This window comes from Prionailurus bengalensis, chromosome B1 (genome assembly GCF_016509475.1).
Source record: "Prionailurus bengalensis isolate Pbe53 chromosome B1, Fcat_Pben_1.1_paternal_pri, whole genome shotgun sequence".
In the NCBI taxonomy this organism is placed as follows: Eukaryota; Metazoa; Chordata; class Mammalia; order Carnivora; family Felidae; genus Prionailurus; species Prionailurus bengalensis.
The window spans coordinates 115,340,325-115,627,994 of NC_057344.1; the positions used below are offsets into that span (position 1 = coordinate 115,340,325).

Consider the following 287,670-nt stretch of genomic DNA (forward strand, 5'->3'; position numbering starts at 1 on the left):
AGGTTTATGACCTCTGTTTGAATTTTTTGAAAGTGCCACAATGAAACATGATTTCAAAGTGTCATCGTCTTTTTGCAGGTGGATAGCTAAAATACCCTGTTCAACTTGCTTACCAAAACAAGTTAAAGAGAAATTGGAAAGAAGACTACAGCACATGTTAAAGGGTTTTTTAAAAATGAGTGTTATCACGTAAGAACTAGCTTCCTTTTTCTATGGTCTGGTACTTGCAGCTTGAAATAATAGGTGGCCCTTGGTGACAGCACACTGAGGAAGCCACATCTGCCTCTAACAATCCTCTTGGAGGCTGAAGACTGAGGCTTGAGGCCTTAAAGGAGTCCTGAAGACTGGATTCTAATTTATTCACAGCTGATTTATTTACAGACTTTTTTTTCCTAAATTTCTTTGTGATGTTTAGTAATACACAAAGGTAAGTTTTCCCATATAAATAAAACTGATCACTACTCCCAACTATATCAAAAAACAACTGTTAAACTGTGAGTCTTTGCAAAGAGGGGGAGTGTTCAGAGCCTAGATATGCAAAATAGCATCTGATATTGCATGTTTGGAGCAATCAAACACATCTGGGAAAAGAAACCCACTGCCGCTTAAAGTACCTGCTCTATTCTCTAGCACATCTGTGGTGCAATTAAAGAACCTAGTGCACAATTAAAATTCAGGTCAGCTAACAGCAACAATGGGGCTCTTTGATGTGAGGTCAGCTTTGGTCATTCTCATATACTCATTAAACAGGTTAATCAACTTAGTGCAGGATATAGGACAGGACTGACCAAAAATCTATTTAATTACCATTACCCTGAAAGCATTGGTAGAGAGATCTATTTTATTTGTTTGGCATAGTAACTACTGTTTAATTGTCACTGCATGCTAGAGCTAAAGGTGCCACTTCTGGAATTGTGTGCTTTTTTCACAGCTAATGACATGTAGATATAACACAAATATTTGTTTGTATTTACTATTAATGTATTATAAAAGCAGATGGCTTGGTGTATGTCTTTCCTTTTCCCCCATGTACACTTCTCTCTTTTGGTTAAAGTACTGAAGCATGGGTTAAATTTGTGGAAGACGTCTCATGCTCTTTTCATTTGTTTGCTTTACCTTGGGTCAAGAAGGTGTGAATGTGACATATTCAGTCTGGATGAGTAAACTTGACTCATGTTCTCCTAATGGGTTTTATCTAGCACCTGTAAGGAAGGACAGGTAATATGACCAAGTAGTGCCTATGGTGAACGCTCTAGTAGAAAGACCTGAACTTTAGGTCAAATAGACTTGGATTTGAATCCAGCTCCCTGATCTATACTCACTGACAAAATGAAGACAATAACATGACTTTGCAGCATTGTTGTGAGGATACAATAAAATTATGTATATAAAGTGCTTAGTGCAGTGCTTGATACATGGTAGAACTTAATGATGCCTATTCATTAAGAAAATGCTTTCCTGAGTCACTGAGGAATCTACAACACCATTAATCAGGGTGCAATTTTCTCTTCCTACTTAAAACCAATATTCAGTGCTTCTCAAAACAAACCAGTTTTTTATAAGTTTGTTTATTTTATTTTATTTTATTTTATTTATTTATTTATTTATTTTTTAGTAATCCCTACACCCAATGTGAGGCTCAAACCCACAACCTTGAGATCAACAGTCACATGTTCTCCCAACTGAGACCAGGCACCGCAGTCAGTTGTTTTTTTTTTTTAATTTTTTTTTTTCAACGTTTATTTATTTTTGGGACAGAGAGAGACAGAGCATGAACGGGGGAGGGGCAGAGAGAGAGGGAGACACAGAATCGGAAACAGGCTCCAGGCTCCGAGCCATCAGCCCAGAGCCCGACGCGGGGCTCGAACTCACGGACCGCGAGATCGTGACCTGGCTGAAGTCGGACGCTTAACCGACTGCGCCACCCAGGCGCCCCAGTTGTTTTTTTTTTAAATGACAAAACTGAACATAAAATATATGGTGTTAAAGAAAATAACGAAAATTCATAACTAACGGGGTCTAAATGACTTCAACAGGAAGGCACTGTGAGTGGGTGTCACAGGTATTATAAATGCTTCTTGTGTCATGCCCGAATAAGATATAGGGAGTCCCATCTTTGGGGAACAGGAGGTGACATGGGAACACTCAAGGTTAAAAAATCACGAGTGCCTGGCTGACTCAGTTAATAGAGTCCATGGCTCGTGATCTCAGGGTTATGAGTTTTCAAGCCCCATGTTGAGCATGGAGACTACATTAAAAAAAAAAAAAAAAAGTGGCGCCTGGGTGGCTCAATCAGTTAAGCGACCAACTCTTGATACGGACTCAGATCATGATCTCACAGTCACGCGATTGAGCCCCTGCTTGGACTCTGCACTGGGTGTGAGCCTGCTTGAGATTCTCTCTCTCCTTCTCCCTCTGCCCCTTCCCCACTTGCATGCGTACACTGCTTGCTCTCTCTCTTAAAAAAAAAAAAAAGGGTTAGGGTACCTGGGTGGCTCAGTTGGTTGATCGTCCCACTCTTGATTTCGGCTCAGGTCGTGATCTCCCAGTTCGTGAGATAGAGCCCCACGTCAGGCTCTGTGTTGACAGTGCAAGATTGCTTGGGATTCTCTGTCTCCCTCTCTCTCTGCCCCTCCCCTGCTCATGCCTGTGCATGTACATGTGTGTGCGCTCTCTCTCTCTCTCTCTCTCAAAAATAAATAAATAAACATTTTTTAAAAAGGTTAAAAATCATAAGCAGCCCCATATCCCTTCGGAAAATACACTTGATTCTTGTTACTCATGGTAGTTATGTTCTGTACAGTCACCACAACCACTGAATTAGCAAACACTGAGCCAGTGTTCCCAGGGGAAAATATAGGGTTAAGCTCCTATGAGCTTCTTGTTACAACATTTTTGTCAAGAAATCAATACAAAACCTTATTTTGTATGTGTTTCTCTTTAAAGACATCTTATTTAACACATACTGTTGGTTCATTAACATTGAACTCACAGCCAACAGCACTTCAGCTCGTGTCTGAATGAAGCTTATCTACTGGAGGAAGTTTCTCCATAAGGCAGGGTCACAGCCTCTTGCACACAGACAGCAACTCAGTATTGTTCTTGGGGCCATTTTACACAGCAAAAATACCAACAAAAAGCACAAAAATACAAAAAGCAGATTAAATTGACCACAAAAAGGATACTTGTTTATCGTGTGCAAACAGAAATAAGAATACAGTGCCGGATTGTTCAACCACAGCTGAGAAATATGTGTGTTGGGCAACTCAAAGTTTTCACCATTCCACCCATGCCCGATATCTATTGGGGGCAGGAGGTACAAATAAATTTTAACAAGTAGGTGAATTCACAATTGCAAAATTCATGAATAATAAGGCTCAACTGTCAACTTGAAATTTGACATGTCCCCTTCTCAATAAGCCCTACATGGCAAGTCTTTTCTTCAGTGTTTGATGGAAAGCTCCTTTGGGAAATTAGCAGATAAAGTCACTGAGTGGCATTTAGGGGACACGTTGCGTGAAAAACACTATAGTAACTATGTTGTGTTTATTATGTGCCAAGCACAAGTCAAAGTTTAGTTTATTAATTAAATATATGTTAATAGTTATAGTTATTTATTAAATACTTTTATTATTTAATGATTCAAGTTGTTGCTTTCCTCTATTTTTGATTTAGAAAAGTTAGTTTGGGTGCCCTAGGAAGGAAGCTATCCCAGGTGGTTGGAAGTAGAAAAGTGTACCAGTAGGAAGACTAGAAGCCATGGATTTCTAGAAGTGTTCTCTCACCCCACCTCTTATATAAGAGCATCCATTGATTCATGCTGAAACCAGCCACTACTAGCTAGGCTCAACAGGGTCAGCCAAGTGGAATCTACTTCAGAGAGCTACACAACTCTCAGGATGACAAAGTGTTAGACCTGGATGGGAGCCTAATCATCATCTAATTGAATCTCGCTCAATCTTCCTCGCTCTCTCTCTCTTTTTTTTTCTTTTTTCACTCTTAATTTTTTTAATTTATTTTTGAGAGACAGAGAAAGAGCATGAGCAGGGGAGGGGCAGAGACAGAAAGGAGACACAGAATCTGAAGCAGGCTCCAGGCTCTGAGCTGTCAGCACAGAGCCTGATGCGGGGTTCGAACCTACGAACCCTGAGATCACAATCTGAGTTGAAGTCAGATGCCCAACCAACTGAGCCACCCAGGTGCCCCCCCTTAAAATAAATAAATAAACAAGCATAACAAATATGTTATAAAATCACATTGTGCTTTAAAATGTGGCACTAAAGCATAAGAGACTGTTAAAAACTGAGAACAAACTGAGGGTTGATGGGGGGTGGGAGGGAGGGGAGGGTGGGTGATGGGTATTGAGGAGGGCACCTTTTGGGATGAGCACTGGGTGTTGTATGGAAACCAATTTGACAATAAATTTCATATATTAAAAATAAATAAATAAATAAAATGTGGCACTGAAGAAGGGATATACAAACAGACCAGTGGAGTGGAATACATGCATGGCCATAAAAGACACACACACACACACACACACACACACACACACACACACACACAGCAAGTTTATATGGATGTATGGGTAATCATCTGTAGCACCACTTGAAATTATTTACCAAAATAAGTTATAAAGAACTAAACATTTTTATAAACTAGAAAATACAGATATGATATAGATTGATTAATTTTACAATAGTGGATGAAATTACAGAAGAAAATATCAACTATGTAAAATATTTAATCCTCTGTTTAATAAAAACTAAAGAAAATGAGAATTATATTTTAGCAGACTCTGATGATTGCCTACCCGGTGTCCATTCTTTCCTATTTACTTACTAACAGAACTCCAGTGTTGCCAAAGGAGCAAGGTATCCAATTAATAATCCTGTCTTAGACATCTTTGCAGCAAGGGGTGGCTATGTGGTAAGTTAGGAAAGAAGGAAAGTATTGGAGACTGTTGAAGAAGGCATCCAGAGAAACTTCACAAAAAAGACACACTGCAGCAAATGCTTGGTGCTCTTCCCGGTTCCCCTCAGAAACCCTTTATCTGCTGTGTGTGACAACATTCTTGTTTCTGGAGGTTCTGATCCTGACAGCTCACACCTGTTACTTTCTTCAACGACCTTTGAGCTACTAGAGTATCTTTGCCTAGATGTCAGAAGGGCCCGGGTGTTCACCACCCCATCCTTCCCCCTTGCCTGGGGTGGGGGTCTGAATGTGGGAGCTACTTGGCTTTGAGAGGACACCAACCTGCCTGATTTATGCTTAGAGTTCAAGATGGGGCTGCAGCACTCCCTTGCATGACTTTATCTTCTTCTCTCTGCTGTTTCCCTTACTCTACTCATCAATTTCTCCCAGAAATACTTCCTACGTAAGTTACTAACACAAGAACGGGCCAAGGCCTGCCTAGAATCTGACCTAAGACATATTCTCAGCTGGCCTGCCCTTTCTTATTTTGTTCCTTCACGCTGCCACCTTTTTTCTTTCTGGAGCATGGAAGAAATGCCTGGAGGTTCAGCAGCCATCTGGCAAAAACGAGGCAAGAAACACCAGGTCACAGATCCATACACTAAGGATGATATAGCAAAAAGACAGGGAAAACCTGATTACCTGATGGTTTAATTAAATTGTCCTACTAGTCCTGGATAGACTTATTTTTGCATAAAACAGGTAACTACTTACTGAGGTGCCTGGTGGGGCATATAATAACATCCGCCCCGCCCCCCCCCAAAAAAAGATGTCCACATCCTAATTCCTTAAACCTGTAGCTGGGCCATGTTACACAACAAAGAGGAATTAAGGGTGCAGATGGAATTAAAGTTGCTACTCTGCTAACCTTAAATCGGGGAGAGTAGTCTGAATTATCCAGGTGGGCCCGGTGTAATCACAAGAGTTTTTAAAAGCGGAAACGGAAGCAAAAGAGAGATCAGAGCTAAAGAAGATGTGATGGTAGAAGCAGAGGTGGGAGGAATTATAGGTGAGAACGACCACTCACCTCTGCCCACTGCAAAGACGAAGACAGGGGCCACCAGCCAAGGCACGCAGGCGGCCTCTGGAAGCTGGACAAGGCGAGGAAACAGATTCTCCCCCGTAGAGCCTCCAGAAGGGAACACAGCCCTGCCAACTCCTGGATTTTAGCCCAGTGAGACTCATTTTGGACCTCTGACCTCCAGAACTGTTAAGAGTAAGTTTGTTTCCTTTAAGCCATCAAGCTTGGTAATTTGTTACAACAGCAATAGAAAACCAATACAGCCATGTATATTTGAAATTTGCTAAGAGAGTAGATCTTAAGCATTCTCATCCAAAAAAAGGCAACTATGTGAGGCGACAAATATGTTAATTAACTCGATTGTGGTAATGATTTCACAATGTATACATATATCATATCATCATGTTCTATACTTTAAACATACACAATTTTGTTTGACAATTATTCCTCAATAAAGCTGGGGAGAGGAGGGAGGAAAACTAATATACTTAGTTTTCTGTCAATTGCAGACTAATTCAATCCTAAATGATATTTTTTAACTGAAAATGGGTAATATTTTTGATATAAGAAAATCTTATACAAACCAATAAAAAACACTAAACCAATAAGTTGATGGGCAAATAACACATGTAAACAAAATACACCATGAAGAAGTATAGGTATTAAGAAACGACATAGAAATAGGTTTCCTACAAAAACATATGAAATATTTTTTAAATGTTTACTTTTTTTTAAATTTTTTTCAACGTTTTTTATTTATTTTGGGGACAGAGAGAGACAGAGCATGAACGGGGGAGGGGCAGAGAGAGAGGGAGACACAGAATCGGAAACAGGCTCCAGGCTCTGAGCCATCAGCCCAGAGCCCGACGCGGGGCTCGAACTCACGGACCGCGAGATCGTGACCTGGCTGAAGTCGGACGCTTAACCGACTGCGCCACCCAGGCACCCCTAAATGTTTATTTTTGAGAGAAGAGAGAGCACAAGTGGGGGAGGAGCAGAGAGAGAGGGAAGCACAGATTCAGAAGCAGGCTCCAGACTCTGAGCTGTCAGCACAGAGCCTGACACGGGGCTCGAACCCACGATGCTTAACGACTGATGCTTAACCAACTGAGCCACCCAGGTGCCCCTGAAATATTTCTAAATATCAAGAGAAAATCATTACAAAATTACATGAAAAAGCAAGACAGAATTTATATTGTGTGTTTCCAACTGTATTTTATAAATAAGCACAGGGGCTCTTGAGTGGGTCAGTCAGTTAAGCATCACACTTCAGCTCCATGATCTCATGGTTCGTGATTTCAAGCCCCACATTGGGCTCTGCACTGACAGCACGGATCCTGCTTTGGATCTTCTGTCTCCCTCACTCTCTGCCCCTCTCAAGCTTCCTCTCTCTCTGTCTCTCTCAAAAATAAAACTAAAAAATTAAAAAATAAAAACAAGCGTTGAAAAAGACTGAAAGGAAAGAATAAAAGGAAAGGTTTTTGAAATAGCAAGATTTGGGGTGTCTTTTCCTTTTTTCTATTACCTTTTCATACAGGCCATCCCTAAATGGCTAGCTCTCTTACTTTATTCAGTTCTCTTTAATAGAAAAAAGAAAATAAACTATGCCTTAAAAGATAATTGTAACACGAATACAAAATAATTATAACCCAAAATGCTACTTGCCCTAATACATGGAGGGAAGTGTAAGGCCAGGTGCTGGCACAAAGGAGGGGTGAGGTTTTGCCTAGGAACACTGGGAAGGCCTCACAGTGGGGGCGGGCAATTGAGTAGGGTCTTACCCAGGCCCACAAAGCAAGCAGGACGCTGCAGACAGAGGAAGGCACAAGGCCAAGGTGTTGAGTAAACTGCAAACAGCTGCGACGGCCAGAACGCAGAGTGGGAAGGAGAGAGCAGTGAAAGACTAGGTATGGATATGGAGAAGCCTGAGCTGAAAGGGTTTACATCATAAGTACTAGAGTTTGACCTTTACTGTATTGGGAAGTAACTTTTGGCAGGAAAGAGCTGTGGCTGTATTATTTTATAAGGATTTTTCTGCTGCAGTGTGAGGATGGACAGGGGACCAAAGGCAGTGGAATAAGTTAGCCTGATTGCAATTATCCAGGCAAGAGGTCCGAACTGAATGCAACAGATATTTGAGGAATTTATGAGCCAAGGCGAATTAGTTCAAGGAAATAGGGGGACTGATTTCCAGTGTTTACTGAGCCTCTTTCTACCAATATTTCCCTGGCTTTTTAAATGAGAGGTAACATGAGTACAGAAAGTCATGGATATAAATGCATGGCATGTACAACTCCATGGATTATCACAAAGGAACCCACTCACGTAATCACCATCCAATGAATGGATCATATCTTGGACTATTAGAGCCTCAAAGGAAGTGACATCCACTTGCTTGGGCCAATAACCCAGAAGTCATCTTTTATTCTTGTCTACCCTTTGAATCATACATCTAAGTCATCAGAAGTCCTGTCAAGTCTACCTTCAAGATATATCCAGAACTCAACCTGTTCTCACCACCTCCACTACTACCCTACTGCAAACTACCATCATTTCCACCCTGGACTATTGCCATAGCCTCCTCCCTGTTGTCTCTTACTCCCGTCTTGCTCCCCGTGATCCACACAGCTACTGAAGTGGTCCTTTTAATTATGGGGATTGTATCACGTTACTCCCTGTATCGTATCAACTTCATAGCCCTAGTTCTTCACTCTTCTCTGCATTGGTGCCCTTTGTCAAGTAACTTGGGAGTGATCTGCCTCACCCTCTTTGATTCTGGGCTCGGCTGTGTGATTAGCGTAGCAGATATGACATAAGTGCAGGCTTCAACTGGGTTTAGGAACGAAGGTTTTTGCTTTTGCAAAATTGTGTCAAAGTCCATGCTTCTCCCAACTTAGGTATGAATTTAAGTCTCACAAGATGCACCGAATTGGTATAACCTAATTCATTCACATCCAGAACTCAACTCTAGCTATTAGGTGTTGATGATCAGTAGGCCCTGCAATACAGGAGGAGCACAAAAATAAAATTACCATCAACAGAGAATGATCACTTCATGGTATCACTATATCACTCTGCTCCATGTGCCTTTCCGGATTGCTTTGCACAGTCTCGTCGCTGTACTTGAGCATTACCCCAGGATCCCCTGCTTTATGCCCTGGCTAAGGGTTCTGGCCAGCATCCCACCTTTACCCATGCCCTTCCCTACCCACACTGGCCCATGTTGGTCTCTGTCTCACCCTGCACAGTGTCTTTTAGCAATCTCTTCCCAATATCCACAGCTGGCATCAGATAAAAGGGAATCTCTGGTCTCTCTCACTGTGCACCTGTCCCCCTTCCTTCCCACTGCACTCTGGACTTTATTCAGCTGCCCATTCCATCTTTGCCTCATCCTGGAAACTGACCACTTAGCATCATCTTCTTGGCTAACTTTGAATCCCCTAGAGTCATAGTTCAGATCAAAACAATCTCTTTTTCTTCTGGTTTTTTTTTTTTTTCCTCACTGCATCATTTATTTGGAAAAGGAAACTTATCCATTAGGTACAACAGCATAGTACCTACAGGCTCTCAAAAAAATGTTTTAATGTTCTTTCAAAACTAGAAGAAAAAAAAATAATGAAGATATAATAATGAATCCAATCTGTATTATATTCATCTTTGTACCCTGTATTTGTAAAATTCATATAATTTTACTTAAAAATTTTTTAATGTTTATTTTTGACAGAGAGAGAAAGACAGAATATGAGCAGGGGAGAGGCAGAGAGAGAGGGAGACACAGAATCTGAAGCAGGCTCCAGGCTCTGAGCTATCAGCAAAACCAGACGTGGGGCTCGAACCCATGAGCCACAAGATCGTGACCTGAATCAGAGACGCTCGGCCAACTGAGCCACACAGGTGCTCCTAATCTCAGTTACTTTTATGTATTTTTTAAGTTTATATATTTATTTTGAGAGAGAGACTGAGCAAGTAAGTGGGGGAGGGGCAGAGAGAGAGGGAGAGAGAAGAATCCAGAGCAGGCTCTGCACTGACAGCATGGAGCCTAATGTGGGGCTTGAACCCATGAACCATGAGATCATGACCTGAGCCGAAATCAAGAGTCAGATGCTCAACCAACTGAGCCACCCAGGTGCTCCTAATCTCAGTTACTTTTAAATGAAGGAAGGGATCCACAAAGGCAAAAGTGGCTAAGGCAAGCAAAAGTCATAATAGGATCCTGGTTGCTTTTGAGTATGTTGTTACCTTTTGTGGGTATATGTGTGCTTCAACTTAGCTGTAAACTCCTTAAAAATTTGTGTAATCTTTTTCACATACTTGTTTTCCCTAGAGAAACTGTCTCTTTATTAGAAACTCGTTTTAATTGGTTAACCAAATGTAACATGCTCCCCACAATATAGAAAGCTCAGTAGTTGGTTGCATTTTCCTTTCCCCATTCTAGGGTCAGAGCCACAGATGGTAGACTGAGTGGGCCCTACATGGTTGCTAAATCTACATGAAGACAGTAGAGATGACCCAGTGTCTTTCAATCAGTCTTGTGATTGGAAGTTCACAATCAGGTGAGCATTCTCACGTGTTATTAGAGGCAAATGAGAGGAGGCAGTAGGTATTTGCTCATTCATTTATTCATATGATCATATAGTAGAATTCTGGCTCCTTTTCTCTCCTAGTTATGTGCCCTAGGCAAGTAATTCAAACTCTCTTTGCCTCAGCTTTCTGAACTAGAAGCTGGAGAATAAGTGACTATTAGCTTCAGAGGGCCATGATGAAGAATAAGTGAGATAATCTACATCAAGGCCTACAATGGCACCTGAAAAGCATTCTAGAAAGCTCTCATTAACTGGACAAAAATTTGAGTGCCAACATGTTTATTGAACTGATGCACGTCAACGGAATGAACTAATAGTGATCAAACATCCAACGGCCTTGTCTTGGGTTCTTTTGCTTCCCAGCTCTCCTCAGGTGAGCACACAAGCTGCTGGAAGCTTACGTAGGTCATTCTCACCCAGCTGCATAAATCAAGCGTATTTGTCTTCACTGGCCTTTGATGGAATGTAGGCACCTGGAACGTATCTTACCCTGCTGAGTATTTGCTGACCAAGGAGAGGATTTGTCAGCATCCCTGAGGGTTACAAAAGAAGTATCCTGATGGTTGGGGGGGGTGGTTAGGGGATGGTTAGGGAATGACTGGAAAGGCCACCCTCTGGTCTTACCAGCCCCACTTTTGCCTCCACTTCTCCACAGGGCAGCAGATTGATCTTTTGAAGGTGTGCATTAAATCACATCACTTTCCTGATTATCCCTTTAAAGGCATCTCTTTGAGTTTAAAGTGCAAATTCAAAATGGCACGGCAAGCCTTCCAACCTCTACCCCAGTAGCCCTCTCCATCTGATCATTCCCATTTTCCCTCCAACTCCAGACTTGACCTTAGTTTTTCAGCTCCTCAAACAGCATGTTCTCTTTATCTCACAGACCTCCTGCCTGCCTCCCCCTTGGAGTTCCCTCTGCCAACAGCCATTTTCTCTTTTCTCCTAGTTGGCTAAATCCCACCCCACTGCTGAGAAATGACTCTGACACGTAGACCAGATTAGATGCGCTGGCTTTGCTCTCCCGCAGCACCTAGGGTTTCCCCAACCAGCATTGCAGTCTATTGTGATTCTCTGTTGAATGCCTGCCTTTCTCAACAGAGTGTAAGCTTTTTTTTTTTTTAAGATTTTATTTTTTTAAGTCATCTCTTCACCCAACATGGGGCTCAAAACTCAACCCCAAAATCAGGAGTTACACACTCTACTAACTGAGCCAGCCAGGCACCCCTCAGAGTGGAAGCTTTATGGGGTTACCAGTATACCTGTCTTGTTCATGACTGTATCCTCAGCATGAACAAGACAGGTATAGGACGAACCCAGTGCTTCGTCCATAGTATCTCTCAACACGTATTTGCTGACTAAAAAATAGAATGAATAAATTAGAGAATAAAGTCCTAAGGGAGAAAAACCAAAAAAAAAAAAAAAAAAAAAAAAAGGAATCTCAACGCCAAGAATCAGCCTGCATCCATTAAAGCAACCCAAGTTGGGGCCAGAGAATAATAGAGCTATATGGGTAACCCCTCTATACCTCAGTTTCCTCATCGGTAAATCAGGGATACTAAAAAACCTATCTTAGAGGGTTGTTGTGAGGATTGTCAGATAATAGAAATAAAGCTGGCATTGTATGTGATTGTTATTTTTGTTATTCACAAAAGGCATGTTTCCTGGGTCATGTACTTCGTTCCACACAGTGGATGCAGAGACAGTTTACTGAAACGCCTGTGCAGGAAGGGCTATTTGCGGACTGGTGACGTTCTGGTGCCACATCCTAGAAGGACATACAGCAAGAATGGCTGGAGCTGCTACTCCCTGGAGTGTCCTGTTATCTATAACATGGTACAGATTAGAGAATCATGACCCTGCTCTGTGGAAATGCATATAACCCACTGCTACATTTTCAGGCCATCTGGAGAACTGGGCCCAATGAGTATTCCATCTTTATCCTCTCTAGTCCCCAAGAATAACACATCAAAGAGCGTGTTTGCATCCCTGCAATAGATAACAGCACTGCCATAAGCTTCAGGGTCCACACATGCTACAGATAGAATGAATTAATAATTTCACATATTTATAAAATATGAATTAACCCAAGAAATATGTAACTCTAAGTAAAATTTCTGTTTTTTTAAAACTGAGCAGAGAAAGGCACTTTGATAAATGAAAGGCTAGTACATTTTCATTATATAGTATCACCAAATTGGCACTTATCACAAGCAACACATCACTGTTCTCAGATATATAGACGTCGACACAACAGAAGCATCAGGTTACTGGATGGGGGGTTGGGGGAGTCGGGAGGGGAATCCAGACAACTGACTTTTTAAATTATATTTGATTATTTGGCTTTTTTTTTTAACAATAGAAAAACAAGTAATATGATCAGTAAGAATTCTAGAGTCTCTAGTACATTTATATAAGCACAGTAAATTACTTGTAAAAACCATGGAGCATTTACCTTTGTCTTTGTGTATGATATGCTATGTCTGTGTGGAACCCAGTTTGCTTTGATGGTAAACAGCTCTTCTTTCTGAAACCTTGCCTTCTCCTCCTCTGCTCTGTTGAGAGGTTCCCTTAATAGCCGAATTGGCTTTCCTGGAGGAAGAAAAAGAAAGCAGTGTGAGAAAAGTATGTGTGAGACTTCTTCCCTTTACTGTAGTGATAATTTACATTCATAGTCAAAGATGTAAAGATCCATACATCAGCTTTGTAAAGAAGTTGTAAAAATGTAAAGCAGTATCCTGTATTAAATATACCATAGCAAAGAAAAAATTTGTCAGTCTACTCTACAATGACATAATATACCAAAAATCAACCTTCTCTCTCCTCATGTCCTTGATCCTGAAACAACAATATGTATATCTGCAAGAGTGCTGTAAGCATGTGGATTATTTATTACTGGGTTTGGGGATTATTTTGTTGCTAAATAGGCTTGAGGGGGGACTATGCATTATCTATGAGATGTTTCCAAACATTATCAAGGAAACATCATTAGAAAAGAGAGCAACTTTGTCTACTTCCTCATAAAGAATTTTCCATTCAGAACCTGAAATAATACTATATTATTGTATATAATAATATACATACAAATAGATATAAATATACACACACAGGATCTAAAAGCACAATAGAAAAAAAAATTTTTTTAAAGAAGAAAGTATTAGCATTACCTCCAGGTAAAGAAATATGTGAGCTGAGATGGAAGACCTTTATATGTAAAGCCAAGAATGCTTGTTTCCATATTGCCAAATGTATCCAGTTTTGCAGAGATAATAGCATTGACTGAAAAATGTTAATTACAATAAATCTCCCAGAAACAACCTAAACTAGAATCTCTCCCTCTAGCCCAGGATGGTCTGTAGAGCAGACCAAGGAGCTCACCCCTGCCTTCCACTCCTGCTGTCTAGCCTTTTTTGAATGCTTCCAGGTAAACTAGAAAATTTCCCTTTGGCATCCAGAAGGACCCAAAGTTACCCTTAATGGAAACTCCCTCAGGACCCCCACAGCCACAACCTCAAACAACCATCCAGAGATTCACCCAAAATCAGGCTTGAGAGCTCTGTCCCAAGTGGGGCCACCCGGTCTCTTGGCAATCCCCACCTAGACTCAAACACCGTAGCTACACACACAGCTACCTGAGAGAAGGGAAGAGATTCTTCCTGCTCCACACTCCTCCAACCTCCACGTGTATCTGAACCCATTCATCCACTAACACACTTTGGGAAAACGTATTGAGTCCAGAATAAAATACCAATGAATATAAAGAGGGGAGACTGGAATAGTGCATGGTATTGGTACTTGCCAAAACTCTTATTACTGAAACCTCTCCCCAGACCTGTTCCTTCGCAGCATAAAAAATTATACTGCTAAATTCCAAGCTGTGATCCTGAAGGATATGTTGTATATAAAGCCTATTTGAAAACAGGGAGGATGAGAGATGGCCCATATGTAAAAACTATCTTTTATTAGAAATTTCTATTGCACTAAGAGCTCTGTGTGCATTATCTCTAGAAGTTTCTATGATCATTCCATTCTACAGGGGATGAAACTGAAGCTCAGAGACATTAAGTAACTTGCCCAAGATTACATAGCTAGTAATATCTGAGTTAGGTTTGAACCCAGATTTTCAAGACCCTTGTTTTTAATCACTAACCCAAACCATACTGCTTATCTTTATAGATTAGGCAAATGTGGACAGTATGAAGAAGAATCCATTTATTGATTTAACAAACAATACTTTTACCACAATACATGACAACCTTGTCAACAGTATTTGAAGGAAAATCATTAGGACATAAAGAAATGTTAGTTTGTCTTTATATTGTACACACACAAACATAATACACACTGTGTTTAAATTAATGAAACCATGCAAATACAGGAAAGCACATTTGGGGCAGAAAGGCTGTATCATGTGATCAGATGATCTGATTCTGTGGTCATTAGGGTTTTCCTCCAGCCCTGACAAGAACCTACATGGTTAACCCTAGAGGCTATAAAGAGCAAGGTTAATCAAAGAACAATACTAAGTGCCGTGTAGTCTCCTGACTTGATTCTGGAACAAAAGAAAAAATGCCATGAATGGGAAAACTCGTGAGACTTAAGTTTAGTTAAAAGTAACATACCAACGTTAACTCCTCAGTTTTGACAAATGCCCAATAGTTATTTAAAATATTAACAGTAGGACAAACTGGGAGAAGGAAACACAGGAACATTACACTATCTTTGGAATTCTTCTGGGTATCTAAAATCATTTCAAACTAAAAAAATCAGTTTAAAAAAACCGAAGGGGAGCCTGGGTGGCTCAGTCGGTTAAGCATCCGGCTACTCCGGCTCAGGTCATGATCTCGAAGTTCGTGAGTTCAAGCCCTGTATCGGGCTCTGTGCTGACAGCTCAGAGCCTGGAGCCTGCTTCAGATTTTGTGTCTCCCTCTCTCTCTGTCCCTCCCCTGCTTGCACTCTCTCTCTCTCTCTCTCTCTCTCTCTCTCCCCAAATCAAATAAATATTTAAAAAAATTTTTAATTAAAAAAAAACTAAGTAAAATTTAGATGTAAAAATAAGAGAGAAAGAGAAGACAGCACAATGCTAGAAACCAGAACTCATCTTGCTGGCCTCTTATCATATCGAAACAGAAAAACCATGCAGGATAATTTTGCAAATTATTAATTTGGTTATTAATATGGTCACACAGATGCAAAATTATTGAAAGAATATTTAATAAAGAGAAAGGTGATTCTCAAAGACTAGAAATATGCATCAGTTAAGCCCAAAGCTTGCTTTTTCTGAGAAACTCCCTGGGGAGCTTACGCTCTTGCTAGTACTTCATTAGGAGACATTCCCTTTACTGGAGTGAGTATTAAAAGAATCTGCTACTAGACACAAAGGAAGACTTGAAGAAAATAGCAAAAAATAACGTGTTCTTGGTCAAAGACTTAACATCCTAAAATTCAGTTCTCCCTATGTCAATCTGTAAACTTGACGTGTTTCCAACAAAAAAAATTAATAATTTTTGTGGGACAAGTGGATAAGCTGGTTTCAATGTCTGTAAGCAAGCAAGAATAGCCACGAAAATCTGGGGGGAAAGGTCATAGGAGAGCATGCCAGAGCGAGGCGGATTTTAAAATACATCATAAAGCTATAGTTTGTAAACAAAGTGGTACTGATGGGGGGTGGGAGGGAGGGGAGGGTGGGTGATGGGTATTGAGGAGGGCACCTGTTCGGATGAGCACTGGGTGGTGTATGGAAACCAATTTGACAATAAATTTCATATCAAAAAAAAAAACAAAACAAAGTGGTACCAGTGCATGACTCTTCAAACTAATCAATGGAATAAAACAGAATGTTCATAAAAGACAAATTCTCGAGGTAATTTAATATACAGCACTAATTTTTTAGAACATTAATGAAAAGATATTGTTCAATAAATGGTATTGAGGCAAACGGGTGGCCATGTGGAAAATATCAGTAAGGCTGGTCTTCTACTTTGTACGCCCCACCAAAAATAAGTTCCCAGATGTATCAAATATGAATTCATATGTAAATAGAGGAAAACCTAGAAGGATTTTTAAAAATAACGTATTTTGAGAAAAGCCTCTTCTATAAAATAAAACCTTTCAGTCATTAAAAGATAAAGACCTGGATATTTGACTACATAAAAATAAAAACTTTCTGCACAGGGTGAGGAGTGAGGAGACTAAATAAAATAAAATACAAACAGTGAACTGGCAAATATGTTTGTGATTCATATCTCAGAAAAAAAGACTAGCATTATTAATACATAAAGACCTATAAGAAATCAATAAGAAAAAGAATAAAACCCAATAGAAAAGTGGACAAAGGATAGGAAAAGTACAGTTTACAAAATAAGAAATACAAACAGCTCTTTAAACTTAAGCAGAGACGTTCACCCTTACTAACGAGATAAGTACACATTCAACTACACACTAAGGCACAATTTTGCCTTCCAAACTGGCAAAGACCCAGAAGTTTGACATCACACTGTGTTCCCAAAGATGTGAGGAAACAGGCATTCTCATCCATGGATGGCATGAGTATAAATTGGTATGATTGTTTCTGGAGGCAAGCAACACAATTCCAAACAAAACCACCAGTGCTCATACCTCCTGACCCAGCAATTCCAGTTCTCGCTATTCACCCTCCAGGTACACTGTCCCATTTGCACGATCCCACAACTACAAGAATATTAATGGCCGTGTTGGTATTGGTAGCAAAATACCAATATTTTGGTAGCAAATCTTAGAAATTACCAGCGGAAGACAGGTTAAATAAACTAGGTAACACCCATGTAGTGGAATACTAGGCCACAGATGCTCTACAGGAGCTGGGGGTGAAAGCCCTCTGGGATCCACTATGGAAAAAAAGGAAACAATGAAACAATGAATAACATGCCATCATGGTGGGGGTGGGGCGGGGCTGGTGTTGCTACATGGATATGTGCAGGGGAACTGTTGGCTGAGGGTACAAATGTAGGAAGAGGCTCGGTGACAGAATTTTGTGGGCTTTCTCCACTGGCCTAATTATTTTATAATGAACGTTAATTCCATTCTAAATAAGGAAAATAAGCAAAGTCAATTTTATAAGAAAATCAAATGCCCTGTTACTACTCAAACGCATTTCGGAGAAGAAAGTGAAAACAAATAAAACCACCTGGTTCTTGAGGCCCCTCTCCCCCATCCTCAGCAGTCCCCACCCTCTCCCTAGGAAAACAAGGTTGTGTTAAACCCTCAAAGCCTCCCAGCTCAGTTGTTAAGGTAATTGTGTTTACTCTTTTCCAAACAAAGTAATTTGAATCAGAAAAGTAAATGTGCTCAGTCTTCAAGCTCTTTGATGTCACCTTCCTCCTTGCTCTCGAGTGTGCGACACCAACACCCACACCGCCCACAGCACTAGGCCCCGAGCAGGACACACAAATTCTATAAGCATTGCCATAGCTACACCATTTTGCTTGTGATCATGATGTAAAACAAATAAAACAGAAAGAAAATCAAATTTGAAATAAAATAATAGGCCCGGAAAAACACAAGCTGTGGGGTTTTTCTGCCCTTTGAACGCTTGTGGAGATTATGAAACTTTGGAGTAGTTTTAAAGCTCAGAACAATTTTTAGTGTCGCAGAGTCCCAGAGACAAGACTATTTTCTTTCCCGAAAATAACATCTGATCAAGGCAAATGGTATGTTTGAAACATTAAGAGCCAGCATCAGTACCTCCTGAGCCTATCAGTTGCTTTCCCTCTAGATGACCCTTGTTAAACAGCACACCAGCTCTAAATGTGATTTTAGGATTTTAGGTTTCTAAGACTCTGGAGCTGGTGGTTGTTTAGTCATGCAGGCTGGATCCGTGCAGGCAAAGGACAGAGACGTCCATGCTGTATTAGATGAGCTATCCGGGTCATCCAAATAAAATCCTCTAGCCTATGAGACACCTACTGTGTCCTTCACCTCAATCCACCCACCATCAGTCGGGTCTGCTCACTCACTTTGTGGGGTCCTGGGTCTACTCGCCTGGAGTTCTAGTTTCTTTTAACTGTTCCCCCCCCCCTTTTAACACTCCTTTTCCCCCCTTTTCCTTAGAAAAACAAATTTGAAGTTAGAAGGTATTTAAAAAGAAAAAAAAAATAGGAAAAGATCCAAAAGCAACCTGCTAGAGTATCCTTTGCTCATTTAACACCCTAAGGTTAAGCTTCTCTAATGGCATCTAAATCCTCGGGTTTGTTTGTTTGTTTTTTTCATTATTTTATGTACTTGCAATAAAAACATTCTTTAGACTTTGGAAATTCTAAATAAAACAAGAACAAAAGAGTGTTCCTTCTTTTCAGCTCTCCACCCAAATGTTACCATTGTAAATCAAGGTAAGAAAGTAAATTAACTGCTGGCATTTAAATGTTTGCTGTCCCAAATATTTATTCCTTTCCACTCCCCCAAATTTGTTTTATACAAAACAATGCTCGTAAAAACAATAAATATTCATTCTTTATCTACTAAAATTTTTAGATCAAAGTACCGTGTGGCCCAAATCCTCAATAGCGAAAAGTAACATTGTTTGTTCAGCAGGAAGCCTTCAACTTCCCATTAGCAACCTGACCAAGTGTGGTTCCCATTTATCTGTAAGTGCTACAGCGCTAGGTGTAGACATAATAATATGATTACAACTTTGTATTTGCAAATACACTTTGCAAACAGAGTTTCACGTACCCTTTAAGTGCACCATGTGCTGGCAGGCCTGCCCACTGTTGCACACACCTCACCAAGCTGTTTTTCTGTATCTGCATGTTTGCTTCCCACTGCTGGAATATCAACTCCAGGGAGGAACCAACTCTCTGCTACCTCTGTAGCCTTCTGGGGGAGTGGCCTGGAGTCCTTCACCGAAGAGGTCACCCAACCTGAGTCCTGAAGGACATTCAGGCACAGGACAAGTGGTGAAGACTAGAAAGGCGTTGCTGGTGGAGGAAACCACATGACCAAACGCCTGGAAAGCTGCACGTAATTCAGAATGCCTGGAGCCTACTGTATAAACCTGGGTCATAGAGCATACGACTATGGTGTGGGAAACGAAAGCGTTAGGGAGAGTCAAACAGGGAGCTCAACGACTTTTTAGTCCCCTGCTGTAAGCAACAGGAGGTGTTCCTTGAACATGTTTTTCTCTTGAAAATCTTTATCTTTATTTGTGCTAATTGGGGAAAAAATATGTTCATTGTTAAAGAAAAACCAAGTAGTAAAAAAAGTGCATAGAATAAAAAATACATGCTCTACCCTCATTCTGTACAGGTAAACACTTAAGTGTTTTATCATAGACCTGGGCTTTTCACTTAAGTGTTTTAAGCAAAAAACTGTCATGATCAGTTTCTGTACCAAAAAATCACTTTGGGTATAAGGTAGTAGATGGGGTAGCTAAGGGCTGGGAGACTCCCCAAGAGACTGGGGCAGTTCTTTCGGAGAGGGTAAGAGCCAGGGACAGGGCGGGCAGCAACAAGGGGTGGAGAGGAGGGCACTTAGGTTCTCATCAATCCAAGGGTGACTAAGAGGGAGGAGTCAAGGATAACACCTTGATTTGGGCTTAAATTGATGAGTTTGGAAATACAGAAGAAACATGGGTTTGTGGGAGGAAAGTAGGAGTATAATTTTGGACATGATGAGTTGATGTGACCATGGGACAGCCAGGAATGTCCAGGATGTCCTGGATCTGGGGTTGAGGTGAGGGATTTGGAGTAAATTTCGTGTGATGGTGAGATTGTCAGGAACAACCAGAGGAAGGCCTATATTTAAGAAACAAGCAGTCAGGGCACCTGGATGGCTCAGTCCATTAAATGTCCAATGTTGGCTCAGGTCATAATCTCACAGCTCATGAGTTCAAGCCCCATATCAGGCTCTCTGCTGTCAGTGCAAAGCCCATTATGGATCCTCTATCTCCCCCTCTGTCTGCCTCTCCCCCTCTCTCTCTGTCTCAAAATAAATAATCATTGAAAAATGTTTTAAAAAGAAAAAGAAACAAGCAGGCATGGGGGCCTTTATAAAGAAATGGAGAAGGAGGAGACCTAGAAGGGGAGAAAGGAGAGTGGTGTCACAGTCAGTAAGGCAGGACAGATGTTCAAGAAGGATCAGCAGTGTTAAATGCTGTGGAGGGAACAAGTAATTTGACTCAAGTGAAAACAAGCTTTGTTCTTAGTGGTCATCAGGGAATTTAACTGGAATGGGTTCAGCACATCATTTATATACATCATTAGAAAAGGACAGGAAGGAAATATAACACAATGTCAACAGTACTTATTTCTGGGTGTTGAGATTATGGGTGATTGTTACTTCCTTCTGTTCCTAGAAAAGAGATGAGTGGTCAAGGGAGGAAGAAGAAGGTACAATATTTGAAAAGGAAACATTTAAAAATTATATAAATGAGAGGTGTCTTGGGTGCTCAATTGGTTAAGCATCCAACTCTTGGTTTCGGCTAAGGTTATGATCTCACAGTTCTTGAGTTTGAGCCCAGCATCAGGCTCCTCACTGACAACATACAGCCTGGTTGGGATTCTCTCTCTCCTCTCTCTCTGCCCCTCCCCCACTCGTGCACATGCTCTCCTCTCTATCTCTCTCTCTCTCTCTCTCTCTCTCTCAAAATAAACAAATAAACTTTAAAAAAGTTTAAAAATTATATCAATGAAACAAATTTATTTAATATGTTCAAGCATTTACAGTCATAACGGGAGATACCAACTTTATAGGGAATATAGCATAAAATAACATTACTGGTATTTATTACTGCTTGCTGTTTTGTGAAGGTCCACAGAAAGCATAGTGGAAAACTCTCTGGTTCCCCCCAAAATCCGACAAAGCTAGCTCAGGAACCCATAGCAACATGTCTCCCAAACCTCAGCTATTTATGTCCATGACTTTTGTCAAATCCCTTTGCCACTATCCTATTATTTAATAAACATTGTATTTAAGCCAATTCCCCTTTTAAATTTAAATGGATCCATTTAGGGGCCGCTGGGTGGCTCAGTGGGTTAAGCGTTCGACTTTGGCTCAGGTCATGATCTCATGGCTCCTGAGTTCAAGCCCCACATTGGACTCTGAGCTGACAGCGTGAAGCCTGTTTCAGATTCTCTGTCTCCCTCTTCCTCTCTGCCCCTCCCTAACGTGCATGCACTTGGTCGCTCGCTCTCTCTCAAAAATAAATAAACATTTTTAAAAAAATGGATCCATTTGTATCATAATAGTAAATGGAAAATCATTATCACAGTAAAGGGAAGGTAACTGAAAAATAAGTATAATGAAAACAGAACCACTGCCAGTAAGTCTAGCAAGATGCTTTCAATAACCCAAGGTTTCTAGCCTGAGGCCTGAACTAGCCCTCTGGTCAAAGGAAACTCTATAGGCACTAGGAGTAGCTAAAGCCTTGCCAGTACTGTTTTAGTTTGGATTTCTCCAGAAGCAAACCCTGTAAAAAGAACTCAGTTGCAAGTAGTTCACTTCAAAAGGTGAAGGAAACATTAGAATACAAATAAGGGAGTTGGGAAATGAGATAGAAAAGGGAAGAAAGCCAATACTTGCTGTGTTATCAAGCCAGCAATCACTCTGGGCAACTGAAAGTTAATCCCTCTGGAGAAACTCTGGGAGCCCGCACAGAACACACCTCAGAATTAGCCCACACAAAGCATGAGGGAGCTGGGGTATTTATACACCAACCATTGTTGAAGGCTGATCCCGGGGACCTTAACTCCCCAGCAATCCTGGGCTACTTTGTGGGCATCAAAGAAGACCCCAGAGGAAAGAGAAGACCTCACCCAAAGAATATACTAATGCTACAACTGCAAGTCTGGCAGGAGTGCCTTGACTTGATAAAGGTAAAGAGATATGGGTGGGGTCCCACAGATGCTGCTAGATACTAAACTGAGATTGAAAGAGAATAGAAAAGGAAATAGCTTTCTCATTATTTGAGTCAAGGGAAATTATTCTGAGCCTATCAATCACTCAAAAATCTTCCTCCATATAACCAACCAAGGGCTCCAGCACCCCGGGAAATGTTTGGACAGGAGCAGCACAGGAACGATAAAGTCTAGCCCAAGCCAGACCACTGAAAAACAGACCTTTTTAAATATTTTAAAATTTAAATTTACCTTCCTTCCTGTCAGTTCGAAATAGCCTCATCATATCTGCTTGCCCAACAGAGTTGGGTGGCTCAGGCAGTTAAGCGTCCCACTCTTGATCTCAGCTCAGGTCACAATCTCACAACTCGTGAGATGGAGCCCCACGACGGGTTCTGCATTGACTGGAACCTGCTTGGGATTCTCTCTTTCCCTCTCTCTCTCTGCCCCTCCCCCACTTCCATGCACCTGTGTGCGCGAGTGTGCTTTCTCTCTCTCTCAAAATTAATAAATAAACATTAAAAAAAACCAAAGAACAGCTTTAAGAAAAAAAAAGGATTCTTCTCTAGGCAAGCAAGCCATTAGAATGAAATTGACCACAGAGACAAATGAATAAATGGTCATTTTAAAAAAGGAATTTTACCTTATAAAAGAATCATCAAATTCTTCCAAGTAATAGCTTCATTTAAAATATGGTTTATTGGGGTGCCTGAGTGGCTCAGTTAAGTGTCTGACTCCTGGTTTTGGCTCAGGTCATGATTTCACGGTTGGTGAGTTCAAGCCCTGCATCTGGCTTTGTGCTGATAGCACGGAGTCTGCTTGTGAGTCTCTCTCACCCCTTCTGTTTCTGCTCTTCCCTGCTAAATTTGTTTCTCTCTCTCAAAATAAATAAACTTTAAAAACAAATAAATAAAAATAATTTTAAAAATAAAATAAAATAAATAAATAAATGGTAAAATATGGTTTTTTTTTTTTTTTTTTTACAAATACCAAACAATTCACCCATCCATAGCTCACAACTATTATAATAGATAAAGTATACAGGTACCATGTGCTACCAAGCTGTGCATAGATATTTTTTAAGATATTCTTTCATTCAAGAAATATTTATTGGACTTTTCCTACATATAAGAAATTGTTATAGGTGCCTTGAGATATAGCAGTGAAAGAAACACAAAAATCCTTTCCCTTCAGGAAACTACATTCTAGTGGGGAAGATAGCCAATAAATAAATAAATAATAGGTACAGGATGTCAGCTGGCAATAAGTGCTACAAATAACACAGGAAAGGAGGACAGGGACTACCAGTGTCTGTGGTGGGGAGGGGAAGGGGGAGGTTATCATTTTAAGTAAGGTGATCAGAGAAGACCTTACTGACAAGGGATATTTGGAAAGACCCAGAGAAGGTGAGAGAGTAAGCCATGCAAAGATCTAGAGGAAGAATATTAGAGAGGAAATAGCTTGTGTAAAGATCCTGGGGCAGAAACAGCAAGGAAAGTGGCAAGGCTGGTCCAGAGCAAGCAAGGGGAAGAACAGGAGGAGTGAGACCATAAAGTCCAAGGTGGGTGTAGATCATATAGGGTCGTGTAGGCCGTTACGAATGGTAAGCAACTGGAGCACGCTGAGCAGAAGAAAGATCTGAACTGACTTAGGTTTAAGGGGATCACTTTGGCAGCTTCGCAGATAGTAGGCAAGTGTGACAAAGGCAGAAACAAGGGGCTCATTTAGGAAGCTATTGTCAAAATCCAGATGAAAGATGATAGCAGCTTGAACTGGGTTGGTGAGTAGTTGGCTCTAGTTATATTTTACAGGTAAAGGATTTGTAGCTAGATTAGATGCAGGGAGTCAGAGAAAAGAGAAGGGTTAATGATGGCTCTGAGGCTTTTAGCCTGAGTGGCATAAGAGTAGACCTGCCATTTCCTGAGATAGAGGACACTACGGAGGAGTAGACTTGGGAGAAGATCAGAAGCTAGATGTTGAATATGTTATAACTAGCAGACATCCAAATGGAGAGGTCTGTAAGCAGTTGGATATGCAAGTCTGTGAGTCAGGGGCTCAGTCCACAGGAGAGATTTAATTCTGGGCGTTGTTAGCATCTACATTGTATGTGAGGGCGTGAGACTGGATGAGGTCCTCAATGAATAGACAGAAGAGAGGGGCTGAGAGTCTGAGTCAAAGGAGCACTCCACCAACTACAAGTCAGGGACAAGATGGGGAACAAGCAAAAGTGACTGAGGGGTGGCCCAGGAGACCAGCAAAGAACCAGAAGCTGATGACATCCTGGAAGCAAGTGAAGAAAGCGTTTGAAGAGTGATGAACTGTGACAAATACTGACCATGGGTCCAACAAAGAGACTGAAAATTGACCGTCAGATTTAGCAATTTTGGTGGAGAGCTGAGACTAAAATCATGTCTGGAGTGTGTTCAAGAAAGAATGAGAGAAGAGGATTGTATTTATATCTTCTACCTTCTTTGTGTGGTAATATTTGCATTGTTTGGAACCTAAAGAAATATCTGATTTGTTTCCCCGACAAAATAACATATAATTGAATATTAGTTCTGTTCAATTGATTAACTGATTAATTCAGGCAAAAAATAAATAAATAAATAAATTTAAAAAACACCATAACTCTCCCCCCCCCCCCCAAAATACCCAACACAACAGCTTCTTTTCTCTTTCGCCTAAGATATTTAATGATTGGTTTAATTTATGCTTTACTTTTTACCTGAACAAAATATTGGCTCATAAACTACAATATGTGTAGATCATGAACATTTTGCATATGTAGTTTCTGTAGTGACTTGTAATACATAAGTCAGTAAGTTTTTCCTTCTCTCTTTTCCTCTGATGAGGCACCAATGATCTGGAAGATAGAAAAAAGGAGATAATAGAAGAAAAAGCGAAGAAAGCAGTACTTCTGAATTATCTCCAACCTGATGATGGAGTTGGTTCCATTTAAATTCAGTTATCAACATAATGAACACAAAGTCATATTCATTAGTGTTCTCAGTGAGAACATAATTATTGACTCATGTACAATGTGAATTGAGTTACCAAAATAAAAAGAAAAGAGAAGTTGCCCCCTCTTTCCTTTTAAATTAAATTCTGTGTCATGTTGATCTGAATACAATCCTGAGTTTTTAACTGTATAAATTAGTTGTAATGTCTGCAGTATCATTTTTATTTGATTGTAAATTCCTCTTTCATCTTTACTAAGACCAGAAGAAACTATGAGAAAATAGGGTATCACTTACCCTTCCTGCATAACCAAAAGTGAGGGCAGTTTTATTCAAAGGATCATAGTCTTAGGCTAGAAATATAATTATTGTTGTTTTATTTCTTTTTCTTCTCCTTTTTTCCCCCTTCAGTAAAAAGGGAACAGAAAAGAGACAGTACAGCTAAAATACAGTTATTTCCATGAAATATTTCTTCCATAGTGCTGGGAACCCTAAGATAACAGTCTTGTATTCGAATGTGAGAGGCAGAAAATATAATTTACTTGAAGCATTACGTGAAACAGAATAGGTTTTTTTAATCAACCATAGAAAGTGGAATACTCACAGTACCTAATGTACAATGTCCATTTGATTTTCAACATTTTTTTTCTTTTAGTAATAAAAAAAACAGATACAATGACAATGATTATCATTTGAAAATCATTTTTGCTGTTACTATTGTTGGACTTATGAATATAATTAATTATAAAGCATTGGTTCTTGCCTGGAAAACAAGCAAACAAATAAATACCACCTTGGTTTACAAGCGAAGGGGAGAGACAAAAGAAAATATTTAGTCATTAAGTAAACCTCCTCTCCTGCTCCTTTTTCTCAGATTATAATTTAACTTTGATTACTGCTCTCTGTCCACCTGGCCTTCTCATGGAAATGAATCTCTTTTATTATCTTACTTTTCAGCTTACTTATTATTTCTTACCTACATAGCCACCATGCAAAGGTGTTTCTTACCTAGGTGAGTCTTTCTAGTGACCAATTCACCACCTTGGGCACCAAATCATCTTTCCTATCAGTTCTTAATTCCCTTCATTTTCAGGGGTCTAACTATGAAATTCTCATAGCTCACCAGTGGAAACAGTTTATCAGGTGATTTCACACCCCACATGCTGCAGGGTCCATGAAGAAAGGGGGACAGATGAAAGGTCTCAGGGAGCAACACAGCTGCTTGGGAGTGTTTTGTGGTCCATACTCGGAGTAAATTTGGAGTGTTGTTTTCACATTACTGTTTTTGTTTCCCTCACAGCATGCAGTGTCTTTCTGGACTATCAGGATAGCAATCCAAGAAGTTCTGACGCTTGGCTAAGAAATCATCTGATCCGAACCATCCTGCAATCCATTCCACAGTCCTCTTTTGGACAGTTCTGACCTGCTTACTGATCAGATTGTTCTGGAAACCCATATTTAAGTTGATTAAATTTTCCCCTTCCTGGAAGTTCAGGTTTATCTTCATGTTAGAGACAAAGAGACAGAGAGACAGAGAAAAGACAAGAACGTCAACTATTTCACAATAAGGGGGAAAAACATCAGACTACATCCCGTCTGTATTTGTTAACACTTCCCCATAAGAGAAATCCAGGAAATACTTTTTTTTTCTTCTTCTTCACATTAAGCACAATTTTGTGTTGCAGCCAGAAGACCCTCCTGTTTGCTGTGTTCAAGTGTGTGTGTATGCAGTGGACTAGATCAGACAGAGCTCAGAGGAATGCTGAGCTCACGAGGCATGCACTGGGGGCATGAACAAATCCACTATGTTGCTCTCCTGTGTTTCTACAGCCACCAAAGATCCTCACGTTCCCAAGTCTCTGGGATGCAGCTGTCTCTGGAAATCACCCCATCACTTCCTTCTCAGTTTACCCCCTAAGGCTCCTCCCCCCCAAAAATCCCTGTCTGGAGCAACCAAGACCTCTTCTGAGGTTTGTTGGGACCACAGACATCATTTCATCTATTACACTGAAAAACAATTTGCAGTATTTCACTGAATTTACCTGGCTGGTGTTCCAATTTAGCATTTTAATAGCTAACCTGATACTATGAGTTCCATTTCTGCCCTTCCTATATAAAGTACATTATTGGCATATTTTCTGGAAAGGTGTATTTTAATCCAAAGCAGCCAGTAGGAAAAGAGCAATCTAACAACACATGACATTTCACCAAAAATGTAGCTTAAAATTTACTTCCAAGTAAGTTCATTCTCAGGACATCTGGGTGGTTCAGTCGGATGACTGACCTGATTTCAACTCAGGTCATTATCTCACAGTTAGTGAGTTGGGAGCACCCATCAAACTCTGTGTTGACAGTGCGGATCCTGCTTGGGATTCTCTCTCTCTCCCTCTCTTTCTGCCCCTTCCGCATGTATGCTCACTCTCTCTCAAAATAAACAAACTTTAAAAATAAATATTTTAAAACCCCAAATAACAAAATAAGTTCATTCTCTAGGGGAATGTCCAGAGTAGCTGAAGTATTCTGTAATTTTATTGTAGTGATTGTTTCACAGGTGTATGTATTTACCAAAACTTGTAATAAAGATGTTTCTACAAAGTACTTGCAAGCTGCATTCAGTACAGTGCTCTTTTAGTGCATGGAAGGGATACTCGTTCTGTTAACGCATGTAGTGAAATGTTTTTAAAATCCTTGAATTAATTGTACACTTAGAAACTTGGCATTTCACTGTTTAAATTTTGCCTTAAAAGTAAAAAAAGCCTTTTTATTTTTATTTATTTATTTATTTACTTTTAATATTTTTTTTCAACGTTTATTTATTTTTGGGACAGAGAGAGACAGAGCATGAACGGGGGAGGGGCAGAGAGAGAGGGAGACACAGAGTCGGAAGCAGGCTCCAGGCTCTGAGCCATCAGCCCAGAGCCTGACGCGGGGCTTGAACTCACGGACTGCGAGATCGTGACCTGGCTGAAGTCGGACGCTTAACCGACTGCGCCACCCAGGCGCCCCAAAAAAAGCCTTTTTAAAAAATTGCTATAAATGGTCAGAGCCAGTCTGTATTAACTTCTGCATGCTCACAATTTCGGTTTGTCCTGAAATCGTGTCTGCTCTGATGCAGTGGCTCCAACACTGCCACTGATGTCTTCATCCTCTTCTTTTCCTTGGTGATTTATTTCTTTAGATTATGGCTGTTCTTATTGTCGAAATTCCCTAGCATCAGCTCTTTTATTTTTTAAATCTTTTTTTAATGTTTTTTTACATTTATTTTTGAGAGAGAGAGAGAGAGAGGGAGAGAGAGAGAGAGAGAGAGAGAGAGAGAGAATGAGCGGGGGAGGGGCAGAGAGAGAGGGAGACACAGGATGCAAAGCGGGCTCCAGGCTCTGAGCTGTCAGCACAGAGCCTGACGTGGGGCTCGAACTCACAGACTGTGAGATCGTGACCTGAGCCAAAGTCAGAGGCTCAACCAACTGAGCCACCCAGGAGCCCCTAAATCTTATTTATCACATTACATTTTAACTTTTTAAAATCTTCTTCATCTTGATTCATTGCATATAAATGTTTTTAAAAGCACAAAGATGAAACTAAACACCACCCAAGTCTCCACTATTCAGAGAAAACTATTGTCAGTATATTAGTGTCTATCCTCCTAGAGATATTGAATAGATATTGACCAAGTGCCCAGTTTGTAGCAGGAGAAGTTCTAGGTACTGGGTATATTGTAGTAAACAAGGCAGTGCCCTTGCCCTCATAGAGCTTATGTGCTAATAAATGCTAACGTGAAGGGGATTTTTTCTTTTTTAATGAGGCGGGATTGTACTTGTTCTTTCATAATCTGCTTTTTCCACTTAACATAATACTAATATCTTTCCTTCAAGCGAATACAAATATGGCACCATTTTCGTATCCGCATAGCCTCCACCGTATGGCTTTTTAGAATGTATTTAACAAATCTCCTAGTTCAAACAACCAGACCTTTCGCCTCTATGAACAACAATGACAGTATCTTGAATATATTTTTAGTGATCTTCTTGCTGGCAAAATAATTTCATTTTACTTTCTTTATTGCATCAAGGTTTAAATGTCTGAAATGGGTGAAACAATTTTGCAACTATAAAGCGTCTGCCTAAGCCTAAGACTAATGCCTTATTAAAGTATTTTGGTTGAAAACTCCAGGCAGAAGACAGAGATTTACTACCTGGCCCATGTGTGACCAAAAAGTAGTTTAGAAGTATAGCTGAAAATGAAATCTGGGGTGGGAGCCAGAGCTCTCCATACTACCTATTTCCTGAGAAACCTCTGATCCTAGATGACCTGTAGGGAACTTCGAGCTTAGCAGTTTGGTCAGGGAGGGGAAAGTCACTCAAGAAGAAACGCTACAGGAAATCTTCAACCTACATATTTTCTAAAGCGCACTGGTGAATCCACTATTTAGAATGCGAAAACATAGGGGCGCCTGGGTGGCGCAGTCGGTTAAGCGTCCGACTTCAGCCAGGTCGCGATCTCGCGGTCCTTGAGTTGGAGCCCCGCATTGGGCTCTGGGCTGATGGCTCAGAGCCTGGAGCCTGTTTCCGATTCTGTGTCTCCCTCTCTCTCTGCCCCTCCCCCGTTCATGCTCTGTCTCTCTCTGTCCCAAAAATAAATAAACGTTGAAAAAAAAAAATTAAAAAAAAAAAAAGAATGCGAAAACATACTCAAAGAAATAATTCAACAACATACTTGAACCACAACTATTTACTGAGCCCCTATTACGTGCAAAGCACTATTATAACGCATTTGAAGTGAGGATTATAATCTCAAAGTAGTTCAGACTTATTTCACTCTCCAATAAAGTTGAAAATCTGTATTTGCCATGAAAAATAGTATGTAACAATACATTGTAATAATATTACTTGATATGTAACACTCTTTGACACATCTTTCATCATCTACTGTTTTAAGGGAAGTGTGCGTGTGCGAGTTATTACTGTAGCAAGGGAGCTACCAAGATGAATCAGACACACACTTGTCATTAAAGAGTTGACCGAATACAGCAAAACTGCCTAATACAGTAGCCTCTAGCCATGTGTGTTGCTGAGCCCTCGAAATGTCGTTGGTCTGAACTGAGAGTGCTGTAGGCAAACAATACACCAAATTTCAAAAAGTTAATATGAAATAGAGAACGTAAAATCTTTCATCAGTAAGTGTTTAAAATGATTACGTGTTAAAATGGGAATATCTTAGGGGCGTCTGGGTGGCTCAGTGGGTTGAGTGTCTGCCTTTGGCTCACGTCATGATCTCACAGTTCATGAGTTCCAGCCCCGTGTGGGGCTCTGTGCTGACAGCTGGGAGCCTGGGGCCTGCTTCAGATTCTGTGTCTCCCTCTCTCTCCACTCCTCATGCTAGTGTGCTCTCTTTCTCTCCCTCAAAAATAAATAAACATTAAAAAAAAATTTTTTTTAATGGCAGTATTTTGGATATTTGAGTTAAATAAAATACATTATTAAAATTAATTTGGGACACCTGGTTGGCTCAGTCATGATTCCAGGGTCACAGGATTGGCTCACGTCAGGCTCCACGCTAAGTGTGGGGCCTGTTTAAGATTCTCCCTCTCTGTCTCTCTCTGTCTCTGTTTCTCTCCCCCTCTGCCCCTCCCCTCCTTAAGTGTACACACCATGCACATACATTCTCTCTCTCTCTAAAATGAAAAAAAAAAAAATATTTTTGGGGGGGGTGCCTGGGTGGCTCAGTCGGTTAACATCCAACTTCAGCTCAGGTCATGATCCCGTGGTTTGTGGGTTCGAGCCCCACATCGGGTTCTGCTGACAGCTCAGAGCCTGGAGCCTGCTTCACATTCTGTGTGTCTCTCTCTCTCTCTCTGCCCCTCCCCTGCTTGCACTCTGTCTCTCTGTCTCTCTTTCTCTCAGAAACAAACATTAAAAAAAAAAAAAAGGAAGAACAGAAATTTTTTATAAGATAAATAAAATTAAGCAAATTTTAATTTAACTTAATCTTTTTCTTTCCAGCTTCTTAAAATTATATATGGGACTTGCACTATATTTCTGTTGGCAGTGCTAATCTACACAACTATAGCTACCACTTACTCAGCGTTTATACTATATACCAGGTAATTTTAGATCATATATATATAATCTTCCATAAAGGAAGCATTACAGATAAGAAACTGAGGGTTCAAAAGCTGTATTAACTTAGCATGCAGCACGTTTCTAGTATATTTTCTGTGTACCAAGAGCTGTTGTAGGCAGTGGGAATATCAGAAAACAAATACTCTCATGGAACTTACATTCTGGTGGGACAAGAAGGTAAAAAATAAATATTAAAAAATATGTCAGGAAGTGATAGATGAAGAAAGATGAAGCCTGTAAAAGAATAGATAGTGCCCAGAATTGGGGTGAAGTGGAGGTGAGGAGTAGTCATCTGAGCAGAAACATGAAGAATGAGTCCTGCAAATATCTACCTGGCCAAGAGTCTCTGGGCAGAGTCAACAGCAGATAAAAGACAGTGCACTTTACACACTGGAGGAACTGCACAGAGAGCCGGGTACTGGAGAGCAGTGAACAAGGAGTAGGAGAGGAAGTCAGGAGTGCGTTGACAGCAACTTGGGAGCTTCCTCCACACACTAGGGACTGTTCAAGGATGACTTTGACTGCTCTCTGATGCATGGACGGTTGTAGGGCATGCATGGAACACAGCAAGAGGGGAAGCCGGAAACCAGCTGGAGGCTACTGAAGGAGTGCAAGAGAGACTGTACGAGGTCTGTTTGCCTCAGCCACTGGAGATTTGCTGTTCCTGCAATACAAAGGAAAATAATCTAAAAATTATTCAGAGAATTTGAACAGCAAAGGTCAAATATCTGGATAATTCAAGCTTCAAAATATATTTGGGATTGTGTGCAGTTATCTGAACTGGCAGTCAAAAATCATTGTCTAACTTCATAGCATAGTAATTTATCTCTGTCCCTTGCTTTCTGCCAAGTTAACCTAAGGGAAGTGGGCTTGAGATCTGTAATTGGCAGAGGGGATCAGAGGACCTTTAAAAGTCAAATTCAGATCAGGCAAATTAGCTTTATTTCTGCCAGAGAAAAGTGTTCAGTTGAGCCAGATGACAATTTTGTAGCCTAAACTATTTGCATTGGCTCAGCCTACCTTCTGAATTACTCCAATAATTGTTAATTCTCAGTTTAAGCATAGCTGCACACCCGAGACAGAGTTAAAAAACTAGAAGCTGTGTTCTGGATAAATGTATATATTAGCCTGGATAAATCCACTCAATGAGTCTGTTTTTATGGACAGAAGTACTTTAAAAAAGAAAGTATCCTCAAGGTCAAATGTTTTTGTTAATTTTGTTAATGTTTATTTATTCTTAGAGAGAGAGAGAGAAAGAGAGAGAGAGAGAGAGAGAGAATGAGAATGAGCAGAGGAGGGGCAGAGAAAGAGAGGGAGACAGAGAATCAGAAGCAGGCTCCAGGCTCCAAGCAATCAGCACAGATCCTGATGTGGGGCTTGAAACATTTAACCCGACTGAGCTACCCAGATGCCCCAAGGTCAAATGTGATATAGGCCAAGTCCCTTCTCCTCTGAGAGGTAAATGAAGGTTTTAAGTAGGTACTCCATTTCAAGTGGAAACAAATACACATCAATCACAAGGACCCCTAAAAGTTATATCATGATAAAAAGGAGGCACCATCCTGACCATCCAGGTTGGTTTAGTTACTTTGATGGAACTCACTAGAAAATTGTTCAACATGCTGCACTGTGCCTGTGTAGATGTGTTTTCTGGGCATCAGATGTAGTTCCTGTCAGGCGCTTTCCTGGGCCACTAAAATGTATAGATTACACACATCAAAGACAGACTGCAACCACGGTAGCTGAAATTTACACAAATCTGTGCTGTGAGTAACTGGATAAACAATGAGACTAATGACCTTGTTCTTCATTAATCTCCATATGGCTCTGTTGGTACTGCCCTTGCCTTCAGGCAAGAAGGCTGTGGCTTTGGCTTCTCGCCTCAGACCAGGGATTAGACTCTGGCTCAATGCTGACAGAGCCCAGGGCCCTGCTCCTACAGCCCAGGAGGCCTGAAAAGACTACAGAGGCCACCCATCTTAAGAGGTGCATTTACCTCGATTCAAGAAACACCTCATTACCATATCCACTGAGGAAACAGATTTATAAAAATAAGAAAATCCTTTAACCATGCCTCCCCATTCAGAGAGTTTATTTTCTCCAACGGAGGGCCCCAGGTTTTCCTTAAGTATTTTCAGGGCCTCCCCATTGCCCCCCAAAACAAGACAAAATCCTCAGTGCCTTGGTCCATGTTCTTTTTCCAGCCAAAAATAAATTTCAAAATGGCTGCATCCGTTAAGAAGGGTGAAAGGAAGAACATAAGTACCCCCCACCCCCCCACCCCTGTTGCTATAGAGCTCCTTCAACACCATTTGCAAGATCTGAGTGTTGCTACTAGCAGAAGGCAGCCCAAAGAGATAGAGCATCTCAGGAGGACTCGTACCTGGGCAGCCTTGGGCCACAGAAGGAGACTAGAACCAGAACACTGGAAACTACCCCCTTACTCCTGCTTTCATCACTCTGTACACACGTCTCACTGGAAAGCTTATACTGGGAGGTGGAGCCCAGGAAATGATTCCATCGGAGGGGCTATCTTAAGTTAGGGAAGATCACAAATGAAGCACACTCAGCTAAATGCCCTCAGTGCTACACACCCAGCTCTAGCCATAACCTTTATTGCCTTGTAAACTTGAGATGCCTCAGTCTGAGCTATGTGATCACATTCTATGCTGAAACGTAAATTCTGATGGGATTTACTCAGTCCCAAGAAACATCTCTTACACACCTTTCTAGTCACTCCCCTCTGCGTTCTTAATGTTGTTGTTTTGAGTGTTTTATCTATACGTGCTACATGTTAACCCTTTCATAGACCATCACACTACTAAGGTCTCAGAGTTATTATGAGCTGTGTCAAATGCCTCCCAAAATAATATTCTATTCCCAGTATCATTTGTCTACATCCATTTATCTATCCATTAGGAACCCATCACAAGCATGAGGCAGAGGTAAATCACATTCTCTCTCTCCCTGCAATGTTTTTTCTCTCATCACACTTCCAGGGGTAACAAATGCTACGATGATTTTGGTGCCTTTGTAACACAACTTGCAGATATGGAGATGGCCACAGCAGTAGATGAGCAAGTGTGAAACCATCCCCATTTACTCCTGTGGTAGAGACTCCTAGTGCCTTAGAAGTTTTCGTGTTGCAACTTACAGGTCTCCTGAAGAATCATCTTTGCTTCCTACTTTCACATGCATTATTACCTCACTGAATTCTTACAACAATCTTGTCAAGTAGGCCATTATTACACCCATTCTGCAGAAAGAAAGACCGGAAATGGCTTGCTTGAGGTCAGCACAGCATGGCATGACAGCCGTGGTGCCCACCACGGAACCAGGATTTCCAACCCCGCATTACACTATTTCAAAGCAGTCTCTTCATATTGAGTTGCTTCTAAAACAACAGAATACTGCTCAAGTAGTGTATTCCAAAAGGGGCCTTGTGGTTTTATTAAACTATAAAGACAAACTTTCTAGCTAGTCGCCTGTAGGAAAAGATTTCAGAAGTCTGTCAACAGGATTTCAAACCATAGACCCCAGATAGATAGTGCTCTGATAAAAAAAAATATTAGCATTGTTTTTGCAGGATCTAACTTCTGTGGGGGGAAAACTATGTAGTGCATCATATCGTGTGTAGCAAAAGAAGCACCATGCACGATGAACATGTACACAGGTGTTGTCAACGTCCTCTTCCCAATGTGGCCACAGAAGAAAGTGTGAAGCCTACTGCCAATAAGACAATATTTATGGCTCAAGAAATTCGGCTTCACATAACAGTAATTATGAACAAGATATTTTCCCTAATAAAAATTACTGCAAGACAAAAATCTGGAGGAACTAAATGTTTCCCTATGCCCTCTTTATTTTATTCCACGTGCTCAAGAACGGTTGCGGAGAAAGAAAGGGAGAGAAGAGTAAAAAGGAGTGGAGGGAGAAGGGGAGTCATAGCGAGACGGCCTCTGCTGAGGGTTGGTTTTGCTTTAGAAACTGGAATGTGTCCAGGCTTGATTTTTATTTTCAATTCACATTTCAGATCCAGCTCCCCAAACTCTTTGATCTTTCTCCCTGTCTCCTTACCCGGAAGAGAACCCTTGGCCTTCTCAGCTGGGAGCTGGGAGCACACGTGGAAAGACTGGCTCGGATCCATATTCTTGCCAAATTTAGTCACACAAAGGGGCCTGCAAGGGAAAAAGAAAGGATGAAAGCGGCAGCCGCCACGACTTCAAAGGCCGTGCCGCCGAGCCGGGCCTTGCGCAGGCGCCGCCCTCCGCGGATATAAGGCGCGGCTCGCGCGCGCGAGGCGGCCTCTGCGCGCTGGTGTCCCGCGCGCGTCCCCGGCTCGAGCGGGCGGAGGGGACCAGCTGTGGAGGGGAGGGGCCCAAGGGGCGGGCCGCCGCTGCCGGAGGCCGGTCCCCACGCCAAGTTAAGGCGCCTGAGAAAAGTTTTCAGACCGGAGAGAAAAGCATTTACGCCAAGCCCACTAGGCGAGCCGTCCTGTGGCCTCTGCACGTTTATCCCAGCACGCACATCCAAGCCACTCCGTACTGGGGATTCCCCCTTCCAGACGTACGGCCGGTGCCTCTGCGCCGGAGCCCCGGTCCCTGCGGCGGTTGACAGGGGTTCCCATTGCGGAGCCCCGCCGCGAGGGCGCGTGGCGGGGCTCTTTCTGGCCCATTCTGCTCCTCGTCCCCTCGTTCCTGTCCGCGATCACCCCAGCTTGACTCCTCTCGCTCCGGACGGCCCCGGGATGTGAGCCCTCGCTTCTCGGGTGGCACAGGGCCGGCTGGTCCCACACAGGAGGATGGGATGTGGCCTCGGCACGACCCGGCGCTCTGCACCGGCGCGCCTCGGCCCCCCCATCCAGCGAGCTGCGGCCGCCGAGCTCGGCCCGCACCCGCACGAGCGCGGGAGAAGCCACCGGAGAGCTGGACGCGCGGGCGGCCGCGGGGTGCTCCGTGGGCGGGCCCCACGAGGCTGTGCGGGCGCGAGGCTGCCACCCCGACGTCCCGAATTTGGCCCCGAATTTGGGAACGACTCTTTCACGGTCCCAGGAGTTGTTACCCGGCGGGTAGGGGGCTGGGTTTGTCGGTCTGAGGAGGAGACCAGAAGAGGCGGAAGAACCCCTGGGATGCAAACTGCCATTTACCTCGCGCCCCCCGCCCCCGCCAAGTCCGTTAAACTGAAGGTGCCCACAGCTTTAGTCTTCGGGCGAAGCTAGGGTGGGGAATCGAGGGTGCCAGAGTTCCGTCCGTCCCTGGAATCACAGTTTTCGTTTTCTACTTCTTCCCCGTCATTGCTCTCCCCTCGAGCATCCTCTTCCGTAGGCCCCCGCCACCTCCTTCCTTTGGGATCCCACCAAAGTTGTAGCTGGGAGAGACTCCAGGCCACACAAAGGGGAAGACCCGGAGTCTGGGCGGGGGGTTAGGACCGAGGGGGCGGAGAGGGCTCTGAAGGGCACCGCGCTTTTTCTCTCCTCCCTGTAATTAAGGACTCACTTGAGTGTCTGTAGCTGAGTCGACTTGGCAGCAAAATCGCCAGGGGGGAGGGGTCTCTGGTGGGAGTGGGGGTCATTCTAGCTCCCCTGTCTGCACCCGCGGGGGCCTGGGCCGCGTTTACCCTGCTGACTGCGAGGCCCGTCTCCGCTCCCCCCTCTCCTCGGTTCCGGCCCCGGGTGGGCGCCTCGTCCCCCACGCGCAGCGCCGGCGACGGCGCCCGGCACCGAGGGAAGTGTTGATATAAAACAAGTCACTGTTCGCTCCCAAACTAAACCCAAACCAACCAAAGCCACCAAGAGGGGAAAAACCAACAGCAATACAGCCAGCCCCTAGCAATTGTTTCACGGTCGGAATTAAATCACATCAAAACGCCCCCTGAAACCCACATCCTGAAGGAGTGAACCTGCAACAGCCAACCTCTAGTCGTTCGCTCGAGTTCACACGAACAACCCGCCTCTACATCCGAGGGAAGGGGGCGGCGGGCGGCGGTGTTTCTCCCGCGCCGCACCCACCACATCCCGGACTGTGCACCCAAAGCGGCGGCTTGCATATGTAATAGCAGCCCCCACACGAATTAGAAAAGACCTCCCGGCGACAGAAATGCCTTTGCCTGCAACATCACCGAACCTGTTAGAGGAGAAGGAACTTCTTGCCGGGGTTACTGCACCCCTCCTGAGTGCCCCTGCTTTCCAACCCCCATCCACCCGCCCCAGGAGAGACAGACTTCACGTGGAGATGTCAACCTCCTTCTCAGACAAAGCTTCACATATACTTGGGTGAATGTTTTCTGGTAAAGCCCCCTTTAAGTACAGCCCGTCTCAAGATTAATTAGCAACAACGCTAGGGACAGTCAACACCCGCACGCCTCGGGGAGGACAAACAGCCACGTAAACAGAGCAAAGCGCTCGGTGATTTCGTTAGAAACAATGTTTCCATAGGAGAGGGTTACCGAAAAGTACCAAACACAGCCACCTACCCTCGGCCCTTCAAGTAAACAGTTCCCACAAGTTATTATTCCCCAAATCCCCGTCTTCTCGAGCTTCTAATCCCCAGGACACCTGAACGGGATCTCCAAATGACTCCGGGAGTCCAGATAATTAACATGTAGGAGAAAATGGGATTCGAATTAGTTGTAACACTTAAACAGGGAGATGTAGGAGTTGCCATTTAATATCTTTTCGGCTTCCAGAAAATATCCTCTGGCCATTCTGTGTGCTGACCCCCCCCCCCTCAACATTTTGATGCAAAGGAACCTCTCTACTCTGGCTACTTTAGTGAAACTTGCATTTCCCAGTTCTTTTCCTATCAGCCAAATTGGCACATTTGTGGGAGAACTTTTGACTTTGCTTTCCCATATTTCTTTTAGAACAGAAGGTATTAATGTCATACCTACATGTTTACAGCCCTAGTACTTTGCACTCACATTGGTACATAACTTCAAGACAAGTTCATTACTGCCACCAATTTAAAAAATGGGTTTCTTGCCAATCTTTTCAGTATTATCTTACAGACACATTTTAACAGAATATTCTTTTTGTTTTTCTTCTCTAAGGCTTTGCATTGTCAGCATCTAAAGTGTATTTAATGCTTTACTCTTCCTGGCTCCCATCACCAGCCCCTTAATTTTGCCCCAATCCCTGCGGATAGAATATGTGTGACAACTGACAGTGCTGTATGTGACCAACTGAACCCTTTAAATGATAGTTTTAAAAAATTGCTTCCTAGTAAATTCCCATCCCTAGGAAGTAGTTAGCAGTAGGCAAAGTTTTAAGTGCTCATTTTGAGCACTGTTAAGGTCTTTACTTATATAATGTCCAGCAGCTTGCAATTCCCCCCCCCCCCCCGGGGAAAAGAGGGATCCTTGCATGACTGTGTCCTATAAAATAGAGCTAACGTCTGATTCTGTAGTGTTTTCCTTATTTTCAATTTAAGGTAGATGGAGACACATTTCTCCCTGCTTCTTGTTTACTGTTCTGAGGTTTTACAGATGGCTAGTGTATTGGGTATAATAATTTTGCCTGGATTTTTAACTGAGGGGGTTTGAGAGCCAAGGAACAAAATGTAACATGTTTTCAAACTTCAGCTTCACTTATACTGTAACTTTCACAAAGCATCTCCTTAAAAGTTCTGTCCTTGTACAAAATGCATCAAAGAGATGGTGGAGGTTGGGGAATTTTTGAGGTCGGATTCGGATTTGCATCTTCAAGGGTCTCTTTGAGTGCACAGTCCGAGGTGCCAGAGACTGCCCGGTCCTCCCTCCCTCTACTGGCATCGCACTCCTGGGTCCTTTTGCCTTCTCTCTCCCTCCTTGGGTTGTTTTTTCATTCTCTGTTTGGTTCCCATACACTGTGGTGTGTATCTCCTAAATTCCACGAGAAACCTAGCACAACTTTCTCTGTACATCCCATGGTGAGGATGTACTGAAAGAGATCTTGTTTTAAAAGGCGGTAATTAAGATCCAGTCTTCAGTTTTTTTTCTTCTGTGTCCTATTTTTCTCGGTAAGCCTGGAGATTTAATTTTTGCTAGCATGCGTTCTCTTGTCCTTTGACATTATATTTTCGGAAAGCCACAACTCTCTTCCTTGTCCTTCTTGTTTCCGTTCTCTTAGTTGAGCAATGTCTGTTATATTTCCCCCTTTTCCTTCTCTCTGTCCCCAATTCCCGCCTCATCCGCCCAGTCAGAGCATCTATCAATGTGGTGTCGATCACAGCTGCGGCGGCTTCTCTTTCATCTTCGTAGCCCTGCCAAAGGGAGGGAGGGAGAGAGAGGGAGGCGGGAAAGAGGGTGGGGGGAGAGACTTGCAGAGGAAGGTCGGGGTTGGGGGGGTGTGGGACAAGAGAGGGGATACTTAGATGTTGAAGTTAAACCTTCCCAGCAGAATTTCTTGTCAATTTCACGCGGGCAAAGGGTGCTTCTTCGTGGGTTACAGGAAGCGCTGGGTCCTTCCTTCTCTCAGCAAGTTGCCTGATTCTTTCCTCTAGGCGCGCGCACGCGCGCGCGCACACACACACACACACACACACACACACACAGCACTAGGACTCGTCCTACAGGCTCTGGGAAAAGAAAAAAAAGTCCTCAATCACCACCTCCTTCTCGCCGTTCTCCCCCCCCCCCCCCAGCGGGCGGCCGAGGAGAGCTGGAGGCGGGGGAGGGGAGGGGGAGGAGAAGCGACGCAAGTGGGTAGCTTTTCAGCGCCAGCCAGGCGCGGGAGGAGGAGAAGCAGTGGGGAGGCGCAGCCGCTCACCTGCGGGGCAGGGTGCGGAGGAGGGACCCGGGTTGAGCACTCTCGGTCCGAGGAGCCTGGACGCACCCGGAGCCTCGAACGCGGCCAAGCTCAGGGCAACCCCCCCCCTTCGGCCAGGCGAACCCGAAGGTGCAGCTCTTTGCTTTGACAGAGCGGCCCGGCGGAGGCGTGGAGAGCGGCGAGCGAGAGCGCCAGACTGAGAAACTCGAGCCGGGAACAAAGAGGGGTCGGGCTGTGTGTGTGTGTGTCGGCTCGAGCTCCACGCAGAAGCATATGGGTCCGAGGCCCCTGCTGTGACTCCCCGAGACCCCGCCGTACCCTCCACTGCCGACTCCCAGCGCTCGCCCGCACAAACTTTATTCTTGGCAAACTTCTTCTCTTTCTCTTCCTTCCTCCTCCCCCTCCACCACCTCCTCCTCCTCCTCCTCCTCCTCCACCTCCTCCTCCTTCCTCCTCCTCCTCCAGCAGATTAAATGCGCCTGGAGAAGGAAAACCGAAGCGAAAGGGAAGGAAATAAGAAGCTCTAAAACGGACATCTCCAACCCGGGTGGCTCTTTAATTTTTTTTATCCTCCAGGAAGTGGACTTTTCGTTATCTTCTGATTCTCCTTGTACCTTCTCTGCTGAGGCAAACGGAGTCTTTTTGCCCAGCTTGCCTCCTTTCTCGGAAAACAAACTCCCAAATTGGCAACCGGGGAAGCTAGGGTGGAGAGGTTTGCGTAGAGACGCGCCGACGGACCCTCCTCTGCACTTGGGAGAGTCGTGCTTCCACCGGAACCGGCGTCCTCCGCGCGCAGACCCTGGAGACGCTGGGGGCGTGGGGTGGCCCCCGGGGCAGCCTAGCCTAGCACGCGCCACGCAGCGCAGACGCCCCCAGAGGCGCCGGCTGTAGCGGCCTTAAGCAGCCCCGTGCCCTTCGGCCTCGAGGGCGGGCGCAGGCGCCGGTCTCCGCGGAGCGGGAAGGCGCGGGCGGCCGCCGGGGCTCGGGCACCGCCGCAGCTGCTCCGGCCGCGGGCTGCCGGCCCCATTTCCGCCCGCTCTTCGCCCTCACGCATCCTTCCAGATCTCCTTTTTCTCCTTCCTCTTTCGTTGATTCCCTGTCTTTCCTGCTGTCGCCTCGGGTGCTCCTCCAGCGGAGCGGAGATTACCGAGTGGTCGGGATGCCCCAACTCTCCGGGGCCGGCGGCGGCGGCGGCGGGGGAGACCCGGAACTCTGCGCCACCGACGAGATGATCCCCTTCAAGGATGAGGGCGATCCTCAGAAGGAGAAAATCTTCGCCGAGATCAGTCACCCCGAAGAGGAAGGCGACTTAGCCGACATCAAGTCCTCCTTGGTTAATGAGTCTGAAATCATCCCGGCCAGCAACGGACACGAGGTGAGCGGGCCGCTGCCCTAAGGTCCGAGAGGCGTGGCGGGTCCCGGGGAAAATTAGGAGGGACGGAGATTCTGGGAGCGTCGACTGATGGGTCCCGAGTAGGTCCTCCGTTTGCTGGGGTGGGGGCTTGGGGGGGGGGGGGGTTGGATGGGCCTCCCGGCCAACATTCTTCGTGTGTGTGGGTGTCGGTGGGAGGTGGAGAAGTGCAGCGAAGGTTACTCCAAGTGGGTCAGTTCTGAGGTTCGATGACTGAATTGTTGGTTTGTGGGCAGCAGAAGCCGCCCTTAACCCCTAACGTCTTGCGTGCGGACTTTTTAGTGGGGTTGCGAGGGTGCGATGCATTAAAGCGAGGATGTCTGAACATCGCTGAGAAGTTCTTCCGTAGGACGGAAAATAAAGTGCACCCGCTATCTCTCTCGGTAGATGTCTGCAGAAGTGCGTTAAACCACCAAAGGCTTAGGTAGAGACGAGCAGAGCCGCTGTCAGAAAGGAAGGGGAGGCGGGCGTGGGCCGAGGACAGGCGGGGCGGTCCCAACCGCCGCGAAGCGGGGCTCGCGCGGAGCCGGCCGGCCCAGGGGGCGCGCGCCTGGGTTTCTGCGGCTGCCGGAGTCCCAGCGCCCAGGCCGGCTGCAGGGAGCCGTGGGCGCACCGAGCCCAGCCACCACAGGGCGGGAAGCCTCCCAGTGCCGCCGCCAACACTGCTTTTCTCCAACCCCGGTCACTTAAAGTAAAAAAGCGCTTATATTTGGGGTAGTTTGGGGCCTGGATCAGGCCTTAAATCTATGCAGAAAAAAAGGAGAAAGTCGCGATGTGGCGGAAGCCAGGGCACCCACACAGGGAAGGGTGAAAAGCGCTTTATCTGATCTCCTGGCCCGCTGCGGGCGATAGCGCAGGTAACCCAAGTAGAGTAAATACAGACACGTGCGTGCCGGCAAGAGAAAGCCGCAAGCGGGACGGCGCGGAAGGGCTATTTCAGGCGGCGGGGAGTTTCAGAAGGGGGGGGGGTTGGTGGGCGGATGGACCCTGATACCCGACACTCCACTGGCCACCCTCTTTTAACAACTGGGAAACGCTTTGGAGGAAATCCGGTAGAAAAGTCCTAACACTCAAATGATTTCACCAACGCTTTTTCCCTCCAAAGAAACTTAGAGGGTATACCCTTTTCCCTTAAATGGCATCCTTCTGCCCCCAAAAAGAAAGCGTGTGGTTTTGGGGGCGGGGACATTTTTGGTTTTAAACAACACGATTAAGAACACTTCAGAGTTACCTTCTGTATCCCAATGGCAGGGGTGAGTATGCATTTGGAAGGCTGGGGGCCTGGGTTCTTAGGAGCACACAAAGGTGTTCGTTATCCTCGAATCTTTCATTCCAACATGCCAATTTGAGGGGGGGGGGCGGTCAGGAAGGGAGCTAGGGTACACCCAACCCCACTTAAAAGGTTTGTGACTATGTATTGGGGGTAGAAGATTACCGGGAGGACATATGGCCAAGGAACCAAGTAACGTCCAAAAAACACTTAGGGGCCAACCTTGTATTTGTAGAACAGTCTCTTTTTTCTTCTCATTTTGCTTGTCCTTCCTTATTCCATGAATAAATTTGCCACCCGCTTCACATACTGGGTTTCTGCTCTGGAAAGAAGGGCTCTGCAGCTTGAAGCATAGAACCCAGGGATTAGGGCTCTGTTAATCTTTGCTGTGGTGGTAAGTGGGCACGGGGTAGACCAGGGAAGATGGTGAAGGGGTAATACCACTGATTTGCACGTGGTTGAGGCTGGGTGGATGGTGGTTACCAGAATTGATATTAGCTGGGCTACCTTTTAGATATTTATAACCCAACTCTCAAATTTTCCTCCCTTTAACCACAGAAATAGTTCACTTTTTTTCTTGTCGGCTTGCACTCAGCCTGCCATGGTAGGTTATAAGGAGTGGGGGGCTCCTGCTGGGACTTGCTTGGGACAAGTTGCCTTAAGACCTCCATCTGTGAGTGCATAGTTTCTATTTAAAATGTACTTTTAGTTGTAAAATGATATTTCAGCCCGATTTTAATCAGTACTGATTGAAGTGAACTGTGGTTAAGGAAGCTATCAGAAGGATGAACCCCATTAAGCCCCAACTCCTATCATATCAGGTGTCCAAGTAGCCTTGATGCATTGTAGCAATCAGACAACCGTGTGGGTCTTTCCCAGATTTAGTATATTATTGTTTTTATCATTCTTTGTACTTTCTAGTCCTGGGTAGATAATAGTCACCGAAAAATTTGTGTTGGAAAGAAAAAGCAAAAGATTTCCCCGTTCTCAACCCTAGCCTATCCTTCTTAGATTGGTAAAATGGGTACATTGACTTGCACCCAGTCCTCGTCCTTTGAATGACCAGTGGACACACACTTACTACAAACTCTAAGTTGATTTTCTCTTTTGGGGGCATGGGGGTTCTTGCTGTTAGGTGGCCAGACAAGCACAAACCTCTCAGGAGTCCTACCACGACAAGGCCAGAGAACACCCTGATGACGGTAAGACACTAATTCTGCTTCTCCCAAATTTATAATCTCACGTGCAATTTGTGAATATAGGTGTATCGGATGTGATGTGACTGTGCTATTTTAATAAAATAACACTTTTAACAAAATGGGAAAGAAAATCCAGTGAACTTACTGCCTATGTCTAATGTATATTTACATAATTTTAAAACTGTCTTGAATGAGTTAGGGGCCTTTGGATTTTAGTTGGCTTCCAGACTATGTGGAAGAGGAAATGTCTATAATAAGTTTTCCTCTTTTCCTTATTTTAGCCAAAGTTCTAATTGGCTTATTTTTTTCTGCATTGTTATAGAGTGACAGTCTACACCAATTTATTTTCCAACAAGAAATAGTTTCAAATGGATTTTCCTTTGTAAAATTGCTATTTCTTATTACAGTGAGAGGGCAGGCAGTGAATGCACGGACTGAATATGGCCCAGTAAATCGAATCTAACTTGTAAAAATATAAAACTTTATTCTTAAAATTAGGAACTTTGCATATGGAACATGTTAGACTTTCTCCCCATTTCTAATTCTTGCTCAAAAATTTAAAAATTGCATATATTTTTTAGATTTAAGGAGAGCTCCCTGTGACTTTAAAATAATCTGTAGGGTTTTCATTTCGAATAGTCTGCATTTCTGTTCTCCAGTTTACTTACAGTCAGCCTGACCAGAATGAAGTGTTCATGCATACAATATGTCAGCCAGGAGGAGAAGGGAAGAGAACTGTAATATCACACTTTCTTCTGAGCTACAAAGTAGTTATACAGATTAAAGAGAAGAAATGTATATAGTAAACACACACAGATTTCTTTGGCAGAATGGTGTAGTACATAAAATTAAGTCTCCTGGAGTTAATCCTTTATAAATTTGATTAGTTGTCCATGTACTAGACACAACTCTTTCTCTTGATAAAATCTAGAAATTTTCTAGAAATCTACAATCAGGGGTAGAGTTTTTGAGTTTGCCGATAAGGTGGAGCATAACTTCAGGTGTATAAATGTGTGTGTGTGTGTGTGTGTGTGTGTGTGTGTGTGTGTAGCCAGATGGCCTTATATGTTTATAATATAGCTTTAGATTTGTGTGTGTTTTTCCCTGTGCCTATATTTCTTGGTCCAGTTTGTTAGTTTTAGAGCAAATTAAGTAAGATGAATAACACTTATTTTTGTAAAAACACCCATCAGTAGTGGAAGTAAATTGAACCACATGTTTTTAAAACATCTGTTTTGCTGCTAAGTCATTTAAGAGAATAAATACTGTCAATCTAAAATAGAGCATAATAATCCAGTTACAGTATTTTGTAAACAAGTCTTTTGTATAAGGTCTGATTTGTCATAGCACTATTAGATTTTCAGATGAAAATACAGTGATATAAAAAGGAAATCAATGCATCATTGATTGTTATTTGAATTCTCTCAGGAAAGCATCCAGATGGAGGCCTCTACAACAAGGGACCCTCCTACTCAAGTTATTCTGGGTACATAATGATGCCAAATATGAATAATGACCCATACATGTCAAATGGATCTCTTTCTCCACCCATCCCAAGAACAGTGAGTAACATGCTGATGTTGCAAATTATTTTCAGAAGTGGAAGTTAATTTGTATGTTAGCAAAATGTTTGTTTTTTAAAACACTTTAGAAATACTCTCATTATATGTGACTGGTCATTACTAAATAAGACCTGCTGTGAAGAATGGCTGCCTTGAAAGAGTACTTACTACCTTTGATGTCTTGCTTTTGGAATTTTAGCTTTTGGCTTATTGGTTAAGATTAATAAATAACAGAGCTCCAGTTATCATGAAATCAAGTAAAGCTAAGTCAACAAATTCATGATTTTATGAGTATTGTGCTTTTTATGCTGATGACAGGAGAAAATTGATTTAATTTTTCAATTAACTAAGTACTGTATAGTTTTCACTGCCCATAAACCATCTAGAATCAGAACTACTTTAGCTCATTTGTAGTTGAACATTTAGAATGTTACTTCAGCTTTTAAAACAGTGTTTCGTTTTATTGTATTACCCTTTGTTTTTTAACAAATCAGTTGGGGGTCAGGTGGGGATGAGGTATTTTTACTCTATTGTCAGTTGTTGAGACAGTATCATTTGAAGATAATCCTAATGAAAATTGTTCTTTTTATCTCATGGCTCACTTAACTTTTCAAGTTCTAAAAAATGCAGTGGCATTATAACTACATTGTGCAAATGTTTAACACTGTGAAGAATCTCAGATACATTATTTGATGCTATTTTTCTTTGTTGGGAAGCGAAAACCTCCTTTATACAGTAGGAAAACACCTAAAGGGTAACTTGTATAGTATGTGAATGTGAAATGTACTGGTGACTGGAGTTCTCCCAGAGAATAGTCCCTTCTGTGGTAGTGATGGATTTTCACTGATCCATCAGTGTATTTACCCTATTTCAGACTTATTCTCCCTCTGCCACCTAAGCCCCAGTGAAGAACATGTATGTGTGGGTCTTGGGGATTAGGGGTTTAGTCTGTTCCTCCAGGGAGAGAAATCCAGGATTGTGAAAATGGAACCTATGGTCTTTGCCTTATTAGTCCAGTGCTTCCACTAAGTGGGGGGAAAAAAAAATCACAGACATCTGGGGAAAGTACTGGTATTAATACCTCTGGGATCTAGAAGATTCAGCAAAGGAGCAGAGAGAAGAATCAATTGTGAACAAATAAGAGTATTTGTGATTATTTGTAGTCTTTGATTGTTAGAACGAGAGGTACATGAGATATGTGTGGGCACTGTGATTTAGAAGTTAATGTAATTATTTTTCCATAAATTTCCAAAAGATATTTGAACTTTCAAGTAGGGTATAAGATATTTCTAATTTTCATGTAGCAGCTAAAATGGTGATCTTGGCAAACTTGTGATGGTTGTAATATGAAATAGAGTTTTCACATTTTATTTTAAAAGGCTTTTCAAATATTTGATGATAGAGATGTCTGTGTGATACATACGAATCTCCTGACTAAAAAGTATATTAACTAATAACTAATTAAGCAAATACAGTTTAATATTTAGAGACCACCCCAAGTATAAATGCTTCTGAGTTTTAAAATTTGTAGGTGACTTTATATTTGTTGAACTAAATATGCAGACATCTCAGATAGTTCTTTTATCGTTGGGCTATTTTATTTTGTTGGGGTTTTTTTTGGATGGTAAGGAGGAGAATATGTTTTAGATAAGGGATAATTGAAGATTTCTGTTGAAAGTCTTTTTAGAACAACAAATAATCTTTCTGACAAATCTAAATTATAGTCTCTGCACTGGTAACAATAGAAGATAACCCCTAAAACAATCTTACACTTTTCAGCTGTAAACACAATTAATGCTTAATAAGTATTTGTGGGATTTATTCTTTAGTTCAGCCACTTCTCCTTTCAAAACGATAATTGTTAAAAGTCAATATAATAAAAATCTGATACGGATAAATTATCCCTAAGCATATTGAAAATTAAGCTTCTTTTCTTTAAATTAGCACTTTCTGCTTTAGGTCTCCAGCACGCACCCCCACCCCCCACCCCCGCCAATACTAATAATTTTGAAATTCTGATAGAAGGTATTTATTGTTAGTATACGTATTAAAATTTTGAGGTCAGTGAGTTGAACAGTCATTCATTGTTTAGGAAAGATTTGTGGCCAGAATAAATGTTGGTGGGTGTAGATTGGAGGAAAGGGGTGTGGTTAGGAAACAGTTACCTTACCTTGTTACCTGCTGTTTTGGTGTATTCTGTTATATTTTAGGACCTGTTTATTTTAGGCACATTTTGTTGCAATATTCTGCAGTTTGCACAATTATAGAAGCTTTTCAGTTTTAGCCACAAGGCTATGTCCATTTTTTTTTTTTAAGGGTAGTTGCAGTCTTCGGTTTTTAATACCTAGCAGCTGTTTTTAATGTGTCTGAGATCCAAAACACTTTAACCGGAAAGCAGCCTCTCTTATTCACCCCTAACCGTGCTTTCTGCCGTCTTGCTCTTTAACTCTCTCCTTAGCAGGACTTAGTGTTTGTGTAACTGACATTCTCAGTGATAAGTTTTCATCTAGGGTGTCCGGAGCTGGGTGACCATTTGTGTTTGAGCTGAAGGTGGGGGTAGCCCCAAGGAATCCTCGTTACTTGCATTTGCATTACAAACAACTGCTTGTTTACGGGCATCTGCTGCCCGCAGGTGTTAGGACTAGAAAAACATCTGGGGGTGGGGGAGGGCCCTGACCGCCCCTTCCTCACACAGAATCTTCCCTTTTATAGGAACCTGCACATATCCAGAGATTATCAGCTAAGGCCAATTGGCACGCACAGATGTGTTTCTGTTGATAGCTCATTTTAACAATTCTATATGCGTTTTACTCCTTTTTAGACAAATACTGACATACAGATGCTTACACAGCTTTTACCTGTGGCCTAAGTACAGTATTACCTACTCAAGAGAACCACCTTTGCCAATCCAGCTTTTTTCCTTCTGAAGGGAAGTTTTAACTGGCTAGTTACATGTTTCAGAACTGGAATTCTTAGAGGTGTGTTTATATCAGAAATATTATGAATGAGTATCTCAAAGAATTTTAAATGCGAATTCTCAATGCAAATAAATCAGGCCTAATAAGAAAACACCTGTAATAATAACAACACATTTGGTGTCAGTTCTTAAAGCACAGTAAACCTTGGCTTGAGTTGGTCGTTTTCATAGAGAGTAAGAAGATGCTGAAGCTTGTTAAATATTTCAGAACAAGGACCCTAGAGAATTTATTAAAAGCATACTCCCAAGCCTTTTTTTTTTCTGTGAGTCTTATTTATGGCAGTCCCTCTAGGCCAATGGTAAAGTATTAAAAGAAAAAAATACTTTGTTACCTCCTTTGGGTCCTGGCGCTTGCGTGCCTGAATACCCTGAATACCATGTGAGCAGGGGGTTTGGCTGGCTTCAACATAGTGAAAGTTCCCTTTGGCATAATGTACTGTGGTTATTAATCTTAGGTGTCAGACTTACATTTGTCCCATAGGCTACCCAAGTTTTTAACACCTCTGAAGAGAAGCATCTCATTTCTCTTCAGATGCATGGGAGGGAAAAGCAGCAGACGTCTTGCGGGGAGCTACAGCAAATGTTACAGCTGGGTCGTAGGACCCACCGACCTACCGCAGTAACACCTGGTCAGCACCGTGCTGCTGACTTCATTGTTTCTTTGTGCTCACACAGGATGGAATTTTAGGTGGGAAAAGAAGATGTTTATGTTTGCATTTCATCTTTCCTTTTTTTCTTATTTTTAGTAGACATTGCTATTAAAATGTTCAGGGGATCTTTTTTCATTAGTTTGAGCATCTCCGTTCTATTGTATGTTGTTTTTTTTTTTTTTTTTTTTTTTACCTTAAGAGAAACATCATTTTGATTTCTGATGAACAGAATATAATAGGTATCTATTATGACTTTGTGATAACCTACCCCCATGTTTGTATTTGCTCACAAACAGCTTAAAATTGATTTTCGTCATTGCTACATCTTGAATTAGGAACTAGGTAAGCTTATGCTTATCTGTAAGCTTACACTTATACCACTGTGCATTGCTGAATAGCTTTGAAAATACAGAAGTAATAATTCAAGAGTGGAGGGAGACTGTGGCTTATATTTTGAGCAAGGTTTTTAAGGTGGGGTGTCTTCACTTTACAAGAAGCTACTTAATTTGATTTAGTGAGAAATTATTTTAAATTTTCTAAGTTGCATACTTTCCGAAGCTAAGTACATTAAATTTGCCTCTTTACCTGAAGTGCAGGAGAATTTAAGTTTTAGAAGATGGGTTCTAAAACTGAGGGTTGATGGGGGGTGGGAGGGAGGAGAGGGTGGGTGATGGGTATTGAGGAGGGCACCTTTTGGGATGAGCACTGGGTGTTGTATGGAAACCAATTTGTCAATAAATTTCAGAAAAAAAAAAAAGCTGAAAAAAAAAAAAAAAAAAAGAAGATGGGTTCTATCTCAAATTTGAATGTGTGTATCAGGAGAATGTGTGGGGAAATTCCCCAGAGCCCTCAAACTCTTCTAGTTCATTCATTTGATACATTTTTAATTGTAATGCTACAAAGCAGGGAAGGATCTTAGTCTGAATAATTGGAAGCTGATGCGACACCTTACTCCCCCGCAACTACCATTCATGTATCTGAGCTATCTCAGGACCAAATGGTTTGCTTATTCAAGCGTTCCAGGGAGCCATACTACCTACATCTGACCCTCCAGTAGCTAATACCGTACTTGCATCACTCGTGCAGCCGAAGTGTGATCTTTATTCAGCTATATTTTTTTCAAAATGAATAGAAATTTCTTGTTTGTTCATAAAAATAAGAGAACAACCCAATTTCACTAAAACTAAAGACCATTGAGCCATCCTGCAGAAAATCTTGCTCTTGGAAGTACCTCTTCTCCTGCCCCCACACAGGTCCTGAAGTTGCTCTCATCAACCCCATTATTTTGATTCAGTCTATCTTGTGGTTGGAGACTTATGTACGATTTACCAGGACCGAGATTGGACCTCACAATGGGGTTCAACTGGACTTGAATTTGTAGCCTCGCAAGTATTCTTTCATAACATCAGTCGAGAAAATTTTGTAGCTTTTTGAGTCCTGTTGTGTTGTTTTTGCTGTTTTAAACTAATCCTATCAGTTCTTTAGGCAGAACCATTCTTGGTTTATATGACTGACATTTCTTTAGGCAGTAGATCATTCCATAACTCTCTGACCCCATTGTTCCTCATTTATGTATTATAGACATGATTGGAATTTTATAAAACTGGTTTCCCTTTGATTTCAAAATAGATAAGCCAGCACTGTCCGTGGGTTAGCAGAAAAGCACATATGTTTTATTCCCTGGCAAAAGTAAAGTTCAGCATTATATAGGTGCTGCTATCATGGGAGTAAAGGTTTTTTAAAAAGAAGATATTCATTTAAAACTTGTGTGTCTTGAATATTATTAAGTGGTTATGCCAGAGAGTGTATAGAAAGCTAATAACTGTAGCAGTCAAGAGACTTCGTACTGCTTTGTACTGTCCTGACAGGTCCTTACTCATTTGGAAAAGGCAGCCACTGGACTTTGTTTAAATACTTTTTAAAATATATTTTAGATCATGATGGCTTTTCAATATTAATTATGACCTTATGAAGTCACAGTATAGGAATTGTATACTTTGCTATAAGCTCTTAAGTCATTTTAGGCATGTAAGTGATTCAATCTTTATAAAATTTGAAGAAGTAAAGCCAGAAAATGACCTAGAGACGAACCACAAAGGTTGGGTGGGGCATGGGGGCAGAAAGAGAGGGATATTGAAATACACTGACTTGACAGGAAGAGTGGGCAGTTGAGTAGAGAAGATGGAAAGGAAACAGGCATTGCTCACTCCAGAGATTTTGACGATGTAGCCAGTCTAGCTGGGACTGTTTGCAGACTATTTAAGAGGATGTTCAGGGGATTTTATTTTTTTATTTTTTATTTTTTTAAATTATATTTATTATATTTCTTTGGCCAGTATTTTGTTTTACTTGGATTGTTCAGGGGATTTTAAAATCTCTGTAAGATGATGCCTTTATACACCATACCCACTCAAACTAAACTTGTAAACCTGCTGAAATTAACTACTTGCTATGTGTAGATCACTCACAAAGCTCTCAGGAGTGGTACTTACCAGTCTTCAATCTTTATGGGGAATATTGCAAGGGCATTACAGAGCAAACAAGAGTTTTGCCTACTACCTGTCCCCTTTTTCCCATCTGTAGGAGAAATATGACTGGCAGAGATGTTGCGTCACAGAGAGTCTAGAAATGTGTTTTATTTTTGCAGCTAACCAGGGGCAGGTAGACGCTAAAAAACTTTTAATTGTTGGCCATTGTTTTGAGCTATGTCCACACATAATTCTATATGAAACTTGATGATGGTTTTTCAGAATCAGGCTTTGATCCTCATCATAGTAATTTGTTGTTGATGTTACGTTCACTTTAAGAAAGAGGACTATTGCAATTTTACTTAGCACAGAGGAAGGTTGCATGAGGGGTAGCTGAAGGGAAGCCTCTATAATCTAGAAGGAGGAGTGGGTCAAGTGGAGCTTTAATTTTCCCTTCATGTTGTCAGCTTCTTAATGAAACAGTTACCAAAGCAAATTTTTAAATGCTGACATACTAATACCTACTTATAAGTCCTTTTTTTCAATCCTGAAAAATTCTGCAGTAAAACCTATCCACTGTTGATGATAGTTGATCAGCTGGTCAATTGATCAAGGACTACTGATGAATTATGAGATAGTTCCATTCAGCCTAGCATTGAATAGACATGTCAGTAGATTTGCTGAATAAAAAATGCACTAGAAATTTTTCATGTATGTTTTTTTTGGATATTTCCAAGTGATCTCTCTTTATCAAACCAAATGCTATGTTAAAAGCAAAAACTGTCCGCTAAATAATCCTTAGTATTTTATTATTTTATCTTTTCTCTGATTTGTTGCATCAGTGAAAAGAGAGAGAGAACCTTAGGCTAGAGTCTTTAATCAGAAAATCAAAGTCTCTCTTTAAAGACTGTTAAGTTTCCAAGTAACTGCTAAAAACAGCCAGCTGGGAGCTTGCTGCAAGAATGAAAAAGAATGGGACTAGACCCTCATATGAGGACTGGTCACAAGAAGTACTTTCTTCCTTAGTTCTAGAAATTTAATTGAAGAAAAAGAGGTGATAGAAACACTTATTTCAAAAGGATAGTTGAGATAGAAATATAATAGTAATAGAAAATCATCTTCAATTATGTTTTAGTATCATATGGTTAATGCAATTTATTTTTATTCCTTCCCAGATAGAACCATTTTTTTTCCCAGTAAAACTTGAGGTATTTACAGGTCTTAAAAATTTTTGTGTGCTCCTTCCAAATATATGTGGCATTATCACAGCGGACTTTTCTAGGCCAATGTGTACTGTAAATTATGTCCTTCTGTGATGTTGAGATGTTGAGAACAACATATTTGAGTCTTGGTTAGGTAGAGCCAGGTAGTTCCCTGTGAAGGCGAACCTGTGGGGAAGACCAGTACTGGGTAAGATGTCAGAGACCTGAGGTCTCGTCCCAAGTCCTTCATTCTTTCCCAAAGCTGTGGGGGGAGGTATTTAACCTCCATCAGCCTTTGTTTCCTCATTTATAAAATGAGAAATTTTAATATTTCTTGCCTGCTTTATGTGGTTGATGTGAAATTTAGGTGGCACAAAGCCTGTAAAAGTACTCGGTTTACTAGCTAAGGGAACAGAGCAGGAGTGTCAGATGGTATCAGCCAGTGCCTGGACCCCCACCTGCTGGGAATGCTGTAGCCACAAGGGGTGTTTGACTGTACCTAGTAAGCTCCTGAGAAAAGGAAGAAGTGTTTGGTTTTTATCATGCCACTGTGCTGACCTGAAATTTGGACACTGAGTGAAAGCCTTACATTCACCTGTAGAAAATTCTTGCGTAGGGGTGCCTGGGTGGCTCAGTTGGTTGAGTGTCTGACTCTTGACTTGGGCTCAGGTCATGATCCCAGGGTTTGTGAGTCAGGGCATTGGGTTCTGTACTGATAGTGCCCAGCCTGCTTGGGATTCTCTGTCTCCTTCTCTCTCTCTCCTCCTCACTCTCTCTCTTTCTCAAAATAAATAAATAAACTTTCGGGAAAAAAAGAACAAAAAAAGAAAAATCTTGCATAAATAAAAATTTTGGGAATTGTCATTACATCCCTTACCAAAGTGGCTTTCTTCTCTTGGGTTCCTTTTTCTCTCTAGTCATGTTAGGAGAGCATGTGATTTTTCTTGTTAGCACCATAGAGAATGAGATGTGTGAAGGAGCAGGTTTCTAAATTTCATATTCATGAAAATCTCATATCCTTCTAATATTTGATATGAAATTGCCAGATAACTCTTAACTCCTTGGATGGAGGTAAGAATATTTTTTGGTTAGGAGACTTTTCCCCTTAATCCTTTAGGAGCCAAGTTTCTTCTCTCCACTGCAAAAATTATATAGAGGAGATCTAAGAGCCATGTGAATGTAGAGGATGACAGGCAAGTTATTTTTTTCCCCTTTGAATTTTCTTCTAACTTAAATCTTTCCAGCTTTCCTGGCACCTAAAAGGATCAGGTCCAAGGGGATGTGTTGGCCCAGCAGCAAGGAGAAATCAGTGATTTTCTAGCCTTGTGGAAAATTCCAGCCTCCATCCTTTTAAGACTTTACTTTTTCTCTAAATAAAACCCAGTGAATGTTAAATATATTTCAACATGGAGTCAGCTTTCTTGGCAAAGAATTCTTCCATTTTTAACGGCAAATATTATATCTCATAATTATGATCACATATCATCTTGGTGCACTGGTTCAGATGACTTGGATCAAGAAAAAGGTACTATAATCTTGTCTCAAGTGTGTTAGACTTAGTCTGTGACTCCAACAGTGAGACTTTTTTAAAGTCTGGAATAAACCCAAAAGTACTGAAGTAAAAAATTATTTACTGCTTACTGCATTGGGCTAACCAGTTTAGCTAACTAGCAAGGTTGGGAAAAGAATTAAGTCTCCCAAATGTTGCTTGAATTAGTGTTTGCTCATTTGTCTGTATACATTAAAATTTTTACATTAAAACTCAAGATTTTTTTTTTTGAAAGGAAAAACACTTACCCTTTTTAAAAAAACGACTACTTTGAGCCAGATGCTGTTCTTTAGTTTAGTCCTGACTGAAAACTGTAGGTGGGTGTTCTGATCCCCATGGAGTTGTGGAGTCAGTGCCCTCCCTTAAGATAGAAAGAGGTGTTTATTTTCTTTGAAAATAGCCACATTTGCCATTCAGAACATAAAACACTTATTAAATGAATCATAATATTGGTTAAAATATAAAATAGAAAAGCAGTTATTACTTTGATTTTATTGGAAATTTCATTAATGCTTCACTATTTTTTATGAAAATAGAATACTTTTATTAAAAAAAGCAGTACATGGTCACTAGAAAAATTAGTAAAATAAGCAAGAGGAATAACAAATATTAAATTCCCAGAATCCCACTGTGTGAGGCAATCACTCTTAAAACTCACTATGTAGCCTTTTAGACCTCTACTGTACCTATGCACATATATAAATATATATTTTATATGTTTATGGCAATGGGAACATAATACACTGTTATGTAATTTGCTTTATTTTCCCACCAATATACAGTATATAATTTTTACATCATTTTTTTTTTAACTTTATTTACCTTGAGAGAGAGAGAGAGCACAAGAGCTGGGGAGGGACAGAGAGATGGAGAGAATCTGAAGCAGGCTCCATGCTGTCTGCAAGGAGCCCAATGTGGGGCTCAGTCCCACAAACTGAACTGTGAGATCCTGACCTGAGCCAAAATCAAGAGTCAAATGCTTAGCCAACTGAGCCGCCCCTAACCGCACCTAACATCATTTTTAATGATTGCCTAATTTATGTAATCAGTCTTGTTGAAGACATCCAGATGAAGTCACATTTTTCCCTGTCTTTGGCAACATTGTGATGAAATGCATATTTTCTTTCTTTTTTATTTTTTTTAATGTTTATTTATTTTTGAGAGAGGGAAAAGGCAGAGCATGAACCGGGGAGGGGCAGAGAGAGGGAGACACAGAATCCAAAGCACGCTCCAGTCTCCGAGCTGTCAGCACAGAGCCCAACATGGGGCTCGAACTCATGAACCCGTGAGATCATGACCTGAGCCAAAGTTGGACTCTTAACTGACTGAGCCACCCAGGGTCCCCAAAGTGCATGTTTTCTAACTAAATCTTTGCACAGATTCGATTTCCTTGAAATGAATTGCTAGAAGCAGAACTGCAGAATTAAAGGCAATGAGTGAATGCACCTTATTTTTAAGTTGGGGTTAACCCAACATTGCAATTTAACCTTAAAAAAACATTTATTTTAAGTCCATATTTAAAAGTATGTATCTGATTATATTCAGGTTTGGTTATGGTTGGTGTTTTGAGGCTGATAATTTTCATGCCTCTTCTGGTTAAGAATGAGTCCAGTGCTAATGAAGAAGTCAGACAGATGGAGAGCAGAGTATCTGTTTGTTAGTTTATATATATATATATACACACATAAATATGTGTGTGTGTGTGTGCATTTAAATTTATTTATTTATTTTTGAGAGAGCAAGCAAGCACAAGCAAGGGGAGGGGCAGAGAGAGAGGTAGATACAGAATCTGAAACAGGTTCCGGGCTCTGAGCTGTCAGCACAGAGCCCAGCGTGGGACTCGAACCCATCACCAACTGTGAGATCATGACCTGAGCCAAAGTCAGTCACTTAACTGACTGAGCCACCCAGGTGCCCCTGTTTATATATACATCTTAATGTTTACATATTTTTGAGAGAGAGCGCGCGAGAGCGAGCATGAGTGGCGAAGGTGCAGAGAGGGGGACAGAGGATCCAAAGTAGGCTCTGCGCTGACAGCAGAGAGACCGACATGAGACTCAAATTCACAAACTGCAAGATCATGACCCGAGCTGGTTAGATGCTCAACCGGCTGAGACACCCAGGTGCCCCCAGTTTATTTATTAATAAGACTGGATTGGCGAATGTGGCTTGGACTATGACATGAATTTGGACTTCCTTTGACTTCCCCAAATTGAACACATCACTGGGCCACAGACTTCCCTAACAGAGGCTGGGAGCTTATCTCCTGTGGAACTTGAGGTGAGAACAAATCCATGGTTGGGCAAGTTGGCCTCAAAAGAGAGAAAAAAGAGTCATCTACCCTTGCTCATTTTCTTTCTCCAAATCACCAGAGAGGAGTAGTCCTGCCTTATGGGAAATGAATGAGGAGATGGGAGAGGAAAAGGCTGCCTTCCTGGGAGCTGCCCAGAGAACACAAGTTCCTACTTTATTGGCCGAGCCAGGGAGTAGGGAAGAAGGGCACAGTAGTTATCCCTTTAGTCATAAGCCTTGATAGACTGATCAGACTGTGGCCCAGAGACAGTAGTGGTAAAAGACACATTCATACGTCGACGGGAGTTGCAGCGGAGTACTGCTGGTGGAGTCCAAAGATCTGGATCCCAGTGCTCTGTTACTGGCACACTGTGTGCTCTTCAGCCAGTGACTTATTTTCTCTGGACCTTGGTTTCTTCACCTATAACATGGATTGCCACCTGTTCTATTTGTAAAAATACACAGTGCTCTGTGTTATTGGTAGTGTTTCTGGGACAGGGACTGACTGCATCTGAATTACTAGTTGGGCGGGAGGGGGGGGGGGTTCTCGTTAAAAAGGCAGATCCTTGGGCCCCTCTGCAGATGTCCTGAACCAGAAGCTGCAGGCAGGTTATGCATATGCACTTTGAACACGTTACTTTATTGATTCTTACCTCAAGTAAGGTTTGGAAAAACACTGACCCACTAGCTGCTTAATAATTTAACTGGGGTTCAGATGACCTAAGTGACCTGCACAGGCCTCGAACCGAGAAAGCAGTAGAGCAACATTGGGCACTTTGGCCCCAGAGCTCACCTTCTCTCTGCCTAGCCCTCATAGAGACCACTGGCACTCATTTCTCTTCTAGTCAGGTCAGGTTTCCTCTCGGAATGCCCTCCTCCATTGACTACAGAATAAATCCCACATTCTTCAGCATTATTTTCAAAGCTTTGCACATTTTGGAACCATCTACCTTTCAAGGCTTGTCTTCTTACTGCCCTACCCTGCAGCTTACCATTCACCTACATTTCCAGACCTATACCCTAAACCCTTTCCCAAATCCCCAACTTCCATGTCTTATCTTGGTCTCCCTGAAGTGCCCTGCTCCCTCTTCCCTGCCAGCACAATCTTGTTCATCTTTAAAGGTCCAGGCTAAATGGTACCTCCTTCATGAAGCCCCTCCTGATTCTACCACCAGTTAAGACTAAGTGCTGTCTCCTGTGGATTCCCACAGGACCTTCTTCATAACTGTTACCACGTCTAATAATAGTTGGCTGTCTCTGCATCTGTATTTCATACTAGTTGTTACTTCTTTGCAGGTAGAGCACCTGTTTTATTCATCTCTATTGCCCAGAACCTGTTACACTACCTGGCATAGAGCAGGTTACTTTCCAGATGATTGTGGAATAAATTTAGCAGAAAATTTGAATTCCCACTAATATCGGGCAATAATACCAGATGTCATTCCATATTTAAATGGAGACCCTTAAGAAAAAAAAAAAAAAAGCTTGTAGAGAATCACAAAGCTGAAATTAAGCTTAGAAGTTCTCTGAACATTCAACATGGAGTCCATGGACTAGACATTAGCTCTCAGTTTTTTGTTTTTTTTTTAATTTTTTTTTTCAACGTTTATTTATTTTTGGGACAGAGAGAGACAGAGCATGAACGGGGGAAGGGCAGAGAGAGAGGGAGACACAGAATCGGAAACAGGCTCCAGGCTCTGAGCCATCAGCCCAGAGCCCGACGCGGGGCTCGAACTCACGGACCGCAAGATCGTGACCTGGTTAAAGTCGGACGCTTAACCGACTGCGCCACCCAGGCACCCCAGCTCTCAGTTTTGAGTACATAGTACGTAGGAACTGTTCTGAGTCCTTTGTATGTTTTTGCTCACTTTGTCTCAGAATAACCTGATGATATCCCTAATATCTCAATTTTACACGTGAGACTGGGCATAAAGAGGGTTGAGAAACTGAGGCATAGAGGGCATAGAAGAAATTAAGGACCACGATAAAACAGTTCAAGAAGTAGCAGTACAAATAAAGTTGGTCATTTGCTCCAATCACACAGCTAGTAAGTAGGGTACCATAACTGGGGCCCAGGTCTTGACTTACACTGCTGGGTGCTTTCTGCAATTCCAGTTTATTAATACTGTCACTGCCACACAGAAGATGCTAGATGACCACTGAATCAGTCAATTTCTCACCAGTAAGGTGTATGAATTCTTATAGAAGCTTTGTGAGTATAAAATGAGATAGTGTATGGAATTGTGAATTTCTTTAATATTCTATTTGGTAGAAATAGTTGTGCTCATGGTGAATATGGAGTTCAAAGGCAAACCAGTTAGATGCAAGGAGAAGGGGAGATGTATAAAAGATGGTGAAAGTTCTAGCTTGATGATGAGGGGACAGCATTCGTGGAAAAAATGAATTTAGAAAGAAGAGCAAGTTTCAGGACAGACATTCATGAGTTTGGTTTAAGGATTATCCTATGTTTCTCTTTCATGCTAAGAAAACAAAAAATTAACCAATATCTGGAGTCAAAACATTTTATATTATGGCCATCGTTTTGGTCCCATCATTTATTTAAGTCCGCAGTGCCTCACAAAATCACTTCATTTACTTACCTCTGAAGCTGCCTGGATTTTACCCGAAGCCTCTGTATGACTGTGAGTCATAGAACTGCCCAGAGGTGAGGAGAGTAATAGTATTCATATACTAGCATGTAATATCTAATGAATGCACTGTACATGCATTTTTCTTATTAAATACTTGAAGTGAATATTGCTAGTCTTTCCATGTTTCCAAAAAAGAAACTGGGACACAGAGAAGTTATTTGATTACTGTAGTCCCAAAGTTTTGTAAGTGGTAGAACTTGAATTCAAAGCCAGGTATCCCTAATTCAGGAGTTGGGACCCACTCCATAAACTAGTTTCTCCCTTGAAAAGGTGTTGAGAAGAATCCTTAGTCAGTGTCAGTAAACTACTTTGAGGATTAAAAGTGTCTGTTATACATGTGTTTTATTAAACAATATAAACGGTTTAGCGTTAGTAGTGGTTTAAATAACAGGTTCTTAGAATATGTAAAAATTGTCTTCTGGTTCATTCAACACATAACCATGTGATTGTTTAATGTGTTCTTGAAAATTCCCAGGAAATATTTGTTCTTTGGGTGTATCAGACACATTTTGATAAATGTCTAATTTTATGGGAGTCCCTATTGCTCACTTCTAGGGGCCCTGTGTCCCCAAATCTCATGTATTTAAGTAGGTTAATCAAATAGCTGGGTGGCCAGAGGTTTTGTGGTTCTTGGAATCTCTTTGATAAATAATGTTGTCTCCTTATTCCATAAGAGCTGAGCATTTACAGGCAAAAATCTACTGCCAAAGAGTATTCTTTGCACAATAAACCATTAAAATGTGGCATGTGCTTCATTTTTAGGAGCTGTTAGTGGTGATTTTTGTGGTATCATGATGTTAGATTAAGTAAGAGAAATTAGAATTAATTGGAATGATGATCATTCCTGAGAAGTTGCAACAGTGGGTTTCCTTTAAAAAGTGAAGAAACTTTTCTTGTTATGAAGATACTTACTAGGAGCAGTCGTCTTTCTCTCAAAAAAAAAAAATGCCTTTTTTGTTTTTTTTTATTAAAAAGTAATATATTTTTTAAAAAATTGAGGGAACTCATTAAACAATAGAGAAAATAAATTAAAAATATGTTTCCACCATTCAGATATAATGTTTCATTCACACACACACACACACACACACACACACACACACATTTTCAGATTTCTTTCTGCATCTATACTTACAATACAAGCATTTTTATAAATGGGTTCATAAGATTATTTTTATTACAATGTTTTTTCCTTAAAAATGTATCATGTGCTCATCTTTTTATGTGAATAAATATAGGTCTGGGTCATCAGTTATGGTTGGATACTATCCAGTTATGAGAATATTTCAATTTATTGATTATGTTTTCAGTTATGAACATTATTGTTTTTATTTTAAATCATGCTAAAATGACGGGGTGCCTGGGTGGCTCAGTTGGTTAAGCTCCCGACTTTGGCTCCGGTCATGATCTTGCGGTCGTGAGTTCCAGCCTCGCATCGGGCTCTGTGCCGACAGCTCAGAGCCTGGAGCCTGCTTCAGATTCTGTGTCTGTGTCTCTCTCTCTCTCTCTCTCTCTCTCTCTGCCCTTTCCCTGCTTATGCTCTGTTTCCCTCTCTCTCTCAAAAATAAATAAAAACGTTAAAAAAAATTTTAAATCATGCTAAAATGAAACCCTGTTAAAAACATACATAATCTGTAATCTATTTTTTATAGGTTATATAGATTTAAATAGATTTCTAAGGATAGGTGTTCTCTGGTTATATAGGTTTAAATAGAAATCTAATCAAGTAGATTATAAATATGTATTTACATATTTATGTGGTTACATATTTATGTGAATTGCTTGTTCATATCTTTGAGTTTATGTGAGCTTTTTATCTGTAAAGCGTATTAATCATTTTGATCAACTACTCTTAAGATAATGGCTCAAAACAATTTTACAACAAAATTATGATTTTTCTGTTTCTTTGTGACAACACAATTGAGATCTACTTGCTGGTTATTGTATAAACAACAAGCTACTTAATTAAAATGCTTTCCGGCATTAGCTTGGTTCATTTCTTGTATTTTTTTTTCAGGAAAGAAGATGCTACTAAAACTCTTTTGTCCCTGGTAGGATGGTGTAGTAACCAGAAAGGACACTTTATTCCATTTCACTCTTCAGAAGAAGATGTCTGTTGTACCTGTCTCTGTTCTCTCTGCACTAACCCTAAACTGTAAACAAGTATCTTGGTAGAATGAAGACAAACACCAGAGAATGTTTATTTCAGGAATGATATGTCATTCATCCCATAGATATTCATGGAAGGTATACTTACTTTGAAAGTCATTGTGCTGAGCCATACTGTGGGTAAATGTCCATGAAGGTAGTCACCACCACCACCCTTAGTGAGCTTACAGTTGTAAACATGAACTTGTGCAGCACCTACAGCCTGACACAGAGTGAGCAGAAGCAGCATCAGTAGTGCAGACCCTGGGATCCCGGAGGGGCAGAGATGAGCCAGGTCTCCTGGCGTGGTACAGCCTGTTTCGGCAGCTCCACGTGACTGCAGTTTTTACAATGTGCCCTTCTCTCTTTACCTGCTTGCAGTTTAATGTGGCCCATTTGAAGCATGGTAGAGACTGTTCGGTTTACTTGTTTAAAAGTGGTTGTATAGATAGCTCTGTTCTGGTTGGGCCAGGAAAGTTGCTTAATAAATACTTTTTAAATTAAAAGGTCATGTATATTAAGTAACCTAGAACAAAAAAATAACCATTTCTAGAACATTTTATTTTTTAATCCGTGTTTACTTTTTTTTTTAGAGATTTTATTTTATTTTTTAATGTCTGTTTTTGAGAGAGCACAAGCAGGGGAGGGGCAGAGAAAGGGGGACAGAGGATCCAAAGCGGGCTCTATGCTGACATCAGACAGCCTGATCCAGGGCACAAACTCATGAATCATGACGTGAGATCATGACCTGAGCCGAAGTCAGACCCTCAACCAGCTGAGCCACCCAGGCGTCCCCATCATAAAACATTTTTTTTAAATGTTTGTTTATTTTGGGGAGACAGAGTGCAAGCAGGGGAGAGGCAGAGAGAGAGGGAGACACAGGATCTGAAGCAGGCTCCAGGCTCAGAGCTGTCAGCACAGAGCCCGACATGGGACTCAAACCCAGGAAGTGCAGGATCATGATCTGGGCTGAAGTCAGGCACTTCACCCACTGAGCCACCCAGGCGCCCCATAAAACATTTTAAATGAAAAAGTTTATAAACATTGCTGCCAAGTTAACTGGTATTAGTAAGAACGAGGGCTAGGAGTTACACCCTCTTCTGTTTCATGTCATTGGTACTATGGCACTGTTTTATTAGCACAATCACCAGAAACCTTTATTTGTAAGACATCTGCTCTGTGTACTTTTTAACCATGGTTTAAAATAGTTATTGTCAAACTTGACCACAGTTAGAATTGGGCAAACAGAATCTCATGAAAACAGACAATTTTTCATTTATTTGTATCATGCAGTGGACTGAGCCCAAATCCAGGATCAGCTTTCTGCTAGGTGTCTAACGGGAAAATGACTTTTACCTTTGTTTCTGTTTCTTTACTCACAGTTTGAAACATTGGGCGATGTTTGGAAACGCAGCTTTGAAAATGATGTAGCCTAGTTAACTGAGGAAATATTTGGTCAAAATCCATGGCAGGGAATCCCTGTGTGCTAGGAATAAAGTGCTAAACTAGACCTGTGAGTTGCAGGCCTAAGGATGTTTGCTTTCAGCCACATATACAATTTATCAAATAATTCTGAGCTACAACCAGAGTTAAGTAAGGCAAGATCATATTAACTAGATTTGATGAGGGATTCTTATGTACCTGATTGGGGAAATTAGAGATCAAATTAAAAAAAAAAAAAAATTTCCTCCCAAGATGGCTGGTCATCAGGAAGGAACAGAGGTCTCTGTGTAGTGGCAAGGGAAATAAGACATTTAACCTTCAAATGAAAAAGCAGTTAAAATTTAGGGACAACGGGGATGTTTATTTTGTTTTTATTATTTTAATAGTTTTTGAGTGAACTCAGTAATGTGTATGCAATGTGAAGTTTGAAAATACTTGGCTACCTGGGGAAAAATGAAAAGTTAGAGGGCTTTTACTTTTCTTTTCTTTTTTTTTTTTTTTTTTTTTTTAAGTTCTGTTGGTAATTTTATGGTGGGCAAAAAATACTGACGTGGAGTCAAGCAAATCATTCACTAGCTCTATGTATCTGAACATGTTGCTGACACCTTTAGGCATTAGTTTTCTTATCTGGAAGTGGTAGTAACAAATGGCTTGTGTGGACTAAGAAGGCACAGTCATGTTAGTGTGCTTTCCTTGTTTAAAAGCTCCTGGGCTTCTTGGTGCCAGACCTTTGAGCCAGATCAGAGATGAAGACACATTTGCATTTCTCTCAGGTTGTTTTATCAGTACTGAAGACATCAGAATTGACTTCAGTGCTTTGGCAAAGGAGGTTTTTCTGCTCTAGGAGTAAAGCAAGGTCTGATGGTATTTGAGAAAGGTAGAAAATTGACCTAATACTACTTTTGCCTGGCTCTGGGAGGGCATCTCGTGTGTTAGTAACTTTCTGGGGGGCACCAAAAGTGCAAACTTAATACCAGGGGAGATCTGGACATCTAACTTGAGTAATTCATTGGGTTGAATTGCTTACCATTGAAGGTCTGCCTTCAGAGAACCAGCCCATACTGATTTTTTGCTTTCCTCCTCTTCTCACACCCCAGTATATTTCTAGAACTCCTTGCCCACAGTTGTCATTCAGATGCTGCATCTTCATGAGTAAACATTTTGTTGTTTTAAAGTCACAAGTACCTCCGTGGACAAGGATTAAGCTACATTGTAATTTTACTTGGGGAGATAACATCCAGGAGGTTTTTCCCCTTGGCTTTTTTTTTTTTTTCTTTTTTTAACTGGGGGAGGAGGAATTTACTTATTCAGCAAACATTTATTCAATGGTTACTTATTTTTAAAATAGTTTTATTGATGAGGTGCCTGGGTGGCTCAGTTGGTTAAGTGTTCGACTTCGGCTCAGGTCATGATCTCACAGTTTGTGACTTCAAGCCCTGTGCTGCGCTCTGTACTGACAGCTGAGTCTGGAGCCTACTTCGGATTCTGTGTCTCCCTCTCTCTCTGCCCCTCCTTGCTCACGCTCTGTCTCTCTCAAAAATAAACAGACATTAAAAAAATTAAAATAAAGTTTTATTGAGATATAACTCATGATAACAGTTCACTCATTTAGTGTATAGTTTAATGGATATATGCAACCATTACCACAGTCAGTTTTGGAACATTTTCATTACCTCGGAGAGTAGTAACCTCTTGCCTTTGAGCTCTCATCCCCGTAGCCCCCCATTCCCTCACCCCCACCCCAGATCGAAGCAACTTCTGATCTGTTGTTTGTCTCAGTAGATTTACCTGTTTGGGACATTTTATAAGAATGGAATCATAATATGTGGTCCTTTGCGACTGATGTGTTTCACCTTGCATAGTATTTTCAAGGTTTGTCCATATTGTAGTGTGTATCACTACTTCATTCCTTCTTCCTTCTGGCTTTTCATAGCGGCATCTTACTTCTCTGAGGTTAGATCATTTCCCTGATGCAGATACAAGTATCAGTGCACTGAAAAAAGGAGTTGGTTTAGTCTATCTGGAGAGGAAAGAAAGTCAAAGTTAATTGATAATTCAGGTCTATAAATCAGTGCTGAGAATTTTTTTTTTTGAGAGAGAGAGAGGGAAGGAGGGAGAGAATTTCAAGCAGGCTCCACACCTAGCACAGAGCCCGATGAGGCTCGATCCCATGACCCTGAGATCCTGACCTAAGCTGAAATCAAGAGTCAGAGGTTCAACCAACTGAGCCACCCAGGTACCCTTGAGAATTTTTTTTATTATAGGTCCCTATCAGCTAAAAAACTTTTATAATTATGAATTAAATACCTGAATTACATAATTACCTAATAACTTAGATAATTACATATACTTAAGGCAATGTTTATGGTCATTGATGGAAGCTGCAAGTCCTTAATGCCAGTAAAAATTGATAATTTCTATTATTTTGGTCAGCTTCTTCTCAGATCTTGTTGAAGATTTTAGCTCTAATGCAGGCTCTTAAAGAGTTGGTATTAGAAAGAAGTAGGATAGCTGTTAGCTTTGCCATCTTCTTAATGTTTGCTTGCACTTGCATTATTAGCATTATTTTCAGACCACCTAGCACTCTTGCCTATCTGACATAACAGAGCAAATGGGGGCCCCAGTGACAATCTGCATATTGGATATTTTTATAAAGCTTAAATTTTTTAACATAAAAATATATATTGACATTGTCATATTTTCTTCCTGTACCCCAATGGGTGATGCTGTGTACTCTTAATGTATAGTCCATTAGAACCCACTGCTGTAGACTGATGGAGAAAGTAAATTGGAACTATATTCCTGTCTGTTCCAGTAGGCCACTTCTCACAGTCTGGCTGCTATGTGTTTCACAGGAAGGTTGTTTCTGAGACCAGTAGATTACACAGCACTATGAAGTTCATTCTCTTTCTGTCTGGTTGTGTCAGTTGTCTGCTCCGTGGGTTACTTGTGGGCTGCTCAGAGAACCACCTGGACTTTTGCGCCCCTGTTGCCGGGCTGAGGCTATGCTGGGACCCTGGTGCGGCCCCACCCTTCAGCAGCTGTGTGGAAATTCTGCCGCCTTCCTTTCCCTGGGTTAGATGTCTGTGCTGGCATGGTTGCTGTTTGAAACCAAATATGCACTGTGTGCGCATGTGGTGAAAGCACTGGAAAAGAAAGCCCTGAGCGAGTTGGCTCTCAGGCTTTGACGAGCAGGCTGAATACTGGGCACTGTCCATATCTTGCCTTGTTCGTGTGGATCTTGATGGCGGAACTCTTTGCTGGTCCCCACAGAGATCTGCCCGATAGGAAGCTGGTCATTTGGCTTGGAGAAGGCAGGAGGGCAGTTTGAAACCTCTCTAAGACTTTCTTTGACACGAGTTTGTGACCATTATGACCAGCTTTGTTCTTTGCTGAAGAAATATCCAAAGGAAATGGGCTTAAATCGTCAAAGGAATTTAGGCTGGAAGAATTACTTCAGAGGGAGGGATTAATAAACATTGAAATGGTTTATCAAAGGAAAGCATGGAATCTGATTATTTAAGGTTTTAAGAATAAATGTTTATTTGTGTGGAGCGATTCAAATGGCTCACCTGGAGGGATCCCAGCCCTCTGGCTGTGCCTATTGGTCCTGTTTCTTACTCAGCTCGCCTCCCCCAGTCCTCACCTCTGATGCAGTTTTATTTTGTTTTCAGTAAGCAGCATATAAACCCTCCAGGTCCTCCAAGAGATTATATTCTTTCCTGAAGGGAAAAATAAATAGGCCAGCATATAGATTATGCTATATAACGAGTCTCCCGTGTGTTATTACAGTGTTGTCACCGCAATTCTCAATTATGGCAATTTTTGCTGAGGGGTAGTCTTAGGAGTATGTGGGGCCCACGGCTGCTGCGGCTGCTGAGCTGCTGTGTGCTTTTCGTGCGTCTCTGCTCAGCCGCCGTGGTGTCTGTCTCGAGGTTGGTGCTCTGTCACCTCACATGCAGTTCGGGCGACTAAAATTCCAAATTCGGTTTTTCTCTAAGGAGGGTCTTGAAGAATATTGGACTCACTGGAAAGAATCTGGCAAAAGTGTCATGCTTGTTTGTGAACAGGGGACCTGGGTTCAGTCAGTCTCCCCTGTATTGATTTGATTTGCTTTGCTTTGCTTAGGTGTGAGCGAGAGGCCTGGGATGCGTCCACCGGCTGTTCAGCCTGTTCGTTGGCTGGAGAAGGCTAATGATGGAATCCTAAAAGAAATGGTTTTCGCGTGATAATCTGAAATTAGATTGGGGCCTAGGGATATGGAAAATGTGATAAGCTTATTAGGAATGCAACCTAGGGAAGAATATTTAATAACTGGACCCTATTTCTGGCATTTTCTTCTCAAAATGGTAAAATTAAGGAAAGAGAGCATTTTTCCGAGAGAAGAAAATCTGGACTTTGAAATGTTATGATTCATTTTTTCTTGCTGCATTTTGGTGTTGTATTTCTAAATTCGTGTAGTTTGCACACCTTCCTCCAAAAACAAACAAGCAAAATGAACCCCAAATAAAACAAACATCGGAACCGTAACCCAGTAAACTGAGGTAGGCAAGCTGTTAAAGAGTTTTCCAGTTCAGACCAGTTTTTCAGACAAAATGTACAGTTTGGTACCTTACAACTAGGCCTGTTGATTCAAAATCCTATCGAATAGACAAAGGCAGCTTTTGTTCACCAATTACTTGGTGTCTCAGAACTAAGAGATTTTGTACAAAATGAAGGGAGGCAGTTATTTCAGAGTCATTTCTTCGATGTCAGTAAATTTCAGAACTTCATAGATTAGGAAAAGTAAAAACTGATAGTTCATTGACTAGTATCTACATAAGCAATATTAAATCTTTGTGAAAAGGGAGCATTAATAAATGGGATGCATTCAATTTTATAAATTCTTTAAAAATTCTTATGCTTTCCCATTCTCTTCATCCTAAAGCCCTGCCATTTATTAATTTGGAGTTTCTCTATAGAGCTGCATATATGAATTGGGGCAGACATTTTCGAAAATAGCCATGTAAGAAATATCAGAGGGTTTTCTGATAGCTAGGGACATATATAGCACCATATGTAAGCCTAAAGACTTAGTATGATGGTAATTAGTTGACCTGCTCATATTCTGGGTTGATTTGAAATGCAATAATGGATATATTTGCACAATGTGCTTAATAATAGCAACCAAAATGTCCTATTTTTTTTTTTTAAATCAGAAATACCTTGACTCTTATTTGCTATTTTAAGAAAGAGTAGCATACTGGTGTTGATATATTTTGGTAATATTTTATCCTTAAGATTTTTTCTGCCTTGTTTGGTGGCTTCACGTTTTGATTCAAATATCAAGGTGTAATCTTGGCAGACTGAGTTGTGCCTGTGTGTATGGAGCTGGCATTGAAAACCTCTTTTGACTTTTTTTCCTCTCTTATTAATAAGGAATTATGCACTTACAATTTCCCAAATAATGTGATTTATTACACATGCAAATTTTAGCTCTGCTGAATTGACTGAAAGGGAGCAGGTGAGGGGGGGAGGGGCAGGTCTTGAGCAGCAAGCAGCTCAGTGGTTCACCTTGCATCAGGTGTCTTCAAGGTCTTCAGACTGAAAGCATGTTAGAGTCCCTTTCCCAATTGGAATCACTTACCCCATCGTTTTCGTTTTACCCTTTAGGCTTGAAAAAGTGTGTATTTAACCATCAGTTCATTTTGTGTGGTCTGAGTTATAAAAATGCCCCTGCTGGTTTTTCCATATGAAAGACATGTTTTTCATTTGTGGAAACTTATATAATTTTTTTTTTTTTTTTGCTGGCTTTCTTTTGTGCTGCTTTAAATTAAAAGCAAATGTACTTCCCTCCCCTTCATTCTTGCTTCCCCACCCCCATCTTTGCATGTTCCAATTACAGAGTTGTGAAAATAAGTCATCTTTCGGCTTTTGTTACTTTAAAACAGCTATCGGTGATGTCAGAGTCAATACTAAAAGCATTAAGAATGCTGGCAGAATGTAATGCAGCTGCAATCCAACATGATGCTGGAAATGGGGTTGAGAGCATAAAGGCTTTCCATATTCCCAGGGCGCACAACTGCTTGCGGCCTTGGCTTTGATCTCTTCAAAGGCTGCTGCCTCCTCCTAGATGGAGAGACTTGGCTGCCACTCGCATGCATTGAGAAAAGGCAGAGGTCTCTATTCAGGCAGAAATCAATCACTGTGCAGAAACAATTATGTGTAATTCAACCATCATGAAAACAGGACGAGATTACGGGTTTGTTACCTGAGTGACTGTGTGGAGACGGGGAGCAGAGAACACTGGAGTCCTGCTGACATGCCACATCTCGATGACAATTATAGACGTATGAATGATGTGGCAGGCGGGGGAGGCATGATGACAAATGCTGGTCACGCTGTCCAGCAGAGCAGAAAATGAGGTTACAATTGGGAGATAATGTTTGCATATGTAACCATATTTCAGCAAGCTGAACAACTTCAGGAAACAGACCCTCAAAAACTCTTGTGAGTTTTTGTATATATGTATACTAGCATTTGAATCTGATAGTAGCTGAATTCAGGCAAAAATAATCCTATAATTTGAGAATTCTACTAGGAGAGAGAAAGCGAACTTTGGGTTATTACTTTTGCTAATTTGGAGTGTATCCTGACACCAAACTGAAAACACAACCAAAGTTTCTAACCTCATATATGTGAGTCTTTCTAAACATCTTCTGGTTCAGGAGTGACATTTTTGTTTTGAGTTCACTAATCTGCCAGAAAAAAGCATTGTTTTTGCATCTTGATTTAAGCCCTTTGGAAAAATGGTTTGTCAGTGGCACTATCTTCCCTTGTTTTCAAATGTTATTTTTCTAAAGCAGCCTTCTGAAATGTGTTTAAGTCTCCTTTCATTGTGAATAAAAGCAGGGCCTTTTTTCTAGGTAGGAAATAACTTTTTGCTTTAAGTAGAAGTGTATTTAATCTCAGAGCCCTGGCACGCAAAGCTGTCGAGGCATTTATTTTTATTTTAACTTGCTCTTGTCACCTCAAAAAGGCATAGGAGTAACCTCACACTTTGCCAGCTAGCCCGGCTATGGGAGGAGGGGGGGTGGGGGGGGAGGCAAAGTAAGATGAAAACCTAGATGGCTGATTATAAACTGGTATTGCTGCCGCTCAGCTTGCTACCCAGGCCCGGGTTTACCTTTTATGCCGCTCCAGCTTAGACATCAGAGGCGTGAGAGCTGCTTTGAGTTACAGATCTTCAAACAATAAGTCAAAACAAAAAATCAATCCCCTCCGGTCCCTGGGTGCAGTTATCGAAAGATAAAAGAGAAAAATAAAGTTATGCTAACGCAGATAGAGGAAAGGAGCAGATATGCCAAGGAAACCGGGAGGACAAGTGCAGAGCCGAAGTGGGCCTCATGTGAGCCAACATCAATGAATTTTTATCTTATCAAAAAGTTTTAGGGTTGCCAGTTCTTTTCCGACTGGATCCAGTCTGCTACAGGGCTGCCTGGAGCATGGGTTTCAGTAAAGTTGCCCCCTCCCTCTTAAATGTAACCACATAGGAATTAGATTGCATTTCACTCAAGGTATAAAACTCGCCACAGACTTCCAACAGCAAATTAGAGGTTTCGATAATCCCTCGATATTTTGAATATAAATTGAGAAGAGGAATTTTTTTTTTTTAACATTTGTTGAAAGCTGTAGACTTACATGAAAAATAAGGCAAATCTCTATAGTGTGTGTTCTTTCTTCAAGCCAAATTTCTAAGGAGAGCAAGAAAGCCCCCATGAATTATTTTTGAGGTAAGAAATCTGTGTTTTTCCTGTTTCTTGTGGGTAATGTCAGATATTTTTGGAGATTAACTATCTGAAGGATTTTTTGCTAGCATTTTGATATATGAGCCAGAATGCATTTTTATGAATCCAAGTTACGGGGGGGGGGGGGAAGGGGGGGATTATGCCTTTAGATATTTGTAGCTGTAAACATTTTTGAGATTGTCTAAGATACAGTTCCTTCTTAGCTTCCCTAAGGTCTTTCATAAAATGGCACCTCAGTTTTCATTCTTACCTTTCCCTCGATTTCTCTTTATTTTCCTCACTGATAGTGTACCTGAGCTTCTGTCCAGGAGCCAGCCTCAACATCCATGTCCCTAACCACTGTGGAGCCTGGTCTGCCCCTTGCTGGGTAATCAGCTTCCAGATTTTAAGGGAAAGAGGGTAGTTAGGTTGGCATCGTCGAACTAGATGCCCTGCTATTTAAAGAAACTTGTTTTATGTGTAAACTATAGTTAATCATTTGAGTAAAACCATCATTGCTTTCATTTGCATAGTTCAGATGACTCACTGTTTTGAAAATTAAATAAACTCAAATGGAAAACAACCACACACTGCGGGTTGCAGCCTTTATTTCCTAGCAGAGAGTTAATGAGCAGAAAGATGGCAGAGCCATTTCCACACATCTAAGGCTAAAAATTTTTTTGAACTATTAATGAATGTACTTTATTATAAACATTGAAGCTTAGAGTATGTGCTGTAGGCCCCGAGAGAAGAAGTGGAATGAAGATTCTTTCTAGTTTCTTATAATTAAGCAATGGTAGAAAATCACAGTCTGTACTTTTAGGCCTTTGTCCTCTGACTCTCCTTCCGGCTGGGTTCAGCTAGCAGTTCCACTCCAGTCTCTCTCTGCCGTTTCCTATCTTTAATCCCTTCTTGTCATCCTTCCAGGCTCCTTAGAGGATGTAGTTATAAGTGGCTTCATGTTTACATTCGAGGAAGGAAAGAAAGCAGGGGAGGAAAAAGGGGCAAGTTGGTGAATGTTGCACAGAGGTGCCGTGCTCCAGCAAGCTCCAGTCTGGCCCACGTGGGAGAACCTTGGAATTCCTGACGTCCCAGCCCTACCTTCTGAACTCTTTTACTCTCATATGGCCAGTGGCAGCTGCAAGGGCTTGGCTGGGAAGTGGGATGGCCAGGGTGGGGGGTCGGGGTGGGGTGGGGGGGCTGGCCTCCATAATCTCCAGCAGTAATATTCTTAACCACCCCAAATAAACACCTGTGCTAAGTAAAACATTCTTCAGGATAGAGCTAATCCCCTCTTCCAACCAGATTGCTGTTCCTAAACCCCTTTTATGTAGAGACGTATATGCTAGGTAAACTGTCAGGCATATTTACCCTTGTGTAGATACATGTGCGTGCGACGCAGTGTTTCCAGTTTGTGAATTGGATGGCTGGTACCTCAGTCCTAGTTCCACCACTTAATGGCTCTGGGACCTTAAACACATTACTTAAGTATTCTAATCCTCCTTTTCCTTATCTCTAATATGAGAGTGTTAGTAGTAGCTACCCATGGGCCCTGTGTAAAGGCAATGCCAATGCGAAGCATACACGACATTTAGGTGCTAATTAATAAATAACAGCTATTGTCGTTGTTAGAATGCTAACAACAGTCTATTCTACCCTAATTTAAGACATTATTTGCATTTTCTTACTAACTTTTTGAGATGTACTAGCTTATCTATGTATGCATTTTTGATATTTGAATTTCTCCATGTCCTACTCCTAGAGTAGAGCCTAGGCTCTGGAGGGAAATGTTGAGTCCAGCCTGTTTATCTAAGCCTGAGTTTCTATTGAAGATGCACAAATAGGAGGTTTTGGTGTGGTGGTTGTAAGGGCTGTATGATCATGGGAGAAAATATATGGTTAATAATTCTTTAAACTCTAGGTTTCAGTAATTTGAAACTTAGGGAAGAAACATAATTTGTATTTATTTTCTAGCCTTTTTAAAGCTTATCTCTTTCAAAGGAAGAAAATTTTTAAATTTCACAAATGGTATATTTAGTTGGATAAATTCTGTAGGACAATATTAAGTTCATATCACAGAGTATGTGCATATGTAATTCACTAGCATTTGGAATGGTAAAAAGGAAGGCCATATTTCAAGTATTTTGAGTCAACGTATGGGTTAAGGGTCTAAAGTTTATAATGTTCAGGGATACGGTGGGTGACATCAGCAGGATTCAGGTTACTAGATTGTTAATGGTCCTTCGGATGAAACTAGACTCTGGACAGTGTAGTAACTAATATCTGTCCTTCCTGCAGTCAGACTGCTCCCCTCTCCTGCCAGCACACCCGCCTAGTGCCATCAGACTGGCCGCGCTGCCTTACCTTTCTCTCTCTACCTCGGGTCTTTGAGGGCAGTTTTATCACATACAGACTCTAAATTGAAAATCTGAGTAGTAGTGTGAAGGTAACTTGATGTTACTTAAACTATCACTTGGCCTTCTGGTTTAATAGGAAATGTCTAACTTTGAGATGCTTGTAGTGTTTTTGTAAAAATATGTTGAAAAATGTATTTAATGATTTTGCCCTTTCCTGCACTGTTTGAAGAAGAATTTAGGGAAAGGACACCAAAATATATTAATTAGGGTTAATTAAAGTTAACTTAAAAGTATTTAAAATGAAAACACTGAAATTTTGCGAAGCCAAAAGAAATTTAGTCTGGGTTAAATAGCTTTGTCCTTAGCAGAAAAGATCAGCCAACCTTTGAGGTTTTTTCCCCAGCTTTATTGAGGTATAATTGACAAATAAAAATTGTATATATTTAAGGTGTACAATGTGATAGTTTAACCAGCCTCTTAGAATTTTAAAGGAATGCCCAGAGCTCTTATTTGGGGCTATTTAATTTTTAGTTACTACATACCTCTGTGTAGAGAACTTCATAAAAATTATTTGGAAGATATCTCTCATTTTGCTCTTGGCTATTTTGAGTTAGAACATTATTTCAAAATCTTACAAGCATAGCAAATATAATCACAAACATTTATGCTTTTGAAAGAAAAATACAAATCTTGTTGGAGGACACATGACCCTAAGTGATTTTCAGGCATGATTAAATATACTTTATAAACATGGAAATCATAACTCTAACTCTGCAGTTAGAAGAGCCCTAAAAGGTACACTTCTGGTATTTGATCCTGTATGCATTGCTGAGCTCTAGAGATTTGTGTGGGATACCCAAACCTAGAATGTTACTATGTAGCATAAATATCTAAAGCTTAAAAACAAAACAGGGGTACCTGGCTGGCTCAATAGGTAGGGTATGTGACTCTTGATCTCAAAGTTGTGAGTTCAAGCCCCATGTTGGGTGCAGAGATTACATAAAAACAAAATCTTGAAAAATAAATAAAGCTTAAAAACAAAACCAAAAAAAGGAAATTCAAGGAGATGTATGTTGTTTTTCTTTTTTTATTAATTTTTTTAATGTTTATTTATTTGGGGGGGGGGGGCGAGAGAGAGAGAGAGAGAGCGCACAAACAGGGGAGGGGCAGAGAGACCGGGAGACGCAGAATCCGAAGCAGGCTCCAGGCTCTGAGCTGTCAGCACGGAGCGTGATGCGGGGCTCGAACTCGTGAACTCTGAGATCATGACCTGAGCAGAAGTCGGTTGCTTAACCGACTAAGCCACCCAGGCCCCCCTGTTATTTCATTAGAAGTATTTGAACTGGCAATTTAGCATACAAATAAATGTTTCCATAAAGAATAATCCTTTGATTTTAGAATACTTGGTTGAATAGCCAGTGCAACTGAAGGATTAAAGGCTTGGAGGGGCTATGTATAGCAGAACGACAAAGCAGAAATGTTACAAGGATAAACATTTAATAAGAATTCTTTATAGAATTTGTAATACTTGTGCATCTTAGAAAAGATGACTTATGTTTTATGATTTTAAAGTTTTTAGTATACTCCTCTGGAAGTTATTTTGCATTTAACATCAGGGTTTTGTTGTTGTTGTTGTTGTTGTTTCCCCTTCTTTTGTCTATCATGTTCTGTTTTTCTACCTGAATTTTAACTTTTGAAAGATTTAATTAAGTCTTCTTGCCTCCGATCCTCACTTTCTATGAGTGGTTGCACTGTTTCTAGGTAAAACAAGACCAGTTTTTGTTCAGTTTGCCTGTTTGTCTAATAACTTTCTGACTGGTTTTCTTTATGGATGGGTAAAGAAGAAATCAGCCTAAGGAATTTTAAAGGATGTATTTAATCATACATATTGTTTGATGTACATTTGGTGTGGGGGTGGCTTGTGATGAGGCCAAAAAGAAGAGATTCCTTGGAGCCGGCCCATGGGGTGAGTGGGAGGAGGGCAGAAGGAATTGCAGGCTCCAAGCTGGGTTAGCCCCTGAAGGATTCCGAGTGGATAATTACCTACACCGTAGGGCTAGAGGAGGGCTACAAGTCAGTGCTTGCCTAAAAATCTCTCCCCTGCTGGCAGTCCATTGAAGTGTCACTCAGCCAGCCTACTTGCTCCCAATTCCCTCTGTTAGAGGTTTTCTATAGACAAAGCAGGGGGCGTTGTTGCCTACGGCCCCTCTTCAAGGCCTGTAACCTAGACACTGGGAACGGGAGGGACTTAGGGGGACCAGCCTAACTTTCTGGAGGGTAGACATGGCATGGTAGCTTTGCCCAGGTGAGGCCAACCTGCTGTAGGAGTAACTCCCTCGCTTCTCACTCTCCCACCCCACCCCACCCCACCCCACCCCACCCCACCCCGCCCCTGAGGGGAGGGGCACCTGCAGTTAAGGCCCAACACTGAAAATAAATGGAATCACTCTTTCACATGTATTTGAGACTGCTGTCTTTGCCTCCCTCCTACCCCTTTCCACTCTTCCAGGTGCCACACACATACTTCGTACTTCAAACCTCTGGTTTCGGAAGTTTTGCTGTTCTGGTCCCTGTCCTATCACATGTTTTGCTTTGATTCATAAAGACTTGAGGTTTGAACCCCTGAGTACTTCAGATGGGTCTGAGTACTACAGCATCGGGATGATCTGTGGCATCTCTTATTCCGGACATTAGAGTTCTATTCAGGTAGCCACAGGTTTTAGAGTTTTAATCACCTTTTGACACCAGGGTTCAAGGTTAATTTTGAGCAACTGACACTTCTGTCTTCGTCCAACCTGTTGGTGTGTGAACCAACAACTTACAAAGTTTTATATTAAATCTCTTCTCAGTGTCACTTGAATATTTTTAGCCTTTTTGGATCCAGCGATCTGGTTTTTTTTATTCCTCCCATTTTCTTTTCCTGTTGGAATTTGAAAGGCAGGCACTTCATGCTCTCTAAGGTTGTTGATTAAAACGTGTGTAGAGGCAGGGCTAAGAACAGACTTACTGAGCCATTCATCATTAGTACTCTTCTGGTGTTTTTGAACAGAGTACATCCTGTTCAGACTTGGAATCCAATATGAATCTTGGTTTTACTTTTGGCTTGCTGTATGACCTTGAGTAATTTACCTTCTCAAGGTGCTAATTCCTTCCTATATAAAATGGTGATGCCTCCCACTTCATCAGGCTCATCTAAGGATTGGGGATCAGGTATGTAAATCCTCAAAAACAGTGCCCAGCACACAGTAGTGGTCAACAAAGATAAGTTCTCCTCTTTGCTTTGGAATCACAGAGGCAAAGTGTAACCCTTCATCCCTTTGTCTTGAGTTTACTGTACCGTCTCACCTGTCAGCTCCACAGGTCTTGTCTTTTCTAACATTGGGTGCTCTTCCCACGTTCTACATGACTGCACGTTTGAACTTTAAATAAAGACATAAGGCGGCTTGGGCTTGACTTTTTTCCCTAGTCCTCTTTCATTACACTGAATTAACGTGTCAGTTGATAATTTAGAAGATATGGTAACCTGGAGGAGGCATAGTGGGTAATGGGATGGGATGGCTGTCTTCAGATAGGTGAGTGGAAGAAGTTGATGTGGAGTAAGAAATAGACTTTGTGTAATCACAGAGAACAAGATTATACAGGCCCACAGTCCTTTATCCATAAAGTGGGAATTGAAAAACAATCTGAAAATTGAGTTTTTTGTTAAATTTGGTGGCAAAATCTGACCCTGACGTGAAGGTATTTATAGTCCTTATTCCACTAAGCATGAATACTCCTATGCCTCACTGCAAAAATAAAAATGTGTTTGATTATAGAGTACTGCCCTGGACCCCACTGAGGGAACTATGTAATGTATAACGTGTGTCCTATATTCCTTTTCTGCTAATGAAAAATTAAGTGAAAAATTTGTGGTTCAAGGGTTTCAGGTGAGAGATTGCAGGTCTCTACCAATAGGTAAAAAGAAGTCTTGGAAAGGGAAATACTAGCCTAGTTTAAGGAAGAGTTTCCCACATACTGATGATAAAATAAGATTACTTTTCAACGTGATAGCATCTCAACAAAGATCACTTATGGTGGGGGTGAGGACTTGCTATGTAACCATCTCTTAAGGATGTCGTCAAAGGAGTTTATTGAGTAGAAGACTGGACCTCTTTCAACTCTCCATCAACTCTACATTTATTAACTTAAAAGACACAGCTAATAAACTGCATCTCTTGATCTCGCCCAATGTTGGGTGTAGAGATTACAAAAAATAAAGAAACAAACTTAAGACAAAAAGACAGTTGATTTAGCCCTGGTAAGGTCAGTTCCAACAGAAGTTTCTCTGGGAAAATGAGCCCACGGTGCATTTTGCGAATCAGGATGTCAACTAAACATCGGGTGTCATGCCAAGAGTGCAGGCACCTGATGATGGAGAAGACTATAATTGCTTTACATTTATTACCTGTGTCTCTTGATTACATAGAGTGGTACAGTTATTGTAAAGTTTAAATTCTAAATAAAATTTTGTGATAAACTTCTGTTTCATGTGGTTGAACTAACCCAGAGGTTTTCAAAGTGTGGTCCCTGAATTAGCAGCATCAGCACCAGCTGAGAACTTTTTAGAAATGTTAAATTTCTACACCCATTCCAGATCTCCTGAGAACTCTGTAGGTGAGGTCCAGAAACCTGTTTTATTAAGTCCTCCAGGTGATTTGGATGCATACTAATTCAGTAAGCATTACTAAGTACTTTTCATGAAGAAAACACTTGGAGGGGCCCATGGTGCCTCACTCTAGGTCTCAAAGTATGATTGATGGACAGAGCCAGGTTCCTCTATGCCAAGGTGCTATTTTATAAGGGCTACAAATGAAACTCAGAATGCAGAAGGAGAATAGGGGAGGAAGAAAGAGATTCTAACTAGGACAATGAGTAAATCTCATTTGGGAAGAGTGTGCTTTAAGACATGTATAAGACTTTTGGGGCTACAGAATAGGGTAGTATTCCTGGCTTAGGGGAAAGAACAGTTAACCTCCCCATTGGGGAACTCATTTGTCTCTAGAATGTCAGTACCATCAGCCAGACGACTGGATTATGTTTCTCATATACTTTGGATATGAAGTAAATTCTCTTTGGGCCCAAGTGCCTTACCTTATTTATCCTGTTGAATTTCATCTTGCTTGCGTAGGCACATCAGTCTAGTCCTATAATGTTTTGGATTCCTAAATCTGTCTACCCCATTGCCTGATTAAGGTCATCATGCAAATCATCAATAAAAACTTTGAACTTGCATTTTGAAATTTCCCTCCTGTTTGACCTAAATCCTAACACTAGACTCCAACTAGAAAGAAATAATCCTGATTTCTTGTGTGGTTTCTAAAAAGTCTCATTCTCTCATCATACCCTATACAACACACCCTTTATTTTTACTGGGAACTTTTTACATTTTTAGTTTTTTATAGGATACAGTTTACATTGTTCGATACACTGCACAAGAGCAGGATTTGTCTGATTTTTAGCATGTTGGAAACTTTCAAATTGTATTTATGCTCCCAAAGAGCCCATGCCTACAGAATCCATCACTGTAACTAGTAGCATATATTGGTTTGTTCCAGAATACTACTCGAAACAAGGGCTTTCGGGTCCGTCTTCAGCAGTCTCCTCTTTAGACCACTTAGGCAGTTTGCGGAGATGGACTTTGATGCCGTTGCTTGAGAATTCGGTGTTTGCAAATGTATTTATTTCGACCAAAATTCTGTCTAATAGATGGAAGTCTGTTTTTGTGATGGCCTCATGCATAATTGCGTCAGCCTAGGGACGCAATTGCCTAGGGACTTTTGAGTGGTTTAAATTAGGGAAGATGATATCTATATAGCACACATGTAATACTTTAATATTGTTTAAGATTTAAAAAAATGTATACCTTACTAATTCTCTTTCTTTATTGGTTAGGGACAAGGCTAAGTTCCAGGAAGGAACTTGCAGACGACGAGGGAAGGAAATATGTTATTTTCACCTCATAGAAAATTAACTGGAAAGCCTTTTGATGAACTGTAAACAGTTAATATAATCATAGGCTGATAACACAGCATTATAGGATTGTCAGGTAACATAAAAGAGTAGTCTTTGCCTTTAAGGATCTCATCAGCATTATCCAGGTAGATAGTTATCTGTCAGGCTCTCAATGGTTTTATTTAAAGAGAATCATATAAGCAGTCTTAATAATTGGTTCTGGTCACCTGTGTTTCAGGTTATCCTTTCTCTTTTTTTAACCTGAATTCCTCCTGTGCTTTAAAAATCTTTGAAGGGAGAGATTTGAAGGACTATTTCAACTCATCCTTAAACTCAAAGGGAAGTGTGTGAAGTATTATTTTTCTGTAAGTGACAATTGGGACAGATGATATTATGGAAGAAAACAAATGAAAAATGGGATCATTGTTGAATACATTGGTGATTACCCACTCTGTAAATAACATTACCTCCCGTAACATGGCTTAAGAGGACCGTGTTTCTTTCCTAAATAGATAGCATTTTTTTTTTAAGTTTAATTTTGAGACAGAGAGACAGAGCATGAGCAAGGGAGGGCCAGAGAGAGAGGGAGAGACAGAATCCAAAGCAGGCTCCAGGCTCTGAGGTGTCAGCCCAAAGCCTGACACAGAGCTGACCCATAAACCGCAAGATCATGACCTGAGCTGAAGTGGACGCCCAACCAACTGAGCCACCCAGGCACCCCTTAAATAGATACTATTTATTATTAATACTTCAGACACCACTAAGAAAATTATTCAAAGAATACACAATGTGATTCCTAGGGTTATACCCTAGTAAATGCCCAATACTAATATCACATTTTTGTGCCTTGGATTTGCAACTAGCTTTTACTAACAAAGTTAAATATACAATATTTCTAACTTTATTAAACAATTAGAATGCCAAGATACGGCCTGAATTAATTGGGAATATTTTGTTGTTGGATAGGCTTATGGAGAATGAGGAGAAAAGCCATAAAGTTTTGTTGTTTGTTTTTCAGGTGGGACACCTAGGACAGGGTTTGTTCTATATATGGCCTTTCTGATATGGATTTTCTCAGAATCTAGAAAAATGCTGTTTTACTTGGATTGTTCTCTCTCCTTCTGCCTTTCTATTATTCATGAATGATCATGTTTTTCAGAACAGAGCTTTCAAAATTCATGCAGTCCATACATGGTTTGAGCTTCTAACTATTCCTTACATATATGTGTGTGTGTGTGTGTGTGTGTGTGTGTGTATGTATATATATATATATATATATATATATATATATATGCATACTCTGAGGTATATTCTGAGGTGTGTATGCAAATTTCTAAGGAGAGCAAGAAAGCCCCCATGGGGGCCCCATACTGAGACTTAGAGAAACTGATTCAGAGATATTGGTTCTTCCAAAAATTATATAATTTTCTTTGGAATTCTAGTGCTCTTAGAATGTTAGAGGCAAAGAGCATTTTAATTGACCACTGGTCCTTTAGAACGAAAAGGGATTGTATGTTTCTGTGTCTTTCTACTGAGTTGGTTGGCTAATCTAAACAATTTGCAATTGACCAGAGTTCTATATAATCAGCAAGACTATGAATTGGCCAGAATCCTATAAAGATGTTCAGGAAACTTGGTTTTCTCTATTCTCTTCCTCTTCCCTTGGGAGTAGTATGTTTGGTAATGTCAGGAATTGGGAAAAGATCAGAAATAGAAGAAAGTGTCCTGATTCCATTTTTTGAGGTATTGGGGGAGGAGGAAGTGGCGAAGATGGTGTCTAGTGGGCTCTTTCAGGTTTTACCTCGTCTTATTTTCCAAAATGAAAATGTTGTATATGATTTAATACTTTGGGAAGTGCTCATTTATTTTATCTGTGATAATATTAATGTGATTGCTACAAACAACCTTTAATGATAGGCATTTTTATGGATTCTTTTTCCTCTTTCTATTTTTAATCTGTATTAAAGCAACAATGAAAGAAATAAATGCGCTAAGTTATATACTGCCTTACCACCCTAATAAATAACTCTTTTCATTATTCCTTATCTTTTCTAGTCCTTGCCCATACACACATATAGTGTTACATTTTTGTAATGCTATGTTTAGATATTTATGAGTGCTATATCTTAACTATATATTTATTTCCTATTTAAAGTGAACATACCTCATAATTTAGAAAACAACTTCTTTAGAGTCAGCTTTAAAATAATATCTTTACAAAAGGTAAAAAAAAAAAAAGTCTAACTCTTTACTTTCAGTTATCAATTTATCCTCTAAAAACAAAAATCCTTTTTTTTGTTTTTTGATCCTTCCTTGATTTTCTGCCAGTGACTGATCGCTTGCTAGGCTTTTATGGATATAGTTTTTTAAATGACACCTAAATAATTTTGCTTACATTGCAAACATTGATATTTAGAGGTCTTGCCCCAGTTCATCTTTTTCTTATTTTTCTTCAACCTCTGACTTGTCTTTGGAGGGTAAGACTTAAGGTCCTTGTGAAGGTCCTGACTGCTGGATTCTGCCTGCATTAGTAAAAGCGCCTTTGTGGGAACTCCGCAACAGGTGAATATTCTCACTTTTGTAATACGATTTGCATGTGTATTGATTTTTGAGAGTATGACACCCTCCTGAGAACAGTACATAATTCATTTGCTTTTTTTTTTCCCAGCACTCACATATTATGAGAAAATTCTTTGCGTGTATTACAGTAGCAAACCTCCAATGAGTAGAGAATTAAATAAGGCTTGTGGGATTGAAATGTCCAACATAGACCCTACAGAGAAGATTTAGGGCCATGGTGGAAGGCTCCAGAAAAGAAAGACACAAGGACAGACACCCAGTCCTTGACCTAGTTCTCTTTGCCTGGCTCAAAACACCTGAAACTTTAAATTCTGTTTCCCACAGTCCAGTCTTTCCTATCTTGTACAAGTTATACTCTCTACATCCATAAGTTCTCTGTGACTTCCATTTTCACACTACTGATATTCCTAAAAATCTCTGGTTCCTTGTAGTGGCAGAGTGCTATAATTTTCTGGGTGAGATGTGCTGTAAGACCAGTTGGGGATACTACCTATATTCCCTTTGAAATGGTTTGGCTGGTGGTTTTCAAATACATGGAAGGAAAGAGAACAAGAAATTTGTGACAACACAATAGTAATTGTAAAGTATTTCTTGTCATTAGTGAACCCCTGGGCTGGCTTCTTTCTAGCCATCATTCCCTTCTGCTCTGCAGCTGCCTCTCTCTGGAGGGTCACAGGAGGTTTAGCTTCAGCGATTTATATAGCAGTCTTCAAGTTGTCCACATTTCCTTAGGAACACAGCGTTATAAATAAGTGAAATAAGTGATTTTTAGATATCATGTTTCTTTAATAGCCTGTCAAATTTAAAGGGCTTTGAAATAACCTAAGAAACCCTGTTGTAGGATAACCCAAAGAATTGATTTGTCAGATGGGAGTTCCAAGTGTACTTGCAAGCCTATACCTGGTTTCCGAGTACTGTTCTTGGACTCGGCCTTTGCGTGTGCTGTTCTTTCTGTCAAAATACTCCCACCACATGGAAAACTTCTGGGCTTCTGACCCAGCTTACATGTCACCTCCCCTGAAAAGCCCTCTTTGAGCCCTAGTTGGCCTTACTTACCCCTGTTGTATTTTATTTATGCCTCAAGTAATAGCGTTTTCCACATTGTGTTAAAGTTATTAATTTGCATCTTAATCCTTTTCATTAGATTGTGCACAGATTCTCCAGAATGTGGGCCACCTTTATGTGATCAGCCCCTAAAATAGGGCCACATATATACAAATCCGTGAATAATGAAGTAAATAAATGACGTTTTCTATGTCTTTTTTTTTTAAGGTTAAAAAAATTAGGAGAGAAGTATGTTAACTATTAAAATATAGTCTTGATTGGGGCACCTGGGTGGCTCAGTCAGTGACGTGTCCGACTTCGGCTCAGGTCATGATCTCACAGTTCGTGGGTTCGAGCCCTGCGTCAGGCTGTGTGCTGACAGCTCAGAGCCTGGAGCCTGCTTTGGATTCTGTGTCTCCCTCTCTCTCTGCCCCTCGCCTGCTCACACTCTGTCTCTCTCTCTCTCTCAAAAATAAATAAACATAAAAAAAAATTTTTAAATACAGTCATGATTATCCAGTTGTGATTTACCTTAACTTTGATCCTTTTACACACTTTTCCTTCATCCCTGTCATATCTTTATATACATACCAAATGGTATAGGAAGGTCAAAATCAAACTAACCAGTTCAAGTCCTGGTTAGGAACTTAGATGAAAAATATTGATAGGGGAAAATGACATAACTGCCTAAAATAACTTCTGAACACTTAGTAAAACTATATTCAGGATATCTGGGTTTTTTATGGTCACAATTCTAGAACTGGCTTATGTCTGTGTATATAAAATTTTTTGCAACTTAAGAAACATAATTGGAGCTTTCAGTCCTTAGTGGAAATGAGAAAGTTGCAAAACAGAGTTAAGACCAGTGGACACTGGAATAGGACCGTTTGTTGAAACAAACAACAAAAACTACCCCATTTTAGTAAGGTTGTCTCCTGTCCATCTAAGAGTTTAGACATTCAAAATTGGTAGATTGTGGGTAGTGTTGTGGGTTTTGGTGTTGTCCACACTGTTATGATTAGTAACTTTTTGAACTTAGAGTTTTAAATAACACAACAAAATACCTTTAGGCTTACCTTATACATGTATCACAATGGATTTGACCAACCTTTATGAATTACATTAAATTGAAGTCTGGCAAGTCATGGCCTCTCTTTGGTGGTAATATTGCACATTCACACTGCTGCACCTAAATCATCTGTTGTAAATCAGTTGTTTCCAAAATTTGACTACTAAACTGTTTTCTAAACTCATGTGCTTTAAAAAAAAAAAAAAAAAAAAAAGCTAATGTGGTATGTAATAGTAAACAAATGATTTTTTGGAAAATCTCAAAGTTGCAAAATCCCACTAAAATATAAATGATCAATAATATGTGAATATCTGCTGAACTTTCACACATTTTTACTAGTTCATTAAGTAAATTCTAAAACTACACATTTCACTGTAACAGTGAGAAATTTAAAAATGGTAATGTGTGGAGGGATATATTTAAAAGCACTGGGGGGCTGGCTCCCTCAGTTGAGCATCTGGCTGATTTCAGCTTAGGTCATGATCCCAGGATCCTGAGATTTAGCCCTGCATCCGGCTCTGTGCTGAGCTTGGAGCCCGTTTAAGATTCTTTCTCTCCCTCTCTCCTTCCCTCTCTCCTTCCCCCTCTCTCTCCCTCCCTCCCTCCCTTTGCCCCTCTCCCCCATTTGTACTCTCTTTCTAAAATTAAAAAAAATTAATTAAAGCACTGGAGTCTTACCATTGTAAATAATATTGGCATGATAATGGCTGAGTTATACTGAATTGATGAGTGCAATGAATACTAGTAAGCTGAGTGAGCTAGTCCAGAGAAAAATAATTGCTAGTGTGTAATGAGAAAATAAGTTGGTATGTTGGAATTCTAAGTTGGGAGGAGTTAAATTCTATATGGATTAGTCTTTCAGTTAAGAATTCATTTCAAATTTAACAAATAAAAATTAACGTTTCTCACAGCTTAGTACCAGGGATACCACATTAAAGTATATGGAGCAAATCCTGTGATACCTAGAAAGGTAACACCTAGAAGGGTTAAAAAAAAAAAAAAAACCCTAAGTTTTAGTTTTAGGTCCAAGTTGGACTCTGGACAGATAGCTCACAGATAAAAGAATGAGGAAATCCAGAAAAAGCCCTGAACTCTCAAAGTGTTTTCATAACGTATTTGATAGCCAAAGCTGAACGAAATTGATGTGAGACTTTTTACAGCCATTATCTACCCACTTAGTATGACTGTTCATATATCTGGTTAGACACTGCCCCAGACTCTGCTGGGGATGTTACATATTATGCAGTATCCATCCTTTGTTACTTTTCATACATCTGAAAATTCTGAAAATTCAAAAATGTTTGACGTCACAGGTTTCATATTGTGGACCAGGTATGGTCATTGTGGACCAGGACTTCAGTTACCTTGTGTAAGTTAGAGTAACAACACCATACTATTTTGCTAAGAGAACAGATTTTTATATTTCACAGGCATGGATTTAAATCTAGGTTTGCCTTTTACTGTGTGACCAGGGACAGGTTATTAAACCTCTGAAAGGATAATTCTTAGTTTGTATGGTTATTTGCTTTGAAAGTCTCTAAACTTTCAAACTTTCTAAACTTTAATAGGTGATCAGTCAAGATACTCCATAAATGGTGGCTTTGATTATTAACGTTATATTTAAAATTGATGTTAGGCATCTTCAGAATTGGTGTGGTCTTCTAATTCTAGCATCATGGTAGGTGAGATGCTCTAACCAACCAATCTATGAAATAAGCTTAAATTACAAAGATATGTTTTATTTAAACACACTCATATACAGAAATATGTACACATTCATAATATACACACATAAAACATGCATACGCACATCCAATCTATACATGTTTTTAAAAGTATACATTTTGAATGCGTCCATGAATAACTAGAAACTTAGGGGATACTAAGAGGCCAAACAAAAGTATAAGTGGGATGGGAACCTAGTGATGTAAATGGTCCATGGAAGCTGGCTTTTGTTGAACGTAGTGAATCAAGCTTCATTTTACATCTTGCAGGGTTCACAGGACAAGGAGTAGAGTCTAATACAAAAATTCCAACCCCGGCAGAAAGCTGGATCCCAAAGGCTATATCTTCAGTGTAAAGCTGAACTAGAAAGAAACCACTTTCCCAGGGAACTGCAAGGAAAATTTGTTGTCTCAAATATTGGCACAGACCAGAAGAGGAAAAAACACTCCCCCTGAGAACTGTAATCACAGCCAGCTTTCACTCAGATTTGCAAACTGAGTTCACATTATCCAGGTGGATTGAAAGATCTCAAATTGGGAATTTTCTTTAAAGGAGTTCTCGTTTGGTAATGTTTCCCAAAACATGGCAGAAGCAAGGACAGATCCCCTCTGGAAGCCCTTACCTTCAGTATAGGCCTCAAAGAATTTCCGTAGGTAAACTTATAAGACATGGACACTTACAGTAAGAAAAAAAGAAAAGAAAGGAAGGAAAGGAAAAAGGAAGGAAGAAAATCACAACACACAGGGAAACATGGCTCCATGAGCCACAGTCAACAGATTCAGTTGAGTCAGACATCAGTCTTTTTTTTTTTAATTTTTTTTATTTTTTTAATAATTTTTTTTTAACATTTATTTATTTTTGAGACAGAGAGACAGAGCATGAACGGGGGTGGGGCAGAGAGAGAGGGAGACACAGAATCGGAAGCAGGCTCCAGGCTCTGAGCCATCAGCCCAGAGCCCGATGCGGGGCTCGAACTCGCGGACCGCGAGATCGTGACCTGAGCTGAAGTCGGACGCTTAACCGACTGAGCCACCCAGGCGCCCCTGGACATCAGAGTCTTTAAATCAGTGTTGTATGTATTATCCAGTGTGGTAGTCACTAGCTTATATGTGACTCTTGAGCACTTAACTAGTGCAACTGAGAAACTGAGTTTTTAATTAAATTTAAATAGCCACATAGCAAGTGACTACTATATTGGACAGTACAACTTTAGAAAATAGAATTATTACACACTTTAATATGTTTAAGAAATGGTAAAGGGAAATTAAAAAGTATGAATAAAGATCAAGAGAGTATATAAAAATGGTAACATAGTTGGGGCACCAGGGTGGCTCAGTTGGTTGGCATCCATCTTTGGCTCAGGTCATGATCTCATGGTTTGTGGGTTCAAGCACTGTGTTGGGCTTTGCGTTGACAGTGCAGAGCCTGCTTAGGACTCTTTCTTTCTCCCTTTCTCTCTGCCCCTGCCCTGCTTGCTCACTTGCTCTCTGTCAAAATAAATAAATAAACTTAAAAAAAAAAAGCATAGTTTTGAAAAAATCAAACAATTTCTAGAAAGGAGAAAATATTTTAAGTTAACTACTAAAATGGATGGGTTTAAGAGCAGTTTAGATTTAGCTGCATATGGAATTAAGGAAATGGAAAAGTGATCTGAAAAAATTTTACAGAATGTATATGGAAAGACAAAGGAACATTTTGAAAGTGAAGGTATTGCATGCAAAGACCAGTCCAGAATAAGCTGATGGAACTATGATAACATCAGACAAAAGTTTAATTCTGAATTGTTAGGCTTATAACATAGCTTCAAAATCTATAAAGGAAAAATGGACAGAACCACAAGGAAACATAAACAAACTTACAGTCTAGTAAGGGATTTCAACATATCTCAGTAATTGGTAATCCCTAGACACTCCCCTTCTCCTCAGAATAATCTGTAAAATTTTTGAGGGGTGCCTGGGTGGCTCAGTGGGTTGAGTGTCCGACTTCAGCCTAGGTCATGATCTCACAGCTTGTGTGTTTGAGTCCCATGTTGGGCTCTGTGCTGAGAGCTCAGAGCCTGGAGCCTGCTTTGGATTCTGTGTCTCTGTCTCTCTCCGCCCCTCCTTCCTTCTCTCTCTCTCTCTCTCTCTCTCTCGCTCTCTTGCTCTCTCACTCTCTCAAAAATAAGTAAACATTTAAAAATTTTTTGAAGTTGGGGCGCCTGGGTGGCACAGTTGGTTGAACGTCCGACTTCAGCCAGGTCACGATCTCGCGGTCCGTGAGTTCGAGCCCCGCGTCAGGCTCTGGGCTGATGGCTCAGAGCCTGGAGCCTGTTTCCGATTCTGTGTCTCCCTCTCTCTCTGCCCCTCCCCCGTTCATGCTCTGTCTCTCTCTGTCCCAAAAATAAATAAACGTTTAAAAAAAAATTTTTTTTTGAAGTATTTGAACACCACAATTAACAAACTTGATCAAATGGATTATGTGGATCGTTGTGTCCAGCAACTCCAGGTTATAAAATATTGGGCCAAGAATCAAGTGTTACCAAACTTCAAAGGATTATTTAGCATACGATTATATTCTCTGATTACAAAGCCATTAATTTAGAAGAAGACAAATAGGAAAAACCCTCTTTTATCAATAAGGAAAACTTTAAAATGCCTCAAAAGTCAAAGTATTTAGGACTGAATAGTAATAAAAAGTTTATATATCAAAATCAGTGGTATGCAGCCAAAGGGACACTTAGAGGGAAATATATAGCCTTCAAATGCTAGTAATAGCCTACAGAAGCTAAAGGTACAGTAAGTATGTGGTGGATCAAAGAGAATGAGGCAGGAGAAATTATTGTTAACAATGTAGGCAGAGGACTACTCTCTTCTGCTGCTAGCAGTTATCAGCACCTGTATTCATAACTTGATTAGAAATCAGTTTTTTAAGATCTTGGCCAGAAAATGTTATACAGGTTATTGGGAACAGATGGTCCAAAGGGAGAGAAAAGAAAGTGGTTACTCTGTAAGACCTAAAATACTAGGGCATGCTTGGCTTGTGTTTGGTATCTCTATTCTTTGCCCAGAGCAAAAATAAAAGCAACTCCTTTAAATGGGTGGATCAGTATCAGTAGGTTTGGTTTAGTAGATAGGTTCTCAAAGTATCATCTCTGAACCCCTGAGCCCCTAAGATATTTTGGAGGAGTCCATGAGATCAAAAATGTTTCCATGATAATAAGTCTTTTCCCCCCCTGTTTTCCACCGTGTTTACATTTGCACTAGTGATATGAAAGCAATGGTGAGTACAATTAGTGGCACCTTAGCATAAGTCAAGGCATTGGTACCCACTGTACTAATAGTCATTATATTCTTTACTATCATTCACTTGGTTAATAAAATGCTGGTGTCACTTGATAAAGCAGTAAAAGTTATTTTATTAAACTTAGACCCTTGAGTACATGTCCTTCTATCTAATATTCTGGTGATGAAATGAGAAGTACACATACACCTTTGCTTGTAGTGAAGTGTCATGGCTGTTTCAAGGAAAAAGTCTGTGCGATTAAATTTTTACTTTACAGAATGATTGACAGGTCAAATATGGCTAATAACTTGGTTATTTGGTAAGCCTTTTATGAAAACTAAGCGAAGTGAGCCTGTCACTTGCATGAAAACAATTGTATTTGTTACCAATGATAAAATTCAGACTTTCAAGGGAAAATTAGGATTTGGGGAATCTTGTGTCTCTCACCATAGCCTGAAGCTTGAATCCTTAAAGACTCTTCTGATGAGATATTGGTGATACTGACAAATGTGATTTTGATACTGTATAATGAAAAGTGTCAGTGTTTGGAAGATCTGTATAACTCCATAAACCGGCATTCTCTAAATTATTGGTGGTTGTTACAAAACCATACATAGGTGAAAGATCCATTCAGCGTGCAAGATAAACTAATGGATTTTAGTATAACAGGAGAGGAAAGTTTACCTGTATGGTTTCAAATTCCATATTGCAGCTGACCGTTGAGGAATCATCATTTTGTCTAGTGCAGCATCAAGAGAGAATATTCATAATCATCTTAAAACGCTATTAAAATGATTCTCTTTTCCAGCTATATATTGGTGTGAAGCCAGATTTTCTGCATAAACTTCAACTAAACATATCACAGATTTTATGTAGAAGCAGGTATGAGAATGCAGCTGTTTTCTACTAAACGTCAGATGTTAAAAGGATTTTCAAAAATGTAGAATAGTGCCACTAATTTTCCATGAAAATATGTGATTTATGTTCACATGTGATGAATTCACTACTATTGTTTTTATAAATTAAAAGTTATCAGCTTTAATTTCTAATATGATAAATATTGCTAGATACATTCCACATAAACGAAAGCTCTTTGAGATTCTCAATAATTTTTAAGAGTAAAGGGATCCTGAAACCAAAAAGTTGGAGAACCACTTATTTATTAGTAAGTCAAACTTTTAGGCTCTTTCATAGGAAAGATTTGAGTCTGCCAAATTGCACAGCATAGATACATACATAGTGGTTTTGTTTTTTTTTTTTTGTAACAAAGGCTATTAGTGATGAAGCACACCATTAAACATAATCCCAGATACACACAGTGGCAAAGACTGTAAGACCTTTTATTGAACATTTGATCTATTTTTTGGTGTGTGCTTCAGTGGGATTTCGTTTAAAAGTGTGGGTAATTCTCAGTGTCATTTTGTATGACTGTAATGTTTAAATGACATTTTGAGCACCATAAATCTGAACCATATCACATATTTTAACTAGATTTATGGGGCGCCTGGGTGGCTCACTCGGTTAAGCGTCCGACTTCAGCTCAGGTCATGATCTCGCGGTTCGTGAGTTTGAGCCCCGCGTTGGGCTCTGTGCTGACAGCTCAGAGCCTGGAGCCTATTCCGGATTCTGTATCTCCCTCTCTCTCTGCTCCTCCTCTGCTCGTGCTCTATCTCTGTCTCTCAAAAATAAATAAACGTTTAAAAAATTATTAATAAATAAACTAGATTCAGAATTTCTCTGAGTGGAAGTTTGAGAGTTGGTCATGTTCTTAGCTTTTACTTAATTAAAACAGAAGAAAACTTCAGTATATGTTTTCAAAGGAGATCAAGAATAGAATTGATCTATTCTTAATGAAAGAAAAAAAAAGAAACTCCCCATGTTAACAGAAAATGGAGACAAAAGATTTAGAACCCAAACACTTGTTTTTTTCCTCAGTATGTGATTTTTGGTAACCTGGTGTTTGAGCTTTCATCCTGAATGTGGGAGTTGGCCTTCACCTCTATAGTCTCAGAGCTGTGATCACAGCCTTTCCTGTTGACCTTTAGACCTCAGAATTCCACAAGCACAATTAAGAGAGATGGGAGGAGCAGGAAAGAAAAAAGATCATCTTCCATGTATCCATACAGTAGTCCAGAAAGTGGAAAAAAAAGAAACTACTAAGACTGGGAAGTCCACCTTTCTGAAGAATTTGCACCTGTACACTACATAGTTGACCTACTGAGAAGACGATGAAATTGAACAAAATCCTCCTTTTACAAGTAGACTTTTGGATTTGTTTGGTGTAGGTTACTTGAACGTATTTGACCACAGACCACATGCCATGAAGTATATAGCTCCCTCACAAAGAATGCATAGCTGTCCTGTGTTTGAAAAAAAAAAATGTAGTTGCAAAGTTTTATTTCACCAAAAGAAGCTCAAGAACAGATTAGACTGTAACACCAAATGTGTGTCGACCAAAACCCGGGAGATAGGTCAGATGGATGTTGGGTTACATGGTCTCATTAAAGAAAATGAGTCAAGACTTAGCTAATGAACTCACATGGATTCAGCACATTTACCCACCAGCCAGGGCTGCAATGGCCGCCTCCTGCCACAGCTGTTTGTTTAAAATTGCTTACATGAGTCATTCTGAAAAGAGACTCTGCCTTTTAAAAAATAAGTAAACAAACCATTTGAAATCTTTGTCTCCTACCTGATAATCATCTAAGAGAAGCAGTGTAATTATGTACTTGGGAGAGTCCCTGACCTGAGGCCTTTCTAAGCCTGAAATGGCCTCATGGAGAAATTTAGAAAAAAATGCCTTTTTATTGGTCATTCACTGTGGCCATAGTGTTTGTCAAGTCTGTCACCTTCCTGCCTGTTAACCATCGAGTTGTAGTTGGCACTTCCCATGTAGCCTAAAACCAGTATCCTATGAACTCTGTGGAGGTTGACTACCAGCAAAGGGACCTGATGAGTGTTTCTGTGTCACTGTTGAGCAAATGCAGAGGTGAGATTGGTAAAAAGGTGACTAGAGAAATGAAAGCATGAATTCTTGGTCATCCTCTAAATCAGCAGTGGCTACTAATAAGCTCATCTTTTAAAAGACAATGCAGTGGAATTGAAAATAGTTATTCGCTCTTAACAGTGTGCTTGGAAGGAGCCTGTACTGTGGTGTCAGATCTAGGTTTGACTCCTACCTCTACCACTTACTAGCTTGTGTGATCTTAGGCAGCTAATTTAGCCTTTCCAACCCTCATCACTACCCCCTCCCTAAAATGGGGATAATTATAACAATCCCGCAGGGTTGTCGTTGGGAGTAAACATTTGTTTAGCACAGTACTTGGTGCACAGCAAATGTTCTAACTGGTAGCAATAGTAATTGTGGCTGTTATCATCGCTAATATTAAGTTGTATTTCACAGGCCTAATTAAGTCCTGTTATCTTCCTGAGCTTTGGTTCTCTTATCTCTAAAATGGGGAGTTGGTAGGTGAGCTCCAAGAATCTTCTGGCTGGACATTCTGAGTTGAGTTTCAGGAGGTTGGCAAGCTGCCCATTGGAGGGTCCTGCCCCTCCCTCCCCACACTCCATCGCAGCCCCCGCCCCCCAGCTCCCTTCCCTCCCTGCAGCCAGCCACCCTGGCCAGTTAGCGCCCCCGCAGGAGGTTGCTAGATCAAAGCCCTGGGAAAGGTCAGGCATTCCTGGAGCAGAGAGACACTCAGCTGGCTGCGGTACTGCCCTTTCCTAATCAGGCACTGCAATACTCCAGACCCTAAATGGAGAGGCTTTTCTAGTCCGAACACCGGGGCTCAGCTGAGCTGGGGAGAAAGAAACTTTAAAGGAGAATACGTGTTTCGGGGTTGCCATCAAAAGCTTTCATTGTTACGCTTTTGTTTTCTTTTGGGGATGTGTGAGAATAGGTGAGAATAGGAACGTGGAAGTCAAGTCTCACCCTAAAGATGCTAGCAAGTGGCAACTTACGGAATGGTCAAACAGTGCAAACGTTATAAATGGTGTCGTAAAACACACTTAACAAGGAAAGTTAGTCACTGTATATTGAGTAAAAAACTAGATTGCAAACCATTATAGGCTTTCTTTTTTTTTTTTTTTAAATAAAGGTATATGTGTGAAACTGTAATAGAGAAAAAAGATTGGAAAGAAATTCATCTCAAAAGTTTTTTTCTGGGTGGCAGTTATCAGGTAATTCTTTGATTAACTTTTATTTGGATTTTCTGAATGTTTTATGTGAGTTAAGAAGTGTAATAAGGAGACACAAAGCTGAGTTATTTTAAAGAAAGAAACCAAATTGTCTTTCAAATGAAAAGGTTAACCTTTTCAGAGAAAAGAGGATGTGTGGATGTGAGGTATGTAGTGACTCTACCACGCTCACATGTTGCCAGCCTCAGAGGCTCGTGGGCTTGAAGCCAAGGGATGTAACCAGTTCCTTCGTTTGTGAGCACTTACGCAGCGCTTACTGTATGCCCAGCACTGCTCCCAGCACCCTGGGTCCGTGAACTTCACAAAGTAGGTTCTGTTATCCTTATCCTACGGGAAGCTGAGGCACGGGGAGGTTAACGCAGCCAGGCTCACACAGACAGTGAGAAGGAAAACCAACGCTCAGTATCAGAATTCACACTTGAGCCACACGCTCTTCCAGTTGCCCTGGGCTGAGACCCTGACAGCAGTCCTGGCAAGCAGTTTTCAAGTTAGAGTGTAGACAGGTAGCCATGGTGAGGTGAGTTGTGGTACTGTGGGCAGATTCCGTTAGAGATGGATGCAGACGGCTCTTCTGGGCCCTCTTCTCTTGCTGATTCTTCCTCCTGTCCAGCCTGCGTCCCTCTGCCCTCCTCACTGGGTCCCCATCCTAATCCCTCATGACAACCTCAGTTATCATGGGGTTACACTACCTTTACCCAGGAGTCAATACCTGGCTGTGAACCAGCTTGGAGTCTGCAGCTGCATTCGGAATTGAAGCCACCATTTCTTTTCCCTCTGTCGTAGTGGCTTCAGTTCTCCCTACAAAAATAACATTTCCATAACTGCTTCTCAGTGCAGGGAGGACAGCAAGGTAAAGAGGAATGTGCACACCTGGCCAGTAGTCTTCAAACAGGGCCTCAGTTTCCCTATTGGAAAAATGCAAGGACAGAATTAAAGTGATTTCAAGGTCTCTCACTGCTTTATGCTTTGAAAAGCTTCAGTGCAGTCTTTCAACATTCTCTCTTACAGATTGCTTTTCTAGTATATTCCAGGAGCAGGGAGAGATTAGAGTCATATTGTATGTTTCTACAATAGCCACAAAACTCTCTTCTCTCTTTAACGTGTGCCAGTATTAGTACCTCAGCTGTGTCCTGTTGATTTGATAGCAATCATCTGTACTGTGGCATCAGTCACTAATTCACTTTTCAATGCAGAGCTCAGAGTTACACATTCTTGGTTATCAGCAAAACTGTTTCTAGAAAGACCATTATCTCTTCAAAGTGCATCACTTTAACATAACGTTTAAATAGAGATTTTCTTAGGTTGAAAAGCAGAGGAATGCCGTGGGCTCACCATAGCCGGCAAGAGAGGAGGTAGCTTCTTAATATTAAACCAGATTATATCTAAGTCCTCTTCATCAGATCGTCATGCTGTTTCTGCTTACTCCTGGTTCTCATCCTCAAGTGGGCCCTTGTGTTAAGCTGTGCCTATTGATCGGATGTATTTGGACAGCTCATTGCTAATATATAGAGTGTTCACATGGCCAGTAGAGACTCTCTGTCTCCAGCAGAGGAATATATATACCAGTCATAGTAGTGTGTGTATGTATGTGTATATTCTGTTCCATTCCGACTGTGGACAGGCGCTTCTCTCAAATACTGCGCATTTGCTGTAATTTGATGGTGACAGATTGTATGTTATATATGACATGTGCCTCTGAGAGTGGTCCTGACTTCTCTCCTTTTCTAGAATGCAAGGTGTTGTCCTCGCCTTTTAGCCACTGCTCACTATATTCCATGTTTTCTCCCTAAGTGTTAAATCTTGTATCTTCAGCTTACGGAGTTTTTCCACTTACCAAAGTCACCTTAGCATTTCATACTGCTTTATGCTGACTATCCAGACTTTCACAAACTCTGCCTTTGCTGTTCTCCTCATTTTGACCTCTCCCCTTCACAGGCCCCTCAAGGTGGTAGTGGCGATAAAAGTCTTTCTATAGTAACCACTCTCTGGAGGGGCTCAGTTGATACTTCTTTTCATCCAGCTGTATCAACAATGGGGATGATGATGGTGATGACGACAACGACGACGATGACGATTATAGCAGCAGCAGCATTTGTGTGGCTCTTTGTATGCAGAATGCTCTTACCTCTATCATTTATGCAAGCTTGGTCCTCCCTGGCTTGTTTTTACAGATTCTTTACTTAACTCTGAAAATATTTTTTAGGTTAATTTGCTTACCAAATGGATAAAGGAGAGAGAAAAATCTCTGAAGGACAATTTTTCTTTATGTTTCTTGTTTTGCTTGAATGCTAAATACTCTTGGCTGTTTCAGAGTCCAGAGTCCTTGAATGCTTGTAACTGCCTAAATATACTGAATTTCTACGATGAAAAAAATGGAATTTTGATGACTTTTAATGAAATAGGTCACATTTTGAGTAATTGAAACTTCCTGAAGTTTCCCTAACACATACTTGCATTTCAACACACAAAAAGGGAAAGAAATCCAGGTAACTTTAAACTTGTTGCCTTTCTTCTATTCTTTTTCTTCACATGGTGGTTTTTAATGAGTCTAGTATCTAGAGCTGAATCTTTTATAGCTGAAAGTAGAGTAAACCAACTTTCAACTTGAATGTGTCCTCTTATTCAAAATTTTGTGAGCGGTGGTGACGGTGGGTGGCCGAATGGTAGAAATAGCTATGTGTTGCTTCATCCTCTCTTCTTTCCCCTCTGTCTCAATGCACCTATCTTCAGTTTATTCATGGCCCCAACCTCTCAGTGTGGTTGTTACTGTTTTGTGTTTACCCTTCCTCCCGTTTTGAAGAGTGCCAGGGAAAACTTGTTGAATTCTTCGAAGAGCAGATTTGTAGATGTCTTGTGTTTTGATATTTTGACAGCACTAGGTGCAGAGTTGGGTTTAAGGTGCTTGTGATCTGTGGCAAAAACAGGATGTTTTAGGTGAGCCTGACTGTACAGGCGGTAGGCTTGTGGTAGGGTGGGTGCTCCCTGACTTTGGTTCCCATTTCCCCCTCCACACCCACAACAATTCTATTTCTTTGTGTGCATATTAGTTTCAGGGACTTGTCTAGGGGCAGTCATTCAGTAGATGCTCCCTTCCCCCATGTAACACGGCTCCACTGGTCCCCAGTCCCTATTCTCCAAAGCAAACCTGAATGGCTCTCTTCCCCTACGCTTGGTCAACAACAGCAACACCAAGCCCTATGGACCTCTTTCATCTGATCCCTTTCTGCCTTCATCAGAACCTCTCTGTCCCATGTACTTTGTGTCTGGTTTCGAAATTGAAAATTCTTGATTTGTGGATTTACTGGCTTCATGCATTTATTCTTCTTTGGTCACATATGACCTTAAACAAAGAGAATGGTTTCCATTGGTACCATTAATTTGACACATGGTGTGTTTTTCACTTCAGTTAATATCTCAACTTTGAACAGCATTCTCCAATTACAGCTTCTAGGCTTATGGCAGCACCAGGCTTCCACTTCGAGGCTCCTGCCTCTTCTGTTGCTGTTTCCACTCTAAAAGGGCAGTTTCTGCCCATGCTTTCTGGACATTGCTTAATGATGTACTTTATGGGTCTCTTGGGGACGTCGAAGAGACAGATGACACTCTACTCTGTGGAGTGAGACCCTGGCTTGACTCTGCCTTTTCTGAGAGGGCTCTTTCTCTAAAAGGGTTTAAGTTTAAAATGAGGAGCACATATGAATCATACTCATGCTAAGGCATTTGTATTGGGTGCAAATGACATTTGGTTACTGTGAAGCAGATATTGGTTTATTTGTACATTTTTAAGAGCCAGGAACTGATGCAAAAACTTAATTAATAGCAGCTCACTTAATCCTTAACAACGTTCTGAACTAGGTACTGTTATCATGATCCTTATTTTCAAATGGGGCACAGAAAGACAAGTAACTTACCCAGGGTCATCTAATAAGTGGCAGAGATGAGATTCAGAGCTTGGCAATCTGGTCTGGGCACCATCCTTTTTACCCCCATCCTATGGCTATGAGCGTCCAGGTGGTAGGGTGGCCAGATAGTCCTGGGTACCATTTCAAGAGACACATTCTCTTCGCCTGTGAAAAACTAAGGTCAGAATACTCTATACAGAGGATTGGGGCACATGGTGAGAAAGTGACCCTCAGGCCAAGGAGCTCTTTGGCATTGGCCCTTCGGAGTAGATCTCTCAGGCGCTCATCTGACTACGCCAAAGCTGTCATAGGCTCACGGAGCAGGGTTCCAGGGACGAGAGTTTCTAAATCCCCGACAGCCATATGATGTAGACCAGTTGCTAACATGTCAACATGATCTAGGTTGGCTGGTACCAGTCCGCCGTTCCAGCACCACTGAACCACTGTTTCGTGTCTGTCTCTTTGCCTGCTCTGACCACTAGCTGCTGACCTCTGAAGGGAGGATTACGGCAGGGCTTGATTTCACGGGCGAGAAGATGTAGCACGAATAGTCCTCTTTAAGCCATTTGCCACTCTTGTTTGTATGCCAACACGTTTCTTGCTCACCTTGTTTTCTTCTACCTCATCCTTCAACTCTCCTTTTAAATAAGGTAGTAGGGACAAATGACAGAATCAGGGATGAGAATTGCTGTGGTAGTTGCAGAAGGGAAGGTATCTCTTTTTTGTAGCCTCTCTTGTTTTTCTCTCCTCCCCTCCCCTCAAGCGGGAGTTTTAGGACTGTAGCATAGCCTGGTTGCTGCAAGGCTAACCAACAGTGCAGTTCACTGGCTGGGTCACTGGGCACACTCAGCAGATGGTGCTCTCAGAAATGAACTATAGGCCAATGTGCTGGGGATTGAGATGAAGGTACAGCTCTTGTGAAGCCATCAAAGCTTTAGATACGTTCAGGAAAAAAACAAAACAGTGGGAATGGGAGGGGAAGGCAGAGAGTCAAGTCTGCATGGGGGCATCTTATAAGTGAGTGTTCTTCATTTACCTTCATAGGGGTTCTATTCAGATTGTCCTCATGAATAATCCTTTTCTTCCTTTTGTGACTCATGTGTTCGTTCTTTGATGTAATCTGAGGAAATATTGGGGTGAGGGGGAGGTGTTGACAAGCCCTATATTCTGCTTAAGAGAAACTTGGAGGAAATTATTTGCCTGAATTTGCCCAATTGTTAGGAAACTCAGCATATAAAAAGACCTATCTTCTTTCAATTTAATAGATGCTCAAACAGACATATTTCAGAGACCTCATGGTTACTGGACCCATCCAAGGTTTGAAACCTGTGAGGGATTGCCAGGTAGTTATTGAGCAGCTACTAGGACTGTGACTTCTATGTATTTCTCCTTAATCCTTACCACAACACTGTAAGGTGGATATTAACATTTCCATTTTACAGTGGAAGAAGAAGAGGTTAAGTAAGTCGACAAGGATTATAAAGGGTGTGGAGTCAAGATTCGAACCCAGATCTATCAGTCTTGGCACTACACCAGGAGGCCTGCATGGAGAGCCTATGCTGGGAGAGGGACATAGATTAGCTGGGATGATTTCCTGAGAGCAGTGAAAAGGGGGGCATTCTTAGGAAGGCGAAGACATAAAGGACGGTGATGTGTCTCTCTGTTGGAAAATGACCTCCTGTGTTGTTTTGTTATTAAATGTTGGTAGCACAAGTGTCAATCTCAAAGACCATTATAATCATCCTATTAGCAACCTTCTAGGCAACAGACATCCTTGTATCACCAGGGACAGATTGAAGCTATTAAACTGTAGAGATAGCAAATGCCTACACCGTATGATGTTTGGAAGAAATTCTGACTTCAGAGAAATGAGTATAAAATAATGCAACATGTTAATTTTAGAAAGTGAAAACAGGCCCCATAAGGAAATGATTATAATACTTAGTGACCCCTGTTGCTGTACTCAAAATAGCACACAGAAAAATTTAACAAGTATTGTTTGGAGGATGTTAATTTTCTACCTGGAAAACTGTTTAGACAACATTGCCATCTGCCTTTCTTCCCCATCTCCCGTCCTCATTGGGGGCTACTTGCCCTTGCTGAATATAATAAACAATTGAAGGGAAAAGCAGTTCTAATACAAATCCTCATTACTTTCCCTTTCACACCCCTCCCCCACTAGACTTTAAAAGTGATAATTGCTTGAAATACTGGGAGAAAGTAATTTGTATTGTTAAAGCTCTGGTGAACTTCAAACAAATCTGTTCTATAATGGTGACTTCTTTTAATTATGGGGCTGGGCAGATGGGTATTTCTGTGGACCTGCTGCACCTGACCCCCACCGCCCCCCACCCCCAACACACACACACTCCCAAGAGCTTGGGACTTGATGGAAAATAACTTGTCTGGATTTTTTTTTTTTTTTTTAATCTGTGCGTATACAACAGGAGGCCATAGTTTAGAACCTCAGGGAATGTCTTTGTGTTCAGGACCCTAAATGTTTGGGCTCTGTTTCTAGATTAACTTTTGTATAGATAAAGGTAATAATATATAATGCTTCTCACCATTCTAAGCATGTCACATATGTTTATTTTTGCTTGACACTGACACAGTACTTACCATGCGCCAGGCGCTGTTCTAAGTGGTTTATAGACATTAACACATGTACTCCTCACAGAGTCCTTCATGGGTGCTCCTGTTCTTCCCCATTTTTCAAAAGAGGAATCTGGGGCACATGGAGGTGGAGTGAACTTGCCAAAGCCAGGCAACCCAGGCAGTCTGGCTCCAGACAGAGTCATGCCTGATCACCTTACTATACTGGAAGACAACTTGTCCCCTCTTCGTTTTCAGAGACGTTCTAGATGACCGCCTCCAGCAAGTCAACAGCATTTAGTTTTCATCTGTTAATCATTGAAACAGACTGAGGAAGTGCTCAGGCTAAAACACTAAGGAGGAATAGTGGTTGGCCTTACAGGGAATGGATTTTTCTTTCCTCGCATTTAATTAGTTCTTCCACACAGGTGCTAACTCAAATATGCCAAAAGATTTCATGCCCACAGCAGATAAGTAGCTTCTAGAAGATTTAACAAATTTTCTTTTGTCTGCCAAGCTCCTTTGTTATCAAAACATCCCTAGGTAGAAATGTAAGTTTTTATAGATCAAAGTTTGCATGCTAAACTGGGGACACAGGAGGGACCTATTGAATTAGATCCTCGGTCTGGATCCAATCCTGTATTCCTGGTTGCAGACAGAGAATGAAAAACACACATAAGTCAGCTCTAATTATTAGTAAGAGCTTCTCTCCAGATCTTCTAATATAATTAAGAGGGTTAATAGGGGCACGAGTGAAGCTCAACAGGAAGGGCTTGTTTGCTTGTTTTCTGTTTATTTTTAAACCTAATATTTAACTGTTACTCCTAGTTTCATGCAAGTGTACCTTATAAATAAGGAAATTGAGAAGGTAGTGGTTTGTATGGGTTTTATGGGTGATCCTGTTTACCTCCTGGAAAACATCTGGTAAGATGAAGTGGGACATCTTTCCAGCACTTGACCTCAGTTTCTCCTGACCGTGTGGCTGCCTGTATTTTGCTGGAAGTGTCCCCAGTTCCAGGGTCATTGGGTATCTGCCATGTTGTAATATGATTGAGTATACACATTCAGAAGAAAAATGCCAATTCTTATGCATGTCATTGCTTAAATTTGGATAGGAAAGAACCAAGTCCAGTAAAACATAAGTGCTGCACCTCCTAACCAGGTCAGGTTGCAAGGAGAAAGGGTATATATACTATAAGTGAGTCAAATCTAGAAAAAGCCGAAAGTAAGAAAGAGGTGCTATGGCAAACTGATGACAGATAAGATGATGATAAACTGAGACCTTTTAATTACCAGCACAATGTTATGGCTTGTTACAAAACTGTCATCTCTTGCAAAGCACCTGAAGGTTGATGTGGAAAATCTGAGCCATTTGGAGAGGAAACCTCAAAGTTGAAGCACACTGTTATAAAGCCACGTATCAAGGTTGAGGTCCCTTGCAGCTGTACTCTTTCCAGAATGATTGAACATATGGTTGGGTCTTACCGATACTTCCATCTCTCTCTTGAATTTGGCTGGAGAAGAGTTTGACTTCATGGCTTTCTTTGTCTTACCCATCTCTGTCCAGAGGACCTGTCCCTTTCTAGCCAGCCTCACACTGTGCTGTCTGGCTCTGGGTCATCAGAGGTGTGCTTTCTGAGGATATCCTGGTTCCCGTTGCAAGACCTTCGTATGGTATCTGTCCCCACCTGATCTGTGCCTGTGCTAGGTTTTCTGTACCTTGTTCTCTCAGTCACAGGGGAAATGGCACTGAAAGCAGCAGAGTGGGCTTGGGCAAGGAGTGTTGCACTCCATGATAGAGGACGTGATGCCCAGTTGTTCTGCTTTGATGGGCCTAATAAAATAGTATCAAAGTGTTTGTGTGTGTGTGTGTGTGTGTGTGTGTGTGTAGGTAATCTTTTACTTGACAGAAACATGGGAAATTTTGTAAAAAGCCTAAAAATTTACATGTGAGGCTTACTTCAGTGGCTATCCAAAATAAAATTCATTATTTCTTTTATACTAGAAAGCTCAAGTAACACAAAAATTTCCCTTTTATATATGTAGAATACAATTTTTTTTCTTTGGTTATAAGGCTAATGCATTATATCCTTGGCAAAATTTTTGGAATATACAGAAAAGCACAAGAGACAAAAATCACCTCTAGTCTTACAAGTTAACATTGTGGTTAGCTTTTCAGTGCATATATTTCCATTCTTTTCTGTTTGTAGACTTTATATGAAATACCATTTTTCCCAGAACTGAGCCTGCTACACCTGTGTGATCTTTTCAGAAAATGGTTTTCCCTGTCTATGCCTATGAACTCCATCATGTTTATCTGCAGAGGTCACTGACCTCAGCCCTTCTTCCAGGCATGAGTCTGTACATTCATGCAGAATACAAACGGTGAAGGGCAGAGAGAGGGGCTGTTTAAAGGCCTAGTCAGCCTGTTCACCAACACCGAAGGGCCTTTTCATCTTAAGAGGCATGAGAGGTGTGGGGCTAGTTTTTTTCATGTTTTCCAGTCAGGTTCAAGTTACCAGACCACTGTTGGGCTCTGGGTGACATACTGTCTGTGCTGGCCCGCTGTCTGATTTCTACTCGTCTCTCTGCTGTTACCCGTTTCTCAGCCTGTCTACTTCCTCACCTAGGTGGGTTTCCTCTCTCTGAGCATTCACAAAAATCGAAAGGGAATAGAAATATGTGTAAACAGACTTCGATTGTTGGGGGTTTTTTGGATGATCATGTGACGTCACTTTTTTTTTTATATATATTTTTTACTAATATGACTGGGTTTTGGAAAAACAATGCTCTTTGTACAACTGATCTTTATTTTTTTCTTTTTTTAAAAATTATTTTTAATTTACATCCAAGTTAGCGTATAGTGCAACAATGATTTCAGGAGTAGATCCCTTAATGCCCCTTACCCATTTAGCCCATCGCCCCTCTCACAACCCCTCCAGTAACCCTCTGTTTGCTCTCCATATTTAAGAGTCTCTTATGTTTTGTCCCCCTCCCTGTTTTTGTATTATTTTTGCTTCCCTTCCCTTGTGTCCATCTGTTCTATGTCTTAAACTCCTCCTATGAGTGAAGTCATATGACTTTTGTCTTTCTCTGACTAATTTCACTTAGCATAATACCTTCTAGTTCCATCCATGTAGTTGCAAATGGCAAGATTTCATCCTTTTTAATTGCCGGATAATATTCCGTTGTATATATAAACCACATCTTCTTTATCTATTCATCCGTCAATGGACATTTGGGCTCTTTCCAATACTTTGGCTATTGTCGATAGCGCTGCTATAAACATGGGAGTGAATGTGCCCCTTCAAAACAGCACACCTGTATCCCTTGGATAAACACCTGGTGCAACTGATCTTTAAAACTCATCCATGATAAAAGGTAGCATTGTGAAGTCTGTAGGATGCCTGGGGACCAGAAAAAGTCAGGCCTTGGAGTCTGATATTGGCTCTGCCACTTTCTAGCCCATTGGCTCTGCCACTTTCTAGCCCAGTGACCTCATGCAAGTCAGTTTGTTAATTTTGTCACATGAAATGACAACAAAAATATCTGTAATTGGTACATGGATGTGTGGCATTATCATCACTGCCAGTTTGTTTCCCGTGAACATGGAAAACCCAGCCTGTTACTGATCCTCATCCACCTCCCTTTCCCACTCTGGTCCAGCCTCATGCTCTCTGAGGCAGCCTCATGCTCTCTGAGGTTTCTGTAGTTTGGAAGCCTGGAAGCTTTTTTCTCCAGGCCCTTCCCTTCCCCACCACACCCAGTCTGTCACCAGTTAGCTCATTGTCCTCCGCCTGCTCTGTGGTGCTCAGGTCTGGGACCATTCCCTCTGTCAGCACCATCCCCCCATCCTAATGCCTGCTGCCGGACTTGCTCCTCTCCCACCCAGTGTAGTTTCCTTTGAGCGTTCCATGTTACAGTTACTTGCATATATGTCTTACCTGCTGGAGTTAGATACTAAGTTCCTTGAGAAAGGACATGAGATTTTACTTCTCTTTGTCCCCATTGCCATGCTTCCTTGTCTGGCCCTGCACTAACAAGCGGGGGGGGGGGGGCTCCATTGAAAGTTTAATGAAGGGAACTGAACTGATTAGATTGTTCATTCTCCCTGAGCCAGATTTGGGCTCACCTTTGAGCACTTTTGGCCTATCTGGTCATGGCACCGTGTCCTAGGTGGAGCACTGGATCCAGAGTGGGAAGATCTGGAGTCTGGCTGCATATGACTAGCTACCTAACTTCTCTGGAAGTCACTTTCCTCATTGGGCACTGAGGGTAGTCAGGCTTGTGGGCCCTTAGGCTCCTTCCAGCTCTCAAATTCCACTTTAATAAACTGCTTTGCACTCAATCACTTTGAAGTGGCAATTTTCCCCCTCTCGTATGAGATAAAATGAATATTTCATCTCAAGCCCAGAAGTCATTTTGCACATATCCTATGATGGGAGGCTAATGAAACCCTGATCGAGACTTTACATTGCTAGAGATGGGATCGTTTTCGTTGCTCTATCATAACAATTTGGCCAGATCTTCTATAGAGAAATGAAACAGAAGGCTTAAAAATTCATTCATTACAGTAAAAATCATCTTTTGAAACATTATTGAAATTAAGTTTGAAGCCCAGTGGGAAAATGGAGATATGTGAAGTGAAAACAATTTAAAATTCTAAGGGAGTAGCCTTTAAGCTTTTTATTTCAACCCTAGTAGTCCTCCTAAGGAGTAGATATTTCATTGAAGTAGACTCTTCACAGACTTGAAGTTTAAAAAATTGTTGCATTTTTTAAATATAGGAAAAAATACAAACCATAGCAGCATGCCAAGTTAAAAATGTATAGTTTTGAAGTTACTGATGACTACCACCCTGGCTTGGTGACTGGGCCAGCAGAAGTCCCTTGTGTTTTTCTGTGCATGCCTTGCTTCAGAGTCTGCAAGGGGTGCACCCTTAAGCTCCCACAGCACATGCCCATCTGTCCACCTGGCAGCCGAGAGCAAGCTGACAGACAGTGCCGCTTCCCAGAAGGATTGTACGCATCCTAATCCTTCTCCAGCAGGTTGGGGAATACCTGAAAAGGCCACCTCCAGTTCCCAACTGTCAGTTCACTGGCGGTGTGCACCAAGAGTCAGACTGATGCTGTTTATGGAATCACTCCAGAGAGCATTCCTGTAAGGGGAGGGGCAGAAAAGGGCTAATAACAGCCTTAGTGCCATCACTGTGAGATAGACTCCGGAAGTGTGTCTGTGGGAAGGTGGGAGGTAAGCTGCTAGTTAGGTCTTAGTACGATAATGTGGGTATTTTCCGTGTCCCTAAACACACACAGTATGTCATGCTTTTGCTGCGGGCTGTGCTTTGGTTATATATAATCCAAAGTTTGGCCTTCTCAGATTCCCCTGCCATCAGTGCATGTGAAATTACTAGGTTCAGAGATACAAAAGCCATAAACAGTGGGATTTCACTTCAATTTGCCTTACATATAAAGTAAAGCTAGCCTCCATTCAGTCCAAATCAGTTTTTGTGACTTCAGTTTGTTTTTAAAAATGGAGATATATGGGGCACCTGAGTGGCTCAGTCAGCTAAGCGTCCGACTTCAGCTCAGGTCATGATCTTGCGGTCTGTGAGCTCAAGCCCCACGTTGGGCTCTGAACTGTCAGCTCAGAGCCTGAAGCCTGCTTTGGATTCTGTGTGTGTGTCTCTCTCTCTGCCCCTCCCCTGTTCTCAAAAATAAACATAAAAAAAAATGTTTAAAAAAATTGAGGTGTAATTCACTAACATAAAATTCAACATTTAAATTGTACAATTTAATGGTTTTTAGCATATTCACTAAGTTGTGAACTATCACCACTGATTCCAGAACATTTCCATCACTTCCAAAAGAAACCCTTTACCTGTTAGTAGTTAGTCCCAATTTCCCTCTTCCATCAGGTTCTTAGAGCCACTCACCTACTTTCTGTCTTTATGGATTTGCCTATTCTGGACATTTCATATAAATGGAATCACATGACCTTTTTTGTCTGGTTTATTTCACTTAGCATAGTTTTTAAGGTTCATCCATGTTGTAGCATGTATCAGAAATTCATTCCTTTTTATGGTGAATGCTGTTCCATTGTAGGGATATACCACAGTTTATACATTCATCAGTTGATAGGCATTTGGGTTGTTTTCAATTTTCAGCTATTAGGAATAGTGCTGCTATGAACATTTGTATAAGAGTATTTATGCAAACACATGTTTTCAGTTCTTTTGGGCACAATGCCTAGGAGAGGAATTGCTAGGCCATATTCTGACTTTTTGAGGAACTGAAAAGCAATTTTCCTATTTCTTTTAACTATTTTTAACGCCCTAAGTATCACCTAGTTAAAAATTTTAAAGAGCAGTAGCAGTTAAACAAAACGTATTTAGTTAGAGAAAACACAACTGAATTAGTCATAAGCTGAGGGAGAAAATTCCAGGTTTTGTTAAACAAAAGAAAATGTGTTACTTACAGGAGTTTGTGTTACCTGCACATTTATCCATTAAAACTGGCTTAAATAGGGTTGGCGAAAGTGAAAATGACCATTATTAACATAAACTGGCAACTTAAAGGGAAAGTAAAAAATAGCACATAGATTTCTCAACATGATGATTCTTTTTTCTACGGACAGGATTTCTCTGAATAGAATGATAGCTTTACATTCTTTCTTGACATTCCACTCATCAGCTTTGCTTGGGAATCATGAGGCTCGTGAATAATTTATTGATTGTACTATTCATTAGCATGATAAGTTGATACTGCATAACAATTTCAAAAACATGAACACAGATGATGATAGCAATGATAGCATTTTAAGAGGAAGGGAATGCTCTGCAGTGGTTTCTTGTTGTCCTGTGCATTTCTAGTCTGACATTTCTCAGACCTGCCTCTGAGGTCCTGTTGGCTGCTGCAAGTCACCTTCTCAGACCAACCTAAGAGGGGGCATTGGCCACTGGATAATGAGAAAGGGGATCGCATCAAGTTTGGTGAAAGGAAACAGGATTGAGTCCAGCCTTTTCTACTTATTGTGTGAGGTTGGTTGGACTTTCTGGAGTTTTTGTGTCCTTACTAAAAATTTGGGGATGTTGACAGTACTTTCCTTACAGGGGGTGGTGAGATCAAAATGAAATAAGGAACATGAAAACACTTTGTAAACTAACGTAAATTTGGTTGTTTTGTTATAGTTCAATTCTGGCTCCCCCCCCCCCCCACTGCCCCCAAGACCTCAGCCTTTCCTTGGAGTGGCTTCTTCATAGCTGGACCCAACTGCCAAAGCTGCAGCCTCTTTGCAATAACGTACTCAGAGGAGACCTGAAAAGTGAGACTCCTGAAATAAAGCCAAGTCTTCTTCCACATTTGTTGTTAATGTAGGACCATAGCTCTTCAATCATGCAATTCATAGAGCCTCCAAGTACTGAGGGGCAGCTCACTTTGTTGGTGGAGATGTTGGGCAGGCCTTTTTGTGCATGTGCAATGAACTGTATAGGTGGCTGCTATCTTTCTGCCCCTCTAATGGGGGAATGCCACTTTCCTTGTCACAGACTTGTCCAACTGGGCTTGTCTCTGAAGGTTGATTTTTTTTTTTTAAGTTTGTTTATTTATTTTGAGAGACAGTGTGAGAGGGAAGAGCATAGAGAAGAAGAGAGAGAGAATCCCAAGCAGGCTCTGCACTGTCAGCATGGAGCCCAACACGGGCCTGGATCCCACAAACCGTGAGATTACCACCTGAGCAGCGGAAGCCAAGAGCCGAAGCCTAACCAACTGAGCCACCCAGGTGCCCCTGTCTCTGAAGGTTAATTTAATGTTGGAGATTCATGGTAGATTTGGGTGCAGCAATACCCAGTGGGTTCAGGCTTTGCTGCTGGAAGGGAGAAGCCTTTAATGGAGTTTTGGCAGTATGACCCCATTTCATCTGGAGGTTCTGTCCTGAGATCATGATGAGCATAACCTTACAAGTCCTCACGCTGGGAACAAGGTTTAAAGACAATTAAAATGCTCCTGTTTTCTGTCTTAACATCTGTTCTGTGAGCTTTATTGGTGTTCCTTCACGTTACCAGTACATGCTGCCATTGAACCTGTGCCCCATCAGCAGTGTGACATTCATCCATCTTCAACTGATTTTTAAAATGTTGAGGTAAATAAGTCATCTCTAATTGTACATGGTTCTTTTTTGTTTTTCTTTTTTTCCTGCCTTCCTAACTTTCTTCTTCTGTAGCTGCTACTAGAAAAATCCAAAGTACAGGATATTAGACTATTGTAATTCAAAACTTTAGAACCCTTAGGATCACAGGGTCATCAGTGCTGGAAAGGGCATTGAATATATTCAGGCCCACATTTATTGATGGCAGCAATCCAACCCTTAAGGTGCCATTCAAGTTGTTACAGCTGAGGTTCTTGTCTACCCCCTTCTCTCCCCTGCATTTGCCTTTCTTGCTTCTTTTTGTGTTTGTGGGTCATCTGTGGTGTTTCTTGGCTCCCCAGTGTATATCTTTCCATCTTCTCTATTATCCTCCCCAGCCAGTCATCCTTTCATCTCCTTTCACTCAGACATCTTTAAAATATTGGTGTTCAGGAGCACCCGTGTGGCTCAGTTGGTTAAGCATCTGACTCTTGATTTTGACTCAGGTCATGATCCCAGGGTCATGGGATTGAGCCCTGCATTGGGCTCCACGCTGAGCATGGAGCCTGCTTGGGATTCTGTCTCTCCCTCTGCCCCTTCCCCGTGCTTGCATGCATGTGCACGTGTGCGCTCTCCCTTAAAAAAAAAAAAAAAATATAGGTATTCAGATGGAGCAGACAACACGGGTTAAAGAAGTGAATTAAAATGCCTTCATGCATCTCAGTGGACCATATTGTAACATGTTTGCATCACAGAAAAAAATGTTCTTATACGAAGAAGTTATCTTAGGGAAGTAGAGGCAGCAAATCAGTAGTGAAACAATGATTGAGAGGATGCTTTGAGGCCATTACTGTTGCAGTAAATTTCAAAGTTACCTTTATTTGGTTTTCACCGAACTCATACACGTTGATTCAGGTAATATTTTCTCAGTATAGGAAATGAGCCTAATGACTTCCTTTTTCCAAAGTGGAATTAATATGGTGTTTACATGGTGTTTTACCATTTGCAAAATGTTTTTCTATGCATGATCCCATCTGATCCTTACACAAACTTAGCCAGGGAAAATATAGGCCTCATTTAATGGGAAATCTGAAACACAGAAGGGGTGAGTCATTTGCCTAAGTTCACACAGCAAATAGCAGGTGGGACCAGGAATAGTAAGTATCCAGGTCTGTTGACTTCAACTTCACTATGCTATTATTCTTGCCCAGGAACCAGCCCCTACTTCCAATCACGGATGGTATCACAACCTGGGCAAAGGCATTATTAAAGAGTTGAGTGTCTTAAAGGACGTTATTTAATTAGCCCTTACATTATTTTTGCTTCTTTATAACTCTCCCTAAAATTCATAATTATTTTCAGATATCCCTATAAGAATTGATGTTACATTGCCTGAATGAATGTGCTGCAGAGACAACAAATAGCCTCTCATCTCCCTCTGTTTTAATATTGAGCCCCATGCCAGATTCTGTGCAGGTGGCCTGAATAATTGCAGTCTGACATACTGCCCTCATGTTGAAAGCTGCATTCTTTAATGCACACATGACATGGTCTTGATTATTTCCTTTTCTGTGTAAGATACGTTTGTCATAGATAACTTTAAAAATAATTATAGTAGGCATTTTTACACTTTTTTTACTACATTAATTATTTCCTTGAAAAGAGGGAGGAAAATACCCACTGAATCTTCTGCGTGTCTCTTCTCATTTCTGTGCAGTGGAACTCCTTCTCTATCTGGTGACTCAGGCCGTGTGCTGTTGAGGCCCAGAGGCGAGAAACCAGGGAGAGGAATTAATGACCAATGGCCACACATTCCTGAAGTGTTGGCAGGACCTGGGAGCATGGATCAGGTCATCCTAGATCATGTCAAGTGATGATCTTTTGAAATTTCTTGTCCTGGAATGGTTTCAGACAAAGATCAAAATTATGTTCCTGTTGCTTGTCAAAGAGAAATAAAGAAAGAAAACTTCGTTTCATCTCATAATTTAGGAAGGGTTTCAGTGGTCCCCAGTAGTGTGCTGTTGTTACATGTTCAACAACCAGCTTCAGGGGAAGTGGCACTGACTTTTCACATTTGCCAGTTTCCCTGGTGTAAATAATCCCACCATGAACAATTTCTAGCTATCAACATAATATTAACAGACTCTCAAAATTTCTGAAAATTTAGGAATTTGCTCTTTAAAGCTAGTACAAGCTAGCTCCAACACGCTACCGTAAATTAAAGGCAACCTAGGTCACTTTTGGGAAAGATTTCTAGATGGGGCATTCAGTGTCTGCCTTGAGTTCATCAGCACGTTCCTCCCAGAAAAGATGCAAAATAAAATTGAGAGAGGAAATTTTCTATTTACAATAAATGGTACAAAGTAGAATTTATCTTTGCTTTTATATTTGCAGAAGTATCGTTTTTCACCAGCAGAGAATAGCTATTTTCATCTTTGCTGTTGTAATTTTCCACTAGCTGTAGAATGTTTCTCTTTTATAAGATATAAGTAAAGTTAATGTTTTGGGGCACCTGGGTGGCTCAGTCAGTTAAGCTTCCAACTTCGGCTCAGGTTATGATCTCGCGGTGTGTGGGTTTGAGCCCCACGTCGGGCTCTGTGCTGACAGCTCGGAGCCTGGAGCCTGCTTCGGATTCTGTCTTTCCCTCTCTCCTTGCCCCTCCCCCACTTGTTCTCTCTCTCTCTCTCTCTCTCTCTCTCTCTTTCTCTCTCTTTCTCTCTCTTTCTCTCTCTCTCTCTTTCTCTCTCTTTCTCTCTCTCTCTCTCTCTCTCTCTCTCTCTTTCTCTCTCTCTCTCTCTCTCTCTCTCTCTCTCTCTCTCTCTCTTTCTCTCTCTCTCTCTCTCTCTCTCAAAAATAAACATTAACAAATTTTTTGAAAGAATCTTTTAGGGGCAGTAGCTCAGTTGGTTAAGCATCCACTCTTGATTTTGGCTCAGGTGACGATCAAGGTTTGTGAGATCTAGCCCCATTGGGCTCTGCACTGACGGCACAAATCCTGCTTGGATTCTCTCTCTCTCCCTCTCTCTCTGCCCCTCCCCTGCTTGTGCTCTCTCTCTCTCTCTCTCAAAATAAATAAATAAACTTAAAAAAAAAAAAAAGAATCTTTTAAAAGCTCTTTACATTTTGCTTCCTCTTTTTACCCCTGAAGCAAACGTTTTCAAGGAGAGTTTTTTGCTCTAGTTTGACTTACTTGGGGGCTTTAAGATGAATCAGAACGTACAAAATTACATAAAACCTAATTTGTATAATCTACTGTATTTGTCATTTAAGTTTTCTGCCTCAACTCATTTCAGGAGTTTGTTTTTAAATCCAAAACAAAAGGTTCTTTTTTCTTGACTCATAAAGTATATCCTATGAAGAGTGATGTCTGCAGCATCACTTTAACTCAAGATAAGCTGTGGGGTTTTTTTTTCAGGCAGTATACTCTGATATGAGATGGAAAAGATGGTTACACATCAAGGAATGAGTTAATCATTAATTTGTAATGAATCTGAAAATGTGTATTAGGTGTTTTCAAAATGATCCGAGCTGACAAGTTGAAGAAGTTACATATAACTGCAATGCAATAAAATCATTTATTCAGAAGGCTCACTGTAGCCTGTAAACGATACATATCATTTAGTAATTTTTTTTGTACATAATATGAAATGTTAGAGTTTAATACTATACTTCTATAAATACTTGGTTTTAAATTTCTTGACTTGGCCCTGAATATGGGGTATTGAAATCTAATGTTTGTCAGCTTCTCCACTAAACTTTTCTGATTTTCAGTTTCCTTATCTATAAGTTTCCTTTTCCAAAAGGAACTTTTGTCAGTAAACATGCCTACTTTTTTGTTGTTGTTTAAGTCTATTGGAGTAGAGTAGGCAAAAGGGCAATCTTACCTACAGGTTTTCGAACTATAAAGCAGACCTGCCTGTTAGAAATACTATATGAGTGGGGTGCCTGGGTGGCTCAGTTGGTTAGGCATCTGACTTTGGCTCAAGTCATGATCTCATGGTTCATGAGTTTGAGCCCCGCATCAGGCTCTCTGTGCCGACAGCTCAGACCCTGGAGCCTGCTTCGGATTCTGTCTGTCTGTCTGTCTGTCTCTGCCCCTCCCCTGTTCGTTCTCTCTCTCTCTCTTAAAAAGTAAGTAAACATTAAACATTTTTTTTCTTAAAAAGAAATACAATGTGAGTCACAAATGCAACTCATATATATAATTTTAAATTTTCTAGTAGCCATGTCAGGGGTACCTGGGTGGCTCAGTTGGTTGACCATCTGACTTCAGCTTAGGTCATGGTCTCATAGCTGGTGAGTTCGAGTCCCATGTCAGGCTCTGTGCTGACAGCTTGGAGCCTGGAGCCTGCTGCAGATTCTGTGTCTCCCTCTCTCTCTCTCTCTTAAAAATAAATAAAAACATTTTTTAAAAAATCTAGTAGCCACATCAGAAAAATAAAGAGACAGAGGTAAAATTAATTTTAGTAGTAGCTTTATTTAATGCAGTGTGGCCAAAATGTTACTTCAATGTGTAATCAGTATTAAAAAAGGGGTACTAAGATTTTTCCCATTCTTTCTTTCACATTGTTTGAAATTCAGTATGTATTTCACACTTACAACACTTACAGACTCATTTAAGGGCTCAAAATCCAGTGACTAATGGCTACCACTTTGGGCAGTGCAGCTCTATAGATTAGCTTTAGTGCTTATATTACAGTGTAAATACCACATTTATATACTCATGGAAAATGACTTGGATTTCCTAATAAACTTTAGCTCAATTAGAGTTTTTGTGTTAGTAGCTGAACACAAAATAATATATTTGTTGTATTCTTTTTCTTTTGATTTCTGAAAAACTCTAAAGCAAATTTTGTAGAAAAATGAGGATCCCACAGACTTAAATTTAGTCTTTTCACCTTTTAAAACACCCAGTTTTAAGCAGAGACTATTTTTACACTTATGACACTTAACTAAAATCAGAGATGGCTTGGTGGGACAAAATTTGCACAGAAACTTTCTTATTGTTTTGTAAATGATTCACACCTGATCTTAAAACAAAAATCATTTTATTTAAACTAAAATAAGGCACATTATTTTCATAGTTACTTAAGTGTGAAAGGTGCCTTTGCAGTATGGAATTATTAGGTTTAGGGCTGTTGCCTTTGTCCCTGTAGAATTGTGCACCATGCCTTTGTAGTGTGACCATGTAAACAGCTCATCCATACTACCCTTCTGGGTAGCTGTGGGACTTTCCTGACCATGACCCTGTGCAGGCTCCAGCCACCTCCTACCCCAAGAAGAGAGCTGTGGTCATCCAGTTTGTTGGGCCCCAGACATTCTTCCTGTCCCATTGGACATTCTGAGTGCCACGAAGAGATCTTCTGGCCCTCTGAAACTGGGTGATAGATGCTGCCGTGGTGGCCATGGGAAGACTTCCCTTCCTTTTGGGTCTGCCATCCCTGGGCAGAGCCTTTTTTTTTTTTTTTTTTTTTAATTTTTTTTTCCAACGTTTATTTATTTTTGGGACCGAGAGAGACAGAGCATGAACGGGAGAGGGGCAGAGGGAGAGGGAGACACAGAATCGGAAACAGGCTCCAGGCTCTGAGCCATCAGCCCAGAGCCCGACGCGGGGCTTGAACTCATGGACCGCGAGATCGTGACCTGGCTGAAGTCAGACGCTTAACCGACTGCGCCACCCAGGCGCCCCATGGGCAGAGCCTTTTTAATCAACATGTCCCCAGACCAGCACCAAAAGGCCTGATAGAATCTGTTTAGGAATAATGGTTGATGAGGTTCAGAGGAGAATTTCTGGGAATTCACTCACCCCAAAGCAGTGCACTCTGTCTTGTTCTGGAGCTCCTGGAGTTGGCTTATTCTGTCCTTTGCTATCGCCCACTGTCATCACTCAGCCTTGTCACTGGCTTACAGGGGGAAGCGTCGCCTGCTGCCCCTGCTCCAAGCTCTCTGTGACTATCCAAAGAAGGCTCTTGCTTTGACTTCTTGCCCAGCCACACTGACTTGTTTACTTCCGTTATTTCCCAGTGAGCTACACAAATACTACTTTTGACAAGCTGATTAATTTCCAGCTTATTAATAATATTATTATGCAGTGATTGTTAAAGCTCTTCTGTCTTTGAAAAGGGCAGTTTTGTTTTGTTGTTTTTTTTTTAAGTTTTATTTATTTAAGTAACCTCTACACCCAGTATGGAGCTCAAACTCATGACCCTGAGATCAAGAGTCACATGCTCTTCCTACTGAGCACTCCGCGTACCCTAGGGCAGTAATTTTTAATCTGTAGTCCTTGTCCTCCCCTATGCATACAGTGCAACCTCCTGCCACAATCCGGTGATGGGTGATTGTGTCTGTGTATAAAAACACTTATACACAGCTTTCTTCACATCTGTGTCTGTGATCCAGAAAATGTTTATGAACCATTGGAATCTTTCTCTACCCCATGTCCTTCCACTGTAAAATTTTATATACGTGTACGCACTCCATAGAACCTGCAGTCATAGAGCTAGTGGTCTGGGCAGGCTCATCTTGTCTCTCCTGTCTCCTTAGAATTCAGTGGTCCTTTCTTTCATTAAGGCCTTTTACTTCTGAGTTAGCCTAGCCACTCTCTGGCCTTACTTGTAATATTTCACCACTAGCACAGTAAATCTCAAACCTGTTTGTGTTGTTCTTTGGTTTGTTTGCTAATCTTGAACAACTGTAGTTGTTTCTCACTATTTTCAAAGGACAATCTTAACATGGACAAAGGGCAGTCTTTAACACAAATAATAAAGGCAGGCACTCAGAGGATTAGGGATGTAGCGGAGGAGGTATGAAATCAGTCAAATAATAGGATGTTGCAACTTCACATAATTAGAAGTCATTTTATCTTTTACTCTGATCTTCTCTCAGCTTCCAGCCTCAACCCTAGTCCCTCTATCTAGAGCCTCCAGTGTGGGTCCCCTTTTGGCTCCGAGAATGAATTATTCTTTTTTGTTGCCATTCTTTTTAGCTGTTCACAGTGAAAAGGTCAGCTCTTTGGGATAAGACAACTCAGTATTTGATCCACGTTCAACCATTCACAGGCTAGCCTGTGTGACCTGGGGCAAAACTTAAGTCTTTCTGAGCCTTGGGTTTGTGTCCTCATTTACAAATGGGGAAATAAACTTGAGCACAGGTATAAAAGCATAGCTCATAGTTCCTAGAATATAGTAAATACTCAGTGAATGTCTCTTCCTTTGTCTTTCTCACTCATGCATCCGGGTTTTAGCTGTTGCAACCTGTACTTTCTTTTTAATGATCTTTCTTTGATTCATTTCATTTCTACCATGTTTATTTCATACAGCATTCAGTGCATTAGTGACTAATAAATGGTAAGACAATTATGACTCTCTAGTCACCATATAGGGTCAGATTATTAAATTAAAATAAAGCTTAAGGTTGGACATAACCTTGTAATAGAAGAGTTGTACTTAAATATAAGATGATAGGCCAAAATCAGACATGTTGATGTTGGAGAGAAAACCAAATATTTTTAAAAATTTCTTCAAAATAAATGTATTTGGACCCTCAACTCTGTTTAGTGATTGTCCTTCTCCATTCCTAAAGCCATGACCCTGTAGTTAATGTAGGCCTTTCCTTGCATGTAGTTCTCCCCAATTTCCCTGATATTAGGAAGAGGGAAGGGGAAGATGTGCTAATCCTAACCCTTGTCCCTTCCCTGCTGAACTGCAACACCTGTCAATTCTGATACGTGTGAGTAACATACTCTTGACATTGGCCCCTGGATAAAAAAAGAAAAGAGGAGAAAAACACAAAACTTAACTGAACCTCGGAACGTTATTGTGTAATCAGAATAACTAAAACACCAAATAATGTTTGTGAAGACACTTCATTTTTATCTGCTAAAGATTAAATTGGTAATAATGTTTTGTAAACAAGAGAAACAATGAGGTTAAATGGGTTATCTTTGTCTTAACGGATGATATAGGTCTGGCAGCACCCTGAGCTTATCATAGTTGTCTCTCCCCTCTCCTTCTCTCCCACTCTCCCTATTGACTTGAGGGAAAAGAGATTAGGAGGTAAGCTTGAAACGATCACATGAGCCCTTAAAAAGCCAAAAGGTTTCTCCACTGCATAGAAGAGGAAGTCAGAGATTCAAAACAAGAAACATTTGATGCACCATTGCTGGCTTTAAAATGGAGGGCATACATTGTTAGGGAATGTGAGTGGTCCCCACCTGACAGCTAGCAAGGGAACGGGGACAGCCACAAGGAACTGAAGTCTATTGAACACGGAAATGATCTTGCAGAACCTCCAGACAGGAATTCAGCCCAGCCAATACCCTGTGATTCCCTGAGCAGAGAACCCAGTCATACCATGCTGGAATCCTTCCCCATGGAAACCATGAGATAATGAATCGTTATATATCATCAAGCTACTAATAAATTTGTGGTAATTTTTTATGCGGCAGTAGAACATGCAAGGATTAATCCCTGTTTGAAATGTAGAGGTGCAAATTCTTTCTTGAAAGGGGTTGACTTCTTAGTGTTGAAATGCCTCATTCAGACAATTAGAAGTATAAGAAATAGGTATTGACTGGCTGTGCTTTGCCAGGACTTGCACTAGATGCTGGGGATAAGTCACCATGGTATGACCTCTAGTGAGAAAAAACAGATACACAAATAGTAACAGTACAGTATAATAAATACATGAAGAGTCCGGTCCAAGGGGCTGTAAGTGCAGTGCAGACGATGAGTGTGACTGAGGGAGTTGAAGAAGGCTTCTTAGCATCAAAGGGTACAAATCTGTATTCCCAGCTACTGTAAATCAAGAATCCCTTTGACGAAAATAATTCAAAATTGATGAAAGAGCACAAGTCTGGCATTCTGAACTGAGTTGAATTAAAGGAGTCAAAGGAATTTAAAAATTTTTAAACATCATTTAAAAGGATGTGGCATATATTATTTTTGTTTGTTTGCCTTCCATGTTTCTCTTGATTCGGTACATTCAGAATCCTAGCAAACAAGAGGGGGAAAAACGAGAGCTTAGTATATCATGGAAACATTCCATATTATAATCCATGAGTCATTTTCTCTCTGAATTCAACTTAACTGACATAATACTCTTCACTTTATTACCATTGATCGTCGACAGTCCACTCTTTCTGTAGTACAAGTCCGAGTGCTGTAGGCAGCATTCTCAAAGTGTAGTCTGCGGAGCCTTGGGGCTCCCTGAGATAGGGGGTCCATAAAGTCATTATCCTCATGATAGCACTAGCACACTACTTGTCTTTTCCATCGTGTTGACGTGTTGACGTTTGCACTGATGGTGCAGGAGCAGTGGTGGGTGTTAGCTCCAAATAGTAATAGCACAAGTAATTCAAATTATTGAATTCTGTACCACAGCACTCTCCCAAGAAAAAAATTGCCACTGTCACCTAGGATGAAGCAGCAAAAATTACTAATTTTACTAAATCTTGACCCTCGAATGCATAACCTGACAAACTATGGTTCTTCCAGCTTTGGTAGTCGGCAGATATTTTCTCACAAATGAGCAAAGTGGGTCTCTCTCTAGTGAAAACAATCGACAGCATTTGTTGCCAGTGGTAAAATTTGAGCTTTCAAGCAAAAGTTAGAATTTTAGAAAATTTGTATCCATTACTGTGGGCCACATAGCTTCCCAAATCCTTAAAGGTTTCTGATGAGAGCAGTGGTGATATTAATGCGATTTTTATATTGTGTAATGAAATGTTTCAACTCAGTCAACCCGTATTTGCCAAATGACCAATGGGTAATGTTACAAAATCATGCAGGGTTAAATTTAAATAAAATGCAAGATAGATCAGTGGATTTTAATGTAAGGTAGGAAAAGTAGGTATAGTTTTTGATTCTACATTGCAGATGGCCTTTCAGAAACTACCACTTGTCAAGTTTTAGTATAGTATCAAAGAAGTTCCAGAATAATCTCAAAAACTACGAAAATAATACTCCTCTTTCAACAACACATCTGTGCAAGGTCGGGTTTTCTTCATATGCTTCAACCAAAATAACATATCAAGATGGAAATTTGAGTGCAAAAGCAGTTAAGAGAATCCAGTTGTCATCAGTAAACCAGATGTTAAAGAGATTTGCAAAAAAAATGTAAAACTATGCCACCCGTGTATTTTTGTTTATAAAACAGTCACTTTTCAGAAGAATGCTTTTTGTTAACATGCAACAAACATAAGTTTGTTGTTTTTAAATGAATTAATATTTAAAAATTTTTCATTTTAATTTCTAATGTGATAAGTGTTTGTAGATAAACCCACACAAACAAAAGCTCAACAGGATCCTCAGTGAATTTTAAGAGTGTTAAGTGCCCTGAGAGAAAAAAGGTTTGAGAACTACTGTAAGAGATTTTTCATTTATTTTATTTTATTTTTTATTTATCATTTTTTTTTCTTATTAAAGATAATTTATTGTCAAATTAGTTTCCATACAACACCCAGTGCTCATCCCAACAGGTGCCCTCCTCAATGCCCATCACCCATGTAAGAGGTTTTTCAAATGAATGGGCTAAAATTGTATTATCTATTAAATTACAGTCTAAAAAGGGAAACAAAGCAAGCACATAGCAAACCTACGTGTACATGAATGTTACAGCAGATCTAAGCCAGTCTAAATTCTAAAATATACCATGTCTTAGCGATGAGCAATTTAAACATTTGGGAGTCGGAGTAATTCATTTAATCAGCCTCTTTTTCCTTTCTTCTTTCCTTTATCCATTCCATAAATATTTATTGAGCATATATTATGTGAATTATTCATTAATCCATGCCTTAATTCTATGAGGTATCATTCGACCCACTTTGTATATGAGGAAACAGATTCTGAATAATTAAGTGAATTACCTAAGTGTAGTGCCCAAGTGAATATGAATGGGATGTGAATTCTCTGCCTCCACTGCCCATGTACTTGAATATTAAACTATATTATTACTCATCTCTTCCACTTGGAAGCCAGAGAATGCTAGGACTGTCCGCTTTTGGTTCCCTGGGATACAAGCTGCGGACTTCAGAGTCACCAACCGGGGTTCCAATCCTGAGGTTAACATCCTGTGTGATCTTGTACAAGTTCCTTACCCTCACAGAACCTTGGTTTTCTTCCCGGTAAAACAAAAATCATAACACTTAACTTAGGGGTGATTCCAAGACGAAATGATATAATATATAGAAATCACCACTATCTGGAGAACTAGGAAAATAGTAGCTGCAGACCTGCTGGTGACACCATTATTCTCCACGTGGGTGGTTGTTCCTGTCCAGATGCTTCGTTGCAGGCCACACTCATCTGGCAGGGTAGTTTGCAACCGAGATGGAGAGAGAAGCCGAGGAGCAAGCTATGTGGAACAAGAAGAGCAGGGACTTGGGTGTCAAACTAATGCCAGCACAAGTCCTTTCTCAGCTAATTATTGCTTAACTCTGTGTCTGAAAGAACTCTGCCTTCCCCTCTATAAACATAGAGGTGAAACTGCCCACTTATGTGGATGAGTGCCAGAGAATATACAGACATGGCCGTAATGACTAGCACTTAACTGAGTGTCTAATCCATATTAATTCCTTCCCCTACGACACATTCCTTCCGCTCTTCGGAAAACATTCTGGGTGTCCAGTAGAGAGACCGTCCCTTTGCCTCCAGACTCAGGCTCAAGAATATTTGTCCTGCGAACCTTAGAACTTACCAGTTCCTGCTCAGGAAGTCTTCAGAGCCCAGGCCCTAACTGTTACCTTAAAAAGCTGCTGCATCACAGCCAGCAGTGGTCTTAGATTTGAAAGCCACATCAGACAGAAGTCAGGTGTTTAGCTTTGGTGGAGCTTAGGAGATTTCCAGTGCAAAAAATGTTACTTTTGAGGTCTAGTCGATGCAAGAAAACCATTGTATCCTTCCTTTTGGAGTAAATTAAATCTGCTCCTCTGTGGGAAAGCTTGAGAAGCTCAGCTTCTCAGAAGAAGAGGGGAAGACACAATATAAAATTACATGGCTTCTGTTCCACGAGGACCAGATTTCTTGAGTTTAATAAAAAGTAAAATCGCACCATAAAAATTGAGGCCAGATGAAATGCCTCATCTTAGTAAGTTGGTGGAATGTTAATATTCTCTGGATTTGGTTATTACCAGCAGGATCGTTGATAAAATGCACAGCCAATTGAAATGGAACTCAAGGCCTTTATGCACAGCCAGGTCTTGCACTGTGGGTTTAGTTGAAATCTGGGGATGTGCAGAATGGGGACAAGCTACTAGACCAGCAGGTTTCTCCCCCAATTCCTGCTCTTACCAGCAGGCCCACGGCTTTAGCCAGGAGGGCGCTGAACCACTTTTTAGTCCTTCCCAGAACCACATCCTCGGAGGCTGACAACATTCATGGCAGCTTGAGTTACTGCCAGCGGTGAGTGGGTCATTTCTGGGAACGCTGCTTTGGGGGTGGCTCTCAGGATCCCTAAGTGGCACCCACTTCGTGTCCACAGGAGGTGTGGGTTTTATTGGCTGTGATGCCAAAGAGGTCCTTACCTGCAAGGACCAGCCTGGGTGGCAGCCAAGCTAGCTTCCTTGGAATGTTTTCCAGTCCTGGAGAGAAAGGCGCCAGTTGAGTCTCTGCAGCTCTGACCACTTCTCCTGAGGTGCCTCTTTGTCTGGTGTGATTCCTGTGCCTGGGACAGAGACCACACAGTCATTTCATCTATGTCACATACTGTCAGGTATGGCCCAGATGGTCAACTCAGTGTCCAAGATTTTATGAACTTGGCTCTTCGGGGAGGCTGCATGGTGTGCTGGTAATGAACGTGGCCCCTAGAGCCAGACTTGCTGCATTTGAACCTAGCTTTGCCACTTATTAGCTCTGTCCCCTTGGGAAAGTTCCTTGACTTCACTATGCTTCAGTTTCCTCACCTGTAAAAGAAGGATAATAATAATAGTACCTGCTTTAAAGGTACTATAAAATGCTTAGCACACAGTAAGCACTTGTGTTAGTTGCATAATAATTATTATGCACTAGGTAGGTAGCATGGCCTGGTAGTTTTCCAAGCTTGGGAAAAGACTGCAGGCTTCCTACTGATAGCCATGTGTGGGTGCGGAGTGTAGGTGAGAGAGTTGTCTTCTAGAGTCTCCCCACACCCCTTATATTTTCTTTCCCTTTTCTGGTACCTTCTCTTAACATCTTTCTTACCTGTCTTTTGTTCACCAGCCTGAGATTAAAGAATATGTAGTTGGAAGATCAGAGTCTGTGTCCTGGGTCAGCCACTTACTGCCATGTGAGCCTAGACAAGTTTCTGAACCTCTCTGAGCAGCAGTGGAAGATTCAGGATGTCTCAAGGTCGCCAGGTTATCTCATAAAGATGGGATTAATAGTGGGTGCTGTTACCCCGGGATAATGAAACAAAGGACACACATTGAAAATACCTGGTGATTTTCCACTGGAAACTAAGACTTTACCTGTGAATGTACCTATGTACCAATGAATGTACCTGTGAATGCGCTTGACTGTACCTACGAAAGAAAAAAGAGTCAATGTGATTTTTACCCTTCATCTCTACCTTACAGGGAGATGTGTAGTGGGGAAAAGCACCACAGTGGGAGCCGGGAGACCTGGGTTCTGTTCAGTGAGGTCCTGGGTACACAGTACCCAGTATAGAGTGGGAGCCGGGAAGATGGTGTTTCTCTACTACTTGATTCCACTGTATGTAGTGACCCAGGGGTTTCCATTCCCTTTTTATGCATTGCGACCCTGTATCACTGCAGTTGTGTAGTGAGCAAGGCTGTATTATTAGAAGTGCTGACAGTAGTCGTGGCTTGATCATCCATTTCCTGGGGCCTCCATTTCTCAGCTTCTCGTCTTAGAAAATACGAATCTTAAAATGAAATTTTGGTTTCTTACAGCTTTAACGTGATATGAAGGCATATAATTAGATACACACTGGCTTTCCTATCACCCAGTTCCTTTTCTTCATAGTACTTGCTGCCGTCTTTTTTGTTTTGGTTTTGTTTTGGTTTTTTTACGTATTTTTTCTTTGTCTCCAATACTCCCATCCCACTCCCAGGCCCCTACCTAGAAAGGAAGCTGAGGAAGAATAGGGACCTTGTCTCTTTTGACCTTCAGTGCTAGAAGAGCGCTTGGCACATTTTAGGTGTTTAACCAATATACACGTATGCCCTCATATACAGGTATAACCGCGCCTTATAATATAGTTACATAAGATTGTCCTTTTGACTAGCTAGTCAAATGGTTGTTCCTCCCCTATTCCCCACCACAACATACACCACACTGGTATTTGGAGATTAGAGGACTAGAATTAAGAATGATTATATTGTCTGTCTTCAAACTTACACAGAGTACCACTGCCTGGGTTCTTGCCTTGTGTGTACATACAGTATCAGAGAACAAGAACTCCTCCTATCAGAGGAAGCCCACAGTTTAGGGCTGTGGACACGTGATCAAGCTGGTGATGTCTAGCATAGGGGTTGGATCCGTTTATATACATAGTGGAGGTGGTCAGCAGGAGGCAAAATACAAACCTCAGAATTGTGCTCACACATATTATTGAGATTTCATATTGCTTTTATTATTTGGCCACAAAAATGGACATAATCCTTGTTGGCTTTAACACACCTACTAGTACTGCTTTCACTATCCATCTTGCAAAATATAAGACAAGGCCAGAGCTTAAATTAAAATCCTCAGCTTCTTATCTTCTTCCCACAGGAAAGCAAATCTGTGTTGAAAACCGTAAAATTAAGAGGAGAGCAAGGATAGCATAATTTAGCAAAAATTCATGGCACCAGATTCTGAGCTATATGACTGGAGGGATAGGTCAGACATTAAGAAGATGCTGCCTGCTAATGCAGGTTCCTTAAGGTGGTGCTCTGGAAATAAGGAAGGCATGCAAAATATATATATTTCCAGAAGATTTCTGCAATGCTTACTCTTTATAAGCACTCCAAGAAAATACCTTTGTAGATTGCTTGGCAATTATGCTTCTTATGAGACTTTTGAAATGAGACTCAAAGCAGTTTAGTGGAGTTGAAATGTATTCATTTTAGCATTTGAGTGTAGAGATTTTTGTTTCCATTTTAAAAAGGGTTTGTAATGATATCCTTCTATCCCCACCCCCACCCCACCTCCTGTAGCATTCTAAATTCCTTGTATTTAAGAAGCTCATTCTGTGTATTTGGCAAACTGCATCATTAACACTTGAAAAGCATTGAAGCATTTTTTTAACCTTTCACACATTTATATGCATAGATGTCTGTGCTGAGGTATATAGAGAAAAGGCATGGGGCTTTGATAATGGTGCTCTATTTAATAAATGCCCAGGGCTATATGAGCTGTGCAAGTTCTGCCATTAGACAGGAGCTGATCATACAGGGAAAATCTAGTATGGAAATTATGTCATTGTCTAAAAAAGGGTGATTCCCCCCCCCCTTTTTTTTTAATAAGTTTTTTTGGGTGGAGGTTGTAATGATAGGGTATAGAAAATTAGTATTACTAGCTGTAAAGAGAATTAAGTGTTGCTAGGATAATTGTTCCTAATTTTCCTGAGGGTAGTCCTTCCCGTTGGAGCCACATACTTTTTATATCTAATTTGTAAAACAAACAAAAACACCAAATTTAAAATTAGTGTGTATGTCAGCAAGTGTGTTGTAGGGCTCTCAACCATTCAACATGGACCCACATTGTAAGCAGTTTATACTGTGCAGTTGTCAGGTAGTTCCTCAATATATATATATATTTAATATAGATATTTGCTTCTGGGGAAACAGATTTCACATGTATTTTACAGTGTAGAGTTTATCAAAAACAATCTCCCTAATCAGGTTAAGCTGCCTGAGTCTTGTTTACATTACTTGCTTAGTAAGCACTTCCTTTGGTGGTGGGGGGATTAAACTTAAAACAAATAAAGAGATCCCAGATTTCAAATTGATGCAGCCCAAAAAATAACCTGAATCTTTAAAAATATTATTGTTATGTAATTTTAGACTTCCAAATTCAATAATAAAATTTATTTTTAAGCTAATATAAGACATATAAAATGTTAACAATTTAAAGTGTTCTTTCAGGCCACATTTCCCGTTATGCAGTTAAACTCAAGATTAGAAATTCCCTTTTATCAGTCAAAACTTGTAGAAACTAGGGAACCTGAAGATGAACTGAGTAGTGCTAAAGTATAATGAATGGATGGTCATATTTGATTGACAAAGCTATAAGACATGAAAAAAAATGTTGTAATGTGGTTCTGTAAGATGTACAAACTATAGACTTACAAATTATATACACTAAGGGGATATCAGTACAGAAAATTTATATTGATTGGGTTGTTTAAAAATTTGACCTTCAAATTGGTAATATTCATTTATTTGTTTATTGAACAGTTTTTTGAGTGCCTTTTTATTGCAGACATATGTAATGAATAAAAAAGAGTTTATAAAACGTTTGTGACTTTTGCTCCAGTAACTCCGGGTTGAACAGTTGAACATAACCTGAGGAGATAATCCAGAAGGTCATAAATATGTATGCACAGAAATTTATGTAATATGAAATAATAATCAACCTAAGTCTCATAGGTGCTGATTGAATAACTGATAGTATATGATACCCATATACTTGAGTATTTAACATGGAAAAATTCTGAAGGTGTAATGAATACAGCAGATGAGTTCAATTTTTCAGGTCTAGAGATGATTCTTGGGTTGTGCTAATGCCCAGTTACTGCTATTTTGTGACTGTTTCTTTGGGAGAGGTGTTCCTATTAACTGTTGACCTTGTGGTTACTTTGCAGTCAAATAAGGTGCCTGTGGTGCAGCCATCACACGCGGTCCATCCTCTCACCCCCCTTATCACGTACAGCGACGAGCACTTTTCTCCAGGATCACACCCCTCACACCTCCCTTCAGATGTCAACTCCAAACAAGGTGAGAGCCCCTACCTTCCTGGGCCTTTCTCGATAAGTGAGGAGCCACATCTCATTAGACCAAGTACCTGTACAGGTGCCTTTGCTGTATGTCACTGGGTGGATCAAAATACATTTGTTTGTTAGGAGTTTTTTAAAAGATTTGTTGTTACTACTTTTATTTTTCAGGATTAAAAAACAGAAGAAGAAAAACATAAAAGGGTTATTTTCAAAGTGACAGCTTTGAAAATCTAGAATCCACCATATAAACCAATATATTGTACAGATATACTAAAAATTCAGTGCTTGGTGCCCCCTACAGTATTCATTTATTGCAGTTGTAGGTGTTGATGGTAGTGTTAGAAAAATGTTAGAAAACAGACAGCATAGGAGATTTTTACTTTGAATGTTCTCTTTTTCATCCTTTTGTGATTTCTTTTGGTTTTAGTCCTTATTATGTTTTATCCTCTTTTTGTTATTTACCAGCACCAACTTAGATATTAATAATAATTAAAGTATAAAACCATCTCTGTTAAACTCAAAGTAACATGAGTCCTGTTTTGCTTCTCTACATTATTACCCAGTTCTGCTTCTATATTGTTTATAGAAGAACACATAGCATAAGAAGTTTGAAAAATCAAAATGCCCAGGTTTTTTTTTTTAATTTTTTATATTTGTTTATTTTTGAGAGAGAGACTGAGCACGAGTGGAGGAAGGGCAAAGAGAGAGGGAGACACAAAATCTGAAGCAGGCTCCAGGCTCTGAGCTGTCAGCACAGAGCCCAATGCGGGGCTCGAACTCATGAGCCGCAAGATCATGACCTGAGCCAAAGTCAGACATTCAACCAGCTGAGCCACCCAGGCACTCTCAGAATTCCTAGTTTCTAACCTGGTAGGTGTGGGTATGAGTTGGTTGTAGGACTTAGAGCTCAGGTTCTGCAGGCCTTCTGGTCCATTCTGCTTAGAGCATACGTTGAAGATGAATTTGTTTGCCTTTCCTCTTTCCATGTACATACACACTTGGACCTCAACAGGATCTTTAGAAATTCAAAATAAAAGATCCTATAAAACTGTGTGAAAACAGAGAATGTAAAGATGTAAAATCTGCCATCACCGGCATTTCACCCTTTTTTCCAGCCTTATCTTTGAACTATAGTGGACAAGAAAAGTTAGTAAGTGTAGAAAAAGAGTGGAGTTCAGAGGCTGGGTGTTTTTTCCACTACTGTGAACTCTCGTAGGTTACATCCTCAATGCCTTAATTCCCATCCATTGTTAAAACTGCTTATTTGAGGACTTAGTCACTGTCAGACTTTGGCTTGAGTGGAGCTTTGTACCCTTTACCTAGGAAATGTAAGAAGCACCTATGCGGATGTTTCCGGGTTTGCCTTGGTTTTATTCCTCATTTCCAGTCCTTCCTCTACTTCCTTTTATCAAGGACCTCCAAGGAATAAGAAACATCAAGACAGGTCTGAGGATGTATGGTGAGATGGGTATTTTAGGAAGAAGGTGGAGTTTGAGAGGGAAGATCAAGAGTGTGACCTTGGTTATGGTGGTGATTTCAGATGCCTTATAGACATCTGGAGGGAGAGAGAAGGTAGGTAATTTATAGGTCACCATCTCAGAGTGATATCTGTGCTAGAGATGCATATCTGGGAGCCATGAAGCTATAAATGACAGTTAAAGATAGATATAAAAGCCTCAAACAAGCTATTGGCTCAAAGAATCCAATAGTATGATTTATTTGGTTTTTAACTATTTATTTAACAATTACATGGTGCTTCCTATGTCCTAGGCCCTATTCTAATCACTTTGAAACACACTTATTTAAAAAAAATAACACATTATGGTTCAGAAGCTTTTTCTTCCAAGAATCCTAGGACAGTTCTATTTTTTAAAAAGACAAATTTATGACTGGCTACCAGTTACATTTGTATTTTGTTTCCATCTCTTCTACTGCCCTACCTTGTTTTGTCTTACTAATTGTAATTTATATCATTGCTTTAAAAAAATTTTTTTTAAACAAACTCTCCAGAACTAGATAAAGAACAAGTGGGCATGATCAGAAAATTGCATTTTCTCTGAAGTTCTTATTTTGTCCCCAAATTTGTGATTTTTGCATTCTACTCTGCACACAGTGTTTGTTTTTTTTCTTAATATAAAGTTTGTTTGTTTGTTTGTTTGTTTTGCTACTTTTTTGTGAGCAAAGAGTTTATATACCTTGTCACCATTTCTTTCTGGGGATATGTAACTTTGGTTTAAAAAGAACTAATTTACGTGATTTGGGGTTTGTATCATTCCACTTGGTCACATTCATCACCAAAAAATAAGTAAAAAGCTCACTAGGTCTCTTGCTTTTATTCTCTTTGTCTTCTGCTGCCAGTCTTTTTAGTTATATCATGTAGCTAAATTAGTTAGAACATGGTGGTACTGAGGCCAGAGTTGCTAATTTCAAAACTATTGGGAGGCTGGTTAGTTTTACTTAAAAAATAATAATAATAAATAAAAAAGTATTATGTCCATGCTTTAACCACAGATAGAACTATCCAATAAACATATACTGTAGCAGAACTCATTCTCATTTGTAGGAAAATAACTTTAGGTTCATTTCACAGTAGGAAACACATTCAGTTTTACCTTTCTCTCACCGTGTTGGTGTGGGGTATGTGTGTGGGTATAGGTTGTAGGTGTGGGAAAGGGAAAGGAAGCTGATACCAGTCATTTTCTTCTCATTATGTCTTATGAAAACGTTGGAAAGAAAGAGCTTTTAGGAAATGTTGGCTTTACATATCTGTCTTTGTATTACCCATTGTATCCTTATAAGTAACCACACTCACATAGCACTTAACACTGTGTACCAAGCATTTTTCTGTTTTACATATATTCATGCATTTATTCCTCACAACAACCCCTATTCCATTTTTATACTGATTTTATTTTTTTTAAGTTTTTTTCTTTTGAGAGAGAGAGAACGTGCATGCATGAGCCACGGCAGGGCGGAGAGGGGGAGAAAGGATCCCAAGCAGCCTCCACGCTATAAGCCCAGAGCCCAATTTGGGGCCTGCTCGTACAAACCATGAGCTCATGATGACCTGACCCGAAATCAAGAGTCAGGTGCCCAACCAACTGAGCTACCCAGGCGCCTCTATACTGATTTTAAAGAACAATAACAAATAGCTTCCTCAAAGATAAGTAGCTAGTGAGTGGCATAATTGATGATCCAGAGGCACCTGGGTGGCTCAGTCAGTTAAGCATCTGACTTTGGCTCCGGTCATGATCTCATGGTTCATGGGTTCAAGCCCTGCATTGAGCTCCACACTAACAGCATGGAGCCTGCCTGGGATTCTCTCTCTCACTCTCCCACTGCCCCTCCACTACTTGTGCTTTCTCTCTCTCGCTCAAAAGAAATAAACTTAAAAAAAAAAAAAAAGGAATTAATAGATCCATATGAGTTTGATTCCAGAATCATTTCATCTGTAATTGTCAGAGTTACTTATAAAAGCTTAAAAATCCTTAAGGCTAAGGGCGCCTGGGTGGCTCACTCTGTTAAGTAGCTGACTTTGGCTCAGTTCATGATCTGGTAGTGTCTGGGTCCAAGGCCAGAGTTGGGTTCTGCTCTGATGGCTCAGAACCTGGAGACTGCTTCAGATTCTGTGTCTCCCTCTCCCTCTGCCCCTCCCCTGCTCACACTCTGTGTCTCTCTCTCTCTCTGTCTCTCTCTCAAAAATAAACATTAAAAAGAAAATCATTAAGGCTATGCTGTGTATAGCCTCTCCTTCACATAGTATTTAGTAAATATTAGTTAAATGAATGATGTGAAATGTGTCTTCAGTAGCATAGCAGTTGGTGGAGATCCACTTCTAGGATCTTAACATGACAGTAGGCTGTGTAGAAAACACAGATCCATTTTCTGTTCATGTAATGGCCTAAGCCACACCATGTGCTTGTTGGTATAATGGTTGGCAAAATTGTTGGTAATATTGACGAATGAAGAATGGGTCTGTTTAAACACTACTAGTTCATTTGTTCAGTCATTCAAAAGTATTTATTGAGAACCTCCTCTGGAGACCACCATAGTTTGGAACATAGATTGGTAAAACATGGTCTCTTTTTTCCAAGCAGTATATAAGCTCACACGGAAAAATCATTGGCACAAACTAACTATAAAACAAAATGAAGACCATCTTAAGTACCCTGTTACAAGTACAAATAAAACATTATAGATTCAAACAAGGAAGAAAGATATCTCAGAGCTATAGACATTAGAAGGAGGGGTATTTGAAGTATGAGTGGAAACAGTCAAACTAAATACCCAGCATAGGAACTAGCAGGTAGCAAGTGCTAAGTAAATGGTGGTTTCCCCCTTTCTCCTTGGAGCAGTAAAACCAAATCAACCTAGTTTGCATTGTGTTCGTTTGCATCACTCCTGGTACTACAGAATCACTGATGCAGCATTCTAAGTGTGCCTGAAACGTGGACGAGAGCGGAGAGCAGGGTTTAGGCTTGTCTTCTTAGATGTGTGATGACATCAGCAAGTTACGCATGGCTGTGTCCCAGGGGTAAAAGTCCAGGACAATACATATTTTGTAGGTACTTAACCGGATGCCTAAACAGTCACTTAATCATCCCACACCTTGGTTTCCCCATTTGCAAAACAAAGGATTAAAGTGGACAATTCTGATAGTCTGTAACCTCTAGTCATGATTTTCAAGCTCAAATTTCCACGAAGGTTCCAGAGCTCTTGTGAGTTAGTCTGATTTTTCTTTTTAAACTGAGCAGTCCTGCTGCAGACCCTAATATCTGGGGAGGTTTCTGGATCTCGGGGGTGGGGGGCAGCATGTTGGAGAAACTCCCCAGTGAATCCCATGTCATGAATCATCACTGTAGGCTCCCTTAGATTCACCCCACTGCCTGAACTTCCTCAGGCCTAAGAAAAAAAAAATCCCAGAATATGAAATTTGGGGTCCACTGTGACCCATAAGCAGTGGTATTTCTAGCCAAAAAGGGGAGGGATTTGAGACAATCTTTTAAAAACAGCAAAAATGAGATAATCTCATGTAAGCTGTTGAGGGATTAAAAACCTTCTTCCTACTTGCTTCCTATGAGAGTTGAGAAATAGTTTATCCTAACTTCAGAGTCAAATTAACATCCACTTTGAAGGCAACACTTAAGTCATTCCCATATGTTCAAGACCTTAAATATCTTTTAAGACCCAAATGAAACTCATAGGCATTTTAAACAGTAAAAACAGAATAATTAAAGAGCATCTTTCATGTGCTCACCTAATTTCACATGTTGGTCTGAACATAACCGTTGAATGCATATCTGGGTGTTAAATGTGGAAACGTGTGCTTATATATGGAAGTGGGCTTTTTAGGCCAGATGAACTATATAAAGAAACTTTTGTGGCTTTTTTCCTAATCAGAATCACTTTCCCCAAAATGCACCGAATCTTAGGTTTTTATGTTTTGCATTTTTATGCATGTATCCCTTCTTTTCTACACCCAAGGTAGAATATAAACAAAGAGATGTCATTTGGGACTGGGATTAGGTATAATCTTTAGGTGGTTTTTACAGTTATAGGGCAGTGTACCCCAGGGACTGTGAGCTCAAGAAACAATTTGGTGGCATTCTCATTTTCTGTGGAATACAACTAATCCAGAACAGCTTGACCTTGGAGCCCAGAGGACTCAACTTGATGAAGAGCTTAGTTGGAGCTGAAGTGGCAGAGACCAAATGAATCATATCAAGTGTGACCATTATGGGGCTGAAGATGATTCCTAATTAATCTTTGATCCTCCGAGGTATCACATTTCCCAAATCTATGTGTCCGTAAGGGAGCCAATGGAAATGTGAAAGTGGCAATTTACCTAATCCTTGAGCGTCATGGCAGGCCATCTACTTAGGAAGGCTGTCATTTTCCATTCTACACAAAAACAATTGTCTACCATTTTCCTAACCAAAGTGAAATAATGAGGGCAAACTAAAAAATTTGAAAATCTCATTATGGTCACACAGAGCATACTTACTCTTTCAAGAGTTCCTCAGGATGTCCTATCTTACGATGTGATTTCTCACATTTTGAAATCTTGAGAAAAGCTAACAGACAGACTTCAGTTAAATGCATCCGGTAAACATTGTTTGGTGCTAGACCTTAAGTATTAATGGCATAACGTACTTTATTGCTTTTCTGTTATCCTTATAGTCAAATGTTCTGTGAATCTGAAAACTCTACTCCTTCATTGTTCTTTTGAACAGGCATGTCCAGACATCCTCCAGCTCCTGAGATCCCTACCTTTTATCCTCTGTCTCCAGGTGGTGTTGGACAGATTACCCCACCTCTTGGCTGGTAAGATCCTTCCTGCAACCTTCAGTCAGGCATTTGAACACATGTTTTTCTTTCCATTCATGGAAATTAGCTTTATGAATGATAACACTTGCAGAGTTGAAGAAATTTCACATCAACAAGCAAGGTGCGAACTTTATTTCATTTCAATTTGAAAGATTGAAAAACATACAGACTTTGAAATGGATTGAATGCCTTTGCTAATATGTGTAGAAAATGACTATGTAGCATTTGCTTTGAAGCTTGTAGGTTTATGGATTCAATTTGTGGCTTTGGGCACTTGCTATGCCTGTACAGAGTGCTCAGTGTGGTTTTTCTTGTCTAGTTTTTTATGAACAACTTATTTTTGAAACAAACTTAGACACATTTCTTATAAAATGAGCAGGTGAAGTAAATGACAAATAACTAGAAATTCAAAACTACAAAAGCATCGTTTGAATGTTAATAAAGTAAGCACCAGTTTGAGTTCAGACAAGTGAAAAACTGATGTTTGGACTTTCTTTTTTCAGAATGCAAACACTTTCTGTTTTCTTGTTTATGTCTAAAAAAATTCTTACTGCTGTTTTCAAAAATTTTTAAATTATAAAGGTAAAGGAGAGGAAATAGATTTTTGGAAGAAAGGCTTAGTGTAGCCTATTTTTATCATCTTACTATTAGCACACAGCTTCCCCCCACCCTTTCTTCATTTATCCTCTCCCCACGGCTCTCTCCACAGAAACACTGTGCCAGCTTTAGGAAATGGACCCTCTCCTTTCTTGATCTGGTCCTCTATCCCCAAGGCCCCCTATCCTTGCCCCAGTCTCCCTACCTCGACACCCTTATGTTCTCTTCTTCAGCAAGAAGGTGTCATCCTGCCATGGAAATTCCAGCTGTCTGTCTGTCTGTCTCTATTTAGCACTAAATCTCTCAGTCAGTAACTGTTTAACTGATTATGCATACACCTTCAAACCTACATCAACTATTCTGTCTGAACTTACTACTTAGTGGCAATAATCCTGTGCTGAGTGGTAGCTGGAAATACAGATGGTGTAAATGAGAAATGTGAGATGTGGGAAAAAACAAGAGAGATGGAATTCTCACAGTGGAGAGGGAATAATTCCAATTAATTGGTCTTTTATTTCTTGACTGTAGCATGCGTATACGAAAGTGTAGGGGGAGTGTAATGCTTTTAAAATGTTTATTCATTTTTATATCAATTTCATTCCCTTCCCTCGTTCCTTCCCTGAAGTTCTCAAAACTCTGAAAGGAGTACTCCCCATTCTCACAGTTCCGTTACACTCCGTAAACATTTGTTACATGCCCGTTTTGTTCAGAGCATCAGTGGGGCTGGGAGAGAGAAAGGGGTGAAGGGTAATTCATGGGCTGGTTTGTTTTTAAAGTTGAGGGTGGGAGCTCTTCAAGGTAAATGATGCTTTGATCAGGTGGAGGTTAAGAAGGGAAGCCATTGGATAACTGAAGAAATGCCGTGGTCTGTAATACCCCAACACAGTTCTTTTGAAGCCCTCCCTCTTCTCCCCTCGTCAAACTCTTATTGCTGGTTGGTAACTCGTGTTTTGTCATTGATGGGTTCCTTTCTTCTGTGACCTCAGGCAAGGTCAGCCTGTATATCCCATCACGGGAGGATTCAGGCAACCCTACCCATCCTCACTGTCAGTCGACACTTCCATGTCCAGGTAGGTGGAGGCGGAAACTGGGCCCAGGACAAGTTGCTCTTCCTGCGCTTGCATTGTGTGCGCCTCTGCTTGCCTCTCGGTTGGCTAGGAGGGTGCATACCTCAGCCACGTGTCTGTCTGTGCAGTGTGCCTGGCTCCCACACTAGATGTCGCAGAGACTCCTGGGTAGGAGCCAAACGCTGCACCCCACCAGCACAGCCACACCCCTCAGGGAGATGGACTCGGCCACACCACACTGTGTGTCCCAAAGAATTCACTGCCTCCTGACTGTGGGATGTGAAATGTCCTGAAAGCAGACATTATAAGAAGAGCTTGTTTGATTCAAAATATTCCGGGAGTGGGGGAAGGGGGAAGGATAAAGACTGGTTTGGTCTGAGTTCTGTAATTTGCTTTCTTGGAGGAAAGTTGTAGCAGCTTAATGCGACAGTGTTTGAAAATGCCCAGGTAGTCTAGAGCCTTCCTGGACCAAGGCTGTTAGAAGAGAATGAATGGCGCTTATGAGCTGTCAGGCCATCCGGGGTGTGTGTCCTAGTGTGTGAATCAGGCCCTGTGTGGACATGTTAGTTCAAGCGAAGCTCTGTGAGATCTGCCATGCCACACTGCTCTGTGTAATGCTTCTGCTTCTGGAGAGGATGGCGTCTGTGCCCTGTGCTTGATGTACACACACACTTGTTGTGCACCATCTGTGTGTTCACTGTGGCTTGTCCAGGGGAGCTAGCCGTACTGGGCTGGAAGTCAAACTGTTGGGCTGCTAACTGGTCGTGAATCTTTACTTACATAGGTATGAACTTCGCAAGTTCTGGGGTGGATTTCAGCTTTTTAAAAAAATCATTATTTGCTCAGCAACTTGGAAATCTAGCTTGTTGGGAGGGCATGAAGTTAATACCATTCCCCCAAATATATTTTTACCCCTTTTAACATCGTAAGAACTCTGTGATGACAGGATTTTCTCCCATGCAAATAACCAGCATCATGTATCTTTGCAAACGATCCAAGTAGCAGAGCATCATTATTTAATCAAATATTTGTATTTTTCCCATGCCTCCTTAATTTTTAAAAATTTGTTTCTGATCCAAGTGGAGTGCCTTCTTTCCCTCCCAGATGAAGGAATTGATTGTGCTGGATGTGATAAAAGTTCTGAGAACATTGTTCTTGTTGAATTAAATGTTTACTTTAAAGCAGTTTGAAAAGCAAAAGTTTCGACAGGATGTTCAAATTTATCCAAAGCGTTTATTGAAAGTACTCTCTTTTATTTTTCTTGCATGGCAGTTACCCTCCTTTGGCTTGTGTGGTGGTGGATATTTAAAAAAAAAAAAAATTTTTTTATGCTCTTTAGCATACTAGGGAGAAAAGCCTTTAGCATGTGTAGTTTTTACCTGGTGCAGAACTGTATCCTCCCCCTTAATTTTATTATCAATTTTCCATAAGGCTAGATCTCTCAAACATTACTTTCTGTGTAAAAGATGGTTTTCAATGATGTTGATGGCAACTTTATTAAATTGGGGGCTTTAAAAAAACAAAAACCCTTCCAGTCCCTTGTTTTCTCATTGTCTCCTACTATCAATAAAGAAGCCAACAATATGAGAAGATTTATTTAATGTGGTGGTTTGCTTAGGAATGTACGCAGAGATATTTTAATGTGGTGTCTTTAGCTATTATCTAAAAATAATTTAAAAAGCTAAATCCTAATAAAGTGTTATATTTCCAGCAATTACACTAAACTGGAATCCTTCTTTAAAAACTGCTTTGCAAGAAAAGTCACTCTTTTTTTTTTTTTTTTTTAAATTCTAGGACCTAGAGCCCTCCCAGGAAAAATGTCAGATTCTATTAGTTTGAAAAAACAAAACAACAACAACAACAAAAACCCCTGTTATGTGAGGAATAAGTATAAATATTTTCCACCTGAATACAGAAAGAAATTAATTATTGGCCCACTCTAATTCATAGTTAATATTCCTGTGTATAAAAATGTGTTTTCACTCTCAGTCATTAGCAGTTAGTAGAATGTTTCAGGGTTCTGCCTCCTTTTGCTACAACAGCCACTAGTACATATGCTTTCTTTCCTTTCCTTCTTTTAGGTTTTCCCATCATATGATTCCTGGTCCTCCTGGTCCCCACACAACTGGCATCCCTCATCCAGCTATCGTAACGCCTCAGGTCAAACAGGAACATCCCCATACTGACAGTGACCTAATGCACGTGTGAGTACACATCTGATTTCACCTATGAATGCCTTAAGATACCATGAGGATTTAAACACAATTTCTTCCTGCTACCGTTGAATATCACCCCCTCTCTTTTAGTATGAAAATCAGTGTAGCTCTGCCTTGAAAGTTCTGCCCCTGAGGAGTTTAGGCAGCTTGATTCTCACTGTGCTGATTTTAAGATTGGAAAGGAGCACAGACCCCAGAAGATCAAGGGAATCTCACCAAAACAGAGTAATCTTCAGAGTGTGGGCATTGAATAATCTTGAGCTGCTAAAGCTACTACCAGGTTTTAAATTGGGTTCTGATTGTTGGGGAGCACCTGATGGTACCAGAGGGAAGTAGACCGGAAAGTTCCACGTATTTCCTTCTGGACACGCACTTCACCCTGCTTGAGGCTTCGAAAGCACAGAATTCAAGGGAAAGGGACAACCAAGCCTAGGATCCCCCAGTTGGGCCAGGGTTTGTCCCAGGCTGTTAGAGCAAGACTAAATTCCCTGAAGAGATTAGTGAATGAGTTTCTTAATCTAGGATTTGTAGACTAGGATGGGAGGTTGGGGTGGCAGGGTGCATAGGATAGTCCATAAAACCCCTGCACATGTAGGCAAAGCCAACACGCATTTGTTTGGGGGAGTGAGTCTAGAGTTTCATTAGCTTCTCAAAGGGGCCCTTGACCTAAAAAAGTTAAGAACCTCAATTCTGAAAGAGGAATAACTACCCATACTATGTGTTCAGCTTTTCCTGAGATAACCAAGGAGCTCAGCCTCAGGGTCCTAGATGGAGCATCTTCACAAACCCTTTTACATTTTGTGTCAAACACTTCCATAACTATAGGTAAACTTTCTCAAACCAAAGGATCCTTACTCCCAATGAGTTGTTCTTCTAAGTGAATGCTGTTCTGACAACCCTTCTAGAGGGTTATCCCTGGCCTGGCTTTGACTGGTGACATGAACAGGTGCTCTGCTTCTCTCCTCCCATCTCTTCCTTCCGCTGTCCCTCCCCACCCCCTGCCCCCACACCATCCCAACCACCTTTTAGGAAGCCTCAGCATGAACAGAGAAAGGAACAGGAGCCAAAAAGACCTCACATTAAGAAGCCTCTGAACGCTTTTATGTTATACATGAAAGAAATGAGAGCGAATGTTGTAGCTGAGTGTACTCTAAAAGAAAGTGCAGCTATCAACCAGATTCTGGGCAGAAGGGTAAGTAGTCTGGGGGTGAGCGGATATGTAAATTTTTATGGTGACCTTGGAACTGTTTCCTTAAAGGTAGTCATAGAATGTATTTATATAATCACCAGCCACTTTGGGAAGTAACAGAGAGAACACGATAGGCTAATAATCTTTAGGAGAATTAAATGATAGAGTGCATTGTAAACAACTTAGATTGTACCTAGCACATAGAAAACCTCCCGTAAATGTTAACCATTCCCCCTGTTATCATTTATTGGGTGTCTTTCATGTACCAGGTACTCTGGTAGGCATTAGATAATAATTGCTGGATAAAATAGATATGGTCTTTGTCTTCATGAAGCTTAAAGGTTTGTGACAGGATGCAGATATTAGATAATTACCCAGTGGTTAATTAAAATTGTGATAAATACTGTGAACGTAAAGAGTAAGACTATGAGAAAGAGTAACAGGGAGCTAGGGAAGGGCCCCTCTAAGAAAATAGTATTCAAACTGAGACCTGAATGAGGAGTAGAAGTTAACCAAGTGATTAGTGGGGAGAGATGGACGGACCCTCCCCAGGTGCAGTGACGGGTGTGTGAACAACCGTCTGAAGCAAGAAAGCACTTAGCCCACATAGGGAGCTATAGAAAGGCCATGTAGTACCAGCCAAGCTTCTGGAAGAACCCTGGCAAATGCAAGTGGCCACTCCTTCCAAGACAGAAGTGGATCTGTTCTACTCAGAAGCTTTTAACTGGAAGAATTTATATGGGCCAGAGAAATCTTTATTCTAGAAAAATTGCTCTCTGGTTCTTAAAGTGTATATGTGCATGATTTCTGGATTGTCCCTTTTCTTTTCGTTCCTTCTTTTACCCATGCCAAGATATCTTTCTGATCACCTGTATACCAGGAAGTAGGCTACAACTAGCACGGACACTTTCTTTCTCCATCCACCGGGCCCATAGGCTAGTAAATCTTTCCAGGTGCTTTTCTCAGGGTTGAAATGGTTTTAAAACGTTAGGTATCTGACGAATGGTGGGAAAATTATAATTTTAGAAATGCTTCATTTTAATTTGTTGATGCTCTTCATATATGTGTGATAGCTACTTAAATCACGACCTCGTGTATTTGGTTTTTGCAGCCTCTCAAGGAATTCATGATTTGTAAATGAACATTTAGGCAAAGAAGGTCTGACAACCTTTGTGAAACTTAGAGGATGGTGTTTTAGCTGTTGTTGTGGATGATTTTTGCCATGTTTGATACAAACCTAATAAGCTTCAACATTTGTAACGTAAGACATTCAGGAGGTCTCCAGGCCATTTGAACAGACGGAGGGAAGCCAGCTTACTTGCATTATTGATTCCTGTTGGATAGAATAAAAATGCAGTTATTTCCAATCTGCAGGACACCCGGGTTTCAGGGGGTAGGGTGTGGTGGCAGATTATAGCTCTCTTGGTGCCCTGTGTATAATACTGTCCCTCCCTGTGGATTCTTAAACACTTAATAACAATAATTACAATGATTTCCCAAGCCAGAGCATAGCAGATAAATGATTCCCATCATCTTTGAGGAACCTCACCTTAAAAGCTTAAAGGCTGATGACCATTCCCCTGACCCTTTAAAAGAAGAAACCGGAGGGAAAGAAGAGTTGATGTGCTTCTTTCAGTTTGAATAAAACTCTCAGCTTTTTTTCTTTTTTGAGTTAAAGGTCCCCTGGCCCTCCAGTGGGAATTATTTTCCTGCTCAAGAGAGCAAGTAAGGATATTATACAGAGGTTTGCTTCCTATTTTTAATACACGTTTCCAACAATTGCTACTTTCTCAGCTCCCTTAACGATCCCCAGATCAGAGCGTGTGTCCTAAAGGATGGTTCTCATTTGGGGTCTCTCTCTGTCTTTGATTTGGACACCTGTTTCTATTTATAGGTCTCTGAGATCTCTGATTAAGATCAGGTTTTCTGTCCTCTCATCACTTCCCTCTGGCAGGGTAGTCCTCGCTGTTTCTTTAAAGTTCCTGGCTTTAAAATCATGTGTTTTACACTGAGATAATTAGAATTCTTAAAAGTGGAACTTAAATCCATCCTAGAACATTTTATCTTTTGATTCTTATTCATCATCAACATATCTCAAAGAAGAAATGTTCAGTCATTTCAATTAAGGTTTTCTTTTTCATGTTATAAATAATAGTACAAATCTTAATTTAAAATAAGCCTTTTCAGACCTTCCAGGGTGTTAAAGGAAGTCCATTTATTGCAAATTTATTGTCAGAATTTTTTTTTATGTTGGAACTATAAACTTTTTTTTCCAAGTTAAATGAGTATTTTCCCAACAACATCTTGAGAATGAAATTTGGTTTTTTAAAAGATTAAAAAACTTACAGATTTTCAGTAAGTAAGACATAGAAAAGTATTTTTATAGCTCATTGTGTTGCAGAAATTCCTATAAAGAAAGACTATCTTTCTAGTTTGTACTAGATTTTTTTGTTTTCGTTTACATTAATAAAGCCTTAACATCATTGCTTTACCCACCATTTTACTCTGGTAAATGGTCTTTTATATGTGGGTAGATTTTATGCATTAGAAATATCAGGGAACTAAAAGCAATTGGAAATTCAAGTATATAGTTTGTGGCCTGCTTTTTCTCCTTGCATTTTGCTCAGTTTTGTCAACCTGTGTCCTGTTTTAGCTGAAAAATAACTGGTTGATTTCGTGGAAGACCCAACCTCCATACGCATTTTGAGAGAGAAGTTTTATAAAACTTATTCCAGGTTTTCTCAGCAAGTTATAAAGCTGCCATAAACTATGTGAAACTATACTGATATATATTACATTGGTATAAGGGCACTCTGACTTGTGCTCATTAAAAGCACACATAAATGAATAAACGCATTTATAAAAAGCATGCTTTTACTTTTTTTTCCCCTTTTTGTCTCCCTGTTTGTTCCGTTTTGGTTAACATTTTGGTTAACATTTTGCCAATCATATTTAGCACCAGAACTATGTAGATATTGATGGTTAGTCTTTTCTCAAAAACAAACAAACAGTCAAGGCTGATCTTTTCCACTGTGTCCAGTTTGGTTTCCCTTCCTGTGTAAGTCTCTAGCACTGGGTCAGTGTTCCAGACTTAGGAAAGCCAGCAGTTGGTAGAAGCCTGGTTCAAACTCACACTATTGCCCCAGACATGCCTCCTTCTTTGGCTTGATTTTGCTAATTGTGCTTACTCTGCTAGTGCAAAGAACTGTGTCTCACGTAGCTTTTTTCAGGTGTTTTTTTTTTCTTGCCACCTCCCCAGTGCCTGTCCCACCCCCCCCCATCATTTTTTTAAAAAATTTTTTTTTTTCAACGTTTATTTATTTTTGGGACAGAGAGAGAGCATGAACGGGGGAGGGGCAGAGGGAGAGGGAGACACAGAATCGGAAACAGGCTCCAGGCTCTGAGCCATCAGCCCAGAGCCTGACGTGGGGCTCGAACTCACGGACCGCGAGATCGTGACCTGGCTGAAGTCGGACGCTTAACCGACTGGCCACCCAGGCGCCCCCCCATCATTTTTTAAAAGAAAAACATACTACCTGATTTGCCTTCAAGCTGGACCAAGTCCTGCTGTGAGTCATGCTTCTTAGCTACTTGATACTCGGCACCTCTAAAGCAATTAAAAAATAAGCCGTCTGGCCTATCCAACGCAGAGGCCCAGGCACAGAGGCACTGGTTCCAGAGGAGCCAGAATCCCCTGCCCTGCCCCTGGGCACTGCCTGTGCCGGAGGCTGGAGTGGGAGGTGGGTGGGATGTGGCAGAAGGTGCTTGAAGTGCTCTTGAGATTGGGTTCCTGGTCTTTTAAGAAATGGGAGCAGCAGGTGTTTGTTCCTTGAGGAACGCTGCCTAGCCTTATCGCAGGAGCCAGGTCCAAACTGAGGAGGACTTAGTCTCTTCCAGGAGAACTCTTTCTCTCTCATTGCCTCTCTCCCTCACTCCTCCATTCTTTCCCCAGTTTAGCCACACCTTTCTTTTCTCTTACTTTTTAAAACTATGACAGGGAAATTAAAATCAATAGGCAGGGCAGCCATGAATGAGAATGAATCTCCTACCACCCTAGAGCTGGGGGTGAGCAGGAGTGGGGAGGCGGGAGCTAACCCAGAGCATGGGCGTGTGTGGTGTGGGTCAGGTCTGTTCTCCCGTGCCTCTGTGCCATCCCCCCTGGCCAGTTGGTCCCTCCAGTGCCCAGCTGTTCCTCCCAGAAGGCTCACTGGTAAATCCTGGCATTGAAGAAGTGGGGAAAATACTTGAAAACTGCCTGCCAGGGGACCTGGAGCAAGTTGTGTGCAAACATAAGCCACTTAAATTCCCAAACAGATGCCTTGCCTACATAAGCTGTTTTGCTGTGATACATAATTATGGCAATTATTAAAAGGGACATGGAAAGTTTGCAGGGTATCAGCCCTTGCGTTCTTTAAACTAGATACTACAGGGTCAGCTTCTAGATGGCAGAATAACCCTGGACAACGCTCCTTGCTTCCCATCAGAAGGAAGCTAAAACCATAGCCGTAAGGAGTACACGTGCAGTTGTACGGGGTTGTCCGCATGCTCCCTCTAGACAGTGGGATTTCTACAAGTATGAGGAGAGGGTGAGGGGAATCAGACAGACTGACTTGAGGTCTTGCTTTGTAGACTGGCTCATAGGATGAAGGTTTCAGACTCTTCATATGACAGAGTGGGAAGTGTCCGTGTGAGGTGATGATGCATCTGGGTGGAAAAGACATCTGGAACTTATCACATTTTGCATAAATACATGGTACTCAGTCTCAAATATCAGAATATGGTACAAACTATGAGAAAGGGCTGAGTTGGGTGTTGAGGTCACCAGTGAAAGTTCTCTCCAATTTATATTGGAAACGAGAAAGGGTGAGTGACAGATCATTTTACTTCGGATTCTTTAATTGCCTTTGATGTGTTTCATGTGATACTGGAGAACAGGATAGAGAGAGCAAAGTTTGAGTTTCACTCTCGCCACCAGACTCCCAAGTGGATTTCTGCCGCTCTTGCTCTTCTGCCATTTAAAAATAAATCAGAGTCTAAGTGCTTATTATCTTCATTCTTGAATGTTTGAAACATGAAATATATAGTATTGTTGCTATTTTACTTTCATTTAATTTTTTTTCCCTTCTTCTTTTTGTTTTAGTGGCATGCCCTCTCCCGTGAAGAGCAGGCTAAATATTATGAATTAGCACGGAAGGAAAGACAGCTACATATGCAGCTCTATCCAGGCTGGTCTGCAAGAGACAATTATGTAAGCTCCTTCTTCATCCTACCAACAGCTCTCTCCTCTCACCCATTCTTTCTTTCGGCCACTTTTGTGAGGGAAATGTGTTTCAGACTACAGTAGCCCCCCCATCGCCCCTTACCCACAGGGATACGTTTCAAGACTCCCAGTGGATGCCCAAAACCACGGATAGTACTGAACCCTGTAGATACGTTTTTTTCTGTGCATACACACCTATGATACCGTTTGTAAATTAGGCACAGTGAGCGATTAGCAATAAATCTTCTTGTACCGCACTCACCCTCCTTGTGATGATGTGAGATGACAACATGCCTGTGTGATGGGATGAAGCGAGGTGACTGACTTAGGCTGTGATGTTGTGTTGGGCTACTGTTGACCCTCTGACGCTATGTCTGGAGGAAGACCTTCTGCTTCCAGACCCTGGTTGACTGGGGCCACTGAAACCATGCAAAGCAAAATTACAGGCAGGCGGGGACTGCTGTATATGTATTGCTGGTACTATTTCCTATTTTTGGAAGTTAGTGAACTTTATAATAAAGATTTCCTGGATATATTTGCAAACTTTGAGCGATCATGATTTGTTTTTTTTGATTATATAGTACATTTTTTTAGGTAAAACTTTAATCCAGAAAAGCCTTCCCATTAAATGTTGAAAAAGATTTTTTTAAAAAGCCCATAATCTCCTCGTGTAAAGGCAACATTAGTAATGACTAGTTACGGTATCTTCCAGGTATTTTTTCTGCGTATATGTTTTTTTTTTACTTGGATAGAAGTACGTGTGGGTATAACATACACTTTTGTGTCATGCTTGCTCTTATATATAATAAGCATTTTTCTGTTATGGCATAGTGTTTCTACATATTGATTTCAATGGCTATATAGTATTTTGAGTGAATATCACAATTAACGATTTTTTCCTGTTTTTTAGACATTTAGGTTGCTTTTTTTTTTTTTTTTTTTGGTGATTGGAAATAATCCTACAATGAAGGTATCCATGCATAACAGTTTTTTTTCTGTGTTTAGGGCTGCTATTTCTGTAGGATAGATTCACAGTAGTGCAATTGTTGAGTTAATATATTTTAAAGGCTCTTTGACACTTACTGTCAAATTTCTTTTCAAAAGGATATTATTTTACAGTTCTTAAAAAGAATATATTCAAGTGACTGTTTTGCCACAGGCTAATCAAAACTGGATTAAAAAAATTTTGGCGGGGAGGTGCGCCTGGGTGGCTCAGTCCATAAGTGTCTGACTTCAGCTCAGGTCATGATCTCACGGTTCACGGGTTCAAGCCCTGCGTTGGTGTCTGTGCTGACAGCTCAGAGCCTGGAGTCTGCTTCAGGTTCTGTGTCTCCCTCTCTCTCTGCCCCTCCCCTGCTCATGCTCACTCTCTCTCTTTCTCTCTCGCTGTCTCAAAAATAAAAAAATTTTTTGTTTCACTTTAACATACCTTGATATCTATTATGTATTTTATTCAGATGGAATAGGTATTATATTTTTTTAAGTTATACTAATTGGCCAAAAATACCCCATTTATAGGGCCTTACTTTATTTTATTACTTTAGAATTTGAACAATTTACTAACGTGGTCTTGATATAGCAAAGACTATTACTGAGAAAGTGTATTATAAATTATATATTTCAGTTTTATATTTTATGGAAGGGAACAGTTTTGATTATTTAAGCTCCTAATTTAAAATTTTATAGATCACTTTCGTGCTCCATGTGAGCCTGGCATTAGAAAAGCCAGCCAGGGGGCGCCTGGGTGGCTCAGTCGGTTAAGCGTCTGACTTTGGTTCAGGTCATGATCTCATCATTCATGAGTTTGAGCCCCATATTGGGCTCTGTGCTGACAGCTCAGAGCCTGGAGCCTGCTTCGGATTCTGTGTCTCCCTTTCTCTCTGTCTCTGTCCCTCCCCGGCTTGTGCTCTATCCTCTCTCTCAAAAATAAACAAACATTAAAAAAAAAAAATTAAAAAAAAAAAGAAAAGCCAGCTAGGACAGTTTTAATATTCGGTCTAGGAATTGTCCCTTCTAAAAAGAGTGAAGGTGAAGCCGTTAATCGATATCTAATTTAACGTGTGATGGTCCTGTTGGCTGCATGTCTTGGGGGCGATGGTCCTGTTGGCTGCATGTCTGAGGTCATACGTCCCATAAAATGGGACACCAAGACTTAGGGAACACATTTATTTCCTGCAACGTGCTCTGAAAAAAGTCACTGCTGGTGGGGATGTGGGGCTTGAACGGTGGCTGCGACCATGACGAAGAAAGGAGGGGCCATGCTCTTTGTTACTTGGAAGCAGCAGCTCATCGGACCCTCGGGAGCTGCCGTCTGGTTGTTGTACTAACTGCCGTGTGCCTATTGTCCAGAACTGTCTTAAGTGTCTTCTGTGATGTTTTCTAATCCTCATAATAATTCGGGGGGATAAACAGTGTTATTGCACTTCATAGATGAGGGAAATCGAGGGGTCGGACAGGTTAAGTCATTGGTCCAGGGCCAGGTAGTGGCTAAGCTGCTGGTTATTACCCGGCCCTCCCGGACTGTCCGAATCTGTGCAGTTTGCCTTCTGTGCAGCAGACTGGCACAGTCTTTCCGGGGCCTTAAGAAGACTGCTTTAGGGCAAGAGTTCTCTCCCCTGAACCATGTTTCTGTTTTCTGGGCAGTAATTAGCATCTTTCTGGACAGATGTGACCCACGGAGGAGCTGTGCTGTGGATTTGTATACATTTAGCACTGCTTGTTGAATGTCTTTGAGTGAAGGTTCTGTTTCTGACCCTTAGGTAAAGGATAAAGCTTTAAAAAGAGATGAACACATACATACTCTGTCCCTCTCGCTCTCTCTCCTTTTGTCCATATGGAGAGATGAGAAGAAAGTAGTGTTGAAGAAATCCAGTGTAATGTGAATTTACCTTTAAAGATTTTCTCCTGCACAATTTTTAAAGGAAATTGTTTCACATAACTTGATTGTGGGATCCCCCGGAATGAAGGGAAAACCCAGCTTTGTTACATCATTTTTTATAACAATAACAATAAGCCTATTAATTACTAAGGCAAACAGAAGTCAATCAAATGATAGCACTTTAGCTAATTATTCTTAAAACAACAACATAGAAATGGAGTCTAAACAAGATACATGTCTTGTATCGTAGCGGTTAGTGTCAGAATGCATCCTCATCCTTACTGAGATCACATTAAATATTATGTCTCAACTATTTAATATTAAAATGCTCTATTCTACAGCATCATAGATTTTATAACTGAAGTCTTCATAAATCAGCAGCCCACATATTTTCTTAGGTGAGCTCAGTCAGATATTTGTATTATTAGAGCTTTTAAATGTAATGCTTCATAATCCCAGTATTAACTATAATTAAATATTTTAATGAAAAATATTTTTATATTTACCGCACACAAATGAGTTTTTTTGTGTAAGTTGACACGAGTACATCCAAACTACTCCGGTCTTTTTGTCTACCATAAAATGTTGGTTCTCTCATAACACTGGTTTATACCTAGACTACAGTAGAGGCTATTTCACAAAGCATTGGCAGTCCTCCACCTCAGGCCACAGTCACACATGCTGGACATACACAGGGCTGCAGAGGAGGCTGACACACTCAGGTTGTGATCTGGAGCCAGGGGCCGTCTGGAGGGGGGCTCAGGGACACAGCCAGTTATGGCATTGGGAGGAGGTGAGGTCTGCCGGGGGGGGGAGGGGAGGGGCGGATGGGACAGGGAGGTGGGGTGGAGCCGAGAAGCTTCCTGGAAGAGCTGGCACTTGAGATGATGTTAAAGGGCAAACGGGAGCTAGGAGGAGAAAGGGAGGAGGAAGTTCCTGACACATGAAGCAACGTCATAGCATCTTCTGAAAACCACAGTAACGCCGTTTGAAATGAAGACCAGGGAAGCCCGTGAGAAGCATACTCTCCCTCTGTCTGCTCCCCTTTTCCCAGAGTACTTTAATAATAATGTTAATGAGAACTCCATTATTTCCGATATGCCATTTTCCAGGGTCGCTAATATCTGCTCTTTGTGAGGACAGTGTGAGTCAGCCTTACTAAGCTCTAAAGCCTCAGTGGTCAAGGTCATGTGACACGAAGAAAAATTATCCTGAGATGCATAAAAATATAGACACATAGTATGTTCAGTGTAATCTTAGAGTTTTACGTTTTGTTCCTTGTTCATGTGATTATTACGGCAGCCATAAGATAGAGATATTGGATGAGATATGTGTTCTGTTAAAGTTATTTGAAAGTACTATCCTAATCCAGGTTGGCCATTTACTGTTCACGTAAATCAAACAGATACTGTGTCTCTGCCCTACCTATTACAATGATGTTTTAGGGGAAATCATGAAGAAAAACAAGAGTAGACCAGTATAAATGGAACTTAAAATTGTAAATCTGTGAAGGTGATTTTGCAAATGTATTTAAGATTGCACGTTTTCGTGTCTGTTTTAGGAAACAAGGTCCTTGATTGCCAGAAATTCAGCCTTTGAAATTACCTTCCATTTTCTCAGGTTCTATCTTACCTTGCTGCCACTATCCTTGATCATGTCATACCTGTGCCGTGGGGACAAGAGGTCCTCAGCTAATGTCATGTACTTTTAATTACATGGTAGAATTCACCGGAAGGAAGATTGATCATGAACACTGCCAGAAGTGGGTTCCCAGCGTGGTGGTCAGTGATAGGCTACCTCCTTAAGTGGGCTTTCTTTGAACGGGTATCTGGTGCCACGGCCCTAGGACCTCCTCAGCCTGGCGTGGCTTTGGGAAACCACTTCCACTGTCAGTACGGATACTCAATAAGAAGCTGTAGGGACAAAGGTCACAAAGAGGTGACGATTTGTTTTCTCTCGTTCTCTCGGTCTGTGTGTCTAGGTGTAGATGGGAAAGGGAGAGAATGAGGCACCCTTCTTGGTTGACTTCTTGCCTTTTGTACGTTTGTATCCCGTTCGTCCATGTGTTCATAGTCCAGTGTGTAACATGACCATGTGCCTGGCTTCTTCCAGGGTAAGAAAAAGAAGAGGAAGAGAGAGAAACTCCAGGAGTCGACATCAGGTAGGCACCATGTGACTTTCTAGTCAATTCTCTGCTTCTGACAAATACCTTTGAAAGTAGTCGGCATCTTCGACACACTGCTTTTGTTCTGCAGCTGTAACCTCTGATGTTTTAAACTCTGCTTTCCTTCCTGAAATGCTTTAAAGATGTTTAAAAGACCTTTCTTTTCAATGTGAGTGCGTGAAGGTACGTCTACACATTCCTTCCCCAAACCCTGTCACCTGGAATCCTGTTGGTGTTTGGTCTTGTGTTTGCTTTTATTGTCTATACCCTCCGTAGCACTTCTGCTGTGTTTCCATTTGCACAACTCCTTACAATAACAGTTTTTTATCCTGATTTTATCATATGCTACCTTTTCTGTGGTTTGGGTTTTCTGAAAGTAGAAAACATGATGACAGCAGGGTTTATCTTTCCCGGACATTCATTCAAGGCATCAGTGAGTGAGGTCCTATTTATTTCCCCTTTTTCTTTCATTAAAAGTAAGGCCACTACTTGTACTGCACAAATAAAAATGGCTGGTATAAGAACCATAGAAAGTAAAGCAAACGAGCCCACCTGATGTTGTAGCTACTACGTATTTGGAATGTACAAAAACCTCTTCAGTAAAAATTTGTTAAAGACACAATTTTCTGCAGGTACAGGTCCCAGAATGACAGCTGCCTACATCTGAAACATGGTAAGAACGACTCTCTGGTCCTACTGCTGACGTTAGTTATAAACAGAGGCACTTGCTTGTGAATCTCCTTGCTCGTACTGATGCATTCAACTCTGCTCCTTTAAAGAGGAAACCCCACCAAAATCAAATTAGCGCTTAAAAAAAATCTGATGGTTTTTATACCGGCTATGTTTTTGCAATATGGTATGCATTTCTCTCTTTCTTCCTTCCCCTTCTGCCCCTCTAATCTTTCTTCCCCTTCCCCTAACTCTTCACCATTCCGCACTGACCACCAGTGGCGAATCTGCCTGCTCTAAGAAACAAACCACAGAACCAGCAAGCAAAACGCCCTCTTACTCTGAAAAGCCCTGGGTGGCACGTGGGGCACCCAGACCCGTTCTGGCACAGGACCTGGAAGGTTTTGCTCCGTAGAGACTTCTCAGTTGAGATGATATATAGATACTTAAAAGTAATATATCTGTTTTTAGTGAGAAGGAGGGACTTTATGTATTTTTTTCCCCCCTGTTATTTAAAAATCTGGATGGGGACTCGATTAACTCTATTCTGCTCTCAGGCTCTTTTCTCTGTTGGTAACCATTGCTAGATCCTGGTCAAGTATTTATAGGTAATGTTTAGTTGTCGATTTGTTTTTGTCTTTTTACTGTAGTGACCATATTTTTGATCGATTGAGCCACCAGCCCTGGTGGGAACCTGGCTTTGTAAACCTTAAAATTTAGCTGACCTTTGAATTCATAGCGCATTGACCTCTTTCCCAGTGACAGCTCTTCCCAGAGGAGCTACGTTTGATTCTGCTGCCTCTCCAGCAGCCCACACCCAGGTCCTACAGATATTTTTGGCCTGTGTTGAATCTTCCCTCTTAACTCATCATGGCTGCAGTCCTCGCTGAGGTTCTCAAGCCTGCCGTCTGGATTATTAGAATAGCCTTTGCAGAAATCTTCCCACCTCCAGGCTTCCTTTCTGCCACTTGATCTTCCGTGTTGCTCCCGGGGGGGGTTTGCCAAAACACGAATTGATTGTGTCACTTCCCCACTTAAAAAATGGTCAGTGCTTTTTGTTTGACAAAGTGCAAACCACTCAGCGTGGATCTATTTACTCTGCCCCGTCCTGGGTTTTCCCTGCGGTCCCTCTTGCTCATCTGCAACCTAGCCCTTATGAGTCCTGTGCTCAGTTCAAACGAGATTATTAGCAGTTCCCCACATACACTGCGGGCACTGCACATGCTGTCCCTGTGCTTGGAAAGCCTGTTTTCCCCTGCCATGCAACGGATACGTGTGCAGTGTTTCTCACGAGAGATGTTAGCATGCAGAGATTTGGTTCTTGGCTAGAACCAGATGACCCCCTGCTTCATCTTGTAGAACTTAACTTTGGTGCCGAAATTTCAGTGGGCTTTCCCAAAGAAAGTTACAGACATTTTGATGCCAAATAGAAATTTTCAGCCAGCTGTTTGCCGGGGCAATCTACTTGAGCTTTTCAGTCTTTCTTTTCAACTGTACAACGGGAGGAGCACCTAGGGCCTGTGGTTGTTTATCATATATGCCTTCCTTCTTCCCTCTACCCCTCACTGAGACCTACCTCAGTTGGCCTCTCCTCTGTGAAACTTTCATGATCTTTATTCAGATTCCCCAGGTTCTTCCAATGCCATCATTATAGTTTAATGATATCAAAATGCTTCTAAATACTGAGTGGCAGCCTTTTCCCTGATTGAAAAGAGGATCTGCCCTTCATATAGATGACCAACCAAGGGACCCAAAAACCAGTATCACAGACGATGTCCATGTTTACTTCCACTTAATGGCTGTTCATGGAGGAACCTCTTCTGAGCTGGCCTCCCGGCTTGGTCATTAAGAGCACAGAGAGGACAGTCGCAGGCCCTGTGTCGTAGTAAAGGTATTCTGGTTGCAAGCACGTACACATGCTTTTGTACTTTATTTTTGCATTCTTTTTTTTTTCTTTTTAAAGAACGTTGTCCTTTTAATCACTAACCCTTGGGTACGGACAGCAGCCTTTCTATGCTCTGCTTCTTAATGGAAAAACCCTCACAAGTGCAGTGTGCTGAGGACTGACATTCATTGATTCACTCCATCTTCTGTTTGCACCACAATCTTTAATGCCATTTCTGTTACAAATCATGCAAAAAATATGTGTCTATACTTCACAGTTTGGTTTTGTGTCCTTAACGATTAACACGGTATATAGTATTTTAGACTAGATTAGGTGGAGTATATTTGAGTCCTACAATTTATCTCGCACATCCTTTTTTAATGTCATAGCTATCATTGTGCTTTCTGGTCACTTCCGTATTTTTTCTAAAAGTTAAAGTGTCCTTTCTACTCTAGCCCAGAAAAAAAAGCAAAGTGCCCCCTACCCCTACCCCCCCACTCCCCAACCCCACTTCTCAGCGGCTGCTGCAGTTGGTGGTTTCCTTCACTTAATCAGAGTCCCCAGTGTTTCTCTTGTTGCTGGGCCAGTCCCACAGCCTTTGAAGTCACTGTCCTCCACACTGTCCTTCTTCTGAAGGCAGCACTGGCAGTCAGTCATTTGATAAGAATTGTGGAGCAGAGAGGAGCTCTGATTTGCATTCATAAGGATTTCAGGAAATCAGGAATGGTGGTATCCGTGCTGTCCACTCTTCCCCTTTGTTTTGGGAATTCAGAAGCTCCTGTAAGGGTAGTAGTTGACTTGTTTAGTCAACGTCGAGCACTTACTGAGCCCCTAACTAATGCCAGATAGCGTCCCGTGACCTGAAAGTAGTGTTGAGTGAGGCAGAGAAAGTCCCTGCTTTTGTAGTGCTCACATTGCTGAGGGTGGTTATTAAAAAGCAAACCGGGGGCGCCTGGGTGGCGCAGTCGGTTGGGCGTCCGACTTCAGCCAGGTCACGATCTCGCGGTCCGTGAGTTCGAGCCCCGCGTCGGGCTCTGGGCTGATGGCTCGGAGCCTGGAGCCTGCTTCCGATTCTGTGTCTCCCTCTCTCTCTGCCCCTCCCCCGTTCATGCTCTGTCTCTCTCTGTCCCAAAAATAAATAAACGTTGAAAAAAAAATTAAAAAAAAAAAAAAGTAAACAGAAAAATAGGAGTGCAGTAATAAAAATAAAACAGGGACTGACTTGGGCGGGGTTCTGCTTTGGGTGTGATGCTCACGAAGGCCCTTCTGAGAAGGTGATACCGATAATGACCTGCTATCCTTGAAAACCAGAGCAGTGGCTGAGAAACGACCCGGGGAACTGAGCATTGTGCTGTGGAAAGCACTTAGACTGAGAACGAGGCCACCCAGGCTCTGCGAGAAGCCCCTTCCTGAGCTGTGTGGCCTGGGGCAGGTCCTTTAAAGCCAGTAGACCTCCGGTTCCCCACTCCAGTGAAAGTGCTGGGTCCTTAGGCCTCTGAGACACCCTGTGTCCGTGGCCCTTCCTTGTCTGCTTTGCTCTTCTGTGGTCTGCACTGCCTCCCAGTGTTGCTGAAGAGACTCAAGTCTCCTTTATGTTTACAGGTTTGTAGTCCCCGTTCTGGGAGTGGTTCCACAGAACTTACTAAAGCACCTGTACGGTCTTGAAAATGACATGTAGACAGCGTGGCTATTTTTCAGTTCCTGTGTAGATCATCTCCAGCCTCCCCTTCTCCACCCAGCGTGACCGCCTTTGGTTAGGGAATCTGGTTCTCCACTGGTGTGAGCCCCTTGTTGGCCACACTGCATCCACACTAGTGCTGGCTTCACCTTAGAAACAAGCCAGTGACAGATAAACTGTTTGATTAGAGCTGATCCTGCCAACGACGGGGCGTGAAATCTCGGGCAACTGGTTTCAGTTTGGAGGGAAGTTGCTGAGTATTAGCTAAATCCCTCCTGATCTCCTCTCCAGTGAGGTGGAGCTTAATGGAACCCAGCACCCAGGAGGGGAAGATATCGTGACTCCAATGTGAAGATGTATTTTGAGAGGGTTTATTTCTCTTAGGTACGCAGTGGAACTTAACCCTCTCTTGGCCTCCTGAAAGAAAAGTCCTGTTAAATTAGATCTTTGAGCTCAGATGACCATGCATGGAGCACAAAGGCGAGAGAACTCTCTTGCCTCTGAACTAGCACAGGACAACGAACTGTAGGGAAAATATCCCCACTTAATAAGGAAAATCTTTCCTCAGGGAACAAAAAAGCCCTCTGAAAATTTGTATTTCTGCTCCTTGAAAGATAGACGTTTCATTTACTGCTTTCATGTTTTTGGTGCGAAATACCATTGCAGCTGTCTCCTGCAGCCCAACATAACTGGCCTTTTAACAGTTCCCTGTATACCAGTTGTGTCCCCATCTTCCCGTGTGTTTCCATTTGCACGCTTTGTACACATATTCACTCTGGTGAAATCAGTTGAAACGAATGAGCATTGACTGGTCTCAAACTTTGCAGTGACTTTTAGGATAATTAGAAACGGGCTGCACGAAAGACTTTCTTCCAGGGTAGAGGTGATTCCCAAGCTGTGTGGTCTTCCAAAAAAGCCAAATTCATCCTGAGCTTTTAGGACGAACTTGTCACTTGTAGGAATGCTGGAAGTCCAGGGCCTCAAGGAATGAGCCTGCACACGTTCTGCTGTGTCCAGCTCTAGGCCACTGTTGTAAATGCCAGTCATATGTAACATCTCGAGAGTTTGTCAGAAGTCAGAGATTGTCATCAAATACTGAACTTCCCTTCCTTCCTTACTTAATCGAGATTCATGGGAGTTACAGAAGAATTAAAATTTTTGAAAAGCTGGAGAGAATGATCACTTGGAAGTTTACTAATGTAAAAACATACCTTTACAAATTGGCTTATTAATATTTACTTTAACAAATGAAAAAATCCCATTATCTTAAAATTACATAGATTGAAAAGATTTTTATGATATCTCAACATACTCCTTTTGACTATATAACATCAAAGAGCTAGTTTAAAAGAGCAAACTATCTTTAAAACAACACCTTTTTAAACACAGAGAGATACACACAGATACCCACATACAGACATACTCACAAAAACTTAAGGTTTTGGATATTGGTGTAATCTCTACCTTGTATACTTGCTAACCTGAGATTAAAATGTGTTTTTTACTTGAGGCTTTGTTTCCCTGGGGCCAAGAGGTGTGTGGGAGAGGTAATTTCTAGTACAGTATAGAATGCAGTAGTTAATTGCACAGTGCTTAGCTTTACATCTCTAGCTTTCCATTTGAGGGTGATGCTCAGGAGCCTGATGGGCTGTTTATTAACTAAGGGCTGGGGGCCCGGGGCCCTGGTGCTCACGCAGCCTCCTGACAGCACTGCAGCATGCGGCTGGAGACACTTCCGGGACCGGCCGTGGGACTGAGGGTCTTTCCGAAGCCATGCCCTCTTGGAGTCAGGGAGCCATCTGTGCCCAGGGGTCTCACGGACAACGGTGTTTTGTACAGGCTTTGATGCCCACCCTGCGAGCTTGCCACTGGTGCCTCATCTTCGCTCTGAGTTCTGTGCCTTGAGAGCAGATGGAGTCATTAGGTATCAGCAAGCCTCTGGCTCTTTGCTTCTGGTTGACATGGCCAGTTAGAAAGCAAAACCAAGCTCTTACAAAATAATAAAATGAGAAACAAAAACCTTCAGGCTTGTTCAGAGTCTCCAAGTAAAAATTAACGTTTTGAAAATGGGAAAGAGGAAAAAATAACATCCTGCTTTCCACTCTTCATCTTTTTGTCTCATGCTTAGACACTATGGTCAAATACTTTGAAGTGTCACTCAACAAGCAGGAGATGTGTGAGGGTTTGGGGCTCTTGGGAAGGGAGCCTGAAGCCTGGCGGCAGGTGGCTGTCCGATCAGGGAGACCGGCCCCCCCATTGCGGGACACGGCATGGGGGCAGGGCCTGGCCGTGCAGCCTGCAGCGGGCACCCTGCTCACGCTCCCAAAGCACCCCTGCTGCAGCCCTTTGACCGGGCGCCTGGGCAGCTGAGTTGGTTGAGTGTCTGACTCTTGACTTCATCTCAGGTCATGATATCACAGTTCATGGGATCGAGCCCTATGTCAGGCTCTGTGCTGACAGTGCAAAGCCTGCTTGAGATTCCCTCTTTCTCTCTACCCCTCTCCCGCTTGCATGCATGTGCTCATGTTCTCTCTCTCATAATCAATAAACAAAAAATTTAAAAAATAAATTAAAAAAAAAAGAGGAAGCCTCGCCTAGTGGGGGACTTCCTGCCTGACATTTTGCCAGGCAGCCACTGGTGTGGCATTGGTCTTGTCTGGGTCAGCAGGTTGCTTTCCTAGGAAATGGAGATTTTGATGGCCCGGAGACACTCCCACCTGGCACCTTCCCTAGACATGTTCCTGTCTGAGGCGGTGGCCTACTCGTGTCTTCCTTCCTCTTATGTTTGTCCTCAAATTCCTGCTGAACTTGTCACAGATTAGTAGAAACCTGTAAAGAATTCCCAAGGCAATGAGACTTAACTATAATGTCTCTTAGTAAGAACATTCAGTAAGGAAAATCCAGACGTCTGGCTGGAAGGGCAGGCGTGGTCACATTGTCCTGGAGAGAGAGATGGCTGCATAATGACACTGTGTGGCCACACTAAATGCTGTGCGGAGTGCAGGTTTTCAAATTCTGACCATTCTTCAGGACGCTGTATGCTGACTCATAGCGTGGGGGCCTTTGATGGCAAGAAGAGACAGCCCATGTTGGCATAAGGAGAACGGGGAAGTGCATTTGAAAGATGCAGTGGCATCTTGTGGAAGCCAAAGACAACAGTGCAAATGACCCAGAGAGAGGACTGGAAGATGGCCTTTTCCTGCTCTTACATGTGCCCCTGAAAACTGCTCTCTTCTCCCTTCTGTAGATCGACTTTCTCAGTTCTTTGATCATGTATCCAGAGCTCCCGAGCTGACACATTGTGACAGTGTCAGTCTCCCAAAGAGATGAGGATTCAAATTCCAGAGAAGGGACTCCAGTCAGCCCAGCATGGGTCAGACTCCTTCCTCGGTCCACAATCCGCTGTGGCCAGAGGGAACGGTCACACCGTACAAAATCGCCATCGGGGCACACTGCTCTCACTGTGGGGGGTATTGGAGTTGGGATAATCAAGAAGGGGGCTAGGCAGCAACCCAGCGGGTGTCTGTTGCAGCTCACCAGTGAGCCGGTGACTGGGATCTGTTAGATCAGCAGCCGTGCTTTAGTGAAGATGTGGGGAGACACTCATCCCTGTGGTGAAGGTTTTTAGAATCTCTCCTTTGCTACAGTGTCAATTCTTCAGTGGTCAGGAGAGCCAGAAATGTGTTTAAGTTGCCTTGGGAAACTGAAACAGAGAAATGGACCCTTGGCCAGCAAAGTTGCTCATAATAGGAGAGGGAGAGGCTCATTTAAACCCTCTTGGGACATGTAATATTTAGTATTGTTCATGAAAGAGCATGAAATTAAGATCAGTGCACTTAAGAATAGTTTATAGAATAAGAAAATTATTTTGGACAAATTTGGTTTAAGAAGAATGGTTTTCTCACTGAGCCATCTGGAACTATTGAGGAAATGAGCCCTTCTGGGTAATGGCTTCCCAGAGAACTGTAGGTTTCCCTCTTTAAGTATCAAAACATGTAATTTGTTTAACTCTTGAGTGCCGCTCAACTCTTTCTCCTTCAAATTAAATATTTCTTAGTACCTCATGCTGTTGTTCTACGGTGCATATAGTATATGGTAACAAGGACTCGGTGCTGTTTGCCACTATGCTAACTGACCACAGATAATGTGGGATTTTAAGAAATCTACCCCTTTATCATTTTTGTACCTTCCCTTCCTGAGACGCTGCCCTCCTCTAAGGTAACACATTCTTCCGATCTGTTGTGTGGTTTCGGGAACCAGCAAAAGAAGTATATCTGAATAATTTAGAAGTTAAAAGTAAATGGGCTCTGCGTTGGTGTATGCAGGGTGATCTTGGAAGGAAGGGGGCGGCTTCTGCCCATGAATTCCTCGATGGCACTGTGATAGCTTGAGGCTCTTTTACTTCCTTTTCCCCAGCTGCGTTCTTTAGACCTGAGGCTGCCGGCTAGCAGCTAGCCGAGCTCCCGATGAGTGAGGGGAGCCTGCCTAAAACCATCCGCGAGCCTCGGCAAAGTCACCGTGTCTTTCTGGCAGAATGAGAGGACAGTGAGGGCATCTCAGTGGGACAGTAGTGCTCATCTTCTTGATTACATTTGAATTCATATCTAACCTGAAATTTTCTAAAATTTTAGGTACGTTCTTTGAGAATATCTCAACAGACCTCTCTGGCTGCCCTTTTGCGATGACTTTTCTCAATTATCATTGTGTGTCTGGAGATACTGTGTTTCATAAGAGATATTTTATGTTTCATAAGAGGTTTTGCAGAATTCTCTACTGGTCTGTACTTTCCACCAGAAGCTCTATAAATGGTATGAATTCTGCTCACTCCCCCAAGTATGCTGAGGCTGGAGCATCAGAAATGGAACGGATGTTTCTGGTCCACATATTGTGTCCTGGGTGCTCTGCTAGATGTCTCTGCTTAGATTACCCCATGCCAGTCTTGAGGCAGCCCTGGACAGGGATGAGGAAACACCAGTGGCTTGTCCAGGGTCACGTGACTGGGGTGCAGCAGGGTCGGGTTCGAACCTGGATCTGTCTTTAACTCCCAGTCTCCACCCACTGCAGTAATAACCCTTATCATGTCCTTCCAATGCCAGGCACTCGCCAAGCTCACCACACACTGTCTCCTTTTATCCCCTCAAACCCACTTTATGAAGCGTGGGGACTTACTGTTTCCATTTTACAGATGAGGAAACCAGGGTTTGGTATGTTCGGGTAATTGGCCCAAGATAACCCTGGTAGAGTAATGAAGCCAGTGTTCAAACCCAGTCCAGGACTATGCTTGGAGCTCTGCTGTGAACCCCACAGTGCACTGTCGCCTCCCTGTGCAGCAAGCATATGCTTAGACACGCGCGCGCACACACACACACACACACACGTGTTTAACAGTGGAAATTCTTGGTTTGAAAAGAAAGTACGCACTGATCCTGTTGCCTCATTTTTAGGAGGTGAAGTTGGCATCTTTGGTATGGGAGAACTTCTAGAGAAATGTGAATTGGATAAAGAATTTGGAGATGGGAGGTTGAGGTGGATCTACATAGTTCCTGTCTTCCTGAAGTACTTCATCTTATAGAGCTAAAATGATGTTTTGAGGCTCTCTTATTCCAACAGTTCTTCGAGAATATTTCTGTGTTGTTTCCAGAAGTAGCAAGGATCTAAGTGAATAAGACCTGCACGGGGAGGCCCGGCCTCCCGTTGTGATGTATGTGCTCACAGAGGAGACACAAGGGGCCCATCGGGAAGGGAAACCGACAGCTGCAGATAGAAACCAGAAGTTTCCCTAGAGCAGTTTGTTAAATAGTTACACGCCTGCCTCAGAATCATCTCAACGTTGCCCAAGTCCGCTTTCACTGATAATTCACTTTGAATAACCACAGGGGAGGAAACCGCATGGATTCAGTAACCCTGCCTCGGAATGTATAGCCTGGATCCAAGCACAGGGCCAGAGACCCATCACCGCACTGACCCCCTTCCTCTGGGCTCTGGACACCTCCTTGCTTCAGAGCTTGTGGCTGGCAGACTGACCGGTCTCGAACTCAGAGACTAAGGACACACCTAGCTGCAGAAAGACGACCCAGTGGCAGCCTCCCTAACCACACACTGTCATTTCTTCTCTTTCTCAAACACTGGGTGGTGTTCGCTTACAAGGGGCTGGCTTCTGTAGGTTACACTTGCAATCTTTGAGGAGATTTAAACTTCACAGTTAACTTCTTATGCCTCTTGTTCTCTTCAGCATCCTGCTTTCTCACAGAGCATAATATCCTGGGGGTGGGCGGTAGTCTAGATGCAGCCCACCTCCACAGTGCTATTGACTAGTGACGGGCAGATGGATGATTGGAAGGTAGAAGAAAATGAACGACAGTTTAGCCCCAAGATACAGTAGAGAGCACATCGGTTTAGGGCTCAACAGTGAGTCCTGCCACCTGTAGTTTGGGTGACCTTAGGTTGTTTAACCTCACACCACCCCCAATTTCTGTAGGCGGGCGGGATGGTGGCTGTTGTGATCATGTGACGCTGAGCTTGTAGAGCGTGTGTCCCATGCCTGGCATATCCGTGCTCAGCAGACCGTGTTTTTCTTCCTTCTCCCTCACCAACTCCTTGCAGACAAGGCCACTCAGAGTCACAAAGTCATGAGGCTGTGACCCACAGGCCCCCAGAGGCACGGGTATTCTCTAGGGGTCGTGATGCACCAGTCATGTAATGACTGTGGGCCTCAGTGTGCTCTGAAATAACAAGGCCCGACTAGCTCTGTCCTGCTTGCTTCCTGCTCTAGAAGTCATTGCTTCTAGATCTCACGCCCTGAAATAACAGCACTTTGTCACAGTTTGCCCCAAGGCCGGCCAGCAGGGCTAGGCAGTTGGCATGAGGTGTGTGGGGTGCTGCTCTGGGGGCACTTTTTGCAATTAAAATCTGCCTCTGTTTACCTTTTGCAAAACTTATCTCTGATATTCTCTCAAATCTTGTGTAATGACTGAAAACATTTTAAAGGTCCTGCTCCTTCCTAGCAACACTTGGGAGGGGGGAGAAGGATCTTTCTATTCCGGCCCATCGTTTTGGACTCCTCAGCATTTCTGAACAAGGAAATGGTATCACTCGATACGCAGGGGGTATTCCCAGGTTGTTCCTACAGAGCGGCTCCGCTGACCCCGGCCTGGCCTGGACAGCTGGAGCTGACCTTCCTCTCTTCCACCTCAGCCTCAGGAAGGGGCTTGTTTCCTGGGCCCCTCCCGCCGGGGACAGCCTGAGGCGGGGGGCTCGGCTGCAGACCCCAAGGATGAAGCACTCAGCTTTTGGTAGCATCTTCGTTTGAGCCTGTGGAGAAGGACTCCCTCCCCACCCTGTCCTTTCTTGCATCTTTTGGCATCAAGGCCTAGACAGTCCTAATGCCTCCGAGTTAGTGCTGTTTACTTACCAGAAATAGATCCAGTCATGAAATCTCCAGCCACCCCCTTTACTACTTGGGCTCTTCGTAAGTGACTCCGCCCTTTTGAGTTCCTGGTTCCATTCGGTTGGTGGGATATTTTTGTCAAGGTTAGAGTCTGGTCCAAGGGAACTTCGTGGGTTTCAGCTGGATGGTGGGTACGGTCGGGGGAGGGAGGGGGCCTATGCCGCCCGCCTCCAAACCCACTCTACAAATGGCCCACGCGGTGACTCCTGGCGGAGGGAGCCCAAGCCTTGACATATGTAAGATGGGCCTCGCCGCGCTGCCTTTGAAGCCCGAGCAGTAATTGCCGGCTTTGATTGCACCGACTTCACTGGTGGGTTGGGCCGTGCTGGGGCTCGCCTGGCCTGGCCCAGCCACAGCCCCCCAGTGAAGCCTTAGATGTGGGAAGTCTCCAGTCTCCGGAGCCTCATGCCTGTGGTTTCTTGAAAAGAATTGTGATTTGACCTGTTTTACATCTATAAAGCAACTCTGTAAGCCCCCCATTTCTCCCATTTGGAGGTAAGGTTTGGTCTGCCCTGATGGCCCTGCATTTTAAAGGAGCAATCGCATCCGGTCTGTCTTATTTGATAGCAAGACACATTCTCTGCCAACTGATTCCAGTGCCAGTTACACACACATTAGAAGAGCATCCTGAGTGGGGAGGGGTCGCCTTTAGGTTTGCAGTTGTACAGAGCATCTGTGAAAGCAGCTTTCCAGGAGCATTTGTAAGAGGACGCTGGAATACTGAGACAACAGTGGGAAGATGTGAGGCTGTGCAAAGAAATGGCTTTATTAGGAGATACTGGGACTCTTTCCAGGGAAGCACACAGTATCCGTGTGGTAAATGGCCATGCTGGACAGCCAAGTTTGTGACTGCTCAGCTCAAGAAGGGAGGAGGAGAGGGCCCTCGGGTGGGGTGGGGGAGGGGAGGGGAAGGACGGCTTGCCAGGCCAGGAGTTGCAGGGTGCTGCCCCACGTGTCCGCCCTGCTGGGCGGGGGGTGGGGGGACAGTCTCCAGCTCTGATTTCAGAGTGAGCCCACAGCTGGGGGGTGGGGACAGATCGCAGCAGAGGGACAGTCTGTGCCCATCAGCGAGCAGTCCATCCTGATGCCTGCACTTGTCTCCAGCTGCTGCAGCTCCTAGCCCAGGACCGCAGGGCCACTCCTCATCAGAGGCAGCAGCCTGGACCAAACCTTTGAAAATCTGTGCTGCATAAGTACAGCGTAAATAGGAAAGTGCGGGGTGCCTTCCCCACTGGTCTAGGCTTTGCTCCTTTGTCCTTGGAAAGGTACCGTCCTTCCTAGCTCTTATCTGTACCCTGCTTAAATTTTAAAAACCACAGTGCTGTAGCATGTGTTTCCCCGTTAAATAGGGAAAGGTCAGTTTTACAGAATAGGAATTGAAGTCAGCATCGCAAATGTTCTCGGTCAATAGCATTCTGTGACCGATCTCCTCCCGCTTCGTTTGTTTTTTTCAGCAGCGACCTACATATATAGATGGTTTCTTCACAGTTCCCATCAGTCATTGTGAGGGACAGCGCTGGCAGTAGGTGCGTTAATGATAAGAGTCACTGCCAGGTCACTATAGTGCTAACAGCCCTAATAGCTCACGGTGCCTACCCTGCGCTTGCTCAGCACCCGGGGTGGTGAACGCATTCCCCGTCCCTGTGCGCACACATACGCGTACATGTGACCACGGCAAAACTTCACCGAAGTAGACTTACTCTGTAACGTAGTGCGAGGATCTGGGGCTACCCTAGGGCTGCCGCTTTAGCCATCACCAGATCACCAGAGTGCACTATTAGATGCAGAGATCTCAAGACACATGCATACAGAAGTTAAAGGCCTGTGACAAACGCACATTAACAACTTTTCGTTTGTTCCTTCTTGAGGTGGAAAACGAAGCTCATTCCCAACGTGCAAAGCCAAGGCAGCGACCCCGGGACCTCTTCTGGAGATGGAAGCTTGTTGAAAACCCAGACTGTCTCCAGGGCTTGCCCAGTCGACCCCAATGGAGAATTGACACCACCTTCACCCTGAGGTCACCGCTAGAGACGCTGATCCATAAAGACAATCACTGCCAAACCCCCCTTCATCTACTCCAAGAGCCAAGTTCCGAAATCAAGCATAAAAGGTTTCCCAGCCAAGCAGACAGAGCACCTGAGAACGCTAGCAGGCTGAGCAGCTGCCCTCCCTCCTCTCCGCGTGCACTTCTCAGCACTTCCCAGAGCGTCTTGCGTCCACACCTGTAACCTTTTGGCAAGGACAGTAACTTGGCTACGTTTGCCTGCCAGGAGCAACCCGAGCCTGCGGCCGGCACGTCCTCACACCCCAGCGCGGAACTTTGTGGAAGACGTCCCTCTTTGTTTAGGTCTTCTTCTTCTTCTTCTTTTTTTTTTTTTTTTTTTTTTTTGCCTTTCTCCTGAAGCTTTTATTTAACAGTGCAAAAGGATCAGTCTTGTGTTTGCTTTTTTTTTTAAACTTGAATTTTTTTTAATTTACACTTTTTAGTTTAAACTTTCTTGTTGTATATTTTGCTAGCTATGAGCTTTTAAGTAAAACTCAAAGATCTGGAAAAGTTGGAAATAAAAACGAAATGAAAAGAAGCCGCCCTTTTTTGAGCGGCATCTTTTCTGGCAAGTGGCTTCTCTGTGAATTGTAACAAATAGTGGCCTCCCGTCTTCGTAAGGTGTTTGATAGAGCTAAATAAATGTAACAGCCGAATCCACGCCGTGGGTAGCAGTTGGCAGTCCTATTTCATTTTATTTTTCTTCTGATCTCCTTTGTTTAAATGGTAAACCTTGACACATACCGTCAGCAGGCCGGTTTGCAGTGAATTTTCCTTTCTTTCCTTTTCACCCCCTTGTTGTAAAAAGCCCAGCACTTGAATTATTACTTTCAATGTTCTGTATTTGTATCTGTTTTTATTAGCCAATTAGTGGGATTTTATGCCAGTTGTTAAAATGAGCATTGATGTACCCATTTTTTTTTTTTTGAATAACGAGGCACAGCCTTTGCCCCAAACTGCCATCTAACGTTTGTCATTCCAGTTTGAGTTAACGTGCTGAGCATTTTTTAAAAGAAGAAGCTTTGTAATAAAACATTTTAAAACAACGTGTCCTTTTTTAAAAAAAAAAAAATAACAATAAGTTCCTAACAATCACAGCTGGTAATGGCGAGCTAAATCCGTGGGCCAGGCCCAACCTGGCCTCGCCACATCAGAGGGGCGCCTTCCCCTGCCTCCAGGTCGTGCAGTCCTCGAAGGTATTTGGACAGCTTGGACCCCACTTCCTCCTCTCCCAGGTGTAGACATAAATCGGGGCCAGTGCGAAGAAGACTGTCCCCAGGATTTGGATGGGAGTGACTCTCTTCCTCCCTCAGTGCCTCAGACAGCCACCTGGGCCCCAGCCGTCAGCAGGCCTGGGGTCATTTTCCATCATCAGAGCTCTGTAGTCCTCAAACTGGGCTCCCCAAGTCGAGGTGTCCCTGTGCCCCCACTCCTGTCTCGAAAGCCAACGTTTTCCCAGGTTTCAGTTTGAATTCCATAATCTTCCCTTAAGCTTTTCTTAGGCAGGTCTGTAAGTTGGTATCTGATTTAGCAAAAGCTATATACATTTTCAGTTAAAAAAAAATCAGTACTTCGTGGCTCTGCATCCCTTGAACCAGTTTGAGAACCATTGATTCCACCGGCCTGAGATCTCTTGCTGAAGTTGTAGCCAGTCTCCGTTCCCAACCCCCAGCACAGCTGGGGAACAGCTGGCCCCACACTTGCATTCACCCTGCACGGACCGCGCTTGAAGACTGCCATTAAGTCACCGGCCCGTTTCTCTCCTCCCGCGAAGCGATCCGACCTCCTTCCACCTTTCATCATCGGCCCTTTAATCATCTTCATTACTGTCCTCTGGAGCCTCTCCAGCTCCTCCTCAGTCAGTCCCAGACGCGAAACCAACCGGGGAGAACCCTATTCTGTTCAGGAGACGTACTTGTTACAAAGTTTTCAGACTCCTTTGAAAACCATCTGAGTTTTCTTAAGGCTCAGGAACCAAACGCCCTAAAGCTGCCATTCATGCTCTTCCCGGGAGTTCACTAGAAAATCCAAACACAAACGGTGCAGGAGGGGGTAGTGAAGTGTTACTTTTAGGGGGGCGGGGCGGGGGGCCTTATGCCAACACGGTGACTGAGAAGGAAACTAGCAACAGTCTGTTCACCCAGCACGAGCCGGGCTCCGAGGCTGGGAACAGGACCCACCAAAGCCCACTCCGGCCCTCTCTCCGGTGGTTCCTTTATGTTTTTATGACAGAAAAGATGAGTAAACGGTGATGAGGAAATGGTCTGTTTGGGTCCTCCGAGTCAGATATTCCTTCCACCAACTTGATTCCCTCCTAGGTCTCTATGTTCCTTCCAGAAAAACCTTTTTCTCCCAGATATCACGGCTGCCCCAGTGTGGTGCTCGTACCTGGCCCACTCTGCCAAACCTTTCTGCAGGCAGCACTTTGGGCAAGGCGAGTCGGGAGTCTTCGAGAGGTGCAGCCCGACGGAAGCCACCCTGGGGCATCTGCGGGCAGGGGGACGCGCCTCCGGCTCTTTCTGCTTCATCTGGGAGTGATTCAGCTCCATTCCCTGCAAGCTCAGAGCCGAACTGCGTGCTAAGAGGAGGAGGACGGGTCAGCCTCTCTGGGAGCCCAGCCTTCCTCTGAGGTCACAGCTGGCATCCTGGTCCTTAAGAGGGGGTGTATGAAACTCCTAGTTTTAGTTGGTTTCGTTGCTAAGGTTGCTGGCAAGGATCTGTCGAGCTGTTCGAAGGGGCCTTTGAACTGTTTCATGACTACAGCTGTCCTAAGTACAGTAATTTTTCCCCCAGAGTTTGGTCTAAGGCAGCAACAACATGGAAACCTCTAATCAAGGGCCTGTGAGCAATAACAAGATGTCTGTGTGGCTTTCCTTCTGAAAGAGAAAAATCCTGAGGGGCTAATGCGTGGTTCTGACAGAAAAGAGAAACTTAAATGTTCCACACGACATAGTAGTTGTTCTACAAATTACATTTACTACTCCTGCCACAGGGGATTATCTTTCATACACAGAAACCTGGGGAATGTCAAGAGCTGCCCTGTGAAACCTAACTTCTCATTTCTGATAAAGGGTTAATATCCAAACGATACAGAGAACTCCGTAGGAAAAAAAAAAACAAAAAACAAAAACCAACCACTCTGATTAAAAAATGGGCAGAAGATCTGAACAGGCATTTTCTAGAGAGGACGTGCAGATGGCCAACAGGTCCATGAAAAGGTGCTCCACGTCCCTAATCATCAGGGAGACGCAAATCAAACCGCAATGAAAGATCACCTCACACCTGTTAGAATGCCTGTTCTCAAAAAGATAAGAAGTAAATGTTGGAAAGGACGTGGAGCCCGCCCTTGGGCACTGGCGGTGGGAACGTGAATTGGTGCGGCCACCGTGGAAAACGGTGTGGAATTTCCTCAAGAAATCAAAAGAACTACCATATCCAGCAATTCCATTTCTGGGTGTTTATCCAAAGACAACAAAAACGCTAATTCAAAAAAACACATGCGCCCCCATACTCGACACGGCACTAATTTACAGTGACCAAGATATGAAAGCAACCGATGTATCCATCTATGGATAAATGTGTAAAGAGAATACAGTATAATATACACAATGGAATACTATTAAGCCATAAGAAAAAATGAAATCCTGGCATTTGCAACAACTTGGCTGGAACTTGGGGGCATTATGCTAACTGAAGCCAGACCCAGACCAAATACTGCCTGGTCTCACTTATATGTGGAATCTAAAACAAAACAAAAAGAGCTCATTGATACAGACTGGTGGCTGCCTGAGGGGGGAGGTGGCAAGAAATGAGTGAAGAGGGTCAAAAGGCACAAACTTCCAGTTATAATAGAAGTCCCAGGATAGTATGGTGACTACAATTAATAATACTGTATTGCATATTGGAGAGTTGCTAAGAGAACCAGAAAAAAATCTTGTGACTATAGTGATGATGTGAACTATGCTTGTGGCAATCATTCCACAGTCTATACAAATATTGAATCCTACTATACACATGCACGTAATACATGTTCATTATACCTCAAAAAAAAAAACCTACCTAACTTCTGGGAATACATACATTACACCAAAATCTGAACTTCTTTTTAGTAGAAACTGAATAGTTCGACCTCAGTTAAGCATTTTAATACTAAAAGAAAGATGTGATTCCAAATGTATTATGGACAAAACTAAGATCATTGGTGTTGGCCATCACCTAGCAGGTACCATTTTGCCTTTTTTTTTTTTAAGTTTATTTATTTTCTTTGAGAGAGAGAGAATTCCAAGCAGGCTCCACACTGTCAGCCTAAAGCCGGACGTGGGGCTCAAACTCGCAAGCCATTAAGATCATGACCTGAGCTGAAATCTAGAGCCCCCCAGGCACCCCAACAGATAACCATTTTGGAAGCTGCTATTCTATCCCACAGCCCTCCACTGGGAATACCTCCATGATCTAGCTCTGCAACTAGGAGTTGTTGAGACAGGGAAGGAAGGATGCACCAAGAGAGAGAAACAGAGCATAAGCAGGAGAGGGGCAGAGACAGAGGTAGACACAGCATCCAAAGCAGGCTCCAGGCTCTGAGGTGTCAGCACAGAGCCCAATGCGGGGCTTGAACTCGGGAACGGTGAGATCATGACCCAGGCCAAAGGGGGACACTTAACCAACTGAGCCACCCAGGCGCCCCGAGAGAGCTGCTACTTCAGATAAACATTGCTGGCATGAATCAATCCAAGGAAAACTTTGTACCTGTTAGGTAATCTAGAATTTACAACTTTTAGTAAAACTTGAAGATGTTAACTGAAAACTGGCTGTTGCCCTTGTTGAAGAAGTAATGCTGATGCTTGTTACCAGCAGGCCTATGGGCGGCAGTAATCTGGTATTAAAGATACAAATTGGGGGCACCTGGGTGGCTCAGTCGGTTAAGTATCTGACTTTGGCTCAGGTCACGATCTCACGGTTCATGGGTTCCAGCCCCACGTCGGGCTCTGTGCAGAACTTGCTTGGGATTCTCTCTGCCACTCCCCCACTTGTGCGTGTGTCCTCTCTCTCTCTCAAAATAACTTAAAAAAAAAAAAAAAAACACGGTGGATGTGCTCACTGAATACATTCTTCCTGAACACCCGCCAGTGGACTATACCCTAGAAAAATGGTTTCATGCTCTGTAAGACTGTCCTGCATCTGGATGTGTTCTCCTGTACAAGCGTCCTCTCCCCGAATGGTAATTTGTAGTTTTTTTCCTTTCCTTTGTTCTCAGGTGTGGACGCCCACTGATAAATGTGATAACTTATCTCAACTTCCAGCTCCCTCAACTTTCTTCCCGGGTTAACAAAGGAAGGGAAATGGAGGGAGTGCGGACCCGCAGCGGCTCCCTCAGGCAAAGTATGTAGGTGACCTCTCAGATGTTGCCCTGAGGGCTGTTTTAATCCGGAAAGGCCCTTTTGTAAACAGCCAGACCAAGTGTTCTTGCAGCTGTATTATGTGCGATGTGACGGGACCCACGGCAAGAAGACAGGTCTTACATTAGGAAGGAGGTGGCCCAGTGGGGAAAGCCCGGGTTTGGAGTCACATGGAGGGGAGCAACGTCCACCTCCACCACTGCCCGGCGCTGTGCACCCAGGCCCTCCAAGCACACTGGCTCCTGGGCTGCACGAAGAGGTGGCTGACCTCCCAGAAGTAGGGGGAACGGGAAACGAGACAGCCGCCTGGCCCAAACACAGGAAATGGCTAAGAAACGCATTTCCCCTTGAGTTGTCTTGTAATTTGTTACTAAACATGTTTTGTCCAGTGTAAAATACATTGTCTTTTTATCACCTATAGCCACAGAAGATACAAATCTATTTCTTCTGCCCATGGAAGCAGTTGGTAACCAGGACTAACCAGTCTGTTTTGGACCAAAGATCAAGAAAACACTTATACAAAAAGGGCAGGATCTGGATTGTCCTAGATTGTCAAATGTGTTCATTTGACATTTCTCTTTATCATAGCCTGAGAGGTTACCAGCTAAATTAAGTTTCTGCTCTCCATTAAATGAATGGAAGAAATCAGTAGGAAATGTGTTATTTGCCAGATGGAATGAGAACACCGCACCCAAGTAGCAGACTTGATCTCACACCTGTTTTTCTTTATGATCATAGTGGAATTCGTAGATGACTCCTTTTCTTTTCTCCGTCTTTAACTTGTCTCAGCATTTGAACTCAGCAGAATCACTGAATTATGTTCTGTGCTGCAATGATATTTTCTCCCATGGAAAGAAGGTGTGAGGCAACCAAAGTAAAACAGAGTCCCACAGATTGGCCTGTTTGTTGTCCCAGGTCTTTTTTTTTTTTTTTTTTTTTTTTTTTTTAAGTAAGTAATCTCTACACCCACCGTGGGGCTCAAACTCACGACCCGGAGACCAAGAGTCTCGCACTTCCGCGACTGTGCCAGCCCGGCACCCCTGTCATTACAGGCCTTTTCAGTTCAGATACACATGCTTGATCAGAGAAGGGTAACTGGTTTTACAATCTAACTTGCCCCCCAGGCCCAACTCTGGAGAGGCCCCGCAGTGCTCACAAAGCCGGGCCTATACGGTGCTCACCCGGGGGGCTGCAAAAGCCCCAAAGTGCCTGGTGAACAGTCTCGTTTGTTTCCCACGTGCCAGCATCTGGCAGGTGCCGCGCCTGCTCCAATTCTAAGACTCCAGTAAGCTGGGGCTGTTTTCTCTTCGGTGGCTGGTCCGAGGGAACACAAAGTGTCCAGGCAGCCCTCGCAAAAAGGGGCCCCTTTCTCATGAGTTCTCAACCTGAATTATCATGGCCACTCCAACCTTAGTCTGAGACTTTAGGATGACGGTCTCTATTCTCTCTTTCAGGCTTTCCACCCTACAACAGCATCTCTGTCAGCAGGCTGGGGAATTTCCAGGGGTCCGCATCAGGGACCCCTAAGCGCAGAGGCCTAAGGGGCTCACTGGGGAGCAGGGAGGGGCCTGCAAATGACGGGTCCCGGAAGTGAGGTGTGCTGTCCCTCACTGGCCTCTCAGCCTTCGGGAGCAGCCCACGTTAGTAAAAGGACACTATGAACCAGTTCTCTCTCCCAGCAGAAGGCAACCCTCAGCACACACAAGACTTAACAAGAAAGGGAGGACAACCGAGAAAATCAATACACGAGCATTAATGACCCAGCATAGGCCTAGGCCTGCCAACTGTTGGCAGAATCCACCCTGAGACTGGGTTCTGATGGGGAGATGTCCCCTGGACCTGCCCACACACCCGTGGTTCTCAGAGTAGGACATGTGTGCAGATAAGCTCAAGCTTCTGCAGGCCACACGGACTTCAAGGGGCAGGGGCAGGAGCAGCCCTCCGCCGTTCCCCTGTCTCTCGGGCATCACGTATCAGCCTCACACCAGTGAAGCAAGAGCGTTTCCCGTGCGGGAGCAGCTGAGGGCAGACCGCCTGTTCCCCAGGGTTCCAACCAGAGGGCTGGGCAGCACCGGACAGTGGCTTCCCACTCTGCCCGCCTGGCCCACCACAAGCCCACGTGGAGGCGGGAGCCGTTGCTCTGCCCCCTCACCCTTCTCTAGAACCTTAACACGGAGGCTAAAAAGCTCTGGAAATCTGAAGTATATGCCCAAACCTCCATGCAGCTCCAGAGAGAGGCACTGAGGGCTCAGTCCTTTAAACTGCCCCAAGCAGAAAATTTACTTCAAACACTGTCTTCCTCCCCAGGTAGTAGTTTTTTGGAGGCTTCTGTTTCCGGTGTTCGAAACCTGGTATGTGAGTCCAGTGGCTATTTATGAGGAGGCACCAGGAGGCACTTCTCATTCCAGGGTTTTCTGCTTTCATACCCACTAGCCCAAGAAAAGCCTACATTTTCTGCTGGAATATTCCAGTAAGTGTATCTACAGAAATGAGGCTGAGGTGTCACACTGATACAGCCAGAAGGCAAATGCCCACCCCACTCAGGTTACATAAGTAAAGCACAGAGGAGCTGAGCATCAGAACCCAAGTCTGTGGAATCCCCAAGCCCTTGGTTTTAATCGTTTATACTAATTCCGCAACAGATACAGTTGGTGAGACCCACATTCCGACACACAGCCTCTCGCCTCGTTAAGGCCCGCATCGTTAACTTGCCGTGCTGCAAGGGGGCTCTGCCTCGACCAGCTCCATTATGGTCAGATGGAGTTCAGTTCTTCCCCTGTTCATACACCACCACTTCCCGACCCCATGTGTTAGAAAACTTCCCTCCTGTGCACTTGCTTTTTTCCTGGGGCCTTAAGTCATTCACAGTCTATGGCTTATACAGGAAAAGAGGACTTACCTGAGTGGCAGGCACCTCTTCCAATTCACCGAACGCTTCCCCGAGTGCTCCTCTCTCTCTGTTAGCCCTGACCAGTGCCTCTCCGAAGGCCTGGAAAGCCCTTCCGGAGCAGCTGAGGGTGGAGTATGGAGCGCTGGGTCTTTGTGCCCAGGTGGCAACAGCTTAACTTCCAAGGCTCTTTCATGAGTCTTGGGTGTGTTCTCAATCTTCGGCTCTCTCCCCACAGGTGTAAAATGTTTAGGACTCTGTAAGCCTAGAGGTTTCTAGGAGCCTGTCCTTCCAAAGCGGGCAGAGAGGAGGGAGGTGGGTCACAATTAGCCTATTCTGCTGTGCAGAGTGCTCAGCACCTGCATCCATCATCCCATTCGTTCCTCAACAACCTTGCAAGACAAGTTCCATCATTTTGCCCATTACTATATACACTCACAAGAGGAATACCGCATCCCCCGCCCCCACCAGGTTACACAGGTAAAGCAGAGAAGAGCCGAGCACTAGAACCCAAGTGTGTTTAACTTGGTGTTTAACTTGGTATTTAACTTGGTGTTTAACTTGGCCCATGGTATTTATTAATCACTTAATATTGATTAATTCTGCACCAGATAAAGCACTAAATAGCAATGGTATCAGTGATGGGATTTTTCTGTCTTCCAGTAGTTGAAATTTGTTCTGCCACAGACCGATTTTAAAAACAGAATTTACACAACCAAATGCGCTGAGTGTACAGCAATGCTTCCATTGTTCAAAGCATTTTTTAGATTGCTATTTATGTAGCATCAGTGCCTATTTCCAAGAAAATTAGTCCCACAAAATTACAGCCGCAGCTTGTACTTCTGGTAGACTTAATTGGTTCCTTAGGTTGAAGTGTTAGGGGGATTAAAATCGAGGGGAGACAAGACAAAGCTGGTTTCAAATGTGTGAAAAGTGTAACTCACAAACCAAGAGAGAAAACATAATTAGCATGTGTCGTATAAGCCGTGACTTACATGTTAGTCCTGCCGTCTCCCATGATCAGTGGTTGAGCCTCCAATGTGCTTCTGAAAGCTGACATGTTAAAGAGTCAGAAAACTTATTGTGCAACAGCACCCAGTGGGGATCATCTGGTGTACCACCAGATTTCTATATAGAAGTTGCTCAGTTCCCAGATCGGGTCCCACCTTACCACCATCCCTCACCATTTAACCATCCTCACATTGGAAATCTACCTTAGGATTGATGTCAAAAGGCGTTAGCCAACCGTTTTCCCCTGAGAAACTATTATTAACAGTGAATCTTATAGATACTAAAGGGCGACAGTTTTTATTTTACAAAGACCTCTTCAATAAGCACTAAAACCGTTCTTCAGAGAACTCCATCCTGCTAAGCACAACTGAAGCCCAGGGTGACGGCTAAGCTCACAGGTTCAGAGCCTTTTTTCGGCAAGCCATTTCATCAATTGTGTGATTTTCTTTTTAATCTCAGATGTTCGTTTCTTTAAAACGTTTATTTTAAGTAGGCTCCATGCCCAATGTGGGGCTCGAACTCATGACCCTGAGATCAAGAGTTGCACGCTCCACCAAGTGGGCCAGCTAGGCACCCCTCAGATGTTCATTTCTGTTCTAAGAATAAAAATAGCCTAGGAAGGAGTACAGGAGAGAAGGGGGAGAAAAAGTGTCCTCTGGACCCAAACCCTGGGTAGCTACTTTCCAGATCCCATCAGATCCCATCCGGATCTCTGATGCCGTCTGGAGGAAGGTCCAGATCCGGGGGGGCGAGAAGGAACGGCAGCAGCGAGGCCGCCCTCTCTCCTGCACACGTGCTGCCAAGCAGCAGAGGTCACACACGATCCCCCGGGCTCTTGCTGGGGCTCAGTTTGTAACCACGGGTGCGCCAAACAGGTGGCGGGCCCATGCTGGGAAGCAGAGGGCCGGAGGAGGCATTCCTTCTCTGCGGGGTCTGGGTGGGAAGCGGCTAGGCCAGCCGGACACGCGGAGACAAGGAGACCCAGACCCAGACAGCTGCCCCTGCCTTCCATGTGCCAGAGGACGTTCAAAACTCCTTCCCGGTCCCAAACCTGATGTATGCGACAGGGTTTCAGAAAATGATAAAAGAATGTTCAGAGGCCAAGCTTTCTTTTTGGTAGGCTAAACATGCACTTAAAAACCTTGGCCAAAAAAAAAAAGACCACCGCGACCCCCAGCCTCACATCCTGGCAGGGGGTGATGGTCATACCACCTAGTTCTCTCTTTCCTGGACTTCAATGGTTGAGAGAGAGCCCTGCCATCTCCAGGAGGAGGGCCCCTGTCCTCCAGGCAATGCAGTCAGAGCAAGAAGGAAATAAAGTCTCCTCCTCAGCCCAGGGCTCACATCGAAGGTCAAGAACCAGCCTGAGAGTGAGCAGGGGCCGTGAGACCACAAGGGTAACTTCAGTGATGGAAAGGGTGGTGGCGTCAACAGGTGTTTCCTTTTTCTCGTTAGGAAACGTTCTAGAAGAATAACCTAAAAGTTTCCTAAACCAGGTTCTATGTGTGGTAGAAATGCATGTAACGTATTTACTTATTTTCCCATTATGTGCTACAGTTAGCTTCAGTAAAAAAAAAAAAAAAAAAAAAAAAAAAAAAAAAAAAAAAAATTAATAAGCTCTCTTTTTATCAACCATGAACTGGAGGGGGGAAAAGAATCTCTTAAACCATTAACATCGTGACCCAGGACACCAAACGAGGATGAGCATTCTGGGGAGAGTCCTGTTTTGAAAGTCTGGATTTGAGATTTTCAATCTTGCTATTTTATTCTAATCTGGACCTGCTACCTTGGGCACATCACTTAAGTTCTCTCTTTTCTGAAGCCACTGGACTTCAGGGTTTCTGATGTCTTTCCAGCTTTAAAATTCTATCTTGGAAGACACTTTCTCAAGCCAATGATTAAAAGAAGCTTATGTTACACTGTTTCTCTTTGTTGGCAAAGAAGAAACAGATGTTTCTAAAAAACTGTTTTCTGTGGCCTTATTATTGCTTTACTGGTTAAGAAATCTGGAGTGACAGCCGCAGGCAGGTCATACGTAAATGCCTTCTCTGGCCACTCCTTCCCCACCACTGCCACTTTAAAGAATAACAACGGGCCAAAGAAGATGGGGCATAGTTTTTGCCTAAATTACCAACCCTTACTTTTGTAGCCATTCAAGCATGTTACGACTTTAAAATTATACACACGTTTATTTCAATTCAAATTTTCACCGATTAAAAGATTGTGTTTTATTAGAATCATTTTACAGGCAGTTTGCAGCGACGATTTCTCATGGGGAAAAAAAAGAGACAGACAAGAATCATTCAGACTTTGGATGTGAATGAAACCTCTTCCTGCAAACAAACACATGGAGATATTCCCACAATCCAACAGGATGAGCTGAATAAAGACGTGACATCTTATGCCCAAAATGTAGGGTAAGGCCTGAAGCTGCAGGTAGCACACGTCCTCATAAAGGCAGGATGCAGGTGCTGCTCAGCACAGCATTCACAGGCACAGCACACACGTGTCCAGTGGCTCGTTCCTCTCCCGTGTGGCAGCGATGAACACAGCACGCACTGGGAGGAAGTGCTGTCCCTTTTCCAAAGTGAATGAATCCAGGCAATTCTTTATGAAAATGATAAGGTTGGAAAGAAATGTTTGCTCCAAGGCACCCAGGGTATAAAGCTTTTTAGAAAATACACAGAAATGAACAGACTAAGAAAGGGAATTAGTTCTCAATGAAGAAATCTGCTATTATTAGAACTAGTGTAAATCATTACTCCAGATAGAGGACAATCAAAATGCACACGGAACAGCCTGTGCTGTGTGAGGGAACATCTGACAAAGAACATTCCCACGGGCACTTGGGGGAGCCGCTGGTAGGTGCTTACGGGGGTTCTTCCCGGAGCCAGAGAAGCTGTGCCTCACTTGTATTTGTAATACCCTTCTCCGGTCTTCTTGCCAAGCTTGTTCTCAGCTACCAGCTTATTCAAGGACGGGCTGGGCTGAAACAAGGGGTTCTTTGCATCCATTTCATGCCACCCTATTGAGAGGAAGAGAAAGGGCTTAGGACGAAGCGCTGAGTTTATTTTTACATCGCAGCATTCCCAGGGCAAGTCTGGGGAAAAGGGTCCCTACTCTTACGTGGGCGAGCCCTGAGGCCACCACAGCGGAGGCAGGAGGCAGGCTGCCCTGAGGGGGCTGTATGAGCCCTGAAGCGGATGGAGGAGAGAGTGCCCCAGCTAGCTCTACCCCAGCCCGCCCGCCCGCCTCCCCCGTCTCTTCCTGGAAATTGCTAATGCCAGCGGTCCAAAAACAAAACCAGAACCAGTTATTCTGCTGGTTGGACCCCTCAGTGGCACAGGGAAACAACTGGAACGCATGTTAAAAATCTGAATTTGCTGCCATTGGTATTTTGCATCCTCATAAAATACAAAGTTCATGCTCAGTTAGAAGCGTCCTCGCTCCCAGCAAATACTTAAGTATTCTTTGTGAAACCTGGGAGCATGAGCTCCGCTCAGCTTCAGTAGCCCAGTTTAGTAATTATCTTTACCGTGTCCTCAGAGCCCCTCCAGTAAACTAGATACATTATTATCTTTACAAGGCTGTGTAACTCCGTTGCAGTGGAGGTTACCCAAATCAGCATTTATGACACAATGACACGGCGTACCAATGTGAGTTTCCTGGCTGTGATACTGTACTGTGGAACCATTAGAGGAAACTGGGGAAGGGGCACACAGGGCCTGTCTGTGCTAAATTTGAAACTTCCTGCGAATCTGTAATTGTGTCAAAATGAAAAGTTAAAAAAAAAAAGTTACCCTGTGAGGAGGCACTAGGCAGTCACATTTTTCCTTTTCCTGTCATCTTTTAACTTGACTCTTTAAGCTGGTGGGGCAGAACTTTGGAAGGTCTAAGACCCCTTATAATTTCTGTTTTAAATAGGCATTATAATTCATAGTTGCAAGAGACTACCTCAACTGAAGTAGAGACAGACGACAGAGAATTCCAATTCCTACCGTCAATGACGAACTTCGTAGTATCCAGGCCCACATAATCGAGAAGCTCAAATGGGCCCATGGGGTACCCAGCCCCCAGCTTCATCGCGCTGTCGATGTCTTCCTTGGATGCATCACCTAAGAACAAGAGGGCAGCCCTTGTTGATCAGTAAATACGATCAGTAAATTTACATGATGTAAATTTACACATTCAAAGCACATCCAGAGTCAGGATTTGCGGCTATAGGAAGATTTCATCTCAGAGGTACATGCCAAATAGATGGCAAGATTTCCAAAGCTATTCCACCAAGCTATCCTGGGAGGTGAATTCTAGAGCACTGCTACGTGGTTCATGGAGACAGAAGGCCCTGGTGGGCTGGAAACATTACTTATTTCTAATGGATTGGGATTTTCCAACTCTGGAATAATTTACTACACCATTTAAAGCTAGAGCATAATTTTATTGATAAATGGACTTTTTTTTTTAAGTTTACTCATTTTTGACAGAGAGAGAGAGACAGAGACAGAGCATGAGTGGGGGAGGGGCAGAGAGAGGGAGACAGAATCCGAAGCAGGCTCCAGGCTCTGAGCTGCCAGCACAGAGCCCGATGTGGGGCTCGAACTCACAGACCGCAAGATCATGACCTGAGCCGAAGTCGGACGCTCAACTGACTAAGCCACCCATGCGCCCCAATAAGTGGACTTTTTTAAAATAGAAAAGAACTAAGCTTTATATTGTTATGTGTATTGTATGCATATTTTTCTTTTCCAGCTTTCTTGGTTTTACAAGTAATGAGTACTTCTTTACACTCACATCAACGCTTTAGTCAAAATGAAGTATAAAAAGAAGCCCAAATCGGATTTAGAATTGCCAAAGCAAGTTTAAAAGTGTGTTTAGTAGAATAAGACCAGAGCCAGGGCGCTTTTTCGCTGGAATTTTACCCTTAATGATGGTCTTTGGGCCACAAGAAGCCTTTGAGAGAACTTGTCCCTTTTATCCAAAATCAGGAATGGGAACAGTCTGTAACATGTGACCATCTAGAATTCTGTTCCAAAGCATAAAGAAATGGCCAATTACAGCAAAGCTAAGTAAAAGGAGAAAAAAGTTAAAATACTCAAGGAGGATCTCCTACTTAAATATTTAAGATTTTGAGGTGTGAAGAATAGGAACTTCTTAAACATCTATAAAGACTATTTTTTAAAAAGCATATGAAGTACTAATGCCAAAGGAATTCGAGACAGTTCAAGGTGATTAAATTCCAACCGACTACTTCTTACGGGTGACATTATTAATGCTTCGGGTAATTAGTCAACCAGGGGATGCTAAGATGCTAAGAATCACAATCTGAGTTTCAGGCCATAAAAAGGCAAAAAGAACAGAAATCATTACGTACACTAGTTTCAGGCGGCATCCTTCATTCATTCAACTTTTATTTGTATCAGTTATGCACCAGGCACCAGAGACTTGGAAGGGGACGGAGAGGAAACAAGACAGGCACTCAAGCACTCCAGATACAGTGGGAGGACCCAGATGTGTAAACCAAATGTCCCACCAGGCCAGTGCTGAAGGTTCACGAAGAGCCACACCTCTGTGTGGGAAAAGGTGGAGAGATTTACTCGGAATGCCTACGTGTCACCAAAACGCACCACTGAGGCCCAGGTCCTGAAGGATGAAGAGAATCCCAAGGGATGAGTAGGCAGGAAGGGCATGCCAGGCAGAAGGAATAGCATGTACAAAGGACAAATGAGCAGGGACATAGCAGCTGAGAAGTGGATTCTGTTCAGAGGATTTTATCAGACCCCGAGGCTTCTATGGCGTTACAGACAGTGCTAAACGAGGGCCCAGCACACTCTCTCCCTGGGCTTGGTACCCTCCCTCCTCTAACACCTGACATGTGCTTGGCTCAACCCCTTACTTCCAGCAGGCCTCCTCTGCTCAGGTGTCACCTCATCCGAATGCCCTGTCCCCTCCCTGCATATAAACTAGCAACTGTAAGAACTCCAGGCTAGGACTCCCACCATTCTCTTCACTTTATCTTTCTCCGCGATTACTGGTCACAACGTAACACGTTATCAACTGGTACATTTACTGTGGCCTATCTACCCTCACTAGCATATAGGCTCCTGGGGACAGAAATTTCATAGCCTAATGGTTCCAACTTACCTAAAGCCATTTAATCATATCTATATTCAAGGACAGATAATGAACTCTAGAGACAATTCTATAATTCCAGATTCAGAGACTCACTTGAAGACTTTTACTTCGAAAAATACTACGAAGATACAGCATATCAAAGAAAAAATCTAAACAGTGTTACCAAGTTGGCAACTCTAAAATTCTGAGTAATACAGAGCAAAAGAGGCAAAAAGAAAAGAGAGAGAAATAAAACACAGATTGGTGTGCCAAGTGGGAGTTAAATACAGTACTGTGTTTTAGGCCAATAATTCCTAAACTTGTTTGTAGAAACAAGCACTTTGCTGAGAATCTGACCCCTGCCCCAAATAAAACGCACATACACACAAAACTCTGCATCAGTGTCAGGAGGGGCCTCCCTACCTCTCCCCAGTTAAGAGCCCCTAACTCTAGACAAGACAACAAAGAAAAACTTACTCAGTGAACTCCTAGACTTCTGCACGGGGCGGCGGGGACCAGGGACCTGCCCCGACATGTTTCTTCTGCTGGCTCATCAGCACCACCTACCGACCATTCTTGGCATTCACAACAAAGTGCGGCGGGGTGGGGGGGGGGAGGGGGTGCGGAGCAGCACCCAGGATCAGAAATCCCACACAGCCGCCATTCCTCTCTTCATCAACAGCCACCTAAGTGCCTGTCCTATACAAGCACTTTGGGGCCTATGAAGATGAGGAACATCCCAGATACTGCTGTACTGCAGCAAAAAAGAGTGTAGCAACAAAGGAAGACATGTGCCCTGCTACAGGAAGGAGAACAGCAACCACCCCGAGGGACAGCCAAAGGGTAAGAAGAGTTAAAGAAACACAGGTTGTGTCCAGCTTGGAGCAGTGAGGATGGGACCTTCTGATGGAACGTGGGAGTCACGTACATGGTGAGGACAGCAGGGGCAGAGGAGGAGGTGAGAGCAGGTTTCCTGGCAAGGGAACTATACATATTTAGTAGTCTACAACAGAAACACTGAGTAAGTCTTGAGCAGAGGAAAAGCAGTGAGCAGGATGTCACATGGTGACCGGCTAGGACTGGTGAAGGCTAGGGCTTCCCAGGGCCTGCCACCAGCACTGCCTTCCCAGAGGAGCTAACCATCTGGCCCCAGCACCCTGCCAGAGCTACCTGGGACCTGTAGGAGTGGGCATTTGACAGGTATGACTGTCTGCTCCTGGGTGCCAGACTGCTCAAAGATCTAGAGAGAAAGCCCTGGCCCCCAGGGACAAGGTGACCGACTACACCAACCAGGCCTCAGCTACAGTGTGAGCAAATGGGAGCCACACAGAGGACAGAAGCCAAAGGACCGAGAAAGAAGGCCCAAAGAAGCAGCCAGGAGGCTGAGCACATCAGCAGTGGTGAGGGGACAGTGAAGTGCTCCTAGAGGTCACGGGGAGCTGGCGAGAAGTATGGGTGCAGGGCCCCCAGCATTCCAAGAGCTGCTCAGTTGCCCCGGAGGCCCGAGTGGTGACTCTGCTCTAATGCCAACACATCCTCCTGACGGGCCCCTACCGCTGTGGCGTAGCACACATACCCCAGGTCAGTGGTATTTATCATGGACCAAATGTGAGTGTCCCCCAGAATTCACATGTGGAAACCCAGCCCCTGACGTGATAGTAACAGAGGTGGGCCTCTGGGAGGTGATCAGGATTAGGTGAGGTCATGAGGGTGGAGCCCGAGGATGGCATGAGAGCCTGTGAAAGAGTCAGGAGAGCTGGTTTCCTCTTCCTGCTCCCCACCACGTGAAAATACAATGAGAAGTCAGCAGCATGTAGCCCAGGGAAGGGCCCTCACCAGAACCTCACCATCTGGAACCCTGGCCTTGGACTTCCAGCCTCCACAACTGTGAGAAATAAAGGCCTGTTGTTTATATGCCACCCAGTCTGTGGTATTTGTGATACGGGAGCCCCAAATGACTAGGACGGTGTTGTACAGAGAAACTCTCCCCAGAGAGGTTTGGAAAAGGCCGGGCTAAACAAAGTCACGAGTGTCTTCACTGCACGACTCTGCTGCTGGACCCTGACATTCCCCCGGCTATGTGGGGGCAGGTCCGGCATGCAGCGTCTCCTCACCCTCCTGGACAACATGACAAATGAGTATCATCGTGACAGACGAGAGAGGAAGAATCCAAGACAGCTTCAGGTTTCAAAGTAGAAGTGACGCAGTCCAGCCAGCTGCTCAGTGCACTGTGTGGGCACACGGAGACACGGTGGGGGGTGGCAGCTAAGCACCCTGCTCAGTGCACCAGAAGAGGGGGCAGCAGCGTGGGGCACGGGGACATGGTAAGGAGCCTGAGGTGTGTGACACATGGACCCCAGACATGACCCCAGATGTGACCCCAGCTGCTCTGGCTCACAGGCCCCAAGCAGCCGTGGGGAATGGGGCAAAGGGGCGAGCAGTGCTGGGCTGCTGTGGGCAGCACCACGGGCAGTCTAAGAACATATTCCCCTGGGGTCAGACCCCTTTCCGGCTTCACCTCATAGGTGGAATGTGATAGGGAGGATCACAGGGCCCACTGCCAGTGTGAGGTGAGCAAAGACCAGAAAATGCCTCTCAACTTACAATCAGATACAAGGTATATCTGAAAATATATCAAAGTGACAGTATGTTTTGGTGGGAAAAAAAAAAAAAAAACCCATTAAGAGGTAGATTACCCACATGCTACATTCTAAAACATTACATTAAAAAAAAAAAAACCTGCCTTTCAAAGTAGGGTAAAACACTTCACGCATTCTTTGAGGTGTAATTAGGCATATTTGTTGATAGATAAACACAGAAGTGTTGGTTTGATCTTGGAGCAAGTGTGGCAAATGCTTCCATAAAACAGAGAAAAGTTTTAATATTTAAAGCAGATTTTGAGGAAGCAAATGTGCTTTCATCTCTCTGGAAGAGCTGGTGTAAATATTTTGTTTCAAAAATGACATTCTCAAAGAGTGAGCATTTGTGAATGAAGTAACTGAAAACAATTACACTTGCTTTTTATCCAGTCCTATTAAGGCCTATTTGCCTCAGAAGCAGACATGATTGTTACCTCTCCAGAAATGTGGTGGAGAAGCTAGGCAGGAGGCTGAATGCCATTTTATAACCTTGGACTATGTCCTGAGTTTTATATTTCTACAACAGGGGAAATCATTCTTTGTCAATCAACAAGTATTGAGAAAAGCATTTTAGACCATTCTTAAGGTTTAAAAAAAAAATGCATCGCGGCATCATTTACTAAGGATGGGAAGGTTCTTATAAACAGTCGTTGTCACTTACCTCCCACCACCTGTCACACTGTCACAAATTTTAGAACTTTAAGGAACTTTAAAGGTCCCCTAGCCCAGTGATTTTTACAGTATTATTATTATTATAAGCAGGAAACCGTTTCATCAAAAGCAGAGATTTAGGATATAAATCCAGGCTGGCCACACACTTGCTCTGGCTGAGGCTGTAAGGGGTGGGGGTCGGTTCCAGGGCCACATCTCAGAGGCTCAGAGGCTCAGAGGCCTCATAGGGAACCCAGGAGGCCCAGGGAACACTATGACAAAGGTCCTAGGGTCCAGGGTGAGGCTGGTTCACAAAGCTAAAAAACAGAGGCTCCTCCCACACTGTGTGTGGCCCAGCCTTTCCTACAGGGCCTGCTTGAGCACTCCCAGTGAGCAGGTGCCCCCAGCCTGCGTTAGGACAGCTACCTCGTTCATGCAGCCTGATCGCTTCCATGAGGTATGGCACCAGGAGACGGTTCACAATGAACCCAGGAGTGTCCTGTTTTAGGAGAGAAAAATAAAAGACAAGGGAATTTTCACTGAACTTAATCTTTTGTGAAGTCACCAGACTGCCCCTTCTCCCTGTGCATTGTATCACCCACATTTATCAAGCTCTGCATTTTCAAAATTTGTTTCAAAATACCAGCACAGCCCTATTGCTATCATACATAATAATATATCCAACAATTATAATACTTGAAAAAAATTTCAAACCTAGATGCCCCCACTGCAGGAATAAAGGCAGACAGAGGCAGATAGGTCACTGGAAAAAACACAGCTTTGAAGGCAGGCAGATCTGGGTTCAAGTTTCAGTAGTTCCTGACTTTGTGACATTCTGAAATCAGTTTCATCATTTGTGAAATGGGAGTAATAATTTCCACAAGTTGTGAAGATAAATCAGAAAACACTAGCATGCTGTACACATGGCTCTATACTCAAATGGGAGCGAGCCCTTTACTCCTCTCCTCTCCCACATCCCTTGCAGGAATTTAGAGAAGGTGTGCTCCCATCTTGAACAACCCTCACAGGAGCGCTGCTTCCTGGGATCCCTGGAGCCATTCTTGGGCTACTCAGGATTTTCTCGTGCACCAGTGCATGGAACATGGCAGCTGAGCTGGGGACAGGTGCTGGGACAGACAAGCAGATGCCCTGACACCCGCTGGCCTTTCATGGCCCCTGTATCCGGGATGACCCTCTTGCACTGCACACCTCTTTCATCCACTTGCTCCGCATTCACATTAATCATCTCTCCTGGAGGCCTACTGTGGGATTTGATTCCACCTACTGATCTCTTTGGGGAACTGTGGGGCAGGTTGGGGTGGTAATTTTTTCGGTGGTATTTATGTAAAGCTGATTTCCACTAAGTAAATGGTGTAATTTTTTTTTTAATATATGAAGTTATTGTCAAATTGGTTTCCATACAACCCCCAGTGCTCATCCCAAAAGGTGCCCTCCTCAATACCCAACCCCCACCCTCCCCTCCCTCCCACCCCCCATCAACCCTCAGTTTGTTCTCAGTTTTTAAGGGTCTCTTATGCTTTGGCTCTCTCCCACTCTAACTTTTTTTTTTTTTCCTTCCCCTCCCAGTAAATGGTGTCATTTTAACAAAAGGCTGTGATGTTCCTGCAGACAGAAATCCTCACTCTAGCCCTGGGCCTTGGGTATCATTTCTAGCACACACTAGGTACTCCATAAAGGTCTGAATGAAAGATGGCCTGCCTCCTGCATTACTCCTACAGCTAACCTGACTGCATGCTGTGTAAGCCAGGCAATAAAGCCACAGGATTTGTACCTCCTTTTACTCTCTACTACCCCAGTCCCCACTGAAACAAAGAAATGAACAAACAGCTTTATCAGTGTATCCACAGTTATATTAACGAAATGATGCTGACTTTATAACTAGGGCGAAAGTGCTTTTCAACTTCAAAAAGTTTATCGCAAAAACTGAAGCCATGGTATATGAAGCACACATATACAAGGTTAGAAGTCAGAAGTACTCTGGGGAAAACATCTACTCCAATTATACATGGAGCTTTATACAAAGTTAATATCCACATAATGTGCGCACAGAGCTCAATAACCAAAAAGTGCTAAAATTCACAAAATATTCACACTTAGTAGTAACCAAAGAAGTACTCATTAGAATACAATAGCATTTTGCAAATAAGATTATCGGCAAGGGTTTTTTTTTCCCCATAATACTGATATTCAATGCTGGTGATGATTCAGACACATACACTCTCACGGTATTGTTATGTCAACTAGAATGTAAAGAGACATAGTCCCTTAATAAAGTAATTTAATTTTATGTAATTGTATACCTTAGACTTCTCATGCTCATTTATAAATGTATTTTGTTTACTTGCTATGTGCCAGTACATTAAAAGTATTAATCCATTTATTCCTGAAAATAACCCTGTGAGACAAGCACTGTTACTACCTTTACAGGGGGAGAGGACACTGAGGCAGAGCTAGGTTAAGGAACTTGCTGGAGGGTATACAGCTAACAAGTGCCAGAGCCAGGATCTGAACCCAGTCGTGCTGGCTCCAGAGTCCACGGCCTGAACCTTTTTACACCACACTCTCCTCACAAAGTTTCACTACAAAGAAAGACACACTTCCAGGTGCATCAATGTCATTCTGCTACTCTGGGTGTTGGTCTACTGCAGTCCCGCAGGCCACACCCAGCCCACAGCCTGCTTCTGTACAGTCTCACTGCAGCACTGGCCCTCACGCCCACTTGTACTCTCTGCTTACGCCCCCCTTCCAACAACAGAGCCAGGTAGTTACAACAGAGACTGTATATTGACCATCTGGCCCTCTACAGAGAAGTCTGCTGACCCTTGTTCTTTGTGGTTGCCTTATATTGTCTGGATGCTTCACTGAGAGCCTGAATAACTGACCAGAAAGCCTGCAGGTATCACCTGGGGAAAGAGCTCTGAAATGACATGACAGGGGCAATTTTATTCCTACCTCCGCACCTGCTGTGGCCACTCCAATGGAAGAATGGATCATCACTCTCCACAAATTAATGATTATGCTGCTAAAGATAATCACTGGCTGTCCCTGAACTTCCACTTTCTTATCCAGCTTTTGACTTGCTACACATCAATGTTCTCACACCATTACTACTTTCTGCCACTAACAAAGCATAAACCAGTAAGAAAGTGCAACTGTAACATCTGATGATTGCTGTGATTTTTTTAAAAATCCACACAATTTAAAACAAAACAAAGAATGAGTGTTTACAAACAAGATTCTGTAATAACAGTCCTGAATTAGGGGGACTACACATGAGTCTGCTCTCTCAGGCAACGGGGTCCACATCGACAGATGGCTTATTCAGAGATTCATGAACGATAGGAGTTTTCATAGGTTACTACAATTCTGTGACTTCAAACTGGAGAATATTTTAGAAAGGAAAAGCATACTGTAAGAAGAACCACAATGACAGAAAACTTTCAGGTCAGAAAAGTAGACGCATGCTTGTAAAAATCTGTAATGGTATGACACAGCCGCCAATCTAGAAAAACTGTCAAGCCACACAGAAGTGTAGCCCTAAGTTTTGGGAGGACTGAAGAGGAACGGCAGCAAATGGAGACTGAAGGAAATCAAAACAAAGTAGGTGACAGCAGCTGGGGTAATTTCACATATAATAACTGAATATCTCAAGAAGGGAAAAAAGCCCAGAGGCATGCTTCCCACTCGGCCATGCTTTTTAATGAAAAACAAGACACGAGACAAAACCACAACACCGCATCCCTACATCCCTGAGAAACAGCTTCATTCACACTACCTAGGGGAGTGGGCTCTTCCTCTCTCATCACATTCCTAACCACCTCTCGTGTTCTTTCACCACGTGAAGCGCTGGTTTTCAGTTCAGGATGCAGGATGCATGTGGCTACCTGGCTGTGCCTCAAACACAGGCTCCTGGGCTCCCCTGAGCCCGCAGGGGCTAAAGCCAATAGGGTAACAGAAACCATTTATGGAAACACAACAACTCATCAACAAAGGCCAAGACCCAGAGAGAAGTTTTCTATTCAGCTGAAGCTCTGGCTCCACTCAGACCTCAAACTATCTACCTCATGGCCTTGGGCAAGGCTTAGGAGTCTGGCTCCGCTGCTGGCAAACTAGAAAAGAGCCCCAGCTTGCTCTCTGCAGCCCACAGACAGACCTGTCGTTAAGAGTTGCCCAGCTTTCACATCTTTCTACAGAAGAATTCCACCCCAATAAGTCAGTTCTGAGGAAAACCATCCCCCTTCCCAAGGTACCTATACCCTACCTTACAAGAAACAGGATGCTTTCCCAGGGCTTTGCTGAAGTCTATCAGAGATTCAACTGTCTTCTGGCTGGTCATTGGTGTCTTTATGACCTGGAAATGCAAAGCAGAGAATTATGACCAGAAAGTTAGCAAACAACTGCAGTAGAACGACTCAGAGAGAGATTGATGTTAAATATCTACACACAAGGTGGCAAAGTAATTTGAGTTACAGAATAGAAGAATCTCAAGTCAGAAACAAAGAGTTTAGCAAAATGTTCACCTTAAGACAGTGAAGTACCACACAGAATGTACAAAATCAAGGCTTAAAATATATATGTGTAGGGGCGCCCAGGTGGCTCAATTAAGCATCCAACTTCAGCTCAGGTCATGATCTCGTAGTTCGTGAGTTCGAACCCCACACTGGGCTCCCTGCTGACTGTGCAGAGCCTGCTTTGGATCCTCTGTCTCCCTCTCTCTCTGCCCACCCCCCTGTCAAAAATAAAAATAAAACATTAAAAAAAAATTTTTTTTTAAACAAAAATATAAATGTGTATGTGTGTAGGAGAGTTTTACAGACTTTGTCCCTGTGAAAGACCTGGGCTCGAATCCCCATCACACCATACTGGCTCTGTGACCCTGGGCAAGTTTCTTGAAAGGACACTGAATTCACTCTATGAGCTCAAGGAGTTGAGGTCAGGCGACAATGGAATTAGATTAGGAGGAAAAGCATTAAGTGCAGCTCCTAGGAGGTATAAAGTGCTCAGTAAATGCTGGCTTTTGTTACTCTTTGAATTGCTACTGTCGGTTACTTCAGGGAGGTAGGCAGAAGTCTCCAGAATATGAGAACTGCCCTTAAAGTACTCTGCCTGGAGTACCACTTTTTCTTAGTCTGGATGAGGAGGGTGTGCCCCTGCCCCAGGAGAGCACAGTCACAGGTCTCTCTGACTCTAAGATGAGTATTCCGCCCCCCCCCAGCAGTCCACCCTCTCCCACAGGCACCCCAAAGTCCACTGGCTTCTTTCGCATCAGAACAGGCTCATCCCACAGAGGGAAGTCTTCATTTCCAGCAAACAGGGGCCCAAAGCTGGGCCTGCCTCCTGATAGGCCCTGGGCCCATGAGGTGCCGTGCCAGGGGTATGACCACCACCCCACTCACAGTGGCCTGGCCCTCCAGGAGGTGGCACCAAGCACCATGCCGGGCAGTCAGCCCACAGGACACATTTAGAGAATTCACCTGTCAGGAACTAGATTTTGGCAAAAAGAGAGAGACCCAGGTTAATTTATTTAAATGCCAGTTAAGGAACTTCAACAAGAGTCAAAGCAAACAGGCTTGGCTTCTACATTAGACCCTTTATATGAGGTCAGACAACTCTGTCAGCCCCGCGCCTCACCTCTCTACTATGCAACGGGGTAATGATACTTGACACATCATCCATCTTGTAAGAGGGCTGTGTGGCTTAATGAGCTAGTATCTGTGCAGGATTAAAGGTGCTCTACAAATGAAGAGAATCATCATCGTCCACGTTTAATGTGATCACAGCTTGGGGTGTGGTGGTATGTTAGGACACTAAGGGAAGTAAAGGAGTAGCACAGAAAAAAGCACCACGAAGATGGGGAGGAGGGATGGGATGAGATGGGCCAGAGGTCTGCTCTGCAAACACCATAAATCAAACAGCACCAAGAGTTTTTCAAAAGGAAGTGTGAAAAGGTCTCCAACAGAACCCCATAGATTGAACTAGGACAAAGGTTGCTAATTACAGAGTTTCAAACATAATTTGTCGGTTTAAAAGGAGAATGCATATTTAACCACCCATTCAACAAACAGCAATGTGCTATAGATATTCTGCTTATAGTTCCAATATAGACTGGAAAAAATATATACACACATATATGAGTCCAGTCCCAAGTAACGAAGAGCTGCTCAACTCAGGATATGATTCATTTTCATGCTCACCATCAGCAACACATATGCAAACACCCAAGAATAAAAAAATGAATAAAGAGCACTTTTAGAAAACATTTTCTAGAAAATGGTAACATTTGCTAAGCATTGGCTGTTAACAACCAACGTGCTACATTTCCAAATACATAGATGGACATTATTAGATAAATGCAGTTGAAAACAGCATTATTACTGTTTGAAGTAAATCTATAAAATGTGTCTTTATCTCCAAAACACATGTACTGATACAGTAACTAAAGACAGTAATTAGATCCTAAGCACTGAAATGTTGAAAATCCATTCTGTCTCTTTGCTCTTTTCTGCATAAGGATAAATGAAGTTTCTTTCATTCCCCCCTCCCCTCCAATCCTTAACTTCTTCAAAAACAGCCAAAGTGGGAGTACACTGGAAGAAGCTGAGAAGCAACGTTAGCGGAACGGATAAATTCCTATCGCAGATGGGTCAAGAGCTGTCTAACCACAAGGAAATCTATAGTCATCACTCAACTAGAGGCAAAAGCTTACGGGGGGTGGGGGCGGGGGCATGCAGGATGAAGGAGGGAAAGCGCTGGGAGGAGAAAGCAGACCCTGAGACTCTCCCAGGGAGCCCTGGAAACCTCCCCCCACCCAGGTCTGCCTGGCTCCACATCCCCCACACTTCTCACGGACAATAACTCTTCAGCCTCAGAACAAATGCTTAATAGCGCTGCTCCTCAGACCCTGTAATTAGCCCCCTGTAAAAGGCACGCTGCCACATTTCAGGTGCAAAGTGTCTATTGTGACTTGTCTCCAGGTACCCAAGTCTCCAGGCAAACAAGCAGAAGCAGCCCAAACAGGATCACTGAGGGCCCACTCCCCTCCATCTCAAGGGTCTGTGGTCAGGAGGTTCAGGCTACCGGGGAGCTGCTTTAATAGCTGTGATCAAAACACATGGGAGGTGTGCCTCATCTGAGGACAACACCAAGGCCCTGTTACCTGGGCCAGAATTCACCTCAGGAATGGTGGACAAGGTGGTACAGCAGCTCCTGTGTAAAACCAGGCTAATAAAATTCCATTTACAGCCTGGAGCAAACTGACCCCACTGAGACAGTATAAACACATGTGGCTCTGCCCTCTGTGGTCTCATCAAGCCAGTGGTCTTTGGTGCTGTCTTCCCAGCCAGATGCCTCTCTCTGCACTACCCATCAAATACGGCGCAAGTAAGTACATGACACTTCACAAAGCTAGCAGCCCTTCTGGCCATCACTGGTCAGAACACCGGGCTGCAAAGGAACAAAGCACAACAGCCTTCCTAGATATTAGGTGCTCTTTCCTCTTCTGGCTCTGGAAGGACAGGCTGCGGCCACAGAAACTCAAGCACAAAGACCATCTTCCGCCCTCCCGTTCATATCCACCCAGAGCAATCCCCGGTAGCAGCCAGGGTATGGGGCAGAGAACAGGGCTGGGAGAGCTGGCAGAGCCAGCAGACACGCGTGAGCCCACTGACCTCCACAAGCTTCATCATGGGCACTGGGTTGAAGAAATGGAGCCCGGCGAATCGGTCCTGTCTTGTGGTGGCATTGGCTATGTCTGTGATGTGCAGAGAGGAAGTGTTGCTGGCAAAGATTGTGTGTCTGTGGAGAGAAAGATGACGGAGTGTCGGAATGAGTCCCATCTCTGGAAACAAAGAGGACTGCTCTGGGTGCAACTGCACAAGGCGACTGCCTGCTGCCCCGATCTATCGTCCTGATCCCTGGAGGAAGTCAGGGAGAAGAGATCTTTATCCAGGAAGCTGAAATCAAGTGACCAGTTTCATTCAAATTCTGAAATTTTAAATTAGGTAATTTAAGAGCTACCTGTTCCAAAGGTATATCTAGTCTTTACCAATCTTTCATTAATTTTAGGGAGAAACATTTCTCTACTTTCACTAGTTAATTTTCATGATACGTAGGAAAAAAGGAGGCTACTACTTAACCTCAGTCACAAAATGAAACCTCAATGAGCACACACTAATGAAAGAAAGGGTGCATCAGACTCTCAAAATAAACAAAAAAATTGTAAAGAAACACCTGAATCCTCAATGAGAAACATCAGATGAAACAGATGAGAAACATTAACTAAGATCTTTTCCCTTCAAGTTAAAAGTTTTAATTTTCCACTTAAAGGGAATTAAAATGCAAACAGAAGAAAACCAACATGGTCCAAAAAATGTTTTAAAGTTACACGGATAGGTCTGGGGAAGGAAGGAGACATGTACATTGTAAACATAGTTCTAAGTATTGTGCTTATAAAATCTCTTCAAACAGCAGTACCATCTTTTTTGTGTGTTGTATAATATTAGTTTTTAAGAATCCATATTTATTTAAACCAAATTCAGTTTTTAAAGACCACAGTAAAGTGGGGTGCCAAAGGTATTACAGGCAAATCTTCAAAGACTTCTAGGCTTTCCTACAGCACCACCTTGTGGGTAAACATACATAGAACCGCCTAATACTATTTAGAACCATAATGGCCTGGTCAGTGCATGAAGGAGAGGGGTCCCTTACTGACCAGACTGGGGTGGGAGTGGGGGGTGGAGTGGGCAGTGTAGCCTACCCAAAAGGCAAAACTAAATCTGCTTGAAATCAGAGGTGAATGGGAGAGGAGGGGACAGGAGAAGAAACATGAGTGTGGCTGCACTGCAGCACTGTTAGGCTGCACACCAGGAACCACAGCAGCAGGGCCACCGCAATCCAAGGCTGTGCTAGCAGGGGCTGTTATCCTCATAATGCAGAACCTGTTTACAGCACGACTTGAAGGGCAACTTGTCTGCAAAAGGGAGAAATGAAGGCATACTGGAGGGCACATTTCATTAAACGAGCCCAGTCCCGAGTGTCTCCCATCCAAGGCTCTCCCAGCATGTATTTGACCAGAAGGGGAAGACACCTCTTCCTCACACACCTCTCCCAGTAGGGCTGGGCCAGCTCTGCTCCTATCAGCTCTCACACTGCCCTCCTTCCACACAAATACTGTGTGTGGACAGATTAAACATACAGGGTTGTCTTATCTTCCACAAAAAAGTACACCCTCACCATTTTCCCTGACACACTTGACTCTTGGACACTCTTTGGTTTTTCCCTAACACTCAGGTACCCAAAAAAACTACTTTTCTCTTAAATGTACTTAACAGAAAATCAGTAGCAAACATGATGATCATTAGCAACGCCTCCAAGCCTTAGTATGGAGAAAGCAAGAGGGGGTGGGGGGCACTGAGGTGGACTGGAGAGTTCATACTTTGTTGGAAGTGGAAAGACAGGACTCAGCTGGGACCGACCGTGGGCTCTGGCCAAACTTTTCATCGGTACTTTTTGTATTGCAGTTAGGAAAGTGATGTTCTTTTCCAGGCTGCATCAGGGCTTCCACCTGGAACTCTGATGCTAGAACATATTCTAAACTCCTGCTACAGGATTAACTAAAACTTAACAGGAAAGTATATCTCAATCAAGCTGCCTAAAAAAACAAAAACAAAACTTAGGAGGTATTCAATAAAGGTGGTCTAAAATGAAAACAAGGGTGTAGAGAAGGACAGCTGGTGTCCAGAAGCAGAGTCACATCCATGGCGTGCCTACTCTGGTGTGCCCTGTCGCATGCCACATCTGTTGTACATCAACCTAAGTGAGAGAGCCTAGTACAGTGCCTGACACACAGCGGGCACTCAGGAAATGTGAGTCCAATTGATTAATATCCTCAACAACCCTGTGCAATAGGTACCATGACCCCTATTTTGCAGATTACTAGGGAAACTAGTTTTAAGAGGGTTAGAACTGGGAAGGTCTTGGAAACTATTTACCCCTAACCCCCCATTCCAATTACAGATGATAAAAACTGAGGGCCAGAAAGACTTCATGACCGTCCAAGGTCAGAGAGGAAAGCGGGGGGGGGAAGAGACATGGCCCCAGGCCACCTACCTTTCCCCTAACAGTCCTTCCATTACTCACACTGACATGAGAGGGCAGTCAGACCCGTCACTGTCACGAAAGAATGACCATCATTTCAATAAAGGCCGAACTTCTAGACTACACCTTTCCTGGGGTGGGAGGTGGTTTATTATCTTAGAGGGCTCCCTGCTCACTTGGGAGCCAATACCTGGACCAAAGAATTTTCTGTTTTTGCAGACCCTAAATGTCAATGTGAAGAGAAAGAGCACACTGATCAGCAGAGTGATACAAAGGTGACAGAAAGACAGGTGTCTCCTCTTTGTCAAAAGCAGGGCTTCTCCGGATACCAGGCCATACAGCTAAGAGGGCTCACGTTCCAGCAGGCTGGGATGCCAGCGTTTCTCTGTAACTGCTGCTCGCTGGCAGCCTAAGAATTGCTTTTGTCATAGAATCTTATTCTTTCAGTTCTAACCAGGAAAGGTGAAGTGTGGCTAAGCAAGCCCCAAGGAGAGTGTGAATAAATCAGCCAGGTGTCACAACTGCCAAAAGCCAAAAGTCAAATACAACTGAAGGTCCCAAATTCTGAGAACGAGAGCTGCACACGCGCAAAAGCTTGCTGACACTCGTTCAGACCGCCAGTTCTGAGCCCCAGGCGCCCGTATGCCTCACCTACGTGGGGCTGACTCGCCTCTCCCACCCTTTGCCAGGAAGTCTGGGAAGAACTCAATGCTCCCGTAATGCTCCCAAGTGTTTTGACTTAATCCAGATAAAGCTCAAAACAGGAGAGCCCAGGGAACTTTGTGTAGACAGAGAGGCATTCCCTTCAACTACACCATTCTGGGGCACCTCGGTGGCTCAGTCGGTTAAGCGTCCGACTTCGGCTCAGGTCATGATCTCGCAGTTTGTGGGTTTGACCCCCACGTCGGGCTCTGTGCTGCCAGCTCAGAGCCTGGAGCCTGCTTCTGATTCTGTGTCTCCCTATCTCTCTGCTCCTCCCCTGTTCATGTTGTATCCCTCAAACATAAACATTAAAAAAAAAAAAAAAAAAAAAAAAACCACTACACCATTCTGAAGGTTGTCCTCAAAAAAAGTAATTTTGTCATGAAACGACTGTGAGTTTCCTCAGCAGACATCTGAGGACATGCCCAAGCTCTTTGTCCTCTGGCCTGGGAGGGCCCAGGCAGGCAGAGGACTGTCTCTGAATGGACCCTCCACTTTCCTGTGGGAAATTCCACCCTCATTTTGGGACAAGGATCAGACGGAGGCAGCTCAAGCCTTGGGAAGCAGACAGGGAGGATGGAGAACAGGGGAAACAGTGTCAGGTCTTCTGGAAACAGCTATGTGATATTAAAAAGAGAAGTGGGCTTAGTGTCAAAAGACTCCCTCCTGGGAGAACAGCCCAAGCCAGGGAAGGGAGCCCTTAAACCAACAAGAATGCCCAAGGGTCACATACTCAGAGGCAAACTTGTCCAGCCTCTTGAAGAGCTCGTTCTTCACCTTCAGGTTTTCCACGATGGCCTCCACCACCAGGTCTGTGCTGTGGACCACAGATGCTGCATCCGTGCTGGTTGATATGCTGTTCAGGGTCTTCTCCACAAATTCATCACCCGCCTGACACAGTGGAAGAAAGGAGAAGAGAGTATTCACCAGACTCACCAGAAAATGCTGTGATTTGCTGAGGCAGGAGAGAGGAGGGTGAGGACAGGCAAACACGCCCCAGAGGCAACTGGAATGTATCCTGAATTCTAAGAAATAAAACTCCCTACTTTTCCGTTTAGGGACGATGGCATCTCAGTATGCTTCTAGACACCAGGGCAAGAGTCAGCCTGGGAACGTCCCAACTGCTGGTCAGCTATCACTGTCGTGTGCAGGTCATAATCCTTCACTCTTTGTCAGCTCTATTCCAGTTACTAAATGGTCCACCTGCAGCACCTGCATCGGCCTGCTCTCTATCTGTTCAGTGAGTGAGCAGACTGCCATGCACTGTTCCAGGAACAGGCTTCCAGGGAGCCTGGAAAGGAGTAAGAGCTTAGCTCAGCAACATTCATTAGTCTGAGAGGTGATGCTGACTATTCTTTTTTGTTTTTTTTTCCCCCACCATGAAGAGAGAAAGGCACAGGTGAAAGAGGGGCAGAGAGACAGAATATCCCAGGAGGGGCAGAGAGAGAGAGAGACAAAGACAGAGACAGAGAAGGGGAGAGAGAGAGAAAGAGAGACAGAGAGAAGTCGGGCTCGTGATCACCCAATGCAGGGGTCAACTCACAAACTGTGAGATCATGACCTGAGCCGAAGTCAGATGCTTAACCGACTGAGCCACCCAGGTGCCCCTGACTATTCATCTCTAAGAGAAGGCAAACAGGGCGCCTGGGTGGCTCTGTCGATTAAGTGTCTGACTTTGGCTCAGGTCATGATCTCACGGTTTGTGAGTTCAAGCTCCCCATCAGGCTCTGTGCTGACAGCTCTGAGCCTGGAGCCTGCTTCAGATTCTGTGTCTCCCTCTCTCTCTGTCCCTCTCCTGCTGGCACTCTGTGTGCATCTCTCTCAAAATTAAACATTAAAAAAAATTTTTTTTTAAGAGAAGGCAGAGAAGAGCTGAGTGAGGGCAAGAGAGGGTAAGAAAGCCAAACTTAGCAATCCTTCTTCAAGTAATAATTGCCCATCACAAACCAGCAACTGGTGTTGCAAAAACATGCCAGACACAGCCTCCGCTTGCAGAAAGCTTGCAGTCCCACCTTTGTCTCATCTGTGACTCCAGATTTCCACAGACATACGTCAGGGCAGAAGACAGCACCTCTAAATATATTCAGTAATTAGTATCAGCCTCTCTCCACTCCCCAAGAGCAGAACAAAACATAGATTCCTAGGCCCATCTCCAGAGATTCAGATTCAGTAGGTCTGAGGTGGTACCTGGAAAACTGTTTTTTAGAAAAAGATGCCCCAGGGATTGTGATATAGCTAGTAGACTAGTCAGCACTTGAGATGTCTGGCCCACATAAAGCTTGGATTGTGATAGATGATGTGATTTCAATCAAATTGCTAGATCTGTGAGAGGACAAAAAAATGAGAAAATGAATAAAACATAGTACCTGCTTTCTAGAGGCTCATAATCTAGTCAGAAGTCATGTGTAGGCACAGGAGTTAAAGAATCTAGGAAAGTATTGTGGGTAAAGTTGGGTGTGGGCATATCCTTTATAGGATGGATGGATTTCTACTGGTGGAGATGGGGGACAAAGAAAAGACCATATGAATGAGTGAGCTCTGGGAGCTTTTTATTTGGAAACTATCAAATGTAAAAATGTTCAAAGACTAGTGTAATAGTAGCAACTGTAATGTAGATCAACCTAGATTTAATAATTGTTAAAATTTTGCCACATTTGCTCATTTGTCTTATCTTTCTTTACACACCCTTGTTTTCTTGCTAAATCTTTAGAAAGTAAATTGTTAACATCATGTCACTTCACCAGAATAAGTACACATGCATCTTCCAAAAATAAGAACATTTGTTTACGTAGCATAGTCTCATTGAACTAGCCGGAAAATAGTGCATTCTCGAACTTCCCCAGTTGTCTCTCAAGATGTAGTCAAAGTTTGCACATTTCATTTGGCTGTTTTATCTCTTAGTTTAAAATGGTCTACTTATATTGTTTTTCTCTCCCCCATGACATTTTTAATTGAGAGATTTCCTGAGCTAAATGTAGACTCATGCATACCTGAGAAATAATACAGAGAAATCCTTTGTGAAAAAAAAAAAAAAAAAAAGGAAGAAGACAGCACCTCTAACAAGTGCCATTTTATTTCAGGATGTAATTTGTCCATGGGGCATTGTCACCCTGGGAACATATTCAGCAACGTGGTCATAATCAGCAAAGCCATCCAAAACCATCATGGAACAAAACAACTATCAGAGCTTTTCCACAGAAATATAATGTGAGATAAAAAGTGATTTTAAATTTTCTATTGGCTGCATTTTAAAAACTGAACAGGTAAAATTAGTTTTATCTAACCCAATCCATCTAAGATACTATCATTTGAACATGTAATCAATATAAAAAGCAATGAGATGTTTGGGGCGCCTGGGTGGCTCAGCTGGTTAAGTGTCTGACTCTTGATTTCGGCTCAGGTCATGATCTCACGGTTCATGAGTTTGAGCCCCGCATCAAGCCATCGCCTGATGGCTCCACATCAGGCTCTACGCTGCTGGTGCGGAGCTTGCTTGGGATTCTCTCTGTCTGCCTCTCTCTTTGCCCCTCCCCTGCTCTCTCTCAAAATACATAAACTTAAAAAAAAAAAAAAAAAAGCAGTGTGACATTTTACATTCGTCCTTCCTATTAAGTCTTTGAAATCTGGTGTCTGTCTTCACATGCAGCATGTGACTCGACTTGGACCAGCCCCATGTTGAGCTCTCCACAGCCGCCTGTAGCAAGTGGCTGATGTGCTGGTCTGTGCAGAACAAAGTGCATGCAGTGTGTCAATGAGGCAAGCTGAAGCTGACTCGTCCCTCCTCCAAGCACATCCCAGGCACAGATGAGAAACAGCAAGACACCAGACTCCCAAGGAGTCACTCATCTGGAGCTGTGCATCTGGAGCACACCACCCACTTTTTTTTTTTTTTTTTAATCCTTCAAGCAGGGCCCAGAGCCTCTGCTCAAAGGAGACAAGCAGCAAATGTGTACAGAATAAACAAATGAAAAATGCAGATGACCTGGGTTCAGACTCACTCTGTCCTTGACTCCAACTTCCAGGGCTCTTAGCAACACCCCCCCACCCCTGGCCCCATCTGGACCCTCATCACCCTCATCACAATATGCCCTATCCCAGGTCCCCCTATCATTAAGAATATGGGGGACAGGGGTGCCTGGGTGGCTCAGTCAGTTAAGCATCTGACTCGGTTTCAGCTCCAGTCATGATCTCACGGTTAGTGAGTTCCAGCCCCTCACTGGGCTCCACACTGACAGCGCAGAGTCTGCTTTGGATTCTCTCTCTCCCTCTCTCTCTGCCCCTCCCCTGCTCACTCTCTCTCTCTCTCAAAATAGATAAATAAACTTAAAAAAAAAAAAAAGAATTTGGGGGACAGATGCCAGTTGTTAATCTGCCTGTGATACTTATTGCTTGGATTTCTTCAGGGAGAAAGTAAAAATTGTCTCCACTCCTGCCCCTCTGATTTTTAAAAGGTGACTACATATTAAGAAAATGTAAAGCGGGGCATCTGGGTATCTGAGTCAGTTAAGCATCTGACTCTGATCTTGGCTCGGGTCATAGTCTTGTGGTTCATGAATTCAAGCCCTGCGTTGGGCTCTGTACTGACAGTATGGAGCTTACTTGGGATTCTCTCTTTCTCTCCCTCTGTTCCTCCACTGCTCATGCTCTCTCTCTCTCTCTTTCTCTCAAATACATAAACTTAAAAAAGAAAAAGAAAATGCAAACCAAAACCACAGTGAGATACCACTTCACACCTCCCATGATGGCTATTATGAAAAAAATAAAAAGCAAGTGTTGGCCAGGATGTGGAGAAACTGGAACCTTCATACACTGCTTGTAGGAATGTAAAATGGTTTAGCCACCGTGGAAAACAGTTTGGTGGTTCCTTAAAAAGCCAAACACAGGACTGTCATATGACCCAGATATTCTACTTCTGGTACATATGTGAATGAATTAAAGAAGGACCTGAACAGATAGTATATCAATGTTCACTGCAGCATTATTCATCACAATGGTCCAAAGGTGAAAACAACCCAAGGGTCACTGACAGGAATGGATAAACAATATGTGGTATATAGACATACAATGGAGTATTATTCAAGCACGATAAAGAGTGGAGGTCAGACACATGCTACAACCTGGATGAATCTTGAAGACAGATGAAATAAATCAAGTCAAAAAAGGACAAAAAGCATATGATTCCACTTACCGGAGGTCCCTAGAACAGGCAAATTCAGAGAGACAGAAAGCAAATTAGTGGTTACTGGGAGATGGGAGAAGGAGGGAATGAGGAGTTATTGCTTAATGGGTATAGAGTTTCTCTTTGGAAAGATGAAAGTTTTGTAAAGAGTTGTGATGGCTGCACAATAGTGTGAATGTAATTAAAGTCACCAAATTCTACCCTTAAAAATAGCTAAAATGGCACATTTTTTTAATAATGATAAAATATAATAAAAAATATAATAAAATAATAAAATAATAAAATATAATAAAAAAATAGCTAAAATGGCATATATATTCTTTTATAATAAAGAATTTCAAAAGGTGGGGTGCTGGAGTGGCTCACTTAGTTGAACATCTGACTCTTGATTTCTCCTCAGGTCATGATCTCACAGTTCATGAGTCTGATGTTGGGCTCTGTGCTGGCAGCATGGACCCTGATTGGGATTTTTCTCTCTCCCTCTCTCTCTGCCCCTTCCCTGCTCATGCTCACTCTCTCTCTCTCAAAATAAATAAACTTTAAAAAAAATTTTTGAGGGGTGCCTGGGTGGCTCAGTTGGTTAAGCTTCTGACTTCGGCTCAGGTCATGATCTCACAGTTTGTGAGTTCGAGCCCCTCGTCGGGCTCTGTGCTGACAGCTCAGAGCCTGGAGCCTGCTTCGGATTCTGTGTCTCCCCTTATCTCTGCCCCTCCCCTACTCAGGCTCTGTCTCTATCTCTCAGTAATGAATAAACATTTAAAAAAAATTTTTTTTAATAAATAAACAATCTTTTTGAACAGGCAACTAGACATACACTATGGACACCTGAGGTGACAAACAGAACAAAATCCCTACCTGCACTCTTCTCTGCCTGTGTATGAAAGTGAAATTCCATCCAAGCCCCAAGGGAACCAATCTTAAGCAACTTTAACAAGGTGACAAGCGTAAATAAAAATTCACTTGGTGACTTCCACAGTATTTCTAATTAAATGTGAAGGTCCAAAGAAAACGAGTCAGTGAACCAGTTTCCAGCCTTCTAGGGTTCCTCAGGTTCTTGCACCCCCTCTGCTGCTGGGAAGTGAGAACATTCTGTATTTTCCTCTCTGGTAATGACATTATAAAAGGGCATAAGACATTGTTTAAGCAATCAAAATTTTCTATCTGAATACGATGTTTATTATATCATTTTCTTTTAAACTTACAAGTACAAAAATTACCTTCCTGTTTCACTCTCTTCCATCAGTATAACAAAACAGGTGTTCCTTAAGCCCAAATTCTCAATGGACAGAATGAGTTCACTACCTGCAGAAACCTTCTCCCCCACCTCAAAACCCAACAATATGGTTATCTACTTCTCCTGTTCTGTAATCAGTTCTTACAGTTAGTATGTACAGTGATGATGTTACTTATACTGGTCTAAAGTTATGCGAAAATGAGCTTTACACAACAAATCAAAAAAGAAGCAGGGGCGCCTGGGTGGCGCAGTCGGTTAAGCGTCCGACTTCAGCCAGGTCACGATCTCGCAGTCCGTGAGTTCGAGCCCCGCGTCGGGCTCTGGGCTGATGGCTCAGAGCCTGGAGCCTGTTTCCGATTCTGTGTCTCCCTCTCTCTCTGCCCCTCCCCCGTTCATGCACTGTCTCTCTCTGTCCCAAAAATAAATAAACGTTGAAAAAAAAAAAAATTAAAAAAAAAAAAAAGAAGCAAAGGCCACCAAATGTGATATGGTCAGAGGAATGGTCTTGAAATCATATAAAACAAAAATTACCTTGGGGTTTTCTGCAAACTTCTTCTTGGCCACTTTCCTAAGGCTTTCCTCAATCCCCTTTCTAGATTTTGCTAGTATGTCCTCTGTCTGGTCCACCAACATTACCGTGTGGCCAGTTGCTGCAGCAACCTATAGCAAAAAAGAAAGAAAACATAAAAGAATAAAAATAGTAGAGTTTCATATTCCATACGAACTCTGCCACCATTCCATTCAAAATACCAAGTAAACGTAATAATAAGCCAGTATCAACTAAACACATACCTCTTGCCAGGCACTGCTCTAAAGCCTTTATGTGGATGGACAAATTCTCAAAACCACCTTATAAGAAGTATGTGCACTGTCACACAACAGGTAGGCAGCAGAGCTGGGATCTGAATCAAGGCTCTGAAGGCCACACTCTAATCACTTCCCTGAACAGTACTGTCCAACAGGGAGCCACTAGCCACATGTGGTATTTAACTGAAATGGACTAAAGTTCAAAATTCAGTTCCTCAGTTGCACTAGCCGTATTCCATGTGCTCAAGAGCCCACTCACAGAGCGTTTACTCCCCATCCACCATCTTTTTTCCTTAAAATTGGAGCATATCCTGTGTAGCTTGACCACTTAGCTCATCTCTTCTGCGTCCTTAGCTCAGTAACAGAAGACTTGAATAACTGTAGCAAAAAGTTTCCAAGGGCTATTTAGTGACATGGTTCCCATGAAAGTAGGTCTTTGGTGGTCAGCCAACTTAGGAGGGCAATTCCCCTCCCTGCCCCATCCCACCTTGGCTAAGTCCCGAGGGGCACATTTAGTGAAGCTGTTCAAAGTTCACCTGGAGCCAGCTTCGTTCAGCTATATTCAGTGACAAGTCAATCCCAATTCCATCATAATTTGCCAACAGCTTTGGCAAGGACTGTGGAATAGGTAGTGTGGCTAAAAATAGGTCATTGGGTCACATTACAGGTAGGCATTGTACTCAGTTCAAACCATAAGTAAGAGGACCATGGCCTGTAACACAAATATAAATGATATAGGACACCAGCACAACTGACATGCCCTTCAGGGTCTGAGAAGACCCCTGCAGGGCCACTGCTTTAGAACTTCTGTAGGCCAACAGTGAGTAGGAGAGCGACAGGTTAGCTGAAATGAACCTGCCCAGAGATGACAGGAAGAAACAGTTCTAAACTACCATCATGATGTGAGATTTTTTTAAACTAGGCAACTAAAAATTCAAAGCTGAAAACCGGAGAGGAAAAGTAACAGAAAAGCAAAACTCAAAGGCAAAGAGGTTCAAATCCCTGAGCCAAGATTTCCTAAGAACACTTATAAAAATCATAAGACAGGTTTTAAATGGAAGTTAATTACAATAGCACCTACGTTCTCTTCCTGGGAAAGCTTCATAAAGGGGCTGCAAGTCTGAGCCTGTGGGACCTGTAGGCAGGCAGCATCAGTACTGCCCTGCCCCAGAGCATGCCTGGGAACCAAGAAAAGAAAATGCTGCCAGGACAGGAAGGTCTAACAACCATAGCTGGGTAGTGGTGGTAACGAGAATTACCTTGATAAAAGGACAGAGGCAAGTGGTGAACTTGCCCTATTGGCAGAAACACAAGCTGCAGGCAGGCAGCATGGCCAAAGCAAAACAATGTCTGGAAAGCAAAACCTCCATCAATCCAGAGGAGGGTTTCTCTCTAAATAACAGCAGACCCAGGCTCATCTTGCCAACACCTCAAATCACGTGACACAAATTTGAACATCTAATAAATTCAGAGCAAAAAAAGCAAGAGCAAATTTAGACACAGTGCAGAAAAGGCAACACAGCAGGCCTGGGACTGTTATCTTTAGAAATGCCCTTGGCTGGCACCTGGAAACTTAGATTTGGAGGGTTCCCATCCTTCCCGGAGAGGAATAGTTCTCTGTGCCTAAACTGCTTATGCATTGTGGTTTTTGCTGCACACCTGCTTTCTTTCTGGGGGTCAGGAACTTTGGTATGTGCCAGGCAGAGGGTGCCTATGTGAACAGCCCCAGTAAAGACCAAGGGCCCTGGGTCTCCAATGAGCATCCCTGGTCAACATTCCATATGTGCCGTCACAACTTATTCCTGGAGGAACTGTGTGTGTCCTGTGCGACTCCACTGGGAGAGGACTCTGGAAGCTTGCCCCTGTTTTCCGCCAGACTTTGCCCCACACATCTTTTCCCTCTGCTGTTTCTGTTTTGTATCCTTTTGCTGTAATAAATGGTAGCCATGAGTATAACTATATGCTGGGTCCTGTGCCTAAATCACCAAAGCTGGAGGAGTGGGGGGATTTGGTGGAGAATCATGACACAGAAACTAAGAAAATAAATCTCAAATTCCAGATGCAGCTGGTGATGAAATTAAACTAGTTGGAGACAGACAACCCTGCGAAGCAACAGCTGAAGGGAGGTGTGACGACCAGCGATGGGACACCTCACGTGCAAGGTGGAGGCAAGCAGAGGTGCTGGCTTAGGGACCTCCCATTTTTCTTCCAGCTCCTCTGAGAGTCCCTCTGGAATGACACAAGTGATCTTCACTTTGTCCCTCTTAACCTCTGACCTAGATCATCCTTTGACTAGGACAGAAAGGATTCCTCAGATTTCTACATGACTAGGTCCCAGTCCACTTCCCCTCCTTTTTCTCCAGCAGGCATCACTCAAGTTTTTTTGCTCCTCAAGGAGTTGGAGAAGAAAATTCAAGTACATCTGGCACAAGATAGTACCAAAGCTGAAGGAAAGAGAGATAAAGAAAACAAGGGCAGTGTCCTTCTGCTCAGGGACTTTATAATCACACGGAGAATACATGGGGGGGGGGGGGGACTAAATATATAAGGCTCCATATATGGGAAGTCAAATAAAATAAAAACTGCCACAGTGAAGAATCCTTTCAGGCATCTGAACTCAGAAGGCTGGATAAGAGGACATCCAGAATGGGCCAAGAATAAAGGATTAACCATGAAGAGGTGTGGGGGAAGGGGACAGGGAAGGAACAAATAAGAGGTGATTTCACACCTTTTCTCTAGAAACCCATTTTCAAAGTTATTATACTCATGTTTGATTTGACAATCATGGGGAATTTTTTGTTATAGAGCAGATAAGCCACAATGCTTTCCTTATACACTTAACCCCTGAACGACTTGAGGTTAGGTGTGCTGACCCCCTACACCATTGCAAATCCACATACAACTTATGGCTCCCCAAAAATTAACTATTAAGCCTACTGTTGACCAGAGGCCTTACTAATAACAATCAATTAAAAAATATTTTTGCGGGGCGCCTGGGTGGCTCAGTGGGTTAAGCGTCTGACTTCGGCTCAGGTCATGATTTCACAGTCCGTGGGTTCGAGCCCTGCATCGGGCTCTGTGCTGACAGCTCAGAGCCTGGAGCCTGTTTCAGATTCTGTGTCTCCCTCTTTCTCTGACCCTCCCCTGTTCATGCTCTCTCTCTGTCTCAAAAATAAATAAATGTTAAAAAAAAAAAATTAAAAAAAAATTTTTGCATGTTTTATGTATTATATACCATATTCTTACAGTAAAGCAAGCTAAAGAAAATGTTAAGAAAATCTTGAAGAGGAAATACATTTACAATATTGTAAAAAATCCATGTATAAGTGGATCTACATAGTTTAGACCCATGTTGTTCAAGGATCAATTATAATTACTTTGTTTAAACTGCAAGCAGAACCAAACCTGGAGAGGAAAGTGCCCTCAAATATTCAAGTAAACCAAAGCCACAGGCATTATAAAAACACTAAAATTCAACCAGGAAAAACCATGGCCAGAAAAGCATTTTCAACCTATATGCTGACCCTCCTCTTATCCTAAGTCCTCTGATTAACTCCTCCAGCCACTCCCTCTTCTGTTCTCCCACAACCCCACCCCCGCAAGAAGACACTGAGCAGGTGGGTCCCTGCCTTGCCTCATCCTGAATGAGCACACTAGAGATAACATGTGTGTGTAGACACTGGCCAAAAACAGCTATTAAATCAAGACTCTCCAGGCAATGTTCCGGGAGAGCAAAGTGCACATGTCAAATGATCACGTCAAAGTGAGCGTGTTAAAAACATTTGTTTATTTTCCCTCTCAACCAGAAGATGCAGGAGGTGCAAGGAGGGGACAAACCTAACAGAGAGGAAGAAGACAGATCTTTCCCAGTGTGTTACTGATCACATTTTTGCTCTGCAAAATTTCCCTTAGCTCCACAGTGCCTTATTGGTCTGAAAAAGGCTCAATTTTTTCTCTCTTACTCAAATGACTGGAACATTTTCTAGGATTTTGGACTCTCCAAAGTGCCTATACCAGTATTTCTGGTCTAGTGAGAAGGCAACAACTGTATACTCTAAATAGTTATTCCTGACAGTTTTGTTTTTGTTTTTGTAAACATTTTCTACTTCAGCTTTTCTTTTCTTGATTAATTCATAAAACTTCAGGAAAATATGAAGGAAATCTTATGGTGTAGACACAGGTAGAAAGGACATCCCTATTTAATTTTTTTTTAATGTTTATTTACTTTTGAGAGAGAGAGCGAGAGCGAGAGCAAGAGCGAGAGCGAGAGAGAGAGAAGGAGGGAGGGAGGGTGAGCGAGCACAAAAGGGGTAGGGGCAGAGAGAGAGGGAGACACAGAATCTGAAGCAGGCTCCAGGCTCTAAGCTGTCATCACAGAGCTTCACGTGGGGCTCAAACCCATGAACTGCAAGATATGACTTGAGCCGAAGTCGGATGCTCAACTGACTGAACTACCCAGGCTCCCCAGGACATTCCTATTTAAAACCAAAGTGGATATGGTTAGGTTTGAATGGAGACAATACAGGCAAAAAAGAGAAAACTAAATTCTCTGTGAAGTATTTTCCATTTTATGAAGAAGCTCTTTGGTGCAGGTCACAATTTATTACGGATAGAACGGATGAACTTTATAGCATCACTTCAAGTGATTTCAGGTTACAGCAGTATTTTCATTCTATCTACCCACAGACAGCAACCCAACCTGATGTTCAAGTTTCCTGCAGTCATTTCTTGCAGACATACTCTAGGGACATCAGGTCAGCAACACCTTGAGGACAACTTCATGTCCTATTTGTCTTTGCAAACCTAAGCACATGGCCCATAGTTAGCACTCAATGCTTACTTAGTAAATAAATAAACAAACAAACAAAACACAACTAGCTCATTGCCTGGCACGTATTAGATGCTTTCCACAGGATGAGTCCAATGTTCTTTTACTGTATTAATCTACTCCAAATGGGATTGGTATTCCTTTCCTACTGCTATGTGTCTAAACTGTCCAGCACTGAGATGGACTCAGGATCAAGCAGTCTGTCCCTTGCCCCCATGCATTCCATGTCAGACCTGAGAGCTGCATGACTCTTACCCCAGACTGGCTCTATAAGCTGAGACCGTCGTAAGCATGGCTACACAGCCACAGGCCACTTAATAAAGGCCAGCTTATTTCTTTCTAAATTATTAATGCACTTGTCTTATTTCTCCTATGAGATCCCTGAGAGCTAGGAGTGCTTACAGAAGTAACAGTCTCTATCCACAATTATCAGAAAGAACACAAACCCTTAAAAAAAGAAAAAAAAAGCAACAAATGCAGCAAAATTAAGAGCCGCAATGTACTGAGCACTTACTATGTACCAGGCACATACTCTGCATTTTCCAAGATATTTCTGATCAATCCAACAACTTTGTTAAAGCAGACATCAACCCTGTTTTGCAAATGAAGAAAGGGAATTAGAGAGGGCAATATCACTCAGCTGTTAAGCTGTGAAGCCAGAGGTCGAATTCCAAGGCTGCCTGGCCCCGGAACTTTTCTTGTAGTCTAGTTAGAGGAGTCCAAGGAATGCTGCCTTATTTGCTGAGACAACCAGCTTTCAAGATACAAAAATAATAAAATATCATTTTACAAAAATTTCATGCTATTGACTTTTTTGTATTCTCTTTCCCTCATGCCTTCCTTAGTAACTATTATGGACTTGGTGACATCCACAAAAATTCCTGTTAAATAATGTGTCAGTTCTTTTCCAAACTGGAGTCCTAATACACTTCAACAGTTCTTATGAAATTGGAAGGACCATTCCATTTCGTAGATAAGGTAAGCTGGGGCTTAAAGAGGTTCGGCAACTTGTGTATTTCCCATGGTTAGGGTTAGCAAGTGGTATAATGACAACAGAAGCAGCCTTCAGTTCAATCATATCACAGTCATAGTCACAGCAAAAAGGACTTGATAAACAAGAACATCTATCCAGTTAAATGACAGCTTCCACGTGAGCATTAAAGCCTCAACAGACACCTGAAACAGCCTGTGTTTCTAGAATAGGAGTTCTCAAAGTATGGGTCCTGGGCCAGCATCATCAACATCAGCTGGGAACTTGTTAGAAATGCAAATTCTCAGTCCGCCTGAGTGGCTCAGTTGGTTAAACATCTGGCTCTTGGTTTCAGCTCAGGTCATGATCTCATGGTTCTTGAGTCTGAGCCCCAAGTTGGGCTCTACTGCTGACAGCGTGGAGCCTGCTTGGGATCCTCTCTCTCCCTCTTGCTCTGACCCTCCCCTGCTCGCTCTCTCAAAATAAATAAACTTAAAAAAAAAAGAAAGAAAGGAAACGAAAATTCTCAGACTCCACTCCCAACCCAATAAATCAGAAACTATGGATTGGGTCAGAATTTTAACAAAGCCTTCCTAGTGATTCTGATGTTCTACAGTCTGTGCTCAAATCTGGCTGCAGATTAGAATCAGGTGGGGAGACATTTAAATCAACCAATGTCCAAGTCTCACCTGCAGATTCTGTGATTTACTTAGTCTGAAGGCACTGGCATTTAAAAAAACACCCCCAGATGATTCTAATGCACAGCCCAAGAACCAAAGCATCACTCTAAAATAAAGAACCTGTCAGCCCTGATCCCTATCCCCACCCCATCCCAGCCCTCCTGGGTTGCCAACTATCTCCTCAAACCACTGAGAGGCCAGCAAATCTCTGTCCCTAAATCAGTAGGGTTTCTAGGTCTTCCTATTGCCCTGTCCCTGAGAAAGTTCTAAATGTTATCTAGAACATACTATCTGAAAGACTCCTCTCCTCTAACTTCTCCCCAAATTCCTCAAGGAAAAGTCAGGCTCCACCAAGCTCCTACTTCTGCCCAGGACTCTTGAACATGAGGGTATTGCTACATTTCCCCTAAACAGAACTTGCTTCTTAATTCCTTTCTTGAAGGTCAAGCCCCACACACTTGTTTCCTGATTATGTTCCAGTATCTTCCTTGAAATGGCTCTCTTCTAGTATTGATCTCTGGCCACATATGCATCTACACTGATCTTTGATGACTGCTGGTTCCTGGCTAACCCCCAACAGTCTTAAGCTAGTTGCTCCCTTTCTTCTCCACAGGCAGCAGTGCCAGGGTAAAATCCTGAGTTCCCTAGAGAAGAAATCCCTTGAAAAACTCCACAGCAAACAGAAACCAGAGGCCACAGAGGTTTGCTGTCCCTAGTAACAACTACAGTTTAGAGTACTTCGTATGTGCCAGACATCAGGCCTATCTCGTTTAATTTTATTTAACCAATTCTCAAGTATCAAATGTCCATTTTAATAAGGTGTCACCTTATGGTTCTGTAGTTTATTCTCTTGACAATTATGAGATTAAAACCTACAGTAAGGGGCGCCTGGGTGGCGCAGTCGGTTAAGCGTCCGACTTCAGCCAGGTCACGATCTCGCGGTCTGTGAGTTCCAGCCCCGCGTCAGGCTCTGGGCTGATGGCTCAGAGCCTGGAGCCTGTTTCCGATTCTGTGTCTCCCTCTCTCTCTGCCCCACCCCCGTTCATGCTCTGTCTCTCTCTGTCCCAAAAATAAATAAACGTTGAAACAAAAAATTTAAAAAAAAAACCTACAGTAAAAGAGCATATATGATTATTTTTGACATTTGGAACAGGAAAACACATTATGTGGCTACCACTATTCCTACAGCTAATTACTGACCCCAAGAGAGGATCCATGTAACACAAGTATCTACAATATAAGTATTGTGCTAACCACTGAAAGGCTCAGTTCTTCAGTATCCAGAGCTGTTATATCTTTACCAAATGCCTGTAATTGTTCCATTCTCCCACTTCTTTCTTCAATTTATAGCAAAAGGTTCTTGGAGAAGACACTGTGTCTTCCCTTGACACGAATGATATTACAAACACAAGTGTACATACTGGCACTGATGTATCAGATCTTATCAGTGATACAATAAACATTCATATCATCCAGAAGATGTTCAAAATTTCAAGATCATCAATGACAGGAAAACACATAATTTTTAAATTTCTTATAGAACTTTCAGATCCTCAAAATAAGCTTTCATAAAGACCCTAGTTTGAAAAGCAATGACCTCATCTAACCTTTCTGGTAACCATAAAATGAAATATTAAGAAGGTGTATCCAAAAAAAAAGTATCAGAAAAAAGAAGAAAAAGAAGAAGAAGAAGAAGAAGAAGAAGAAGAAGAAGTCGTCGTCGTCACACATTTAAACTGAAACACAGCATTGACACTTAGTTCAACAACATTCCTCTTTCAGTCCCACAAAACAAACCAGTGTAGGGCCAGATGTTTCCACAGCAAAAGCCTCCCAACAGAGTTTCCCCCTTTCAAGCTCATCTCTTGCAACCTTAACAGACGTTTGTTTCATTTTCTTAAAGTGCAAACGTCTCCACGGGTTCATGGTGGTTGGGGAGGAAGGAACATGTCTAAACAAGTCTAAAACTATAACACTCATAACTCCTAAGGCCATCCCACAGTTTCTTTAGCTGCTTCTTTTTGACCTTAAAATCTCTTTCCCATCTAACTTCTATCAGTCTTGTAAGATTCATTCCTAATTGCTGCTGAGGCCCACTTCTCTCCTATGATAGATATGGTGGTTCATGGTTATGGCTTTCTAGTTACTCCTCCCCATTGAAGTCCTGAGTCCTTCAAGAAGTTAGGTTTTCATTCATGGCTTTCATTTACACTCTGCTTTGAAGGCTAAGAACAGAACAAGACTGCTGTGTTGTTCTGGGAAGCCAAATAATTGTACAGTAAAACCCTGGTTTGTGAGCATAATTCATTCCGAAAACATGCTTGTAATCCACAGCACTTGTATATCAAAGCGTATTTCCCCTAAGAAATAATGGAAAGTTAGATGATTTGTTCTACAACCTAAAACTATTCATATAAAAATGATTACAATACTGTAATAGAATACAAAATAATAAAGAAGAAAATACAAAATATAAAGAAAAATAAATTAACCTGCACTTACCTTTGAAAACCTTTGTGGCTGGTGCGAGGGAGACAAGCGAAGAGGGTTATTGTGTAAGACGACTTTCACTCTCACTAAAGGAATCACTGCTATCTATTGGCTCAATGGAATCTTTTTCTTTTCGTGCAATTTTAACAAGGAACCTATCCAAGGACACTTGCTTTTGCCTCCTTTTGAGGATTTCGCAGAAATGTGACATTGCGTTGTCGTTAAACAGGTTCATCGCTCGCACTGCTACAGCCTTATTCCAGTGGTGCTTTTCTACAAAATTTTGCACAGTTTCCCGCATTTTAAACATCTCCCTAATCTCATTTGAAGTGAGGGATCCCCCTACCTTTATCTCCTTCTCCTCTGCAGATGAGATGCAGACGCAGACTTCCTATAAAATCTTGCAATTTCGGCCACTCACACACTTCATTCATAATTCTCGATGATTTCCTTCTTAACTTCCACCATAATCATCTCCTTCTTACCACTTTTCAACCTTTTTCTGCCATTGTATACACTCGCACAGATATTAACTACAGTACAGTATCAATAGACTCTTGTCATATGCTGTTAACTGGCAATAAGGCAGCAGAGAAAAGAGTCTGTATCTGCAGGCAGCCTGACCTAGAATGAGGCAAAGCATTCCTATGCTTACTCTTGTATGGAAAAGCAAAGGACTGTCCATAGGTGCTTTGAAGTGACAAAAAACACACTAGTGCCAGTTGTGGGCACCCGCCAACATTCTGAAAAATCACAGATTTCTGCCAAACACCATGGCCTGAGACCGAGCATCTGAGCATGGGAGACCATCACCCACAATCCCTCAGTGAGAGAAGAACTACTGGCTCAGTTGTGATCATGTGACATTCGGTGTCATGTACTACTCATATTACAAGACACTGCTTGTTTATAAAGTTAAATTTATTAGAAATGTTTGCTCCTGGGTGTTATACATAGGGAATGAATCACTGGAATCTACTCCCGAAATCCTTATTGCACTATATGCTAGTTTGGATGTAAATTAAAAAATAAAAATTAATTAATTAATTAATTAAAATTAAAATAAAAAAAAGAAATGTCTGCTCATCTTGTGGAACACTCGCAGAACAAGTTACTCACAATCCAAGGTTTTAATGTACTGGGGTACACAAACAATATGGATAGCAGGGAAACCTTTGAACAGTCTGGGTGAAAAATACAGAGATTATTAGAAAATGCTTTCCACCGAATGATCAAAGGTCACAGACAAAACACTTGGTTTCTGAGGGTGAGCATTTTTGATCCCATCCCCAATACCTGAGCTCCCCTAGGGAGAGGAGAACTACCGTTTAGAGTACATGCTGGCTATCGCTACATCTCCATGTTCACTCCTTCAAATGACTACTGCCTACTACTGACTCAACATCTATGTCATCCATGCCTCTTTCAGGCTCTGGAGTAAGGTAGTGAATAAAACAAGTCCCCTGCTCTCAGGGAGCTTTCACTCCCCATAAATTACCCAATTTCATCTTCATAATAGCCTTTGGGGTAAGTATTATAACTATAACAAAACTGAAGGTCTGAAGGGAACTAGGATTTGAAGGTAAGCTGTCCACATCTGGAGCTCACGTGCTGGCTATTCTTGACCCAAAAGGCACTGCTGGGTCCAAGGGGAACAGTCAAGACCTTTCTGAGCTGAGCAAGGACCAGCCCATCTGGAGCTCAGCTACCAGATGTGAGATGAGAAACATTCCATGACCTCTGTGGGCTGTCTCCTTATCTAGAAAAAAAAAAAAAATGGGGCAACAGGGTTGTTGAGAGGATTAAATGAGTTAATACGTGCTAAACACTGAAAATAGTGCCTAGAATATCACAAGAGCTGATTATTTTTATTCTAGGCAGCTCTGAGGCCTAATACTGGATCCAGGTACAGCCTCCTAAGGTAAATTATTTTATTTTGCTTTTGTTCTTATGACTTTTTTTTTTTAAGTTTATTTATTTGAGAGAGAAAGAGAGCACCAGCAGGATAGGGGCAGAGAGAGAGAGGTAGAGAGAGAAAACCTCCATGAGCTGTCAGCACAGAGCCCGAGGTGTGGCTAGAACTCACAAACCAAGAGATCGTGACCTGAGCCGTAGTCAAGAGTTGGACGCTTACCAACGAAGCCACTCAGGCGTCCTGGTTCTTAAACCTTCTGATCCCAAGATTTGTTCCTTTCTATGTCCTTCCTTTTTTTACAAACAGACTGGGATCTCTCTTCATTTAAAAAGAAAGTAAGAGGGGTGCCTGAGTGGCTCAGTGAGTTAAGCGTCCGACTTTGGCTCAGGTCATGATCTCCCAGGTCCATGAGTTCAAGACCAATGTCGGGCTCTGTGCTGACAGCTTGGAGACTGGAGCTGCTTCAGATTCTGTGTCTTCCTCTCTCTCTGCCCCTCCCCACTTCACACTCTGTCCCTCTTTCTCAAAAATAAATAAACATTTAAAAAACTTGAAGAAAATTAAAAAAAAAAAACAAAAAAACAAAAAAAGAAAAAGTTGGGGAGGGGGGACCTTCAAACTTCCTTAACCGCCTAAAGCTGGCCTTCACTTCACTACCAATTACTGGGTGGCAGAATAGTATGTGGAACACAACTTCTAGAATCAGACTTTAAACCCTGGCTTAGCCACTGGACTGGAGGACTTTGAGCAAGTTATGCAGCCTCTCTATCTATGGTTTTCTGATCTGTTACAAGAGATAACCAGTACCCTTCTCACTGGATTGCTGTGAATGTTAAAGACGTGAATGCATCTGAAGTGTCCAGACCAAGGCCAGGCTCACAGAAGGTGCAATGATGCCTGCCAACTGTGACTCTGGTCACCACCCTCAGTGCTTCCACTTTCACCCCCACTATGCAATTCTTAAACACGAGCAACATGGTTTCCTCCACCGCAACTGCTGTATAACTTATCTGTGGTCTTCTAACTGCTAAAGCCAATGCCTCTTCTTCAGCTTTATCTTCTACTTTTCCAAAGCCCTGCACACTGCCAACTAGGGCTTAATTTTTAAACTGTCTCCAATTTCTTACCTCTATTTCTTATCTCTGTTCCTCTTAGCCATATTGACTTCTCTCAATCTTTCAGCCTCTAAACAAAGGTTTAAACCTTTGTTTAAACAAATCCTTCAAGATTCTGCTTTCAATATTCTTTTTGTCTTTGTATCTTTTCCTTCTGGACTCTCAATCATTCTCATAATTCCAACTATGCCTAAAACTAACACCTTCCATCCTTAGTCATCATCTTGATGTCCTACAGTCATCGTCCTGACCCTAAATCCAGTTCTCTTTGAACTTCATTAATGGTATCACTATTCTGAGAGTCACAATTTGCTGGACAACACCTTTTTCTTAATCTCAACCTTTAATTACAGTCTTAAAAAATTCTACCCATTATTCAAGGCCCACTTCAAATGTTACCCTCTCCATGAAGCCTTTTTCCAAACGAATGTGCCCTTTTTTTCTGTTTTGAAACCACAGAGCTAGACTTTTGCTGGTCTTATTACGGCACTTTATAACAAAGTAAACTGTGTCATTTGGATCTTTGTTTAGCAATTTCTGCCCCTAGACTTAAATTCTTTATGGCAGAAACTCTTTTGGGCTTTGTACCTTCTAGTACTTATCATATGCCTTGTACACAGTGCCTATCCCATAAGTAATTGCTAAATACGAAATGCTCTGGAGTACAGTAACCAGGGCCTGTACTCTACCCCAGGCACACCATACTTCCTCGTTCTCTGACCTATTTCATGGCTTCACGCCCCTGCCCAGGTGGTTCCCCCTACCAGGAAGCCCCTTCTCCCTCATTGCTGCTTGGGGGACTCCAATAACCTTCAACACAGAGGCTATTTCTCCTTTAGTGAAACCTCCCCCAATCTCTAACAGAGGTGGTCGCTTCTTGGTACCTCTACTGATTTACAGATACAAAAAAAATCTTCCATATAGGACTCCAAATACTGAAAGAAAAAGTACAGAGCTGGTGTGAACCACCAGCTGTCAATGGCTGCTCACTTATGTAATGGTAGCTCAATCACCAGGGTATGAGCACAACAGATAAATCAAAAACAAATTGGTCACAGGCTATTTTATGTTGTAAAAATCTCGCGTATTTCAGAATAATAGTCATTAACCCATCAACAGACAGGAGAAATTCCAGATGTGAAAGAGATAAATTAGACATGGAAATGTTGAGTAACACCAACTTTTAATGATGAACTCAAGAAAATACCTAGAGACCTTTCCAAAAGAGCTGTTGCATCATCCACTTCAGAGTCTGAATTTGCTGTTCACACAAATACCAATACAGGGTGGTTCTGGCACACTCCCATCTGCAGTCCAACCAGAATTTCCAGTAAATATGAATTTCATATACATATATGTAGTGCAGGGGCACCTGGGGGGCTCAGTCGGTTAAGCATCCAACTTTGAATCTGAGCCCCATGTCAGGTTCTCCACTGTCAGCATGAAGCCTGCTTCAGAACCTCGTTCCCTCTCTCTCTCTGCCCCTCCCCACTTGCACCCTCTCTCTCTCTCAAATAAATAAACTTAAAAATATATGTATGTAGTGCAATATATACATATGCCTTTTTTTACATATACTTTTTAAATTTCCCTTTTTCCTTACTGTAGAAGATGTATCCTATAGGTCAGATCATATCTTAACATATTTAAAAGTCTTACTGAAGACATTTAAACCACCAAAACTTTCATATGTATCAGGTCACATCCCAGATGACAGACAGGCAATCTGTCTGCCTTTATTAGTTAGTTGTTCATGCTTATATTTCTTTCTCTGGACAATGAGCTACCCAAAAGCAGCAAGCACACATCACCTTTTACCCACCCCAATACCCAGCACATGCAAGACACTTAATATTTGTGAGGGGCGCCTGGGTGGCTCAGTCGGTTGAGTGTCCGACTTCAGCTCAGGTCATGATCTCACAGTCTGTGGGTTCAAGCCCCACGTCAGGCTCTGTGCTGACAGCTCGGAGCCTGGAGCCTGCTTCAGATTCTGTGTCTCCCTCTCTCTCTGCCCCTCCCCTGCTCATGCTCTGTCTCTTGTCTCAAAAATACATAAAAACATTTTTAAAAATTATGAAAAGAACACATGAATGAATAATAAATGTATTTCTAAAAAGGCCCAGTTTGCAAATCATTTTAGGACTAAGTTCTCAAGAAGTCATGACTATACAGAATAGCTAAAATTAACAACACAGGAAACAACAGGTGTTGGCAAGGATGTGGAGAAAGGGGAACCCTCTTACACTCTTGGTAGGAATGCAACTTGGTGCAGCCACTCTGGAAAAGCGTATGGAAGTTCTTCAAAAATTAAAAATAGAGCTACCCAGCTCTTGCACTTGCACTACAAGGCATTTACCCAAAGGATACGAAAATATTGATTCAAAAGGATAAATGCACCCTTATGTTTACAGCAGCAGTATCAACAATAGCCAAATTATGGAATGAGCCCATGTGTCCACTGACTGATGAATGGATAAAGAAGTTGTGGTGTGTGTGTGTGTATGTGTGTATCTCTCTCTCTCTCTCTCTCTCTCTCTCTACACACACACACACACACACACACACACACACACACACATACATACAATGGAACATTACTCAGCCATTAAAAAAAAATGAATGAAATCTTACCACTTGCAATGACGTGGACAGAGCTAGAGAGTATTATGCTAAAGAAAATGAGTCCGTCAGAAAAAGACAAATGCTATGTGATTTCACTCATATATGGAATTTAAGAAACAAAACAGACAAACATGGGGGTTGAGAGAAAGAGAAGCAAACCAGGAAAAAGACTCTTAGCTATACAGAACAAACTGAGAGTTACTGAAGGGGAGATGGGGGCGGAGGGGGGAGGATGGGCTAGATGGGTGATGGGCATTGAGGAGGGCACTTGTGGTGAACACTGGGTGCTATATGTAAGTGATAAATGACTAAATTCTGCACCTGAAACTAATATTAAACTGTATGTTAACTAAGTAAAATTTAATACTTAAAAATTTTTTTAAAAAGAAGTCATGATTATAACTAGAAACTACAACAAATTTTACATAACCTTCAAGATATTTTAGAATTACAAAAAAATCACATTACTTTGAAAGGGATAGTAACAACAACAACAAGAGCTAATAACCAGTCTTTTGGTCAGTTGCCAAGTGGAAAAAAATGCTACAAGTCTGTTATTTTGGCAAACAGACTAACTGTTTTCTGGCACTGGTGGTTAAGATGCCAGGCAAAAGGGGAACTGAAGGGCATGTGAATGTGTCCTGTACCTTTTATCCAAGGGGCTGTGGGCAAAGCTAGAGGCATGCAAATCCTGTATTTGTGACCATCTGTGAGGGGCACACGTGTGAGCCAAGTCAAGGATGGCCACACTCCCTCCAACACAGGTTTCTTCTCTATCACACTGGGGAAACTGAGGCACCTTAGCTTCTCAACTACTGCAAGATCAGAGATCAGAAATCAGAAACGCATTTATGGTTCAGGTTTATTAGCTACAGATAAACAAGACCACGAATTTTTAGAACAGAAAGATACCCTAAATATCATTAGTGTGGTGGCTTTCAAACTTTTTTAGCCATAAAATCCTTCTTCATAGAAATGCATACAGAAGAGCAATAGATAAAACAGAGGTCAGGGAAGGGATCTATTCACATCCTGATGGCTATTACAAAAGTGAAAACAAATAAGTTATTGGCAAAAATATGGAGAAACTGGCACCCTTGCACACTGCTGATGAGAATGTAAAATGGTGCATTATGGAAATTCCTCAAAAAATTAAAAATAATTACATATTATCCAGCAATTCTATTTCTAGGTATATACTCAAAAGAACTGAAAGCAAGGACTCTTAATAATTTAGTCCTTGTTAGTCCTACATATACACATACTCACAGTAGCATTATTCACAGTGACCAAGAAGTGGAAGCAACTCAAGTGTCCCAAGGTGGATAAATGGATAGAGAAAATGTGGTACATACATTATTCCACTGAAAATATCCCAATGGACTATTATTCCTTAAAAAGGAAGGAAACTCTGACACATGGTACAACATGGATGAACCTTCAAGATATAACATTAAGTGAAATAAGCTAGTCACAAAAGGAAGGATACAGATTCCACTTAGATGATGTGCCTAGAACAGTCAAATTCATAGAAATAGAAAGTAGAATGGTGGCTTCTAGGGGATGGGGCAGTGGGGGGAAGTCATCTTTAATGGGTACAGAATTTCAATTTTGCAAGATACAGAGTTCTAGAGATAGATGGTGGCGATGGTTTCACAATAATGTATAAACACTTAAATGCCACTGAACCGCATACAGGTCTCCCCACCATCTGGAAGACTTCTATGAAACCTTTCATAAGCCAAAATGGCATGAAGCAAAGAAGCAATTACCATTAATTTATATGGAAAATTTTTGAGCATTCCCATACCCCAAAAACAACTTCTCTTAGGCTTTTCTGATACCTTAGGACACATCTGCTAACAGATACACAAAATAAATCTAAATAAAGCACAAATGCTCACAGACAGAGTTCAAAGCCATGATGGCTTGATACTGAGTGTAGTCCCCAGGGAAGGAGCCGCTCGGGGTGTGCACTGCCTCTATAATGGCTCGCTGCCAAACAAACGCTGAACACTATTTTAGCGTTTCGCCTTTTTCCATAAAAGCAAAAATCCCTTTCTGGATTTCTTTCAGTTACTAAAAACAGGTACTAATACAGATTTTTCATAAAAGCAAAGTAGCATAATGCAAACTCTTGGAAAGTGAGGGTTATCTACATTTAAAAGTGGCTAAAATGATAAATTTTATGTTATGTATTATTTTGCCACAATTTAAAAAAAAAAAAACCTTTTATCTAATCCAACACAACACGCTAATTTTACTCAGAAAAGAAACAGAATTAAAACAGAAAAACTATTCACTTAAGATCATATACAGGCAGAAAGTACGGAAAGAGCCCAAATGTCCAACGATGGATGAACGGATAAAGAAGATGTGGTATATATATATAATGGAGTATTCCTCGGCAATCAAAAAGAATGAAATCTTGCCATTTGCAACTATGTGGATGGAACTGGAGGGTATTACGCTAAGTGAAATTAGTCAGAGAAAGACAAAAGTCATACGACTTCACTCATATGAGGACTTCTTTAAGAGACAAAACAGATGAACATAAGGGAAGGGAAACAAAAATAATATAAAAATGGGGAGGGGGGACAAAACAGAAGAGACTCATAAATATGGAGAACAAACTGAGGGTTACTGGAGGGGTTGGGGGAGGGGAGATGGGCTAAACGGGTAAGGGGCATTAAGGAATCTACTCCTGAAATCATGTTTCACTATATGCTAACTAATTTCGATGTAAATTTAAAAAAATGAAAAATAAAATTAAAAAAAAGATCATACACAGGCGGTAGTGTTCTATCTAAAATGTAATTCTGTAAAAGGTACTTCTGTCTATAATAATTACTCCATCAAACTCTTTGATGGCTCCCAGGCACCAAGGAATAAAACTTAAGTTCCTACATATAGCATGCAAAGCCTTCCAGGAGGGAGACTCGCCTCCTCTCCAGACACAATGCTCACTGAGGACTGACACTTCAACACCACCACAAGGCCTACAGCCTCCACATCTACTACTGTCTCACCTCCTGGCCTTGGCTCTGTCAATACCTTCTTCCCAGCTTCACCTCACCAAGCCTGAGTATCACACACACTAAGTACTGAGAATCACAGATACTAACTAAGATCACTTCCAGACCATATACCCCAATCTTCTTGGCCCTGGGCTAGGTGTCCCTCCTGTGTTCCTGTAATACCCCTGCACACCCTTACCCCTGTGCCCCCCCCCCCCACTGTGTTATGACCATTTGTTTAAGTGCTGTCTTCCCTACTTCCCTACTGCAGGCTTCTGACAAAATGTCATCTGTCTCTGTCCACTAAGCACCAGATCCCACCTGGCTGTGGGGCCCCCAGGAAATACTGACCAAACATATATGGCTGGTAGGAAAGCCATGATGAGATTAGATCTCCTGAAGGTCCAGGGTTCTTTTCATCCATGTAGCTGAGGGCCCCCCTGCCCCGACAACGTGAAAAGAATTACATTCCTGAGGGCTCGAAACCACACTCATTCTTCTTGAATTATGCAACAATACCACCCAAATTATCCCCAACTCTATGAGGAGACAGTAGTGGACAAATGGAACACAAAAAGAAGGTCTTTTTTCCTTCCTCCCATAGACATCTGTTACTTTTACAGTAAGGAAAACTGTTCCTGGAACTTTAATTTCAGTGACCATAATTTAAATCAACCATTGAGAACTCTTATTCTATATTACAGTACCCACCCACTGTAAGACCTTGAGGACAATATGTAATGGGGGAAAAAATTTGAAGGCTATGTCCTCAGCTCCATGACTTCCCTAGCCTTGGTGGAAGGCAGGCTTAGCCAGAGAGAAATATTTTTAGACAAGGGTGCTTCAGAGCTATAAAAATAGGCCAGGTGAATAGCACACTTGTCAAAGCCTCTGGAGTACTCCAGCCACAGGGCCAAGTAAACATGCCAAGCAGGAGCATGCTGGATTTAAATATTTTTGCAGACATATCACCAGATTTGAAGCAGCTTCTCTAAAGCCTAACTTGAATGGTAAGTTTGTGAGAACTACGTCAACTGGTAGAGTGAGCTGCCCCATGAGCCCTACACTGCAGGAGGACTGTGTTTCATCAACATTACATTCTCTCACAAAACTATTCTGACTTCCTTCCAACTCCCAGAATAAGTGCACTGACTTAGTACTCATGATGCTGACTGTACCCCAGAAGCTGCTGTTCCTTTGCATCGGGGCCTGCCCTTGGGCTCATGATTTGATCCATGGAGGGAAAAAGTCATAAATCAGATGCATCTCGCAGAGTTGGCAATTCTGGGTTTATGATTATCTCCGACTGTGTAATACCTTGAACTCTGCCATCAACACAAATTGCCTTCACTAACTTCAACAATCAAAAAAAGGCATTCTGTTGAGGCTTTCAACCACCACTGCCACCATAACCAGCTGGTTTGTTCTTAAAACAGTCTAATTCATTGGCTGGCTTCTTTTTATTGACTTAGACTTTTTTTACTTCAAAAAGTACTAAAAATCCAAAGAAATGTGTCTCCATTTTCAGATGAGAAATCTGTCAAATACAGACATTTTTTTTGAAAATTCAATAAGCATCTGGATTTGCTAATGCAGAGAAAATAACTCCTCTCCCAGGACTCTCTCCTCCAATCTCCCACCAATTCTGGGAAGGAGAAGGGATGAACGGACATGTCAATAGCATCAACCAACTCTTGGTTATATTTAAGTTTCCCTCCAGGATGTTGCCATGATGAACACTTTCTGAGTACAGGAGACAGTTACAAATCCAAAGTGCTCTCTAGGAAGATTAGAATGGCAATGTTTTCTAGAATGAGTAGGTTTTTGCTGAAAAGGACCAATAAAGAGGCTCCCACAATTCAGGTATAAATGCCTGGTCTAGGAATTACAAACGGGAGAGCAGGGGAAAGAACACTCCTCAGAGAGGAAAGCCTTAAAGCCTTTTGCAGCATAGAGACTCTCACCATGATCCCATCTTCAGATGTATGTGGCTGGAAGAACAACAGTGGTAATGACAGAGGGAGGAAAGTTGCAGGGAAAAGCTGGAGGGGGGAAAGGGAGGGTACATGATGAATAATTAAGTCTTGGCAAGTGAGTTTGAGTCTATTCTCTGCAGAAAGGTTGCATCAGAGCACCCAGAAAGAGATCATCAGTGAGTGATTCTCTGAGTCTAGAGCTAAGGAGAGATCAAGCTGACATCCATTGACTCCAGACACCCACAAAGGATCTCCTTGCCCATGCAGGCCACATTTCTCTCCACAAGACAGCAGAGTCCAGAGGTGCAGGCAGAACTGTGGTTATCTCGGCTTCAGGGATCAAACATCTTCAAAGACAGTTAAGAGAATCTAGATGTAAAGAAGTCATCACCAGATTGATCTGACAAATCTCCATGAAAACAACTAACATTTCCTGAGCAGTTACCATTGAACATGCTAGCAGGTCTCTTAAGCACTTTGCCCATTGAGCTCTCACAGTGCTATGAGGCAAGTATCCTTGTTCACAGATAAGGAAACAGGCAGAGAGGGGGTAAGTGAGTCGCCCAAAGTTTCTACAGCATGGACAGGTAGGGCTGGCCACCAAGCCCCAGGGGGCACTTCATACTCTGCTCACTTTCAAGTGTCAGACTACCACTCATCAGAAACTACTGCATTGTTAGTATAACCCAGGGAGACAGGATAGAGAGCAGCAGTATTATCTCCCTGTGGTCCCAGGAGAGCTAGGCAGTGAGGGGTGTGCCCAAGTCAGATATGGAAAAAAGACGTAAGTGGGAGGAAAGAAAATTAGAAACTCAAGCAAGGGGGCTTAATCAGTGAGGCTATCTAGGAACATGACAAAGAAAATCCAAAACCTGACTGAGGTGCCATTTCTGCTCTACAATGTGCAAACATATTCTTTGACATTCTTTTTTGACTGTATGACCCACCTCTTCTACAGTATCTCCAGCCCCACCCCAAGTTCAATGACTAATACGATGACAGGGGATGGTTTTGTTGTTCCAGTACATCATAAAGATCAGAGAAGAGCCCAGTAAAGAAGTGAGCAACACAGGAAACGAGGGAAGAAATTCATGACAAATGCATCCCAAACCCTTAAGGAGGGAGCTAACACCTGGAATAAAAACTTTCCTCCCTCCATAAAGTCCACTCTAAAAGACAGCTTACAACCAGGTGACTGTGCCAGTCTCCTGTGATCCTGAAGTTTTTTCCAGACCACTGCACTGTTTTCAAGCAAAGTTCAACAGAGACATATCACTGTAACACACAAAAAAATAAAGCTAAACAGTACAAAGCAATTATGACCACTCTTCTATTCAGCATCAGAAAATTCAGAATTGAGGGCAGAGAGAAGAGATGGATGAACAAATTTAGCGGCTAGGGAGGAAAAAGCTTTCAGGTCCACTTGAGTCCTTACCAAGCATCACAAGGTAACAGTGATGTTGGGGAAACATTCATCTGTAGCTTAGAATGTTCTCCCCCACCCTACGCCAACTTTTTTATAACAGTCTAAGAAGCCCTCCCAGAAAAAATGTGTACTTTTTGCTTTATAAGAGGAACAACAACAACAACAAAATAAGAAGAATCAGGCCCCAAACCCTTTCCAAACTTTATCATTTCCTCAAAGAAGTATAGTGCACTAAAAGGAAGGTTGTACCGGGAGCCCTAAGGAATCCAGCTTCTGAAATGGCCATTTCCAGGGAGCCCACTGGCTTCCCTCCAGTAACTTAATGAAAGTAAGGAGCTCACTGGGCTCCTAGGATAAAAAAAAAAAAGTCAATGAACGAAGCAAGGATTCATTCTATCAACTGAAGAAATGCACAGCTAGTAGTTTTCTTTCTTTTCTCCCCTCCTTTATAGAACAAAAAACAACTTGTCCCTCATTCAAGGGTCATTTAATGTTATAAGCTTCTTTGCCGGCCTAAGTATCCGGCTAAAGATAAATTAGTAATCAGACCATTTCAGAAGTCTGTAATGGACAAACACACAAAACAAGTTAACCTTACTAAATATTAACCTGCAGTCTAAGGGATTTTTTTTTTTTTTAATTTAGAACAAACAAAACATGACAGGTAAAGTAGATACTCTTGGAGAATACAAATGTACAAATGGCCTGTGCTGTGATCAACTGTAATGAAGCACAAACCTCACCTGTCTGAAACTGCTAAGTTGCTTGAGAAATGTGTCAGGCTCCCACAAAATCTATTTATTTTTTTTTTTATCCTACCCAGCATGAAGTAGAAGATGTGGCAAAATGATAAATTTTACAAAAAATTAAAACTGTAAATAGAACCACACCTTGAATAAAATTGTACTTCAGAAAGAGTTCAGGAGACTGAATACAAATGCATGGCTCAGATGCTAGTCTGGGTCGGTGTCTTCAAGGCTCCACTGAGGATTTACAGTGGGTGGGGAGAGGATAAAAAGTGCCTTCTCTCTTTTCAGACGTCCACGAACCAACCAACCCCAGTATCAACTGGCATTTGTCTTCAAGATTAAGCAGGTCGGAACAGAATCATGACCAATATTCTCCATCTAAATATTACAGGCCTACCTCAGCAGCAACGATCAGAGTTGTGAGTGGGTATGTGGGGAGAAGGACAAATGGACAAGGATTACTGCAATGAAGATAAAATCGTAAAGGCAGCTAACATTTTGTGAGCCCTTATTAGGTGCCAGACACTGCTGACCGCTTGACATGTACTAATTCATTCAATCCTCTCCATACTCCTCCCAGGCTAGTACTAGTCCTAGTCCTACTTTAGAGGTAAGTAAACTCAGGCTGGAAGTTAAGTAACTTTTCCACATTATCACAGCCAGCATATAAGTCATCCAATTCCTCATACTGAACTGGAGCCAATCTATATTCAAACACATCAAATTTTTCAGTGGCACTCAATAAGCAAAACATACTTACCCGATGCCAAAAAACATAGGTCAAAGAGCATAAAAAATGAGGTGATACTGCCTAGAACTACATGCTACAGGGTAGAATGCAAAACCAGATGGGTGAAACCAACCAACTGGCTGACTGTGGACACGAAGATGTTCTGCGGGAAAGCATGATTCCTTCCACAGGATTAGAGTTGTCACCTGAAGTGGCTGAGGCTCTTTTAAACCTTGTTAGGTAAGAATGGAACTACATTCCCTATCAATGTCCACTACTTAGACTTCTGGTCTTTATCAACTTTTGGAATGACAATTTTGTTATGTTTCCAAACAGTGGGGCAAATAACTTTTTCCCCCTTAACTTTGAAAAGGCACTCCTTGCACCAACCACTCAAGGCTTTGACCTGACCACATCAGTCATTTCTCTCCTCTCCTTTCTCAAGTGAATGCTCCATTACCATACCCATAATTCCAGGAGCCACCTCTGTGCCTTTTAATGCACATAACATGGTATCCAATAATGGAAGGAGCATTCAAAAACTGAGCAATTCAATTTTGTACAAAGGTTGAAGAGATGCTTTGTACATAGTTGCTAATCCTCTTCCACTTGCTGTCTTCGAGGTACTATCCAGAAGAGTTTCTGGACCCATGTCCAATATTGTTATTGGAGGCTTCAGGCCCTAATATCTTCTCACCAAGATGTTGTTTAAGTGTTTTTAAACCAAAACATTATTTTACACCTGCCCACAACAAATCTCACTCTCACAGCCTTGAGAGATTTAGGTGGAGCAGAGAGAATGTAAGTGTGCTCAAGCTAAACTCTCAGTATCATGCAGTATATAGCATGTGGAACTTTTAGGTTAAAGGGGCTTACTCCTCCTTACATGTAACACAGACTACCCGAACACCATAACCTAGCAGCCAGGGCATCCACACAACAAAAAGGACAATGTATGTCCACAAAACATGATCTCAGAAGAAAGAAGTGAGACTGTAAGAAGCCCGATGAATGAAAACATTAATAAAATACTAATTTTAGGAGGAAATGCAATCAATATGCTGCAAAAAATTTGCAGGGGAGAATTAAGATAGATAGTAATAATAAAATACTAAAAAAAAAAAAAAAAAAATCAAGCATGGGGTGCCTGCGTGGCTCAGTGGGTTAATCGTCTGACTTCAGCTCAACTCATGATCTCACAGTTCAGTTCGTGGGTTTGAACCCTGCATCGGGGTCTGTGCTGATGGCTCGGAGCCTGGAGCCTGTTTCCCATTCTGTGTCTCCCTCTCTCTCTCCCCTCCCCCGCTCATGTTCTGTCTCTCAAAAATAAATAAACATTAAAAAATAATTAATAAATAAATACTTAAAAAAGCAAGCGTGGAAGTGTGAACTAGGTTGCAAACAGACACTGAAAAAATTAAACTTTCATGACTAGCCACCGCACTGGAATACTCCCTTAAGAAAAATTTGATAACTGCCTCCCCTTCAATAATACAAGTTGCAAAGGGCTGAAATGCTGAGACTAAATCAGCTAAGATAAGAAAATCACAGTTCTCCAATATGAGCTGGAATGTAACGGCTAAAAAATAAATAAAATGCAAGTATCACAATATCCAGGTAATCAATTGCACAACTGACCCCCTATCACAGCTCAGCCGGAGGGGCAGAGTCCTGAAGATGGACAATGAGATTAGACACTCCTCCTGGGCCCGCAGCCACTCTATCTCCCTCTCCCTCTCCCACTCTCCCTAGAGCCTAAACCGCGCAGTTCTCTGCACAAAGTGTAATCGGTCAAAGTTGCCTCGCCAATGCGCCGCAGTTGGGAAAGTCCTAGGGCCTCACAAGCTCCAATTAGGTAACTTTACAAAGTGTTACCAAAATGCTTACTATTATTATTCTTTGTAACCCACAAGCAAAGGTAACACATGGCAGGGACGAGAAGATGAATCATTTAAAAGAACAGAAAACAGCTCTGACAAAGACCGCAGAATTATAGAAAACTGGTAAAATCAAAACTGATCGCAGTCCAGGTCTCTGGGAGCAAATTCAGTCTACACCGAACGGCGAGCACGCATGTTATTCCGCAAAATTGTGCACATATAAATAATACTATCTGCTCTGCATAGATCGCTTCCAAAGTGCTTGCAGAAACACTTTCCACAGAGTTTTCATCCGGCCCTGCGGCGGGGCGGTGCTGGAATTTAGAGACGAGTAAACTGAGACTCCGTCTGCGACTGGTTCTTTGGGGGAGTGGAGACTCAGGCCGAGACTCGAGATTTTCCAACTACACGCGTGAGGGGCGGGGTGGAATTTCCCCGGTCTCCCGAGGACGCTGGCCTTCGGCGGAACACCCCACGCCGGGTCTCCGCGGGCCGGCGCCCGCAGGGAGCCTGCGCAGCAAATCGAGCGGGGTACGCTGCCCACCCGCCGGCTCACCTGGGCGATGCCGGCGCCCATTAGCCCACCTCCGATAACCGTCACGTGCTTGATGATGATTTTCTTCGCCGAGGCTGAGGCAGTGGATGAGGAGGACACAGAGCGCACGAACTGCCGGGTTACGAAAGCCATGCTGCAGAGACGAAGGCAAAGGCGGCAACAGAGACTACGCCCGCCGAAGTTTTCCGCCGCGCGAGGACTAGCAGCGAACTGACCTCTGAGGGGGGGAAACCGAGGCCCCCCTCCGCGCCGCGCGCCCTCGCGTTCAGTGACGTCATTGACGGCGAGGCGGAGACTCGAAACGCGCCCCGCCCATTGGCCCGGGCCCGGGTTCCAGGATTGAAAGTCCGAGAGCGGCTTCCGGGCCCACGTGGGCCGCGCCAACTAGCGGGGAAGGGGGCGTGGTCGCAGCTGGGCGAGCGCGGGAGGGGGCGGCTGGGCTCACTGCAAGGGTGCGTGCGTGGACCCTGGGTCCTCCCGCCTTGCAGGCCTGTGCCTAGACACGAGCAACTCTTGAGATGAAGCATGCCGTTGCCGTGCTAAATCCTCGTCTTTGATGCTTGTGCGTATTTCGGCGCTGAATACATACATGGTATTTGGCTGTGGTGATTATTTTAATGCGGTGGATATTGTTTCTGCTAAAATGGAAGGAAACAACCTGCTTACACCCAAAACAAATGTCACTAGACCCATGAGTTCCAGAGATCAGGCCCACGGGAAGGAAAGGGAGTTGACCTTTAGTTACCCATGTCAACATCAGACATCTGTCAATGCAGTGCAGGTGGGCGGTTTAAGGTCAAAAGCAACCGTTGTGAAGTAACTTATCACAATAGAAAGCATGGGAAAAGAATGTCTTTCCAAATAATGGAAGATCTGATACCAATTAGGCCAATCTTCTCAGTCATGTGAATAATTTCTAGTAAATGTACTGCAATTTAATTTCTAGTTACTGTACTGTACTAGTGATATAGAATCTTTATTTTTAAATATGTAATAAGAACCCACAAACACACCAGACAAAAATCGTCCTTCCCTATCAGAAGTAACCCACATAATGAATGCTGTGTTCAGCATTCCTTTGCTTTGATCTCATTTTTATGTCTAATTCTATAAAAATATGGGAGAAGTGGGGAGCCTGGGGGGCTCAGTCCATTAAGATTCTGACTTGGGCTCAGGTGGTGATCTCCTGGCTGGTGAGGTCCAGCCTGCATCAGGCCCTCTGCTGTCAGCACAGAGCCTGCTTTAGATCCTCTGCCTCCCGCCCCAGCCCCCTCACTTTCCTTTTGTCCCTCTCCCAAGCTCTCAGGCTGTCTCTCTTTTAAATATAAATAAAAACATTTTTAAAATATTTTTAAAAATATGGAAGAAGTGCTATTGTTCAGGGCTCTGTTAGGCTTGGGACATTACTAGGATCACTACTGATTGAGACAGTGTTACATCCAAATAACCAAAGTCCATTGAGAGCTAGAATGTAGCAAATGCAAAAGCATATGAGACTAGAAATGGAAAAAGTTACACAGAGAAACCTAGTAACTTGAAGAACAAGTCAATTTATGAAGAAGAGAGAACTCTAGGCAGAGGAAGCAGCACATGCAAAGGCAGAAACAAAGTATCTCCGGGGGAAAATAGAGAGGAATTAGGTGTGGTTAGCAGTGAAGCTAGGATGGTAGAATAGAAGGATGCATGGATGATTCTTCAGGTGGATTTTAACTTTCTGTTCTCATTTGTAAGTTGTGTTTAAGACAAAGTCAAACATTTTAATTAGTGTTGTCACAACAAACACTTCTTTTTTTTTTTTTTTTAATTTTTTTTTTCAACGTTTATTTATTTTTGGGACAGAGAGAGACAGAGCATGAACGGGGGAGGGGCAGAGAGAGAGAGGGAGACACAGAATCGGAAACAGGCTCCAGGCTCCGAGCCATCAGCCCAGAGCCCGACGCGGGGCTCGAACTCACAGACCGCGAGATCGTGACCTGGCTGAAGTCGGACGCTTAACCGACTGCGCCACCCAGGCGCCCCACAACAAACACTTCTTAATTAAAATGTGTGTAATGTAAAACAGTGCCTGAGAATGCTACATTTTCAGATCTGTGATTTGTTTTCCTCTGGGAAGAAAGAATAACCACTGACATGTTTTTAGTGACTCTCAAATCTGAGGCTGTATTATTTAAGAGTGTGATGTAAAACAAAGGAGCACAGCAGTGAGAGTTAGTCCTGGCTCTGTCACTTGTGTATGGTATGGCTGCAGCAATTGCTCTTACTGGGCTCCAGTGTCCTTGTCAATCAAAAGAAATGGTTGTATACCTTTCCAGCTGTCCCATACGAAGAGTCTTCCCCCAGTTTACAGTCTTCTGAAGCTGGAGGTCCACCCCACCCTGCCTACTCCAGCCCAGTCCTGATCAAATGACACTTACAATAGAATCATTCTTCTTTTATTAAGACTGCAAGTCTTTTCCCAAGGGTGGCCTTGGCCTTTCAGGCATCCAGTAATGGTTTCTGTGGTCTCTGACTGGCACCTTCATCCTGTTCCTGGGGTCGTGCTTCATTTCTCTCTGCAAAGAGAGGGAGGTACTGGGAAGCATGACCCTGGTCACTGAACCAATTCAGAGACAGCAAAGGGAAAGGTTGGCACAGAGAGTGGAGTAAGTGATGACTGCTTTTTATTTTTGTCTCATAAATGGATAATTGTAATACTTAAAAAAATACATTTCAAAGAAGCATTATTTGAAAGTATGCATGGTGGGGGGGCCCTAAGAGTGGCAGAATCAGGGAGTACAGTAGGTCCTTTGCCTCCAACAAGGCAGCAATGGACAAAAAAATGTGAAAGCCTTCCCGGCTCTCCTGCTTTATGAAACAGGCAGGCAGAGAGCTGAGCTGACACTTAAGCCTTCCCATTGTCATGTGATAGACACATTGCCCCAAGGACAGTGTGTTAATAATCAGGAGCATTAATGGAGACAAGTTTCATTGAGTAAATTGGACTTTTCCTTATAATTGTGTGAAATTAATGATTTCTGGCTTACTGATGAAAGAGTGAAAAAGTAATGCTGCCTCTCCTGTTTTGAGCAGTTTTTAGGTCTCGTGTGGTAGAAAACCAGAACCTGTGCCTGCTTAGGGTGGCACAAGAGCAAAGCCGAGAAAGTTCAGCTAGAAGTTTGCTGACTGCGCAATTAATGAGGGTTGACAGTGTCACACTTGTCAGCATGGTTTTCAAGGAAATAATCATAAGATTTGCATAAGCAAGGCATGGCTAGTTTGAGACGGGCACAGTTATTTGTATACCCTACTGAAAGATGCTCTCAGAATGATTTATAAAACACACAAGGCAAATCTCTAATAACATTGAACAATTTTACAAATACTTTCATCATCTTGAGATTTTAGGGAGGAAAAAAAAGTATCATGGCTGACTTTAAATACGTGTCTTGGGGCGCCTGGGTGGCGCAGTCGGTTAAGCGTCCGACTGCAGCCAGGTCATGATCTCGCGGTCCGTGAGTTCGAGCCCCGCGTCGGGCTCTGGGCTGATGGCTCGGAGCCTGGAGACTGTTTCCGATTCTGTGTCTCCCTCTCTCTCTGCCCCTCCCCCGCTCATGCTCTGTCTCTCTCTGTCCCAAAAATAAATAAAAAACGTTGAAAAAAAATTAAAAAAAAAAATACGTGTCTTGGCTTTTACCATGCTGGCAGTCCAACATCCCAACACAGCTAATGGCTCTCTCCCTCTATTTCCCCTCCACTTGGAAAATTCGTCAAATCCTCATGACACTTTTGGTAGGTACTAAGGGTACCCTGCTTTTATAGATAAAGAAACAGAGGTACAGAGAGGTTTAGTAACGTAGTCAAAGTCACACAGCTAATGACTGGCACGGGAAGAATTCAAACCCATGGCAGTGTGTTTTCAGGGCTCATGTTCTTGACCACTGTTTGGCCTCTCTTCGTAACAACCCTAAGACTACCACTGCTATCCTCCTCTAAGGGTGAAGAAACCAATGTTCTGAACGGTCAAATCGTTTATTAAATGTAATTTACCTAATAACTGGCCAGGCTCAGATTTGAATCCACTCTGACCTCAAGTCCCTTTTCATAACTCCATCCTTCTTAGTGTCCCTGGTGCTAGATCACTTTACTCCCCTCGTTTTAAAAACTTTATTCACAGGATAAAGACTAAACTTCTAAGTCCTTGCCTCAACATTCTAAATTCATCTATTTCCTTCTATTCTTTCACAAGTACCTTAAATTCTAGCCATAAAAACCAAAGTTGCTTTTCTTAACTTTTTTAAGTATGCTCTATGCCCAGCATGCAGCCCAATGTTCACGATCCTGAGATCAAGACCTAAGCTAAGATCAAAAGTCTGATGCTTAACTGACTGAGCCCTCTTAAACCCAGGTGCCCCTGCTTTTTCTAACTTCTTACTTATTTTTCATAAAGACCCCAAATGCTAGCTTATTTATAAATGAGTTCAAGGCTAAAATACATTTTTAACTAACTACAATTCTCAGAGATTTTCAGTCAGATATTTAGAGTTAAGGCTGACAGTGACTCCTGGCTTACTTTTAAAAGTAAAATGGTTGGGAGTGCCTGGGTGGCTCAGTCAGTTAACTTTGGCTCGGCTCATGATCTCCCAGTTCGTGGGTTTGACCCCCACATCAGGCTCTGTGCTGACAGTGTGGAGTTTGCTTGGGATTCTCCTTCTCTCTACCCCTCCCCTGCTTGCTCTCTCTCTCTCTCTCTCTCTCTCTCAAATAAATAAGTAAACTTTAAAAAAAGTAAAATGATTGATTTTAGAAATAATAAGCAATTTCTTGGGGTGCCTGGGTGGCTCAGTCGGTTGAGCGTCCCACTTGGGCTCAGGTCATGGTCTCACGGTTCATGAGTTTGAGACCCCCGTTAGGCTCTATGCTGACAGTGTGGAGCCTGCTTCAGATTCTCTCTCTTCCTCTCTCTCCCTATCCTTCCCCTGCTCTCTATCTCTCAAAATAAATAAACTTAAGAAAAAAAAAAAAAAAAGAATAACCAAAGCATAGGGTTCTTTGGAGTGAATAAAATTGAGATTGGAAGGTAGCAGGGGCCAGATCAGGGTGGACCTTTTTATGGGAGTCATGGTCACAATTATATTTAAATTTTTTCCATTTTTATTTAGAAATAATTGCAAACTCAGAAAAATTGCAAGAATAAGAATATTGCAAAGAAACCCATATACCTCTTACCCATGTTTACCTATTGTTAATACTTTATACATTTGCTTTATCATTTTTATCTTATCTATTATCTATTTCTACCTATCTATATATATATATCTATCCATAATATTTAAGATATGTATAACACATAGAAATATATATATATAATAATATATATTATTATTATATATTATATATATAATAATAATATATATTATTATATATATTATATATATTATATATTATATATTATATAATATATAAATATATTATATTATATACAAATATACATTTGCTTTATACATTTGCTTTATCATTTTTATCTTATCTATTATCTATTTCTACCTATCTATATATATATCTATCCATAATATTTAAGATATGTATAACACATAGAAATATATATATAATATATAATATATATTATATATATTATATATAATAATATATATTATTATATATATTATATATTATATATTATATATAAATATATTATATTATATTATATTATATATAAATATATATTATATCTATATATTATCTGAGCCATTTGTGGGTAAGTTACACACATCATTGTTCTTCATCTAGTATTTCAACGTATATTTCCTAAGAGTTGGGCAATTCTCTCACATAACCATAGTACAGTTATCAACATTAGTAAATTTAATAAATTTAATATTAGTAAATTTAAATGTTACAACATTTCTATCTAATTGATCACCTGTATTCCAGTTTAGTTAATTGATCCAATAATATCACTCATATATATATTTTTTCCTTCTAGTACTGAATCCAATCTAGGGTCAGGTCTAGCATTTAGTTGCCATATCTCTGTCTATATCTCTATCTTTTTTTTATTTAAAATTTTTTAAATGTTTATTTTTTTTTTTAGAGAGAGAGAGAGAGACAGAGCATGAGCAGAGGGGAGTCAGAGAGAGAGGGAGACACAGAATCCAAAGCAAACTCCAGGCTCCCAGCTGTCAGCACAGAGCCCAATGCGGAGCTTGAAATCACAAACCATGAGATCATGACCTGAGCCAAAGTCAGACACCTAACCGACTGAGCCATCCAGGTGCCCCAATCTCTCTTTTTAAATAAGAGATTTATTGAGGTTTTAGTTAATTTAGTTTTTATTTCTATGTTTAGGCACTGGCTTTGCCATGAACATTGTGTTTGTGTACAAGGAAACTATATAAGGACTTAAATATCCTTTGAAAAGATCTTTCAAACACTATACTAATTGACAACTTACCTCAAGCCTTTGCGTATCAGGTGGGGAGAAGGTTGCTAAACAGACTGAGACTGGAAAAAATACGGAAAAATGCTACTAAACAGAACATGACGGGAGAAGAACAGAATTTAGAATTAGAAATGCCAAATTGGTATATTCCTTGTGGAAAACTTCCTTTTAGATAAAACACACACAGTAACTAAAGAAAAGTCTGAGTAGTAAGACTGAATAAGAAGAAACTATAAGAAATACAACATTCAATAACATTCTTACAGTTGTTACACTTATAATTTAATCATAAAAATGAGAATTACAAATAGTGTAACCATGTCCTTCTACTCTTTGACATTCTGAAATTTCCTAGATCATCATATGAATATATTTGTACTGTTTGTCAATTTTTCTTTGAAATACAACTACAACTAGATTTGAGCCATCAAGGTAAAATTTGCGTTTGAATATGTTCACATGATATGTCTGAGATTTGCTTCCCAATAAGTCAGTGTAGAATGGGGATGGTGGAATGTGGATTGGGGAGAGATGAAACAAGATTTGTGCTTAACTTCTGTATGTACGGTCCATAGTAAATGTCCATAATAAAAAATAAAAGGAAGAAAAGAGGAAAAACTACATATAGTATTGAAGCGTGTTCAACTTAGGTCACTGCTTTTATTTGCTTGCACTTTTGAGATCTGTTTCTAAAATTTTCATCTTGGTTCCTAGATAAAGCCATTTCAATTATCCTTTATCTCAAACACAATGTTTGGCCTAAATGTTAAAAATATTTTATCCTATGGGGCGCCTGGGTGGCGCAGTCGGTTAAGCGTCCGACTTCAGCCAGGTCACGATCTCGCGGTCTGTGAGTTCCAGCCCCGCGTCGGGCTCAGGGCTGATGGCTCGGAGCCTGGAGCCTGTTTCCGATTCTGTGTCTCCCTCTCTCTCTGCCCCTCCCCCGCTCATGCTCTGTCTCTCTCTGTCCCAAAAATAAATAAACGTTGAAAAAAAAAATTAAAAAAAAAAAATTTTATCCGAGAGGAGCCTGGGTGGCTCAGTTGGTTAGGCAGCCGACTTCGGCTCAGGTCATGATTTCATGGTTCATGGGCTTGAGCCCCGCATCAGGCTCTGTGCTGACAGCTCCGAGCCTGGAGCCTGCTTCAGAATCTGTGACTCCCCCTCTCTCTCTCTCTCTGTCCCCTTCCCAGCTCATGCTCTGTCTTTGTCTCTCAAAAAATAAATAAACATTAAAAAAAAAAATTTTTTTTTAAAATATTTTATCCTAGGGGCCACTGGGTGGCTCAGTTGGTTGAGCATCCAACTTCGGCTCAGGTCGTGATCTCACAGCTTGTGGGTTCAAGCCCCACATCAGGCTCTATGCTGTCAGCTCAAGGCCTGGAGCCTGCTTCAGACTCTGTGTCCTCCTCTCTCTCTGCCCCTCCCCTGATCATGCTCTCTCTCTCAAAAATAAATAAATATGAATTTTAAAAATATTTTATCCTAGAGATTATTTATTATTAAAAAAACATTGTTTACATCTTTGTTTTTAGACTTCTAGTCAATGAAATACCATTGACTCAATTTCTTAAGTTCTTATCATATTTCAGTTCATGCTAGTTGTTGGGAAAAAGACTTATTTTATATTATCACACATTTCAAGTGTGCAAATCAGTGATTTTTACCAACCATCACTATAAATCAGTTTTAAAACATTTCTATCCTCCCAGTAAGATCCCTCTACTGGTGAGATTCTGATTTAACTGGTTTGAGGTGGAGCCTTGGCATCATCATTTTTATCAAACTCCCCAGATGAGTCTCGAATGATGCTAGAGTTAAGCATCACAGATCTAGCTGAACTCTATTCTGTGACAGCAGGAAAAAATCAAGGCCCAGAGGGGTTAAGTGGTTAGCAAAAGTTACACAGAGAAGGTAATTATGGAACCAAGGCTTCAATCCAGGCACTGTTTTCCAGCTCAGTCCTCTTTCTACTGCCTGCTTTTATTCCTGGATATGCCCATGGTAGGTGAATAGCAGAAAAGCAGGGAGGAGAAAGATGCCCAGAAACGTCACAACTCCCTCCTGGGGGGTGGGGAGGATATTAGGTTAATAGTTCCTGGGCACAGCCAAGATTCTCAATGTGGGAGGCCGTAACGGTGGAATAACAAGAGTCCTGAGAGATCCTCTCTCTTTCTCCAAATCTTTGACAAATGAGGAAACTGAGGCCCAGAGGGGTCATGTGGTCAGCTACTGCAGGGACACTTGGGTCTGAAGTGTGCCATGCCCCTGGTCCTGTCCTCATTACCCCACTGTGTTTGGCTTTCTACCCAGGTACACTCACCTGAGGCAACAACTCTCACCAGCTTGAGCCCTGGTCCTTTAGAAGTTTTTGTCAGCAACTTACCCCTACATCCATCATCAGAAGATTCCTGAAAGAAGCAGGGCCTTATTGTTTTCTATGCAATTACGTGTCTTATTAACAGAGCAGAAAGAACTTACCACTCACATGACTAAATGGTATTAAGCTAATCTCAGGCCCCCAGAGAAATTATCTTTAATTTCCAATGTAACTCTTGCCTTTAAGATGTTTAATGGGAAGATCTTTATTTCCCCACAATGGGGCAGCAAAGAGCTTTTTCAATACACAGTTAATAGAGTGTTAAAAATCTGATAGTGGTAGTACTTTTTATTTTTTTATTTTTTTATTTTTTTATTTTTTTAAAATTTTTTTTTTCAACGTTTATTTATTTTTGGGACAGAGAGAGACAGAGCATGAACGGGGAAGGGGCAGAGAGAGAGGGAGACACAGGATCGGAAACAGGCTCCAGGCTCTGAGCCATCAGCCCAGAGCCCGACGCGGGGCTCGAACTCACGGACCGCGAGATCGTGACCTGGCTGAAGTCGGACGCTTAACCGACTGCGCCACCCAGGCGCCCCAGTACTTTTTATTTTTAAAGAAAATTCCTTAAGCTCTTTTTTTTTTTTCTTAAGTGTACAAGCATAGCTTTTCACGTAGGCAAAGTTCTTCTTAAAGTTTTTCACAGAGGTTGGCATATACTAGCCATTGAACATATTTCTTAAACGAATAAGTAATTGGCTTCAAATAGATGAATATTTAAAACAATGCCATTTGACTTAGGGACTTGAAATAATAAGAAATAGGAACCCTGCCTTCGATGTTTTAGGTAGGTTCTTAAAGTTTGGCATCTTGCTATCAATTTTCCTTGACCGAATGGTGGGATCAGACCAGGTATCTGAATCCAAGAATGCATGGGCTGGTCATCCCATTACTGATCCTTACATCTCCTCATCTATTAGAAGACCAAATTAAATCATCTCTAAATTTCCTTTTAGCTTTAAAATTCTATAGTATAAAAATCCTAGCCTGTCATCATTTTAGACTAACAAAGTTTCCATTAAAAATGCTTAGTATGCTTTCTCAAGAACTATAAAAGCTTTCATTTTACAATGAGTATTAAAGTATCTTGAACCAAACAGGCTCTATGCTCTAAGAAATCATAATCATACTCAATTGATTACAGGTGAGCAATTCATAATATGGTGGATATTATTTATTCATTTAGTTTTAAAGGAAAAGATGTTCATTACAGAAAAGTTGATAAACATAGACAAGAGCAAAACAAAAATTAACCATAGTTTTACTATCCACATTTCTGTCAGTCTATAATTTTAGAAGGACGTATCATAATGTGTTTAGATTTATGTCTTCCTTTCAAAATTCCTTAAAAAAATTTTTTTAGTGTTTATTTATTTTTGAGAGAGAGAGAGAGAGAGAGAGAGAGAAAGAGCATGAGTGGGGAAGGGGCGGAGAGAGAGGGAGACACAGAATCCGAAGCAGGCTCCAGGCTCCAAGCTGTCAGCACAGAGCCCGATGTGGGGCTCGAAATCATGTACCTTGAGATCATGACCTGAGCCAAAGTCGAACGCTTAACCAACTGAGCCAACCAGGAGCTGCTTAAAATTCCTTTTAAAATTATAATGCAATATTTTGAGCACTTTTGATGCCATTAAATGTTATTAACAGTTGTTAGATAATACTCTATTATTCCACCCTTGTCCCCATTCTAATTATTCTCCCCCCACCCCCATTCTGATTATTCTTAACACAGTAGCCAGAGAGAATCCAATTGTAAGTCATGTCATGTCCCTTCTCTATTCAAAACCCTCCATGGCTCCCATCTCACTCAGATTGAGCCACTATCTATATCATCTGCCCTCTCCTGCAACTTTATCATCTCCTCTCCTACTACCATTTTCCTTGTTCACTCTGCTCCAGATGTTCTGTTCCTCGAACATTTCAGACACATGCCTGCAGTAAGGCCTGTAGACTTGCTGCTCCTTCTGCCTCCATGCTCCCCAGGGTTCACTCTTTGCTTCCCCTGGGTCTTCACTCAAATATCAGCTTCCCAGTGAGGTTTTCTCTGATCTCTTTACCTGAAAGTGCAATCTTTCCCTGGCATTTTGCATCCCTTCCCTGATTTTATTTTTATCTTTAACATTTATGACTAATATGCTACACATTTTATCTTATTTGCTGTCATTTTTTTCTCTTCTGGAAATTAAGCTCATTAATGTCAAAGACCTTTGTTTTGGTTGCTTCTATGCCCCAATATGTAGACCATTTCTCATAATTACCTTATGCATGCATGAATGTGGCTATTACATTGCCCATAGTGTTGAGCATTTGGAATGCTTTGCTTTCCTTTCCTTTTATCTTTGGTTATCAAATATATCACTGCAATGAATAACGAATAACTTATCCAAAACTATTTTGATCTCTCATTAGCCATAGTTATATCTTAGGACTAGAATTTATTGAGCCAAAGGGGATGAATATTTACTTAAAAAAACTTCTGGGAGGAATGAGTTTTGATTGACAGATTTGACAGAAGAGTTGCAAAGAGGGTGCAGACAGTTCGTGTATTCCCTTCCCCCAGCTTCCCCTAATTTTGACATTCTACATAACCACGGTACACTTGTCAAAAATGAAGACACTGAAGGCAATGCTATTAACTAAACTCCAGACTTCACTGGGTTTCACAGGTTTGTCTGTTAATGTGGTACTCTTTTCCAAAATCCAATGTAGGATACCACTCTGCATTTAGGAACAAATACTTTAAAAACCTTCATGCATATTTTTAAATTTTCCTCCAGAAATGTAGCTCCAGTCTATATGGCCAACAGCAGTGTGTGAATGCTTCTCCCTTATCAATATTTGGTATTTTTCTCTTTAAAAATATCTTTTAAATTTGATGGGCAAAAATTGGTATCTGTTTTAGTTGCATTTTTGATGAATTTTAACATTTATTCATGTATTGGCCATTTGTATTTTCAAAATTTTGTGTATCTTTTACCTATTTTTATTTTATTTACTTTGTCAGTAGGCTCCATATTCAACATGGGGTTGAACTCTCTCGAGGGTCACATGCTCTACCCACTGAGCCCCCACCTAAAACTGGGCTTTCTACTCACTGAATCATAAGCACTCTATTAAGAATATTAAATTTTTTTCAAGGCTGATATAATTATTTTTCATGATTTGCTGTCATTTTGGAACACAGAAGTTCTCTGTTTTTATGTCATCAAATCTACTGTGCTTTTATTTTTGTGACTGAATCTGTTACTCTTTTACACTTAGAAAATTAGCTCCCATTCCCATATCAAAAGTTTCATAGATACATACAATAGTATTTCTATTTTTTAGACCTAACTCTTGGGATTTGGGTATATGAGAAGAGGGAAAATGTGTTATTTTGATTTTTTAAATAATTAGCCATTGGCCTAGCACTGGTTTTATGACCTTATTTCCTGTTCCTTCATGGTGTAATGCCACTTTTATACTAGAGGATATGGGTTTGCCATCTCTATTTTGTTTCATTGATTTATCTGAATATTCTGGTATCAGTACAAAACTGTTTAGTGATTATTTTAGAGCCTTTTTTTTTTTTTTTTGGACTACAGTGTGCGTGCACACATGTGGGGGAGGGGTAAAGGGAGAGGGAGAGAGAGAATTTTAAGCAGGCTTCATGCCCAGCCTGGAGCCTGCTGCAGGGCTGGGCCTCAGGACCATGAGCTCATGGCCTTAGCCAAAATCAAGATTGAATGCTTAACTAACTGAGCTACCCAGGTGCCCCTCATTCTTTTAAAATATAGTATTGACCCAGAAATATGTCCTCCTATATATGGTCAAATGATTTTTGACAAGGGTACCAAAACCATTCAACAGGAAAAGACAGTCTTTTCAACAAATGGCACTGGGGAAACCGTAGCCACGTGCAAAAGAATGAGGTTAGATCTTACCTTACACCACGTACAAAAATCAGCTCAAAATGGATGAAAGACCTAATCACAAAAGATGAAACCATAAAATTTTTAGAAGATGGGGAAAGGCTTCATGACATTGGATTTGGCAATGATTTCTTGATGGGACATCAAAGGCACAGGCAATGAAAGAAAAAATAGACCAATTGGACTTCATCCAAATTAAAAACTTGCACATCATATTGTAGAAGGGGAAGGGGAACAGATTGTAGAAGCTGAGGGTTTAAATAAACAGAATAACCATAGATAGTAGGGAGGGCTGTGGAGGGACTGAACTGGGTGATGAGATTAGGGAGCGGCCGTGTAGGCTGCTATAATAAAAATACCAGACTGGCTGTCCTATAAACAACAGAAATATATTTCTTACATTTCTAGAGGTTGGAAGATTCAGGATCTGTTGAGAGCCCACTTCCCAGCTCACAGATAGCTGTCTTCACATTGCATTCTCACGTGGTGGCAGGGCAAGGGAGCTCTCTGGACCCTGTTTAATAAAGACACTAATCCCATTCATGAGGGCTCCACCATCAGGACCTAGTCACCTCCTAAACGTCCCACTCCAAACACCACTGCATTGGTGATGATATATGAATTTAGGGGGCACACACACATTTAGTCTATAGCAGGGAGTTTTTCAGAAGGGCCACTTTAGGTCACTCTGAGCTGTGACAGTAGGAGGGAGAATGGGCCATGGAAGAAGCTGGCAGGGGGCTCATCTGTAGGCAAAATTCATAGGTTGTGGTATTAAAAGAAACTCTTCCCTCAGAGCTGATAAGTGGAAGAGAGACAAGCACTCAACACTTTGCCACAAGGGGCTTGCGTAGATAGATCCATTCTCCCGCAAATAATGCCGGATTCGGGTGTGAGAAATCAGAGACATGAGCTGTGATACCGCGCTGAGAGTTACTGTGCTTTGAGCAGTCTCCAGCCACGCTTCTGTGTGGCCATCCCTCTCTCTTTGGAAGTCTGCTGCCTCTTCCATTTCCTAACCTGACATCTGGTTTAAAATATTTTTTGTTTAGCAGTTAAAACAAGAAGAAGAAGAAAAAAAAAAAACCCAGACATGATACTAATTTTAATTTCCATTAAAGTTAATTTCCATTAAAATTAAGTTTAATAAGAGCACCAAAAATTATGCTAAAAAAGAGGACTAAAAATTAGATATTAAGAAGATATATAAAACAAAATACCATTATTTTTACATTTCAAATAAATCATAAAGTACAAAATCATAAAATGTCAATATATAGAAGGAAAGCATTAACAGTCCTTTCAGTGACTTACCATATAAAGAGGTATTTAAAGTGCGACAGTCTGAGGCATTATATTTAAGAGTTTAATGAGCATCTGATTCCAACATAATCTCACAGAACAGTTTTGTTTTGTTTCAAGTAAGCTACAAACTGGTTAGGAATGTTGAAGATGTATTTATCAATTAAGGAGTAATAAACTTGCTAATGTGACATTATTAGTGCAATTCAAAAGCATATAAAATTCCAGATCAGAGACAAATTGCCCTGTTCAAAGTGCGTTAACCACACATGCATCGTCTCATCAAAAATCTACACAACAACCACTCCATTTGCTCACAATTCCGGGGCATTTAGTTAATTAGTTTTTCTTTTTTAGTCGATAAAAATCCTCAAGGCACCTAGAGATTTGCCTGCCTTTCACCTATCTGTATTGAAAACGCAGAGTAGGCTCTCACGGGATCAAGTGGTGCAGTACAGAGAAGTGGTTCAGAAAGAACCCTCTGGTCCTAGGGACTGGTAGGTTTGAAATGAACAAGGTTACTTTCTAGCTATGTACCTTAACTTCTCCGACTTTCAGCTCTATCACCTACAAAATAACATCTTCTTAACAGAGTTTCTTTAAGAATTATGTAAGCATGCCAGTAAAGCATGAAGTAAGTATGGGGCCAGCATGAGGAAAGGTTCCAAACTGTGGTTGTTCATATTCTTATCATGATTGCTTCTATATAAGGAGTACTATGGAAGAATCAAGGAAAGGGCTGATCATTCTTTGGAGCATATCCTCAATGGGGGAACTACCTGGCATACTAGGCAGGATTATTCCTCATTGTACAGGTCTGCTCAGACATTTAGCATCCTGGCCACATGGCAAGGCCAATAGCACCCTCATCATTGTGACACCCAAACATGCACTTATACATTTCCAAACATGCTCTGGAAGGAGTCATTACCTTTTTTGAGAACTGCTATTCTAGAGGGACCATCTTTATTAAGAAGCAATGTAGTTCTTGGGGCACCTGGGTGGCTCAGTTGGTTAAGTGACCGACTCTTGGTTTCAGCTCAGGTCACGATCTTGTGGTTCATGAGATCGAGTTCCGCATCGGGCTCTGTGCTGACGGCACCAAGCCTGCTTGGGATTCTCTCTCTCCCTCTCTCTCTCCTCCCTCCCCCCCCCCCCCCCCCCCCGCCACTAGTGAGCGTGTGTACACACACTCTCTCTCTCTCTCAAAAATAAAGTTAAAAAAAAAAAGAATGACTCTTTGTCTTTGAGAGTACTCAAAGATGAGACATATTAAGCCTAGTGGAAGAGAGAACACAAAAGGGATGTTCAGCACAGTTTGAATCTTTCCCTGATGAATCCCAGTATCAAAATGCCCAAGCTCGCTATTCAGGGCTCAAGTCAAAAGGCAGAGCTACATCTCTGCAAGTAGCTGAGCAGAAAGGAGCTCTGCCTTGAAGCCACCTCTTCAGCCAGGCTCACAGTTTCTAAAGCTGAAATAGAAGGTAGACGTACGGGGCACTGGGTGGCGCCCAACTCTTGATTTCAGCTCAAGTCGTGATCTTGAGGTTCACGGATCGGGCTGCACACTGACGCCTGCTTGGGATTCTCTCTTCTTCTCTCTCTGCCCCTCCCCCGCTCACGCGAGCACATGCAACGCATCCTCTCTCTCTCAAAATAAATAAACTTAAAAAAAAAAAAGAAGGTAGACATATAAATTCAAACAATAACCTTTCCGCTACACACTGGACAAGGGCACTTGAGTCCATGTCTACAAAACGTAAAAACTACATCGCAAACAAAAAAGATAACAGTAACAGAACAAGCCCTTCCACCAAACCGACATAAGATCTGTTCAGAGAAAAGCTCTAACTCATCATTGCCTAAACCCACATCCTTCTCTGACAAAGTATTCAAGTCTGAACACTACTTTCGTGTTGTCACAGGTCTTAAACTGGCAGAACTTCCTTCTACTTCTGAATTTGTTCTCCAGAAAATAACAGTGTTTTGGTGAGGTCAGAAAAGAAAAGATACGGGGTATTTGCCCTTCTTTAGTGCTGAAACATAGAGAAGGAGAATTTTCTTATCCTCATTTTACACACAGAATGACTGAGGCACTGAAAGATGAGAAGCAATGTTCATTGGTGGGAGCTCCAATAAACTCCATAAACTCCAGATCTCTTCTTCCTGATCCAGCACTTTGGTCCCCATTCCGTAAGTCACAGATGCACATTACTAAAATGACAGACACATCCTGTTGAAGAATCAAGCTCCACCCTCTTTCCGGTCTCCCTCTCATCTGAGACTGACCCGGACCCACTGCGTTGCTGGGTCTGCTGTCAACTGCAGAGGAAGAATCTGGTCAGAAGGAGATGTATTTACACTCTCTTCTTGGGCACGTTCTTTATCTCTTTGAAATGATTATATTAAATGGATGTGGGGCTAAAGTTAGACCATATCTTCCAGTCAGGATGGGCTTCTTAGAATCCTTCGGTAAAGCAAATGTGAAACTCTGCATCAGGCTCACAAACATCAGAAATAATTCCATCTTTGCCAGCTGTTCTCCCATACACACGCGCTTCCCTAAAAATGAGATCAGAAAAGAAAGTTGACACTATAAATACCACCCTGTTTCCTATCTCAAGAAGGGCAATTGGCAATGGTATATGAAATATCTCAATTAAGTGTTTTAAATGCAGATATAGAGAGTTTTAAAACAAAATGGTCATATATACCTCATGGCCTCCCAAAGTATATGCTGGTCCGAATTTCTACACACTAAGTTCACATTTTAACTCCTACTCATGAAAACTTATCCTCATTCTAGACAGGAACTAGAGACAGATCTAGGCAACCCTGTCTCCTCCATACCTTCTTATGGCTTTCCTTTGGTCTCAACTGGAAGATTAAAGAGAGAATGAGTCAGAAGACAATGTTTGGAGCATTCCTTTCTATAGACAGAACCCTACATGTGCTCATACAGGTTTCTAAAAGAGGGACTGGTGAGATTAGCAAACCCAGCCTCTCAGCCACCAGCACAGCAGAAGGTCACAAGTTGCTCTTAACTCCAACAATTTCCTGGGACTCAAACAATCACTTGGGCAGCTCAGAAAGGAAGATTTCTAGTCATATCTCGGGATTTAAAACCAACTGCTTTCATTTTGTTTTTAAAATCTGAAATAAATGCAGGGGGCTGCATTTAATCTCAATTATTTACCTCTTCTCTTATGTTTGCTTGTCAAGATGGAAATGTTTTTAAAACAGTTTTATCATGAAATAATAAAAGATTCTTTTAGTCTTCCCTCTTCAGTTATGCCATTTAGAAAATAAAAGTTTAACTGACCTATCCCAAAAGGAATAAATGTTTCTTTTTTAATAAGTTGTCCCTGATCATCCAGAAATCGATTAGGGTAGAAATCATCCGGTTTCTCCCAAATGGCTGGGTCTCTGTGTACTGACCACAAGTTGGGTAATATCACTGTGCCTTTAGGAATGGTATATCCTTGGAGCACTAAAACAAACAAAAAAACCAGTGTCATTCAACTAATAGTTCGCGGCAAACATCACTATCTGAAAAAAAAAAAAAAATCCGGTTACATATCTAGCTACTTAATTTGTGGAGACTAAACACTGAGGTACTTGAGGGTTGGGACAAGATGCTATCAACACCATCTCAGGACCCCAGCCTGAGACGAGGCACAGGAACTGCTGTAATAGACACAGAGTTAATGAATCAAATCAAACCATTAAAACATTATAATTAAGAGAAAACACTGAAACAGAAATCATAGGACATTCCAGGTAAACTTCCCAAAGAATTACAAATTCCTAATATAGTTGACCCTTGAGCCATGTGGGGGTTAGGGGCACTGAGCCCCTGCATAGGTAAAAATCTGCATATAACTTTTGATTCCCCAAAACTTAACTCCTAATAGCCTACTGTTGACTGAAGCCTTACCAATAACATAGGTGATTAACAAATATTTTTGTATTATTTACTGTGTTTTTATAATAAATAAAGCTAGAAAAAAGAAAATGTTAGTAAAAAGTCACAAGAGAGGGGTGCCTGTCTGACTCAGTCAGTAGAGCATATGACTCTTGATCTCCGGGTTGTGACTTCGAATCTCACACTGGGTAGAGATATTACTTAAAAATAAAAGTCCTTAAAATAAAAAATTAAAAAATAAAAACTTTGCTTTAAAACAAAAATCATAAAATACATTTACAGTATTGCACTATAAAAAATTGGCCTATAAAAGGACCCATGCGGTTCAAACCTCATGAGTCAACTGTATTTTATGGTAGTAAATGATAAAATAATGAGTATATATATATTTTTTATGCATTCAAGATCTACCTAACTTTTTCTTAATTTCTTCCATATTTCTAGGCTATACAGTTCATTCATGAATTTTTTCAAACTACTGCAAAACTCTAAAACTTTTCCCAATACATTTATTGAGAAAAGTCCATGTGTAAGTGGACCCACTGTAGTTCAAATCCATGTTGTCCAAGGGTCAACTGTACAGGGAAGTCAACACTGCTTTTACCACTGACAAGTTCATGTGCACCGTAAACAACACCCAAGATACTGCACACACAGTGCATCTAACTAGCACAAGAAAAACCATGAAGTGATCCAATGTCATTTATAAGTTCTTGCCTCTTACAACTGTCTTCTAACCATAGTTAAGCTCATTACATCATGGGCTATCTCCAGAGGAGGGAAGTTCCTTGTTCTGAGGAATTTTACATAAAGTCTGAGTGCTTACATGTCAAAGACATGACCACAAATGGACACATTTCAATGTAGGTGTGAAGTTGACACAGGTGCCTTTAGAATCAGATGGGCTCTTCTAATTCTGTAATATTTATGCTTCAGTTGTAGAACTCTAAGAGGTAAGGTAGGATAATTCCCAGTTAAAATGCTTAATTTCATTTCAGGCTAGCTCTTCTGACCTCCAAGAAGACTGAGAGGTAGGTGCCTTTGTTAATTCTGGAGTTTTTTCTGCCAATGCAGCCATCTTAAATGGCAGCGTAATTTGTCTGACAATGTAAGTGTGCATGCTCTGAAGTCTAGAGAGCTATTTATAAAACAAGCTGTGCTGGAACACCAGGATGTGAAAAATGGACAACTGAGGGCTGAAGTATCCACTGGACATTTAGTTATCCACAATACAACGTTACACCCTCAGGAGAATCAAGCTGGGCAATGGTCATCACGCCCTCACCTAAAATTCTTTGGACTGGAAGGCTGGGATTCCCTCAAGGGCATTCAAAGGAGAAAGACACTGGACTTGCCTGTTTTCTCTGAGGTCATATGAGGAATGGCAAGTGGCACCACCACAGTCAGCCTCTGCACCTCCATGATGGTGGCTTCTGTGTAGGGCATCTGGGCCTTGTCAGTGAGGGAAGGGACTCTGTCAGCACCAATGACCCTTTCAATTTCTTCCTGAACCTTTTCTATTAAAAAGAATTAAAAAAGGAAAGAATAACAAAGAATAAACCATAAGATAAGCTAGAAGAGTTGAGACTGCCTTCTTATGCATACTTCCCATATGTGTGTCATACACACAAGCGATAAGTTGGCAGTTTGGACCTGACTCAGCCTCAGAGCATAAAGCATTGGTCATATATTCCAGGTAGAGGCAGTTAGTCCCAGGGACCCTGTACCACCCTGTGACTTTGAAGGATACCAGAACAGATAGAAGGGTAAAGGAGAAAGCATTCTGGATTCAGGAGTACTCTCAATCATTCTCTCATATGGACACTTGTTTTGACTCTCTAAGCTTGTATGTGACAACGTGAGTTATCCCAACAGGGCCCCCAGTGATCCCTGCCCCTTGGTGTTCGCGTCCTTGTACAGTCCCCCTCCACTCTGTACTAAGTTGATCTGTGTGACCAACAGAGTAAAGGAGAAGTGACACCATGTCAGTTCTGAGCTTAGGTTATAAAAAACACTGTGGCTCCCGTCTTGATACTTGTTCTCTCTTGGGTCACTCATTCTGGGGGAAGGCAGCTGCCAAGTCAAGCAGCCTTGTGGAAAAGTCCAAGCGGTGAGGCCTGCAGCCAATAGTCAAGTGCATGAGTCATCTTGGAAGTGGATCCTTCAGTCTCAGTCAATCCTGCAGATGACTGCAGCTTCAGCCAACATCTTGACTATAACTTCATGAGGAATCCTAAACCAGACCAGCCAGGCTAAGCTGCTCCTGGATTCCTGATCCTCAGAAACTATGTAAGATCGTAAAATGGTGGTTGTTTTTAGATGCTAAATGTTGGGATAATTTGTTACTCAATAGTGAACAATAGTGCAGAAGGCATAATCTCATTTACAGTACACAAAAAATGGCCTCTCAAAGATGTCCACACCCTAACCCCCTGGAACCTATGAATATGCTCCTTTATGTGGCAAAAAAGACCTCACAGCTGTGATCAGATTAAGGGCCTTGAGTAGGGAGGATTACCCTGGATTTTCTGGGTGTGCACTAATTACTTGGGTTTTAAAATTGGAGAACTTTCCCCAGTTGAGTTTAACGTTAGAGGGAGATGTGACTAAAAGAAAATGATCACAGTGCTTCAACATCGCTGGGTCAGCGATGACAAGCGGGGCCAGGAGCCAAGGCAGCTGGAAATGGATTCTCCTCTAGAGTCTCCAGAAAGAAAGGCAGCCTTGCCAACATCTTCATTTTAGCCCAATGAGACCCAGAAGTTTAAGATAACAAACTTGTGTTGATTTAAGTCACTAAGTTTGTGGTTATTTGTTATAGAAGCAGTAGAAAAGTAATATATACTGTCCTCTTTTGTATTCTTCCATTATGAACTGCCAGACACTCTGTGAAAGTCACAGAACTTCTCTGGGTCTTCGTTCTCCAGTTTCAAAACAAGATGACTGGGTTCAGACAATCATTATGATTCCCTTCAGCTCTAAATTGTCCTTCTTCTCTAAAGCAAGTATGTATGCAAGCAAGTATGACATTAGTCCCACTGGGAGTTTTTCTGTTAATACCTTACCAACTCCCTATGAGGTTCAAGGATTTCCATTTTGTTTCCCAGCCTGAAGACATTGCTTAGAGCTAGAAGCTACAGCATCACCAAAGTTGCTGATACTGATTTAAATAGTCTGGCTTTGGGGAGCCTGGGTGGCTCAGTCAGTTAAGCATCCGACTTTGGCTCAGGTCATGATCTCTTGGGTCATGAGTTTGAGCCCTGTGTCAGGTTCCGTGCTGACAGCTCAGAGCCTGGAGCCCGCTTCGGGTTCTCTCTTCCTCTCTCTCTGCCCCTCCTCTGCTCCCTCTCTGTCTCTCAAAAATAAACAAACATGAAAACAAAAATTAAATAGCCTGGCTTTGCCTGAATAAAGGAGACATCTGTTAATTACCTTGTATGTCGGGGTTCAGTGACATATAAAGAAGGCACCAAAGCAAGGAGTTAGTTGTGGTATCAGTTCCAGCAATGAAGAGATCCCCAATGATATAAAATAAATAATCTTCATTAAAGCTACTATTGCTATTATTTTTTCTCTCCTCGTCCACGTGGAGAAGGTACATGTCTATGAAATCCTGAGGATTCTCCACATCCAGAGACTCTCGATGGTCTTTGATGATTTTTTTAAGGAAAGTGGTAATATCCTTTTCAATCTGTCTTAATTCTTTAAATGGTCCAAAGGGAAGATAATAAAGCCAGGAGCATATGTTGACCAGGAGGAGCTGGGTGTTGAGACAGATTTCTAACGCTCGTGACATAAGATTGAGCATTTTCTTAAACTCACTATTGGTATAATCAAAACGCTGGCCAAAGCACAGGGAGCAAATGATGTTAGAGACAGCATTGTTGAGAATGGGGAAAGGGTTGAAGGGGTCTTCTCCATGCTTCTGCATTTCCTCTTTTATATATTTAAACTCCTCAATAATCTTGGGTTCCAAGCTAAGTTTTCCCAAGCCAAAATGACGAAGAGTTGAATGAGAGAACTTCCTCTGTTGTCTCCAGACTGGACCATAATGTGCAAATACAATCCCTGCAAAAGGACACCAAGAAAAGGTAAGAGAGAGCGATGCCTGATAACACTTAAAAGGACTTACAATGAAGTGTGTCCTGTATTTGTCAAGTCACGTGTGCACAGTTCATCTACATACAGGTAGAGATCACCAGCCAAGAAGAATGATTAGCGAAATTTAATTATCAAGATAGCGTATGTTTCTAATAATAAAAATCCCATACAATATAGCTTATAGATAGGAACCCCCAGTGAAATGAAAAGCAATGAATTTCAATTTTTAGAGTTAGTGTAAATTTCTTTTTATTTATTTTAGTCTTAAATTTTTTTAAATTTATTTAAATTCAAGTTAGTTAACTTATAGCATAGTATTGGTTTCAGGAGAACTCAGTGATTTATCACTTACATACAACACCCAGTGCTCATCCCAGCAAGTGCCCTCCTTAATGGCCATCACCCATTTAACCCATCCCCCCACCTACCCCCCCAGCAGTTTGTTCTACGTATTTTATTTATTCATTCATTATTATTTAATTTACATCCAAGTTAGTTAACATATAGTGTGATAATTATTTCAGGAATAGAATTTAGTGATTCACCACTTACATGTAACACCCAGTGCTCATCTCAACAAATGTCCCCCTTAATGCCCCTTTGCCCATTTAGCCCATCCCCCCACCCCAAATCCCTCCAGCACTCCTCAGTTTTGTTTTCTGTATTTAAGAGTCTCTTATGGTTTGTCTCCCTCCCTGTTTTTAACTTATTTTTGCTTCTCTTCCTTTATGTTCATCTGTTTTGTATCTTAAATTCCACATGAGTGAAGTCATATGATATTTGTTTTTCTCTGACTTATTTCGCTTAGCATAATACCTTCTAGTTCCATCCACATTGCTGCAAATGGCAAGATTTCATTCTTTTTGATCACTTAGTAATATTCCATTGTATACATAAACCACATCTTTTTTTATCCATTCATCAGTCGATGGACATCTGGGCTCTTTCCATACTTTGCTATTGTCAATAGCACCGCTATAAATATTGGGGTGCATGTGCCCCTTCGAATCAGCACTCCTGTATCCTTTAGATAAATACCTAGTAGTGCAATTCTTGGGTCACAGGGTAGTTCTATTTTTAATATTTTGAGGAACCTCCATACTGTTTTCCAGAGTGGCTGCACTAGTTTGCATTCTTATCAGCAGTGCAAAAGGGTTCCTCTTTCTTTAGCGTAAATTTCTGAATCTTATGTTTCATAAGAGTAAATCCAGGCTTAAAAAATATTTCAGGCTGGGGGCGTCTGGGTGGCTTAGTCGGTTAAGCATCTGGCTCAGGTCATGATCTCGTAGTTTGTGGGCTCAATCCCTGCATGGGACTCTGTGCTGACAGCTCAGAGCCTGGAGCCTGCTTCAGATTCTGTCTCCCCCACTTGTACCCTGTCTGTCTCTCTCAAAACTAAACAAATATTAAAAAAACAATTTCAGGCCAGATATACCCATATTCTAAAGATTCTGAATAGAAGGAGGCAGGGACAATACCTGATTGTGCTGACTATTAAAATCCCAGCATCTGGCATCATTCCGAGTATACAGGAGGAGCTTGTCAAATATTAGCCAAATAAATCAACAGTCCCACTGGACTGTAACACTCACCATCAGTTTGGAACCGAATAGCTGGCAGGTAATCTAAAATGTCTGTTGTCAGCAACAGCCCTAATTTAAAAACATCTGAACTCAAAAGTCATCCACAACTATACCTCATTTGATTCTCACTTATGTTATACATCTCCCACCATCAAACCCAACAGAATTGTTCCCAGATGTATCAATTTGTTTTCAAATATTCCTTATTTCCTGTCACCTCTTTCACCCTTTTCTTTTCCATGGTGCCCTTTATTGTTCCAGCTGGTTCTCCTTCTTTGCCATTTTTAATCTACTTCATTTCTGCTATCTTTGAGTATCACTTATTTAACAAATATTTCTGAATATTGAGTCAGTGCCAGGGACCGGGATGCTGTGAATCCAGCTGAGGATGAAATACAGACCTTTCTCTGTGGTTAAATCTTATCACAATATTTAATACCTTTACAAAATGCCTCTCAATGTAAACATCTGTGTGGTCAAATGAATCAGGCGATTTATCAGCTCTGCTTTTATCCTTGGACTCTGCCACACATCTGCTCAAATCTGCTGCTTCTAGGCCTTCTATTCGGGTGTGTGACGACCTCTGTGGGGCATCATTAAGGAATTATTTTAGATTCTCCTGTGCTGAACCCATTTCCAGGATTCTACTTCTTCCTCTTTCTTGTTTCCTTCCCTTCTTTTGCTAAAGCAAAAATGCATGGGCAGCAAATTTCGAAAGATTGTTTTAGAAAATGTGTTTATTTTACCTTTTCTACTTCCTCAGAATTTTGAAGACATTGCTAAGAGTGGTTTGGAAGTCATAAAACACGTACTTTGTTAATATGACTAGACTTGCCAAATTACTCTCCAAAGTGCTTAGAGCACATTGTCTTAATTACTGTTACTTTATAAGACAGAAATAGACTTCACAGTGAGTCTTAACATCTAATAGGGAAGTCCCCCCTCCTTATTCTCTTTCAACATTGCTTTTTAAATTATTCTTGGCTCTTCACTCTTTTATAAAACTTTAGAGTCAGCTTGTCAAACTCTATTAAAAAAAAACTTTGAGGTTTTCATTGGAATTGCATTTAATTTATAGATTTGAAACTGTCTTCCTTCTGATAATTGAAACTGCTTGCAATAAAAAATAAATCCAATTTTGGTTATATAGTGTTTTATGGGTTTTTTTTAATCGATGGATTTGGTTTCTTGTATGTTTTCTTAAATTCATATTCATAAATGAAATGGCCAATAAATTTCTTTTTTCTCATAATGTACTTGTCTGGATATACTGGCCTTCTAAACTAATCCAGGGTATATTCTTTCTCTCTGGAAGAATTTGTGTAAAATTATGTTCCTTCTTTTTTCTTTTGAGTTTATGCTTTTATTCTTTTCCAGATGCATAAAGTTGGCCATCTAACTTATTACTTTTCAGACTTTTATCCTAATACATAACTTAGGGAGCTACATTTGCCTCTGGGTACCGCATTAGCTGCAGTCCACAAGTACTGTTTGCAAGTATTTTCATTATAATCTTAAGTTAAAATTTTTTTCTATTATGATTTTTTGCCACCTAAATTAATTTGTCTTCTACTGATTTTTGACGTTAATGAGGCTTGCTTTTTAGCCTAGTATGTGATCGATTTTAATACAATTTCCATTAAAATTCAGAGAATTTTTATAGACTCAATTGTGGGGTACAGGGTTCTCTATATGTCCAACACAAAAAACCTGATAACCATTGGAATCAAATGGTACATTTGTACAAAGGTACAAAATCAAATTTTATATCCTTAGCAAATTTGATCTTCCTGCTCTCTCAGTTATTCAAATGCTTATGTTAAAATATTTTGCTATAATGGTACATTTATTGATTTCTCTTTGCAGTTCTGTAAGTTTTGCTATAGAATTTTGCAATGTAGCTGCTTATATCTGTTAACTTATCTTTGCTGTCAGATACCTATATATGCTAGAGAACACTGTTAGGTATATGCAAGTTCCAAATTATTATATCTTCCTCTTCCTGTTCTCATCATGTAATTCACTAATTCTTAATAATAAGGTTTGACTTAAAGTATATATTGTCAAAAAGACATCAGCTTTTCTTTTAAAAATATTTTTTTAATGTTTATTTATTTTTGAGAGAGTGTGAGTGGGGGAGGGGCAGAGAGAGAGGGAGACACAGAATCTGAAGCAGGCTCCAAGCTCTGAACTGTCACCACAGAGCCCGAGGCGGGGCTCGAACTCACAAACCTCGAGATCATGACCTGAGCTGAAGTCAGATGCTTAACCAACTGAGCCACCCAGGTATCCCAACAGCTTTTCTTTTTAAAGTATTATCTTGGTATAACATTTTCCTTTCTTTCACTTTGAATTTTAACGTACACTTATGTTTGGGGTATTTCTCTTTTTGGAGGGAGGGTATGTCTCTTTTAAAATGACATACATTTGGGGACACCTGGGTGGCTCAGTCCGTTGAGCGTCCAACTTCGGCTCAGGTCATGATCTTGCAGTTCGTGAGTTCAAGCCCCACGTTGGGCTCTTTGCTGACAGCTCAGAGCCTGGAGCTTTGGATTCTGTGTCTCCCTCTCTCTCCTGCCCCTTTCCTGCTCATATTCTGTCTCTCAAAAATGAATAACTGTTAAAAAAAATTAAAATAACATACATTTGAATTTTTAAAAAATCCATTCTAGCAATCTATCCTTTAGTCAATTTAGTCCATTTATATTTAATATAATTATGAATTTATTTCTAATACATTATTTTGAACTTTACCTGGCTGTACCTATTCTTTTATCTCCTTCCTTTCTTGCCTTCTTTTGCATTAGAGAAACAAAGTGAATACTCACCCTTAAATTTTTAACACAGTTACTTAAAGTCCAGAATAATGATCAGCAAGCTTTAGCCCACAGGTCAAATCCAGCCTGCTGTCTCTTTTTATATGGCCAGTCAGCAAAGATGAATTTTTGCATTTTTAAATGGTTGGGGAAAAAATCAAAACACCATTTCATGATATATGAAAAAATATGAAATTCAAATTTCAGGGTTTATAAATAAAGGCTACTAGAACACAGGAGTTAACGAGCCACTATAATTCATTCACATATGGTCCATGGCTGCTTTTGTACTAAAATGGCAGGGTACTTGCAACAGGGATTGGAAGTAGCAGAGAACACTTTCTCTGCCAGAGTCCAGGCCAAGACAGACAATTTTCCTTATTTTCTTTTGCTAGTGGCCAGGTTTGTTGGGTGTTCCTTGTCAAACTCAACCTCACACTCAAAGGGAAGCTCTTCAAGAGTCTTCTGTCTACAGCAACTTTTCATCTTGTGTGATGCAAGATCATAGATCTCTGCCCTCACTCCACCCACTTCACATCCCTGGCCAAGAAGTCATTTAAACCCAAGATTGTTCAGGGCACCTACTTTCTGTTTTTTGGCACCTACTTTCTGTTTTTTGGCACCTACTTTCTGTTTTTTGAAGGGGTGGGGTATGGTGAAAAGGGACAGTCTAACTATATTTTGTATGCATTTCAAACAATCACTGTTCCAGCCCACTGGCTCATACCCATCTCCTGTTACCACTGGTATCTCCAATTCCTGAGACTTTCTGGGGTTCTGCAGGATAAACTGTCTCACACTCCACTAGTACCTGCCCCCAGTGTAGACCAATTAGGGGTGGTCATCCTCCACTCTATGAAGTCATTTGCCAATCCGATGTCTACTTTTTGTCTTCCAATGTTGTGGCACAGAACTGTAGATCCATTTCATTCTGGGTAGAGTGTGTGCTTCTGTTAAAAGTCCCTCTGGTTTGAGATGGCAAACCAACACATGAAAAAATGCTCAATATCACTCATCATCAGGGAAATACAAGTCGAAGCCACAATGAGATACCACCTCACACCTGTCAGAATGGCTAACATTAACAACTCAGGCAACGACAGATGTTGGTGAGGATGCAGAGAAAGAAGATCTCTTTGTACTGCTGGTGGGAATGCAAACTGGTGCAGCCACTCTGGAAAACAGTATGGAGATTCCTCAAAATGTTAAAAACAGAACTACCCCCTGACCCAGCAATTGTACTACTAGGTATTTACCCAAAGGGTACAGATGTGCTGTTTTGAAGGGACACATGCTCCCCAATGTTTATAGCAGCACTATTAACAATAGCTAAAGTATGGAAAGAGCCCAAATGTCCATTGATGGATGAATGGACAAGAAGATGTGGTATATATATACAATGGAGTATTACTCAGCAATCAAAAAGAATGAAATCTTGCCATTTGCAACTATGTGGATGGAACTGGAGGGTATTATGCTAAGTGAAATTAGTCAGTCAGAGAAAGACAAATATCATATGACTTCACTCATATGAGGACTTTAAGACACAGAACAGATGAACACAAGGGAAGGGAAGCAAAAATAATACAAAAACAGGGAGGGGGACAAAACATAAGACTCTTAAATTTGGAGAACAAAGGGTTACTGGAGGGGTTGAGGGAGGGTTGATGGGCTAATTGGATATGGGGCATTAAGGAATCTACTCCTGAAATCATTGCTGTACTATATGCTAACTAATTTGGATGTAAATTAAAAAAATAAATTAAATTTTAAAAAGTCCCTCTGGTTTGGTATGTGATTATCAAGACAAAAAAGAAATGGAAATGTCTTAACCATTCCTGAAACTAGAACACTCCCTTTAATAAAGCCCCGTAAACTATTTCCTAGGCAACCACAGCTTAGTCACTCTTCCTGCATTTAACCATGGCCAACTCTTGCTGCTTTCAGCATTCAGAGGCTAAGCATTGTTAGGTCCCCTTCTTTTTCCTTAGAAAGATCTAGTCTCTCACTCTAATTTCAGGATTTGATACTAATTTTAACTGTCGTCTAATTTAAGATATCACATACGACATCTCTGCTTTGCTCTATTTCTTAAGGAACTTTATTTTTCTGTTATTAGGTTCTCAGTCTTTATGATCTACTCACCATCTTTTAAACTACACATATATATTTTAGAAATATTTTATCAAGTAAAACACCCCTTTACTATCGGCTTTTCCAATATTTATTCAGAGTCCCCTATATACAAGTTACTTAGGGCATATTGATTTAAAAGAGCCATCGTCTCTCTTTTTAAGATGTTAGTCGTTATGGGAACTTAACCAACAATCCAATACACTGTTGTATGTTAGATTGTATTGAAGTTACATATTGTATTGAATGCTGTATGTTGGATTGTACTTTGGCTGCATAGTTGGAATGTACAGTATTGAATGTTTTATGTTGGACCGTATTGAATGTTGCATTGTTGGGATGCACTGATTCAATGTTGTATGTCAGAGATGGACTGAAGTTGCAGTGTAGACAAAGGAAGGAGCGCCGTGTCAGCTGAGGAAAGGCAGCACTTCTCAGAAGAAAGGACACCTGAACTGATGCTGCATTTGTAAATAAAGATGTGCATAGGGGTGCCTGGGTGGCTCAGTCGGTTAAGCATCTGACTTCAGCTCCGGTCATGATCTCACGGTTTGTGAGTTTGAGTCCCGAATCAGGTTCTCTGCTTGTCAGCGCAGAGCCTGCTTCAGATGCTCTGTCTCCCTCTCTCTCTGCCCCTCCCCAGCTCGTGTGCACACATGCGCACTCTCTCTCTCAAAAATAAATTTTAAAAAAATTAAGAAAATTAAAGATGTGTATGAAGGTACATTTTCGAAAAACAACTTGAGCAAAGTTAAAGAGGCTGTTTCAAGAAGGGCTAAATAGGGGCGCCTGGGTGGCGCAGTCGGTTAAGCGTCCGACTTCAGCCAGGTCACGATCTCGCGGTCCGGGAGTTCGAGCCCCGCGTCAGGCTCTGGGCTGATGGCTCAGAGCCTGGAGCCTGTTTCCGATTCTGTGTCTCCCTCTCTCTCTGCCCCTCCCCCATTCATGCTCTGTCTCTCTCTGTCCCAAAAATAAATAAACGTTGAAAAAAAAAATTAAAAAAAAAAAAAAAGAAGGGCTAAATTATTATTATTTTTTCTTTCTCAAGTTAGCTAACATACAGTGTAGTCTTGGCTTTAGGAGTAGACTGCAGTGATTCATCACTTACGTCTAACACCCAGTGTTCAGCCCAACAAGTGAAGAAGGGCTAAATTATCTTTAGAGGGAAATCAGGTTTAGATAAGGCAAGGAAATGGAGAGAACCTTCTCAGAAGAGGCTAATGTTTGAAGACTGGGATATGTGACAACAGGTTGACAGGTGTGAAGTGCAAGACAAAAGAGGTGACCAAAGAGACTGCCTGAGAATGCTAGAATGAGAGGCATGGACAGAATTAATGGCCCAAGGCTTTGAACTTTACAAAACACTAATGTTTTGGAGCCAGAATGGCTTATGGTCCTAGGAGCGTCTGAAAGAGGTTCAGGCACATCCTACAGTTGTTAACATCTCCATTCTTAGCCCTGAAAAGCAATGGTATCTGTGGATGTGTACAAAGACTTCACTTCAGGGAGGATAATAACACTAAAAAATAAAAATGCCTCCAAAGCAAAAATGAGGACTCTTGGGTGGGAATGACAAAAATATATCCTTAAGTAGGTTTGGCAAAGAGGCCGATTAGGCTGCGCAACCAAAAACAAACAAACAAACAAACAAACAAACCAGGAAGAGCTAGGGGTCATCACCTCAGAGAAGACTAAATGCCACACATCTCTTTCTCACTGCACCCATTTTCAAATGCTTTCTGCCTGACTTCACTTTTTCCCACTGCAAACTAGCTTTTCCAAGCATCAGGAGCTATCTTCAGATGCCTAATCTCCCATTTTCCCCACCAGGGAGAAAAGGCCTCTATTCTTCAGATCTGACTTTAAAAAAATGCTGGGGGAGGATTCAAATGCTTCAGTCAGGTATCCCCTGGTGATACCAATTTGGAACACCTTAAGTTTATTTTGTGACTTGAGGTTTCCAGACCATGCCATGAACATAAATTCTTGAGTTCGGTGCCCAGCCTACAAACTAGCCACTGGTACAGAGGTAAGATATTCTGATCAAGTCACCTTTGATCAGGGTTCTAACCCTTGCCTAATCACTGCTGTCAGAGAAGGGAATTCATATAAAGACATGGCATCTCACGTTCCAACCACAGTTAGTGGGTACATGTAAGTGGCGAGGACGAAGAGCTCCTCAAAAGGGAGTCTTCTACAGAGGAACAGGTGCCACACAGTTGAAACAAAAATCCACTTTAAACCAAACACGGCATAAGCTAAACCAACTGTGATAGATTCTCACAAAGGAATGTTGTACAGCTCTTAGGATCTTTGCAGGAGAATAACTAATAATGCAGAAACATGTTCAGAAAATTTAAGTGACAAAAACAATTTTAAACAATTCTGAAAACAATTTTAAAGGGTGTGAATACAATTCCATTTAAAAAAATTTTTTTTCAACGTTTATTTATTTTTGGGACAGAGAGAGACAGAGCATGAACGGGGGAGGGGCAGAGAGAGAGGGAGACACAGAATTGGAAACAGGCTCCAGGCTCTGAGCCATCAGCCCAGAGCCTGATGCGGGGCTCGAACTCACGGACTGTGAGATCGTGACCTGGCTGAAGTCGGACGCTTAACCGACTGCGCCACCCAGGCGCCCCTACAATTCCATTTTAAATTTTTTTTTTCAACGTTTTTATTTATTTTTGGGACAGAGAGAGACAGAGCATGAACGGGGGAGGGGCAGAGAGAGAGGGAGACACAGAATAGGAAACAGGCTCCAGGCTCCAAGCCATCAGCCCAGAGCCTGACGCGGGGCTCGAACTCACGGACCGCAAGATCGTGACCTGGCTGAAGTCGGACGCTTAACCGACTGCGCCACCCAGGCGCCCCTACAATTCCATTTTAAAGAAGCAAATACACTGTTTAAAAATGCATGCACATTTTTGCTTTTAATTCCCTTGCCTTTGGGGATGTGTCAAGTAAGAAATTGCTGCGGCTGAGGTCAGAGAGGTTTTTTCCTGCTTTCTCCTCTAGGGTTTTGATGGTTTCCTGTCTCACATTCAGGTCCTTTATCCATTTTGAGTTTATTTTCGTGAATGTTGTAAGAAAATGGTCTAGTTTCATCCTTCTGCATGTTGCTGTCCAGTTCTCCCAGCACCATTTGTTAAAGAGACTGTCTTTTTTCCATTGGGTATTCTTTCCTGCTTTGTCAAAGATTAGCTGGCCACACTTTTGTGGGTCTAATTCTGGGGTTTCTATTCTATTCCATTGGTCTATATGTCTGTTTTTGTGCCTATACCATGCTGTCCTGATGATTACAGCTTTGTAGTAGAGGCTAAAGTCTGGGATTGTGATGCCTCCCGCTTTGGTCATCTTCTTCAAAATTACTTTGGCTCTTCGGGGTCTTTTGTGGTTCCATTCAAATTTTAGGATTGTGTTCTAGCTTCGAGAAGAATGCTGGTGCAATTTTGATTGGGATTGCATTGAATGTGTAGATAGCTTTGGGTAGTATTGACATTTTAACAATATTTATTCTTCCAATCCATGAACATGGAATGTTTCTCCATTTCTTTGTATTTTCTTCAATTTCCTTCATAAGTTTTCTATAGTTTTCAGCATACAGATCTTTTACATCTTTGGTCAGGTTTACTCCTAGGTATTTTATGCTTCTTGGTACAATTGTGAGTGGGATCAGTTTCTTTGTCTTTCTGTTGCTTCATTATTAGTGTATAAGAATGCAACTGATTTCTGTATATTGATTTTGTATCCTGCAACTTTGCTAAATTCATGTATCAGTTCTAGCAGACTTTTGGTGGAGTCTATCGAGTTTTCCACGTATAGTATCATGCCATCTGCAAAAAGTGAAACCTTGACTTCATCTTTGCCAATTTTGATGCCTTTGATTTCCTTTTGTTGTCTGTTTGCTGATGCTAGCACTTCCAACACTACGTTAAACAACAGCGGTGAGAGTGGACATCCCTGTCGTGTTCCTGATCTCAGGGGGAAAGCTCTCAGTTTTTCCCCATTGAGGATGATATTAGCTGTGGGCTCTTATGATGTTTAAGTATGTCCCTTCTATCCCGACTTTCTTGAGGGTTTTTATTAAGAAAGGATGCTGAATTTAGTCAAATGCTTTTTCTGCATTGATTGACAGGATCATATGGTTCTTATCTTTTCTTTTATTAATGTGATGTATCACACTGATTTGCTAATGTTGAACCAGCCCTGCGGCTCAGGAATGAATCCCACTTGATCATGGTGAATAATTCTTTTTATATGCTGTTGAATTCGATTTGCTAGTATCTTATTGAGAATTTTTACATCCATATTCATCAGGGATCTTGGCCTGTAGTTCTCTTTTTTTGCTGGGTCTCTGTCTGGTTTAGGAATCAAAGTAATACTGGCTTCATAGAATGAGTCTGGAAGTCTTCCTTCCCTTTCTATTTTTTGGAACAGCTTGAGAAGGATAGGTATGATCTCTGCTTTAAATGTCTGGTAGAATTCCCCAGGGAAGCCATCTGGTCCTGGACTCTTATTTGTTGCAGATTTTTGATAACTGATTCAATTTCTTCGCTGGTTTTGGGTCTGTTCAAGTTTTCTATTTCTTCCTGTTTGAGTTTTGGAAGTGTGTGGGTGCTTAGCAATTTGTCCATTTCTTCCAGGTTGTCCAGTTTGTTGACATATAATTTTTCACAGTATTCCCTGATAATTGCTTGTATTTCTGAGAGTTGGTTGTAATAATTCCATTTTCATTCATGATTTTATTTGGGTCATCTCCCTTTTCTTTTTGACAAGCCTGGCTAGAGGTTTATCAATTTTGTTTATTTTTTCAAAAAACAACTCTTGGTTTCATTGATCTGCTCTACAGTATTTTTTAGATTCTATATTGCTTATTTCTGCTCTGATCTTTATTATTTCTCTTCTTCTGCTGGGTTTGGGGTGTCTTTGTGTTCTGCTTCTATTTCCTTTAGGTGTGCTGTTAGATTTTGTATTTGGGATTTTTCTTGTTTCTTGAGATAGGCCTGGATTGCAATGTATTTTCCTCTCAGGACTGCCTTTACTGCATCCCAAAGCATTTGGATTATTGTACTTTCATCTTCATTTGTTTCCATATTTTTTATAAATTTCTTCTCTAATTGCCTGGTTGACCCATTCATTCTTTAGTAGGGCTAAAGACAAAGGCAGTACATAAAAATACCAATAATGGCTATCTCAGAATAACAATGATCCCAAATGGCTTTCAATTCTTTTTGGAAAGAATTGAAAGGAATTCTTTTTTTTTTCCTCTTCCACATGTTTTACAATAATAAACATAAAGTAAAAGTACTTAAATACATTAAATTTGATGCAATTTACATCCATCACATATAAGTTTTCTTCCTCCTGACATAGAGAAGGTGCTATCTACCCAGTGATTACATTTGCCCTTCCTTCCACGGAGTCATAGAAGTGTTCCTTTTAGTGGGAATTCAGGCCCTCTTGCTATGAGTACATAACTATTTCAAATACCTATTTTACTGCACTTACTACAAGATTTGGTTATCCTGTTTTTCTTATTTTAGTTTAGTTTAGTTTTGAGAAAGAGAGACAACGCACACAAGCAGGGAAGGGACAGGGGGAGAGGGAGAGAAAGAATCTTAAGTAGGCTCCACACCCAGAACAGACGACCCTGAGATCATGACCCAAGCCAAAATCAAGAGTCAGACACTCAACCGACCAACCGAGCCACCCAGGCTCCCCTCCTCATTCATTTTTTTTTTAATTTTTTTTTTTAACATTTATTTATTTTTGAGACAGAGCATGAACGGGAGAGGGGCAGAGAGAGAGGGAGACACAGAATCGGAAGCGGGCTCCAGGCTCTGAGCCATCAGCCCAGAGCCCACGCGGGGCTCGAACTCACGGACCGCGAGATTGTGACCTGAGCTGAAGTCGGACGCTTAACCGGCTGAGCCACCCAGGCACCCCCTCATTCATTTTTAAATTCCCCAGATGAACTTTCATTTTCTATCTTCATCTCCTAATTTCATTTTGCATCTTGTTCCCCTTTAAAGTAGTCAGTACTGACTGATCTATACTCTGCTCTTAAATTTCTTCCAAATTTCCTTTTATGTTCCATTTTTTTATGGCTCTGCAATTTGCTTTCACTCTTGCTCCAAGTTTCTAGCAATCTCTTAAAATTAGAAATAATGTAATTTCTGGGGCGCCTGGGTGGCTCAGTCAGTTGAGCGTCAGACTCTCAATTTCAGCTCAGGCCATGATCCCAGGGTCATGGGTTCAAGCCCTGAATTGGACTCTGAGCCAAGCATGGGGCCTGCTTAGGATTCTTTTTCTCTCCTCTGCTCCTTGCCCCTGCTCATGCTGTCTCTAAAATTAAAAAAAAAAAAAAAATCTAATTTCTATCAACAGAGAAATAGATAAATCAACTTATAACAGCTGGAATAGAAATGGTACTTTAAATATATGACATATATAAGTTTTTAAAAAACATACCAAATAAAACTATGTATTGTTTATGAATGTGAAGCAAATCTGAATGGTAGATAAAGAAATTTATATGCTCTCTGAACTTTATATTTGAAATGTTTTATAATAAAAATGTGATGTACACAAACCTTTTAGAAGAACCTTTGACCACACTTAGGGTAAAGCACTTTTGGTAGCCTTGACTCTGACTTTGTAGCTTTATTTTCTATTCCTGCTCAGGAAAGATTCAGGTAGACTGATGAGAATGATGGGCATAGCTAATGTAAAATACCTTTATGGCATATCTAGCTTACTAGAGTTTTTATTGGCTTAAAAAGAACATCAACTTTCCCAAGCATATTTTGAAAAATTCAAATATAATAACTTCCCCACATTCTAGAACTTTTTGGCAATGTGTTAAGTCAAGTATTTCCAGCCTGTCTCTGAACATCACTGTTTATAAAACATTCCTTTCTCTGCTAGTCTCACCAACTTTAGTACCAATGTTCTTTAAAAATCTTTTAAATTATTTTTTAAATTTTTTGAGGGAGAGAGCATGTGTGCACAAGTGTGTGAGTGGAGGAAGGGCAGAGGGAGAGGAAGAGGGAATCCCAAGCAGGCTCCACGGCCAGTGCAGAGCCAGACCCAGGGCTTGATCTTATCACCATGAGGTGGATACTCAACCGACTGAACCACCGAGGTGACCCTAAAAATATCTTGTACTAAATATTTAATAATGCTATTGACCTCTAATTCCTAATACTGTTTCTCTTTCTCCTATACACATTTCTCTTCTAGACAATTTCACATTTTCTAATTCTGCCATTGGAAACAGTAGCCAAACAGTGTGAACACTCCTCAAGTAGTGCTGAGCTGCTCAGCCTCTAGCTCTCATGGCCTCTCCTTGAGGCTGATAACTTCAGGCTATCCATTTCTCGATTTGTGACATCTACTCAGAATTTGTCTGGTCCCTCATCCTTTGATGGGCATCTTGAAATAAGCTCATATTCTCCCCTTTTATTCTTCACCTTTGAGCAATTTCCATTAAAAAAATTCCTCAGCTGTCTCCATTTTCCTATTCAGATGACCTGTTCTCTACTCTAAGTTAGCCCCACAAGCATCTCCTTTGCGACCTATGGTTCTTCCTTTACCTTCTCTTGTCAACTGCCTCCACCACAGCAACTTTTCTCAGCTCACAGCACACTGCCCAACACACACCCATTACAATACCAGACCAGCATCACCTAAAGAACCCTAACTGTCTCTTGGGAGAATGAATGCTTTGGTTGAGATGCTGAAACACCCAGTTACCCCAGGCTCCCAGGCCTTTCCTATATAAAGATCTAATAATAAGCTGTGATTCAACTAATACTTAGAAACTTATTGTAGGGGCAGCGAGGTGGCTCAGTTAGTGAAGCGTTGGCTCAGGTCATGATCTCAAGGTCCTGAGATCGATCCCAAGTCAAGATCCATGCTGAGCATGGAGCCTGCTTAAGATTCTTTCCCTCCCCCTCATTCTGGCCCTCCCCCACATACACACGCTCATGCACACGTGCACTCGCACTCTCTCTCCCTCAAAATAAAAAAGAAACTGCCTTATTACAGATTTTTGAGCAAACCATATATTCACCAAGAAGGACCTCAAAGAAGAAAGTCTAATTCACACCTTAAAAATATCTAGAGGAAAAGACATGCAAGAAAATTACAGTATAATGTGTTACGTGCATCAACAGAGGTTCGTATGCATAGATTCATTCATTTTTTGATTACCTATTCTGTGCCAACTAGTGGGGATACAGTGGGTAACAACATGAACCAAACCTTTGCCCTCACAGAGTTTATATTCCATTGGTAGGTGGGGCTGGTAATAGGCTAAATATTTTCAAAGTGTTTAATGAGTGAAATATGAAAGAGATAAAATAAGTTGTGATATTGAGCAGTGTCTAAAATAGGACTGAAAGGTGACAATTAGCCTGAGAGAGGATAAGGAGTCAGTCATATGAAAAGTTATTCTAGGCCCAAGGACAACAAACCCAATAGACTGAGGCAGTCACAAGCTTGCCAGGAATCTGCTTAATTTTTCTAGAGCAGGTTGAAATGTATGAGTCAAGGCAGAATGGAGAGAGAGAGAAAGTGAGAAAGGCAGGCAGGGCCCAGATTCTTCCAGGCACAGTAGGTCCAGGATGGAGTTGGAGGCAACTGGTTTCAGCTAGGGAGCAACATGGTTTGATTCATGGTTTTTTTGTTTTGTTTGGTTTGGTTTGGTTTAAGTTTATTTATTTATTTTCAGAGTGAGAGAGAGGAGAGATAGAGAGTGCAAGTGGGGGAGTGGGAGAGAGAGAGGAAGAGAAAGAGAATCCCAAGCAGGCTCTGCACTGTCAGCCCATAGCCCAACGTGGGGCTTAAGCCCTTGAACCCTGAGATCATGATCTAAGATGAAGTCAGAAGCTCAACATCTGAGCCACCCAGGCACCTGTGATTCTTGGTTTTTAAAAGAGATCCCTTTGGCTGATGTGTAGATAAAAAACTCGATGGGACACCTGGGTGGCTCAGTCAGTTAAACGTCTGACTTTGGCTCAGGTCATGATCATGCGGTTCGTGGGTTCGAGCTTCATGTCAGGCTCTGTGCTGGCAGCTCAGAGCCTGGAGCCTGCTTCGGATTCTGTGTCTCCCTCACTCTGTCCCTTCCCTGCTCTCTCTCTCTCTCTCACACACACACACACACACACACACACACACACACACACGCTCTCTCTCTCAAAATAAATAAACATTAAAAAAATTAAATAAACGCTCCTTATCAGGGAAATACAAATCAAAACCACACTCAGGTATCACCTCACGCCAGTCAGAGTGGCCAAAATGAACAAATCAGGAGACTATAGATGCTGGAGAGGATGTGGAGAAACGGGAACCCTCTTGCACTGTTGGTGGGAATGCAAATTGGTGCAGCCGCTCTGGAAAGCAGTGTGGAGGTTCCTCAGAAAATTAAAAATAGACCTACCCTATGACCCAGCAATAGCACTGCTAGGAATTTATCCAAGGGATACAGGAGTACTGATGCATAGGGCCACTTGTACCCCAATGTTCATAGTAGCACTCTCAACAATAGCCAAATTATGGAAAGAGCCTAAATGTCCATCAACTGATGAATGGATAAAGAAGATGTGGTTTATATACACAATGGAATACTACGTGGCAATGAGAAAAAATGAAATATGGCCTTTTGTAGCAACGTGGATGGAACTGGAGAGTGTGATGCTAAGTGAAATAAGCCATACAGAGAAAGACAGATACCATATGGTTTCACTCTTATGTGGATCCTGAGAAACTTAACAGGAACCCATGGGGGAGGGGAAGGAAAAAAAAAAAAAAAAGAGGTTAGAGTGGGAGAGAGCCAAAGCATAAGAGACTGTTAAAAACTGAGAACAAACTGAGGGTTGATGGGGGGTGGGAGGGAGGAGAGGGTGGGTGATGGGTATTGAAGAGGGCACCTTTTGGGATGAGCACTGGGTGTTGTATGGAAACCAATTTGTCAATAAATTTCATATATTAAAAAAAAAATGAAACAATAGGAACAATTAACAGTGGCAATCAGTAAAAATTAAAAGTAGGACTAATCAAATAATATGGGGGAGAAAATATAATAGTCATTAGTACGTTTCTTTTGTTAAAATAAATTCAGCAATTTATTTTATCTTTTTTAACTCTATTGGAATTTAAATTTTATAGGCTATATTTTATATTCTTAACATATATAAAGGTAACTAAGATTTTTTTAAAAGAAGAGTAAAAAAAGTGGGATTAAACAAATATTACCAGTATTTAGAAAAAAAAAAAAAGAACAGAGGCCCAGAAATAATAAATTATTTGTCCAACACAACAGAGCCAGGAATAGAACCCAGTCTTCTGAATCTTAGTCTAACACCCTGTCTTCTATACCAGTGATCTATGAGGAGAAAATAAGGTGACATCTGTGTAACTTATTAATATGTTATTATTTCCATTTTGGGGATATGCAATATTAGTATTATAACTAATACAATAATATAAACATATAAGTTATAAATAAATACATTCACCAAAAAATAAATAAAATAAAATAAAATAAAATAAAATAAAATAAAATAAAATAAAACTGGAGTAGAAGCAAGTAGGCTAGGGAAGTGGCTTCAGGTATCAAATGAAAATGATGGTACCTGGCATGAAGGTGCTGACAATGGAGATCAAAACAAGTGGATGGATACAGAACTGTCTCTGCAGAATTGACAAGACCTGCTGACTGACTGGCAGGGGGTGGGAGGGGGAGGGGCTTCAGCCCAAACAGTGGTGTCATAGAGAAAGGGTAGCTCCCCTCTCCCTGGCAGAGAGGTATGTTGGGGAACACATTCTCAAAGAGGTGGCATGTAAGCAGGTTTGAGAAACAGAAAATAGCAAAGATGACGTGGGAAGATTGGAACCTCGTTCATTGCTGGTGGGAATGTAAAATGGTGCAGACCTGGAAAACAGTAGGGTAGTTACTCAAAAAATGAAATACAGAATTGCCATATTACCAAGCAATTCCACCTCTGGGTAACTACTCAGAAGAATTGAAAGGAAGGACTTGAATGGATATTTGTATATGTACCGTGTTCATAGCAGCATTTTTCATAATAGTGAAATGGCAGAAGTATCCAAGCATCCATCAGGGGATAAACAAAATGTGTTATATACATTCGACTGAATAGTATTCAGACTTAAAAAGGCAAGCAATTCTCACACATGCTACAACATTGAAAAGGCTTAAAACATGGGGCTAAGTGAAAGTGTCAGTTACAAAAGAATAAATATTAGATGATACCAATCATATCAAGTACCTAGAATAGTCACATCCATAGAGTCAGAAAATAGAACAGTGGTTGCCAGGGGATAGAAAGAGGAAGGAGGGTTTTTTCTATTTTTTGTTTTAAATTTTTAATTTTAAGTTTTAAGTAATCTCTACACCCAACGTGGGGCTCAAACCTACAACCCCAGGATCAAAAGTCACATGCTCTATGAACTGAGCCATCCAGGTGCCTGCCTCAAGGAGGGTTTTTTTTAAAGTTTGTTTAATGGTACACAGTTTCAGTTTTGCAAGATGAAAAATATTCTGGAGATAGTGGTAATGGTTTCATAACAATGTGAATGACCTAATGTCACTGAACTTAAAAATGGTTAAGATGGCAAATTTTATCTGTATTTCACCACGATGTGTTTAAAAAGACAGAAAAGAAAAGAAGAGAAAACAGGAGTTTTCCAGGCAGCCATGAGGCTGGAAGAGAATTCTAGGTAGAAGCAGCAGCATGTGTGACGGCATGGAGACCATGGGTTACGAACTGTGACATGTTCTTCAGTGGGACATTTAAAATATTATGATCATCACTGCTATTCATTAAAATCCTGAGGGAAAACTCTGGCTTAATCAGATTCTTAAAAGCCTGAATCTTTTTATGTCGCAGTCCACATTCTCCTAGATGTCAGTTTCGTGGTAAAGACCCCGCTTCCAGGCCCAAGATTGCAAAATTCTGTAGCCCCAGTTGTGATAAGGGCAGTGAAAAAAGTACTTGTGCAAAGAAACTGGTTCCAAAAGGGAGCTAACTTGGAGAGGGAGTGACAAAAAGCTTCCAGAAGGAAAGACTGACGAAAGGCAATTAACATATGAACTCAGACAAAAAAGTCTGGGACCTATGCCAGCCAGTAAGACAAAGGGTAAGACTGATAAACAAAGGAGGTGGGAGGATTGGGTTAGGGAGAAGGTAACCCAACCATCAAAACTGCCCAACTTGGACTTCCATAAGCAGAAATCGCAGAGGTTGCAAACCCAGTAAACTAGGTTTGCCAATAGGCTCCTAACACGTTTTCTGGACTTTCTATCTTATGGGGAACTATCTTCTTAAACGCTTTCATTCAGAACACAGAAGGTGTAATGAATATCCCTGCCTCCATCTAACACAGCCAAAGGCCTTGTTCTGGAAAGGACAGACAGGAAAGATAGAGCCTGGCTTTCACACGTCTCCACCCGCGCCCCCGTCCCCATTTCCCTTCCTCAACTTTCCAGTGGGTTTCCCACTTCTTATCTTGGAATAAGAACGAGTCCCTCATCCATCACAGCTCGATACGATCTTAAAGGCACCAGGAAAAGGAGGCGTTGCCGCCGCCCTCCTACTTTGGGGCTGCCTGCAGTGAGCCGGACTGGGTGCGCGCGGCTGCAAAGGGCACAGGAACCACAGCCCGGTGCACCTGGCGCCCCATGCGCCGCATCGCGCGTTCACACGGCCCGCGACCCTCAAGGCTCCGGCGGCCGAGAAGCGGCTCACCCTTCTCCTTGGTTACGAGGGAGACGAGCGGCACCCGCGGGCGGTCGCTGAAGATCTCGGCCTGTTGCACCAGCGCCTCGCGCACGCTTTGGAAGTCGCTGAGGACCACCACCAGGTAGTGGCCGATGAAAAAGCTGAAGACGTTGCCGTATACGCGGGCCAGGTCGGCCAGGTACAACTGCGGGCCCAGGGCCGAGGGCTCCACTCCTGCGGCCCTCGCCCGGCGCTGCAGCCAGCTCTTCCGTCGGAGGAACGGTGGCAGCAGCACGAAGCCGAAATTGCCCACCACGGGCCAGGGCGTGGGTCCAGGGGGGATGCCCCGCGCCCGGTGCCGCCACAGCCAGCTCCAGCCGAGGAGCACCGCGAGGCCGAGCAGCAGCAGCGCGCCGCCGGTGGAGTCCAGCCGCAGCAGCCCGGGAGGCGCGTGCAGCAGGCGCAGAGGCCAGGGCGAGACCTCGGCCGGGGCCTGCGGCAGCCCGGGAGAGGCCATGGCCTGCGCGCCGGCGTCCCCAGCCTCGACTGCACCGGCTCACCCGGGGCTGACCCCTGGGAGAGCGCAAGCAGACACCGGCCCAAGACGCCGCCTGCGGAACACTAACTCCACGGGAAGGAGGAGGGGCAGGGAGGGGAGCGGCGAAGGGCGGCTCGGATTGGCTGCGCCCACCGCCTTCCCCGCCCTCGTCTCCAATCAGCGACGCCCGAGCAGAAACGGGGTCGCGCTCGCACCGCTGTTAAAGCGGTCCACGGATGGGCGGGGCGAGCGCTCTGAAAGTTTGACCCCGGGTCCTGTTGCTCCTCTTCTCCGGGTCTGGCTGGGCATTTACTGTCCCGGACCAAAGATGCTTGCGGTACCACGCTTGCGTCCTGATTGGCTGTCGGATTTCCTCGGGTCGCCCACGTGTCATTTGAGTGTATACACCTGCCTGGTGAACGGGCCCCTGATCGCTCACCCTCAACACCAGTACCCCTACCCTAAGGTGGGAGAGTGGGGTTCCCGCCCCACCTCCGCAGCAAAAAGATGGGATTCGGAGGAAGGGACTCTTTCCTGCCCTCAGAGACAAGAGGATGATGGGAAAGCAAAGTGCAGAATTTGCCAGTGCAGGAGCCTGTCGCTGCGGGAAGGATGGGCAGGGGTGGCCTAAGGGGGGGGGGGGGGGGGGCGGAGTAAAGCTCTCAGAACTTGCCACTGGTAGGAAAACCTTTTTATGCGGGGAGAGAAAGCTCAGCATTTATATCAGCGCGTAGCCTGGGTAAAGCAGCAAGCCTAATCCAGGAATAGATTAAAAAAAAGAATAGACCTGAAAGATTAAAGTAGCTAATAGTATAAAAAGGAAGCGGTGAGGAGGGATGACAATATTATTATTGGTATTAAACCAAACCGGAAATGCTGAGGTTGAGATATTAAGTATGAATTGTATCATACTTAAAAATTTTTTTAACATTTATTTATTTTTGAGAGAGAGAGACAGAGCATGAGCAGAGGAGGAGGAGAGAGGGAGACCCAGAATCCGAAGCAGTCTCCAGGCTCTGAGCTGTTTGTTAGCACAGAGCCCAACGGGGGGCTCGAGCTCACGAACTGCGAGACGGTGACCTGAGCGGAAGTCTGGACCTCAACTGACTGGGCCACCCGGGCGCCCCTGAATCTATAATACTTTTAAGATAAAGTCCTTTAATCTTATGTGATAATGGCTCCTAGGAGCTTACCTTTCCATCTTCCATAGGCTGACTCCTCTGGTTTCTCTTTAATGTTAGGTTGACATATAGAATTGTCAATATCGGACCCTGTTTTATCTACTAAAAGGTCAGTATCTTATGAATCAACTTGAATGATCATAACCAACAATCTGTTCTTTTCTCAATTTTGGATCTTTTAAATTCTACCCCCCTCCCCCCCCCAGGAAAAGTTTGAACACCATGCTGTACTTATAAAAGTGTGACCAAAACGTAGTGAGTCCTCCTTATTCATTCTATGACCCATTCTAATTTTTCTATAGGCAAGAGATGACAGCAGGATATGCTAAATTTCAAGTCTACTCTGTTCTAATACCATTTTTGCCATGCACTTCATAAGTTATTTTAAACTTAATAACAACAAACCCTACACCTTATATGCTCTGTAATTTCCCATTGTTAGATTCGATTTCTCATTTTTTGAATTTAGAGAATTAAAAAAAATTAAACTACTTGTTTGTAGATATGATCTTCAGCATGTCCTGATTCTTTCATAGCCTTGCTCTCTGAAATAGTAGCCACTAACATCTTTCCATACAACCAACTTAAGTTCACAAATGATTTTAAAATAGTTGAAATGTGGTTAATTTAACAACCCTAACAAACACCGTCTTGCACAGGATATAACTGCATTTACAGCATTTTCCTAAATATTCTCAAATTTTGTTAGGTTAACAACTCTGTGTTGCACATAGGAAGTGTTATGGGCTGAACTGTGTTCCCTCAGAATTCATATGTTGAAATCCTAAACTCCAGCCCCTCAGAATGTGACTGTATTTGAAACAGGGTTTTTACAGAGGCAATGAAGATAAAATAAGGTCATATGAGTGGACCCTAATCCACTAAGACTGGTGTCCTTTGCTAAGAGATTAGGACACAGACACAGGAGGAAGACCATGTGAAAACATGGAGAGAAGATGAGTACCTGAAGTCAAGAAGAGAGGCCTCAGAAGGGACCAACCCTGCTAACACCTTGATCTTGGACTTGTAGCCTCTGGAAGTATGAGACAATATGTTTCTGTGGTTTACATACCCAGTGTGTAGCACTTTGTTTTGGCAGCCCTCACAACCTAATACAGGAAGCTATATTGTTCACAATACCATGGGTAAACTTTTTTTTTAACTTTTTAAAAGTTTATTTATTTTGAGAGAGAGCAAGTGTGGGGGAGGAGGGGCAGAGAGAGAGGGAGAGAGAGAATCAGAAGTAGCCTCCTCACACTGTCAACATGGAGCCCGATGTGGGGCTCGATCTCACAAACCTCGAGATCATGACCTGAGTTGAAATCAAGAGCCCACCGCTTAACCGACTGAGCCACTCAGGTGCCCCAGATAAACTTTTTTTTTTTTTAAGATTTTATTTTTAAGTAATTTCTACACCCAACATGGGGCTCTAACTTACAACCCTGAGATCAACAGCTGCATGCTTTACTGACTGAGTCAGCCAGGAACCCTTGGATAAACTATTTTATTTCATTTTTCTAATGCTTATTTTTGAGGGAGAGAGAGAGAGAGACAGCTCTAGCAGGGGAGGGGCAGAGAGGGAGAGAGACACAGAATCCAATGCAGGCCCCAGGCTCCAAGCTGTCAGAGGACAGAGTCCGATGCAGGGCTCGAACTCACGAACCATGAGATCATGACCTGAGCCGGCCACGTCAGACGCTCAACCAACCGAGCCACCCAGGCGCCCCTGGATAAACTATTTTAAACATCGAAACCACATAGCTCATCCAGTGCTTCTTAGGGATAAATTTCTCCAAATCATATTCAGGGCTTTGCTGCCAGAGAAAGGAATCGTTTCCGCTCCATTCATTAAATAGGTGAATAAAATAATAATCAGTCGCAGTAAAGGAAAAGAATACTAAAAGATATTTGGGGTAGGGACAGAGCGGGAAGGAAGACAAGAAGAGTGTTAAGGGGAAAAGAAATCATTTTGTATTGAATCCCCAAAGATAATTTTAAACCAGTCACTTTCCCACTGAAATTCTTCTTGTTATACATGAATTTTGGCCAGAAGTGTTGGTAACAGTGTATCTAAAATATCTAAGTACTTACTATTTTGTTATCAAGAGTGGTGTTAAATTACTCTATTTGTAAAACCGCAGTTGCCCAGCTGGTTTGTAATTCCCTGGGAAGTAAATGCTACACCTTACACCCATCCCGAGTCAGTGAGCATGAACAGAGAGAGCTCATGGTTTAAGAAGAGTTTGCAAACTGCTAATGAAAAGACAAAGTAGAAATGCTATTTATACTATTTAGTTGCACAAATCCATATGGCACTATACATAGAAGACACCCAAATGGATATATATGAAGTAAATCATAAAAATTAACCACTTTGTTTCCGTTAGGTTTCTGTGAGTCTCTACACCCATTTGAGTGTCTTCTATTGTATAGTGTTAATGGACTTCTTTATGTACTTTGTGAACATCTATATGCTCTGCATGAAATTGGGATAATAAATGTACCTACCGGAAGCGTAAGAATTAGATGAAATAATTGGCACAATGTCTAGCATTTAGTTAAAGCTTGATAAGTATAAGCTATACTTGTAAGAATTATCATCAGGACCCTGATAATGCTTTAAACTGTATAGGCTGGGACTGTTACCGCCCTTTTATCACCCTTTACAGCATTTACTACCCTTTTCAAAATTGGATTGTGAGACTGGACAGAATAGTAACTTGTTTTCTGTATTCAGCCTTTATGCCTTGTGTGAATAAACGTGCGAATCTTCTATGTAGCCCACTTCATTCCTCTCCTGTTGCACGTATGTACTCTGATTTTCCTGCAGAGGGATAAAGCAGGGGAAGTCCTTGAAAAACCTCAATATCAGTGAAAGGCAGAATCTCAAAAGTAACAAAATCCAGTTCCCCAAACTTCTTTTTGTTTGGATAAACTGGTCCCAGGACTGGAACAAATTTTTTTTTGTTTAATGCCAGACCTAGAAATTGTCAGATGTCCTTCAACAAAAGAGAGGAAGAGAAAAACTCTGGGGTATTTTTGAAAGACTACTATTCAGCAATAAAAAAGGAATAAGTTGGGGCTCCTGGGTGGCTCGGTTGGTTGAGCATCCCATTCTTGGTTTTGACTCAAGTCATGATCCCAGGGTTGTGGGATCGAGCTCCGCATTGGGCTCTGCACTGAGTATGGAGCCTGTTTGGGATATTCTCTCTCTCTCTCTCTCTCTCTCTCTCTCTCTCTCTCCTCTCTTTCATTCTCTCTCTCTCTCTCTCTCTGCCTCTCCCTCCCTCAAATTAAAAAAAAAGAATAAGTTATGATACACCCACAATAGTTCTCAAAAACCATTATGAAAAAGCCAGACACGATAGTGTGTCAGTAGCATGCTATGAAGGTGTACACGCGAGTTGTGTCTTTTCACAATGTCAGTTTTATTCCATCATAAAGCAAGATTAACATAATTATAAAGCAGGTACAGGGTTCCAAACTCAATGACATTTTGCCGTGTGATTAACTTGGCTTCTTACGCAGTACACAGAGAACAGCCAACAGAAGGATGTAGGAAGTTAATGAACCAAATGCAAAGTCCGTCTTTGCAGTTGAGATAAGGCTTCGATTTATCCGGGTCAGCTTGTTGCACTTACTGCTTATTCTGTTCAAACTGTCAAGGAGCTCAGTTCTGTTTGGAGATCAATCTGGCAGAGCCTTGGGAGGCAGCTGCCTTGTTCAAGTGATCAGTCATAGAGGGGTCATGTCTGAAATCCTTCCCTTTATAAAGGGATTTAATCAGTCTTGGGGCCCTGCAGACCTCCAATCCTTCTGCTTGTTATCAGTTCTAGGGTGTCAGCTGATGCTGTTCGTGGTGATATCTTATAGGTAGTACCCTTAGTTGCTTGTGTCATTGCTTGATACAGGCCCCTGCTTGACATGAGTGACTCCATCTTGTTCTCTACAGAATGAGTGCTGAATAGTTGCATTTATACGAAGTTTTAGAGCAGGCATAACTAAGCCATGGTGAAGAAATCAGACCAGGGGTTGGATTGACTGAGAAGGGACATGAGAAATTTTTCTGGGGTGATGGGAATGTTCTATATCTTGATCGGAGTGTTGGTTACTTGCGTGCATGTCTTTGTCAAAACCGAACTGTGTATTTCACTGTAGGTAAATTATATCTCAGTAGGACACGTTTTTTTAAAAAATCCAGTATCTTGGGAGAAAAAGACATGGTGAAGTAAGAAGACTTAGCTACAACTGTGAATGCTAGCAGTAACAGCTACATGATACATTGTTGGTATAGCAGCAAACAGTGATGTAGTATGTAAATAAAGAGGAATAGAAGAGGGGCACCTGGGTGGCTCAGTTGGTTAAGCGTCTGACTTTGGCTGTGGTCATGATCTTGTAGTTCCTGAGTTCTAGCCCTGTGTGGGGCTCTGTGCTGACAGCTCAGAGCCTGGAGCCTGCTTTGGATTCTGTGTCTCCCTCTTTCTCCCACCTTCCCCTGCTCACACTGTCTCTCTCCAGAATAAATAAACATTAAAAAAAAAAAGAGGAATAGAAGAAAAAGTGTTAAAGAGTGACATCCTTCTTAAAAATTAAATGTTCTCTCACTTCAGTTAGCTTGATTATAATCGTTAAGGATTCCTGATGTTTGATTTTTGTAGGCTGATGAGTTGCTCAGATCCCTGTTGTTCTTTTCTTCTCCCTCATTTCCTTCCATTTATTATGCAGAAGTCACTGTGGAAGTCATGTGAGAGCTCTGCCCAAACATAAGTGGCTTGCCGTGGACAAGTTGTTAACCTTCTGACTCGTGTTTTCTTCTTGTGGTAAAACAAGGCCTCCCAGTCCCTGACTTCACCCTCTCAATCAGATTGTCGGGACTTTGAACTTGGCCTTGGTTAATAACAACATGTTTAGTCAATTAAATCTGAAAAAATAAAGTGTATTTACAAAGTAAATAAGCCAGTTACCTCAACAAAACTGTGTTGTCACTTCCTGCTGCAGGTAGCATGCTTGGTCCTTAGCCTGATAACGAAGCTTCATTTCTAATGCAGAATATGTTGTAGGAAGGACATTGAAAGTTGATTCCTCCAGGACATCTGGTTGGCTCAGTCAGAAAAGCATGTGACTCTTGATGTTGGGGTCATGAGGTTGAGCCCCACGATGGATGTAGAGATTACTTAAATAAAAACTTTTTTAAAAAGTTACCTATTCCTTCCTTTAGGCAAGAACATACAGTAAACCAGATATTTAGAAGTCAGTCTTTTATTCTGATTTAAAAAATATTTAATGTTTATTCATTATTTTTGAGAGAGAGAGAGCAGGGGAGGGGCAGAGAGAGAGGGAGACACAGAATCCAAAGAAGGCTCCAGGCTCTGAACTGTCAGCACAGAGCCGGATGCAGGGCTCGAACCCACAGACCGTGAGATCATGAACTGAGCTGAAGTCAGACCCTTAACCAACTGAGCCACCCAGGTGCCCCTATTCTGATTTTAAAAAGAGTAATACACAAGGTTTTGTAGACAATTTGAAAATGCAGGAAACTGTTAAGGAGGAAATAATCACCTTTTAATTTTTTCAGCTTAGGTAATTTGTAACATTTATATGTGATTTTTTTCCAGGCTCCCCTCCCCCCCCATATATCTGTGATATTTTAAATCCTTATAAATATTTCTATTTACAATATTCACATATTTAATAAACATGTAAACAAATATATATCATTAACATTTCCATGTTGTTTTCCTACAAATAACTTTGGATTACTCTATTTTAGTCCAGGGGTTCAGCAACATTTTCCTGTAAAGGACCAAATAGTAAATTTTTTGGGCTTTGCAGGCTATATGGTCTCTGTCACAGCTATACTACTCTGCCCCGGGAGCAGGAAAGCAGCCATAGACGATATGTAGATGAATGGGCATGGCTATATTTCAATAAAACTTTTCCCATTAAAAAAAAAAAAACAACACAGCAGCTGGGCTTAACCTGAAGGCCATTATTTGCTGATCTCTAGATTAAAAAGAAATCCATTGTTTAGGAATATTTTGAAATTTATCTGACCAACACCCTATTGTCAACACATAGGGGACATCAGGGGTTTTTTGTTTGTTTTTTTGTTTTTTGCCATTATGAACAAAACTGATATATACACCTTTATTTCAGTAGGGTAAATATCGAGAAATAGAATTGGTACTAAGGCTATTGCTACCTAAAACAAAACAACCTCCCCCCCACCCCCCACGTATATATTTTGTCTTTCTCCTCTCAGAGATAACCTCTGTTAAGAGAAATACATCCTTTCGGATTTTTTATATGCTTACATAGACTCCCCCTGTTCCATAATTGGCATCATACTAACTCTTTTCACTAACGTGCTCTCTTCACATGCTGGTGTATTTTGAGGATCTTGCCACGTCAGTGAGTATCGATCTGCCTTATTCTTCTTAAACAGCTGTTTGGTATTTTATTAAATGGATTTATTCTCTCAGTAAATATTTATTGAGCACTGAGTGTCATGCATTGTTCTCAGCACTGAGAACACCGTGTGACCAAAACAAAGTCCTTGCCCTTCAAGGAGCTTACTTTCTAGTGGAAGGAAGACAGATAAAAGATGAACAAATGTACAGTGTCTGTGGGTGACAAATACCATGGAGGAGATAAAGCACTGGGATTGCTATCTTTGTGTGTGTGTGTGTGTGTGTGTGTGTGTATGAGTGGCTGGGGGCGAAGGGGGGCATTGTTATCTTATACAAGGTATTCAGGGAAACCTCTTTTGAATAGATAGCTGATCACCTGCTAGAAGGGTGTAGGTACCTGGGGGAGAGCATGCCAGACAGAAGAAAGGGCGAGTGCAAAGGCTCTGAAGGTAAAGTATGCTGGGGGGTTTCCAGGAACAAGAGGCGATAGGGCCAGAGTGAAGAAGGTAGGGTGGAGAGTAGAAAGAGATAACATCAAAGAGGTAGACTTGTAGGGCATTGTAGAGACTTTGGCTTTTACTCTGAGTGAGATGGTCAACCACGGAAGTGCTTTTGAGAAGGAATACCATCATCTGGCTTAGGCCGCTCTGTAAAGGGCCAGAAAGCAAGACCATTAAGAATTCAATATAGAATATGTCACACTTTATTAGCCAAATCCTTTGTTAATGAACACTGAGGTTATTTCCAGTTTCTTTCCATTAAAAATGGTGGTGGAATAAATATTAGAGGGGATTGTTTCTTATTTATTGTGGTAAGATTTACATAAAGTTTACCATTGTAATCATTTTAAAGCATATTTTTCAGTGGCATTAAGTACATTCACAATGTTGTGTAATTACTGCTGCTGTCTACTTCCGGGACTTCACCATTCCAAATGGAAACCCTGTGCCCATTAAATAATAACTTTCCATCTCCCCTCGCCCCTACTAACTTCTCTACTTTCCTTCTGAATTGCCTATTCAAGGTATGTCATGTAAGTGGAATCATACAATATTTGTCCTTTTGTGCCTGGCTTATTTCACTTAGCATAATGTTTTCAAGGTTCATCCACATTGTATATCAAAATATCCTTCCTTTTTATGGCTGAATAATGTTCCATTGAGTGTATATACTACATTTCCTTTATCAATTCATCCATTGATGGACATTTGGGTCATTTCCACTTTGCACTATTGGGAATAATGCTGCTATGAACATGAGAGTACAGGTATCTGTTGAGCCCCTGCTTTCAATTATTTTGGGTACATATCTAGGGGTGGAATTGCTGAATCATATAGCAACTTTATATGAGGAATCACCAATTTTTTGAGGAATCACCAAACTGTTTTCTACAGAGGCTGTGCCATTTTACATCCCTGTAATACAAGCAGTGACAAGGGTCCCAATTTCTCTACATCCTCATCAACAATTGTTATTTTCTTTTGTTCTTTTTCTTTTCATAATAACCATCTTTTTTCCCCCATAACAGCCACCCTAGTGGGTATAAAGTGGTACCTTGTGGTTTTGATTTACATTTTTCTAAAATTTTTTAATGTTTATTTATTTTTGAGACAGAGAGACAGACAGAGAGAGAGACAGAGCATGAGTCGGGGAGGGGCAGAGAGAGAGAGGGACACACAGAATTTGAAACAGGCTCCAGGCTCTGAGCTGTCAGCACAGAGCCTGATGTGGGGCTCGAACTCACAGACTGTGAGATCATGACCCGAGCTGAAGCTGGATGCTCAGCCGACTGAGCCACCCAGGCACCCCTGATTTACATTTTTCTGATGACTGATACTGCTTTTTTTTTTTTTCTGTGCTTATTGGGCATTTGTATATATTCTTTAGAAAACTGTCTATTCAAATCCTTTGCCTACTTGTGAATCAGAATGTTTGTTGTTGAGTTGTAGTTTTTAAAAAAATTCTTCTTGGGGCCCCTGGGCTGCTTTGTCTTCCTCTCTGGAAGGTTTGCCTTCCTCTCTGTTTTTATCTTATTATTTTATTTTTCCTTTCCTTCCCCCATGTTCATGTTCTGTATCTTAAATTCCACAGTTGAGTGAAGTCATATGGTATTTTTCTGTCCCTAACTTATTTCACTTAGCATAATACACTCTAGTTCCATCCATGCCATTGCAAATGTCAAGATTTAATTCTTTTTGATGGTTAATATTCCTGTGTGTGTATGTGTGTGTGTGTGTGTGTATACATATTACATCTCATTTATACATTCATCAGTTGATGGACATTTGGGCACTTTGCATAATTTGTCTATTGTTGATAGTGCTGCTATAAAAATTGGGGTGCATGTGCCCCGTTGAGTATTTTTGCATCCTTTGGATAAATATCTGGTAGTGCAATTGCTGAGTTGTAGAGCAGTTCTATTTTTAACTTTTTGAGGAACCTCCATACTGTTTTCCAGAGTGGCCGCACCAGTTTGTATTCCCACCAACACTGTAAGACAGTTCCCCTTTCTCCACATCCTCGCCAACACCTGTTGTTTCCTGTATTGTTAATTTTAGCCATTCTGCAGTTGTGAGGTGGTATCGCATTGGGTTTTGATTTGTATTTCCCTGATGATGAGTGATGTTGAACACTTTTCATGTATGTTAGCCATTTGTATGTCTTCTTTGGAGAAATGTCTGTTCATGTCTTTTGCCCATTTCTTAACTGGATTATTTACTTACTGGGTGTTGAGTTTGATAAGTTCTTTAGATTTTGGATACTAGCCCTGTATCCGATATGTCATTTGCAAATATCTTCTCCCATTTCATAGGTTGCCTTTTAGTTTTTTTGATTGTTTCCTTTGCTGTGTAGAAATTTGTTATCTTGATTAAGTTCCAATAGTTCATTTTTGCTTTTGTTTCCCCTGCCTCCAGAGATGTGTCTAGTAAGAAGTTGCTCTGGCCGAGGTCAAAGAGGTTGCTGCCTATGTTCTCCTCTAGGATTGGATAGTTTCCAGTCTCACATATAGGTCTTTCATCCATTTTGAATTTATTTTTGTGTCTGATGTAAGAAAGTGGTCCAGTATCATTCTTCTGCATGTCACTGTCCAGTTTTCCCAACATCATTTGTTGAAAAGACCGTCTTTTTTCCATTGGATATTCCTTCCTGCTTTGTTGAAGATTAGTTGACCAGAGTTGTAGTTCTTTATACATTCTGGACTAATCTCTTATCAGGTATATGATTTGCAAATATTTTCTCCCATTTTGTTATTGTCTTTTTACTCTCTTATCATTTGCACAAGGTTTTTAATTCTGAGTAAGTCTAGTTTATCTATTTTTTTTAAATTTCCTGTGCTTTTGGTGTCATGCATGATTAGGCAATCATATCAAGAAATGATTGCCTACTCGAGGGTCATGAAGATTTTCACCTTTTTTCCTCTAAGAGTGTTTTGTTTTAGTCTTAGCTCTTAAATTTAGGTCTTTGATCCATTTTTTGAGTTAATTTTTGTATGTAGTTTAAAACATCAACTTCATTCTCTTGCATGTGGATATCCAGTTTTCCCAGCACTATTTTGAAAACCCTATCCTTTCCCTCATTGATTGGTATTGGCACATTTGTTGAAAATCAATTAGCCTTTGGGTGCCTGGGTGGCTAGGTCAGTTATGCGTCAAACTTTGGCTCAGGTCATGATCTCATGGTTCGTGGGTTCACGCCCCGCATTGGGCTCTGGGCTGACAGCTTGCCTGGAGCCTGCTTCGGATTCTGTGCGTCCCCCTCTCTCTGCCCCTCCCCCACTTGCACTCTGTCTCTCTCTCAAAAATAAATATTTAAATAAGAAAAAAAAAGACAATCAATTGACCATATATGTGAGGTTTTATTTCTGGGTTTTCTATTCCATTCTATTGGTTGGCGTATATGTTCATCTTTATGCCCATATCATATTGACTACTGTATCTTTATAGTCTTTTGAAATCAGAAAGTGTGAGATCTCCAACTATTTCTTCTTTTTGAAAGTTGTTTTGGCTACTTTGGCAAATTTGGTTACATTGGCAATTTTGCTATTGTTTTCATCCTTTGAAATTCCATACAAACTTTTGGATTGATTTTTCTATTTCTGTAAAACACACCAGTGAAATTTTATAAGGATTGCATTGGATTTTTAAATTGCTCCGAGTAGTATTGTCACTTAACAAAATAAATCTTCTGATCCATGAACATGGGATGTCTTCCCATTTATTCAGTACTTTTTAGTATAGAAGTTTTTCATATCCCTGGCTAAATTTATTCATATTTTACTCTTTTTTATGCTATTGTAAATGGAACTGTTTTCTTAATTTCCTTTTCAGATTGTTAAAATATATAAATGTGACTGATTTTTGTGTTGATTTTGTATCCTGCAACTTTGCTGAATTCATTTATTAGATCCAATAGTCTTTTAATGTTTACTTAATTCAAGACAGGAGACAATAATAAGCTAAACCAGACTATGGCTGGTTCTAGTAATATGGGAGGCACTCATTTAGCATTTCAAAGAAGGGGACTCAATTAGGAGCTGAGGTCCATTCCTAGGCAATTCCTGCATCTCCAAAAAGAGAGAATTCCTAGGAAAAAGCTATTTCCTCCTTCCCAAGGTCTATAATATGTGTAAGACAGTACAAAATGCAACAGAATCTTTGTTCCCAAATAGCTATTTATTCCGCTCCTGTATATCTTCTAAGTATTGGCATTTGTGTGAATTTGTCTCACCTAAGTAGGTAATGCCTGACATATGGTATATATGATTTATACATCTTTTTAGAAAGGTCTGTACATGAAGTCTAGAAGTTGTTGCAAAACTAATTTTCCTCGAGTTTCTTATCAAGTCTTTTATTGAGTCACTCCTCTCTAATGTCCTTCTGACTTCACCTTCCATTTATGCCTGGCCCTCTGTAGTGTCCTGGATTTTTCTTCTTGACCTTCAACATGAGCTTTCAATGAAATGGCTCCCCCCAGTTTTCTCCCCACTGCGTTTGGGTCTTGCAGTTCCAGGATAATTGAGAAGATGAAGGAAAATAATCATTCTAGTCGAAGCTCAGAATCAAATATGTAAAAGACAAATCTCTCTTTTGGTTGATTGCATTTAAAAAAAATTTCCAGACCTTTTTTTTTTTTTTTTTTTAAAGTTTTTAATTCCAGGTAGTTTAACATAGTGTCATATTAGTTTCAGGTATACAATATAGTGATTCAATTCTATACATCACCCAGTGCTCATCCCAAATGCATTCCATAATCCCCCATCACCTATTTATATCCATCCCCCCACCTCCTCCCCTCTGGCAACCATCAGTTTGCTTTCTATAATTAAGAATCTTTTTCTTGGTTTGTCTTTTTTCCCTTTGCTTGCTTGTTTCTTAAATTCCACATGAGTGAAATCATATGGTATTTTTCTCTGACTTCTTTTGCTTAGCAAACTCTGTAGCTCCATTTATGTCATTGCAAATGGCAAGATTTCATTCTTTTTATGGCTAAATAATATTCCATTCACATACACATGCACATACCACATCTTCTTTATCCATTCATCAACTGATGGACACTTGGGCTGCTTCCATAATTTGGCTATTGTAAATAATGGTGCTATAAATATAGGGGTGCATGTATCCCTTTGAATTACTGTTCTTGTATTCTTTGGGTAAATACCCTGTACTGTGATTGCTGGATCATAGGGTAGTTCTATTTTTAATCTTTTGAGTAACCTTCATACTGTTTTCCACAGTGGCTGTACCAATTTGCATTCCCACCAACAGTGCACAAAGGTCGGTTTTTCTCCACATCCTCGCCAACATCTGTTGTTTCTTGTGTTGGTTTTAGCCATTCTGACAGATATGAGGTTTTATTTCATTGTCATTTTGATTTGCATTTCCCTGATGGTGAGTGGTGATGAACATCTTTTCATGTGTCTGTTGGCCATTTGGATGTCTTATTTGGAGAAATGTCTGTTCATGTCTTTTGTCCATTTTTAGTATTGAGTTGCATAAGTTCTTTATATATTTTGGATACTACCTACCCTTTCTTGGATATGTCATTTGCAAATATCTTCTCCCGTTCTGTAGGTTGTCTTGTAGTTTTCTTGATTGTTTTCTTTGCTATGCAGAATTTTTTTTTTATTTTGATGAAGTCCCAATAGTTTATTTTTGCTTTTGTTTCCCTTGCCTCAGTAGATACATCTAGAAAAAAAGTTGCTATGGCTGATGTCAAAAAGGTTACTGCCTGTGTTCATTTCTAGAATTTTTATGGTTTCAGGTCTCACATTTAGGTCTTTAACCCATTTTGAATTTGTTTTTGTGAATAGTGTAAGAAAGTGGTCTAGTTTCCTTCTTTTGCATGTTGCTGTCTAGTTGTCCCAACACCATTTGTTGAACTAATAGTCTTAGTGTGTGTGTGTAATCTTTAGAATTTTCTACATATAAGACCATATCATTTGTAAACAGAATTAATTTTACTTCTTTTTTCTTGCCTAACTGTTCTGGCTAGGATAGAAACTCGAATACTGCTACTGACTAGGAGTGGCAAGGCTGGGCATCTTTGTCTTCTTTCTGATCTTAGAGGAGAAACACTGAATATGCTGTTAGTTGTGGGGTTTTCACATAGGACCTTTATTATGTTGAGGTAATGTGCTTTCATTCCTAGTTTGTTGAGTGTTTTTATCATGAACAGGTGTTGAATTTTTGTCAAATGCTTTTTCTGTATCAATGGAAACAAGTTTTTTTCTCCTTCATTCTGTTGATTTTCAGGTTAAACCACTCTTGCATTCCAGGAATGAATCTCACTTGGTTATGGTATATAACCCTTTTAATATGCTGCAAAATCCAGTTTTGCTAGTATTTTGTTGGGGATTTTTGTATCAGTATTCATAAAGGATGTTGGTCTGAAGGGTTTTTTTCCTTGTAGTGTTTTAGTCTGGATTTGGTGTCAGAGTCATCCTGATCTCATAGAATAAGTTAGGAAGTGTTGTTCCCTTCTCTTCAATTTGCTGGAAGATCTTGAGAAAGACTGGTGTTAATTCTTCTTTGAATATCTGGTAGAATTCACCAGGGAAGTCATCTGGTCCAGGGCTTTTCTTTGTTGGGAGGTTTTTGATTACTAATTCAGTCTCCTTCTTAGTTATAGATCTATTCAGATATTCTGTGTCTTCCTGATTCAGTACTGGTTGTGTTTATGTTTTTGGAAATTTGTCCATTTCCTATAGATTATCCAATTTGCAATTACTCATAGTACTCTAATTTTTATTTCTGTAAAATCACTAGTAATGTCCCCACTTTCATTCTGATTTTAGTAATTTGAGTCTTCTCACTCTGTTTCTTAGTCATTCCAGCTAAAGGTTTATCAATTCTGTTGCTCTTTTCAAAGAACTTTTGGTTCCATTGATTTCTCTGTTTTTCTCTTCCCGTCTCACTTTTTATCTCTTTCCATTTGCTAGCTTTGAATTTAGTTTGTTATTCTCTTTATAGTTCCTTGTGGTCTACAGTTAGGTTATTGATTTGAGATCTTTCTTCTCTTATAACGTATGCATTTACAGCTATAAATTTCCCTCTTAACTTTCACTGTATCCCATAAATTTTGGTAGACTATATTTTCATTGTCATTTGTCTTCAGGTATTTTCAAATTTTCCTTGTATTTCTTATTTGACCCATTGGTTAAGAATGTGTTGGTTGGTTTCCATATATTTATGAATTTTTATGTTTGAGTAATTTCATTTTAAATAGCTCTGGCAGCAGATTTCTCATCATTTCTCCTGGGAAGGCTCTTGTATAACAAAACAACCTTTAACGACTTTTGCTGATTTTCAGCTTAATTCCCTTCAATATAACTTAATCTCCAGGCTGTTTGGGATATATATAGGCAGGTCATGTAAAAGTCAGCTTACTAGATTAATGGTGAAATCTAGTAACTTCATTGGCAGTACAACATTGTACCAAACATATGATCCCACGGGGATGACCCAGTTGTAGCTACTTATGACTAGGATAAAATGATCACTCTTAATCTCATGGTCAGGGGCAGCAGGGCCAGTGTGAACCATAGATTATTTTATTGAATTATTTTATTAGAAAAAAAAATTCCACCTAGCAATTTCATCACTCACTTTTCTGGATATTTCTGGAGGGATAGAAAAAACAACTCATGTGCCTGATTAATGCACAAAATGTGAAGAAGGCAGGCAGAGTGCCCTTTGGAAACAAGCTTAAACACCTGACATGTTCACGTTTAAATCCAAAAGCTTGTACAACACGACAAGCATTTGTATCTTGTAATAAGTAGGAAATGTTTCATCTTTAAATTCTTACAACTTAAAAAACTCTCATATTCTTCACAATAAAATTAAAAATATTTAAAAATTCCATGAATTTATTTTCAGATTAGACATTATATATTAATGAGTCAAGTATCAAGTGCTTTACTGTATACATTATCTTCAATCCTCACGGTGACATTAGGAGGTAGGTTTCTTCACTCTTCTTTTTTAGAGGGGATATGATGATCCAGAAAGGTAAAATAACTTGCCCAAAGTTGTATGGCTGGAAAACAGTTGCCTTAGGAAACAAACATGGGGGTCAAGTCCAAAGATTTTCCACTTCAATCTTTATTTTTCAATCCATATTTTTGGCCAAAATATTACAAAAATACATATGATAGTACTGAAACATTTTCAGGTTAGAAACATTTGGTGGTTTGGTAAATGACTCTATTATTTTAATAGCAAATTATTTGGTGGCATGAAGGGCAATTTCCTTTTCAATGAATCTTCATGAATTCTGTTAATAATCCGAATACACAAGAAGACATTTTAAAAAATTCATTCAACAAATATTTGCTGACTATCTTGTTTGTGATAAGAACTTTATTAGGTATTGAAATAAATACTAAGACTCCTTTCTTTCAAGGAACTTTGATTTGGTATAGAAATGAGATATATTAAAAAAAAGAAACCTTACAGCAGTGATTTTGGCAATTAGCTTGTATTGCATTTTAGGGAGAAATTAAAGGAAGGAAACGTTAAGATAAAGCTGAAGTTTCAGGCAGGAAAGATCTGAATATACATTAATAATTTTAGTGCTAGAGTCATGGTACCTAAAACACTCGTTAAGTGAATATCGTTAACACTTACTAAATGTGCATCTTCTAACAAAACTATTTTTCATTGAGTCCTTCCAACAGCTCTGAGAGAGAGACCTGGACTATTACTATTTTCATCCTACAGATAAACTGAGGCACAGAGGGTAAGCAACTTGTTTAACTTCTTCCACATACAGCCAGTTCTGGAAAAACAGATTTGAACCCAGGTGGCAGAGGGCCACCATATCATGCTGCCTTCTGTGAAAGGCAGGTGATATTCTGGGTGGGGGAGCACATTGCGTGGTAGGACTGAGCACTGCAGAGCAGAGGATGGGGATGACCTGAGGAGCAGCCAGACCAGTCAGAGGGCATTGTTTGTTGAAACAGTGTGGGAAAGTGCTACCCACGGACTGGGCTCACAGGATAGAAAAGCCACGGGACCCAAAACGCTTAAGGCCTTGTACTCTAAGCAGTGCATTTTGCTTTAAAAAGATAGGTTTATATATTTAAGAAACCCAGGTGCCACAGACTACATGTTCATGTCCCCCAAATCCTTATGTTGAAACCCTAACCCCAATAGGATGGTGGTAGAAGGTAAGGTCTTTGGGAGGTAATTCGGCTTAGAGGAGGTCATGAGAGTGGGGGCCCCACGATGGGATTAGTGTTGTTATAAGAAGAGGTGACAGAGACCGTGCTCTCTCTCCACATTCTCCCCCACTCCTAACACGTGGGGAAACCAGAAGAGGGACTTCACCAGAACCTGACCATGCTGGTACCCTAATCTTGGACTTCCCAACCTCCAGAACTGTCAGAAATAAATGTCTATGGTTTAAGGCACCTAGTTGACGGTATTTTGTTACAGCACCCCAAGCAGACTAAGACAACAGGGAAATAAATGTCTTTCTCCCAGTGCCAGATGTCAAACATCCCCTTCAAACACGGGCCAGGAAACTGGATGTAATACAAAACACGTTTAAAAGTGCCATCTCCTCGCAGCAAACAGCTGTGTGCCCGGCGATCTCAGGCGTGCTCTGGGGGTGTCTCCATAGGCCCAGAGCCCCCCTGCCTTAAGCAGGTGTGCGATGGAAGGAGAGGAACGGAAGCAACAGGGTTTTGCCCCAATCACCACATCAATGGTCAAAATGTGGGTCAAAGACCCTTACACGGCTCACTCTCAAGTACTCCTCAACTTTGCTCTCAACAACACAAAATCTGGTTGTCGAAATATTTCCAGAAGAGGCTTTTCTTCTTCTCCTGAATTGCTTGCTCACACATGGGTCTCCTGTCACACTGGTGCAACAGGAAAATTGCGGGTTTTCGCATTCCTGGGATTGGTATCGCCATGCTCCCTACCCCATATTTATCTCTGAGTTCCCTCGATTATAAAAGGAGTGTTGTGTGAAATATGAGTAAAAGCAATTAGTGGTGCCTGACACATGGTATAGCTAACTGGTAAGTAGTGGCTTCTTTCCTCTTTACCCAAAGAAATACATCATTTAAGGAACCTGGAAAAAGAGATGAATGTTTCAATTTAATGCTGAAGTAATTGCGCCCAGAAACTTGTCCAGAAGCAAGCACACATGTTGGCTTGGGCACATTTTTAGTACGGAGAACTTGCCAGTTCATGGCAGGACCAGAAATTCCTATGGCTTCACTTTGGTCCTTTGGGGAGCCTAACTCAAGCCAGACTACAATGATTCCCAAGAACCCTGTTCCATTTCCTCAGACCTTTGCTGTCCTTTGAAAACAGCATCCTCTCTCTCCTCCTTTTGGCATTCCTTTGGGAGTAATTCCTGAGACAGTCACTTGTGGAGATATAGCCTTATGCACTTTGTTGTCCCCTGTGTTAACCTGTTTCAGACAGAAGTGCATAATAATGCGCTATCCTAGAAGTGACACTTGTAATGAGTTTGCTTTAGTCTAACAAATTTGTGAGCTCAAACACACTTGGGGATTCTTTTGCATTCAAGGCCATTTTGCACAAGAAGCGTGAACTTTTGTCCCCTCCAAAATGTGGTGCGTTGCAAATATAAGAAAAAGTAGTAGCATTTGACCAAAAAACAAAACAAAACAAAACAAACAAACAAACAAAAAACCCAAACTGTTCAAGGATCAGTTTCCCTCTTAATAAAGTAACTGGCTGATAAAGTGATAAGGGAATAAACTCCCCCTCAAAACAAACAAACAACAAAATCTCTAACAAATGGTGATGGCGGCCACAGTAATTATGACAGGAAGACAGCAAAACAGAAAACAAAACTCAAGTTCCAGCTCTAACACTTACGAACTCTTTTTCATCTCACAAAATGGGGTCACCACATCTTTCCTTACCTACTTCACAGGGTTTTATCAAGATTAAAGAATGTATGTCAAGCATAAAAACTGTAAAATGCTATGCCTCCTTACAGGTGCCACACAGGAATTAAATATGCTTTACACAGACACAGAGTTGTCCGTAATCCATTCCTATTCTAATTTACATTAGTGAGTAATCCAGTATCCTGCTTCTGATAATCTTATCTATTAGAAGAAAAGGAAATGTTGGATGTCAAGGCCTACCGAGCATCACATCAATTCCTTGTGTAATGCATTCTAGATGAGGGTAGTCTTAGAACATATGCCCAGTGCAACCAGCAGACCACAGTGTTTCATGCAGGAGGATGGCATCATCAGTGAAATAAGCTTTCCATCCAAGGTTTGGGTGCACGCGGAAGAAAGACTATTCCGATCTGTACTCTATTGTGTCTGGAAAATCTAAAGAAAAAACCTGAACTACATCTGACAACTTAACCTTTGAACCATATTATCTTACTCCCCTTGCCCCACTCAACTGCTTTTACTAAATCTGTTCTGGGGCGTCATGCCTTTATCTTTCATCAGGGGGTCCAAAACCAACTTATGGAATCAACGGTAGCAGTGACTGTTGAAGTCTGCTAGAGGACATCACCTCAGTGTCCCATTAGTGAAAGCATGAGGATGACATTTCTTTCAGGACTGAGTGACAGAAAGGACTGTTTTCTTTGACGAATTAATGATTCTGTCCCTTTGTGAACAATGTAAATCAGAATCATGGAGTGTGTAGCTGATTTTTTTACTTCCCATAAATGACCTTATATTGTTCGGAATTATTTTTCACCTTAAATCCAAGGGCAGGGGAGAAAATAACACATTCCAGTTTACTTACAGTTCTGTTAATTGAAGGTTATCACCTTATTTTAATAATAGTGCTTGAAGAAAATAATCCTCTTGTGGTTTTAATAAGCACTTAAAACCAAACAAAAATTTAAAATCTTTACAGAAAATAATTTTTTTTAAACCAAAAGAAACAGTAATACTAATTTTCAAAAGACTGTTGATGTCACCGTGGTTTATTGGGTAAATACAAAGTGTAGGCTCTTGCTTTTTTTTTTTTTTGCTATTTTTTTTAAAGCAAAGCCAAGGAGATTAGAAACCAAGTACACATATCCTCTTTAAAATAGAAACATAAATTAGTTTTAACTAACAATTAGGCACTTAAAATGTAAATGTAAAATGGCATTTTTAGAAGTATAAACTATAGTTCCACTCCTAAATTCCTTCTGAAATGTCTTTTACAGACACAAAAGCACAAGCATGGAAAACATTTCCAAACGAAGATAATTTCCTCTTAAAAAAAGAAAACAAAACAAAACAAAACTTGAATGCAAATCCCAAATGATAGACCAATGATTAAGGTACTGGTGGGTAGGAGAAAAGAGCTTCTGAAATTTACATGTTTGATTAAAATATAAGCATTTAATAAAACTATTACAATAGCATACAGTATATATCGTAATGAAAAATATGTCAGGAAAATAATGAATTCTAGACTTAAAATTTTACTTTACAACAAGGCACTTAACACATTGAAACAGTACAGTAAATTTCCGAAAGAATGCAATTGGCTACCTCTCAAATCTTGTAATAATATATCTTTTGTGAATATACTGTAACATAACCATACATTTTGCAGCATTAATCATTGCATAGGAGGTAAATTAAATAATGAATTCCAACTTGGCAACTAGATTAGCTTATGTTTACAGTTTCTTCTTTTTCTTTTAAAGGACAGTTTTAAATAATTCCATAATAAAGAGCTATTCTCACTCATGATTCATTTAGAACACAGTATAGTTAATGAGTAATAAAATAAATGAGAACTTATAAGGTGTATATCGGTATAAAAACTTATCTTTGGGTACCTTTGACATGATTTTCAGTGTTTAGGTACTGAAGTCAAGAGCACTTCTTAATAGAAGAAATATTTTTAGCAAGTAAGTCAAAGGAGTTAAATTATTGCAACACAATGACATTAAAAAAAATACCAGAAATCTTTATACATACAAATAGAAAAGCCTTCAACACATGGCATATTACTTATCATATGCTCATTTAAAACTTGTAAACTCATTTATTAAGAAATTCCTTCTCACACTTCCTACAGAAGTAAGTGTGTTAAGACCAGCTTAAATTTTTAATCGGTTTTACAGTGTAAAACAAAAAACAACAAATAATTAAAAAGAAATGTTCAAAATATTAAAGAAACAAGATGTGAACTTTTTAAGTAAAACAGAAACTGCATGAGCTGTAGCATGTAAAAAATAATAATAAAAAATAAGAAAGCCAACCTGGTGTTTCAAAGTAAACAAAGTATATAGGTAGTTATAAAGGGAGACATTAATGATTGTGACAATGAGAGGTAAAATGGTGTTCAAATTTTCTTTGATCAAATGGATGAAAGATTAGAACTGCAACTCTCTGCGATCTAAGCACATTTTCCCTTGGGGAAAGGTTTAACATACCTTGAAGTTCCTTTTGCATGATGTTTTCAGATTATTGGCAAAAAATAAAACAAAACAAAAAACCAACCAACCAACCAACCAAATGCCTTTTAAAAACATGAAAATCTACTTTTAAAAAGTGGCAAGTTTGTGTTCCAAGTCATATGACATATTTCCACAAGGGGGCACTGGTATACAGTAAAGAACCTTACACAATGTCATTCCACCAGACCAGGGGCTTGGGCTCACTCAAAATAGCCTTCTTTCCTCAGCAAAGCTTGTTTCCTAAGATGCCAGTAAAATTAAATAACAAATTTAAAATTAGTTTGGGTGGAGCTGGAACAATGCTTTATTTTCAGAGCTGTGGAGGAGCTAAAAAAAAAAAAAAAAAAAAAAAAAAATCGAACCTGAGAGGAATCCATTTCCACTTGAAAGAATTTAGAAAAAATATGGAGTGGGGCGCCTGGGTGGCGCAGTCGGTTAAGCGTCTGACTTCAGCCAGGTCACGATCTCGCGGTCCGTGAGTTCGAGCCCCGCGTCAGGCTCTGGGCTGATGGCTCAGAGCCTGGAGCCTGTTTCCGATTCTGTGTCTCCCTCTCTCTCTGCCCCTCCCCCGTTCATGCTCTGTCTCTCTCTGTCCCAAAAATAAATAAACGTTGAAAAAAAAAATTTAAAAAAAAAGAAAAAAAAAAAGAAAAAATATGGAGTAATTTACAGGAATGATATATTATAGATATTGTGCAGAAGGACCAAATTACAAGGAAAGCTTCAAACAGGAGCACTGGTTTACAAAAACAAAGATAACGGATAAGATCTTGTACTGTAATTAGCAAGGAAAAGGAGCTCCCAAAATTTATTGTTTCAAAAGCAGGATCATAATTGTTTAAGTTTTCTAAGTGGCATGTTAGGTTAAGCCTCAAGTTTGCTTTCCTACATGTAATGGAGTTTCACTGCTTTTCTTTTCCCATCTTGAAACTTTGGTTATTTGCCCTCCTTATTTTCAAACCTCATGCTTAGTGTCTACTAGACATCTATGAGACATACACGTAAAGAACATGTGAGCAATAGTGTCCACATGTGAGGTCAGAGAGGTTTTTAAAGTTCTTTAAAAGGTGATGTGTTTTTTTTTTAAACTGTATTACTTGACTAAAATGCAAGCTTTACTGTTTCAAGGGTCTCTGGCAATCCACACACCGTGATTTTTAAATCTTAAATACTTTTCCCTTTTTAATTTGCAGAAAATTAGGTTTTCCAACACACTGTTGAATAAGGCTCTCAGGTATATCAGGTTATGAATCAGATGCTCAAGGACTATTCCAATGTAAGGAGCATAAAACCCAGGCTTCAGTGTCACATACTTTTGCTCATAATCAGGGAGCAGGAATTTAAACTCTGTGTTTTCAAGCACAACCCCTTATATATCACAAGTGTCAATATTTAATAAGAGAAAGTTATACAGAATTATGGCTAAGCACATCGGGGAAGCTACAGATATATTTCTCATCGGTTCATTTAATAACAAATACCTGAAAACTCCTTGCATTTCAAAGCCTGTCAAGGATATTTAGGATTTCAATTCTTGTTTTAAATGATCAGATGAAGAATGTCTTTCTTCCTCCCTTTGAATTTGACTACCTTTCCTTTAGTGATTCTTCTGTTACATTGAGAAAGAGCCATACTGAATACACAAACAGAATTTTAGCACCAAAAATAAGGACTCTTCTGAAAAATTTGTGCTGTGCTTCTCTCAAGCAATCTGAAGGTCAATTTTGTGTATCAAATCAAGGCAAACCAGTTTATAATGATAAATTTCGGGATATTTCTCATTCTTAAGTGGAGGGGAATTTTCACCTTCGATATAAATGTAACTGCTCGCTCACTGGCGTCATTGGCCTCTCTGTCTTCTGACCTAGTGTTGATGATTTCGTAACCATAAATCTTTTTTTAAACTTACCAGAAGTTTTAAGAGATTAACTCGGACAGCATTGATCTGATCCGATTTTTAAAAATCCATCTTTTTGCACCACCTCAAAGAACTTTAGAAACGATGATCCCCCTTTTACTGAGTAGCTGTAACTGTCTAACAGACCGAGCTCAACAGTAGGTTATAGTGCAGCACCGTGGTGTAAGTTCAGGATCAAAGTAAAATTACTCAATTGTGGCATATGTCCTTAGGACCGGTTTATAAGAAGCTGAGTCTCTTGCTAAAAGGCAAGGATACATTACACTTTTGGACTCCTCCTTGGTTTTTCCACAAAGTACAATGTAACTAGGAAGAAATCGTCTGCAGTGAAATGTGGCCAACTGCATTTTTGAGTTCCAACCAGCAGCTCTAAAACAGATCTCCCACAGGGTAGGACAGGACAGAAATGCAGCCTTGTTCCCCAAGTGGCATGATCATCCGCTCACACACCTATGTGTTTCCAGCCTGTGCTGGAGCAGCTGACTGCCCTAGGGATACCAGATGCGTATCTACCCGGCAGATAGCATATACATGTGTACTCAAGGACCACCTGTTTAGCAGAAACAGCTCCAGGCGTCCTGTATATCTGCCATAGAGATTCTAAGGGGAAATATTTACACACACGTAAAATCTGTGAGATGTGTCAAATACTTCCAT

The 287,670-nt window shown here is 41.7% G+C and overlaps 3 protein-coding genes across 7 annotated transcripts; 1 reads left to right on the plus strand and 2 right to left on the minus strand.

Annotated features, from left to right (window-relative positions):
• The first annotated feature begins 40,192 nt into the window (after nucleotides 1–40,192).
• Nucleotides 40,193–161,078, plus strand: LEF1 (lymphoid enhancer binding factor 1). Of its 4 annotated transcripts, XM_043570932.1 has the most exons (12): nucleotides 40,193–41,639; nucleotides 44,081–44,147; nucleotides 45,573–45,706; nucleotides 124,480–124,612; nucleotides 130,845–130,935; nucleotides 132,522–132,605; nucleotides 134,684–134,806; nucleotides 135,848–136,010; nucleotides 141,148–141,255; nucleotides 146,258–146,306; nucleotides 146,942–146,982; nucleotides 159,857–161,078. In XM_043570932.1, exons 1-11 carry the CDS (start codon nucleotides 41,424–41,426, stop codon nucleotides 146,974–146,976), a joined length of 1,203 nt encoding a protein of 400 aa, XP_043426867.1. In that variant the 5' UTR covers nucleotides 40,193–41,423; the 3' UTR covers nucleotides 146,977–146,982; nucleotides 159,857–161,078. The 4 variants fall into 4 exon arrangements, with proteins under 4 accessions (XP_043426867.1, XP_043426859.1, XP_043426881.1 ...); XM_043570924.1 differs by lacking the exon at nucleotides 146,942–146,982; XM_043570946.1 differs by lacking the exon at nucleotides 132,522–132,605.
• A 10,417-nt stretch (nucleotides 161,079–171,495) lies between these two features.
• HADH (hydroxyacyl-CoA dehydrogenase) lies at nucleotides 171,496–221,984 on the minus strand. The gene is made up of 8 exons (XM_043570962.1): nucleotides 221,720–221,984; nucleotides 196,490–196,618; nucleotides 190,279–190,436; nucleotides 186,416–186,542; nucleotides 183,010–183,099; nucleotides 179,154–179,226; nucleotides 173,325–173,441; nucleotides 171,496–172,351 (listed from the first exon to the last, which is right to left on the minus strand). Exons 1-8 carry the CDS (start codon nucleotides 221,849–221,851, stop codon nucleotides 172,233–172,235), a joined length of 945 nt encoding a protein of 314 aa, XP_043426897.1. The 5' UTR covers nucleotides 221,852–221,984; the 3' UTR covers nucleotides 171,496–172,232.
• Nucleotides 221,985–235,518: 13,534 nt separating this feature from the next.
• On the minus strand, nucleotides 235,519–263,674 carry LOC122477687 (cytochrome P450 2U1). Of its 2 annotated transcripts, XM_043570997.1 has the most exons (6): nucleotides 263,071–263,674; nucleotides 243,088–243,723; nucleotides 241,011–241,172; nucleotides 239,053–239,220; nucleotides 238,581–238,607; nucleotides 238,177–238,292 (listed from the first exon to the last, which is right to left on the minus strand). In XM_043570997.1, the coding sequence occupies exons 1-5, from the start codon at nucleotides 263,558–263,560 to the stop codon at nucleotides 238,585–238,587; spliced, it is 1,479 nt and encodes a 492-aa protein (XP_043426932.1). In that variant the 5' UTR covers nucleotides 263,561–263,674; the 3' UTR covers nucleotides 238,177–238,292; nucleotides 238,581–238,584. The 2 variants fall into 2 exon arrangements, with proteins under 2 accessions (XP_043426925.1, XP_043426932.1); XM_043570990.1 differs by lacking the exon at nucleotides 238,581–238,607 and having other exon boundaries at nucleotides 235,519–238,292; nucleotides 263,071–263,667.
• Between the last annotated feature and the right edge of the window lie 23,996 nt (nucleotides 263,675–287,670).

Coding starts and splice junctions, on each gene's coding strand:
- LEF1 (XM_043570924.1), top strand. CDS start 41,424: ATGCCCCAACTCTCCGGGGCCGGCGGCGGCGGCGGCGGGGGAGACCCG. Junction 44,148..45,572: donor CAGAGAACACCCTGATGACG/GTAAGACACTAA, acceptor GAATTCTCTCAG/GAAAGCATCCAGATGGAGGC. Junction 141,256..146,257: donor GGTCTGCAAGAGACAATTAT/GTAAGCTCCTTC, acceptor GGCTTCTTCCAG/GGTAAGAAAAAGAAGAGGAA.
- HADH (XM_043570962.1), bottom strand. CDS start 221,851: ATGGCTTTCGTAACCCGGCAGTTCGTGCGCTCTGTGTCCTCCTCATCC. Junction 186,543..190,278: donor CTGGACAAGTTTGCCTCTGA/GTATGTGACCCT, acceptor TTCTCTCCACAG/ACACACAATCTTTGCCAGCA. Junction 183,100..186,415: donor CCATGATGAAGCTTGTGGAG/GTCAGTGGGCTC, acceptor TTGCATTTCCAG/GTCATAAAGACACCAATGAC.
- LOC122477687 (XM_043570990.1), bottom strand. CDS start 263,560: ATGGCCTCTCCCGGGCTGCCGCAGGCCCCGGCCGAGGTCTCGCCCTGG. Junction 239,221..241,010: donor TATGACCTCAGAGAAAACAG/GCAAGTCCAGTG, acceptor TGTTTGTTTTAG/TGCTCCAAGGATATACCATT. Junction 238,293..239,052: donor ATTTATTCCTTTTGGGATAG/GTCAGTTAAACT, acceptor TCTCATTTTTAG/GGAAGCGCGTGTGTATGGGA.